At 44.7% G+C, this 288,358-nt stretch overlaps 1 protein-coding gene across 2 annotated transcripts in view; it reads left to right on the forward strand.

Annotated features, from left to right (window-relative positions):
* The first annotated feature begins 285,150 nt into the window (after nt 1–285,150).
* GADL1 (glutamate decarboxylase like 1) overlaps nt 285,151–288,358 on the forward strand; it is a 190,594-nt gene continuing 187,386 nt past the window's right edge. The window contains exon 1 of one of the 2 annotated variants that reach the window (XM_040246326.1): nt 285,151–285,239. In XM_040246326.1, coding sequence (XP_040102260.1) covers nt 285,188–285,239 — 52 coding nt within the window. In that variant the 5' untranslated portion in view covers nt 285,151–285,187. The remainder of the gene's footprint in view (nt 285,240–288,358) is intronic. The other variant, XM_040246327.1, reaches the window with a different exon arrangement.

Genomic DNA, 288,358 nt, shown 5'->3' on the forward strand with positions numbered 1-288,358 from the left:
GTTGTGTTGTGGGTTGTATGAAGATGGGAGTAGGCAGGAGGGAGTGGAGACGGCCTGTAATGGGCTCCCACTTAAGCTCTTAATTTACATTGGTTGTCTCTGCCTCTGGATGCTCCCACGTGACTATCTGTGAGAGGATGGAGAGAAAAAAAATGGCACTTTATTTTCTGCATCCTGTTCTCTTTGAGATCTTGAATCTTCATTTAAAAGCAATCAAGCTGGCAGGTGAAGGAATCGGACAAAAGGGTGGCTTTTAATGGTTTTTCAGATCAAGATTCCAACTTCCTCCTCAAGGCTGGCCAGCACTTCTATGATACCCAGTTTGGTATTTTTGGTTGCATCTCGTGTGTTTTAAGAATTTGGGCACTTTTCAGATTTAAATTGCCTTCAGGAAAGACAGCAGAGTATCTGAAGGAGGCATAAAGAGGATAGGATATTCTTCAACACCCACCCAAGTCACTCTGTCAGTTGTAAGAAGGCTGGCCTCCGACACCAGTCCTGGGTCTCTGTCCTCAGAGTCTCTGTAAGCAGCATTTATAGAAAGGATGCTGCCCCCTGGGAAATGCTGGGTGGTTATTCGTTTGACCCTGACCATCCCTCCTCTACTTCCCCTTCCAGAAGACCTTGGGTCAGGAAGATCCCTTGGAGGAGGGCATGGCAACCCACTCCAGTATTCTTGCCTGAAGAATCCCATAGTCAGAGGAGCCTGACAGGCTACAGTCCATGGGATCACAAAGAGTTGGACACGACTGAAGTGATGGATCACAACAGCTGTCCCTCAGAAGACCTTAGTTTGGGGGATGCCTTGGTGCTGGAATCTTAGTCTGGAGGGGAGTCACTTGGGGTCATGGAAGGCAGCTAAATGTTTTCCCTTGGGAAGTCTGTGTAGACTCCACATCCAGAGGGGCAGAGGGGGGTGCCTAGAGAGGTGAGGTGGCAGGGGTCTCAGCAGCTGGTGTCAGGACTCAGCATTTGAGTGCTGTGTGAGAACTAGCTAGGCCAGTGGTGCTTGGTGGCCGTGTCCTGGTTATGTTAACTTGTCACTCCTGGCTGGGATCAGGTGGTGGGTGGGGCTGTTGCACCTGTCCTGCAGAGTGGCTGGGAGGCTGCTGGGGTCCCCTCTGCAGGGAGAGCATAGCGTTCCTTCATGTTGTTCCACAGTGGCTGGTTTACAGGACCAATCCTTCTCCCAGGATTGCAGAGAAGGCAATGGCACCCCACTCCAGTGCTCTTGCCTGTAAAATCCCATGGACAGGGGAGCCTGGTAGGCTGCAGTCCATGGGGTTGCAAACAGTTGGACACGACTGAGCAACTTCACTTTCACTTTTCAGTTTCATGCATTGGGGAAGGAAATGGCAACCCACTCCAGTGTTCTTGCCTGGAGAATCCCAGGGACGGGGGCGCCTGGTGGGCTGCCGTCTATGGGGTTGCACAGAGTTGGACATGGCTGATGCAATTTAGCAGCAGCAGCAGCAGCCCCAGGATTGTGAGCCCTGAGTGTCAGTGAATTTCTGCAGCTCTGTGATGAATCCATAGAACTGGCTGATGATGTGTGGCAGCTGTGGTGGGAAAGTGAGTGAGTCTCTGTCTTGACCACCGTTTCTTTATTTTAATGTAAATTTATTTACTTAATTGGAGGATAATTACTTTACGTTATTGTGTTGGTTTCTGCCATGTATCAACATGAATCAGCCGTAGATACACATATGTCCCCTCCCTGGTGAACCTACTTCCCACTCCATCCCACCCCTCTAGGTTGTCACAGAGCCTCGAACCTGAGCTCCCTGCTTGACCACCATTTCTTGCCCTAACAAAGTGCGCATCCCACCAGGCTATGTGTCCTGCCCCTACATTATAGCCATGATTTAAGGGGACAAAAATAGTATGATTTCGCTTGAGACTCCAGGAACAATGGGTGTGTATTAAAATGTCTTGACTCCTTACTTTGTGGGTGAGTCAGGGGAGGGTAGTGACTGGCCCAGACATAGGCCAACTGGGTGACTGGGACCATAAATTAGATTCTATGAGGCTGGTCCTGCCCAATGGCAGATGGGGAGCAAAAGATGCTATGGGAAAGCCAGGGGTCAGACAGACAGCAGGGACATCACATGTACACACCCATCTGAGGTCTGAGGATGGATGGACTAGGTTGGTCAGAGAGGGATCAGATCAGCGCATATATCAGAGACGAGGAAGAGAGTGGGGAAGGGTAGTGGGGAAGCAAAAGATGTGGTACCAGTTGTTCAAATAATCCAGAGAATAGTTTATTAATCTGGACTTCACTGGTGGCTCAGTGGTAAAGAATCTGTCTGCCCATGCAGGAGACCCAGGTTTGATCTCTGGGTTGGGAAATTTCCCCCGGAGAAGGAAACCCACTTCAATATTCTTGCTTAGGAAATCTCATGGACAGAGGAGTCTGGCTGGCTACAATCCATGGTTGGAAAAAGAGTCAGACATGACTTAGCAGTTAAACTGCAACAGTTTATTAATTCAGTGATCATTTAGTCACTCAAGAAGTGCTCATTCATTCTGAAAGGAGGGTTGGGATCTGGAGGGTGAACAGTGGGTTCAGGTGTGGGTGCGCTGGGCTTGGGGTGCAATGCTGTCCAGTTGCACTGGTATGGGTGCTCACGGGGTCAAGCAAAGGCTCGCTGTTATTCACAGATTTATTTTTCTCCCTATTGGAAATGCGGATCTGCATTGGGAAAATAAGGAATCCGAGCTGAACTATACCAGAGGGATAAACCTCAAGTTAGAATCTAGATGTACAGTAACAAGATTTAGCTTCTAAGAGATGAAAAACAAAAAAATCGAAGGCCTACATCTCTCAGCGTTTTAAAAATTTGAGTCATGTGAATTTATTTGCACCGATGGTTCTTGTTTTATGAATTCCTTGACACAGTTCTATAACAAAGCAATTGCTTTATGCTGAGTTTCAGGGAAATTCCTGCAGGGCATGCCCAGAGAATGGTGTGCTTCAGAAGATATGCCATCTCCCTGGGCTGGTGGACCCCTGTGCCTCCAACTTTCTCCTTTTAGGGTCAGTAGCTCAATGTTATCAGGATGCTGCCTGATGCCTGCCTGTCTTATACCCCAGAAGAAAGCCATCTGTTGAGCTGTGGAATGTTCTCAGCCGTGAGTCGTGCATCGTTATTCTAGCCAGGGCGTGCTGTTGCTCGTAGAATTTTTTATAGGTGGGAGCCCAGCTTATGTTCTGAATTAAAGGCTTTCATCTGCCTGTGGCAAATTGCAGCATATGCTTGTGGAAATTCCCTCCTGGGTGAGACTTGAAATATTTGGGATGTTATCTGTTTAGACATCAACTGTCCCTTCTAAACCTCTCTCTTTCTGTCGCCAGTCCGTCTTCAGATGCAGAAACATAGGCGTGTGTATCTATCGCTTCATTTTGGATTGTCTTATTCCAAAAGCATTTTCCACTTTCTCATTAGGAATTGTCTCTTTGTCCAGAAGGAGAAAAAAAATCTGTGGAAGATACACTTTGTATTTAAGGTTTTTTAAACATGAGTGTTAATTATGCTGAGAAGGTTGTATTCTGACATAATATATTTGTAGTTTAAAAGTTTTAAAGACAGAATAGTTTGGAATTTAACCAAACATCAGTGATAGCGGTGGCTGTGGCTATCACTGGTGGCTCAGATGGTAAAGAATCCACCTGCAATGTGGGAGACCCGGGTTTGGTCCCTGGGCTGGGAAGATCGCCTGGAGAAGGGCACAGCTACCCACTCCAGTATTCTTGCCTGGAAAATTCCATGGACAGAGGAGCTTCCCTGACAGCTCAGTCAGCAAAGAATCTGCCTGGAATGCAGGAGACCTGGGTTCGATTCCTGTGTTGGGAAGACCCCCTGGAGGAGGAAATGGCAAACCAATCCAGTATTCTTGCCTGTAGAGTCCCATGGACAGAGGAGCCTGGCAGGCCCCGGTTCATGGGGTTGCAAGAGTCAGACACTATTTAGCAAGTAAACCACCACCATCAGTGATAGCTGCTAATGAAGAGGTCCATTTAATGGCTTCAAGTCACATAAAAGTTCTAGCTTCAAGAGAAAAGTAGCTAAAGGTAAGTTGGGTGGTAGGTGTAGGAGACAAACACATCATAGAAGGCAAATGAGTTACGTGGGTTCATGCTATAGGTGTGAGCAGTTATTTACACATTTCCTTCTACCCCTGCCTGGAACAGAAGGACCTCTGTTCTTTGAGCCGGGAGATAGAGATCACTGGAAGAGTGAGCAAGTGGGGAGGGCTGAGCATGCTGACTGGATGGGACAGTCCTAGACCTTAGGAGTTTCTTTTTCTGCAGTAATTAAAGCCTGCTGCAGAAGAAAAGCTTTAAATAATTGATCATGTGGTGAGGCTAAACATTCTGGGAGGTTTTCGCCATAGGAGAGTGGGCGGAGCGGTACTCTGTCCTAGAGACAGGAGTGGAATTAAAACAGTAGCTACTGATAATCCTTCAGAGCTGCTCCATCACCTTTTGGATTGAACCCAACCTTCTTAAAATGGCACATGAAGCGATTATGATTTGTTTCAGGACTTTTTTTGTTTGTTTTTGTCATCCTTGCCCACCTCTTTCTCTAAGTGCTTGCACTGTCTTCCTCCCCACCATCCCCACCTCTGTGCTCCCACCACATCATGGTGCTTGTTTTAAGTGACTTGACCATACAGAGTTCTCAAACTGCGCACGTGACAGAAGCATTATCTTCCCACGGCCAGCTCTGTCTCAGCCTCTAAGTCTCAGCACAGATGTCATTTTCCTCTCAGAATCCTTCTTTACCTTTGCAGATGCTCCTATGATCTCTTGATTCTCTCCTTCTATAGCACTTGGAATGCTGTATTGAAATTACTTGTTTAATCATCTGTTTCCTCAAACGTATGACAGTATTGGAGGTTCTGTGAGAGTCAAGGGTAGTGTCTTCCAACTTGATATTATATTTCCTATATCTGGCACAGAGTGGGTACTAGGGTAATACTCAGGAACTCAGTTCAGACGCTCAGTGGTGTCTGACTCTTTGCGACCCCATGGACTGCAGCACACCAGGCTTCCCTGTCCATCACCAACTCTTGAAGCTTGCTCAAACTCATGTCCATCAAGTCGGTGATACCATCCAACCATCTCATCCTCTGTCGTCCCCTTCTCCTCCTGCCTTCAGTCTTTCCCAGCATCAGGGTCTTTTCCAGTGAGTCGGTTCTTTGCATCAGGTGGCCAAAGGATTGGAACTTCAGCTTCAACATCAGTCCTTCCAACGAATAGTCAGGGCTGATTTCCTTTAGGATGAACTTGTTGGATCTCCTTGCAGACCAAGGGACTCTCAAGAGTCTTCTCCAAAAACAGTGTTCAAAAGCATCAGTTCTTCTGTGCTCAGCTTACTTTATAGTCCAACTCTCACATCCATACATCACTACTGGAAAAACCATAGCTTTGACTAGATGGACCTTTGCTGGCAAAGTAATGTCTCTGCTTTTTAATATGCTGTCTAGGTTGGTCATAACTTTTTTTCCAAGGAGCAAGCATCTTTTAATTTCATGGCTGCAGTCACCATCTGCAGTGATTTTGGAGCCCAAGAAAATAAAGTCTCAGCGTTTCCATTGTTTCCCCATCTAAGTGATGGGACTGGATGCCATGATCTTAGTTTTCTGAATGTTGAGCTTTAAGCTTGGTTTTTCACTCTGCTCTTTAGATATATATATATTTGGTGGTAGCAGTATTATATAAACCCATATGTATCAGCTGTTGGACTGATGAACCTGAGAGAGAGGGGGACTAGTTGTATAGAAGCATTGTTATTTCTTCAATACTTGCTCTGTGTATTCTATTAAAATAAACTTTCCTCAGAATATTAGGCAATATTTATCTTTAGCTTTTTAATTAATTTTTATTGGAGTAAAGTTGCTTTACATATCCGTAGTTTTTAAAGTCAAATATACTGTTGCAAAAGAAAGAATATAATTAAATAAAAACATTGTTTTCTAGGTTTCAATCGTAAATTCTTTGGAATAAATGAACAGCTCTAATATAAAACCAAATTTGATTCCTACTGACATTGGGAAGCTTGCCCTTAAGAAACAAGTGTGATGTGGAAATAAATGACCTTGCTGCCTTTTTCAAGGTCATGTGGTAGTCTGGTGATGAAACATACCTCTGCTTTCTTATCTGTAAAATGGTACTGTAACTCAGTAAACATGGTTGTTGGAAGAATAAAATGAGATCCTGATTATGAAGGACTAGCGGTGACCCCCGGCACATAGTCAACAGGGGATAAACAATGGCTGCTGCACAATGGCCATGACTAGCTCTCGGGGACTGGCTGATCCCTTCAGTGGGTGATGCTTCCAGAGACCAGCGTGAGTTCATGGGGCTTCCTGAAGGTGCCTCTGGAACAGTCCTCTGTGTACATGCCTGTGCCTGCATGTGTGTGTGTGTGTGATGTTCACACGTGAGCTCTCACTGCCTGGTCCATGTGTCATGGAGTTTTTTAATTTTCCAAAAACTTTTCCCGTGTAATCTGCCTTTTCATCAACTTTCTCTTGAGTCTACCTGGTAGATCAAAGCATCACTTAGGTGTTACCACACATCAGCTCAGAACTGTGCTTGGAAGATTGACAATTTTGAGTGTGTACGCATAATGAAATAAAATTCTAAATAATACATTATAACATAGTTGAGAGCTCTTGTTACAAGTTAACTTCTCATTACAAATTAAAATATCCAACTTGACACAAGTTTAATTTTTCCAAAATACTCGTTCCAAAAGGCAGTGTACCTTTTACAGTTGCAGCGGCAACACTTTGAAAATATTTTTACTTTACTGGAAAGTCAGTTATGTTCCAGAATAAATTTTCTTTATGGACAGGGGAGGTTGGTTTCTTGTATGTAAAATCAATACCCAGGTAACTTATATACAGATCACACACAGATTTCCTTTCCTTTCCCTTTCATAATTATTTTTTTTAAAAATTTAGCAATGAGTCCCTTTGGTTTTCTTCTGACATTTTACAGAAGGCATCGTAGAAGCAGTGTGATCAGTTAACAACTATTGAATTATGAAAAAATAACAGCAAAGCTACTGTCTTCAGTCAGCCACAGAAATCAGAGCAATTTCCATCGCAACCCTGAGGATTTAGGCAGCTTATTTGTACAATTCATTTTCCTCCCCACTGGCTGCTCGTTTCATAAATAATTCTGATAGTGTGGTTGCATGTATTAGTATTTCACTAATTTTTCTACCAAGTCCAATGGCATCAGGCATTTAACGATGTAGATGTGTTTGAAGACAGACTTCAGAGCAGACTAAAAAAAGAATTTCAGTTTACAATGGCTGTGCCATTTTCCAGGCATCATTTACTGTAACTGGGGAGGACAAGAAATACCAGTGTTTCCTTAAAGTAAGAGTATTTCAAGGCCTGTCACAGAAGTGGAAAGATTTCTCTTCCTTCCTGGTCTCCTTTTAACTATCTCCATAAAACAAAGGAATTGCCCAAAACCTTTGGACGTTTCCTCTCTCTTCATGGAAAGAACTGCCTAATAGAAGTTACTGACCTTCTTTCCTTTTTCATTCAAAGATCACCTCTGCCCCCTTGGAGGGGTGTCGGGGGAAAGATGTCTGCCTTCCAGGAGCCTTGGAAAATTATACACATGTCTCCATGTATTATATACTCTCACTTAAGTTCATTAAAAAGCCATAAGATGCAAAGCAAAGTATAAGTACTTTATTGCCTTTCCAATAGAGGTTCTTGGAAGGCATGATGGGTACGGCAGGGGAGGCTGGATTTAACGAAATTTCCAAGCAACTCTTAAGATTCTGTGATGCTGTCGCTTTTAACATTTAAGATATTTCTCTGAATATCACTTCCTTGGGCTGACTGCCAAATACCTCCCAATGTTTGTTTCTGCTTCTGTCTCATACTCGGGCAGTTTCTCATCATTTCATGCCTTCCTCCTCAAAGATGGAAAGACCTGGAGGGCAGGAGGAGTTTGGTGTTTTGGAGCAACCAAAAATAGTTTTCAGTGGGCTGGGTTTCAGATCGGTAATGGGAGGTGTGGGTGAGAAGAGGCTGGGAGTCATGGAGAGTCATTGCAACCTTGCAACTGCGTTTGAGTTTGATCCTAAGGATAAGTAGATGCCGTCGAGCATTTTATGAACTAGTGATGTGGTAAGATTTTAATTATAAAATTAAAATATTATAGTTAATTCTGGGTAATGTGACTGTGGTGTTTGTTTTACAATATCATTCTTTGTACTTCTGTATATTTTTGAAAGTCTAGCTCAGATGATATATATCATGTATAATATATATTCACCTGGTCACTCAGATGGTAAAGCGTCTGCCTACAATGCGGGAGACCCGGGTTTGATTCCCGGGTCGGGAAGATCTCCTGGAGAAGGAAATGGCAACCCACTCCAGTATTCTTGCCTGGAAAATCCCACGGACAGAGGCGCCTCTTGGGCTGCAATCCATGGGGTCGTAAAGATTGGACACGACTGAGCGACTTCACTTTCACTTTGGCTATAGTGTAGAGAAGATATCAGAAGAGATGCAATGCCTGTCTCAGCTGGAAATTTGTGATAGTGATACTGATAGGAGACAGTGGTCTGTGTTATCAGTGACTGTGCCTCAGCAGGAGTGAAGATACACGATGGAGTGAGGCATATGCAGGACCAGAATTGGAGCTGGATGTAAAGGGGCATGAAGCAAACAGCTGTCATTAACTAGAGCTGACGGACGTGTTAACTGGGTGAGTGGTGGTCCACCCGGGAAGATGGGTGGACAATAACTATGTCCCCTTGGAACCATTTGAAGTGTCTAGGAGTTGTCTTAGTTGAGATACCTTAAAAGCAGTTGGATTTTGGGAGCTTGGGAGAAGGTTCTAGATTACTGATAACAGTTTGGAATTTACTACTACTAATAATAACTACATTTTTGAGAACATGCTCTGCCCTAAACTATTGCCGTATGTTATATTAACAACACCTTAATAAGTAGAACTAATGTTAACTCCTTTTTGCTGAGCAAACTGAGACAGAAAGAGGTTAACTACTATGCCCATGATCACACAGATGGGAGACAGCTGGACTCCGCGTGCTTTAATTCAGAACTCCTAAGCTTGTTGGGAAGACATAGTCTAGGTGCTGAGTGTGGGCTTTGCTTTCAGCAGCTGAGCTGTGGCGTGGAGGAGAGAGAGATGAGAAAGGGTCATTCCACGGAGAAGAGGGATTCCACGGAGAAGAGGGGTTTGTATGCCTGTTTGCTTTCACAATGGGATAACTTGCGGTCTCCTTAAATCCTGATGGGGAAGAAACTGGTGAAAAGGGATCAGGTGACGATCTGGAGAGAAGGGGCTCGCTCTGCAGGCAGGTGTCTCAAGAGGTGGTAGGATGGAGGCGTCCAGAGTGTTCTACCATCATTTTCTGGAGTGGGCAGGACCCCAGGTGGAGAGCTTGGGAGAAGATGAATGAGGTAGTTTTTGCCTGATGGGTCTGTTTTCTCTGAGAAGGAAGAGGTGACGGGCTTTCCTGAATGAGGAGGTTGGTGATTGGGCAGAACCTTGAGGATTATGACATCTGCTAGCGTGGACAGCGGGAGAGAGTGCGGACCAAAGAGCTGTAGAAAGCCCGTGAGCAGCACAAAGGCCCAGTGAAGTCTGGAGGCCGTGGGTTTGGGAAGTATTTGTCGAATTACACAAACTGAATAGAGAGACAGACAGATGATGTCAAATTTACACTGACTTTGTGTCTTACCTGATAGTAACATGTTCAGAAGTTTAAGCTTCACATCAGTTAGCCATTTTCTCATAAAAGGAAAGAAAACAAATCTATAAGTGTGAATTTTGTGGAAATGCAGATGTCAGATAAATAGACTAAAAAGTTTATGGTCTGTATTGTTTTTCTCTGTACATCTCGCAGAACTGGGGGGAAGGAGGTGAAAGGTAACAGAAAGGAGGGGACCGTGGGAGGCAGGGGGAGGGGAGGTTAAGGGGAGTCAGGGGAAGGGGGCCCTGACGTGGCTTTGGAGCTCTGGTATGAAGTAGTAGTAAGAATTCCAGCGTTCCTTGAGCTCAGCGGTGTTTTTTAAATCTGGATTTTCACTTTGTGGAAATCCTCCTGGGTCCTGGCCAGTTCATGCGGTGACTTTGTAGTTCATGGTGGTGACTGACAGCTTCGCAAACCATGGCTGACGTGTGACAGACAACTGTGTCTCTGCTAAATGCCTAATATGAACTTATGCAGAGTTTTGCAAACCCCAGTGCAAGAACACCCCTCAGGCCCTTCAGCTTTGGCCCGACTCTCTCTTCCTGCTCTTATCTGAGTTCTGTGTGGTATTTTCTGCGTCATTTCCTTGACAGAAAGCAGTGGAGCGCTGTTGAAAATCCAGGCTTAGTGGGTGGCTTTGATGTGAAGAACTGTGCTCTGAAATCAGGGCTGGATTGCTTTGAGGATGGCCACCTCAAACACACCTTCTGTCGAGATATGACTGCTCCTCTCCTGGGGGAAACAGTCACTTTGGTGACTGTGGAGATGTTACTTTTGGAATTTTTGATCTAACACCTAGTGGACCATGTCACCACTCACAGTTGGGCTTCAATTATGGTTTCTTTAAGTTGAAGAGATAATATGAAGTCCCGTGTGTGCGTGCCAAGTCGCTTCAGTCGTGTCCGACTCTTTGTGACCCTGTGGACTGGAGCCCACCAGGTTCCTCTGTTCATGTTATTTCCCAGGCAAGAATACTGGAGTGGGTTGCCACACCCTCCTCCAGGGGATCTTCCCAACCCAGGGATCTAACAGCGTGTCTTATGTCTCCTGAATTGGCAGGCAGTTTCTTTACCACTAGCGCCACCTGGGAAGCTGGGAGAAATATCAATAACCTCAGATATGCAGATGACACCACCCTTATGGCACAAAGTGAAGAGGAACTAAAAAGCCTCTTGATGAAAGTGAAAGAGGAGACTGAAAAAGTTGGCTTAAGGCTCAACATTCAGAAAACGAAGATCATGGCATCTGGTCCCATCACTTCATGGCAAATAGATGGGGAAACAGTGGAAACAGTGTCAGCCTTTATTTTTTTGGGCTCCAAAATCACTGCAGATGGTGATTGCAGTCATGAAATTAAAAGATGCTCACTCCTTAGAAGGAAAGTTATGACCAACCTACATAGCATATTAAAAAGCAGAGACATTACTTTGCCAGCAAAGGTCTGTCTAGTCAAGACTATGGTTTTTCCAGTGGTCATGTATGGATGTGAGAGTTGGACTGTGAAGAAAGCTGAGCACTGAAGAATTGATGCTTTTGAACTGTGGTGTTGGAGAAGACTCTTGAGAGTCCCTTGGACTGCAAGGAGATCCAGCCAGTCCATTCTGAAGGAGATCAGCCCTGGGATTTCTTTGGAAGGACTGATGCTAAAGCTGAAACTCCAGTCCTTTGGCCACCTCATGCAAAGAGTTGACTCGTTGGAAAAGATTCTGATGCTGGGAGGGATTGGGGGCAGGAGGAGAAGGGGGCGACAGAGGATGAGATGGCTGGATGGCATCACCAACTCAATGGACATGAGTTTGGGTGAACTCCGGGAGTTGGTGATGGACAGGGAGGCCTGGCGTGCTGCGATTCATGGGGTCGCAAAGAGTCGGACACGACTGAGTGACTGAACTGAACTGAACTGAACTAAGTTGAGGAGGAGCTATAAGATGAGCAAAAATTTTAGACTTGATTTAGTTCTTGGTGAATTCTTATGAATTAGGGTTAATGTCATGAATTGAAATTCTGAGATATCAAGCCAGATTTCAGGATATAAACCTTTTCCCTCTTTATTAGTTGTAAACAAATACCCATTTTATTCATTCACCAAATAGTTACTGAGTGCCTACTATATTCCAGGCAGTTTTGTATAGGGACTTTTCATCTTTTAAGCTTTTATGTAAATTCAAATCTTGAATTTTCTCCCAGATATGCCTGACTCCAAAGTCTTTGCTTTTACCATTCTGCTCCAGTAAGAGAACTGGGATTTAGACTGAACTGAACTGAACTAGGGTTAGATGTCACTGGAGGGTGACCCTCCCGGGCTCTGCTCTTTTCTCTTTAATATCAAAGGGATGCTTATGTGAACCTCAGAAGCTGACCACAGTGTCACAACAACCTGTGTGAATTTCCTTATTGGATCTTAAAGGCTCTGCAGTTTTTTTCCCAGAATTGGCAACATCCTGGCAGTGGTACAGGGTGGAAGGGGCTGCATCTGGAGGCGGGAGGCTCACTTGGAGGCCAGGGTCTCCCGAGGAGCTGTGTATCCTTGGACAAGACCCTCAATTTCTTTTGGGAAAAGTCCTAAAACTCTTTATTTCCTTTGCATTTTAAGTGGAAACAGGAACACCTACTGCATTCATTCACTAGTTTAATCGTTCATCCATTTGCTTGCTCCTCTGCCGGCAATGTCCTAGCTTAGGGAGTTCTCAGAGTGAGCAAGACATTCCTGTTCTTAAGGAGCTTACTTTCTAGTGGGGAAACCGACCATACGCAATACACCAGTACATGAAAAAGGCTGGATTGTTGAAGTTCTGTGGAGGGGAAAAAATACCCAAACCATGGCTGTGGAGAGAGAGGGATGGCCCGGGGTCAGAGAGGAGAACATTCTAGACTGGGTGGCCAGGAAGGCTTCCTGAGGGAATCACATATAAACCGCAGTCATAATAGGGCAAGAAGCACGTGGGGGGCAGTGCCCGCAGCGGAAGGGAAGAGAGGGAAGAGCGCCTGCGCTGAGAGTGTCTGCAGAGGAAGACCTTGGACCAGTGAGGTCAGGCCCTAGTGATGTAACGTGTGTGGAAAGACTTTATGTATTAGAAATAATCACACAGAGACTGTTTTTAATTCCCTCCTTCCCTCTCACCTTTCCTTTCTTCCCGGCCCCCCCGCCCCCACATCCCTTCCAGTGTGTCTCTTATCCCACTGCATCCCAAACACTGATTTAAAAAAGAAGTAGTTTTATTTTTGCATCTCTTCCTGTCATGCTCTGGTCCTTTGGTAAAAAGGCCCCGCACCTGTCAAGTAACTGCAGAGTTTCCTATATGCTGAGGCTGACTTCTGTAGACTGGCAGTGCTGAGTTCATGGACCTCACCTTGAAGAGCAGTTTTCTACACCGTAGGGCCCACCCCCCACTCCCAGGCTTGTTCTTGGGGGTCCCCAGTTCGTCATTCCCCAGGCTGTAATGACCAGTGTCGGTGTGGTGGTGTTGCGAGGAGCACAGAGGAGGGAGCATGGTGCCGGCCACGTCAGGCTCAGGGAAGACCTCCCGAGGGACGGGTGGCTTCAGGGTGGAGCAGGTCTGAAGGCTGAACATGAGTTTGCCATGTAGACAGGGCGGAGTGCAGAGCAAGGGGGTCAGTAACCTTCTGCATCTGTTTAGTCTTGCTGTTTGTCAGTGTATCATGTGAATGGCAGCATTTTATTTCAGTGGGACCTGGGGTTCAAAAGCACACCCCATGTACCCATGCAAGAAAATAATATTCTGGGCCTCAGTGTGTTCTCTGATTTACACAGACCTTCCAGACTCTCAGAGACAGGGGCCCGGAGACTGGTGTAAGGAGTCACCCTTAGTTTTTCCTGATACTGTCGTAGAATCAAAACAGCCCAATTAGCCCAGGGCCAGGGCAGCTCTGTGGGAGATTTCATAAAGACTCTAGACAGGCAGGCATTCCACTCGATCTCAATTCCTTTCACAGAATTTGAAAAGCCAGGGGGAAGCGTCCAAGAAGGGCAGGGTCCTTGCCAAGGTGAATTTCAAGCTGACTCGAAGAGGTTTGAGCAATAATGGCCACCTACTGAGTGGGAAGTGACAAGCTTATTAAAACCATCAAAGCTAGCCCGGGGGTATTGTGACAGTCTGGGGCTTGTTCTCCTGCCCTGTGACTCTTAGGTGCTGGGGAGTGGAGGGCCTGCACTGTCTGGGTGTGGAATCAGTAAATCCAAATGTCACATTTCCAAGGGCAGTCATGTATGTTTGTTAAGGGTGACCCAGGTGTTTTCCTGACACCCCAGAGAACTTTTAGCATCTTGGGAGGTCTCAGTTCTGCTGCAAAGCAAAGACAAAAATCATAGGCTCTTGGCTTTCCAACACCAGAAAACAAGAGTTCTCTCATTTTATCTTTATTTTTTTAAACAGCTGAAAATGAAGCAGAAACGGTTTGGAAGACTTAACCGCTGGAGTGTTCCTCTAGGCAGGGAGATGGATCGCTCTGGGCTCTCTTTTGAATAGGTACTTTCGGTTTGGCAGACAGAAGCTCATTATCCTTCTCTTGGGTACTTTTCCTGCCCTATGATAGGGAAAAAAAAAAAAAAAACCAACTTGGAAATGTAAAGATTTGAAAAGAGCCCAGCAGTCAATGAAGGGGATTATATATTATCATTCAGTTTCAGGCTCCATGGGCACCATAAGTGTTTCCATCAGCTAGAACTGTTTACAGCAGAGGGTTCCCACATTCGTGACAGTTTGAAGCAGAGTGACTCAAGGCTTTGGACTCTGGAGTCATTGAGACCCAGCATTGAATTTTGACCTGACCACTTCCGAGCTGGCATAAGTCATCTCATCTCTCTGAATGTCTATTCCTCATATGTAAAATTTTGTATTGATGGCAATTATGAAAGCGCTTCACCAGGGGCTTGTTCAGCTTCACCAGGACTCCCTCAGCACAGTGCCTGGTACACAGGATACTTGCAATTAATGCTGAATGCTAACATCATGCCATTTATTATTACTTTCTCTCAGCCGACTCAACATCTGGGGGGACCATTACTAAATCTGTCCTCTGTGGACTCCATTGCTGCTTGTGATCATTGGGTCACTTCTCTGCCATTGGCTGCCCCACCAATCAGGCCACCAATATATGGATTTTTTTTTTCTCATTTGTTTGATTCGAGGCAGCAATGAGCTTATAGCACTGTTGTGCCAGCTGCTATGCTGGACATAGACAATAGACTAAAACTGGCAGAAGGAATTGATACTTAGTGAATTTCCCAAAGAGCTTTATCTGCTTCATCCAGCTTAATTATCGCAGCAGCTCTGCATGGTAGGGATATGATTGCCACGTCACAAATGAGTCCTGAGAGTTTAGGTGACTTGTCTGTGCTCACTCAGCATGTAAGGGAATGGCTGGGACTTGCATCCAGGTCTTTGCCCCATGGGATAGTGCTGTGTCCCTGCAGCAGACCACCCTTTGATGGGCTCACCAGTGAGTTCAGTTCAGTTCAGTTCAGTTCAGTTCAGTCGCTCAGTCGTGTCCGACTCTTTGCGACTCCATGAATCGCAGCACGCCAGGCCTCCCTGTCCATCACCATCTCCCGGAGTTCACCCAAACTCATGTCCATTGAGTCAGTGATGCCATCCAGCCATCTCATCCTCTGTTGTTCCCCTTCTCCTCCTGCCTCCAATCCCTCCCAGCATCAGAGTCTTTTCCAATGAGTCAACTCTTTGCATGAGGTGGCCAAAGTACTGGAGTTTCAGCTTTAGCATCATTCCCTCCAAAGAAATCCCAGGGCTGATCTCCTTCAGAATGGACTGGCTGGATCTCCTTGCAGTCCAAGGGACCCTCAAGAGTCTTCTCCAACACCACAGTTCAAAAGCATCAATTCTTCGGTGCTCAACCTTCTTCACAGTCCGGCTCTCACATCCATACATGACCACAGGAAAAACCATAGCCTTGACTAGACTAGGCGAGAGGAAATGCACGTCCTGTAAGGCAGGTCTAGACTGATAGACTGCTACCCCATCTGAGTGGGAAGGGCAGTAGCGGAACATGGCAGACAGGCTGCCAGCCTCATCCACATCCTCTTGCCTGAAACTGTTTGTCACACGCCTGGCCCTGGTTCCAAAGTGGTCTGGGCCAGTGGTGGATGGTGACCCAGCTGGGAACAAGCTGATGCTCTCCACTGTTTTAGGACTTCTAGACTGTATAGTCAGTTAGAGTCAGGTGTTCGAGTTCGGAGGTGGTGTAGTGCCGGGGATGGTGTGCTCCTATCCCGTGACTGTGTAACAAATGATGGAGCAGTTGCCAGATTAAAACAGCACCGACTCAATAGCCTGCAGCTCTGGAGGTCAGAGGTCCAGGCCCTACTGGCTGGGTTCTTCCACAGCCTACAGTCTCACAAGACTGGAACTGCTGGAATGTACTTCTAGCTCTCTGGGGGCAGTCGACCAAGTTCAGTTTTCCCTGTAGCTGTAGAGTTCTTATCTCCTTGCTGACTGTTGCTGGGTCTCAGTTCCTCGGTGCTGACTGCAGTCTTGGCCCTGCGGCCCGCTTCGTCCCCGAGGCCAACAGTGGAGAATTTCCCTCATGTTTAATTCCTTTCTTGTTGTTTAGTCATTAAGTCACGTCTGCCTCCTTGCGACCCCATGGACTATAGCCTGCCAGGCTCCTCTGTCTGTGGGATTTCCCAGGCAAGAATACTGGAGTGGGTTCCATTTCCTTCTCCAGGGGATCTTCCCAACTCAGGGATCGAACCCACGTCTCCTTCAGTGGCAGGCGGATCCTTTGCCACTGAGCCACCAGGGAAACCATCCCTTTCCTGCTTCGACTCTTTTTCTCAGGAAGAGCTCAGACAGTCAGGCTCGCCCAATACCCGTTTTTCCTTAAAGTCCGCTGTGCCATTTAATGTCACAGGAGTGAGGTCCATCACACTCAGGATCCTGGAGGTTACGTGGGCATGTCCACTGCAGAGTGGGAACTCATAGGGGCATCTTAGGATTTTGCCCAATAGAGATGAGGTTGCCCTTTGAGGGCCACGTGCAAACCGGATGAAGAAGCCTGGAGGGGGGAGGGAGAGAGGGAGGCACTATGAGAGCGGGACCATGGCTGGGCAGCCCTGGGGGAGGGCTCCGCACGTGCCCATGTGCAGAGAAGTTAGTTGCCCTTTTTTCCTGGGGCACTCTGGTTTCCATCAGGCCCTGGCGCAGTTCAGCTTCCAGCTGTTGGGTTCTGTGTGAGGGCTCGGTGTATCTGGGATAAATTTTCTTTTGTGCTGTGATACCTTGAGAGGATTTGTTTTCTGTTACCTGAGTGGATGTGAATCTCCATCCGTAAACTCAGATGCAGGCAGATTTTATTTTCTTTTGTCTATAAATCAGACTAATTTCTCTCTGGAGCCACTTTCCACTTAGAAACAGCCTCAGTCAATTCAGAGCTTCCTTTGGTTTTGTGTATGTGCTGTCTATGCCCCCTGCCCCATGCCCCTTGGGCTTCCTCATGGCCGCGCACACCCACAGACTTTCACACCGTGTATCCATCTCTTTGCCTGGGCTCTGCCCTGCCTGCCGGGGCTTCTCTCTGCCCTCGCCACTCCTTCCTGGGCAGAGGTGTTCATGCCCCCTGGGAGCATCCCTCAAACAGTGGGGCTCTCAATGGGTTTCTTTTGCTGGTGTATTTGCCCCTCATCTCTGCAGTGGGGAAATCCCGGAGGCCAGGCTCTTCATTTGTTTCCAGAGTGACAGGCACAAAGCGGTCACCCTCCCCTCCGCTGAGTAATTGCTCCCTTCCTACTGATGGGCCCGTGGATTAGCTCCGCAGTAAAGAATCAGCCTGCAATGCAGGAGATGCAGGTTTGATCCTTGGCTTGGGAAGATCCACTGGAGAAGGGCATGATGACACACTCCAGTATTCTTGCCCAGAGAATCCCGTGAACAGAGGAGCCTGGTGGGCTATAGTCCAGTGGGTCACAAAGAGTTGGATGTGACCAAGGACACCTGCATAGAAAATGCTCACACCCACAGGACCTGCTTCCAGAGAAAAGCACCCTAAGACACACACACAGCCAAGTCTTTGCAGGGGCAGGGGGCTACGGGCGGTCCTTGATGCTCCTGGTCAGAGAAGTACAGCTGAGATGTCTGTCCCTCTGTGGTTTCCTAAGTCAGCAGATTGTTTCACAGATTAGATCTCCTGCTTCCAGCCAACCTTCTTGCTACTTCTGGCTGCCCACATCTCTAGCTTCCTGACCCCATCATACAACTGGGTCAGTGGGGGTCCTGACAGGAGACAGATGGTACACTCAAGCTGGATATTTTGAGAAGAGTGTACAAGGTATGAGAAGGATGTAAGAAAACCGTAAGAGATGGTGCAGGGAAATATCCCGTTCCAGTCTGGGGGTGTGGGGAGTACTGCCCTCCTAGGGCTGAAGGGGTCATTGGAGGAGCCCTCCCAGGAAGCTGAAAAGGTGCAGTTGTAAGGAGAGGGCTCCCGCACAGGAGCTATGGACTTTGGTCATCATGGAGCCAGACTTCAGTCAGACCAGAGGCTGAGGGAGTATTTACTCAAGCATCACTCTCCCTCCTGTCCATTTATTTACTGCCAGTGCACTCCTGGGGACCCCAGCTGAAGGCTGCAGGGCGCAGGGACCTCCTGGCATTGTCCACACACATCAGCCCTCTGAGGAGAGAGGAGGGTGGAGACAGCTCAGCCTAGACCTGAAGGGGCAGATGGAGGCCGTGCAGCTACCGCGTGCTCTCTCCGCTTCCCATGGACTCTGCAGGAAATGGGCTTGGGCACAGACCTCGGGTACCCTTAGCTCTGGAGCGGCATTATGGGTGCACGTGTTTGTGTGCGTATTTGTATGTATGGAAATTGTTTGGTAACTGCACTAGTTTCTGTCACTGTTGTAACTAATGACAACTTCAGTGGCTTAAGGCAAGAGTTTATTCTCTTATAGCTGGAGATCAGAAGTATGTATAGAGTCATATTTGGCCCACTGCTGCTGCTATTGCTGCTTAGTTGCTTCAGTCGTGTCCAACTCTGTGTGACCCCATAGACAGCAGCCCACCAGGCTCCCCCGTCCCTGGGATTCTCCAGGCAAGAGCACTGGAGTGGGTTGCCATTTCCTTCTCCAATGCATGAAAGTGAAAAGTCAAAGTGAAGCTGCTCAGTCATGCCAACTCTTAGCGACCCCATGGACTCCAGCGGAGGACTGGGCTCCTCTGCTCATGGGACTTTCCAGGCAAGAGTACTGGAGTGGGGTGCCATTGCCTTCTCCGACTTGGCCCACTAGGCCAAAGTAAAGAAATCAGTAGAACTGGCCCCTTTTGGAGACTCCAGAGGAGAATGTTTTCTTGCCTTTTCTAGCTACTAGAAGCCACCTGCCCTCTTTGGATCCTGGCCTCTTCCTTCATTTTCAGAGTGCGTCACTCCAGTCTTTGCTTCCTTCCTCATGTTGCCTCTTCCTGTCTGTAGTCAATCTCCCTCTGCCTCCCTCTTCTGAAGACCATTGTGATTACATGTTAAGCCCATTAAGGTAATTCAGGGTAGTCTCCCCATCTCACGATATTTAACATCTGCAAAGTCCCTTTTGCCATGAAAAGTGAAAGTTGCTAAGTTGTGTCCGACTCTGCGACCCCATGGATCATAGTCCGCCAGGCACCTCTGTCCATGGGATTCTCCAGGCAAGGATACTAGAGTATTCCAGGGGAATCTTCCCGGCCCAGGGATTGAACCTGGGTCGCCCGCATTGTAGGCAGATTCCTTACTGTCTGAGCCACCATAGAAGGTAACATGCTCACAAATTGCAGGGATTAGGATCTGGACATCTTTATTCAGTTTACCAGAGTAGGAATGGACTCTTTCTAAAATTAAAAAAATTTTAATTTTTTTTATACTATAGTTGATTTATAATGTTTCAGGTATACGGAAGTGATTCAATTATATACATACACACACACATATATTCTTTTTCAGGTTCTTTTCCCTTACAGTTTATTGCAATATATTAAATATAGTTCCCTGTGCTACACAGTAGGACCTTGTTGATCTATTTTATATGTACTAGTGTGTATCTGTTAATCTCAAACTGCTTATTTATCGCTTCCACTCATCTTTCCCTTTTGGTAACCATAAGTTTGTTTTCTGTGTTTGTGAGTCTATTTCTGTTTTGCAAATAAGTTCTTTAGAGTTCCCATATAAGTGATATCATATGGTGTTTGTCTTTCTGTTTCTGACTTATGTCACTTAGTGGGATCATCTGTAGGTCCGTCCGCGTTGGTGCAAATGGCGTTATTTCATTCTTTTTTAATGGCTGAGTAACATTCCATTGTATATATGTACCACACCTTCTTTATCCATGCATCTCTTGACGGATACTTGCATAGCTCCCTGTCTTGGCTGTTGCAAATAGTGCTTCTGTGAACATTGGCCTGCATGTATCTTTTCGAGGAATGGACTCTTGAGTCAGTGGCTTGAATTCACATCTCAGCCCTGACATTTATTGGAGTCATGACCTCAGACAAATTGCTTAGCCTCTGTGAGTCTCAGTTTCATCATCTGTTGAATGGGGAAAGCAATAATACACACACTGTGTCATTATTATAAGGATGGAGTGAGGAAGCTAAGGAAAAGTGCTTATCCCAGGACAGGGTCAGCCCTCAGTAAATGCTGGTGTCGTCATTTCCCTGACGCTGTTTAGGGCCTGGCCCATGTACCTGGTGCTTTTGTCTGCAGCATCCATTTTCTTCTTCAGCTAATAGCACTTCAGTTTTTCTTAGGGGACTTCCTCTACCTCATTCTCTGTCCAAAGGGTTTATGTGGGGCTGAATTTATTCCCAGCCCCAGGGATGGGTGTGGGGCCCAGGCCTAAACTCACCAGTATGGTTTCCTTGCTTTGGTCTTGGATTGGTTTAAGGATGAGCATGGGAGCCAAACTCTCCCAAGAAGCATGAATCCCTACTTGTCCAGGGGTGACCAGAGAATAGAGTTGCAGAGGGCAGATGTGTAAAGCTATAACAATGAGCAGAGGTTTTGTTTTGTTTTTTTCTCTTTTAAAGCGTTACCACACTGTTAAGCCACCTGGAGGGTGGGAGCAAGAATCGAGGTTAAGGAGAGAGAACTCTGAGATCTGTGATGAAGCCTCAAGTGCAGCTCATCCTGAAACCAGCGCTTCTGTGGTCTTTCCAGTTACATGAACCAACACGGTCCCTTTGTTGCTTAAGCCAATTTTAATTGGGTTTTTGGTCATTTTGGGGCTTCCTTGGTGGCTCAGATGGTAAAGAATCTGCCTGCAGTGGGGTAGACCCTGGTTCAATCCCCGGGTTGGAAAGATCCCCTGGAGAAGGGAATGGCAACCCATCCAGTATTCTTGCCTGGAGAATTCCACTGATGGAGGAGCCTGGTGGGCTACAGTCCATGGGGGTCACAAAGAGTTGGACAAACTGAGTAACTTAACACTTTCTCTTGGTCATTTTTAATCTGGAAGATTTCTCAATGGAGCCATGGGGAATGGGGATCCTTTCTCTTTGAGAGAGAATAGAGATTTCCTGGCCGTTCCTTGGCCTGAGAAGAAGCCTCAGCCATGTGTCTGAGGCTGTGGAATATTCCTGGGGAACAGGGAGGCCCCCAGCCTTCTTCCCTATGGTTCACAGTGACAGCGATGACAATGATGGTAACTTAACTGCTCCTGTGTGCCACCTGGGAGGTTAAGTTATTTCTAATTCTTGCAGCAGTGCTTCGAGGAAAAGATTAGTTTACAGACTAGGAAGTGAATGAGAGTGCAGGGAGGTAAAGTGAAATTTCCAAGGTCAAATCACTCATAGCAGACAGAAGTAAGAGGCACACCTGGGTCTTTCTAGATCCTGTCTCCTCTGCTGCAGTGCGTCCCAGAGGCATTCAGGGACCAGTCCCATGACCAAGCTTTAGATGAATCTGTCTGCTGTAGGCACACCCAGGTGGCCCTCCTGGGGACTGGGGCTCCCCTTCTCTTGGGCTGTGCTCTGCTTGTCAGAAGGTGCATTGACCCCTGGACTCCGAGACTCTCCCCACCTTGCCTGCATCCATCTCCCCTCCCTCCACATTTCCCCATGTTTTACTTAAATCTCCGTATGTGTTGTGTTTGTACCCAGAGAATTTCCCTCAGTGTTCAAATCAGGCTGTTGCCACTCTTTCATCCACAGATTTATTCCTTTTAAAGGTGTACATCTAAACTGAAACAAGTATACAATGTAAAGCCATAGAACATAGTTATTGCCTTTTGAGCCTTCGTATCCTAAGGTAGCTAATAATAGCAATGGACCAGTGAAGAGCAAACATCAAACAAACACGTCCACACATGTCAAGATAGAACAGCACATTGTAATGATGAATCCAGGTATACCTGAATCTCAGCTTTACACCCACCACTTTGTAATCTGGGCAGGTTACTTAATCATCTACCTCTCGGGATACTTAACTAAAAATTGGAAATGGTAATAATATCTCATAGGGTCGCTGTGGGGATTATAGTTTTTATGTGGGAAGACTGTAAGTGTGGAGTGGCAATTATAAATGTTAAGCACTTAGCCCAGTGCCTGACTCATAATGACAACTCAATAATATTAACTATTTTTATTAGTGTATGTATATGTAAGAAAAAATAAAACAGTCATAATATATACACTTGCTGTGTAATATGCACAAGTGTGGAATCAGATTTGTAAAAGAATAATGGAGGCTGAAATATATATATATATATATATATATATATTGGAGAAGGCAATGGCACCCCACTCCAGTACTCTTGCCTGGAAAATCCCATGGATGGAGGAGCCTGGTAGGCTGCAGTCCATGGGGTTGCTAAGAGTCGAACACGATTGAGCGACTTCACTTTCATGCATTGGAGAAGGAAATGGAAACCCACTCCAGCGTTTTTCCCTGGAGAATCCCGGGGATGGGGGAGCCTGGTGGGCTGCCGTCTATGGGGTTGCACAGAGTCGGACACGACTGAAGCGACTTAGCAGTAGCAGGACATATATATATATTTGGTTATTGCAGTTTGGCCCTAGAGACCAGACAGCTCTTTAGAGAGGATGCTTTTCATGAGAAAAATGGAGTCTTTTATCCATTCAGACTGTAGTCAGGGACTAAGAGCCACAGCTTCTGACACATGGTCTCTGATGTACTCAGACATAGTCTGGATATAGAAATGTCTCATCAGGACATATCAGGACCAGTCGCCAACTATCAGGGGCACTGGTGAGACAACAGATTATTCTTGAAGAGTGATACCCACAAACGATTCAAGAGTCGTTGTTGATTTCCGGGCCCCCAGGTCTCAGCAGAGAGAGCAAGACAGGAAATACCATCAGGCACTAATACGGCAGACCTCACGCGACTCTCACACCCACTCTTTTGCCACGTTTTATGTCTCCTCAGTCTTCATGTGATGTTGGCACAGCTTCGATTCTCCTTCTCTGAGAGCTGCCACCGAAGCAGCGCAGCCTTCAAGCCCTGTCTCTGTTGGTCTGATGCCATCATCCAGCATCATTGACGAAACAGTTGGGCCTATCAGTCCCTACTCTAGGAGTCTAGAATTTGCAATGTGTTGTTACTAGTGAGCTTTCTGAACTGAGGGCTTAACAGCTCGGGCACTTGGGAGAGTGAGGGTCAGGCAAAGAGGGAGAGGAGTAGGAATGAGAGCGAGAGAAAGAGGGGAAAGAGAGAAGGGGCGATGCCTCAGGTCCCGACTGCTCTCCAGGTCTTGGTTCTGCCACCTGCCTCTGCTCCCCACCCCCCCCAAAACCATCACTCTTGAATATTTTTGAGTCCCAGTAAATGCCATTCACTTTTTTGGGCTTCCCTGGTAGCTCAGCTGGTGAAGAATCCGCCTGCCATGCAGGAGACCTCGGTTTGATTCCTGGGTCGGGAAGATCCCCTGGAGGAAGGCATGGCAACCCACTCCAGTATTCTAGCCTGGAGAATTTCATGGACTGAATAGCCCATGGGTTTGCAAAGCACCGGATGCGACTGAGTGACTTTCACTTCACTTCACTTTTTTGTAATACTAGCTTGAGACATGTCCTGTGTTAACTTTAAAAAGTGTGTAAACAGATAATATCCAAGTTTCCCAATATTTATTTTAATCTCTTTTTAAGTTTAAATTTATTAATTTAAGATTTTTTTAAAATTAAGGGTACCATGTACACAGTTAACAGACACATATCATATAGAGAGAAAACATTTGCAGCGTCTAAACTGACAAGTTACAATTTCTAGATTATATGAAAAACTAAAAAATTAACAAGAAAAACCCAACACTCCAACAGAAAAACAGACAAAAGATATGAGTGTGTATAGTATAAAGGATGGACTCCCAAATGGCTAAGAAGCATACAGAGAATACTCTAACTCATTAATAATCAAGAATTAATAGTAAAGCAATGATGAATTACTAATATCATTTGACACCCATTCCCAGGTGGCTCAGCTGGTAAAGAATCTGCCTGCAATGCAGGAGACCCAGATATGATCCCTGGGTCAGGAAGATTCCCTGGAGAAGGGAATGGCTACCCACTCCAGTATTCTTGCCTGGAGAATTCCATAGACAGAAAAGCCTAGTGGGCTACATACTCCATGGGATCACAAAGAGTCGGACACCATTGAGCAACTAACACTTTCACTTTTCAGGCTGGCAAAATATAGAAAATCTGGACAGGGGAGACGTGGGGATCATGTAGACCCGCACAGCCATCCTGGAGAGTTTTGGCCTTCTTGGTTGTGTGACATCTACTTGTAGTCTGCTTTTGGGTGTATAGCTCAAAAAATACCCACCCTGGTCTACAGGAGGTGTGTAGAGATCTCATCATCCCAGTTTGTTTGTGGAGGTGAGGAGCTGGAAGTGATTCCACCATCCAAGGAATGCATGGGCAAAATGTGGTTTTGCATACATGAATAGCAGAAATGGACTTGAGCTGTCTATAACAGTGAGGACATTTAAGAAATTAGTGCTAATATCCAAAGTATATAAAAAACTCATACAACTCCAAAGTAGAAAACCAAGCAATCTGATTAAAAAATGGCCAGAAGATCTGAAAAGACATTTTTCCAAGGAAGACTTACAGATGGCCACCAGGCACACGAAAAGATGATCAGCATAATTAATCATCAGGGAAATGAAAGTCAAAACAACAGTAAGATAGTGTTGCTGTTCTGCTGAGTGTATCATCTCGCACCTGTCAAAATGACTCTTTTCAAAAAGACAAGAAATTACAGGTGTTGGCAACGACTGGAGAAAAGGGAAACCTCCAACACTGTTGGTGGGAACATAAATTGGTGCAACCACTGTAGAAACAGTATGGAGGGTCCTCAACAAATCAAAATCAAGAAATTGTGATTTATACACACACACACATACAATGAAATACAATTCAGACATAGAGAAGGGTGAAAGCTTGCCATTCATGACATCGTGAAGGGACCTTGAGGGCATTATGCTAAATAAAATAAATCAGAGAAAGACAAATACTGTATCATCTTGCATATCTCTAATCTAGAAAAAAATCAATAAATACAAAAAGTGAAACTAAGCTCACAGATACAGCAAACAGAATGATGGTTGTAAGGTGGGAAATGGGGCAGGGGTAATGGATGAACTGTAGTTTTTTAGTTTAAATTAAAAAAATTTTAAAAGCTAGTGCTCATAGAGGTTGGAAGAAAGCATAATGAGGTGTGTCACGTTACACATGAGAGAAATGCTGCAGAGCAAATAGCAGCGTATATTTATAGCATGGACCTAAAAACCAGGAAAATGGCTGCTGGTGGGGAGGGAAACGGTAAAAAGAAAAGTCATAAGAAGTGTGGGTAAATGAAGCAAGAGTAGGCTCTTGTCCAGACTGATCATGATAATGTCCCATGGACCAAGGGATATGATTGACTCCATGCTTTCCATAGAGGTCCACGTTTTGGTCATGGGGTGACTCGAGTAGCCTGGCTTTGCCTAAAAGCCTCAGGCAGTGGGAGTGGAGAGGTGGGTGGCGTAAGGACCCTGGGCAGCATCCTCTGCGTTGCTTACATCCTGTTTTCTACCAGATGAGTGTGGGTGACTCAAATGCATGTGGAGGTTTTGTTGTTTCCAGCTTCTCCCATCCCCTATTTCTTGCCCTTGAATTGGAAGGATTTATTACAGTTACAAGGCTTTATCTTCTCCTTTTCTCTGTTCTGTTCAGTTCTGTTTAATTTAAACCTTGCTTTCTCCTTCTCCAGATTGCTTTGGATTCAAACTTGCTGCCAAAGCATTGCCAGATCCCTTCCCCTTGCCAATAAGGCTTGGCACAGTCACAGCCTCCTTGTGTGGAAATGTTTTTCATGGCAGTGTCTCTCAGCTGACTGTGGTGATGTCATAGGTGGCCTCAGCACGCAGGACAGACATGCCATGTAATAGGGGTCGTGAAGCTGCCATGAAAATCAGACCGTGTGCATTCGGCATAGGATACTGGCAGCAATTGTGTGTGGCGGTATGCGTTTGGGGATTCAGCTGGTCCATAAGACTATTCATCCTTCTCAAGTAGGTTGGGCCACTCCCTTGGCTGATTACACACCAAAAATTCTATTTTATGTAAAGCTTACATGATTCTCTCCATGATTTTATAAAAGGAACAGCCTCCTTAAATTGTGACCTGGTTTGACCCAGTCTCACTGATGGAAGTAATAAGCAACCATATAGAAATGTGTCCTTTCTGGACTGCCCAACTGAAATGCTTAATATTTACCAAGCAAACATGCTGAGATCAGTTGTCCTTTTTCTGTTGGTTTCTGTTTGCAAATCATGACTTTGATGATTGAATTTTACAGTCTTCCATGTGGTAGATTTATTTTTTTGGGCTCCAAAATCACTGCAGATGGTGATTGCAGCCATGAAATTAAGACACTTACTCCTTGGAAGGAAAGTTATGACCAACCTAGACAGCATATTAAAAAGCAGAGACATTACTTTGTCAACAAAGTTCCATCTAGTCAAGGCTATAGTTTTCCCAGTAGTCACGTATGGATGTGAGAGTTGGACTATAAAGAAAGCTGAGCACCCAACAATTGATGCTTTTGAACTATGGTGTTGGAGAAGACTCTTGAGAGTCCCATGGACTGCAAGGAGATCCAACCAGTCCATCCCAAAGGAGATCAGTCCTGGGTGTTCATTGGAAGGACTGATGTTAAAGCTGAAACTCCAATCCTTTGGCCACCTGATGTGAAGAGCTGACTCATTTGAAAAGACCCTGATGCTGGGAAAGATTGAAGATGGGAGGAGAAGCGGAGGACAGAGGATGAGATGGTTGGATGGCATCACTGACTCAATGGACAGGAGTTTGGGTGAACTCCGGGAGTTGGTGATGGACAGGGAGGCCTGGCGTGCTGCGGTTCATGGGGTCGCAAAGAGTTGGACACGACTGAGCGACTGAACTGAAACTGAAATGTGGTAAGATAATTTTTCTGGTCTTGGCCTGTAGTCCTATTTGGATAAGATCCCATCTCACTGAAGTTCCAAAAGTCTGAGTGAACAAGTTGGAGAACCAATAAAGGGGGAAGGACACACACACACACTCACTCACTCACTCACTCTGTGTGTCTGTCTGTTTCCATGAGAGAGAGTCAGTGAAACAGAGAGAGACACATACAGAGAGGAAGTCAGCATCAGAGTAGCCCGAGAAGCTTGTCCTCCGTGGTCAGGGAAATACGTAATGGTCACCATATTCCCAGAGGAGTACTGATGACTCCGATGCTCTCTGTGGTGGCTGGAGATTTGGATTCCATCTTGGCCAGTGTGATGAGGGATGTGGAAGTGGAGAACAGATCTCCCTTCTACTTCGATCAGTGTTTTCTCCATTTCTCGTAGGCACCAGCCTCCCTGGGCCTGATTGCTGAAGAAACTGAAGTTATAAATATGCATAATGTTCTAATTCTATTTTTGTTGGGCAGGAGTGAAATTGGAAAAGGAAACTAATTTCCTTAAAAAACAAAATGCATCAATGCCTCATGCTAAAACATGGATGAACCTCAGAAACATGCTGAGTGAAAGAACCAAATGCAAAAGACCACATTATTATATGATTCTGTTTATATGAAATTGCCAATAAAGGCCATAGGTAGACTTTCATAGAGAAAGTCGATTGACAGCTGCCCAAAGCCAGGAATGGGAACCAGAAGTGACTGCAGATGGACAGAGCAGATCTTTATTGGGCTGATGGAAGTGTTCTAGTATTAATTTCTGGTCCTGGTTGCATAACTCTGTGAATTCACAAAAAATTGTTGAATTTATATTTAAGACAGGTAGAGTTTATGGTGAATAAAGTATACCTCAAATATGTATATTTGTTAAAAAAAAAAAAAGATAATTATGCTCAATGATGTTATAGGTTACTGCTGTTTGGTTCTGTACAAGTTGATGGTGTAAGCCAGATCTTGTTTCCTAGTCTGGAGGAAGTGGATACCTAGTGCCAGGAGACACTCACTTCCTGTTGGTTTGTATGGAGCCACCCTGCATGCCATCCAGCCGCTGTCTGAGGACTGGAGGGACTCGTCGCTGGGCTGGTCCCTCTGCACAGTAGTGGCCCCGTGCCTGCCTCCCAGCCCGTCACGGGCCCTGCACCTCCTCAGCGTGTGGTCTTCTCTCTGTGAAAGGTGGTCTCTCTTGGTCAGTGGACTTATCACTCATCAGCCCTGGGCTGGGAAGGCAGTCCAGTGCACATCTTAGAATCCTACGATTTCTCAGGTGTGGTTTTTTAGGTGTCCGTGTCCCATGCAGGACACGCCCTCTTCCAGGATGAGAGCCTCTGAGAGCCGCCCCAGTGTTCTCAGCGCTTGGCGCATCATGGACGTGCAGTCATTCATCACTGGTCTGAGAGGACTCTGTGTGCCCGAGAGTTGCTGCTGACCTCGTGGAAGGGGATGGTGACGTTGACTCTCATTAGGGGCAGTAGGAGAGCGCTGAGTCATAAGTAGACTGATTTTTGTTGTATCAGTCTTCTTTTTCCACAAAACTCCTGACTGAAAAACCACCCAAACTCAGTGTGGAAACAGAGTTGGTCTTCTCACTCATGTTGGTATTGGTTGGGGGCTGCGGTTGACTGAGGCCTTGCTTGTCAGAGCTTGCCTTGAAGCTGTGGGTTGGGCCCAGTGTTCTCCATGTCTCTCGTCCTCCTTGCACCAGTGAGCTCCGGACCCCTGCTCTTCTCACGGCCGCACAGTGTGAGCAGGAGGAGAAAAGCATGATGCCTCCTAAGGTCTATGCCCGGAGGTGTTATGATGCCGCCCACACCCAGCTGGCGAAAGTTAAGTGGCTTAGCTGAGTCCCACACCAGCGCTTGAGGAATGGACTCTGCCTTTATCAGAAACTGCAGACTCAGCTGCAGTTTCTCTAATGGGGAATTGGAAATAATAATACAAGTACAGTATGCTTACTTGTAAATGCTTTCACCAATAAAGCCATGCGGATCATAGGAAGCATGTTAAGAGTGTGTGTGGAATGCTCTATAGGCCCTGTGATTTCCCATCAGACGACTTGTACCAGTCATAAAAATCACTGCTTTCTCATTTCAGCTGGATTTGCTGACCCATCCCTTCCACAGGCACAAGTTGTCAAGAATGCCAGTCAACAGGTAGTTCTGCTAAGGTGAGGCCATCACACAGCTCTCAGCAGCTTACAAAGGAGGGCTCAAGTGAAAGCCACATGAACTCAAGGCATCGTTTCATTTTCAGAAACCTTGCTCTCACCTGCTGAGGACACTGGAGTCAGAAAGGGACACCTTAGTAGGAAAGGAAAATTGTCCCAGTGCCTGTGGAGGGTGCAGGGATATTCTACCTGACAGAGTAATGGTGAGTTTTCTGAAGGGCTTCCATTTCCTGAGAACACCAGCAGAGCACGATCATTTAAATGCAGTGTTTTGACCAGTGTGTTTGCAGGCAGTGCCTATTACTTGGTCTTTCATTAGGTCTCTTTCCAGGCAGGAAAAAAGCCTGGGGAGAGAGTTACCCACCAATCAACCACAGAAGCAACTTTGAAAGCCTGAGATGCATTGCGAGGTTGTAGCAGTATCTAATCTCTCCTAGTAGGCACATCACAGATACCCTCCATCCTGACCTCGTTTCCTTTCTTTCTGTACCAGTTTGGGAAATTCAATGTTATGTGTCTGCTCCTTTTTTTTTTTCACCTGGACAACACTTTTTTAAAGATTTGTTTGTTCAAAAGTGTGATAGGTGCTATGAAAGGAGACAGAGGCTTGCGGGAGAAAATACCAGATGGAGACCTGCTGGCGTGGTGACCAGGAAGAGGAGGCACCCAAGCTTAGGTGCCCGGGAGAACGATAACCAGCTGGTGAAGGGGAAGGGGAGACCACCCAGGGCAGGAGCAGGATGAACAGGGTCCTGAGGCTGAAGAGGAGCCCTGGGTGGGAGCTGGTGAAGCTGGGGAGAAGGGCCTTGGGGTGAGCTTGGAGACACGCTGGGGCCTCAGGCTGTGATTGGATATGTGAATTTTTAAAAACTTTTATTAAAGTTTGAGATACATGGAGAAAAGTACATAAACCATAGTACAATTTTTATAAATTTTGTCACACAAAACCTAGCTGTGTAACCAACATTCAAATCAGGAAACAGAACACAGCCTGCAGCCAGAGCATCCCTTGACCCCTTTCCAGTCATCATGGACTCCCTCCTGCCCAGAGAAGCGCTTAGCAGACTTCTGATTGCCCTCGTCATCTTTGCCTGCTTTTGAATGTAGCGCAAACAAGTCATGCGTAAGCACTCTTTTGCTGTCTCTTGTTCAGTATGACCTTGAAATTCAACCATGTATTTCCTGTGATTTAAATCATTTTCATTGCTGTTGAATAATCCATAAACCAAGATTTATTTATTCATCTGCCATTAGTGGGCCTTTGGTTAATTTCCATCTGGGGCTTATTTATGAGTAGTGCTGCTGACAATGGTCTTGTAGCTGTCTTCAGGTGTATGTACATATGCATAGCCCTGGCAAGCCCTATGTATGTATACATACAGAGGAGTCTGGGAGGTTGCAAACAGTCGGACATGACTGAAGCAGTTTAGCACGTTCACATGCATACGTCGATTTTGGGTGTGTGTGTGTATGTGTGTAGCTGAGGGTAGGCCTGATGGAGCATAGGGTGTGCATATGCTCAGCTTTCGTAGAAACTGCCAGATAGTTTTCCTGCCATTTTGTACCAAGTCACGTTGTCCCCAGAAGAGGGTGAGTATTCCGGTTGCTCCATACCTGTGCTGACGCTGGATGTTATTCCGTACGCCTTGTTCCCTTCAGCCATCCTGGATGCAGTGGCCTTGCACTGAGACTTGATGAGTGAGCTGAGCCCTTTTCATATGTATGTTGACCATGTGGATGTTCTCTTTTGTCAAATATTTGGCTCATTTTTCTGCAGAGTAGTTTCTAATTTTCTTATTTGTCTGAGCCCTTTTATATTTAAATATGAGTCCTTTGCCAGGTATGTGTTTTGTAAATACCATCTGTTGCTCAATGGGTTGCCTTTTCAATTAATTCTGTTTGATGATTGAAAGTTATTAATGTCAACATAATTCAATTTATCTTATTTCCCTTCATTGTGCGTGCTGAGTCACTTTGATCATGTACGGATCTTTGCGACCCTATGGACTGTAGCCTGCCAGGCTGCTCTGTCCATGGGATTCCCCGGGCAAGAATACTGGAGTGGGTTGCTGTGCCCTCCTCCAGGGGGTCTTCCCGACCCAGTGATCGAACACGTGTCTCTTATGTCTCCTGTACTGGCAGGCAGGTTCTGTACCACTAGCGGTTTTTGTGTCCTATTTAAGACATCTCTACAGATTCTAAGATAAGTGTTTGGAATTTTATCTGTGCAGTAAAGATCCATTGATAGGCATGAGCAGGTAAGTGACAAGAACTGATTTATGTCTGTAGAAATTCATGTATGTTGCTGCCTAGCACTTAGAATTTAAGGGAAAGGTATGGAGGAAGTGAGTGCGTATAGGGTCAGCCGCCTTACCCCTGGGTGAGAGATGACGGTGAACTGACAGAATTCCCAGGGGGACTGGTTGAGCGGTATGGAGGAAAAGCAAGGAGCTGAGAGTGACCCGCAGATGGAGGGTTAGAACTGAGTTAGTGAGGCCATTCATTGAGATGGGGAAATCGAAGGGACTGTGGGTGGCAGGGAAGGGAGGGCTTCTTTGAAAAAAGTGAAATACATATTATATGTTATGTTTGAGACGTTCTGAGGCATGCAAGTGGAAATGTCTGGAGGCATTTAGATATGCTAATTTGGATCTCACACTTGGGGGAGGAGTGTATGTGTGTGTTGGAGGAGGGGGAGTCTGAACTCAAAGACCCTTAGAACCTTTTCTTATCTCTCCAGAGGAAAACTGATCACTCCTTTCCTTACATACCTCCTTGTTCTGTATAGATTTCTCTCATGGTATCTGTAATTTTTTAAAAACAAATCTATCCCACTCAATTAGTCTGGGAGTTCATTGAGGGCATGAAAATGTGCTTGTGCTTTGCATGAATCACTCATTTTTGTTAACCAGATGAATGGGTTTTCTTAAAGAAGTAAAACACAACTGAAAAAATAAGACTTTCAAAAATCAAAACCTACTAATCAACCAGAATTCACAAAATGTTCTGCAAATCCCAGTAATAAGTCAATAGGATAAAGAAAAACCTCAGTACTTGAGTAAATAGAACAAACTTGGCTTCCAGGATATTCAGACTGCCTCCCAACCATGAGTAATGAAATGATTTTGAGCTGGTGCTTCAGTGCAGAGGGGAGGCTGCTGGCACACCCGATGGCTGGCTTATTGAAATAGACTGCTGGGCCGAGTCAGGGCAGCAAGAAGATGCAAATTTCCATGACCCAGTGGAGCTCAAACAAAAGCTGAAGAAACTGGGGCAGAGAAGGGAACTGACACCTTTTCCTGCTTTCTGTGTTGTCAGCACCCCCCAAAGGTGACTGTTTTCTGGAGGCAAAAGGAGGAGTTAATGCATGAAATGAAAGCCACGCTTGTGCTCCTAGCTGGCAGGCAGGCCCAAACCCTCCCGCCTGATAGCCTTGCTGAGGCTGGTGCCAGTGCTTCTCATGGGAGTATGACGCTCTGGGGTCCGGAGGAGGAGGGCACACTTCCACAGATGACCTTCCCCACCCAGAGTTGTGAAATTCTGTACCCCTTTGTCTGAATGTACTGAAACCAAATTCAGCTGCTCACCGCTGGAAAGACCTATACTCAGGAGATGAGTGTTGGTGGAGAAGGCAAAGTTGCTTCATTTAGGAGACCAGCAACCTGGGAAGATGGTGGATACGTCCTCAGACCATCTCCAAGGTACTGGTTAGGAGACCAAGGTTATTTTGGTTCGTTTGTTTGGCTGCACTGGGTCTTCACTGTGGTGCAGAGGCTTAGCTGCCCCAAGGGATATGGGATTTTTGTTCCCTGACCAGGAATGGAATGCACATCCCCAGCATTAGAAGGCAGATTCTTAACCACTGGAGCACCAGGGAAATCCCCAGGAGACAAAGGTTTTAAAGGCAATATGAGGGAGGGGCTGAAGTGTGCTTGATCAGCTTGTGCACGATTCTCCCATTGGTTGGCATCAAAGTAAAGTTTTGAGCATCACCCATCTTTGGTTTTAAACAATCTGGTGTCTGAGTGCTTGTGGTCAGCAGTTTTCATCTGGTGGGGGTCTTCCTCCTGTAAAAACAGCTTAGGAGTGTGACCTTTATCCATATATTCAGGGAACTGAGAGTTTGGCGATGTTGCTATGTGGCTGGTTTATAGTCTAAATGGTTGCCTGCTTCCTGTCTCATGTCCTGGAGGTTTTGGTCTGGAATTAAGCAAGCAAGATTAGTTCTCTCCTAGTCAATTAGTCATTGTCTGAAACAGCTCTCAGACATGCTTGAGTCCATGGGAATGGAAAATATGTGTTTCCAGTCTTGTGCTGCTCAGTGGGGGCAGCTTTTGCTCTGGCTGCACAGACAAGCGGTGTTCAGTAGATAGAGATATGGACTGCATATGTGTAAATGGGTGAAAAGAAACAGGGGGATTAATTTTAATAATGTTTTATTTAACCTGGTATATTACAGTTGCAGTCATTTCAGCATGCAGTATAAAAAACTAATAAGCAACAAATATATATATATATATATATGTCTCCAAACTTGAATGTATATCTCAATTCTGAGCAGCCACATTTCAAGAGTTCAGTAGTGACATGGTGAGTGGTCACCATTTTGGATGGTATAGATCTAGACTTAAAAACCCATGCAGCTCCTGGTGACATGGTGCTTCCTAGAGTTCTGGCTTTGGTCTGACTTCCATAGACCTGTCTGGGGTCAAGGACATCTTCTTCCACTTGCCTTTTCTTTCTGAAATCCCCCAGTTTGACTTTGTCTCTTCCTAAAGCTACTGTTACTCACTATGTTCATTGGTTTCTGTTCCTCCTGAAACCAGCTGTTGGTGGGACCCAGACCTTCTGCTCTGTCTCACTCCATTTCCTGATTTGGGACCACAAGTGTCTCCCATATTGGGCTTTCCTATTAATATCATGCAAAAACAGGGAGATAAAATAACAAATGTAGGGTAATACAGCGTTGAGAATAAGCTTCAGAATACTTTAAGTCTTTCTCTGTGCAGTGCCTGTCTCTTCAGGGAGACAGAAACTGGAAGCTTCCACTGCTTCTTTTTCCTTTGTGGAGGGCCTTCTGCATTTTTTTCCAAGGATGGGGCTCACCATGCCTCCCACTTCTGTAGCACCCTCCATTAGTGAAGGTCAAAAGATGGCTTCCTGCTAATGGTCCGTCTTCCTGGATGTCAGCCCAAAGGCCAAGATTGACAAGCAGTCTCTGAAGGACTCAGCTGCCTGACATCCTCCCTGAATCTCTGTTTCAAGCAGGAACTGTCAGACACCTTTGAATCTTTCCTCCTACAGGACAGACTTAACATGAATGATTGCTTGGCTTCGAAAGGGGCACGGGTTACGATGAAAAGTAGGGTGGGGTTAATGGACTTGGATTGGGGTGGCGAAAGAAATTGGCTCCATTAGCTTGTTAGAATTTAAAGGACTTTTACAGAGGAAATAAAAAGTGGAACCAATTTATTTCCATGCCAACAAAGATGAAAGCCCCAACTGAAGGCAAACTCCATCCTTCTGTGCTCTGCACATGGCTGACAGCACCGGCCTCTGGCCTCAAGTCCACACTGAAGGGACAGCTCCGGGTCCCAAACACTCTCCTTTCTCTTCCCCTGTCTGCCGTGACGTGTTTGACAGTCCCAGCGGGGGGGAGTTCTTGCTCTGTGACCTCCTCAGAAGGGTTTCCCCTTTGGCAGATAATCTCGGTGAACCATTCTGTTGCCTGGGATCTAGGAAAAGTTAAGGGAGCAAAATGGCAGCCAGGGTCCCACACTGAGGCAAAAGGTGTGCCTGGAACCAGCTCCTGGCTGTGATGAGAAGTCTGGTGAGGAAACTTTCATACAAAACGAGAATAAACTCTAGATTCTGTTTCCAAAGACCCTTTGTGGCCCAAGTTATTGATCATTAGGTGTCTTGGCTGCAAAGACTGGATAAGAATAAGTGCTTTCTAGGCTACCATTCTACACCTATGTTAGGTGTGAAGCTGTGGACGCATGTGGGGATATTCGATACTTTGCTGTATAATCAAGGGCTGGCGTGTGGCACAGCTACTCCTAAGTGGCTCTAATGTAGGTCTGAGCACTCAGATCAATGAAGGGAATCATTATGGAAAATGTTATTCCTAATATGGGCAATGAAAATGTATTGAGCCCGTTGCAGTAGAAATGTGCACTTCAGACTCATGGTAGGTTCTTCAGAGTTGGAGGCTAAAACTTCTTATTTCCCTAAAGGAAGATGAAAAGCTCAGAACTCACTGGGTGATAAATCCGTCCAGGATTCAGATGCAGGTTTTCTCTGCCAGGGCAGTGAAACAGTGACGGTGGACGCTGTCATTGCTTGTGCCCACTTACGAGAGAAGCCTTTTCCAGGAAGACTGTGGCTCTCACCCAGAGGCACACGTCCTTGATCACCTGACCCCAGTGGTGCTCAAGTGTCTGCTGTGTGGCGCCCATCGTGTTCATCGCATTCTCTGCGTGATTCCATTTGGGCAGGGATGTGTGACCCCATTGTGGGCCACTGATGTGTGGGGAAGGCTTGTGGGCCTTCTGAAAAGTATTTTCTTCTCTATTAAATTGAGAAGAATGTCTTTTGGACAAACCCCAGGTTGAAAGTCTATGTACACAGTCTCCTCAAGAAGACCATTCTGAGAAAAATATTTAAGTTCAAAAAGTTTACTTGGGAGTGATCTCGGGCAGCGTCCACAGGGAAGTGAGGAATGACAAGGGGAGGAAGGCAGTCAGCATGCTATGCCTTAATGAGCAGGCTTCACTCCTGATCACCAAGCCTCAGTCCTGCTGGGGCCTTGGGGATGAAGTGTAGGCCGTATCTCAGAGTTGCCCTTCCTAGGAGGTGAGTAAGCCTGAATTCTGTCCATCAACCTCCTGAGGCATTGCGGAGCACTGTCCCCGGGTGTCACCTCCCTCCACATGGGGGGAGACAGCCCCAGGGACAGAGAGGGGCTGCCGCCAGAGGCCCCCTTAGATCCGGGGGTACAGAAGGGCAGGCTCTGAGGGGCATGAGTGGGCACTGGCATTTCGACTAGCGGCACAATTAACCAACTCTGGAAGCATCTTCCCTTTATGTGAGTTAATAGCACTTTCAGGAGTGGACTCTCTCACTCGGGTAGGGCTGCCATTCAGCTCTGGTGCAGAGGTAAGGGTGGTTTACAGCCAGCATCTCTTGTGATCACTTAGATGCCTCTTTTCCTGGTCAGTGCCAATGCTATTTCCCTTACAATATCTCAGTGGCTGCTGTGTAGAAGAAACATCTAACTGATCTACCTCCTACCCAGTCTTTCTGCTGTTAGCCTCTTCATTGCCTCGTTTATCTGCAGATTAATGACTGACCAGAAAATCTTCCTTAAGCACCATTTTCATCATATCATTTATCTGCAGGGAACCCATAGTCTAAAGATGAAATTTCTTAATGAGATCTTCAAGTTCTCCATTCTGGCCTTGACCTACCAGTCTAATCTTATTAATATTGCCTACTACTTTCATATATAAAAACTGGCATCAACTTGTATACTTTTCACAACAGTCACAAGGGTAGGTAGTATCATCAAAACCGTTTGTTAGATAAGAAAACTGAGGTTTCAAGAAGTCACACATTATAAGGAAGCAGATTCTAGGCCTTTCTAAATAGAGATATTGGGCTACAGTTTATCCCCATCTGTAGAGTGTGCTTCTATGGACATATTTATATATCTTAAAATTTTACCATTGCCTTGCACAGTTTTTGCACATAGAGTTATTGTTCACCATTCAGTCACTAAGTTGTGTCCGATTCTTTGTGACCCCATAGACTGCAGCACACTAGGCTTTCCTGTCCTTCACTGTCTCCTGGAGTTTGCTCAAACTCATGTCCATTGAGTTGGTGATGCTATCCAACCGCCTCATCCTCTGTCATCCCCTTCTCCTGACCTCAGACTTTCCCAGCATCAGGGTCTTTTCTAATGAGTCAGTTCTTTGTACCGGGTGGCCAAAGTATTGGAGCTTCAGCTTCAGCGTCAGTTCTTCCAATGAATATTCAGGGTTTATTTCCTTTAGTATGGACTGATTTGATCTCCTTGAAGTCCAAAGGGCTCTCAAGCATCTTCTCTAGTACCACAGTCAAAAGCATCAATTCTTTGGTGCTTAGCCTTCTTTATGGTCCAACTCTCACATCTGTACATGACTACTGGAAAAACCATAACCTTGAATACAGACCTTTGTCAGCAAAGTGATGTCTCTGCTTTTCAATATATTGTCTAGGTTTGTCATAGTTTTTCTTCCAAGGAGCAATCATCTTTTAATTTCATGTCTGCACTCACCATCTGCAGTGATTTTGGATTCCAAGAAAATAAAATCTGTCACTGTTTTCACTTTTCCCTATCTATTTGCCATGAAGTGATAGGACTGGATGCCATGATTTTCGATTTTGAATGTTTTTCAGAGCTTTTCCACTCTCTTCTTTCACCCTCATTAAGAGGCTCTTGAATTCCTCTTCACTTTCTGCCATTAAAGTGGTATCATCTGCATATTTGAGGTTGTTGATATTTCTCCTGGCAATCTTGATTCCAGCTTGTGAGTCATCCAGCCCTGGCATTTCACGTGATGTACTCTGCATATATATTAAGTACCTGAAAAAGTATTTGCTGAGCAAATGCTCCCACAACTCCATATGGAAAGTCATCTGATACCAAGACTTTTGTTTCTGACTCTCTCTGCCCATGTCTTCATGACATCATTTTGCAAAAAAGGAAATTATCTCAAGACTGAAAGGGAAGTATAAATCAGAACTTACTGATATAAATACCTATTGAGAGTATGTAAAGAAAAAGGGATTTTCATACTTTGTTCTCAAAAGTGAAAAGGTAAATGAAAAATGTAAACACAAACTCCCTTTTTAGCAAAACTAAAGTGCAGCAAAAATTCCAAATTGAACAGCTGATGGAGGGGCTGCCAAAAGCAGTGGGTCCAGCAAAGGGATGTGCAAGAAGCTCAGAGAAATGTCACAGCTCAGAAGAGCCAGAAACAAGTCATCTCCAGGTGAGAACACCTGCAGGTGAAAAATCTACATCTCGACAGTTGCCAGAGCTCCCAAGACCTCCTCTAGATTTTTTTCCAGATGACAGAGGAACTGAGGTTACATGAAGAATCACATAGATGAGACTTGTTTGCAAGAAGCTGTCTGTGGTGGAGGAGGAGGGAAAAGTCTTTGCATTGCAAAAACCCCCGTAGTTGTCTATCTCCATTAGGGGTGAGGGACACACACACACACAATATTCAAATACACCTGGAACAGGAAATCTAAACAACACAGGCCTCCCAATTTTTCTAACACAAATTAATTCAATTTAATTGTATTACCACTGTGTAACTGGAACATAGAACAGAAATGTATAAACTCAGAGAAAAAATAGTAGGAAAAAAGAAGATATCAAATAGGACTTCAGCACAAAAAATTGGAAGAAAATATTAAATAGTAAATATGAAGCCATCACATAAATGAATATTATAAAGGTATCTGTGAAATTACTTGATTGAGTAATTGGAGGATGGAAGTGAAAGAAGGAGAAAGGATAATACATTAAATTCATCACTGTTTATAGATTTAGCAGATACAGTATAAATTGCAATCATAAAAGTAACCCGCTTGGATAAAACTATGTATGTTATGAGGATAAGAAGAGGCAGACAACACAAAGCAAAACACGAGATGGTGAAGGAAGTTTTGAAACCAGAAAAGAAAGTATAATATAAAATAAGATGACAAAGATATTTATCATATCAATAATTATAAAGGAGCTAAAATCTCTTGTGGAAAACAAAGCCTTTTATGTTGGGATCACTGAGCCATATCCTAACAAGATTCCTGGACTTCAAGGATGAAGAATCAAGTGACTGAAGACACCCCAGCCACAGCCAGCGCTCACAGACTGGAAGAGCAGCTCCAAACACTCCAGGAGCTAAGTGGGATCCAGAGAGTCTACACCCAGATAAAAGTTGTTCAGGGATGAAGGTAGCAAGCAGATCTAAACAGGAAATAACACAGAGGTTGTTTTTTCTCTAAGTTCTTCTTTAGGTATCTAGGTACAATAGTTTGCAGACTGTGGTCTGTGGCTCAAATATAGCCAGCTACTTTTTTTTCTTTAACAGTTTTATTGTGATGCAGCTGCGTCCATTCACTTATATACTATCAATAGCTGTTTTGCTTGGGCTTCCCTTGTGGCTGAGCTGGTAAGGAATCCGCCTGCAATGCGGGAGACCTGGGTTCGATCCCTGGGTTGGGAGGATCTCCTGGAGAAGGGAACGGCTACCCACCCCAGTATTCTGGCCTGGAGAATCCCATCGACTGCATAGTCCATGGGGTTGCAAAGAGCTGGGCACAACTGAGCGACTCACTGTCACTTTCACGGCTGCTTTCACGCTGCCAGGCAGAGTTGAGTAGTTGGGACAGAGCTTTCATGACCGGCATAGCCTAAAAGAGGTGGAAGTTTGCAGACCCCTGCGCTAGGCAATAAGCTCCTAAGGCTAGGGGCCCTCCTGAATCCCAGCGCTCATTCCTGGGAGGAGGGGGTGTTCCACACATATGCCAGATACAGGAGGAAACATCCTTGCTCTCATTCTCTTAACTGGAGCACGCTCTCTGCATCCGTCTCCTGGACCACCATTCATGCCTCAATTAGACCCTTGGTGATAGTGACACGTGGGGCTCCCCAGGTGACTCAGTGGTAAAGAATCCACCTGCCGATTCAGGAGATGCAGGAGACATGGTTCCATCCCTGAGTTGGGAAGGTCTCCTGGAGAAGGGAATGCAACCTACTCTAGTATTCTTGCCTGGGAAATCCCATGGACAGAGGAGCCTGGTGGGCTCTCTGGGATTGTGTAAAAGTTGCACACGACTTAGTGATTAAGCAACAACAAGAGTGGCACATGAAGGTTCAATACTTTGTGGTAAAAGTGCCAGAAGCTGCAGAGTTAACAGACTTTCAGCAAGCTAGCCTTTGTGAAGGATTTCTTTCACGGAATTTCTTACAGCTTCAAACATTGCGAAAATACCTCATACTTGTGCTCTGATCTACAGATAACAATTTACTTGCTCTTGTCCTTTCTCTCCTCAACTGTCAGTCAAATGTATTCTGTTCTGTAAAAAAATTTTGAAGAAAGAAGGGCTATATTTAGCAGGTATAGAAATTAAACAACAGGCTTGCTTGTTAAATCAGTCCTGTTTCTCTCTCCTCACAGCTTCCTGGTCCTTGTTCCTCCTCTTTCCCTTCCCTTTATGCCAGGCAAGCTTAGAACCCTAAGAAGGGCTGGGAACAGGGGAAATTGGACACAAGCCAGTACACCTCACTTTTCTAAGAGGCAGTAAGAGTGGCGGTTGAGAAAGTGAGCTCTAGGGTAAAATAGCTTAATTTAAAATCGTTGCTGTGTCCCTCACTAGCTTGTGGCTCTGGCTGTGTTATTTAACAGGCCAGTGTCCCAACGCCCACATCTGTAAGACGGGTATCCTGACTGCCTACTTGCAGGCTTGTGGGGAAATGGAACGTTTTAGTATGGACTGAAGCAGTTACACTACTGCTTGGCGCATAATCAGCCCTCCCAAACGTCTGCTGGTGACGCTGTTGCCGTGCTCACTGTTCACTCTACTCCGAAGGGAATGATCAATGGGGGGTTGGCAACCACAGCGCTGTTTGCAGCGCGGCCTCCAGAAGGGTTCAGATAAGAGTGCCTGGGATGTGCAGCTCCGGGGCTCCCAGCACGGTGCGCCTGCTTTCTCTCGGTCTCTGGAGGGGAGATGGCCTGCTCCGTGGGCAGTGATAGCTCCACACAGCGCTGGTTCCTGGATGCTCTGGGTTGGGGTACAGGAATTCCACCTTCATCTGACTGTTCAGTGAAGGTGGTGAAGATGATTCTGCATGGCTCCAGGAAGTTGTTTCTGGTTTTGTTACTTTGGGAAAACTTGCTGGGACACCTCATTACTCGTCTTATTTATTTATTTTCGGCCGTGCTGGGTCTTTGCTGCTGCCCGGGCTTTCCTCAGCTGCAGTGAGCAGGGCCTCCTCTCTAGCTGTGGTGAGCAGGCTTCTCATGGCGGTGAGCAGGCTTCTCATGGCGGTGGCTTCCCATGTGGTGGAGCACAGGGTTTAGGGTGCCAGCTTCAGTAGCTGAGCCACGTGGGCTCAGGAGTTGCGCCCCCAGGCTCTAGAGCACAGGCTCAGCAGTTGTGTTCAGGCTTGGTTTCTCTGAAGCACTTGGTATCATCCCAGATCAGGGACTGAACCTATGTCTCCTGCACGGCCTCCCTGGTGGCTCAGATGGTAAAGTGTTTGCCTATAATGAGGGAGACCGGGTTCGAACCCTGGGTCAGGAAGATCCTCTGGAGAAGGAAATGGCAACCCACTCCAGTACTCTTGCCTGCAAAATCCCATGGATGGAGGAGCATGGTGGGCTACAGTCCACGGGGTCGCAAAGAGTCGGACATGACTGAGCGACTACACTTTCTCTCTCCTGCATTGGTAGGCAAATTCTTTATCACTGAGCCTCCAGGAAAGCCCCTACCTCATTACTTATTAAAGGGATAAGACTTCTGCTTGCTAGGAGATTTCTGTGTACTTGGGGGGCTTCTAGGAAGTGATATGTAACACTGCTTTACATATTGTGTTTCTGAAGGAGTTACTCTAATCTGATTGTCACAAACAGGATTCACCTGATTTCAGAGCTGACTAAAGCAGTTCACATCATAGTAACGTGCATTGCCTCAGAACAGGAATAAAGCAGTGCTCCTGGTTTCGCCCACTCTGGGAGGACAGAAGACCTCTAGCTCATCAGGTCTGGATTGCTTACCTGTAACTACACTCAGATTTTTTTCTCTTTAATCTTGGGATGTTCTTACAAGAAAAAAAGTAAGAATGACCCAATCTGTCTCTAAAATTAGAACTCCATGACACTGAGTATATATGAACTTTAAAGCATTAACCCACTACAGAAGATACGTAGTAAATTCTGATAGAAGCCTGTGATGTCTCTTCTTTAAGGAGGGGGTAGTGACCCTGAGCCCAAGCAAGTGGCTTTTATTCTATTTTGGTCTGGTTTCTTCTGGAGGAGAGAAGGCGGCTTTCCTTTACCCTTTTAGGGTCCCTGGCTGAGTGTGAAAATTGAAGTGACAAGAACAGTAACAAGAGGCGAGCACGCACATTTATCTGGTAGATGTTCTCCCTGAGGTGGCGCCTGAATGAGGAAGTCAAGACCAGAGGAAGCAGACCTGCGTATTTCTGGGCTTGCTGTGGCGCCGGGCGGGCCGTGGTGGAGGGGTATCACCGCTCGAGGGTGTGAGCTCAGTGCAGCGGCCTGGGGACTGAGCGGGGCCTGTCTGCGGGGCCCTCCTCTGTCTCCCTGCGTCTCGGGAGATGAGGCTGCTCCTCCGCTCCACGTGTAGGGAGCGCAGCTCTCCCAGGAAGGTTTCACCACGTGTTTCAGGGAGGAAGGGGGAGGGGAGGAGAGCAGAGCGAGCTTCCTGCTTCTCCTGTTTTCTCAGACTCCTCTGCTGGGCTGCACATGTTCAACATGCAAGGTGCGGTGTCTGGGGGAGTGTGTCCTGAACCTCTGGGGTTCTTCCCTCTCCCACTGTCCACATTCAGCATCCATGCAGCTCCGCTGACACCCTGCTTCTCTTCTCCCAGCCTCCTGCTGTTCACCATAAACTCGCAGACGGATGAGCGGCCCACTCATGCTCCCTCCCTTCCAGCACAGCCCCCACCCTGACGGGGCTACGGGAGTCTGGGTCCCGCGAAATACTGACCCTTGCTAAATACTGTTTTGAATGGCCCTTGTGTGTTTCCTTGGGGTTGGGCTCTTTTTATTCCAAGGAAAAGAAGACTTTTCTCTCTGTTTTCCACAGTGACTCATAAGTATCGCTCTTAGTGGATACAGTGATGGAGGTGATGGTGTTGATGTAAAAAGTGACTGTACTTTCTCCTGTAATCCTCACTACAACCCTATGAGGTCTTTAATATTTAATTCTTCAATTTTTAATATTTAATTATAATTTATTTACATAAATAAAATATATTAGAAAAATTATACAAATGAAATTTATTATTAATAAATATTATTTAATATTTAATGTTATTATACTCCTTTTATAGACAAGAAAATTGGAGTTAAGAGAATTTAAGTAACTTGCCCAACATCACATCACTAATATATCTTGGGGCTGGAACTGAAGCTCAAATCCAACCATCTATAGAACCCTAAATTTAACTGCCAACATGATAAAAAATAAACATTTACAAGTATAATTTTAAAAGAAGAGGTCATCTGGGCCATGGTCTTGTGATACAAATTAAAATTGCTTGGAAGTGGCTACAGATTGGAAAAAACTAAAGTCATTTAGTCATATCATGAAACTACTCTCTCCTATAACCAGCCCATGAATTCTCTAACAACTACTTAGAACTCTCAAATATTTATAAGATTTAAGGACTTCATAGCCTTCAAATACATTTTGTTTTCTATTTTTTATAATTAAAAACATTATAAAAAACTTTAATTTCATTTGACTAAATTAAGGTGCTTTATTTGAGTTCACTCAGACAATGGTAATAAATGACAGATAACGCTTCCCAGATGGTACCAGTGGTAAAGAACCGCCTACCAAAGCAGGAGATGTTAAGAGATGCATGTCGATCCCTGGGTTGCGAAGATCCCCTGGAGGAGAGCGTGGCAACCCACTCCAGTATTCTTTCCTGGAGAATCCCATGGACAGAGGAGCCTGGCGGGCTATGGTCGAGGGTATCACAGAGTCGGACACTGCTGAAATTACTTAGTGCGATGACTCCACTATGATTTCTGCTACTCGTAAGTTGTGTAAGTTAGTGATAAGTAACATTTTTAACTCCTTGGATAGTTTCTAGGATGCTGGTCATATATGGAGGACTTGGATGAATAAGTAAAATGAGAATATTTAAAATGTGCGTTTCCTGATTTCTGTGTTGTCAGCTTTTGGAATAGTGGTTTATATCCCACCACTCACTTTTAATATATTTTGTATTCTGTGTATCAGTTTGTAGACAGAGTAGAGGCCCCATATGGCAGCTTGATGGATATGATACAGGCTCCCGCTGTGTCCTGAGGCCGCTGAGCTAGTGTGTATTGATTATTGAGTCCTCTGACCTTCAGGATCACAGTAGTGGTAGGCTTGTAAGGGGTGTGTCTCTATCTTCTTGAATCTTAAAACTGGAAGAAATCTCAGAGTGATCTCCAGCTCAATGATCTCATTTTATTTATTGAGAAAGACTGCTGCTTGCTATTCATTGTAACTAGTATCTCCAGTCCAGGCCAGTCATCTCCCTATGAGAAACACTGAGTGCCTTCCAGGGCTCAGGCATCCTGGCCTTGTGGGAGATGAGACTCCCTCCTGGCAGATGAACAAGGAAAAGCTAAGCCTATTGGAGCAGAGAAGGCAATGGCCCCCCACTCCAGTCCTCTTGCCTGGAAAATCCATGGACAGAGGAGCCTGGTGGGCTGCAGTCCCTGGGGTCACTAAGAGTTGGACATGACTGAGCGACTTCACTTTCACTTTTCACTTTCCTGCATGGGAGAAGGAAATGGCAACCCACTCCAGTGTTCTTGCCTGGAGAATCCCAGGGATGGGGAAGCCTGGTGGGCTGCCGTCTATGGGATCGCACAGAGTTGGACACAACTGAAGCGACTTAGCAGCAGCAGCAGCAGCAGCAGCAGCAGCAAGCCTATCGGAGAGCCAATGTCCGGGAGAAAATGGACTGAAATGGTACACAGGCTATCTCAGTAGAGGGACAGTGGGCCGAGAAGCAAAGTCCAAGTCAGAGACAACTGCCCAGAGCTAGAGGCCTCACCGTAGCTCTGGGAGACCTGAGGGTGGAGCTGAGGTAGAGCCCAGGGCCAGTTCGGGAGCTGAGGAACCCTGAAGCCAGGGCCTTGTTATACAAGGCCTGTTGTCATGATCACGGGTGGGGAGAAAGGCATTGTGTCCTGCATCCAGTGATTTTTTTTTCTTTTTAGCAAACGTTACTTGTTTGCCATGAGGGTAGGTAGAACTTGGTCGTGGTGTTCCAAAAGAGTACCAGACTAGATTAAATCAGTACATGGTTTCAGTGCAGCTGAAACCAAGAACAGTAAGGAGCTGTCAGGACTCCACCTTGCAAAGGCCAGAATATCTAATTTCAGTCAGCCCTTTCAAAGAAAGTTTTTATCGTTTTCACGTACCTGAGCTTTCAGAGCCTAGGCAGGCTCCATGATTGGCTGATCCAGAAGGTTGCAGTTTCTTTCCATCTCTCTGCTTCAGCTTCCACGGTGTCATTTTCCACCCAAACCTGTTTCTACGCATGGCTTAAAGATGGCTGCCATAGGCCTGGGATTCTGGGGTTCCTGCTCAGCTTTGGTGAGATGCTGAGAGTTTCTGCCCCAGCATTCTGATCAAGTCCTGAGATCAGCTCTGATTGCATAGGTGCTCATCCTTGAACCCAGGCCTGATTTAAACCAACCAGGGACTACTCATGGAATGAGAGAAGGAATGAGCTTATTCCGGAAAAATATGGGATGTGGAGAAAGAGGTAGCTACCGAAATAAAATCTGGGTGCTGTTAAGCAGAGAAAGACAGGAAATGCACTGGACTTTCAACTCGATTCACACAGACAAGAGGCCTGGCCTTCTGAACTTGTGAGCTGAGACACACTTATCCAGGTTCTTGACCCCAGCGCTCGGGAGTTTGATTCAGTAGGTCTGTATTTGAACACATCTTCCTTGTTGATTCTGTTAATGAACCACCTGTGAGAACCGTGGCAGTACATGACTTTGGGAAAAAATGTTTAAAATATTTATAAATTCTTTTTCCTTATAACAATAGAACCTGTCCATAACCTAAAACTTAGAAAATACAAAAATGATAAGACAATTTGTAAAGTTTCTTTTTTTTTTTCTCTCCTAGCAGGGAAATGCCTGTAGTGTTTCCTAAAGAGGGACAGTGGTTGTTCATTTAAAAGACTGAGCATGAACTTTGAAAAATCTATTGTGTTTCTGTTTGATGAATGCTTTGCATTTCATTAGAATTCTTGCACAGCCTCAGAGCAGTCTTGGGATACTTGCCAACAGCTGATGGCTCTGCAGCACTTGCTAACACACAGGGGCAGAGGATCTCTGTCTGTCATCCCCAAGACTGGCTTTATGGAGAGAGTCATCCATCAAGGCGAGCAGGGCACTCTGTACCCATCCAGGCCTGGAGGAGGTGGCCACGGCCACTGAGAGCCCTCATACCTGGGAGAATCCCAGCGAGGCCCTGCCTTCCCTACAAACGACTGGGCTTCAGCACTGGCCTTACATGTGGGGCTTCCCTGTGGTCAGCTTTGATCTTGCCATTTGCGTGCTTGGTTGAAGGTGAACTGTGACCCTCTCACTTGTATGTCCACAGTAATTTCAATAACTTTTGGCTTATTTCTGGGCTGGTTAGTGGAACTCACACAGAGAAGTACAGTGCCTTGGATGGAAGGCTAGAAATGTGGACTCTTGAGTTAGGCTGCCCTATTTATTGATTTGCTGGCTCTGCTACTTACGTATCTTTAGCAAGCTTCTTCACCTCTGTGACCCTTTGTTTCATTGCCTGTGAGATGGGGCCACTAGAAGGACCCGCTTCCTGAAGCTGTGTGAGTGGTAAGGGAGCCAAGGACCTAACTTGCCAAGGGCCTGGTGCTGGAGACACCAGGTTAAGGAGGACACTGGATCTGATCAGTTCTACTCTGATTAGTGATCTCATTCGTTGACTTAAATGAAGTTGTTGCAGACACTGTCCACTAAAGCAAACAGCAGCTTCTGTAGACAACCTGTAGCTTGCTCTGCATGCGAAACAACAGATGAGTTTAAGTAAGGGAGGTGCTATGATCTGATTTTTATATTTTCTTTTTCTTTGCCTTAGGGGTGCAGATGATACACACAATGGAAGCAGAGAGACCAGCTAGGGGAAGAGAGCATTTACCTAGGATGATACTTTGGGTGTACACACGGGGACACCACAGGGACAGGGTTGGGGGTTAAGGGGAGAGCTGCGCCCCTGGCTGATGTGGCAGGTGGAGAGAGCCGGGGAGGAGCCCCGAGGCTTCTGTCTCAGGTGGCTGTACGGTGCCATCCCTGAGCACCACTCACCAGAGAGCAGCTGGCTTCTGTTTGTTTTTATTCCAAGGTGGATCAGATAATAATAACAATCAACTTTGGTTTGAGTGCTTGAGTTGGAGAGACCTGTGGTTGACTTAGAATGCCTGGGGAAGTCAGATATCTCCAGATGGCTGGGTGTATTTACCCCTGTGAGTCATCCACGCAAAGGCAGTGCATACTCTTAACTCCTCTGGAACCTGCAATAGCAAAAGAACAGAACCCTGAAGAGGGGCCAGAAACACATCAGCATTCCTTTGTCAAAACAGAGGAACCAGTAAAAGAAATTGAATTAAGTCAGAGTAAAGGAGGAAAATTATGATTTGGGTCACAGACTCTTAAAGAAAGGAGAGAAGAAGGGAGCGTGGCTTTGAATGGTCATGTGGGATTAGGGTGGAACGGTACCTGATGTTGGCCTGGAATGCTGGGGACAGGCTGTCAGTAAGCTGACAGGGAGGGGGTCTTGGGAAATGGCCAGCGTGGCTGCACATGACTTCCTCAGCCTGTGGGTTTAGGAGCCGAGGTGGGAAGGAGTCCAGAGAAGAACTGGGGAGAGGAGTGTGCAGGGATGACGGAAATTGTCATGGGGTGAGATCCAGGGCTTTCCTGGGGGTCTGGCCTGTGGATGATGAGGAAGGCTATCCTATTCCCAACTCTCAAAGGACTTTCAGTCCGAGCCTTGCCTTTTCTCCCAGGGGTCCACAGCATCTACTTGTATTGACTGACTCTCTAGACCTACTTCTTGGAGACACAGGCGTGCTGCCCCCTGGAGTTGCGCACGCCTGCTTATTGGCCAGGCTTTCTGCTTGGCTTCGGCCCATCCACGTGTCCAAGGCTCCCGGCCGCAGGGACAGGCAGAGGGTGGACACGCATCCCAAGTCAGGCTACTCAGAACGGAAGACACAATTGCAGGGGTGTCATGTAAACTCTTAGGGTTGTAGCCCTAGTTCTTTCCAGGTCTGTACCACCATCTGGGTGATGGCCCTGGGTGCCGTTGGCGACACGTGACCATGAACGTGGGAATGAACGGAGGACCTGGGGCTGAAAACTGAGGGAGGGGAGATGGGCCCTGCCTGCCCATCTAGCTTCTCCAGACGGTCAACTAATACATTCCTTTTACTGCTTGAGTAACAAGACACATCTTAGTTAATACACCTTTCCACTTCTTCAGACACAGTTTTAGAAATAAAAAAATAAAATGTTCATTTTTTTAGAAGTTCTTTGACGTTTACAGGGATATTTTGCATCCATTATCCCATTTGATCCTGACAAATATATGTACCATTTTATAGATGAAGGTCATTAATGGGCAATAGGAAACTAGAATTCACATTTCTGGTTCTTACTCATGACATCACCATGTAAATTCCTTTTAAACATAGTTGAATATTGAATGAGCAGTTTCATATTCCACTGCTAGTTCTGTCTCCGTGTTATGTTTATATTTTAATGTATTGTTCTAAATCACAGAAGCTCTTTGCAAAAGCTGTGGCCTTTAGTGAGTAATCAATGTCTTAGTATGAAGATGCAGCAAGTATTAATGAGTTAGCAAAGAAATCACAAAGCTTCTTTAAATGCATTTACCCCAACAAGCTCAGACAGGTTACATTCCAGACTCCTGAAAGCACTCGCAGGTTTTATCTTGTTTATTATTTTAAGATTATTATTATTGTCCATATTTGAAAATTTTTGGAGAATGGGAGAGACACAAAAAGGGTAAAGCTGGGAAAAATATGAGCTGCTTTTCAAAAGGGAGATACTAGGAATTACAGACTTAAGGCTATGCTTTGTCCCGTATCCAATTCTGCGACCCCATGGACTGGAGCTGGCCAAGCTTCTCTCTTCATGAGGATTCTCCAGACAAGAATACTGGAAGGGGGTGGGGGGTTGCCATGCCCTCCTCCAGGGGATCTTCCCAACCCAGGGATTGAACCCAGGTCTCCCTCATTACAAGTGGATTCTTTACCATCTGAGCCACCAGAGAAGCCCATGAATATTGGAGTGGGTAGCCTATCCGTTCTCCAGGAGAACTTCCTGACCCAGGAATCAAACTGGAGTCACCTGCATTACAGGCTGATTCTTTACCAGCTGAGCTACAGAGAAAGCCCACATACCTAATAGTTGATAGAAAAAATTGTTTTCAATTCTAGAAGATAACCAAACAAGGTTCTATCTGTGGGAATTTGGGGAAGAATTTGACAATTACTGGTATAAGTCCTGTCAAACTAACCTGGTCTCTGATAACAAGTCAATTGTTATGATAAAACAAAGGCTGCAAGATCCGAGGGTTCAGTAGATTTATAGGCAGTTTTAAAACCTCCCTGAAAATGAATGACTGTGTGTGTGTGCATGCATTTGTGAAAGACTCAACTGCACAGAGAGGACTTTGAGTGTACACTGCAGCTGATGGCATGCTGCCTGCTTTAGTCTATGCAGGCATCTTCTTTTGTTTTATACTAATATTTTCATTTTTAAAACATTAATTTCTTTATTTCTGGCTGTGCTGGGGCTCAGTTGCAGTGCCCGGGCTTCTCTCTAGTTGCGGCGTGCAGGCTGTGTTGTTGGGGCACTCAGGTTTGGCTGACCATTGGCATATGGGATCTCAGTTCCCTGACCAGGGGTCAGACTCACATCCCCTGCATTGGAAGGCAGGTTCTTAACCATTGGACCACTAGAGAAGTCCCCCACTTTTATTCTCTTCCATCCCCACTTCCAAGGCCATTTTGCCTCTTAGACATTCAGTCTGCTGCTGCTGAAATGCCAATCCTTTGGCTACCTGATGCGAAGAGCTGACTCATTGGAAAAGACCCTGATGCAGGGAAAGATTGAAGGCAGGAGAAGGGGACAACAGAGGATGAGATGGTTGGATGGCATCACCGACTCAATGGACATGAGTTTGGGTGAACTCCAGGAGTTGGTGATGGACAGCAAGGCCTGGCGTGCTGCAGTTCATGGGGTTGCAAAGAGTCGGACACGACTGAGTGACTAAACTGAGCTGAACTGCTGTATTTAAGAAGTGAACTTCCTCTTCTTTGATAGTTTTTAGATGTTGGTGTACTTTGAGAATGTTTGGTGGTGTGTATGTTTATTTAAATGTACATAAGTATAGCTGAGATGCTAATCAAAGGCTCTTTCTCCCACTCGATGTTATGTTTTAAAGAACTCTTTATGTGCACTTGGTGAGTCTGTTTTATTTTCCTGCCTGTTGCAGTTTCCACAGTGTTCCATCACATACACTTGTCGCATTCTACTTGTCCCTTTGTCTGGAGGTGAGTCTGGCTTTTACAAACAGTGCTGAAATGAGCATTCTCGCACATGCCTCCTCATGGACCCGTTTGAGATGTTCTCTGGGCTTTCCCGATGGCTCAGCAGTAAAGAATCTGCCTGTAGTGCAGGAGATACAGGAGATGAGGGTTTGATTCCTGGGTTGGAAAAATCCCCTGGAGGAGGAAACGGCAACCCACTCCAGTATTCTTGCCTGGAAAATTCCATGGACAGAGGAGCCCGGCTGGTTACAGTCCAAAGGATCGTAAAGCGTTAGATATGAGTGAGCACACATGCATACTGGAAATAAATGACAAAATGTATATATATATACATATAGGAAATAATACCAATTGCTCATTGTATTGTCTGAACCAGTTAGTAACTCCCGTCCACTCTCCATGAGGGTTCCTTTTCTCATAATCTCTGTGGTCAATTGATAGTGCTATAAAATAGTCCCCAGTGTGAATATTCCACAGTTTATTTACCCCATCTCCTACTGATGGACATTTTAAACTTGTCACTTATTTGCAACAATCCTGTTACGGTCATTCTAGTAATGGTACATATGTGCAAGTTTCTCTAAGGTGTTACTCAAGCAAGGCGTGGCTGTGTCTTGCGGTATGTGAATGCTTGAATTTATAAGGAATAGCAAATTGTTTGCCACAATTGTTCTAACAAGTTACCTTCCAATCAGAAGTGCAGAAGAGTTCCCACTGACTTGCATCCTTGAGGCATAGCATTGTCAAATTTCTTAATTTTTGCCATGGATTCTATTTAAAATGTGCCTTCTTATGGTCTTAATTTGCATTTCCGTCACTGACAATGCAGCTGATCATCTTTTATGTTTATTTGCTATTTGTAATTCTTTTCCATGTGAAATACCAGCTCATGTCTTTGTCCATTTTTTGTTTGTTTTTCTGATTTAAAGAATTCTTTCAATACTCTAGATATTAATCCTTAGTCTATTATATGTGTTTTGAAATTTCCCCTTATTTTACGATGTCTTTATGCACTGGATGGTGGTTCTCAATGAATATATGTTAATTTCAATGTAGAAGTTTTCAGTTCTTTCTGTTCAGTGATTTTTGTTTAAGAAATTCTTCCCTACCTTTGGGTCATAAAAATATTCTACCAATAAAAAAGCTGGTCATTTTCATATTCTTTTCTAGTTTTGGATCAGAGTCATTCTGCCTTCTTAGAATGGGCTGTGAATATTTTATCTTTTATTCTCTGGAAGAGTTTGTGTACTTTAAATATAGTCTTTGAAAATTTGATAGAATCCTCCTGGAAAAAAATTTTGCCTCTGGGAAGATTTTTAAATTACTGAATCTGTTTTTTTAAATGCTTCTAGCGCTGTGTAGACTCTATTTCTTCTTGAATCAATCTTATTAAATTATTTTTTTTCTAGGAAATTGTCCATTTTAGTGGTTGTCAAATCATTAGCATAGAAATTGTCCATAATGCTGCTTTATTCTTGCTTTAATCTGCTGAGTCTATCTATAGGGCCAGCTTTTCATTCCTAATGTTATTTACTTTTGTCCCCCTCCCCTTGCTATAATATTACTAGACTTTGCCTATTGCCACAGTCTTTTTGAAGAACCAACTTCTGGCTTTTTGATCCTGTTCTTTGATCTGCACTTGTTTTTTCTTCTTCCCTTTACTTTTTGGATTTATTTGGTTGTTTTTTCTAAATTCTTAAGTTGGATACCTAGCAAATTAACTTCTAGACTTTTTCCTCAAATACAAGCATTTAGAATTGTTCTTTTCCAAGTAACAACTTTGTTTCAACCTACAAGTCTTGATGAATAGAACTCTCATTATAATTCAGCTATAAATATTTTTACATTTCCATTATGATTTTTAATTCTCTGTATTTTATTTTTGATTTGTTTTATAAGCTTTTGCTCTTTTCTTCATCTTTGTCTCCCTTTCTTTGGTGTTTTTCTGCAAACCCTTTTAAAAAATTAATTTATTTATTTTAATTGGAGGCTAATTACTTTACCATATTGTGGTGGGTTTTGCCATATAGTGACATGAATCAGCCATGGGTCTGCATGTGTCCCCAATCCTGAAGCCCCCTCCCACCTCCCTCCCCATCCCATCCCTCAGGTTTGCCCCAGTGCACTGGCTCTGAGTGCCCAGTTTCATGCGTCGAACTTGGACTGCTGATCTATTTCACATATGTTAATATACATATTTCAATGCTGTTCTCTCAAATCATCCCACCCTCGCCTTTTCCCACAGAGTCCAAAAGTCTGTTCTTTACATCTGTGTCTCTTTTGCTGTCTCACATACAGGGTTATCGTTACCATCTTTCTAAATTCCATTTATATGCGTTAGTATACTGTATTGGTGTTTTTCTTTCTGGCTTACTTCACTTTGTATAATAGGCTCCAGTTTCATCCACCTCATTAGAACTGATTCAAATGCATTCTTTTTAATGGCTGAGTAATACTCCGTTGTGTATATGTACCACAGCTTTCTTATCCATTCATTTGCTGATGCACATCTAGGTTGCTTCCATGTCCTGGCTGTTATAAACAGTGCTGCGAGGAACTTTGGGATACACGTGTCTCTCTCGATTTTGGTTTCCTTGGTGTGTATGCCCAGCAGTGAGATTGCTGGGTCATAAGGCAGCTCTATTTGCAATTTTTAAAGGAATCTCCACACTGTTCTCCATAGTGGCTGTACTAGTTTACATTCCCACCAACAGTGTAAGAGGCTTCCCTTTTCTCCACACCCTCTCCAGCATTTATTATTTGCAGACTTTTTGATAGCAGCCATTCTGACTGGAGTGAGAAGGTACCTCATTGTGGTTTTGATTCACATTTGTTGAGCATCTTTTCATGTGTTTGTTAGCTACCTGTATTTCTTCTTTTTCTTCATCTTTGTCTCGCTTTCTTTGAAGCTTGTTGGCAAATGCTTTCTTTTTTTTAATTGGAGGATAATTGCTTTACAGCGTTGTGCTGATTTCTGCCATACAAAGCACGAATGAGTCATAATTTTATATATATACATATATATGTATAATTATGTATATATATACCTTCCCTCTGGAGCCTCTGCCCCTCCTCCCATCCCACGCTTCCAAGTCATCAGAAAACACCAGGCTGAGCTCCCTGTGTCATATAGCAGCTTCCCACTAGTTATTTGTTTTAAATATGATAGAGTCTATCTGTCAATGACACTTTCTCAATTCATTCTACCCTCTCCCCCCACTGTCTACGTGTCACCTCTCTACATCTGTGTTTCCATTCCTTCTTTGCAAATAAGTTTATCAGTACTGTTTTTCTAAATTTCATATATATGTGTATTAATATATATTTGTTTTCTTTTTCTGACTTACTTCACTCTGTATAATAGGCTCCGTGTTCATCCACCTCATTAGAACTGACTCATATTTGTTCCTTCTTCTGGCTGAGTTATATTGCATTGTATTTATGTACCACGTTTGATTTATCCATTCATCTGTCAGTGGACATCTTTGTTGTTTCCATGTTCTGCCTGCTGTAAAAAGTGCTGTTGGGATATATTTCAAACAGTAAATTGGGATACATGTGTCTTTTTGAACTGTGGTTCTCTCAGGGTATATGCCCAGTAGTGGAATTCCTGGGTTATATGGTAGTTATATTCCTAGTTTGTTAAGAAATTTCCATATTGTCTTCCATAGTGGCTGTATCAGTTTGCATTCCCACCAACAGTGCAGTAGGATCCCCTTTCTACACATCCTCTCCAGCACTTATTGTTTGTCATTGTTTTGATGATGACCATTCTGGTTAGTGTGAGGTGATACCTCATTATAGTTTTGATTTGCATTTCTTTAATAATGAGTGATGTTGAACATCTTTTCATGTAATCTATTGGCCATCTGTATGTCTTTGGAGAAATGTCTGTTTGGGTCTTCTGCCTATTTTTTGATTTGGTTGTTTGTTTTTCTGATATTGACCTGTATGAGCTACTTATATAGTTTGGAGAGTAATCCTTTGTCATTTGCTTTGTTTGCAATTGATTTTTTCCCATTCTGAAGGTTGTCTTTTCAGCTTGTTTATTGTTTCCCTTGCTGTGCAAAAGCTTTTAAGTTTAATTAGGTCCTACCTGTTTATTTTTGCTTTTATTTCCATTTCTTTAGGAAGTGGGTCAAGGAGAATTTTGCTGTGATTTCAAACTGCCTGTGTTTTCCTCTAAGAGTTTTATAGTTTCTGACCTTAAATATTAAAGTCTTAAATCCATTTCAAGTTTATTTTTGTGTATGGTGTTAAAAAGTGTTCTGATTTTATTCTTTTACATGTAGCTGCTCCGTTATCCCAGCACCACTTACTGAAGAGGCTGTCTTCTCTCTATTGTATATTCTTGCCTCCTTTGTCAAAGATAAGATGCCTATAGGCATGTGGGTTTATTTCTTGGCTTTATTGTTGTTCCATTGATCTATATTTCTGTTTTTTGTGCCAGTACCATACTGTCTTGATGACTGTAGCTTTGTAATATAGTCTGAGGTTGGGAAGGTTGGTTCCTCTAGCTCCATTTTTCTTTCTCAAGATTGCTTTGGCTATTCGGAGTCTTTTGTGTTTTCATCCAAATTGTGAAACTTTTTATTCTAGTTCTGTGGAAAATGCCATTGGTGTTTTAATAGGGATTGCATTGAATCTGCAGATAGCTTTGGGTAGTACAGTCATTTTTGCAATGCTGACTCTTCCAGTCCAAGAGCATGATGTAGTTCTCCATCTGTTTGTGTCTGTGTCGTCTTTGATTTTTTTTCATCACTGCCTTACAGTTTTCTGCATACAGGTTTTTATTTTCTCTTTAGGTAGGTTTATTTCTAGATATTTTATATTTTTTTGTTGTGAATGAGACTGTTTCTTAATTTAAAATTTAAAATTTTCTCTTTCTGATTTCCCATAAATTTTATGTCCTATGACTTTACTAAATTCATTAATTAGCTCTAGTTATTTTCTGGTGTCATCGTTAGGGCTTTCTATGTTTATTATCATGTTGTCTGCAGACAGTGAGAGTTTTACTTCTTCTTTTCCAATCTGGATTCTTTTTATTTCTTTTTCTTTGATTGTTGTGGCTAGGACTTAAAAAAACTATATTGAATAATAGTGGCAAGAATGGACACACTTGTCTTGCTCCTGATCTTAGAGGAAATGTCCTTATGTTTTTTATCGTTGAGAATAATGTTTGCTGTGGGTTTGTTGCGTATGGCCTTTGTTATGTTGAGGTAAGTTTCTTCTAGCTGATTTTTCTGAAGAGATTTCTTTAATCATAAATGGGTGTTGAATTTTATCAAAAAGTCTCTGCATCTATTGAGATGATCATATGTTTTTATCTCTCAGTTTGTTAATATGGTGTATCACATTGATCATTTTGCATATATTAAAGTATTCTTGCATCCCGGGAGTAAACCCCACTTGATCATGGTGGTGGTGGTGGTGTTGTGCTTAGTCATGTCTGACTCTGTGACCTCATGGACTGCAACACGCCAGTCTTCTCTATCCTTCACTATCTCCTAGAGGTTGCTCAAACTCATGTCCACTGAGTCTGTGATGCCATCTAACCATCTCATCCTCTGTCATCCTCGTCTTCTCCTGCCTTCAGTCTTTCCCAGCATCAGGGTCTTTTCTAATGACTCAACACTTCACATCAGGTGGCCAAAGTATTAGAGCTTCAGCATCAGTCCTTCCAATGGATATTCAAGATTGATTTCTTTTGGAATTGACTGGTCGGATATCCTGGCAGTCCAAGGGAGTCTCAAGAGTCTTCTCCAACACCACAGCTCAAAAGCATCAATTCTTCAGTGCTCAGCCTTCTTTATGGTCCAACTCTCACATCCATACATGACTATTGGAAGAACCATAGTTTTGACTAGATGAACCTTTGTCAGCAAATTAATGTTTCTGCTTTGCAATACACCATCTAGGTTTGTCATAGCTTTTCTTCCAAGAGAAAGTGTCTTTTAATTTCATGGCTGCAGTCATCATCTGCAGTGATTTTGGAGCCCAAGAAAATTAAGTCTGTCACTGTTTCCATTGTTTCCCCATCTATTTACCATGAAGTGATGGGACTGGATGCCATGATCTTCGTTTTTTGAATGTTGAGTTTTAAGCCAGCTTTTTCACACTCCTGTTTCACCTTTATCAAAAGGCTCTTTAGTTCCTCTTCACTTTCTACTGTAAGGGTTGTGTCATTTGCATATTGGAGGTTAATGATATTTCTCCTGGCAATTTTGATTCCAGCTTGTGCTTCATCCAGCTTGGCATTTTGCATCATGTACTCCACAAGAATCCCTCAGAAGAAATGGAGTAGCCATCATGGTCAACAAAAGAGTCCAAAATGCAGTACTTGGATGCAATCTCAAAAAAGACAGAATGATCTCTGTTCGTTTCCAAGGCAAACCATTCAATATCACGGTAATCTGAGTCTATGTCCCAACCAGTAACGCTGAAGAAGCTGAAGTTGAACAGTTCTATGAAGACCTACAAGACCTTTTAGAACTAATACCCCCAAAAGATGTCCTTTTCATTATAGGGGACTGGAATGCAAAAGTAGGAAGTCAAGAAACACCTGGAGTAACAGGCAAATTTGGCCTTGGAGTACAGAATGAAGCAGGGCAAAGGCTAATAGAGTTTTGCCAAGAGAACACACTGGTCATAGCAAACACCCTCTTCCAACAACACAAGAGAAGACTCTACACATGGACATCACCAGATGGTCAACACCGAAATCAGAATGATTATATTCTTTGCAGCCAAAGATGGAGAAGCTCTATACAGTCAACAAAAACAAGACCAAGAGCTGACTGTGGCTCAGATCATGAACTCCTTATTACCAAATTCAGACTTAAATTGAAGAAAGTAGGGAAGACTGCTAGACCATTCAGGTATGACCTAAATCAAATCCCTTATGATTATACAGTGGAAGTGAGAAATAGATTTAAGGGCCTAGATCTAATAGAGTGCCTGATGAACTATGGACGGAGGTTCATGACATTGTACAGAAGACAGGGATCAAGACCATCCCCATGGAAAAGAAATGCAAAAAAGCAAAATGGCTGTCTGGGGAGGCCTTACAAATAGCTGTGAAAAGAAGAGAAGTGAAAAGCAACGGAAAAAGGAAAGATATAAGCATGTGAATGCAGAGTTCCAAACAATAGCAAGGAGAGATAAGAAAGACTTCCTCAGCGATCAATGCAAACAAATAGAGGAAAACAGAATGGGAAAGACTAGAGATCTCTTCAAGAAAATTAGAGATACCAAGGGAACATTTCATGCAAAGATGGGCTCAATAAAGGACAGAAATGGTATGGACCTAACAGAAGCAGAAGATATTAAGAAGAGGTGGCAAGAATACACAGAAGAACTGTACAAAAAGATCTTCATGACCCAGATAATCATGATGCTGTGATCACTAATCTAGAGCCAGACATCTTGGAAAGTGAAATCAGGTGGGCCTTAGAAAGCATCACTATGAACAAAGCTAGTAGAGGTGATGGAATTCCAGTTGAGCTATTTCAAATCCTGAAAGATGATGCTGTGAAAGTGCTGTACTCAATATGCCAGCAAATTTGGAAAACTCAGCAGTGGCCACAGGACTGGAAAAAGTCAGTTTTCATTCCAATCCCAAAGAAAGGCAATGCCAAAGAATGCTCAAACTACCACACAATTGCACTCATTTCACGTGTTAGTAAAGTAAAGCTCAAAATTCTCCAAGCCAGGCTTCAGCAATACGTGAACCATGAACTTCCAGATGTTCAAGGTGGTTTTAGAAAAGGCAGAGGAACCAGAGATCAAATTGCCAACATCCGCTGGATCATGGAAAAAGCAAGAGAATTCCAGAAAAACATCTCTTTCTGCTTTATTGACTATGCCTAAGCCTTTGACTGTGTGGATCACAATAAACTGTGGAAAATTCTGAAAGACATGGGAATACCAGACCACCTGACCTGCCTCCTGAGAAACCTGTATGCAGGTCAGGAAGCAACAGTTAGAACTGGACATGGAACAACAGACTGGTTCCAAATAGGAAAAGGAGTACGTCAAGGCTATATATTGTCACCCTGCTTCTTTAACTTCTATGCAGAGTACATCATGAGAAATGCTGGACTGGAAAAAACACAAGCTGGAATCAAGATTGCCAGGAGAAATATCAATAACTTCAGATATGCAGATGACACCGCCCTTATGGCAGAAAGTGAAGAGGAACTAAAAAGCCTCTTGATGAAAGTGAAAGAGGAGAGTGAAAAAGTTGGCTTAAAGCTCAACATTCAGAAAACGAAGATCATGGCATCTGGTCCCATCACTTCATGGGAAATAGATGGGGAAACAGTGGAAACAGTGTCAGACTTTATGTTTTTGGGCTCCCAAATCACTGCAGATGGTGATTGCAGCCATGAAATTAAAAGATGCTTACTCCTTGGAAGAAAAGTTATGACCAACCTAGATAGCATATTAAAAAGCAGAGACATTACTTTGCCGACTAAGGCCCTTCTAGTCAAGGCTATGGTTTTTCCAATAGTCATGTATGGATGTGAGAGTTGGACTGTGAAGAAGGCTGAGTGCCAAAGAATTGATGCTTTTGAACTGTGGTGTGAGAGAAGACTCTTGAGAGTCCCTTGGACTGCAAGAAGATCCAACCAGTCCATTCTGAAGGAGATCAACCCTGGGATTTCTTTGGAAGGAATGATGCTAGAGCTGAAATTCCAGTACTGTAGCCACCTCATGTGAAGAGTTGACTCATTGGAAAAGACTCTGATGCTGGGAGGGATTGGGGGCAGGAGCAGAAGGGAACGACAGAGGATGAGATGGCTAGATGGCATCACCAACTCGATGGATGTGAGTCTGAGTGAACTCTGGGAGTTGGTGATGGACAGGGAGGCCTGGCGTACTGCGATTCATGGGGTCGCAAAGAGTCAGACACGACTGAGTGACTGAACTGAACTGAACTGAACTCTGCATATAAGTTGAATAAGCAGAGTGACTATATACAGCCTTGGTGTGTTCCTTTCCCAATATGCCAGCAAATTTGGAAAACTCAGCAGTGGCCATGGGACTGGTAAATGTCAGTTTTCATTCTAATCCCAAAGAAAGGCAAAGGTAAACAATGTTGAAACTACCACACATTTGCAATCATTTCACATGATAGCAAAGTAATGCTCAAAATTCTTCAAGCTATGCTTCAACAGTAGGTGAACCAAGAACTTCAAGATGTTCATGCTGGATTTAGAAAAGGCAGAGGAATCAGAGATCAAATTATCAGTATCCATTGGATCATGAAAAGGCAAGAAAATTCCAGAAAAACATCAGCTTCACTGACTACAGTAAATCCTTTGATCATGGTGTATGATCCCTTTAATATGTTTTTGGATTCTGCTAGAACTCTGTTGAGAGAAGGCAATGGCACCCCACTCCAGTACTCTTGCTTGGAAAATCCCATGGATGGAGGAGCCTGGAAGGCTGCAGTCCATGGGGTCGCTGAGGGTCAGACACGACTGAGCAACTTCACTTTCACTTTTCACTTTCATGCATTGGAGAAGGGAATGGCAACCCACTTCAGTGTTCTTGCCTGGAGAATCCCAGGGATGGTGGAGCCTGGTGGGCTGCCATCTATGGGGTTGCACAGAGTCGGACATGACTGAAGCGACTTAGCAGCAGCAGCAGCAGCAGCAGAACTCTGTTGAGGATTTTGCATCAATGTTAATCAATGATATTGTCCTGAAACATTTGTGTGTGTGTGTGTGTGTGTGTGTGTGATATGCTTGTCTGGTTTTGGTATCAGGGTGATAGTGGCCTTGTCAAATGAGTTAGGGAGTGTTCCTTCCCTTGCAATTTTTTTGAAAGAGTTTGAGCAGGATTGGTATTAGCTCTTCTCTAAACTTTTGGTAGAATTTGTATATGAAGCCATCTGGCCCTGGACTTTTGTTTGTTGGAAGGTTTTTGATCATAGTTTTGATTTCAGTGCTTATGACTGGTCTGTCAATATTGTCTATTTCTTCCTGGTTCAGTCTTGGAAGATTGTACTTTTTAAAGACTTCTTCCATTTCTTCCAGGTTGTCCATTTTATTGGCATATAGTTGCTTTCAGTAGTCTCTTATGATCCTGGGCATTTCTGCATTGTCAGTTATAATTTCTCCTTTTTCATTTCTAATTTTATTGATTTGAGTCTTCTCTTTTTTCCTTGATGAGTCTGGCTAATGGTTTGTCAATTTTGTTTATCTTCTCAAAGAACCAGTGTTTTGGTTTTATTGATCTTTGCTGTTGTCTCCTTCTTTTTATTTCTGGCCTCATTTTATGATTTATTATCCAAAGTCTGCTAACTTTGGAGGCTTTTTGTTCTTTCTCTTGTTGCTTCAGGTGTAAGGCTAGGTTGTTTATTTGATGATTTTGTTTCTTGAAGTAAGCTTGTGTTGCTATAAACTTCCCTTTAGCCCTGCTTTTGCTGCATCCCATAGGTGTTCAGTTGTTGTGTTTTCGTTGTCATTTGTTTCCAGGTATTTTTTGATTTCCTCTTTGATTGCTTCAGTGACCTTTTAGTTATTTAGAAGCATAGTGTTTAGTCTCCATGCATTTGTGTTTTTACCATTTTTTTCCCCTGTGATTGATATCTGATCTTGCAGTGCTGTGGTCCGAAAAAATGCTCACTACAATTTCAGTTTTCTTAAATATACCAAGGCTTAATTTGTGATCCCAGATGTGATATATCCTGGAAAATGTTCCATGTGAACTTGGGAACAAACTGAATTCTACTGCTTTTCAATGGAATGTTCTATAGATATCAATTAGGAACATCTGGTCCAATGTATTGCTTAAGGCTTGTGTTTCATTGTTAATTTTCTGTCTGGGTGATCTGTCCACTGACGTGAGTGGTGTGTGAAAGTCCTCCACCATTACTATGCTGCTGTTGATTTCTCCTTTTATAGCTGTTAGCATTTGCCTTATGTATTGAGGTGCTCCTTTGTTGGATGCATATATAATTGTTATATCTTCTTTGAGGGAACCATTGATCATTATGTAGTGTCCTTCCTTGTCTCTTGTGATGGTTTTTATTTTAAAGTCTATTTTATCTAATATGAGTATTGCTACTCCTGCTTTCAATTTCCACTTGCATGGAATCTTTTTCCAGCCCCTCACTTTTAGTCTGTATGCGTCCCTAAGTCTGAAGTGGGTCTCTTGTAGACAGCTGATACATAGGTGATGTTTTTGTATCCATTCAGCCAGTCTGTGTCTTTTGGTTGGAGCATAAAATTCATTTACATTTAAGGTAATTATTGATGTGTATGATCCTGTTACCATTTACTTGTTTTGGGTGCGTTTTTGTAGGACTTTTCTTTCTTTTGTTTTTCCTGCCTAGAGAAATTTCTTTGTAATTTTTGTAAAGCTGGTTTGCCACTGCTGCTGCTGCTAAGTCACTTCAGTCGTGTCTGACGCTGTGCGACCCCATAGAAGGCAGCCCACCAGGCTCCTCCGTCCCTGGGATTCTCCAGGCAAGAACACTGGAGTGGGTTGCCATTTCCTTCTCCGATGCATGAAAATGAAAAGTGAAAGTGAAGTCGCTCAGTCGTGTCCGACTCTTCAAGACCTCATGGACTGCAGCCTACCAGGCTCCTCCATCCATAGGATTTTCCAGACAAGAGTACTGGAGTGGGGTGCCATTGCCTTCTCTGAAAGCTGGTTTGGTGGCGCTAAATTCTCATAATTTTTGCTTATCTGTGAAGATTTTGATTTCTCTATCGAATCTGAATGAGATCCTTGCTGGATAGAGTGATGTTGGTAGTAGGTTTTTTCTATTCATCACTTCAAATATACCCTGCCACTCCTTTCTGGTGTGCAGTTTCTGCTGATTAATCAGTGGTTAACCTTATGGGTTGGAGAAGACTCTTGAGAGTCCCTTGGACTGCAAGGAGATCCAACCAGTCCATTCTAAAGGAGATCAGCCCTGGGTGTTCTTTGGAAGGACTGATGGTAAAGCTGAAACTCTAGTACTTTGGCCACCTCATGCGAAGAGTTAACTCATTTGGAAAAGGCTCTGATTCTGGGAGGGACTTGGGGCAGGAGGAAAATGGGACGACAGAGGATGTGGTGACTGGATGGCATCACTGACTCGATGGACGTGAGTTTGAGTGAATTCCAGGAGTTGGTGATGCACAGGGAGGCCTGGTGTGCTGCAGTCCATGGGGTTACAAAGAGTTGAACGTGATTGAGCAACTGAACTGAATCTTATGAGGGTTTCCTTCTTTGTTACTTGTTGCTTTTTCCTTGCTGCTTTTAATATTTTTTCTTTGTTTAATTTTTGCTGGTTCGATTACTATGTGTCTTGGTGTGTTTTTCTTTGCATTAATCCTGCATGAGACTCTGGGCTTCCTGAACTAGGGTGACTATTCCTTTCCTATCTTAGGTAAGTTTTTGCCTCTGTGTGTGTGCTAGATACTCAGTCGTGTCTGACTGTTATTGACCCCATGCACTGTAGCCTGCTAGGCTCCCCTGACCATGGAATTCTCCAGGAAATAATACTGGAGTGGGTTGTCATTTTTTTTCTCCAGGGGATCTTCCAGACCCAGGGATCAAACCCAGGTGTCCTGCATTGTAGGCAGATTCTTTACCATCTGAGCCACCAGGGAAGCCCCATTTTGACTATAATCTCAGATGTTTTCTCAGATCCTTTCTTTTTCTCTTCTTCTGGGACTCTTATGATTCACATGTTGGTGTGCTCAATGTTGTTTCAAAGGTCTCTAAGGCTGTTTCCATTTCCTTTCATTGTTTTCTTTATTTGCTTTGCTTCAGTTGTTTCCACCATTCTATCTTCCGGCTGACTTATCCATTTTTCTGCCTCAGTTATTCTGCTGGGCCCCGCTAGTGTATTTTTTATTTCACTTATTGTGTTGTTCATTGCTGGTTGTCTGTTCTTTATTTTTTCTAGGTCCTTCTTAAACATTTCTTGTATTTTCTCAATCTGTGCCTTCATTCGATTCATCTGTGCCTCCATTTTATTTCTGAGATTTTGGATCATATTTAATGTCATTGCTAGGAGTTCTTTTCCTGGTAGACTGCCCATTTCCTCTTCATGTGTTTGGTCTCTGGGTTTTTACCATGCTCCTTCATCTGCTGCATGGTTCCCTGACTCTTCATTTTGTTTAATTTACGGTTGCTTGGGGTCTCCTTTCTGCAGCCTGCAAGGTCACGGTTCCTCTTATTTGGGGATTCCGCCCCCAGAGGGTGTGGTTGGACCAGTGCCTTGAAGGTTTCTTAGTGAGGATAACTGGTGCCTGTGTTCTCTTGGTGGGAACTGGATCTCATTTCTCTGAAGATCAGTACCATGATCAGTGGGGTGTTTTGGGGTGTCTGTGACCTTGGTGTGGCTTTGGGCAGCCCGTCAGCTAGGTCGGATTGTGTTCCTGGTTTGCTGACTGTTTGGTGTGAGGCATCCTGCCCTGGAGCTTGCTGCCCTTTGAGTGGAGCCAGATCTTAGTGTTGAGATGGAGGCCTCTGGGAGAGCTGTTCTCAATTAATATTCCATGAAGTTGGGAGTCCTCTGGTGGTCCAGTGAACCTGGATTTGGGTCTCCCACCTCTGAGATTCAGGGCCAACCCCTTGGTAGAGCACCAAGAGTCTGCAAACTACACAGCAAGGAAGAGAAAGAAAGAGATAGAAAATAAGGGGAGGGGAGAAAAGAAAAAAAATCAAACAAAAAAGAACAGAAAGACAAAACCCTAAGACAAATAGTATAAACAACATTAAATAGACAAGGACTCACAAAGAACTTCAGGCACTCCCAAAAAGAAAAGATGAGAAGAAAATACAAAAGAGAGATAATAAAAACAGGAACCAAAAGAGAAGCGAGCAACCAAACCAATAAATAAACCCTTAAATAAAAACAAACACTGTTAAAACTATACTAGCAAAAATAGAAAATCAAAAACATGGAAAAAATGCAATATAAGAAAAAAGTACTGTAGAAATAGGAAAAAAGTAAAGTAAAATAAATTTACGTAAAAGTAAAAGCGTTGAAAAAGGAAAATGTAAGTAAAAAATTGAAAAGGAATAATAAAAATAAACAGTAATAAAATAATATGAAAAAGAAAAAAGACAAAAACCTACATAGTGAGGGTGGTAATAAGAATTTCTCCTGTGGCCTCAGTTGTCAGTGTCCTTGCCGCACAATTAGCTCCAACCAGTCTTCCTACTCGGGAATTCCCTCAGGATTTCTGGGTGGGTCTCTGGAACTGCTGTGGACACTGTGTGGTCAGGTTAGACTGCTCTTACTCCAGTTGTAGGTGCCCCCAAAGTCCACAGTCTCAAGCTAATTGTGGGGATTTAATCTGCTGATCCTATGACTGCAAGGAAATCCCCTTCCTGTTCTTGGGTCACACGGCCCTTGATGCTCAGTTTTGGTTTTGGTCCCGTCTCTGCTGGTAGGCCCCGCCCAGACAAGAGAGGGGCGAAAGCATTGGCTTCTCGGGGCTCAGTTGGTCTGGGGGCAGTGAGGGGTACTGCAGACACAACTGGGACGCGTGGGGAGCACCTGCAGCGGTGGAGGCCCGCAGGAAGCGACCACAGCTTGAGTCCCCTCATGCCCACCTCTGGGGTCAGGGACTGCAGCAGCGCCTTATCTTCTACCTCTAGTACTTGGGTATGCCTAGGCAGCAGCCAGCCAGCCTGCTCATCTTTGGGGTTTCAGATCGCAGCTACAGTCCCCGCCTTTTTTTGTGGTGGTTGGTGGCCAGCAGGCTTGGCTGCCTCTGGGGTTGCAAACCACTGCTGCATCCCCCCTGTCTCTGGCGCTTGTGAAGGTGGTGTTCTGCAGATTGTGAGCAAAGGGAGCTAGAGGGTCCCTGCAAGAAAGACCTCTTGGCTCTCTGACTGGCCCAGGCTTTCCTCTGGTCTCCCTCAGCTGTGTTGTACTAGCCCCTCCGGCAGTCTTCCCAGCAGTCTACCCCAATCCTCTCCCTGAGGTCTGCCTCTGAAGTCTGAGCCTCAGCACCCAGCCCCTTCTAGCTGCGGTGGGCATGCAAACCAATGTCCCACTGGCGAGTGCTGGTCGGCACTGATCCTGTGGTGAATTCTCTCTACTTTATCTTCCACGCACTTGCTGCTACACTCCCTGCCTCTGAGGTTCCGAAGGATCCTTCTGTCCCCTCCTGTAGGGGGGTTTCCGAGAGTGCAAACACTTTTCCTCTTCACATCTCCTTCCCTAAATTGCAGGCCTCATCCCATTTCCTTTGTCCATTTTCTTCCTTTCTTCTCTGGCCTTACCCCATTTTGGGGAGATCAGCTTCCCTTTTTTGAAATCTGTGGTGGTCTTGCAGCATTCAGTAGATATCTGTGGGAGTGGTTCCACGTGTAAATGTATTCTGATATATTTGTAGGAAGGAACATGATTTCTGTGTCTTTTCTACCATCTTGAAAATGCCTCCGTACTTTCAGTCCATTTCTTAATTCTGGCACTGGTGATTAGCTCAATAAATTCCAGTCTCTACTTCCGTTATAAGCATCCAAGACTATCTGTCCCCTCTAAATACAACTTTTGTAGTTTTTCCCAAATTCAGTTCAGGAATTCCTCATGTTCCAAATTCTTGCCGTGTGAGTTCTTGTTACATGAATGCAAAAAGCAAATACATTCAATAAATATTTTTTAAAGATAGATTTAGAGACCTTCAGATATCACCGACACAATGGACATGGGTTTGGGTGGACTCCGGGAGTTGGTGATGGACAGGGAGGCCTGGAGTGCTGCGGTTCATGGGGTCGCAAAGAGTCGGACACGATTGAGTGACTGAACTGAACTGAACAGAAATTACTTTATATGCAATATACAGTTTGTATCAGTTAAGATTCTTTCAGTTCCAAAAGACAAGAAACTTTAGACCAATCTGTTTATTAAAAAGATAATTTAAAAAACCACAGGTACATGTATTTAAAGAGTGTTTTCAGAATGGCCTTAACCTAAGTGAATAAAGGCTCTGGGCTCCTCATGTTTCTTGGCTGATTCCTCTTCTGTTGTGTACAACCTCAAACACTTCCCCTAGGAAAATTGTCATAGTAACTTCAATCCAAAATTTTAAAACGTTTATTGGTAACATTGTGGTTACAAACATGAGGATGAAAACTACAGAATAAGAAAATCCAAACAGCAGTATAAGTACCTGATTGCATCATGAGGTTGCCAGAATTTTATACTTCTTGGTGCATTAAAAGAAACAAAAACAAGCTATAGAAATGATCCCTGAAACCTATCATATAAAAATATATACACAATAAGGACCTACTGTATAGCACAGGGAACTGTATTCAATATCTTATGATAACGTATAATGGAAATAATGTGAAAAAGAATATATATTAATATATAACAATCACCTTTCTATATACCTGAAACTGGTACAACACTGTAAATCAACTATACTTCAATAAGTGAGTAAATAAGTCAACATTAATATAAAAGGGAAACAAGAGCAACTCCATTTTTCAAAAGCTATTGTATGTAAAGTTTTCCATTATTTGTTGCCAAACACAGTCCTTAACTGAGAGCAGCTGAAAAGCCATAATACAAAGACTGACTCACATTGTCTCAGTGAATAGAGCCGTCACCACCCCAGTGCCCCACAGGAGGTGGAATTGGCATGGAACTTTTGGACAAAGCTTACCAAACCATACTAGGTGGACATTGTAGATGCTTTATTTTTAGGACTTCTGGGAGGTCAGATCTTCTTATTGAAATTAAGTTTCTGTCTAGAAAAGGAAAGTAGGGATTTGGGAATGTAATTGAGGCGTGAAGTTCAGAATTTCCTCCCTGAAGGAGTGGTTCTGTCCCATGGAGTCACGTGTGAAGAGTATAAACGAGAATGGAGAGAGTCAATGACTGATTCTAGTTGGTTGGCCTCTAGGTCATTTCGGCTGTGGCTCGTACAGCCCAGAGAAGACAGCCTAAAGAAAATCCAAGGTGGCCACAGCTTACAAAGTTCCCTGCCCATGTCTAATTAACGACTCTGCAGTTCATATAATGAGAGATTTTACACTGACCATGCAGCTGTAATTGAGCATTTCACTGTCTTTTCTGTGCAAAAATGGCTATGTTCATCCTGTGGAGTAGAATAAGGTGATTGCCCTCACTCTTGTTGCATAATAGTTATCCCATCTATAAAGCATGGTTTCACATCTTTCAAGGTGAGCTAAAGTACTAACATTTACTTTGAAATAAAAAGGAAGCACTTTAAAGCCTTTGTATATAAAATACTCTAAGTCATTTAAGTGAGTAGGGTTTCTAAATTTGTCTCTTGGTAAGTTATAGTTAATATAAGGCTAAGATGAGTAAATAGTAGCTTTGTAAAAGGAGAATATTGGACCAGAAATCTCTCCCCCTTCACGCGCACATTGATTGTGAAAATGGCTGTGACTCTTTTCCTCTTCCAGTGTCCATGCCCTTTACAAGGTGGCATTGTCACTTCTCTCATAAAGTTGGGGCTTAGAGCCCACTTATGGCAGTTTTAAGATATAGTCTCAAGTCTCCCTTCTCCTGAATAAAAGGAGTTGGCAGAAGTGATGCTATACCAGTTTCTGGGCCAAGCCTTAAGAAACTAGCAACTTTCCATTTCCACTCTCTTAGGATCCATCTCCCATGATTCAAGAAGTGTAACCTGCCCGCTGAGAGTCTCACCTGGACAGGAATTTGCCAGTCATGGGACGGGGCCATCTTGGAAGTGGATCCTTCAGCCTTAGTCCAGCTGACATCTAGTGGAGCAGAGATGAACTGTCCCCACCGGACTCCGGCCAAATGACAGATTGGTGAGTAAAAATAATGAACTGTGTTTTAAACTAGTTAGTTTTGAAGTGATTTGTTATATAGAAATATAGATAACTGAACTATTTCCCTTGAGTAGGAGCTGGCTGGCCAATAAAATGCGGAAGAGGTGATGTCTAGCTTACACCGATACTTAACAAGCCTTAGGAGCCTCCAGTTCCATCTTGGTATCTTGCCGGATAGAGGATAAGAGACTTCTGCCCAGCTGCTCTTTGCCCCAGTTAAGAGGGCAGTAACCACGCTGCCTCTAGAAATGTGAAAGCTTCCTGGACCAGTCCAACTCCCCGTGACCAACTGTGGATGCATGAGAAAGCTAGTCAGGATCCACCAAGCCTGGCCCAGTGCAGAGAGCATCATGGATGTTTCTCTTACCTGAGTAATCTTGGCCTCAACCATGAATGGAGTAGAGGAGAGGCGGCACACCCCCCAGCGGGCCCTCCTGCACATGCTTAGAACCAGTCAGTGCCAAACTCCAGCCATGGTGCACGTCTGCGAGGGAGTGACGTGAGCATATGTGGAAGGACAGATGATAAGATAAGGAAAAGAATATTGTGGGATGCCAAACTGAAGTAATAACTTTAAATAACTATTGGTACAAGAATGAATTTGCAAATAGGATACACAGACAATGAAATGCAATATAGCACTGAAAATGAGTAAACTAAAACTACATGTATGAGAGAAAATCTCACGAACATAATATTGAGAGAAAAAATCAACTTGGCTAGCAAACAGAAGCATTTTTCTATCAGGCATCTATTTTTTTTTTAAGCCTGTGGTCCTGTAATCGGACACTGATAAGCTGCATGGGAAAAGGTAGTGATCATAGCTTATTTGATAGTTGGAGTACAGACTATCTGTTCAGTTCAGTCGCTCAGTCATCTCTGACTCTGTGTGACCCCATGAACCACAGCACACCAGGCCTCCCTGTCCATCAGCAACTCCCAGAGTTTACCCAAACTCATGTCCATTGAGTCGGTGATGCCATCGAATTATCTCATCCTCTGTCATTCCCTCTTCCTCCTGCCCCCAATCCTTCCCAGCATCAAAGTCTTTTCCAGTGAGTCAGCTCTTTGCATCAGGTGGCCAAAGGATTGGAGTTTCAGCTTCAGCATCAGTCCTTCCAATGAATATTCAGGACTGATTTCCTTTAGAATGGACTGGTTGGATCTCCTTGCAGTCCAAAGAACTCTCAACAGTCTTCTCCAACATCACAGTTCAAAAGCATCAGTTCTTCAGCATTCAGCTTTCTTTATAGTCCAACTCTCACATCCATACATGACCACTGGAAAAACCGTAGCCTTGAGTAGACAGACCTTTGTTGGCAAAGTAATGTCTCTGCTTTTTAATATGCTATCTAGGTTGGTCATAACTTTTCTTCCAAGGAGTAAGCGTCTTTTAATTTCATGGCTTTATCTGTAATGTTATATAAGGAGAGTTACAACATTTCATTTATTCATATAAAAATAAAGCTTACACCTAGTAAACCATCTGTCACAATCAATGAGCTGTTGATACTTTAAGAGAGAATAATTAGTGACCAACTTGGGATGTATACAAATAGGCATATCAGTGATTTAGACTTTAGCTTTCATTTCATCAGTTTTATCAACATTACTCAGAATTAGACTGTAATAAGATTTTCAGAAATTTTATGCAGTGTATTTATTTCAAGTGTTCAAAATGTATTTGTCTTGTATTCTCAAGGCCTCGGGCTCTGCATGGTTTACTTCCAGCCCAGTCAGTGCCTCTGGGAACTGAAGCACACCAGGGCTAACGCCAGATTATTGCTGAGATTCTCCTCACAGAGCTGGCATGGGCTTTTTAAATCTTGACTCATACTTCCCTGTAGGTTGCTCCTGGAATTGTGACCTTCACACTGCAGAAGCGCTCTGAGATCTCCAAGAACTGTGCTCACACAGCGCAGGGCACGTCCCTCAGGGAGGTGAGTACTGTCCCCACCTGCTGTCCTCCACATCTGGTCTGTGGCTACGTGTAGCCCCTCTGAAAGCTGGTCAGTGGGGTTCTTCTTTCCTCCATGGTTTTGCTTTTGCTGTGGTTCAGTGAGGTTGCTGCCTCTCTGTGGGGGTGTATACATCTGTGACTTTGAGCTGACGCTTTGTAGTGCCTGCTGCTGTGGGAGGAGCATATGTCCTGCGCTCTCTCCCTGAATGTGGGCTCCGCTGGGCGACTAGGATGACGTGAGGTGAGCTGGCTGGCCTGGAAGAGCCACTTCTCTTGTTCTTTTGTCATCACTCTGGGAAAAAGCTGTCTCAAATAGCCTCTGGGTCAAAGGTAGAGCAGATCTGAACCTGCTCGTGTTGAGGCAGAGCCACTCTAGCTGACTTGCACAGCTTTGAGTATGAAAGATAAATGTTGCTGAAAGTGGGATCTGGTGGGGGCTGGTGGGGGCGGAGGGTTGTTACACAGCAAAACCTGACTAATGTCACTCAGAGCCAAATAACTCCCATGAGCTGAGTAACTTTGGTAAGTCTCTTCAACAAGTATCTTGGACAGCTATTTCACAATGTTAAAATAAATTGAAGATATTCTATAGACATAATAAGTATGCTATTTCGTCTTTTAATATAACTTTTAATATAATATGTATTTGAATTTCCCATTAGATGTTTATAGGCATTTTGTTTCTTTTCTGTTGTCAATGTGTAATTTTCAACAATTAAAAAACATCATTCCCGTACCAATATAGAGTGAACACATGTCACCAATTTAATTAACTCATTAATGAGGGAACAAGTGAGATGGTAAAACTGGTTCCAAGAGCATATAAGGGACAGTTATTTCTGGGCATTCAAAAAAGATTGTTAAAAGAAAGTTGCTAGGTTACATACAAAACTGGTTAATTCTCTACAGAATGAGGAAACATTAACCTTTGAGGCTTTCTTTTCTACTGGACTGTGGAAATGAGTGAAGATCAACCACACAGACAAAGATTATTATTCAGATCTTGGTATAGCAAGGGAGTCAGCCATATCACTCACGTTTTGGAAGAAACTCAATGGCAGACCATAGAGAAAGAAGCCTTTATAGTGGAAATGAGGGGGAGCTCTGGGTGTGCCCTGACAGAGGCTGTTGGAATAGTGCAGCCTAGGTGGGCTAAACAGAAGCAAGGCATCCTGTGTGATTGGTGGGGTGTATATTTGACAATTGCACTTATCTCAAACACTAGCAAAGTAATGCTCAAAATTCTCCAAGCCAGGCTTCAATAGTACATGAACCGTGAAATTCCAGATGTTCAAGATGAATTTAGAAAAGGCAGAGGAACCAGAGATCAAATTGCCAACATCCATTGGATCATTGAAAAAGCAAGAGAGTTCCAGAAAAACATCTACTTCTGCTTTATTGACTATGCCAAAGCCTTTCACTCTGTGGATCACAACAAACTGTGGGAAATTCTTCAAGAGATGGGAATACCAGACCACCTGACCTGCCTCCTGAGAAATCCCTTGGAGTATGCAGGTCAAGAAGCAGCAGTTAGAACTATACATGTAACAACAGGCTGGTTCCAAATAGGGAAAGGAGTATGTCAAGGCTGTATATTGTCACCCTGCGTATTTAACTTATATGCAGAGCACATCATGAGAAATGATGGGCTGGAAGAAGCACAAGCTGGAATCAAGATTGCCAGGAGAAATATCAATAACCTCAGATATGCAGATGACGCCACCCTTATGGCAGAAAATGAAGAATTAAAGAGCCTCTTGATGAAAGTAAAAGAGGAGAGTGAAAAGTTGGCTTAAAGCTCAACATTCAAAAAATGAAGATCATGGCATCTGGCCCCATCACTTCATGGGAAATAGATGGGGAAACAAGGGAAGCAGTGACAGACCTTATTTTGGGGGGCTCCCAAATCACTGCAGATGGTGACTGCAGCCATGAAATTAAAAGACGTTTGCTCCTTGGAAGAAATCTATGACCAACCTAGCCAGCATATTAAGAAGCAGAGACATTACTTTACCAACAAAGGTCCGTCGAGTCAAGGCTACGGTTTTTCCAGTGGTCATGTATGGATGTGAGGGTTGGACTGTGAAGAAGGCTGAGTGCCGAAGAATTGATGCTTTTGAACTGTGGTGTTGGAGAAGACTCTTGAGAGTTCCTTGGACTGCAAGGAGATCCAACCAGTCTATCCTAAAGAAAATCAGTCCTGAATATTCATTGGAAGGACTGATACTGAAGCTGAAACTCCAATCCTTTGGTCACCTGATGCAAAGAACTGACTCATTTGAAAAGACCCTGATGCCAGGAAAGATTGGGGGCAGGAGGAGAAGGGGACGACAGAGGATGAGATGGTTGGATGGCATCACTGACTCAATGGACATGAGTTTCAGTAGGCTCCAGGAGTTGGTGATGGACTGGGAAGCCTGGTATGCTGCAGGCCATGGGGTCACAAAGAGCTGGACACAACTGAGTGACTGAACTGAACTGATATTTGACTTTCTCTGGTTGGTCTTCACTTGGAAGCAGGCATACAAATTAGAAAGCTGTCAGTTATTGATTCAGTCGTAGCCATTTTGGACTGATCCTTACAGAGCTTATTGTTTGGCTTCCTGAGTTGTTATTGGAGATGGAGATCTGATTCTTACAGGTCCCAACCTACAGCCATCTGGCTTCCAGGACTGGTTACTAGGGATAATTCCTTCAAGTTCTGTCTCAGAATTCTGTGTTTATACATGGTCTGGCTATTGCCCGTTTATGTATTCAGATTCTTCATACAGAACTCTACAAATTAACTTGTAACTTCACAGTGGTTGAGCTCTGTTCAAATAATAAGCTGTAATTCAAATACAGGTGCACTCTCTTAGAAAACTACAAAGTCCTTTATGTTGGCCTATTAAACAAAATTCTAGCATGACATTGAAAAGACACCCCATTGAAAAGTCATGCTCTTTACCTTATTTCCAAAGTTTGGATAATGCTTTTCTTATCATTGTATGTTAGGGAAGAATAGATGTAAGAGATGGTAACACAGAGATTTCTGGAAAAATTAGAAAACAAGACAGAAACTGTACAGAAGCACTATAATCATATCAGCATAAATTTAATTCCAAGAGTCGATGGTATTATTAGAAAAATCTATGCCGGGCACAGTTTGAACAGCATTCTTCAATCTGTTTTACCCAGAGTAGGACTTGCATTGTTTAATCTTTGTCTGATTTACTCCGTGAGTCCTTTTCCCAGTTGTTTCACAATCCAAGAGTCCATTTTTCTCCTTACATCTTAACAGTAATTACTTCCCTCAATGTATCATTCAGTGAACTAGATACATAAGATTTACTTTACAGACTTCTTGATCAGTGATCCTAGGGAAACTAGACACACAGACTTTCTTCTTTAAACTTGCAATGCCCTCTTCCCCATTCTAGTGTAGCATCCGGTATAATCGTATTCAGCTTTGCAGTTTTTTGACCAAACTTCTAAAATTCTCAAATTCTGTACTGACAGGTGGCTCAGTTCAATTCAGTTCAGTCGCTCAGTCACGTCCGACTCTTTGTGACCCCATGAATCACAGCACGCCAGGCCTCCCTGTCCATCACCAACTCCTAGAGTTCACTCAGACTCATGTCATTGAGTCGGTGATGCCATCCAGCCATCTCATCCTCTGTCATCCCCTTCTCCTCCTGCCCCCAATCCCTCCCAATATCAGAGTCTTTTACAATGAGTCAACTCTTCGCATGAGGTGGCCACAGTACTGGAATTTCAGCTCTAGCATCATTCCTTCCAAAGAAATCCCAGGGCTGATCTCCTTCAGAATGGACTGGTTGGATCTCCTTGCAGCCCAAGGGATTCTCAAGAGTCTTCTCCAACACGACAGTTCAAAATCATCAATTCTTCAGCGCTCAGCTTTCTTCACAGTCCAACTCTCACATCCATACATGACCACTGGAAAAACCATAGCCTTGACTAGATGGACCTTTGTTGGCAAAGTAATGTCTCTGCTCTTCAATATGCTATCTAGGTTGGTCATAACTTTTCTTCCAAGGAGTAAGCGTCTTTTAATTTTATGGCTGCAGTCACCATCTGCAGTGATTTGGGAGCCCAAAAACATAAAGTCTGACACTGTTTTCACTGTTTCCCCATCTATTTCCCATGAAGTGATGGGACCAGATGCCATGATCTTCGTTTTCTGAATGCTGAGTTTTAAGCCAACTTTTTCACTCTCCTCTTTCACTCTCATCAAGAGACTTTTTAGTTCCTCTTCACTTTGTGCCATAAGGGTGGCGTCATCTGCATATCTGAGGTTATTGATATTTCTTCTGGCAATCTTGATTCCAGCTTGTGCTTCTTCCAGCCCAGCATTTCTCATGATGTACTCTGCATAGAAGTTAAATAAGCAGGGTGACAATATACAGCCTTGATGTACTCCTTTTCCTATTTGGAACCAGTCTGTTGTTCCATGCCCAGTTCTAACTGTTGCTTCCTGACCTGCATACGGATTTCTCAGGAGGCAGGTCAGGTGGTCTGGTATTCCCATCTCTTTCAGAATTTTCCACTGTTTATTGTGATCCACACAATCTAGGTGGCTAGAACCTAACAATTCAACTTGTATTTGATGATTAGATAAAATATCTTTTTTCTAAAACCAAAACGGACAGCATTTCCTGCCTTATTTGGGTATCTCTGGTGTTCTGTTACCTGTCTTTATCTACCTGTAAGCTTGTTAATTCTGGTAGGCATCCAACCATGCACCAGCGTTTCACAAGACCAGAGGGATGGTACTGTCAGCAGGAAAAAGTCTTCACTTGTAATATTAATTTAAATATGAATTTAATCAATTTGCTTTGGCTATAAGAGAAAAGGAAATCTGTATTTCTACTTTAGATTTTATTTGAACTAAATTTTTTCAGATACCATTACTGTGTAGTTTACTGATTCCTACCTTATCATTTTTGGTCAAAACATCAATCACCTGGTCATCCACTAGATGTCAGTGCATGTCCACACTGAAGATATTGGTAAAGTATCCATCTGGGGTCAAAAAAACATCTCTCTTCATGAGAAGTCATATCCTGCCTGCCTCTTATTGTCATGAGAGATGCCACGACAGGACCAGCTTTCCATTATTTTCCCTACAGGACAGGCTCAGACCACTTTTATCACTGGGTGGTTGACATCTGCAAACTCTGCTCTCAATAACCACTTGCTTTCTTCCACCTTGTTAAGCATGGCCATCTGCAGTTGGATTTGGAGAGATAATCAATGCTTTGTTTTGCTGCCTGAAATAAATGACACAAAATGAACCTGAATGCCAGGATCAGGTGACACACATATTTATTAATCTGTCAGACAGTCTGATCACTCACCTAGAGCCAGACATCCTGGAACGCGAAGTCAAGTGGGCCTTAGGAAGCATCACTACGAACAAAAGTAGTGGAGGTGATGGAATTCCAGGTGAGCTTTTTCAAATCCTAAAAGATGATGCTGTGAAGGTGTTGCAATCAATATGCCAGCAAATCTGGAAAACTCAGCAGTGGCCACAGGACTGGAAATGGTCAGTTTTCATTCCAATCCCAAAGAAAGGCAATGCCAAAGAATGTTCAAACTACCGCACAATTGCACTTATCTCACACACTAGCAAAGTAATGCTCAAAATTCTCCAAGCCAGGCTTCAGCAATACGTGAACTGTGAACTTCCTGATGTTCAAGCTGGTTTTAGAAAAGACAGAGGAACCAGAGATCAAATTGCCAACATCCACTGGATCATCGAAAGAGCAAGAGAGTTCCAGAAAAACATTTATTTCTGCTTTATTCACTATGCCATAGCCTTTGACTGTGTGGATCACAGCAAACTGTGGAAAATTCTTCAAGAAATGGGAATACCAGACCACCTGACCTGCCTCTTGAGAGGCAGGTCTGTATGGAGGTCAAGAAGCAATAGTTAGAACTGTACATTGAACAACAGACTGGTTCCAAATAGGAAAAGGAGTACATCAAGGCTGTATATTGTCACCCTGCTTATTTAACTTATATGCAGAGTACATCATGTGAAATGCCGGGCAGGATGAAGCACAAGCTGGAATCAAGATTGCTGGGAGAATATTGATAACCTCAGATATGCAGATGACAAAACCCTTATGGCAGAAAGTGAAGAAGAATTAAAGAGCCTCTTGATGAGAGTGAAAGAGGAGAGTGAAAAAGTTGGCTTAAAACTCAACATTCAAAGAAAGAAGATCATGGCATCTGGTCCCATCACTTCATGAGAAATAGATGGGGAAACAAAGGAAACAGTGACAGACTTTATTTTGGGGGGCTCCAAAATCACTGCAGATGATGACTGCAGCCATGAAATTAAAAGATGTTTGCTCCTTGGAAGAAATCTATGACCAACCTAGATAGCATATTAAAAAGCAGAAACATTACTTTGCCAACAAAGGTTTGTCTAGTCAAAGCTATGGTTTTTCTAGTAGTCATGTATGGATGTGAGAGTTGGACTATAAGGAAAGCTGAGTGCCAAAGAATTGATGCTTTTGAACTGTGCTGCTGGAAAAGACTCTTGAGAGCCCCTTGGACTGCAAGGAGATCCAACCAGTCCATCCTAAAGGAGATCAGTCCTGAATATTCGTTGGAAGGACTGATGCTGAAGCTGAAACTCCAATCCTTTGGCCACCTGTTGTGAAGAACTGACTCATTAGAAAAGACCCTGATGCTGGGAAAGATTGAAGGCAGGAGGAGAAGGAGACGACAGAGGATGAGATGGTTGTCTGGCGTTACTGACTTGATGGATATGAGTTTGAGTAAGCTCTAGGAGTTGATGATGGACAGGGAAGCCTGGTATGCTGCAGTCCATGGGGCCGCAAAGAGTGACACAACTGAGTGAGTGAACTGAACTGGACTGATAAAGTCATCTGAGTCATCTGTAATGACCCCCAGAGTGGACCTTTGCTCTCCCAGTTGTTACAGCCGTGCTGCCTACTGTCACGTATATCTGAAACCCCTGAGACTGAACAGCTTCCTTCCAGCAGTGCAGAAGCACAGTGTGTGCAGTACAATACAGCCATATATTCTTGCTTCATACAAGCAGGTGTTTAGTCAGAGTGTCTTTGGTGCAGTCTCTGGCATTCATGGTGGTGATAACTAAGGGTTCAGAAACTCTTTGCATGGGAACAGTTGAGACTGACCATCTTTGAATCCTATCTGTTTGATTTAAAGGTGCATTTGCCAAAGCATCCTCTAAAGAACACTGGTCCTGTAATATGACTGGATGGTACTGAGAGATCTAATCGAGGACCCGAAAAGGATTCCATGAAACACTCTGCAGAAACCCAAATCAAACATGTTTCTCTGATATAGAACTTAAAGCAGCTTTAGTGTCTTATGTGCATTACGAGTATCCAAGAAGACGTTACAGTGTACAGAGTTTTACCACTTTAAAAAAAAACCTTAGAATAAGTATTTGACAGCGTATCTTGCCAAAGCAGTTGATTTTGAAGTGTGAAAAAAGACTAAAAGACTTCTGGACTATAATAAGGTAATCGTCTCACACTCCTCTTTCATCTTTCTTTCTCCTTTCTTCCTTCTCGTATATTGAGGACATATTATCATTCCGGCACTATTCAGGAACAATGTAATAAGGGAGGTGCCATATAAGGAACAAAAGGAATTAGTAGGGCTTAGTTTTTCCAGTAACGTGTTAATATCATCTTTGATCTCAGTACATTTTACACTTAAAAGATTTTGAAGTCCACAAGCCACCCGGAAGAGGCACCAGGCACGGCCACCGGACACACGGCTCATGGGGGAGGGGTAGCCCCTCTGTATTCAGAGGGATCTTTTCCCCTTGCAATGCCATCGTTTAGTGAGGGGTCCACAGGAAAGAGACTTAGCCAACAGGAATCGGACAGGCAAATTCAGACTTGTTGGCACAACGGAGACAAATGTCTGAAACAGAATTAAGTGCTCTAAGGAGACTGGCTTAAAAAAAACACACACAAAGAGGGATGTTAGAGGTAAGAACCATGGTTAAAATAAGAGAATTGAAAGCCTGCTCAGAACTCACAGTGTCCAGTGGGAACAAAGCCTTAAAGCTGAGAGGGTTCCTCATTTGATGCTTCTCTCTGGTGTGCAACAACAGAAGGTCTCCAAATGTCTACTGAGGCCTGAATGAGGCAAACCCCAGGCTGCTAAATATAGATGCTGCAAGGTCGAAGCTGGGCCTCCCCTCTCCTGGGAATGTTTGCATAGTGGGTGCTGTCTGCCCTCAGATCATCAGTTTTCCCCCAGAGTCCTGTCCTGGGGACTGAGAAGTCTCTTGTCTTGGCTTAGCACTGATTTCTAGCGCTTTCTCATAGAAGTGCAAAGAAGGTGGAGTAGGGGTGTGGAGAAGCAGTCAGGTCACAGCGTTGTCTTTGGGAGGACACTGGGAAGATGGCTGGGCCATTAGAGTGGGCTGCTTAGTGGAGGGATGACAGTGTGTCTTGACCTTTAACCAGTGCCAGGGAATGTGAGGGTAAAGTTAAGGCTTTGATAGGCATTCATGTATAAGCCTCAGCTTGAAGTCAAATATCGCTTTTAAAAAACTTTCCTTGGAATGATGGTATACCTATAGAAATTTTGGCATAAGTGTAAATCTTGATGAATTTTCACAAACTGAAATGTACCCTTTTCACTAGTACCCGACTGAAGAAATAAAACAGCACCAGGGCCCCAGAAGTCCACTCTAGGTCCCCTTTCCCTCGTTAACCCGTGCCAAGAGCAACTACAATCCAACTTATAATAGTGCAGGTTAATTTTTGCCTGTTTTTGAACTTCCTATAAATGGAACCTTGCAACTGTGCTCCTTTGTATATGGTCTCTTTTATTCAATGTTGTATTTGTAAGGCTCATCTTTACTGTGGAAATTGGTCATTCCCGTGGGTGTAGAAATTTTCATTGTATAAATGGATAGCCATGTATTCACCTATATACTGTTGAAGGGTATGGCAGTAGTTACAGTTCAGGGCGATGGGAACAGTGCTGTTATGACCATCCTTGTACATGGTTTCTGGAGAATATGCAGATGGGTCACGTTGCTTTAAATGTTCAAATCTGTTGGCACAGAGTCAGTGGGATCTGATTAGGGAGAGTCCATCCTTCACTCTCTCAAATCCCATTCCCTAGACAAGTCCAAGGACAGCAAAAGCTCAGAACCACCGCCTTGCAGAGGAAAAGCAAAGTTGTAGTACCTCTGTCTCTAATGCTCTTCTCAGCTGCCCTTCGAGGTGGTGTCTGCATCACCCGCCCCTGTGTCTGGCCACGGGAGACGTGGTCTCCACGCTACAGAGTCTCCACTGTCCAGGGTGATCAAGCTGACTTGCTGGCAGGACTGGTTCTTGCCATGTATGCACAGACAGCCCTGCCTGCCCCAGCCTCTCCTTCTCCTGCCCATGAGCCAGGGCATCCAGATGGGATGAAGTTTGGGCCCCACATCCTCACACAGTGTTCATAACCAGATAATTCTCTAGTCTGTGCCTAGAAATAGGCTTGCTTTATAATCTGAGTCTCAGATTAGATTCCCCACGATTATGGATACCCTAAGAATTCTCTGTTGATTTTTCCTGCCACCTAGCCTCCACCAGGGCCACATTAAATGTGTCTATACAACCTGACACTTAAGAGGAATTGGGCCTTGCACTTGCTCTTGTTTCTCCCAGAATGCCCTTGAGTCCTCTGACAATGAACAGATTCAAAAAGGCACATGAAAGGGAGAAGCCTAAAAGGATGGGAGTGGGGTGGGTGGGGGGGACTCCCGAGGGAGGGGATATATGTATACTTACAGCTGATTCACATCATTGTGTAGCAGTTGTAAAGCAATTATCCTCCAATTAAAAATAAATTAAAAAAAAAGACAAGAAGGTACCGTCTAACTCCGTCTGCCATCAGCTCTCAGCTCTGGGCCTTTGCAAAACTGAAACATTTTCTAACAGAGCAATGGGTACCTGTTTTTCATTTGTATAATTAAATGGAAAAGAGATTATCTTTATGGAGATGACCTAATGTTGAATGATAGAAAGCAAATTGCAAAAGGATAATTTTTGCAACATAATACCATTTATTGGAGATATAAACCCCCAAGAAACATTGACATATTTCATTGGCAGCAGTTAAAAATAAGCCTGAGAGTGGAACATACCAGTCTCAGGACGGTGGTGACCTCTGGAAAGGGGTGGTTTTGGTGGGGTTTGGGGGGACATATTAAGCACATCTGTGACATTGTTTGCAGAGTAATCGAGAGCAAATATAGCGGAATAGCCATGTCTCTTAATTCCTGGATAGTTGTTATATTACTTTCTGAACTTTACATTTGAAGGGTTTCATAATTTTGTAATTAAATTTTAAAAAGTCTTCCTCATATACACTTCTCCATTGCTAAGCTGAAAATATTAAAGTAGAAAAACCAAGAAATGAAACTGTATATATAGTGTGATCCCAAAGCTGTGCCGAAAAGTGGAAAGAAAGATTCAAAAACAAATCATAAAAAAAATGTTAACAGTCATTTCTAGTTGGTGTCAATAGTGGATGGTGCACGCGCGCGCACGTGTGTGTGTGTGTGTGTGTGTGTGTGTGTGTGTGTGTGTGTGCCTGAGTGTGATACAAAGATAGCACATGTATTTTTCTTTATATCCTCTTATTCTCCCAATTATTGAAGGAAATTACACCCAATGTGGCATAAAATTATTTTGAGCTGAACAGACATTTGAGAATCAACAGATGCAGAAAGAGGGTCTGTCTGAGCCCCATTCCCCTTTATTTGCCTACAAGTAGAATCTTCCAAAAGACTTCAGTTGCTGTAAGTTCCCCTTTGGGGGGCGGGGTTCCTATATTGGGGGAAGATGTACTGGGGAAAATGAGAAGTTGACACTGGGATGAGAAATTGCAGAAACAAACATTGTTACAAAGCCACCATCCCTCCCATCTACTCTCCTAGAGTATGGTTTATCTTTGCCCAGTCATTCATTTTCCCCAAGGTGTCCTTCCTTCCCCTCCTCTTCTCCTATTAAGATGCTATATAAGCCCCCAATTCTAGCTGCTGCTTTGAGCCACATTTTCTGGAAGCTCCCCTGTACTTACATGAATAAACTTTGTTTTTTCTTGGGTTAATGTGTCTTTCTGGTTTACTTTGCATGCCCCTAATTATTAAACCTAAGTGAGGAGAGGAGAATTGTTTTCTTTTTTTTTTCCTCACCGATATTATCTATCTAATAATTTGCCTAATTGTTAATTAGTACAAATGAGAAGTGAGGAAGAGTGGGATATAGTAAAAAGGGGACAGAAGTTGGTCCAGAACCAGTGGACATTTGCTAAGCCTGGGGCTGTTTAGGTCCCAGTTCCTTGCGTTGCCTTAGCCCTGTGGGAAGGGCTTTCTTTCTGCCTCACTCTGACCCTCTCAGGCTCTAGAAAACTGGGGCTTGGGACTTCCTCGGTGGCCCAGTGGTTGGAACCCTGCCTGCCAGTGCAGGGAACACGGGTTTGATCCTTGGTCCAGGAAGCAAGATCCCACCTGCTTCAGAGTATCTAAGCCTGTGTGCTGCCGCTGCTGCTGCTGAGTCGCTTCAGTCGTGTCCGACTCTGTGCAACCCCAGAGATGGCAGCCCACAAGGCTCCCCCGTCCCTGGGATTCTCCAGGCAAGAACACTGGAGTGCTACAACCACTGAATCCCACACACCCTAGACCCTGTGCTCTGTAACAAGAGAAGCCACCGCAATGAGCAAAGAAGCCTGCGTACCACAGCCAGAGAGTAGCCTCTACTCAGTACAACTAGAGAAAGTCTGCACATAGCCGTGGAGACCCAGTGCAGCCAGAAATAATAGATACTGGGGCTCAGCCCTGCTTGTTCCAAGCTACCATTGTGTTTAGACGTGGCAGAAAGAACCCATCCATCTGAACGAGGGAATTTCATTTCACACTTCTCAGCTGCTGGCGGAGGCTGACTAATCTTGTTTAGAGAAGGCCTGGCCCTATTGGAGCCTCTTGTTATTTGCATCTGAGTTGTGCTTCCTAAATTGCAAGAAGATACTGTCAGAAGAGGGAGCCAGGTTGAGAGTAGGACTGACAGTATGAGAACGGGCTACTTTGTGGCAGGGAATGTTGCTGAAGTGGAGGGCGCATGAAGCATCAACCATCCCGGATCACGTGTAGACCTGCGTCACCGGATGCTGCCGCAGCCATTGCATTTGAGGAGCTCTCCGTGAAGTTCTCTGCTTTCTGGAATCTCCATTTCATCTGTCAGTGCAATTAGTCCCTTCCTGTATCCCCTAGCAGTGCTTCCTAAACCTTTGTGTGCACACAGAGCGCCTGGGGATCTAGTTAAAAAGTAGATTCTGACGCAGCAGGTCTGGGCCGGGAATGGAGACACTGCATTCCTAACGTGCTCCCAGGTGAGACCAAGGCTCCTGGTCCACAGGCTGAGGCTGGAGTACTGAACACCTATAGGACTTCTTTACTCTTTAAAATGAATACCTGTGGCATCGGTTGGGTTATTGGCAGAGAAGAATGAAAGAAAGACGGAAGTGAAACTTTATTGAGGCCTACTCCTTGGAGGTAGCGTTAGCTCATTTAGTACTCATGTCTGCTACTTACGTCCGTGTTTGAAGCAGAGCCCTCCACATGGGATGGCCTTCTACCCCAGCCAAGGTCAAGTGACGAAGGTTTGCAAATTGAACTTCCGAAAGGCAGATTAACAGGAGAAAAAATGTTTCAGTTTTATGTGCACTGCTGCTGCTGCTAAGTCACTTCAGTCGTGTCCGACTCTGTGCGACCCCATAGACGGCAGCCCACCAGGCTCCCCCGTCCCTGGGATGTGCACAGGGTTCCACATAAAAAAATGAAGAGCCAAAGAAGTGGTTAGACTTGGAAACTTATATACCATTTTAAGAAAAGGTGATAAGAAGTGACAAGACAGGGGAAGTTTGAGCTTCTTAGAGTAATAAATTGTGGGAATGTATTTATGTGTGAGGACGCTAATGGAAGATGAGATTGACTTTAGCAAGATTTGTTTCATTCATCTTGGTGCTCAGCTTCCCATTTTCTTTACGGTCATAAAACTCCCCTGGAGGAGTGATACAGGGCAGTTCTCATTTCTCAGAAGTTTTTCTGCTTTTAATCAGGCCAGAGAAGCCCTCAGAAGGTTTCTCTCTGCATCTGTTCTCAATTGTCTTGGGCTCAAAATGATCTATGTGCCAATGTGACATATTTTGGAGTGGCGTATTCTGTCAGTCCCTTCACACTGAATTAATGTTTTTTAGAGGAATAAGCGAATCCCTGAACAACAATCGTGAGAACTAGATATTGTCACCCAGATTTTATAGATGAGGAAACTGGGAATCAGAGTTTACGTGACTTATCCAAGATCACACAGTAAAGAGTAGAGGCAGCATTCAACTTTGTAATTATGTTACTTCAAGCCTCAAAAATGAAAAAAGACAAATTATTAAAAGTTGTGAGCAGTAACTTAGAGAAAATATTCCTTGTTGCTGTGTTCCTCTCCCTTATCTATGCTGGTATTATATACAAAGCTCCTTTGAGACCAGACCCTCAGTTTGAGTGTAATAATATACTTTACTGTTCATGGTATAAAGTATATCCCAGCAAAATTGGATTAAGGCAAACTTGGGAAGCAGCAGAATGTATCTCCGGGTACCTCTTTGCCCCTTTGATGTTTTCTCCTGTTTCTTTTATATAATAAACCCTGAACTGAGTGTCCAGTTTCCTCCTTACCACCTTATACCTGTTAGGATGTCTTATCAAAAAGATAAGACATAAACGTTGACGAGGATGTGGAGAAATGGGAACCCTTTTCACTGTTGATGGGAATATAAACTGGTGCAGCCACTATGGAAAACAGTTTGTGCAGGAGCCTCAAAAAATAGAAAAATAGAACCACCATATGGTCCAAAAATCCTACTTCCAGGTGTGCATCCAAAGGAAATGAAATCACTATGTCAAAGGTCAAAAAAGTATCCGTACACCCAAGTTTACTGCAATAATATGCGCAGTAGCCAGGGGGTTGAAACAACCTGCATGTTTGTCATTGGATGAATTGAATAAAGAAAATGTGGTAGATATATTCAGGCAGTAATATTTAGCCATGATAGAGAAGGAAACCCTGCCGCTTGCGAAAACATGGGTGAAACTTGAGGACATTAAGCTAAGTGAAATTGTCTAGACAGAGAAAGGCGAATACTGCACGGTATCACTTATATATGGAGTGTAAAAATTAAAATAAAAAAAAAAAGTCAATCTCAGAGACAGAGTAGAATGGTAGTTTGTAGGGCCTGGAGGGAGAAGTTGGTAAAAAGATACAAATGTTTCTGTTTTAAGATTGAATAAGGTCTGAAGACCTAATTGTGTGACATGGTGACTGTCATTGACATAACACCGTATTGTATAATGGAAATTTGCTAAGAAAGTAGAACTTAAGTATTCTCATCAAAAAGAAAGAAACATGTGAAGTAACAGATGTGTTAATTAACATGGTGGTGGGAATCTTCACAGTGTAAACTTTGGTCAAATCATCACATTGTACACTTTAATATACAACTTTATCAGTTATATCTCAGTAAAGCTAAAAAACCCTATTGGTAGGGAAGAACGACTATAACAGAGTTAGTAGTATACTTATATTAATATAATTAATAATTAAGTAGTAGTATACTTAATTTAATTTGGTAATTATTTCACAATGTGAAATATATATATACATATATGAAGAAACAGATGTGTTATTAACTTGATGGGAATAATTTCACAGCGGAAACTTATGTTGAATCATCACATTGTACACTTAGATATATGACTTTATTTCAAGTTATATTTCAATAAAGCTAACTACTACAACAGAGTTAGCTACATGAGGTGATAGTTGAATTAATTTGGGAATTATTTCACAATGTGTGTATATATGTACACAACGTGTATATATATATTTACAGTCCAAATATGTACGGTTTTATTTGTCAATTATTCCTGAGTCAAATTTAAAAAGCTTTAAAGAAGATGATATCGAGGGAATATTTTTAATATTTTAGGTGTGACATTGCCACTGGGGTTATGTAAAATATTTTCTTATGTATTAAAGATGCAGATGGAAATACTTCAGGTAAAATGGCACAGTGTCAGGGATTTTCTCTAAAACAGAACTGTAAAAGAAAGAGCTAAAGTCCAGTGAAATAGTGATAATTCAAAATTCAGGCAGATGGGGGTAAGGAGCTCATTATACCATTTACTGTACTTTTGTCTATTTTTCAAATCTATCAAGAAATCAAAAACAACTGCCCAACCCTAACAATCAAACTCCCAGGCTAAAACCCAGAGAAGTTCCCGCTCAGGACTTTGTAGGTTGGCCAGTGCAGCCTGGTTTGTAGCAGCAGGGCGTGGAGTTGGACACAACCACCCTGCCCGTTTTTGAGGGCATGCCTGGGCGGGAGGCGATGGCAGTGCAGGAGGATATGATGATCTGATCTGCAGTTGTTGTTCAACTCTTTGCGACCCCGTGGACTATAGCCTGCCAGGCTCCTCTGTCCTCCACTGTCTCCCAGAGTTTGCTCAGGTTCGTGTCCATTGAGTCAGTGATGCTACCTAACCATCTCATCCTCCTGGTCCACAGGAGGGGGAAATGGTAAACCAGTATTCCTCCCACAGGAACCTCATGAACAGTATGAAGAGACAAAAAGATCTGCAGTTCGAACCAGGGAATTCTATGGGGCAACCCACAGCCATCAGAATAGATCTTAAAATAGACTGCTGAGGTGAAAAGCAAGAAAGAGAAACACCTATACCACAACTTCTTTTTTTATATTATACCTATGTATTTTAAACATTATTTTTATCTAATATATATTTATATAAAATTTATACATACATTCACGTAAAACCACACTACATATTTCCCGGAGATACTTTAAAATTCTGGAAAATATATCCAATGCATAGCAATGGTTGCTTATAGAGGATATGGGAGTTGATGGGTATGAAATCAAATCACTGAATAAAACAAACAAGTGGCCCCACATGGAGCAGTGATGTCAGTGTGCCAAACCCAACAGGATGATGGCCTCAGCTTTTCATGCTCCAACAGACACAGAAATGTCCCACCCAGGGCCTCCTGAATCAAATGGGAAATAAGAGGGCTAGAAACCTCCATTGTTTTCTGAGTCCTCTCAAGTGGCTCTTAAACACCCACAGTTTAACCTATCTTCAGGGGGACCTCCTGGCTCTAGGTCACTGGCTAAGGCCAAGAAAGGCAGAACTCAGGCTCTGAGGAAGGGCAGGCAGAGCCCTCCTCAGTGTAAATCCTCTTTGTGTGTGTAAATGGGAATTAGTTCTGAGAATGAGCACTATATAAATGCTAATTACTTCTGGGCCAACTTAATCTCCTGTTTACTACTTAGGGAATTTCCTTTTCAATCCACCTGTAGAGGAGGAAAAGAATCCATTGTTACCCTCACCAGTGGTAATTATAAGAAGAGTTAGGCATAATGCAAAATGAAAAAAGAAAGGATAATATTCAATACTGAAGAAGTACAGAGGAACAGGCAGCTTCAGATGCTGTTGATGGGAATGTAAGCTGATATAGCTCACAAATCCTACCTCAGAATTCCCCTTTATAGGAATTTATGCTCCAGAAACACTCCTCTGAATGTACAAGGCATACAGGTAAGAATGGCCATTTCCACATTAGATTGCCATTGGAAAAAGGACGGAAGCAGCCCACAGCTCCTTGAATATGAGAACAGTTGATCATGTCAGGGTAACCGTTTCAAAGAACAAGAATCTATGCATGCTGTGGAGGAAGGAGATATCCCCATCCTTCCCCTTTTAGTTTTTTTGGCTGGCAATTAAAAATTATTTAAGGCAGATAAACGGGAAAAAAAATCAAATTTATTATGTGCATAGAGAATTCACATAGGAATGAAGAGTTCCAAAGACAGCCAGGAAAGATGAGGTATATATACTATCTGGAGAATGAAATGGCAACCCACTCCAGTATTCTTCCCTGGAAAATCCCATGGACAGAGGAGCCTAGCAGGCCACAGTTTATGGAGTCTCAAAAGAACAGGACATGATTTAGTGACTAAACAAAGAGAAGAAATAAGGGTCTCAGACTTCAAAGGAAAGTAAGATAATTCACGGGAAGGTAAAAAAATGTGAATATTTGTTAGACAGCTGTTTGCTGGGCCATCCAAAGGCTGTAACACAGAGAGAGCTTTGATCAAATGGGATTTGCTAGATTTCTCCCCGTCTATGACACTTAATCATTCACTATAGTTAACTAGGAAGATAGCTAGTTCCTGGGACAGGCCTCTTATTTTAAATTCTTTTAGGCAGTAAGAAGGAAGTCCAAAAGGTCGTCTTGAATCTTTTACACCTTGGTTGTTATCAGCTCAAAATAATCCATTTGCCAGAGTGGTACGTCTTAGAGTGGCGTGCCCCAAACCCCATCAGTACTAACGCAAAACATCTTTGTAAGATGTAGTCTTTCCAAGAGAGACTTCTAAGAGGAAAAAATACACGAGAGAGCGGTATGTATAAGCTTTGTTTTTTAAAGAAGAAAATGAAAGTAAAATATTGTAGCATAAAAGTTGAATGTATGTACTCTGATTTGTTCACAAGGATAATCTATAAGGCAGGAGACTGGGCAGGTTCCTCTTTATGTATTATGTGTCGTTGACTGGAAAACAAAAATATACACCACGTAGAAACTGTGAGTCAAGTATATTCAGTGTCTTACGAAGACTCTAGCCTGGGAGTCAGCTTCTCACAGCTCTGAGGAACTGTTCTGAAAAGGTATCAGTATATATATGTGATTTTTATGAAGGGGTTCCTGCAGCAAGCGGGAACATCTTGGCAGAAGGTTGCTGCTGGTCACAAGGAACAAATGTCTTAGTGAATGGTTTCAGTGCTTTTCTAAGGATGGGAAGATGCAAGAATTGGGGTCCCGAATATTTTCTCCTGAAAACGTCTGACTCTCTGAAGGCCTGATCTGACAGTTTTCCCAGTGCAGAGTGCCTCATGGAGATTTCCGCCCTGCATCCTGCTCAGGGTATGTTGTAGATCAGGGTTTGCAGTGGCTCAGGTCTCAGTCCTTGTAGATTCGGATGTCAAGTGACATTCTTTAGCTGGCAGGACTTGGAAAATAGTTGTATGTCAGCCAACTCGGTATTATAATTTGAAAGAAAACAACGAAGATTGGTTGATCTCCTAGCAAATTAAGTAGAAATCTGAAAGGTCTCTACTCTCCTTCGCAACATACTATATAGCTTCCCTGGTGGCTCAGAGGGTAAAGAATCTGCCTGCAAGGCGGGAGACTTGGGTTCAATCCCTGGATTGAGAAGATCCCCTGGAGAACAGAACAGCTACCCACTCCAGCATTCTGGCCTGGAGAATGGGTTTGCAAAGAATCAGACATGACTGAGCAACTTTCACTTTTTTTCATAGGACTTAGGCACCATGCTATGAGAACACATCTTGATTAAGTAGATGTTTTGTGGTTGAGGAAGTTTACTAATAGGAAGTCACTGGCTTATGATTCGTGGAAAATGGAATCGTTTAAGCAATCAAGAACTACACCAACCAGAAACCCAAGTCAGCCCAAGTGCTAACACATAGAAAGAGCCAAAGAGAATATCAGTTGCTCTGAAAACTGAAAGCAACTGGTTTTTGTAATAAGATCTGTAATCTTCTGAACTGGACTTCCTTGGTGCTCAGACAGTAAAGAATCTGCCTGCAATGTGGGAGACCCGGGTTTGATCCTGGGGTTGGGAAGATCCCCTGGAGAAGGGAATGGCAACCCATTCCAGTATTCTTGCCTGGGAAATCCCATGGACAGAGGAGCCTGGTGGGCTATACTCCCTGGGGTTGCAAAGAGTCAGACAGGACTGAGTGACTAACACTTTCTCTTTTCAATCTTCTGAGCTAATTACTTTCTCTGTTGTATCCTCCACTGGAGAGCAGGGCAGGTTTCTGGAATGAAGTGTGAAATTCCTCCTGAAGCATCCTCGCACCCCTCCCCAGGCAGGGAAAAAAGCACTCATGCCAGGAGGGAAACCACAGTGCAGTAACAGGGAAGGAATATGGATACTGTAACTGCAGTTACCTGGGGGCATGGTTTTTTTTAAATTTAATTTTTATTTATATCAGATAAACATTCATTTACATATGAATATGTAAATGTACATACTCATTTACAATGTTATGTTAGTTTCAGGTGTACATCAAAGTAACTCAGTTTTACATATGCATATGTCCATTCTTTCTCTTTTAGATTCTTTTCCCATGTGTAGAATATTAGAGAATATTGAGTAAAGTTTCCTATGATACCCAGTAAGTCCTTGTTGGCTATCTGTCTTATATATAGTAGTGTGCCTATGTCAATCGCAAACTCCTAATTTAATCCTCTGCCCACTTTTTCCCTTTGGTGAAATAGATGGGGAAACAGGGGAAACAGTTTCAGACTTTATTTTTGGGGGCTCCAAAATCACTGCAGATGGTGATTGCAGCCATGAAATTAAAAGACGCTTACTCCTTGGAAGAAAAGTTATGACCAACCTAGATAGCATATTCAAAAGCAGAGACATTACTTTGCTGACTAAGGTCCATCTACTCAAGGCTATGGTTTTTCCAGTGGTCATGTATGAATGTGAGAGTTGGACTGTGAAGAAAGCTGAGCACCGAAGAATTGATGCTTTTGAACTGTGGTGTTGGAGAAGAGTCTTGAGAGTCCCTTGGACTGCAAGGAGATCCAAACAGTCCATTCTGAAGGAGATTAGCCCTGAGATTTCTTTGGAGGGAATGATGCTAAAGCTGAAACTCCAGTACTTTGGCCACCTCATGCAAAGAGTTGACTCATTGGAAAAGACTCTGATGCTGGGAGGGATTGGGGGCAGGAGCAGAAGGGGATGACAGAGGATGAGATAGCTGGATGGCATCACTGACTCGATGAACGTGAGTCTGAGTGAGCTCCAGGAGATGGTGATGGAGAGGGAGGCCTGGCGTGCTGTGACTCATGGGGTCGCAAAGAGTCGGACACGACTGAGCTACTGAACTGAACTAAACTGAACCATAAGTTTGATTTCAAACTCTGTGACTCTGTTTCTATTTTGTAAACAAGTTCATTTGTGTCTTTTTTTTTTTTTTTTTAGATTCTGCATGTAATATCATATGGTATTTGTCTTTCTCATTCTGACTTGTGATTCACTTAGTCTGACAATCTCTGGGTCCATCCATGTTGCTACAAATGACATTACTTTCTTCTTTTTTATGGCTGAGCAGTATTCCATTCTCAGGTGATGTTAGTGCTAAAGAATCTACCTGCTAATGCCGGAGACATAAGAGATACGGGTTTGACCCGTGGGTCAGGAGGATCCCCTGGAGGAGGGCATGGCAACCCACTCCAGTACTCTTGCCTGGAGAGTCCCATGAATGGAGGAGCCTGGTGGGCTACAGTCCAAAGGTTCACAGAGAGATGGACACGCCTGAAGTGACTTAAGCAAGCGCAGCATGCCGTACCCACTCCAGTGTTCTTGCCTGGAGAACCCCAGGCATGGGGGAGCCTCGTGGGCTGCGGTCTATGGGGTCGCACAGAGATGGACTCGCCTGAAGCGACTCAGCAGCAGCGGCAGCAGCATGCCGTTGCGTATGCTCAGCTTTGTCCTCTCCCCGTTGCTGGATGTCTGGCTTGCTGCCACGTCCTGGCTGCTGTGAATGGTGCTGCAGAGGACACAGAGGCGTGTGTGTGTGTTCGAGTTATGGTTTTGTCTTGATGTGCGCCCAGAAGTGGGATCGCTGAATCAGATGGTAGTTGGATTTTTAGATTTTTTAAGAGGCTTCCATACTGTTCTCTATAATGGTTATAACAATTGACATTCTTGCCAACAATGTAGGAGGGTTCCTTTTTCTCTACGTCCTCTCCACTGTTCAGGTTTGTAGATTTTTTGATGATGACCATCCCAACTGGTATGGGGTGATAGCTCATTGTACTTTTGATTTGTATTTCTCTAATAATGAATTCTGTTGAGCATCGTTTCATGTGTCGGTTGGCCATCTGTGTGTTTTCTTTGGAGAACTGTCTTTTTAGGTCTTCTGCCCATTTTTTGATTTTTTTTTTTTTATTAAGCTGTAGGAGCTGTTTGTATATTTTGGAGATTAATCCCTTGATCACCAGTTTATCTGTAGATATTTTCTCCCATTCTGTGAGTTGTCTTTTAATTTTGTGTGTGGTTTTCTTTGCTATGCAAAAGCTTTTAAGTTTAATTAGATACCATTTGTTTATTTTTGGTTTTACTTTCATTACTGTATGAGGTGGATTCAAAAAGATATTGCTGTGATTTATGTCAGAGAGTGTTTTGCCTGTGTCTTCCTCTTAAGGGTTTTGTAACATCCCATCTTACATTTAGATCTTTAATCCATTTGAGTTTATTTTTGTATATGGTGTTAGAGAGTATGTTCACAGCACAAACTTGTGATTAGTTAGCTGTCTTTGTACCCCCAGTGAGGGCTGCACCAGACTGTAGGAAGTGGAGAGCTGGCATTCATTATTCAGGTCTGGAGGATTTGGGGACAATATTCATAGCCCAGGGGCCTTGTTCCCCTGAGTTTTTAGGAAACCAGTACCTTAGATGAGGTCTCGGTGAGTTCTGCCAAACAGATGTAAGAGGGTGTCCATGAAGAAAACCCAGCTCTGGGGGCCTGGGGATGTGCAGCCAGTCTTGGCTGTATCACCAACTAGCTGGTAGACTTTGAATAAATTGATTGCCTTTTTAGGGCTCATTTTTTTTAATCTGAAAAATGAGACTATTAATAGTACAAACCTAATTCTGTCATTCATTAAGATAATATTAAGGATTAAATAAGGTTATGATTGTAAAGTATTCAGTATAACACTTAACAGATAATTATAGTACAACTGATTCTTACCATTGCAGTTGATGAACTGAAGTGTATTTTCAGGCCAGCTTTCTTCTAGATTGTGTATTACTTTCCTATTTCTGTATAACAAACTGCAATAAATATTTATGACCTCACATGATTTCTTTGGGTCAGGAACGGGGGGCTACTTACCTGAACAGTCTCTGTTGGGGTCTCTCATGAGATGCTGCAATTAGAATTTCCACTGAGACTATGGTCTTTTGAAGGCTTGGCTGGGGCTGGAGGATTGGTTCCAACATGGTACCTCACATGCTTGGCAAGTTAGGGCTTTTGCTGGGGTGAGGTATCATTTCCCCACTGTGTGGGCCTCTTCATAAGGCTGCCTGAGTTTCCTCATGACATGGTGGCTGGCTTCCCCCATGATGCTCCAGGAGAGCATGGTAGAAACATCACTTTCCTTTAATGACTTCGCCTTGGAAGTTACACTCATCACTTCCCCAATGTCCTATAGATTACATAGGTCAGCCCCACTTCATGTGGGGGAAGACTATATAGGTGTGAGTACCAGGAAGCAAGAATCCTGAGAGCCAGGATCTTAGAGGCTGGATCTCACAGATCTTAAGCCTTCCTTGGACCATATGAAACTCTAATTCTCACTTGACCAGCATCCAGACAGTGAAGGCTTCTTGACACATGAAGATGGAAATCAGGAGGAGAAAACCAAAGATAACTTATATAACCCTTCTTTAGGGTATTACAATCCAGGAGGAAGGGTGGACATACGTATAGGAAGTCAGGGCAGGGAAATTTGGTACTTATGAATCAGTGTTTTAGTTCTTGGGTGGGTAACAAATAATAATCACAATCATAGTATTAATCAACACTTATTGAGCATAATCTTTGTGTAAGAATATACTAAGTCTCTTTGTAGTAGTTCGTTTAATCCAACTCTGTAAGGGAGCAACACTATTATCCCATTTTCCAGATAAGGCAACGGAGACACAGAGAAGTTAAGTAATAGCCCAGGGATCGCACAGAATAAAACTACATGAGATTTCTGGCCAAAAAGACTATCTCTAGAGTCCACGTTCTTAAGCCTTACTTGTATCAGTCTGGGTTCAATCAGGGAATCAAAAGCACCATGAGAACTATAGAATAAGGAATTTACTGTAAGAAATAGACCTTACCCGGGTTGAAAAGAGCTGGAAGAATAACGATCCACAGCTAGAAGTTGAGAGGTCATAGAAAGGTTATGTATTTGTTGGTTGGTTTGGTTGGTTTAGTCACTAAGTCATGTCTAACTCTTTACGACCCCATGGATGTACCAGGCTCCTCTGTCCATGAGATTCTCCAGGCAAGAATACTGGAGTGGATTGCCATTTCCTTCTCCAGGAGATATTCCTGATCCAGGAATTGAACCCAGGTCTCCTGCATTGCAGGCAGATTCTTTCCCAACTGTGCTATAAGAAAAGCTATAAGGGAAGCCCATTTGTTAGTTAGGGCAGCCGTAACACAGTACCACAGACTTGCTGGCTTAAATAACAGAAATGTATTTTCTCATGGGGCCTAGAAGTCCAGACCAAGGTGTCATCAGGGTTTCTTTATTCTAGGGACTCTCACTTTGGCTCGCAGATGGCCGTCTTCCTGTGGTCCTCATGTGGTTTTTCCTCTGTGTGTGTGTGTCCCAATTTAGGACACCGGTCACATTGGATTAGGGCCCACTTATATGACTTCATTTTACCTTAATCACTTCTTTAAAAGCCCTGTCTCCAAACAGTCACATTCTGAGGTCCTGGAGGTTAGGACTTACACAAATGAATTTTGTGGAGACATAATTCAGTTCACAGCAGGTCACAAAGCAGTCCTGGTGGGGATGAAAGAGCAGAACCTTCAGGAAAATATGGAAGCTATGACACAGTCCAGCTGCTGGAAAGGCGAAACAAACAGAGCTGATATAGGAGTTCTCAGAGGGTCAGCCTTGCACAGTGTCACCTTGCAAGTCCCTAGCTGCGGGCCTGGACTCAGCACAGTTCCCCAGGACTGGCAGTATGAAAGGAAAGTCGTCAAGGACAAAGTGGACCCAACAGCACCTCAGTGTCCACCCCTCAACACCTATCACCACCACTGACCTCCAGGGCACAGCGGCCGCCGCTCCGCATCCACGTCCACATCTCAGTTCACTTTTCACAACGCTAACCCAGACCACCTTAAAAAGGGACTCTGGGAAATGTAGTTCGAAACATAACTAAGTGGTCCACAGAACCATAGTGCATATTATATGCTGTATCTCTGGGTGTTAAGGAGAAGAAAATGGCAACCCACTCCAGTATTCTTGCCCGAAGAATCCCATGCACAGAGGAGCCCTGGCAGGCTACAGTCCATAGGGTCGCAAAGAGTTGTACTTGACTGAAGTGACTTAGCCTACTTGTTGGGTGTTAAACTGCCCCTAAATAAAAAATCTGTAAAATCACTTCTGTTTTGTAATACTCTGTACTGGGGTTTCTATTGGTCAGCATCTTAAATACTATTGCACCCTAAAATCCACAAACAAGGCCTTTGCCTCTTGATCTGAGGAGAATTATCAATTCATGATTACCTCCACTAAGGGGAGATAACTTGTATTAAGTGCTGATTATATGTCGAGCACAGTGCTATGGACTTTTTATGTATTGTGCCATTTAATTGAATAGCCAGCCTAATCAGTGTTATTGTCATGGCTGGTTTGCAGATGAGGGAGCATAGACCCAGAAGGACAAAGCGTTTTTCTCACAATCGTACAATCAGTAACAATAAAAATGACAACTGACTTTTGCTGAATACTCGCTATGTGCCTGGCATTGTGATTTAAAAGCCTATTATCCATTCCTAGACCCACAATCCTGGAGTCAGAGACTAGTATTACCCCTGCCCCACTGTGGAGGATGCAGTATGGCACAGAACATTTCCAAACCTTGTCCAGGGTCGTACAACTACACATGGGCAGAGCCTGTGTGGAAGAGAGACTGTGCTTATCAAACACCGTGTGTGCTATCCGAGATCACCCAGAGTCCTTTGTAGTGGGGTGTGGACGTGTGACTGCACATGGACAGTAGGCTCTAAGCAGAAGTGATATGCGTCACTTAATACAAATGGGTTAGCTGCCGACTCGTTACCAAAATTAACACCTTGGCTGCAGTCCTGTCTGTCCTGGTGCCTCTCCTGAGAGAGTGGTGAACTAAAGCACTGGGGTTAGGGGCGGGATTGGTCTGCATGGCAAATCGAGAATCAGTGTCACTTGCTCAGAATTTGGACTCCAGCTAGCTGCTTAGAGAATGCAGATCACTCTTCTGTGACTGCTGCTGCTGCTGCTGCTAAGTCGCTTCAGCTGTGTCCGACTCTGTGCGACCCCATAGACGGCAGCCCACCAGGCTCCCCCGTCCCTGGGATTCTCCAGGCAAGAACACTGGAGTGGGTTGCCATTTCCTTCTCCAATGCATGAAAGTGAAAAGTGAAAGTGAAATCTCTCAGTCGTGTCTGACTCTTAGCGACCCCATGGACTGCAGCCTAGATCCCACTAAATTGCCATTCCCTGTTCTCAGGGCTTGAGGGTGAAGGTAGCAGCATCTCTCTGATTTGGGTAAACAAAAAGGCAAAGACTGTTAGGAACAATTTAACGTCAGCTCTTGTGAGCATTTCTCAGCTCTTAAGATCCTGTTACATGGTGTTCCCATGTCTGGAGTCCCCTCCCTGTTCTCTGATGGGCTAAACTTTATGCCCAGGTCAAAGCCCGATTTAGGCTTGTCTCCTCCAGGAAGCGTGCTTTGCACTGGTTAAGGGTGGGGTAGCTGTTTTCTTGGTCCCAGTTGTTTGCATTACCGAAACTTTCCAGGCAGTTGGAACCCCTGCTCTCCATGCTGTGCTTCTGAGGACCCCTGTCAGTCCCCAGGAGTTTCCCCAGTGGCTCAGACGGTAAAGAATCTGTCTGCAATGCAGAAGAGCCAGGTTTGATCCCTGTGTCAGGAAGATCCCCTGGAGAAGCGAAGGGCAATCTCCCCGTGTTCTTGCCCAGAGAATTCCTTGGACAGAGAAGCTTGGCGGGCTACAGTCCATGGGGTTGTGAACAGTCGGACATGACCGCCTGACTGACACACACAGGTCAGGCCCCATGCGGGCTGTATTCCTCCTCTGGTGAGGTGAAGCATCCTGGCCCTGCCTCTCGATCATTCTTTGAATAACCAGGACCCTGAAACCCCTATCCCAAATGGCCTTTGCCTCTTTCCAAGAACTGCGGGGGTCTCTTTCCCAGATTCTTTTCACCAGAGGGCAGATGGTGTAGCTGGTGCGCATGTCTGGTTCTAAAGGACAGTGAAGCTAGATCAAATTTGGACATACAGGCGGGGTGTCCACATAAGAACCCCTGAAGTATAAGGTAGAACCTGGGATGAGAAGAGAAGGAAGGCAACTTTCATAGTCCCTGCAAATGCTGGTAGTGGGCTGGACATCATAGCACTGACTCTGTGATGTTGCTCGGATTGTCCTCTACTAGACTGTGATCATGTTATGAGGGCAGGAATTCTTCATAATTCCCAACTGGATGAATTGCCATGTGCCTTGTTAATTGCTGCAGTGTAGAGAAGCACTTGGAAATGGGGCTGCACTACAGAACTCACATCTTCCCATTACAGGAATATTTTTGTAAAGGCTGAAAGTTCAGCCAGGTTCTCTCCCTATGTGCACCATCTGCAGAATTCAGTTGCCAGGGCTGATAATTGCCGGGGTCCAGCCCCGGTGGATCCAGGGTAATTCGAAGCGGGGACGGAGTCAGCATCCTAGGAATTAATTGCTTAATTAAAGATATAGAGGGAGATTAGAAAGAAATAGTATAGTAGAAAAATTAGTGGAGAAAAAGAGGCTGAATAACTTGGTTTATGTGGGATACCAATAAAGTTTCAAGACAAGAAGCTTGCACCACCTACGTAGGCCACTGGTGCCCACTTGAATATCGGAGGGTGCCCCTCCTTGGGCTCCCTCTCATGTGGATCTTAAAAAGCCAGGGCAAAATTAGCAGGCTTGGCGAGCACCCACGCTCCAGATGGGAATTCAGCCAGAAAAACAGAGAACAAGAAAGAACGAGACAGGGGAATCAGCCTTTCCAGAAACTGATCCATTTTCTTTATTTTCAGATTTGCTTATATACCTTTTTGTACACATAGAGACAAATGGAAATTTTAAAGTCACGTGGGGGTCAGCAGTCCTGACCTTTATCAAAATCAGGTGCTTCATATAAAAGTATACATAAAGGTCTTAGGGGTTTTACATCAACTTCTGGCCATGAGGCCTGCTGACATTTTATGATCCTTTCTTTCTGATAACCAAAAACTTATTTTCCAGGGGTGATTTTTCTTAAACCAGGCACCACCCTCCAAAGGTACCACATAAAGTTGCATTCCTATAGGGTGAGGGTGTAGTGGGTTACAACTAAGAAAGGAATTTACTTAGCCTAAGGTTAACATGATTAATCTAAAGGTTAATACTTATTTCTCCTATATGCTAGTTATATATTCATTAACATGTATAAGGGCAGGGGATTTAGCAGCAAACATTGGCCCAATAAATGAAAAACCCTTCACCAATATAATTCCTAATCAACCCGCTATACTAATAATTTCTAACTTCATAAAAGAATCTGCCTTTAGTAAGTCTAAAACATCTCGTGCCTCTCACGGTTGGGAGGCTATAAACAATCACATGTGGCCAGACAAACCTGTACAGGCAGGCTAGATAACCTTCAGAGGAGTTCGTAAGTTGAAACACTCTTGTCATGCCCAGGAATTTTTATTAACTGGAGCTGTAGGTTAACTCCTTCTCCGAGAGAGGTGATGGGGGAGAGCCCCCCGTAAAGTCAGAGGTGTAGGTGAGAGCATAAAACAGTAAAATAGGCAGACTCTGGTTTTGGGGGTAGATGCTCGGGAACAGGGGGTTTCCTGAGGCTCGATCCCGCCTTTGCGTATGCCGAGCCTCCTTCCTCGTGACCTTTGCCATGGGTGGAGTTCCTCACGCTGTCTCCTGGCAGATAGTGAACAAGGAACCCTTCCTGGCAGACTTCCTTCCACCACCTGACATATTTCTTCATTTAAAGAATTGGTAAAATCTTGACCTTGTAAAACTGTAACAAGACCGTTACAGAAAACTTGAACCTCAGAAAACTTGAATGCTGAATTTTCAGTGGCAAGTTGGGGAGAGTGATGGATGTACTGTGAACAAACTCGGTTGAGACTTGTCCATCCAGCAGGATGTTTCCATTCCACCAGAGCGGAATTTCCGACCTAACTTGTTAATTTATTTAGGACCTAAGCAGTTCAGTTCTGTTTAACACTTAATTTTAAAAATTGATTCATTGAGCACATATTATGCTAAAGTGACTTTTGTGAGTCACTTGAAATGTGAGCATGTGGGAATATTTACACAATGGAAATCAACAAACACTACAATCGAGACTGCCTGCCTGCTGTCCACCCTGACCCACGCCAGCCAGTGCTGCTTACCCGGAGGGAAACCCCATCCCGCTCAAGAGTGGAGGACAGAACAATTTGTTACTTCTTGTTTCTAAATCTTTATTGTTTAAATCAGAGAAGTATAGTTGCTTGTTGTAACATGTTCAAAAGAACAAAATGTATGAAACATGAAAGACCAGTTCTTTCTCCCCCAATTTAATGTCCCTTCTCCTACAGAAGGCAATGGCACCCCCACTCCAGTCCTCTTGCCTGGAAAATCCCATGGACAAGAGGAGCCTGGTGGGCTGCAGTCCCTGGGGTCGCTAAGAGCCAGACACGACTGAGCGAATTCACTTTCACTTTTCACTTTCATGCATTGGAGAAGGAAATGACAACCCACTCCAGTGTTCTTGCCTGGAGAATCCCAGGGATGGCAGAGCCTGGTGGGCTGCCATTTATGGGGTCGCACAGAGTTGGGCACGACTGAAGTGACTTAGCAGCAGCAGCTCCTACAGAAGTTAGCTTTGGCATATAGCTTTCTAGAATTTTTCTATGGTTATGCAAAGACATAAAATATTTTTTTAGATAAATGGAATGAAGCTACACATATTTTTATGCTTTTTATTTCTCTAGAAGTATTTTGTGGACCTTTGTCCAAATTAGACCATATAGATCTATACCATTTGTTTAAATAAACTTCTTCATGACCAGTTAGGTCATTTCACATCTTTGTCCAGTTTTTGCCTCTGCAGATAAAACCCCATGACTGTGTGTGTAAGTGGGTGTCTGTGTCTTTGCACTTGTAAGCATATTTCTTCAGGTTGGGTTCCCAGGACTGAGTTGCTGAGCTGTTAAATATCTTGGTAGATAGTGCTAAGTTATTCTGCAGAAAAATAGTACTAATGCTCCCTGCTTCCAGCAAGCATGGGAATGTTTATTTTTCCAAGTTCTCACCAACAATAAATGTTACCAATACTCTAGGGTTTGAAAAGTTGTTTAAAGTTATATTTTATTGTTATTTTAAATTGCATTTCCTTATTCACCAGTAAGACCAAGTGTCCTATTTTTCATTTGTATTCTTATTTTTCTTTTGTGAATTACCAATTCACCTTCTTTGCTCTAATTCTATTAAATCACTCATTTTAGAAATCACTTTATAGGAACTCTTTAAAGAAATGTATTTTGACTGTTAGTTTGCAATATGGATTGCAAACATTAGCTTCAAGTCTGTTTGTCTTTTACCTTTGTATTATGTCTATCCATCTAGAAGTCCTATAAAATCAAACTATCCAGGGGAATTTTTCTATAGTTATGCAAATACATAAAAGCTACTTTCTGTTATACTGATAAAGGCTTTGTATTGTAAAGGCTGTCTGTACCACAGAATATAAAAGCATCATCTTATATTTTTCTACTACATTCTGTTTTTCTCTCATATTTAAGTTCATTTGTTTTTATCTGTCCAGAATTTTATTTTTGTGTGGTATGAAATAAGGATGGAAAAGATATATGGAGAAGAATGCTTTTTGCAGTAGTGATTATAGCAGCAAAAAACTCCCTAGAAACAATTATATGTCTATGACTCAGAAAGTACCTAAGCATACTGTGGTAAATCTATACCGTAGGATATTAGACAACCCCCCAAAAGAAAAAGGTCCACACCTATTTTCATGGAAGGATGTTTTCATTGTATTGGGAGAGGACACATTTCAGAGAAGTATGCATGGCATATAGGGTGTAAGGGCTTATGCTTAAGGCCATGTAAATTTTGTAGTGCTGCCTCCATCAGCTGTGACGTGATAGGGAACCTCTGGAGTTTGGCAACGTGGCAGTCCTGTTCACTGCACCATTAACTGATACAAGTGCTGCAGACTTTGCTGGCCTCTGGTGAGACCTCTCATCTCCTTTTTATTTTGATATACCTCTGGGTGGTTTTTTTTTTTTTTTTTTGAGGGGAGGGCGATTGGGCTTCGAGAAAAGCTCTAAAGAGATTCCATTCCAAGGCATCCAGCAGGACCCTAAAGACATGTAACCCTTCCCACTAAACTCTAGCAGTGCAGACCCTTCCACAATGGCCTCTATTCTCAATTTGCCAGCTTAGATCACACAGTCAGGGTCCTGCTTTCTGTGAATTAGACACTACTCTCCGGATCCAGATTCACCCAAGATCAACAAATGAGAAAAAAAGTGCTTGTTGTTGTAAGTTTCTATGGTTTGGGATGGTTTCTTATGCAGCATTATTGTGAAGATAACTGATTCTCTCCTTATTCTATGGAAACAAAATTCTAATTTTATTGGGACAACAGTGTGCTCAGCTAAAAGAATACATTTTGAAAGCTTCCTCCACTTAGATATGTCTTTGTGACTAAATTCTGTACAAGATAGAGTACTGAGTCAGAGGTCTGATTGAAAGGAGCAGACTTCTCTGAGAAATACACCCCTCACCCTGTCCTTCCTTTCTTCACTCTTTGTGCAATAAGATAGAGTGCTGAGTCAGATTTCTTGGAAATCTGATTGAAAGGAGCCGACTTCCCTGAGAGACACACCCCTTTAACTGTTGTCTCTCCTTTCTTCTTCCTGTTTCCAGCTTCACAGATGAAAACTGGAGCTTCAGAGGCTGTCTTGGTTACAAGGTGCCCTTGGATGGGATTCAGATTCTAGGATAGTGGAGGAGAAAGGGAAGAAAGGGTCCATAAGGACTGTGGAGCCACCTCGGCAGCCTGGATTTCCTGCTTGAAGCCTTCTCTTACTTGAGAGCTATACGAAGCTTCTGTCTTGTTTAGGGCACTTCCAATCCTAACTGATAATGTAGTATAATGCTAAATGTGAATGTAGATTTTAATCATCTACCTGTGCTCTCGCTGTAAATATATTAGAAAGAGGATGTGTGAGAGCAGAGTAGAAGATCCTGGAGCCGAATGATAAGATGATGTGATGTGAAGGGGACACATTGCGAGTGATGAAGGGTGAGAGTCAGCCCGTGTGAGGAGGCTGTGTGCCAGGAAGGAAGCTAGTTTTGCCTTCTAGTTCTAACTATGAGCAAATACTGGTGGTGTCATGTTGGGTATGTAATGTAATTTCTCAGCGCCTCCATTTGCTTATTTGCTCATCTGCAAAAGAGAAACAGCACAGTAAACTACTGTTATACACCTGAGGTTTGCAATCCGCCCTTCCCCAGATTTGTATGTTGAAATCCTAACTCCCAGCGTGATGATACTACGACATGAGGCCCTTCAGAAATAATCTGGTCACAAGAGAGGGGCCCTCATAAGTGTGACTAGTGCCTGTATATGCGGGACCTTAAACAGCTCTCTAGCCCTCTTTCTAGCATGAGAGAATACGAGAAACATTTGGCACTCTGCAACCCAGAAGAGAGTTCTCACCAGGTACTTAACCATGCTGGCAGCCTGATCTCAAACTTCCAGCCTCCAGCAATGTGAGAAATGAATTTCTTGTCTATAAGCCTCCCAGTCTGTGGTACTTTGTTATAGCTGCCCAGATCAGGACAGGCACTGTGCCAGAGGGTATCTGAAGCACACACCCACTCAGGAAGCTAGTTTTGGCTTCTGGTTCCGGCTGTGAACAAATACTAGTGGTGTCAGCTTGGGCCTGTCGTTTAACTTCTCAGAGTCTCAGTTTTTGTATCCACAAGATGAAGCAATACAGTAAAACCCTGTTGAGAAGTTCATTGTTATAAAGTGAAATTAGTCAAAACTAGTGACTATGAAGATTATCATCCTCACCGTGACACATTTTTGAGAGTAAAACAGATGCTTCTGAAACTTTCAGGTTGCACTAGGTATATCGCAGCTGGGCTAGGGGCTGGCCTGCCACCACCCCATGGAGCGAATTTTAAGCCCAGTGTTTGGTGCACCCGTTGCTTATGATAACTCTCCTAGTTCATACACATATAATAAATGAGGACATATTTAAAATTTTTTTCCCATAAGGTAACTGTGCAGTTCAGTTCAGTTGCTCAGTTGTGTCCAATTCTTTGCGACCCCATGAACCACCAGGCCTCCCTGTCCATCACCAATGGCGGGAGTCTGCCGAAACCCATGCCCACTGAGTCAGTGATGCCATCCAACCATCTCATCCTCTGTTGTCCCCCTCTCTTCCTGCCCCCAGTCTTTCCCAGCATCCAGGTCTTTTCAAATGAGTCAGCTCTTTGCATCAGGTGGCCAAGGTATTGGAGCTTCAGCTTCAACATCAGTCCTTCCAAAGAACACTCAGGACTGATCTCCTTTAGGGAGATCCACCCAGTCCATCCTAAAGGTAACTGTAAGTACAACGATACAGTCACATATTCTTTCAGTTCAGTTTAGTTCAGTCACTCAGTTGTGTATGACTCCTTGCGACCCCATAGACTGCAGCACGCCAGGCCTCCCTGTCCATCATGAACTCCTAGAGCTTGCTCAAACTCATGTCCATCGAGTCGATGATGCCATCCAACCATCTCATCCTCTGTTGTCCCCTTCTCCTCCTGCCTTCAATCTTTCCCAGCCTCAGGGTCTTTTCCAATGAGTCCGTTCTTTGTATCAGGTGGCCGAAGGATTGAAGCTTCAGCTTAAGCATCAGTCTTTCCAATGCATATTCAGGATTGATTTCTTTTAGGACTGATTGGTTTGATCTTGCAGTCCCAGGGACTCTCAAGAGTCTTCTCTTACACCACAGTTCAAATGCATCAATTCTTTGGCGATCAGCTTTCTTTGTAGTCCAACTCTCACATCCATACATGACTACTGCAGAAACCATAGCTTTGACTAGACAGATCTTTGTCAGTAAATTAATGTCTCTGCTTTTTAATATGCTGTGTAGGTTTGTCATAGCTTTTGTTCCAAGGAGCAAGCATCTTCCAATTTCATGGCTGCAGTCACCATCTGCAGGATTTTTGATGCCAAGAATATAAAAAGTCTGTCACTGTTTCCATTGTCTCCCCATCTATTTGCCGTGAAGTGATGGCACCAGATGCCATGATCTTCATTTCTTGAATGTTGAGTTTTAAGCCAACTTTTTCACTCTCCTCTTTCACTTTCATCAAGAGGCTCTTTAGTTCTCCATTTTCTGCCACAACGGTGGTGTCATCTGCATATCTGAGGTTATTAATATTTCTTCTCCCTGCAATCTTGATTCCAGCTTGTCTTTCATCCAGTCTGGCATTTTGCAAGATGTACTCTGCATATAAGTTAATAATCAGGATGACAGCAATCAGCCTTGACATACTCCTTTCTCAATTTAGAACCAGTCTATTTTCCCATGTCTGGTTCTAACTGTTGCTTCATGACCTGCATGCAGATTTCTCAGGAGGCCAGTTGGGTGGTCAATTCCTACCTGAAAATTCTTGAAGAATTTTCCTCAGTTTGTTGTGATCCACACAGTCAAAGTCTTTGGTAAAGTCATTGAAGCAGTAGATTTTTTTTCTGGAACTCTCTTGCTTTTTCATGATCAAGTGGATGTTGGCAATTTGATCTCTGGTTCCTTTGCCTTTTCTAAATCTGGCTTGAACATCTGGAAGTTCTCAGCTCACATACTGGTGAAGGCTAACTTGGAGAATTTTGAGCATTACTTTACTAGTGTGTGAGATGAGTGCAATTGTGCAGTAGTTTGAACTTTCTTTGGGATTGGGATGAAAGCTGACCTTTTCCAGTCCTGGAGCAACTGTCGAGTTCTCCAAATTTGCTGGCATATTGAGTGCAGCACTTTTACAGCATCATCTTTTAGGGTTTCTAATAGCTCAGCTGGAATTCCATCCCCTCCACCAGCTCCTCATAACTATGAAGTGATGCTTCCTAAGGCTATCTTGACTTCACATCCAGGATGTCTGGCTCTAGGTGAGTGATCACACCATCGTGATTATCTGGGTTGTGACAATCTTATTTGTATAGTTCTTTTTGTATAGTAATTCTTGCCACCTCTTCTTAATATTTTCTGCTTCTGTTAGGTCCATACTGTTTCTGTCCTTTATTGAGCCCATCTTTGCACGAAATATTCCCTTGGTATCTCTAATTTTCTTGAAGAGATCTCTAGTCCTTCCCATTCTATTGTTTTCCTCTATTTCTTTGCGCTGATCACTGAGGAAGATTTTCTCATCTCTCCTTGCTATTCTTTGGAACTCTGCATTCAGATGGATATATCTTTCCTTTTCTCTTTTGCCCTTTGCTTCTCTTCTTTTCTCAGGTATTTGTAAGGTCTCCTGAGACAACCCTTTGCCTTTTTGGATTTCTTTTTCTTGGGGATGGTCTCTATCACTGCCTCCTGTACAATGTCATGAACCTCCATCCATAGTTCTTCAGGCACTCTGTCTATCAGATCTAATCCCTTGAATCTATTTGTCACTTCTACTGTATAATCATAAGGGATTTGACTTAGGTCATACCTGAATGGTCTAGTGGTTTTCCCTACTTTCTTCAATTTAATTCTGAGTTTTGTAATAAGGAATTCATGATCTGAGCCACAGTCAGCTCCTGGTCTTGTTTTTGCTGACTGTATAGAGCTTTTCCATCTTTGGCTGCAAAAAATACAATCAGTGTGATTTCAGTATTGACCATCTGGCAATACCCATGTGTAGAGTTGTCTCTTGTAATTTCACAATAATCCCATGTTTTATGCAGCTGGATTTTGGCCCTCATTTATCCCCCTCATATGTAGAGTTTTACTGTAACAATACAGTAAACTATCAGATGACTGTCTGATGACTATCTTACAGGTGACTCTGTCCCAGGTTTGTGACAAGGATCACATGAGCACCTATAAAGAACAGTGCTTTGAAAACCATAAAAGCTTATGGGAATATTAGGCATTTTCACCAAATATAGGAAAAATGTGAATGACAGTAATCACACTGGAACATAAAAGTCAGTGGCAGAGAGATGACACTGGCAGACATAAAAGCTGTGTAAACAAGAAAGCAGTTCTGTCTCCTCTCCAGCACTTATCTCCTGAATATGACCTTTGGGAAAACTGTGGGGAACACACCTTTAGTCAAAAATAAGGAAATAGAAATGGAAGCAAAAAACAGGTATGCATACGGTATTATCCAAGCTGAATTTCCCTGCCAGCTAAGCTCATTATAGCATAATTGTTATTGTCACTGACTCCGATGTGTTATTAAGTACAAAGAATTATTATGATGATTGCTGTTGTTGCAGTTGTGTAGTAAATTGACTCTTTCAAGGCACTTGAAAACATCGCACAATTTTCCTGTAGGAGCAGCCCATGGAGGGGTGCAGTTAGTTGCTGTGCCTGGCCACGCACGCGTGTGAACTTTAGCCTCAGATATGTTCATCACTTGCCTAGTTCCCGGTGTGAAATCGGGACGTTAGTACTTCATCCCCGTTCATAGACTCCCATTTAGTCATTCATTTACATACACTTGCTTGAGAGCTCACTATCTACCAGGTGCTCCCTACGGCAAAGGACAATACCGCGGAGATGATGTCCATTTCCTGCTCCCATCCCCTGAACCTCCAGCCCGCTTGTGAGGTTTCCAGCTGCCAGCATCCGAATCTTTTTACCTGGTGGTGTTCTTCAAGGCAGTGGAAAGCTGCTTACCATCAGGCCCAGCAGCCCTTAGATAACAGCTGGTAGGAGTCCGTGTTATCAGTACCCTTGCTCCCTCACCTTTCAGGTGGGCATAGTTTCCTGAGTCACCCCTTGGGATTAAAATTCAGTTACCCAGAATGGCAGTGGCTTGATAAAACCATTTTTATTTATCGCTTCCCCTTCCTGCTTTTATTGCCCCAGTGAGACTGTCTGGGATCTCTTCCCAAATAAAGTACTTAAGTGCAATCCTCATTTTAGAGTCTGCTTCTTGAAAGAAAGCAAATATTCACACCATAGGATGGGTTATGGAATTTAACACAGGACTTTTTTCTTACGTGAAAATGAAAGGCCATGAGGAAATGAAGGTCTGGAAGGGGAAGTCACAGTGTCAGAGAAATAGGCTCTTGCCTGAAGCACAGGCTGGGAAGACAGTTGGAACTTCAGGAAAACCCAAGATGCTATGTGGGCCTGACTGCTGACATGCGACTCCAAGGGCGGTGCTTGTGGGAATGGAGGTAGAAACTGCCATCTCTGCGGAATCTGTAACTTGGGCAGGGCTCAGCCAGATGCCTGGTGGTGAACTTGGGGCGACTGGTGGTCAGAAGGGCTGGCAGCCAGGAATGTGAGCTGGATGTGGACTGAGCGGAGAAGGTGGGCAACGGGGGCCCTCTGGGTGCATAATCATTTGTTTCGGTTCCTGTTTGACCATTATGACCTCCTAAAGAAGTGGCCTCTGCTTTTCTTCTGCTTCAAGATCTCACATGACTTTCCATTAGTCATCTTTAACCTAGAGCCATGGGGAAGGGCATTCTAGGTAATATACTTCCAAGCCACAGATAGGAGTGGTGGTGCCAAGCTGCCCACACATGATCTTAGAACATTTAACATATGGTCTCGTTGGATTTTTCTGCCTCGAGGCTCACTCTGGTTGGGGAGTGGCCACCTACAGCCCGTGGGATAAATCCTATGCACTGCCTGTAATTATAAATAAAGTTTTATTGGAACCCAGACACGTCCATTCATCTGCCACGGCTGCTTTCTCCCTACCTACAGAGAAAGAGTGTTTGTGACAGATACGGCATAGCCACCAGGCCTAGGATATGCACTAACCAGCCCTTACAGAGGGTGTTTGCCAGCCCCTGCTGTGGGTGGGGGTCGGTGAGGGTGGGGGCTGTTTTGTTAATACCCACTTCTGCGTCTCATTGGCAGTTTCTCACACACCGCTCGGAGGAGTCTGACAAATATTTCTGAAGTGATTGAGTTTGAGCAATAAAACATAAAGCTATACAATTGTTAACATAAGAATTGATGCATTAAGAAATATAAGTAGATGAAGTTGCTGGAGAAACCAGGAGCTTTGCTCTTTGTGGCAGAATATATGAATTATTATCAGGTAGTATAGAAGCTAGCAGGAAATCTTGGATTGATTTGAAGAAGTACTCAAAAGAGGAATGTAAAATAGAAAAATTAGAAACCTTAGGTTTTAGACCTGCCTGTCGCTTTCAAGCCGTGTGATCTAGAGCACGTTATGAAGGGCTCTCTGAGCCTCCTTTCCCTTGGCTGAGGGATACGTGTGAGAGTACCGTCTCGACTGGATTCAGGTTTTTGTGGCAAGGCAGTGGCATGATGGTGTGAAATGCTCTGGAAACAACACTGCCCAGGTAGAAGGGGTTACTTTGCAGTCGGAAATCATTTTCAAAATTAATATGGAGCTCCAGGTGGTCAAGGCCACGTTCTCTTTGTACCTTCCTAAGAGTTTTAAACCTCAAAGGCTTGGCTGAGTCAACCAGGACCCATGACTGTGCCTTTGATGTGAACCGAGGTGCCCTGAATGTCAGAATACTGGTTGGTGTGTTAGTGGGAAATGGCCTTTTCTTTCTTAAAACTCTTTAGGCCTTCAGTTTTCCTTGGCAATGGGGTTCATATTTTTACAGAGCAGCATCTGATTTGTCAGCAACCTTTAGGAAGCTTACTGATTTAACACTTCTTCAGAGATACTAAGAAATATGTGGTCTGCTGGAAGCAACAGGGAGCTGTGCCTTGAAAGGGGAATATGATGGCTTGTTCCCAGCTATCCTGGCTCAGAACCTCTGGTTAGTCACTGTTTTTCAGAAAATTGTTTTAAATAGTTTCTGTCCCATTGGGGCAGCCTTCTTTTGCTTCCTCCCTTTCCGACAATCGATGGAAATTGCAGTGTCCAGGTGTGGTATCTAACACACTATTGCTGAATGGGGTCATTTCATGGTGAAATAAGCTAAACGGAGGAGAAATCTGCTTTGCTAAAATGCTGAAGTTCACTGTGTCAAAGCAATCAGCTTCCAGAAATGATTTGCAAGAACCCATTTCTTTATTGTTCCAGAGCACTAATGCGAAGCAATCTGTGGAACTGATCCTGGAACCAGCCTGTGAAAGGAGGGCAGGGCTCCTCCGAAGGAAAAGGAAGGGGGCTCATCTTAAGGGCTTCCCACGTGGCCCTAGTGGTAGAGAACCCACCTGCCAGTGCAGGAAACGTAGAGTCCTGGGTTTGATCCCTGGGTCAAGAAGATCCCCTGGAGGAGGAAATGGCAACCCACTCCAGTATTCTCGCCTGGAGAATCCCATGGACAGAGGAGCCTGGTGGGCTACAGTCCGTGGGGTCGCAAAGAGTCGGACATGGCTGAAGTGAGTGAGCCCACACACAGATCTTAGAATGAAATCCTCCAGGGTGGGGCTCTCCAGCATGCTTCTGTTCCCATCTCATTGCCCATGTAGTCCCCCCACTTCCAAGGCAGGGCTGCTCTGACTGGACTCTGTTTAATTTGTGGATTAAATAATGTGCTGTCAAGGTCAGCAAAGCCTTCTGGCTTTCTTTCCTTCCTTCACGCTGACTCTCCTAGTGTGGGTGAGGTCGAAGGACTCATTCTTCTTAGTCCACCCTTTCCTCCTTTGATTTTGTCTCCAACACTTTGATTCAGAGGAGAAGTAGGAGGCAAGAGGGCGTGATGATGGTGTGGGAATATTTGAAAACTTACCATTCAGTTGATTCAACCTTTAAGACAGGCCTAGGGGCCAGGAGTCCTGTGGTCATTTACTCATCCATCCATCCTGTTCTTGGGACACTCTGAGTTGTAGCACTGAAACTCCAGAATCCCAGGAAGCCCCTCAGTCTCGTGTAAATAGAGAACTGACCTCCCTAGACCCAGTTTCACCCTCTAAGCTAAGCCACATCCCCCTACCACAACTTCTAATGGGGTGCCTTGTGCTGGGGGTTTTGGAAGTTGCCTTGGGTCTAAGGCAAGTGCTGCTTAAAGCTTTTAAAATGTTTAATCCTCAGTTGTCTTCTCTTCCTTGTGCCTGTTCTCTTCCCCTGGAACCCCCTGGAGACAGGAGGTGAAGGGCAGCACAGGTCCTCTGTTCTAACGGCTTGAAAAGCAGCTCTCAGCATCCGAGACATAGATACACAGGGATCCTGTGCTGAGGGGACAGGGAGAGCAGGGAGACCAGGGGAGCAGAGAGGCTTGTGGGGGTCAAAGAAGAGAAAGGAAAATGAAGGTCTTTAGGAAAGTGGGTTACTACTCCAGAGGGCTCTCATTTGGGTGGAAGTATCTTTAGGTCCACAGTGCGCTGAGTTTGCATGTTGAGTGGGCCCTGGGCTGGGCTCTGGAGGTCCTTGGGTGAGGGGACACAGCCCTGCTCCCAGGGGGCTCCTCGCCTGCTCTCCTGGAGGCTCTCAGTGGGGTGAGCTTGCTTCCCTGCTTATGTGTCCAGGAAGGAAGGCTTGTGGTGGGGCCACCTGGAGCTGCATGCCATGGCCTCTGTCTCAGCTGGGAGACTGCCTGGAGTCCTGGAGAAGGGGAAGTATCTCCAGCTTCTTGTCCTGGGATGAACAGCATTTGGCATCCAGCACACAGAGCCCTGGTCAGTCTCCCTGGCTGGCGATGAAAGCTCCTCACAGCAAATTTCAGATGACCTGTTTGCCTTCCGGCCAGAGGGGCTAGCTCTCTGTCCTCTAAGAGATGTCAATTGTTGTTCCACAGCCGAATTCTGGAGAATTGCTTACTCTTGTCTTCAGGGTCATCCCAGATACTGAATGGATAACTTTTCTTTTTATTTTTTTTTTTAACTGTGGGTCTGGTTATCAGTACCTCATAGATATATTTTACAAAAATCCAAAGTTTTTCATTCTTTTGAAAAGTTAGCAACTCTGGGAATTCCAGGCCCCACTCTTTGAATAATGATAGCCCACTGGAGTTGAATAGGGGTTGTCCATTTTAGAGACGGCGTGAAGTTCTGAGTCTCCCAAACCAGCCCCTGCGCCCCCGCTGTCTCTCACATTGTAGTGGGCAGTGGCTGTTTCTCATCCCTGCTTGCGCCTTTCTCAATTATGTCACCTCCTGGAGCCTAAAGATATTAGATTGTGCCAACCCTGAGTTAGTCTGTAATCAGGGCTAACCCTCTTCCATAGCGACAATTTTATTCCTCTTTTCCCTCTCCCCTCCCGTTCTACCCCTTCCTCTCTCCTCCCACGGGCTCTCACTAACAAGCAGTGAGATGCTTTATGTAGAACTGGGCATCACCTACAAGGTACATAGACCAAACACTTACAGACAGTGTCCATTTCAAAATAGCCGCCTAAATCAGCAGATCTCCGAGGGTGGTTCTCCCTCCCTCTCATCAGCAAATCTCCTGAGATTTTATTATAAATACAGATTCTCAGGCTCCACCTGGATCTCCTGGATCAGAAACCCTGGGGGCAAGACCCAGCAGTCTGTTTTAACGAGCCTTCCGGGTGGTTCTGATACACCTAAGTCTGAGAACCGCTGGCCTACACTTCATGAGGCGTCATTTGCTGAAAATAGCACACGAGCGCAGTGAAGGCGCTTTACTTCTTTGATGTTCTTCTGAGCATCACGGAGACCCCTCATTGTTTTCTCCATATGCAGTCTTAGTGGAAGTCTTGTCCAGTTTCAGTTCTGTGATGTGTTTATTGTGGGCCAGTGTTTATTTTCCTGTCACGGGCAAAAAGAAGGGAAGTGGTAAAGACTCTCTTGTGCGGTCCATCAGTCTTGACCACGTGTTATTAGTTCCCTCATTGTTCCTTGGGTGTAAAGCTTGTCTCTTACGACAGATGGTAAGTTCCTTGCAGGTAGGAGCTGAAAGCTCAGCGAAGTCTGGCTGATTGATTTGAAGAGAACAGCTTCATTTGCCTCTTTAGCCAAAGGTGGTGGTAGGCAAAGAACTCACTTCACGTTCAGTTAAGCAGGAGTCCAGGGTGACCCCCAGTCCTGCTCTCCTGGACGCAGGTACCTTTACCAGATGCTGTGAGTCCTCCCAATGGAGGATCCAAATGGCGTGAGTCCTCCCAATGGCTCACAGAGGATCCTGCAGACACACCTCTGAGAACAAAGCTGTCTCCCCAGCATGCTGATCACTGTGCCAGGACAGAGAGGAACCCTGCTTCCGGGAAGATGCAGTGGCTAATGGGTAACAATTGGGTGTTGGTGGCAAGGCCTTGGATGGTGCCATCATTTAATACCAGGGTTGAGTCAGTAGCTATATCCATTCTTTCGGATTCCCTGGAAATCTAGGCAAAGAGAGGGTAAGAAATACGTTACATGGCTTCTGAGGGGCTGTTCATTCACTCACTATTACTCCATATACCCCCTTAAGCTCCTGCTGTGTGCCAGACAGTGAAGGTTTTCTGTATGTGCGAGAGAGAAGTTTCTTTTCCTTCATGTTCCAAATAATGGCTTTGATGCTTTTGCAATTGATTTCATTAACAAAGTTAATTTTATTCAAAATATCGGAGAAATAGCTGCAAAAGAATGCTAATTTCTGAATTAATATTTTCAGCTAAGGCCCTTGCTGTTTTTAAGGGAAGACTGCTGCGGTCATATTGGAAATTCAGAAACGTTGCTTCTGTTTTTCTCCTCTCTCACACGAGCTGGGTAGGCTCCTGCCCTGGGAATGAGTGAAACCTCCAGGACTCTGCCCTATTTTTCTCCCGGCTCTTGGGATGTATCCAGTAGGTGAGTCCTCCTTATGGCTCTTTCTTTGTTTTGGATCAGAAAACTGATGAGAAACTTTTCTTTCTCTTCCAGTTCGGCTTTTCCCTCTCTGCCCTTTTGCTCTGCACACAGACACAGGTGATGTGGGACAGCACTTAGAAAAAGTGCCTGGGGGGCGTGTGCATTTCAAGCCTCTCTTGCTGACTACATCCATCACAAGGTGTTTCTCTATGAGCTTTGAGCCAAGGTGGGGATTCTAATGGAGAATGGTGATGTGGAAACTGGACTTACTTGCAGACAGCCATGACTTCACCTTCTTCAGCTCTTTTGGAATTTGGCAATGAGGTGATTGTCTCAATGGCAGAGTTTTACTTGGAGGAAATCCTGCCTGCTCTCCTGACTGGCTCCCTACTGCTGTAACCTTTTGCCTTATTTTCGGTCATAATGGGGGTGGGAGGTGTTCTGATTTATTCTGGGGAGCAGAAGCTTCTGTTTCCATTTCTTTGATAATCTGAGAGCCTCTGTTGGGAGATAGGTGGGATGCTGAAGACTGCTGCTCATGGCTGTGTTCAGGAATTTTTATTCTGGGGCAGACTCCTTGGTTTAACCCATAAGACCTTTGATGATCGAACCCTTGCAGCCTTGTATAAATCATAATTGTTGGAGAATTTTGAGGATAGTTATGTGCCACACAAAGTAGAGATGGAAATATATGGGATGGTGCAAGAGCCTTTGAATCTCACATCAGAGGAAAATCTAATCCAGCAGGGGTAAGAAATTAGGAAGGAAGGATACTGGTGACATAATTGCATGCAGAGAAGATGCCTGGTGTGTCTGAGGGCTGAGGGTATTGGCTTGCAGTTTCTCATCTAGAACCAGACAGTCTTTAGCCTCATCCCCCAAAGAGGCCCTCACAGTAGGTGAGGCACAGGCTGCTGACTTTGTCTGGAGAGGAGTTGGGGGTCCCACTGGAGTGGGACCAGGAAGTAGGCTGAGAGTTGAGAGCTGGTGGGACTGCTGGGCATCTGTGTGGCCCTGGGTGTAGGGACTTCATGAGAGAGGCTGTGGATTATTTATCCCAGGCCAGGAACGGATTGGGGCTTAGCCCAGAGTCAGAGTATCACCCATGGCAAGGAAGAGATGGAGCTCCCAGTTCAGCTACTGAGCTTTGCTTATGCTGAGGGAACAGATGTCAAGGTGTGTTCATAGACATGTGTTTCAGCAGTCTATTGCTGCAAAATGAACCAGACACTAGCTTAAGCCATTGGCTTGAGTTTAAACTCAGAACAATCCTTAGTTTTGCTCACCAGCCTGGGGCTGGATAGCTGGGCCCAATGGGGCCCTTCTTGCTCAGACTTTTTTGCATGGATGCAGTCAGGAGGTTCTTGGGGCTGGGCTCCCCTTGACTGTCTCCTTATACATCTCACCTGGGCCAGGAAGACTCAGACAGCTGAGGGCAGGCACGGCAGTGCTGCTCAGGCCTCTCTCTCTTTCTCTGTGCGGTCTTGCCGTAGTGCAGCCACCACTCCCAGACATCTCGAATGGTGGCTGAAGGCTCCCTGAACCAGTGTTCCCAGAACAGCTTACAGAAACCACGTGGCCTTTTCTAAAGTGGTCTCAGCACCCATGGGGCAGCGCTTCTGCATTCTGTCCCTGGATGCAGTTACAAGGTCCTGCCCGGGTTCAAAGGGAGACGATAGACTCCACATCTTGATAGGAGGAGTGTCAAAAAATTCACAGGGAAACTGCCAAACCTCCCCAGCTTGATCATGAAGAACTCTGAGGAGCCCAGCTTCAGAGGAGGCCCAGGCGCTGATGACCCAGAACAGACGCGCCTCCCCCAGGCCAGGAGAACGCACGTCTCAGGAACTCAGGCTGGCCACGGGACGAAGATTAGAGCAAGGGAGAAGATCACCATCTTGAACTGACTGAATTTAAATCTGCAATTGATCTTGATTAAGTCTGCCAGTTACTGATTTACATTGACTGGGAACATTTTTTCAATTCCAAGGAGAGAAAGAGCGGCCAGAGAGCTCAAGTTTAGTCATCTAAAGATGCAGCTCCAGATTGTACATCTGAAGCTGGGACTGTGTGAATCCCATGGTGGGGACTCTGGAAAGCTGGCAGCTGACTGACCTCCTCAAACCCAACTTCTGTGCAGGCAGGATGATGTGGGAACCCTCGGCGGGCCTTGGGCTTGGCTGGAGCCTTTGGGAGGAACTATCTTAAGACTTTTTTCTCTTTCTGAGCCTAATAGGAGCTGAGGGGCACTGCAGAGGGCTGTGGGGTGAGGAGCCAGGTGCAGGCTCCTGGAGAAGGCATGGCCTCAGCGGGCTGCAGCCTGTGAGTGGGGAAGAGAACTGGCCCTCTGCATGCTTCTGGGACTTCTTCCTGGTGCCAGATCCTGAGAAGTTGTGAGGGATCTGAAATAGGAAACGAATCCTCCTTTTGACGCCCAGAAGTGCTGGTGTTTGCCAGTGCGGCTGAGGGACCCAGATGCTTTGTCTTGAGGTGTCCTGGGGATGGCACTTTGCAGCTGCGTCCCCACTGACCCACAGGGCAGGCCGTGAACCATTTCTGGCCACTAAGGTGCCCCAGGGAGTGGACCCAGGGGAGTATCGACGTACTTTATACCCAACATAGGTCATATTTTAACACTCCTGCTTTTATATGACAACGTTATTTTCAGAGATAATCATGTAGTATTTGGTAACAATAATTTTAATTGTTCTTTATAAACAAGAATTAACAAAGAAGAAGACATTTTCACAATGTTATTCAAATTCAGGAAGATGTTAGATGTATGAAATAAAATTTTGCTTCCCAAAGGAAATATTTTGGCTTGCAGTTCATACTTCTTTTCATTAAAAAAGATTTTAAACACAGATAACTCCACTGTAATAGAACTGAAGTGACCCAAGTTCTCTTTCTTGGCCACAGTAGTTAGTTACCGTGCTGCCATTGCTTACTTAGAGCCCACTGTGCCAACACAGGGACACTTTGTACCATGGGGGCTGGAGACAGACCTGAACTGGAGCATTTCCAACTTGCTGTGAACTTATTCTTCACAGAAGCTCAGCACCGAGTTGGGTGTATTGGAGGCCAACTGTGCAACTGAAAGTTTTATGAATTAGCTTCCGTGTAGAATGTAGTGTCTATTAAGAGATAAGTGACAAAAATGTGCTAATTTGAAGCTAGCGTGTGTATAATTCAAACTCTACTATAATTGCAGCCGTTGTTTAAAACTTAGACCAACAGAAGAGTTTGGGGAGAGAGGAGTATTTTATCACTGACATTGTTTAAATTGCCATCCGCAGTGAAGATATAGAACAGACTGGCTTCTACTCGGTTCTATGCTTGTTTACATTTGCCTACAGATGCTCTTAGCAGCTGGCACGCGGGGCAGACTGTGGCTAGTACTCCACCCTTGGTGTAGTCCTGGGTTCCAGAGCCAAGGGTAGAGAGATCTCAAATTCAGAGCAAGAAAGAAGGACCCCTGTCCAGGCAGCATCTCCAAGAAATGAAGGTGCTGGGAGACCTGGTCAAGAGCTCACGTGAAGGGGCAAGAAGCCCACCAAAGGTAATTTGACTATAGCACAAAGAAAAGAACATTCTCTGGAATAAAGACCATTATCTTTGAATTTTACATTCTTGCAGATGAGTGGAAGAGGATGGTGACAATTGAGATTTGAACCAGGAGGGTGAGAGCAGAAAGACGGAGCAAATTTGCATAGGGAAGAAAATCATTAAAAAAGGACTTAACAGATTTGTACATAGGCCCCAAGACCCTAATATACAAATAGCACAGTTCCAGGAAGAGCAAAGAAGGGATGCCAGAGAGCTTATTTGTAAACATATAATAAAAAGAAATTTATCTGCATTGAGGAGAGAGTTGAGGCTAAAGAAAACTCTTAGCCTGCAGACTGAAGTGGTCCAAGCACCAGGCAGTATTGAAGAGAAGAACCACGTAACTAAATGTGTCTGCCAGAATTCCTAAACCTAAAGGGTAAAGAGAAAAATTTATATCCTTCGAGACAGAAAAATAAAGTTAGGCAGAAAAAAAGAATCAGATTGTCACTGGAACTGTATTCTGACAACACTGCAAATTAGAAGATAGCAGAATGATGTCTACATACACTTCCAACAGGAAAGGTCTCTGCCTGAAGAGTCTTATTTGCAGCCAAAATATTATTCACCTGCCAGGGTGGAGGGGTGAGATTTATAGATCTGCAGTAAGTCAGATAAAAGAACTGAGAAAGAACTCTAAACAGACCCTGGAGCCGTAAGCAATGGCCAGCGATGGGATGCAAAGGAATGTGTAACTTAAGTGCTAAATGGAGGCTCCGAAGGTGGGAGAGGCCTCTCGCTTGGTAACAATCTGCAGTCAAAGCACCGCCTGGCCTGGTAAACCCGGGAGGGGGTGCACGCGTGCGTGCCCTCGCTTCAGTCAGGTGTCCAACGCTTTGCGACCCTGTGGACTGAACCCGCCAGGCTCCTCTGTCCATGGGATTCCCAGGCAAGCATACTGGAGCGGGTTGCCATTTCCGCCTCTAGGGGATCTTCTGGACCCAGGGATGGAATCTGTGTCTCCTCTGTCTCCCGCATTGGCGGCAGGTTCTTTAGAGGAAAGGCATTTGGGAAGCCTTGTGTTTCAGGGGAGGAGGAAGAAGAGACAGGGAGAGGCCAGGCTCGCGTCACCCGCTGTCTGTCCAGGGACCCCGCTTAGAGGGCTTCCAGCTTGCTGTGATGCTCTCCTCCGGCTGTCCGGAGAGGATTAATAATTAGTATTAATGTTTTGGCAATGGAGCCAAAACATTCCATAGCTGGGACCGAATAGAGATCTTCAGCAGACAAAATTTAAATCATGGATAGACCAAGTTGAAGATTCTGAGTTTCTCTGAGGGAGAAAGAGTGAATTTTTTTTTTTTCCTGGTCAGAGCATGGTGGCTGGAGAACTTGACTAAACAGAAAAAGAGAGAAAAAGAGAGGGGAGACAAATTGAGAGAGTAGTACTGACATATTTCCACTACCATTGTAAAATAGAAGCTGGCAAGGAACTGCTCTACAGCACAGGGACCTCGGCTCTGTGCTCTGTGATGACCTAGAGGGGTGGGAGGGAGGTCCAGGAGGGAGGGGATACATGTATACAAATAGCTGATCACTTCATTGTACAGTATAAACTAACATGACACTAAATGAATTATACTGCAATTTTTAAAAAAGCCTTACTCAAAAAAAAATGTTGATACTAGCTTCTCTGAAGTTTATAGCTGATAATATGCAAAATTTGGGGCCAGAGGCTATAACTTCCTCACCTGTGATTCCTCATTGCCTTCTCATACAGAAGCTGAATAAAGTGGAACGAAAGAGCTTCCTGCATCGCCCAGGGTACCCTACACTGCGTGCAAAGCCATCAGTTTTGAAGAATGTTGTCTTCCTTAGCTATGGAAAGTATTCTCTCAATTGAGAGAGGTTTTATTTTCAGTGAAAACATTTCAAAAACTGCCAGGTGTCATCCTAAAGATTCTCGGAGATACTGCATAAATAGATCCAGTCTGCCATGCCCACTTTAGTAAGAACTGCTCGTGTCTCTCGAGTGGGATCACTCACCTCCATTCTCCTCTCGGCAGCTTTCTCAGTTTTGCCTTGCTATGACTGCTTCTCTTGCAGCTTCAGATGTCTGCTCCCTCATATTCACGAAGGTGGCATCTGCGGCTTTTGCTCTCCAGCCCCCATGGTCTCTTCTGTACCTGCCCTGGCTTTGTTCTGGCAAATCCTTCCCCACCCAAATCTCAGGACTAGGGTGGGTGTAGCCTTGGTGAATTCACTCCCTGCTCCCCGAGCCTCAGCAGCTGGTCAGGAAGGGGTGGCAATAGACACCCGCTACTTCCTTTAAGACTGGATTCTAGTTCCCTCCACAAAATATGTCCTTCCCCTTCTTTTTCCCCTAGACAAACCCCTTCCTTCCTTTGCAGAAGGTCATGTGTGATAATATCATTGGACATCTCCTGTGTGCTGAGTGCTTCATGCCCAGGTACCAGGCTTAATACCCATAGTCACAAGTTGCAAGAACAACACTATTTCAGCTTCCTTCTCTGTAATCAAATTCAACTTGCTTTCGGTGGTGGGGCAGAATGTTTTTGTCATGCCAAGACAACTCAAATTATTTGGCTAAAACAATTTCTTTTTTAATCAATTCTCATAAGTCATAAATTTCCCATACATTTCATTAATTCAGAGTTGAAATTACCTGAAATTTTAGGTTGTTCTCCCTTCTTAGGGGTTCTTCCATCCGCCTTCCTTTCCAGGATGCTGCCGGTGTACAAAGGCAAGCACAGGCAGCGTCATAGCTGGAGGGAGGGAGTTCTCCGTTGACAGCCTCAGTAGAGCTCATGCTTTCTTCTCAGGTGGGTGGGCCTTGTTTCCTGCTCTGAGCTTGCTGTGCTGCTCCCCGCCGTCCATGGGCCAAGTCACAGGCCGCAGCCATGGTTTCTGGGTACTTGCTGTCTTCCTTTGACCCAGATCCCTCTCAGTGAATGGATCCTCTCAGCCTTCTGCTGGGCCCTCCACTGGAGCACTGGAGCTGGGATCCCAGTGGGAAGCACATACGCTGTCTCAGGCGTTCTGGCTGCCTCAAGTCCATAGTCTCTATTCAGTTCCTACTTACTGATGGGGAGTGAGGCATGCTCTGAGGAGCTCCCAGGGCGTTTCTGCCAGAACCACTGCAGTGAGCTGGGGCAGAAGACCCTTCACAGTCGGCATGGCCTGAACTCATCCTACTGGATTTTAGTAGCACCTCACACAACGGCTTCCCTGGTGGCTCAGGTGTTAAAGAATCTGCCTGCAATGCCGGAGACCCAGGTTTGATCCCTAGGTGGGGAAGTTCCCCTGGAGAAGGGCATGGCAACCCACTACAGTATTCTTGCCTAGAGAATCTTATGGATGAGGAGCCTGGTGGGCTATAGCCCTTGGGGTTGCAAAGAGTCAGACACGACTGAGCAACTAACACTTTCACTTTTACACACAGCTGCCTGCCCACCTCCCCTCTGGTCAGAAGGGCTGCATCTCATGTGTGACCTTGTTCCCCTGCATGCTCCTCCACGTCACTCCCAGGCTTTATCTCTTCCCAGGTGGTGGCTGAACTCCTCTCCGGAACCCACCTTTTTCCATCTTCTGATGTGAGTGTATGAGCTTTTGATCTTTGGAACCTGCGATCTCTGTTTTTTCCTCCTTCTTTCTCAAAAAAAAAAAAAAAAAAAATTGCGAAGTGAATGTCCTGGCTTTCACAGCTGCTGTTTCTGAACATGCTTTGGGAGTCTGTTTGGAAATCTGTAGTAGCCAACCATCCGGGCTTCCCAGGTGGTGCTAGTGGTAACACTTGCCCGCCAACGCAGGAGACCTGAGACGCAAGCTTGACCCCTGGGTCGGGAAGATCCCTGGAGAAGGGCATGGCAACCCACTCCAGTACTCTTCCCTGGACAATCCCCTGGGCAGAGGAGCCTGGGGGGCTATGATCCATAGGGTCGCAAAGAGTAGGACATGACTGAAGCAACTTAGCATGTATGCACGCAGCCAACCATCTAAAGCTCTGTTCTTGTCTGAGTTCTGCTGTGGGCCCCTGCATCCCTCAAAACTCAACTCTGCTCCTTCCTGTCTTTCCAGCTCCTTCTGTGACTCCGATCCTCCTGCTTCCCCCTTATAAGGATCCCTGGGGTTACATTGGGCCTGTCTGGGTAACCTGGAATAGTCTCTCCATCTCAAGTCCCTTGACTTAGTGACATCCCCAGAGCCCTTTTTACCACATAGTTACATGTTCGTGGGTTCAGGGATTGGGCTGTGGACATACTTTGGGGCCATTATTCACCCTGCCACACTACCCAATGTGAAACGTTCATATAAAAAGTGTTGTAAAATATTACCTTGCTCTACATGCCAATCCTTAAATCCCCCCAGCCATCCTATGAGTCAAGCACTATTACCGCTGCTGCTGCTGCTAAGTCGCTTCAGTCGTGTCCGACTCTGTGCGACCCCATAGACGGCAGCCCACCAGGCTCCCCCGTCCCTGGGATTCTCCAGGCAAGAACACTGGAGTGGGTTGCCATTTCCTTCTCCAAAGCATGAAAGTGAAACATGAAAGTGAAGTCGCTCAGTCATACCCAACTCTTAGCAACCCCATGGACTGCAGCCCACCAGGTTCCTCTGTCCATGGGATTCTCTAGGCAAGAGCAATGGAGTGGGGTGCCATTGCCTTCTCCAGCACTATTACTACATATTTTCATTTAACAGAAGAGGAAATTTAAGTTAAATGTGGACCACGATTGCCTGACTCCAAAGCCAGTATTTTCTCTGTGATTTCACAAAGAGTCCTTCCCGAATGAGGCCGCCCCAACCCAACCAAACTTCCTTTAATCCAGATTATCACATTGTGTCTTCATGTTGTGAATTTTCCTTTGGTCGTGTGTTATATTGGTATTCAAGTGCAGCGTGTATGGGTATGTAAGCTTTTCTTGGCAGACAAAATTGTAAAAGTTTCAATCTGGGACAAAGTTTCAATCTGTCTCTTTGAACCACAGCCCCAGTAAAGAGGCCTCTGTAGGGTGGCCATCCACTAAATACGTCTGAAAAACTTGCTGATGTGGGTCTGCGTCAGCTGTCCAGTCAGCCAGCTGAAATTCATTGACCCCTTACTGGATGCTGGGCCCTGGACCGACTTCAGCAACAGAAGTGAAGGGCCTGCTCCTTGCACTGAAGATGTCCGTAGTCTGATACCCAAAAACCATGCCTCTCGTTCCTCCCCCGAGGACGTGAGACAGTGGGCTGCTCCTGGCTGGACACCACGTCAGTTATGGAATCCTCGTAGGAACCCTGAAAATCCAGGGGCAGACTTGTTTATTCTGTGACCCCTTTGCTTCTCTTTCTATGACAATTTCCTTCTTTCTTAATGTTGGATTTGCCAAATAGGAGGGCGATTTGGTGGCTCCATTCACAAAGGATAGACAGGAAATCTGTGCGTGACCTGTGGGTCACCAGGAAAGAGGACTGCTCTGCCCGCCACCCAGACCCTGGGGGCGTGGGTCGCTCAGTATCTGGACTTTCCCAGACCCCTGCCTGTTCTGGTCAGGGGGCTGTGACTGCACCCCCAGCCTGCAGTTGGTGTGAGTGAAAGGCACTGGTAGCAAAGTGGAAGTGACTCTGGGGCCAGGAGTCTGCTTACCAAGCCCAAGTGCACGGCCGCTTGATGGCTCCCACCGGTGAGGCTCCGCAGCTTCCCTGCTGCACTCGCCGTGGTCACTGAGCATCTTCTCCACACCTGGCCACCGTCCTGGGCACGCTTTCCTCAGTCGTGGAAGTAGAGCTTCTGAGTCTGTTCTGCCTGCCTTCTCTGGCTCCGTTTCTTAGTCACCAGGGTCCTAACCCTCTCCCTGTCCCCACCACGTGCTCTCACAGAAGCCTCTGATACTATTTACATCTCAGTCTCGATAGACAGATCTGTGTAGATATTTACTTCAAATGTTGTGGTTACTGAAATTTTATTTGCATCATAATTAATTCCTTAGAGAGTCTGTTAAAAATATAGAAGTCAGCACCTGATCCTTGATCTCCTAAATGAGAATCTGCAAGTATGAGCATTTTTTATGTAGTATTAAAAAAAAATCTTGCCATATAATTTTGCTGCTTCAGTGTTAAACAACCACAACTTTATTTAACCCCCCCTCTTCCTGGTTTCTTACCTATTTCACTCATTCTGAAAAGGTATTTCAGACATCAGCAAATAGGCAGGTAACACTGAAGTTGTTGATGAAGTGAGGTGCGTGTGGGTATGACAGAAGAAGTTGAAAAGGATTAGCAGAGCTATTAACTACTGTTGATGCCACTGAGGGTGAGGCGTTCAGTGGGGGCTTTATCTTTAGTTGCTCCTTCAGTCTCTTCTAAACATCTCTTTAAAAGGTAAGTATAATTGTCTTCATCTTACAGACAGGGAAATGGATCTCATAGAGGTTAACTAGTGGTAAAACAGCCAGGATATGGTAAAGGAAATTTTCAAATCCTGGCTTCTCGGTTTCCCCAAAGCCTGTGTTGCTCTGGTTTAGAAATAAACCATGGGTGCTGGGGACATGGAGGCCAGCTCTGCCAGTATTTCCTGTGGTTTTGCTGGACCAGTGGCTGTGAAATGTAAGGGAACATCCAATGCCCTTTTCCCTCCCCAAATAAAGGGTTCTGTGGTCAACTAAGTTTTGGAAATGGCGCTTTCAGTAGCCTGATCTTGGAGCATGATCATAAACTAACACGGTGGTGGTGGTTTAGTCACTCAGTCATGTCCAACTCTTGTGACCCCATGAACTGTAGCCTGCCAGGCTCCTCTGTCCAGGCAGAATAGGAGTGGGTTGTCATTTCCTTCTCAAATAAACTAACATACCGAAGACCTAAAAAATCCCATACAGTGATGATTACTTAGGTCAAGCCCATTTTCACATGAATCTCACCATTATGATATTATATTTCCAAGAAACACTGCCTTAACTTATGGGGTTCAGTTCAGTTCAGTTGCTCAGTTGTGTCTGACTCTTTGCGACCCCATGAATCGCAGCACGCCAGGCCTCTCTGTCCATTACCAACTCCTGGAGTTCACTCAGACTCACATCCATCGAGTCAGTGATGCCATCTAGCCATCTCATCCTCTGTCGTCCCCTTCTCCTCCTGCCCCCAATCCCTCCCAGCATCAGAGTCTTTTCCAGTGAGTCAACTCTTTGCATGAGGTGGCCACAGCACTGGAGTTTCAGCTTTAGCATCATTCCTTCCAAAGAAATCCCAGGGCTGATCTCCTTCAGAATGGACTGGTTGGATCTCCTTGCAGTCCAAGGGACTCTCAAGAGTCTTCTCCAACACCACACTTCAAAAGCATCAATTCTTCGGTGCTCAGCCTTCTTCACAGTCCAACTCTCACATCCATACATGACCACTGGAAAAACCATAGCCTTGACTAGACGGACCTTCTGCATGTCTGAGGTTATTGATATTTCTCCCGGCAATCTTGATTCCAGCTTGTGTTTCTTCCAGTCCAGCGTTTCTCATGATGTACTCTGCATATAAGTCAAATAAGCAAGGTGACATTATACAGTCTTGACGTACTCCTCTTCCTATTTGAAACCAGTGTGTTGTTCCATGTCCAGTTCTAACTGTTGCTTCCTGACCTGCATACAGATTTCTCAAGAGGCAGGTCAGGTGGTCTGGTATAACCTATGGGGTATATAATAGTAAATGATACGTACATTTGGGGGAACATCAGAATAGCACACAGGCAGCCACATTTGAACGGAATGTGAGAAAAATAGAAGGAAAAGGACAGACAGCCAAAGAGAAGAGCTGTCTGCTATGTCCTCCTCTGAAAACAGGAAAATGGCACCAGGGCTACCAAAAGGGCCATAGAACCTTCCCACCGACTCCTCTGCAGTCCTTAGTATGGAGCATGTGGGTTCCCTGAGTCCCTGTTGCGTGATACGCCTCGGAGCTGCTCGCCGAGTCCCTATGGCAATGCTAAACCGTGGAGGAATACCTTCTCAGCAGGTTAGCGGATGCTGCTCAGACTACACTGCAATAGTATCATGAGCCTGATTTTCTGGGTCGCAGAGCCAAGTGTTGGGAAATAGCCTCTCCCTCTGCTTCCTGGATCTTTGTATGTTTGCTTTCAATGAATACACCTCAAGATACAATTTTCATTTAAAAAACAAGACAATGGTAACTGGATTAATTCACCATGGCTTTTTTTTTTTTTTTAAACCTGGAGCAAAACAGGCTTTCTAAGGTACCCATCCAAGACTGCACGGGAAATGGCGCAAACCCAGACTGGAGTTTTCACAAAACCATGCTCACTGCTGGTCTGAGATTAAGGGCCCAGGAGGAGCTGGAGGAAGGGCAGGGCAAAATCTGGGCTCTTTGGAGGCACGCCTGCCGGCAGTCTCCTGGGCTGACAGGGCTGCCCACCTGCTGATTTCCTTGTGCAATGCTGGAAGATTTTGAGTTGGTTAATTACACAGCTAATGAGGTTGCGGGAGTTTGCTTTCAGAGTCTCTCATTCCAGGTGATGAGGGGGAAAACTTCACATGTCAGATAACGTCTTCTGCCCTTGGGGAGTGAGTTAAGTCAGGTTTTTGAAAGGTGGCACTTTCGTAAGAAGAGTGTCTGGAGTTCTTGCGTTCCTTGCATCCAGGTGCATCGGTCATGCCTTTTCTCGGCTTCTGGAAAACCTTGTTGCGGAGACTGTCTTTCCCTGCCTGATTTTACTCTTCTGTGCAGCACAGGTGTACCTGAAGGCAAGAAATGAAGTCATTTTCTGCCAGCATCACTTCTTCCAGGCTCTGAGGGGTCCTGCAAGCCTGCAGAACTCCTGAGGCCATCCACATATCTGCATCCTACAAGACAGATGAACTATAATTTACCTTTTAGACAGTCTTAGGAAGCTTCCAGTTACAGGAAAGGGGAAACCAAAACATGAGCAGATTTACTTGACAGGAAGGAAACGGAGAATTCCACACAGGAACAAGGTGCAGGGAAGCCCAGGGATGACAGCTGTGTTGCAGACCTGCAGGGCAGGGGGAGAAAAGACTCTAGTAGGAGCGTCTGAAAAATATTAAATAACATGAAATAATAAAAGTAGAACTGATAGATCACTGGATATGTTTCTTTGCGGTGTAAAAAAACTAGCAGTAGCCATAGAGAGAATTAACTAAATGAAAAAATAAGGCAATTATTAATTCCAGATAGCGTGAAAAGTTGTACAAGAAAGGAAATGCTGATAGTGTACTACTTGGTTTGGCAGTGAACAAAAATTACATAGCTATAATATTATAACAGGATGAAGCATGTGTAAGTGGAGGAGTAGAGGTTATATGAAAGCCAAATATTTATCTGGTATTATAGGTCATTAATAGAAAATTTCTAAAACTGGGAAATGAAATAGCAATAAAATACATATTTTGGTTAACTGTGAAATACAGAAACACAAAATATCAATTAAACTAGGCAAGTTTTTTTTATCAATTTTTTTTTAGAAAATATAGTTGATTTGCAGTGTTGTGTTAATTTCTGCTATACAGCAAAGTCATTCATTTATGCATGTATATGTACTTTATATATATATATTTTTCCATTGATTTATCATAGGATATTGGATATAGTTCTCTGCAGCAGGACCTTGTCATTTATCCGTTCTATATATAAAAGCTTACATGTGCTAACCTCAATCTCCCACTTCATTCCCACTGCCCCCCACCCCAGCTGCCTTCCCCTTGGCAACCACTACTCTTTAATCTCTGTCCATGGTTCTGTTTTATAGGTGTTTCCTGCATACCGCATTTTCGATTCCACATGTAAGTGGTATATGGTGTTTACCTTTCTCTCTCTGACTGACCTCACAGTATGAGAGCCTCTCAGTGCATCCACGCTGTTGCGAATGCCTTTCTTTCTTACTCCGTCTGTGTACGTATGACATCTTATTTATCCATTCATCTGTTGCTGTTTAGGTGGTTTCTCTGTCTCGTTGCCTACTTGTGCTGCTATGAACATTGGATGCAGGTTTTTTTTTTTTTTTAACAAAAAGTGAATTGTGTTAGTTTGCTAGGGCTGCCATAACAAATACCACAGACTAGGTGGCTTAAACAGCAGAAATACATCTTCTCACTGTTCTTGAGGGTGGGGTCCAAGACCCAGGTGTCAGCAGGGTTGATTTCTTCTGGGGCCTCTCTCCTTGGCTTGCAGGTGGTCGCCTTCCCACCGTATCTTCATGTGGTCTTTCCCCTGTATGTGTCTGTGTCCTCATTTCCTGATTTCTTTTTATGGGCACCAGTCATACTGCATTAAGACCCACCATAGTGACCTCATTTTAACTTAATCACCTCTTTAAAGTCTCTGTCTCCAAATACAGTCACATTCTGAGGTACTGAGGGCTAAGAATTCAACATACATAATTGGGGAGGACATAATTTAGCCTGTAACAGTCACACAGCAAACTAAGCAAATGAAATAAATAAAGCAGTTATTAACTCAAGGAAAAATAATAGTTGTAGCAGAAATGATCATAGTAAACTATCTGGTCAGCAGCAAACAATATTTACATTGTCATTCTAATTAAACACCAAGTTTTAACCAAGCTTTGTACCATTGAGAATATAGGTGTGGTGGTAATTTAGAAGATGAAATGGGTGAGGACTAACAGGGTAAGATCCTCAGCCACCATAAAAGAAAGATATGTAATAAGTAATATTTGAAACAGGTTGCTCAAGGAAGAGTAGAACAGGATTGCTTACAGATATGTAGGTAAACATTTAGAAAAACAGCTTAAGTGATTGAAAGTAGTTACATTTGGTGAGAAGGAAGTGGGGTGGGGAGGGCTAAAGAAAGGAACTACTAAACTGTATGATAAGTTTTCTGTAGTTTAATGTTTTAACTGTGAAGATATTACTGTGGTTAAGAACTAATGTTTTTAAAGTTTGACTTTTTAAAAAAGAGTCATTTATTTTAATTAGAGAATAATTGCTTTATAATATTGTGTTGGTTTCTGCCATGCATCAGCATGAATCAGCCATAGGGTTACATATGTCCCCTCCCTCTTGAATATCCCTCTTACCTCCCACCCCACCCCACTTCTCCAGGGAGTTACAGAGCACTGGGTCTGAGCTTTCTGTGTCATACAGCAAAGCATACTATCCATTTTACACACGGTAATGTAGGAAATCAAAAGACTCTTACTCCTTGGAAAGAAAGTTATGACCAACCTAGATAGCATATTCAAAAGCAGAGACATTACTTTGCCAACAAAGGTCCATCTAGTCAAGGCTATGGTTTTTCCAGTGGTCATGTATGGATGTGACAGTTGGACTGTGAAGAAAGCTGAGCACTGAAGAACTGATTCTTTTGAACTGTGGTGTCGGAGAAGGCTCTTGAGAGTCCCTTGGACTGCAAGGAGATCCAACCAGTCCATCCTAAAGGAGATCAGTCCTAAGTGTTCATTGGAAGGACTGATGCTGAGGCTGAAACTCCAATCCTTTGGCCACCTGATGCGAAGAGTTGACTCACTGGAAAATACCCTGATGCTGGGAGGGATTAGGGGCAGGGAGAAGGGGACGACAGAGGATGAGATGGCTGGATGGCATCACTGACTCGATGGACATTAGTTTGGGTAAACTCCAGGACTTGGTGATGGTCAGGGAGGCCTGGTGTGCTGCAATTCATGGGGTCACAAAGAGTTGGACATGACTGAGCAACTGAACTGAACTGAACTGAATGTAGGTAATGTATATGTTTCATTGTTCCTCTCTCGATTTGTCCCACCCTCTCCTTCGCCCACTGTGTCCACAAATCTGTTCTCTATGTCTGTGTCTCCATTGCTGCCTTGTAATAGGTCATCGGTACCATCTTCCTAGATTGCATATATATACATTAGTGCATGATATTTGTTTTTTTTCTTTCTGGCTTACTTCACTCTATATAATAGGCTCTATGTTCATCCACTTCATTAGAACAGACTCAAATGTGTTCCTTTTTATGGCTAAGTAATATTCCTTTGTATATATGAACCACAACTTCTTTATCCATTCATCTGTCGATGGACAACTAGGTTGCTTCCATGTCCTAGCTATTGTAAACAGTGCCACAGTGAACATTGGGGCACATGTATCTTTTTCAGTTATATTTTCCTGAGAAGATATGTCCAGTACTGGGATTGTTGGGTCATATGGTAGTTTTATTGCTAGTTTTTAAAGGAATCTCCATACTGTTCTGCATAGTGACTGTATCAGTTTACCTACCAACAGTGCAAGAGGGTTCCCTTTTCTCTACACCCTCTCCAGCATTTTTTTTTTTTTTTTAGGTTTTTTCATGCTGGCCATTCTGACCATTCTGTGAGGTGATACATCATTATAGTTTCAATTTGCATTTCTCTAATAATGAGTGATGTTGAACATCTTTTAATGAGTTTATTAGCCATCTGTATGTCTTCTTTGGAGAAATGTCTGTTGAGGTCTTTGCCTATTTTTTGATTGGATTGTTTGTTTTTCTGATACTGAGCTTCATGAACTGCTTGTATATTTTAGAGATTAACCCTTTGTCAGTTGTTTCATTTATTATTATTTTCTCCCATTCTGAGGGTTGTCATTTCACCTTGTTTATAGTTTCCTTTGCTGTGCAAAAGCTTTTAAGTTTAATTAGGTCCCATTTGTTTATTTTTGTTTTTATTTTCATTACTCTAGGAGGTTGGTCATAGACGGTCTTGCTATGATTTATGTCAAGGAGTGGGCTGCCTATGTTTCCCTCTAAGAGCTTTATAGTTTCTGGCCTTACATTTAAGTCTCTACTCCATTTTGAGTTTATTTTTGTGTATGGTGTTAGGAGGTGTTCCAATTTTATTCTTTTACACATATTTGTCCAAGTTTCCTAGCATCACTCATTGAAGAGACGCTGTTTTTCTCTGTTGTATATTCATGCCTCCTTGTCAAAGAGAAGGTGTCCACTGTCACATGGGTTTTCATTGGGGATTTCTGTCTTGTTCCATTTCTATTTTTGTGTCAGTATTTTGTCTATATTTCTATCTTTGTGTCAGTACCATGCTTTAGCTTTGTAGAATAGTCTGAAGTCAGGACAGTTGATTTATGCAGCTCTGTTTTTCTTTCTCAAGATTGCCTTGGCTATTTGGGGTCTTTTGTGTTTCCAGGCCAATTATGAAAATTTTTGTTCTAGTTCTCTGAAGAATACCATTGGCGGTTTCATAGAGGTTCCATTGAATCTGTAGATTGCTTTGGGTAATGCAGTCATTTTCACAATATTGATTCTTCCATTCCAAGAGCATGGTATATCTCTCCATCTGTTTGTGTCATCTTTGATTTCTTTCATCAGTGTCTTACAGTTTTCTGCATACAAGTCTTTTGTCTCTTTCAGTTCAGTTCAGTTCAGTCGCTCAGTCATGTCTGCTCTTTGCGACCCCATGGACTGCAGCATTCCAGGCCTCCTTATCCATCACCAACTCCCAGAATTTACTCAAATTCATGTCCATTGAGTCAGTGATGCCATCCAACCATATCTTCCTCTGTTGTCCCCTTATCCTTCCACCTTCGGTCTTTCCCAGCATCAGGGTCTTTGCAAATGAGTAAGTTCTTCACATCAGGTGGCCAAAGTATTGGAGTTTCAGCTTTAGCATCAGTCCTTCCAATGAACACTTAGGACTAATCTCCGTTAGGATGGACTGGTTGGATCTACTTGCAGTTCCAGAGACTCTCAAGAGTCTTCTCCAACACCACATATTCAAAAGCATCAGTTCTTCAGTGCTCAGCTTTCTTTACAGTCCAACTCTCACATCCATACATGACCACTGGAAAAACCATAGCCTTGACTAGACGGACCTTTTTTGGCAAAGTAATGTCTCTGTTTTTCAATATGCTGTCTAGGTTGGTCATAACTTTCCTTCCAAGGAGTAAGCGTCTTTTAATTTCATGGCTGCAATCTCCATCTGCAGTGATTTTGGAGCCCCCCAAAATCAAGTCAGCCACTGTTTCCACTGTTTATCCATCTATTTCCCATGAACTGATGGGACCAGATGCCATGATTTTAGTTTTCAGAATGTTGAGATTTAAGCCAACTTTTTCATTCTCTTCTTTCACTTTCATCAAGAGGCTCTTTAATTCTTCATTTTCTGCCATAAGGGTGGTGTCATCTGCATATCTGAGGTTATTGATATTTCTCTCGGCAGTCTTTATTCCAGCTTGTGCTTCATCCAGCCCGGCATTTTTCATGATGTACTCTGCATATAAGTTAAATAAGGACGGTGCCAATATATAGCCTTGATGTACTCCTTTTCCTATTTGGAACCAGTCTGTTGTGCCATGTCCAGTTCTAACTGTTGCTTCCTGACCTGCATATGGGTTTCTCAAGAGGCAGTTCAGGGGGTCTGGTATTCCCATCTCTTTCAGAATTTACCACAGTTCATTATGATCCACACAGTCAAAGGCTTTGGCATAGTGAATAAAGCAGAAATAGACATTTTTCTGAAACTCTCTTGCTTTTTCGATGATCCAGCAGATGCTGGCAATTTGATCTCTGGTTCCTCTGCCTTTTCTAAAACCAGCTTAAACATCTGAAAGTTCATGGTTCACATATTGTTGGGGCCTGGCTTGGATTAGGTAGGCTTATTCCCAGCTATTTTTTTTTTGTTTCAGTGGTTAATGGGATTGTTTCCTTAATTTCTCTTTCTGATTTTTCATTATTAGTGTGTAGGAATGCAAGGGGCTTCTTGCTGTGGTCCAGCCCCATTAGATCCAGGGTAATTCGAAAGTGGGGACGGAATCGGCGTCCTAGGAAAACACTTATTTAACTACAGATATATAGAGAGATTAGAAATGGATAGTGTAGTAGGAAATATTAGTGGAGAAAAAGAGGCTGAATAACTTGGTTTACGTGGAATACCAATCACCACCTATGTAGGCCACAGGCGTCTTTCCATTCTCCCAAAGGAGAGGAGGCACTGGGCCTCCCTGGTCCGATCTTAGAAGCCCAGGCAAAATTAGCAGGCTTGGTGAGTACCCACATTCCAGATGGGAATTCAGCCAGAAAAACAGGGAGCAAGAAAGAACAACACGGGGGAATCAGTCTTTCCAGAAACTGATCCCATTTCTTTATTTTTTAGGTTTGCTTATATACCTTTTGTTATACATAGGGATGAATAGAGTCACGTGGGGGTCAGCAGTCCTGACCTTTATCAAAATCAGGTGCTTCACATAAATGTATTCAAAAAAAGGTCTTAGGGGTTTTACGTCATCTTCTGGCCATGAGGCCTGCTGACATTTTATGACCCTTTCTTTCTGATAACGGTCAGTTAACCAGAAAACTTATTTTTTCCAAGGGTGTTTTTTCTTAAACCAGGCACCACCCTCCAAATAAAGTTGCATTCCTATAGGGTGAGGGTGTAGTGGGTTAAGACTAAGAAAGAAATTTATTTAACCTAAGGTTAACATGATTAATCTTAAAGGTTAATACTTATTTCTCCTATATGCTAGTTGTATTTGTTATAAGGGCAGGGAATATGGAGATTTAGCAGCAAACATCAGCCCAACAAATGGAAACCCTTCACCAATGTTCCCCTTAAGGTCTATTTAGTCTTAAGATAGTGATAAAGTTACATTTTTACATAGCAAGGACACAGTGATTTATAACAAAATACAGTGATCTATAACAAAAGAGAAAATTCATTAATTCAAAAAGTCTAGTATTGCTAACATCAAAAACTACTATATTTCCTTTTCTATATTCCAAATATATTGATTAATATATTCCCAGTTGCCTAAGGAATGGAGGCCTGGTGGCAGTCATTGACTCAACAATGAGAAAAGCCCTATGCTAATTAAGACTCTCAAAATACTCCAAGCTCTCTGTGCTGTTTATGGTTGAGAGGTAGTAAACAGTCATGTGCAGTGGCAGGAGTATGGATAATCCTGTCACAAAAGCTAGTTTGCAGAGAGGTTTGACCTGAGACACCCTTGTCACACCCAGGGCAGGGAATTAGCAGCAATTATTGGCACAACAAATGAAAAACCCTTCACCAATATAATTCCTAACCAACCCACTATACTGATAATTTCTAACTTCCCAAAAGAATCTGCCTTTATTAAGTCTAAAACATCTCGTGCCTCTCAGGATTGGGAGGCTGTAAACAGTCACATGTGGCTGGACGGACCTGTGATAGATAACCTTCAGAAGAGTTTGTAAGTTGAAACACTCTTGTCACACCCATGAATTTTTATTGACTGGAGCTGCAAGTTTACTCCTTCTCTGAGAGAACCGGTGGGGAACAGCCCCCCATAAAGTCAGAGGTGTAGGTGAGAGCATGAAACAGTAAAGTAGGTAGACTCTGGTTTTGGGGGTAGATGTTCAGGAACAGGGGGGTTTCCTGAGGCTCGATCTGCCTTTGCATATGCCGAAGCCTCCTTCCTCATGACCTTTGCCATGGGCGGAGTTCCTCACGCTGGCTCCCGGCAGTTTCTGTGTATTAATTTTATATTCTGTGACTTTACTATATTCATTGAATAGCTCTAGTAGTTTTCTGCTGACATCTTTAGGGTTTTTTATGCATATTATCATATCATCTGCAAACACTGAGACTTACTTCTTTTCCAATATGGATCCCTTCTCACTTCTTTTTCTTCTCTGATTGCCATAGCTGAGACTTCCAACTATGTTGATTAATAGTGGTGAGAGTGGGGACCCTTGTCTTTTTCCTGATCTAGAGGAAATGTTTTCAGTTTTTCAGTCTTGAGAATAATGATTGCTATAGGTTTGTCATATATAGCCTTTATTATGTTGAGGTAGATTTCTTCTGTGCCTACTTTCTGGAGAGCTCTTATCATAAATGGGTGTTGAATTTTGTCAAAAGTTTTCTGTGCATCTATTGAGATGATCATGCAGTTTTCTTCTTCCCATTTGTTAATATAGTATATCAGAATGATTGATTTGAGTATATTGAAGACTCCCTGCATGGCTGGGATAAAGCCCAGTTGATTGTGATAGAGGATCATTTTAGTGTGTTGTTGGATGTTGTTTGGTAGAATTTTGTTGAGGATTTTTGCATCTATGTTCATCAGTGATACTGGCCTGTAGTTTTCTTTTTTTGTGGTATCTTTGGTTGTGGTATCAGGGTGATGGTGGTCTCAGAATGAGTTCAGGAATGTTCCTTGCTCTGCAATTTTCTGGAAGAGTTTGAGCAGGATTGGTGTTAGCTCTTCTCTAAATTTTTGGTACTGTTTGCTTGTGAAGTCATCTGACCTTGGGTTTTGTTTGTTGGAAGATTTTTTATTAGAGTTCTGATTTCTGTGCTTGTGATTAGCCTGTTCATGTTTCCTATTTCTTCCTGGTTCCTTTCTGGGAGGTTATTATCATTCTGAGTCAGAGTTTTGTTTAAGTACATACCCAGGAGTGGGATTGCGGGGTTCTACGGTTAATTTTCTGAGGAACCTCCATACTGTCCTCCATAGGGGCTGCACCAACTTACATTCCCACCAACAATGTGGAAGGATTCCCTTCTCTCCATACCCTCTCCAGCACTTGTTATCTGTAGACTTTTTACTGGTGGGCCTTCTGAGGTGGTACTTCACTGTAGTTTTGATTTGTGTTTCTCTAATAATTAGTGATGTCGAACATCTTCTCATGTGCCTGTCGGCACATCTGTATATTTTCTTTGGAGAAATGTCTGTTTAGGTCTTCTGCCCATTTTTCAATTGGGTTGTTTGGTTTTTTTGCTGCATTAGGCAAAAGCTTTTATTTCTCTCCTAATGTAGCTGTCACGTTTCGGGTGACAGCCTTGCTCTCTCAAACCTCAGGTACCCATTCTCCTTCTGTTTGTTCTGTTGTTCTGACAGGGCAGAATGTTCATTCCCAAGTTAACCTCGTGATTCAGTGTGGCTCATTATGTCTGCATTCCATTTATCAAGAAGGAAGAAAGAATGAAGAAGAAGTCAAAGGATATGTTTCAATTGTCTTTTAAGGAAGATTCCTGAGAGTTACATGTAATGCTTTACTCACATCCCTTTAGCCCAGATTTAATTGCACAACCCTGTATAGGGGAGCTTGAAAATATATATTTTTATTCTAGAACTCGAACTCAGCTAGAAGTTGGCATATGTATTCCTATGGAAGAATGGGAGAATGGATATAGGGGAACTAACCATTTCTTCATTCTTCTTTATTTATTCATATTATTTAGAAATGTGGAAGTAAATTCCAGAAGTAGTATCTTAATTTACTGAAATTAGTTACTGGTTGGAGAATGAGCCTTTTGGGCAGGGAATAGTGGTGCATGTTATTACTGTATTGTGTTACAAATTTTTAGTACTGTTATCACTAACTTTTGAAAATTATGGGCATGTATTATGTTGATAAAATAAATGAGTTAAAAGAAATCATAGTGTCTCTGACACGTGGATGTGCCAGAAGCCTATGCAGGATGAGAGTGCGTTTCTCCATTTTGCCTTATATTTCTCCCTGCCCATTTCTAAATTTACAGTGAACCTGGTGTTTTTAAGCTTCTTCACAAAGTGAAAATGTATGATTCCAAATTGCAGAGGGACAGTAATTGGATTTATAAGTTCTCCCTTCTGTCCACCCCATTTTTCTTGTTATATAAACACAAAGAAAATCTTCCCAGTGGACAATAAAAGCAATAGTGATGAGTAAGCCAGGGACATGACTCAGAAGCTTAAGGCAGGTTTGTTTACTTTTACTTTTAGGGTGTTAGACGTTTCTTTTTGAAAAGCCGAGTGTCTTTCTACTATCACTTTCCTCTTAATTCATAGCCTTTTAAAGTGTGAGAAACAGTGAAGCTTAATCTGGAGATTCTGATTTTGATCAGCGCAGCTAACAGCTCATGCCAAATCTTATCCTTTTAAATTCTCCATTTTCAAATTCATATCCACTCCTGACTTAGAGAATGTCCAGCCAATTTCAGCCTCCTTGTCCCTGTGAATGGAAGTGCATTTCACAAAGGCTCAACTCATCTGCTATGTGAAATTGATCCACAGCCACAGAGAAGAAAATAAAACACTGAGCTGAGACAGACACAAAACCAGTGCTGAGCAGGAGCCTGAAGGATAATGATCAAACTGATCATCAATATTATCATTATTACCTTGTGGAATAATAACGAAATTGAGGTTCAGTTTGCTGCAGTTTGACTTGCTTTTGCATAGGTCTTTTCTGATACTTGACAGTTGTACAAGGCAGATATCACCGTCCCCCCAACTCTTGAGATGTCATATCTACACCTGGCATTAGCAGTGAATCAGTGGGGTTTGGGTTTCAACTCAGGATTGTCTGACTTTAAAGCCTATGCCCTTTGAATAGCAGGCTATTTGTGAATTTGTGGTGGCCACCTCATCCTGGGTCCAGCAGTCCAGCATTTTCTGAGCATCTCCTTTATTTAAAGCACCTTACTCGGTTCAGTGATGAGCACAGAGCTGGACCACATGGAAGGCACTCTGTAGAGTCATATCAGCTTGATACAAAAGCCACAGCTACAAATGCGAGCTCATGCATAGTAATTTGCCCAGGTCGTCTTGAATCTCACCCGTTTCCCAGAATGGTTATTGATGGTACTCCCTTTCACTCTCCTGATTGCCCTGGTTTGAGTGACGAACTGTATGTGGCTGTTGCAGCACATGTTGGCCACGCCCCGTCCATAATCTGTCACTCTCATCATCCCGGCATTACATTGGGTTTCCAGCTTCCGGCACCTGCATTGCTTTCCTGTGGAGCTTTCTCTTGCCACTGGCCTTGCTCATAGGCTGGAGGTGCTGGGGCGCCAGCGGCAGGCGGAGCAGCTCTCCAGCAATGACTGGACTCTCCAGTTGGTGTATCAGTGCACCAGCTCCCTCCCCCTGGGTGGAATAACTGAGGTGTGTGTCCTGTCCTGGCTAGCCCATCCCCACAGGACTGAGTTCCAGCAGCTCTGGTGGTAACCGGCTTGATCTGCACCTTTTATTGGCTGCTCTTCCTCCCTGCCCCTCTTTTCCACCTCCCTGTAGCCTTTCCTGTAGCTTCTAAATACTGTATTTGCTTTCAGATTCTTGTCTGAGCCTTTCCTTTTGGCTGTAATTCAAACAAAAGCAGCCATGTTATCTACCGTAACATCAGGATTGGTGGTTTGTTTTCAAGTCCAGTGTTCAAGGGTGAAGTGAGACTTGAACTTGACCCAGACATTTGGATGTGATTTAAGTAGCAGCCTGTGGAGGGGATGACGACACAGGTGAAGGTGGCTAGTTGTGCAGGGGAGGCAGGTGATGGAAAGGGTACAAACTAGGGCTGGACTTTGGTTCTGTGAGCCGAGGCCTAGGTCACTGGGGATCAGAGAGCTGCCTGTGGTGTTTGAGCAGGACGCACTGCTTTTGGAAGCCAAGTCTGTCAGGGAGCAGGCAGATTGGATGAGGAAGGAGAGAGCTGAGTCAGAGAAGCCTGTGGGGAGCATGTCGCTGTGACCCAAATAGGAGGCAACACTGAACCCAGAGTGGAGGGGAAATGCAGGGGAAAAGGGTGATGATGAGTCCCTTCGACGAAGAATCTATTTAGTGGCTGACCAGCTACGAAGGTCAAAGCACTGGATGAGTCAATGGTGGCAGCTCTGTGGGCCCTCTGCCCTCAGCTATGAGCAGCAGAGGTGACAGGCCGATGCCTGAGGAACCCAGTGCCCGGAAATGCTAGCAGCTACGGTGAGTGCCCATTGAATGGTGGCTGCAGGATAGAATGTGCTCGCATGCTCAGTTGCTTCAGCCATGTCTGACTTTCTGACCGATGGGTTGCAGCCCACCAGGCTCCTCTCTCACTGGGATTCTTCAGGCAAGAATACAGCACATCCCCTTCCTCCAAGGGGATCTTCCCAACCCAGGGATCGAACCCACGTCTCCTGCATTGGCAGGTGGATTCTTTATTACTGAGCCAATGGGAAAGCCCCAGTCTAGAGTGTGAAAAAAATTGCAATACATTTAGCTGAAATTCCCTCGGTAAATCTATGCAATATTAAGTAAATCAGACTTTCTTGGAAAAAAACAAAAACAACAAAAAAAGTGAAAGTGTTAGTCGCTCAGTTGTGTCCAACTCTTTGCAACCCCATAGACTGTAGCCCACCAGACTCCTCTGTCCATGGGATTCTCCAGGCAAGAATACTGGAGTGGGTCGCCATGCCCTCCTCCGGGGGATCTTCCCAACCCAGGGATCGAGCCTAAGTCTCCGGCATTGCAGGCAGATTCTTTACAGTCTGAGTCAGCAGAGAAGCCCACAGTCTAGAGTGTACTTTGCTTTCATTAGAAGACCCAGTGCTGAAGAGCTCAGGCCGGGCTCAGACTGAACAGGGTTCTTAGTTCTGTTTCTCAGGGAAATGGCCTTGAGTTTGACAACCTCCCGAGCCTCACTCCCTCAGTTTTTAAAGCCTGCTTCCTTTGTGCACGCATTTCGAGGACCTTAGGTGACAATGCCTAGCAGTGGCTGTCATGGAGTGGGGTGAGCACCCCAGCATGCTCAGAAAATGATGCTGTGAGGGAGGAAAACGAATTTTCCTTTGACTCTTCTAGGTTCTTGGCTGAGTCATCTCCCCACCACCCAGTAATAAAAGGGAAATCATCAGGAGAAAGCAAATTTAAATTTGATTTTGTAATGAAAGTGACTGAACTTGGCTGAATCCCTCCCCGCCCCAGCTATATAAGGTCTGAAGAAGTGACCAAGGCAGGCAGCTTTTATACTTTTCAGATAAAGAAACAACCTGTGAGGAATTGACAGAATGAAACCGTTCAGGTTTGCAGTAGTAAATTGATAAAGAAGTGACAGAGTTTGTATATACGGCCTTTTAGCCCTGAATCCTGACAGGGAGGGTGCCTTTCACATGGGAGGTTTTATTTCCTGCTGTTGACCAAGAAAGGTGCACCATGTGAGAGTTGTGAATTGAGTTTTATTTAAGGCAAAATGAGGACTGCAGCCCGGGAGAGAGCACCCCAGATAGCCCTGAGCAACTGCTCCAAAGAGGCAGTCAGTTCAGTTCAGTTCAGTCGCTCAGTCGTGTCCGACTCTTTGCGACCCCATGAATCGCGGCACCCCAGGCCTCCCTGTCCATCGCCATCTCCCGGAGTTCACTCAAACTCATGTCCATCGAGTCGGTGATGCCATCCAGCCATCTCATCCTCTGTCATCTCCTTCTCCTCCTGCCCCCAATCCCTCCCAGCATCAGGGTCTTTTCCAATGAGTCAGCTCTTTGCATGAGGTGGCCAAAGTACTGGAGTTTCAGCTTTAGCATCATTCCTTCCAAACACCCAGGACTGATCTTCTTTAGAATGGACTGGTTGGATCTCCTTGCAGTCCAAGGGACTCTCAAGAGTCTTCTCCAACACCACAGTTCAAAAGCATCAATTCTTCAGCACTCAGCTTTCTTCACAGTCCAACTCTCACATCCATACATGACCACTGGAAAAACCATAGCCTTGACTAGACGGACCTTTGTTGGCAAAGTACTGTCTCTGCTTTTGAATATGCTATCTAGGTTGGTCATAACTTTCCTTCCAAGGAGTAAGCATCTTTTAATTTCATGGCTGCAATCACCATCTGCAGTGATTTTGGACCCAAAAAATAAAGTCTGACACTGTTTCCACTGGTGCCCCATCTAAGAGGCAGTCAGGGAAGGTCAAATATAAGAATTTGGTGAAGGGGGAGTTCAGTGCAATCACACGCTTTTACAAGATGTTTTTTGCTAGATGTAAGAGCTGATATCACCATGAAGGGATTTAGTGATTTTCTAGGTATGAAGGGATGCAAGGACTGTGATCCTGAAATCAGTTCCTGAAAGTATCTATCTAAAGATGTGTTCTACCAGATTCCCTGGAGCACAGAGTTCCCAGGTGAGGGTACTGGAGTGGATTGCCATCTCCTTCCCCAAGGGATCTTTCTGACTCAGGGATTGAATCCACATCTCCTACATTAGCAGGCGGATTCTTTACCACTGAGCCACCAGGGAAGCCCAAATGTTTCTTACTAAAGGGTAACTTCTACACAGTTTTCAGCACTTCACTTGTGTCTGCTGTTTCTTAAAAATAATCAGCCTAGCCAGTGGTTAAGAATCTGCCTTGCAATGTAAGGGACACCGGTTCGATCCCCAGTCTGGGAAGATCCCACATACCTCAGAGCAACTAAGCAAGCTGAAACTCCTGAAGCCTAGAGCCTGTGCTCCACAACCCCAACAAGAAGCCTGCACACTACAACGAGGAGCCGCGCCTGCTCACTGCAAATAGAGAAAAGCTGCGTGCAACAACAAAGACCCGTCGCAGCCCCGCTCCCCCTGCCCAAAAGGATCAGCCTAAAATCATCCTCATAACACAGAGATGCAGCTTGGGGGCTTCCCTGGTAGTCCAGTGGTTAAAACTTTGCACTCACAGTGCAGGGGGACCAGGTTTGATCCCTGGTCAGGGAACTAGATCCCTCCTGCTGCAACTAAGACTCAGCACAGCTAAGCAAGTAAGTAAATATTTTTTGGAAAAAAGCCAAAAGAAAGGTACACACTTTGGGGTGGTATTTTTGTTCCCCTCGAATATCTCTGTCTCTATCTCTGAAGCCCAGAAGCAGATAGGATTCTTCCAGATTCTGTGGGAGACTCAGCATTAAGACTGGATGAAAAAATAGTCTTCTGAGCTCCAGATAATCTTTCCATCTCTAAGCAGCTGCAGTGCTGGGGACTTTCTAGTCTATACTTTCTGTCAGAGATCATATTCCATTTCATGGATAGCCGTAGGGCAATAAACATTTTTATACTTTTGCTCTTCAAAGGCTCCAAACACCACTCATTTCAAATATAAGCCGCCACCCACCTCAACTCCCTTCCATGCTCTATCCTTACCATGAACATGCTCTCCATGGGCAGGGGGGCAGCAGGAGAACCTCTAACACAGGCCTGAGCCAAACAGACACACTGTCCTTCAGAGGACCACGACAGAGGAATGGACCCCCTTCTGTTCTGTTCTGAAGGCAATGCTGGCCGAGTCTTCCAAATCAGTGCTTCGTAGAGTGGTTATTTAGTTTGCAAGGTCTCTAGATGGACTCGGATGGCCCAGGTGGCATTTGTCTTGACCTTTCTGGGTGTGCCTGAGGTGTTCGGTCCGTCAGGAACGTCCCTGAGGTCAGCTCTCCCTGGGCTCCCTCGCCCCCCCTCACACCTGTGACGGCTCCCTTGCCCAGCTGCTGTTGCCCTCACTGCAGTGGTTCTAGTGAGACTGCACGTGGCGCCTGGGCACGCTCCTCTCCGGTCCTCAGAGACGGCCCCAGTGTGGGAGCTCAGACTGGCCTGCCGCGGCTCGGGTCTCAGAGGACCAAACTCTGGGACTTCTGGTGCTCGACGTAAGCCCCTCAGTGCTGGAAGGGACTCTCCCAGATCTCAACATCAAAATAGCAAAACCCTGAGGAAAGCACTCACCGCTGCTGTCAGGGACTTGGTCCCTCAGCCGAGCTGGGAAACTAGGGATTTCAGTCGCCCACCTTGTCTGGCTTCTCCAGAGACGAGCACACCCCTGCAGAGGACACAGCAGCCTGGGGTGGGGAGTTGGAGGTTTCCAGGCAAAGGCTGCGAAGTTTGGAGAGAATGAGATCTACATCTTTTAATAAAGGCTGAAATGTTAAGTTGCAAAAGATTTTTAAAAACCCTTTTCTTTCATTTGTGTGCCAGCAGTGGGTAATTATAAAATGGAATAAATTTGAGGATTAGGTTTCCTTCTTTAGAAATTGTTGGAAAACTACCGACCATAGGTCACGTTGCAGCGGCATTCGCTCTGAGTCATTAGGGTATTGAGGTAACCTTGTGGGCTTCCCAGGTGGCGCTAGTGGTAAAGAACCTGCCTGCCGATACAGGAGACGGAAGAGACGCAGGTTCAGTCCCTGGGTCGGGAAGACCCCCTGGAGGAGGGGATGGCGACCCACTCCAGTATTCTTGCCTGGGGAGCCCCATGGACAGAGCAGCCTGGTGGGCCACAGTCCATAGTATTGTGGTCGGACATGACTGAAGTGACTTAGCGCGGCGTTTACCTACTCCTGGTGCCTCTACATCCCTTTACGAGGCTGACGTGCCCACCCCAGCTGTTGTGGATGGTGGTTGCTCATGGCCCACAGCTGCCCCCCTTCCGTGGAGATAGTTTCTCCTTGGCCGCTGCTGTCGCACCCAGAGACGGTGGGTGAGCACACCTCCCTGCCCCTCTCCACCCCTACCCAGCCGTCCACAGTGATCAGTGACTGTCAGCAAGGGCCTAACAGGCTGGCCCCCACTGCCAGGCAGGACAGGCCCCCACTGCCAGGCAGGACAGCTCTGCTTGACTTTGCAGAGTTCACAGTGGGATTGATGGGAAAACCCGCATCTTTGTTAGACTTTTCATCTGCCTTACCCTGCATCCCTCATTCCCATGCAGGTTTCACCTGAGAACATTCTCTCACTAAATCACACACCCAAGAATCCCTGGGTCAGGCTATGCTGCTGCAGAACCCAGCCTGAGACTCTGGCTTATCCGGGAGGTGAGCAGAGACCTGGTTGGTTTCGTTATCAGAGTGTGAAGGGACCACCTTCCTCACTCTCCCCCACAATGCCCTCTGAGCAGATGCCAGCTTACCTGCAGGCACAAAGAAGCTCCTTCTAGAATGAGGCTCTCTTAGTTGCCCAAATATGGTCCTTTTCATAAAAAAATTTAAAGCAAAAATTCTTCACTGTCTATGCTTTGGATTTCAGTTGGACTTTTTCATAAAAAATGTTTACTCAGCATAGGCTGGGATTCTTAGAAGTTTCCTGCTAATGAGAAAGTGTCTCTCCTCCCCACAGTACTCTTACACAATGATCTAACTGCTCTAGAAAATTACAGTTCTGATGTTCACTCCATGTGTTTCAATTCTTTCTGCCAACATTATGACTTTGAAACTCTCGAGTTCCTCTTGGAGCTAATTATCATAATTTCTGTAAGTGGATTAGAATGCCCTTTCCTTTCTGAAAGAAATCTGTGCATATAAACGTTCCAAAAAAGGGAAGCTTTGGATTTCATTTTTTAGGACTTTTGTGGAGTGGTTTGATCTGAGTGCCTGAATGGGGAATCATAGCAGGAATGGGTAAGGGTAGAGAAGTGGCCTTCCCCGGTGTGTTTTGTTTGCTCGGATTTATTCTGTCTCCCTGGAGAAGGCAATGGCACCCCACTCCAGTACTCTTGCCTGGAAAATCACATGGGTGGAGGAGCCTGGTAGGCTGCAGTCCATGGGGTCGCTAAGAGTCAGACACGACTGAGCGACTTCACTTTCACTTTTCACTTTCATGCATTGGAGAAGGAAATGGCAACCCACTCCAGTGTTCTTGCCTCGAGAATCCCAGGAATGGTGGAGCCTGATGGCCTGCCATCTATGGGGTAGCACAGAGTCGGACACGACTGAAGCGACTTCGCAGCAGCTTAGCAGCATTCTGTCTCCCGGTCGAAAGGCAATGTCTGGGCTTGGGTTCTTCCTGTGGAGGCATACCCTGAGATACTTATACTAAAAAAATTATTCATGTCCCATACAATACTTAGGTCATACTTACACTAAAAACAATTGGTTCCTTATCTGAAAGGTAAATTTAACTGGGAGTCCTGCATCTTTCTGGCAGTCTCAGACTCAACACCTTCAGCCCAGGGCTTGTGAAAGCGTGATAGGAACCTCTCTGTACTCGCGTGTTAGTAACCCAGCCCCTCTGTGCCTCCTGTCCGTACAGTGAGACCGCTGGGGAGCGGACAATCTTCACTAGCAGCCTTGTGGAGGGGGTGCCATGGAGAGTGAGAGGGTCCCCCTCTCTCCATACAGAGTAGGGAGGAGGGCTGTGTTTTTCTGTCCAAAGCAAAGAAGGTGTTGAGTTCTTGAGCGCACTTGTATAGGGTGGAGGTATTGCTCTGCAAGATAAAGAGATGTTTATTTCTGGGTGGTTATTGCTTGGGCAGTAGCCTTGCTGATGAGCCCCTGTGCCCACCAAGCAGGGTACACAGAGCCCAGAGGCCCAGGGAAGGGGCAGGGAAGCTGGCGGTACTTCTGTCATTTGGCAGAGAGGAGCTGTTTTAGAGGAGATGTTACACAGGGTACCTGCACTCAGCCTGGTGTCCTGATATACCAGCCTGGGGCTGCCCGCCCCACGAGGGACCCTGGCAGCAGAGGCCATGAGGCTTTGAGGCAGCACTCTAGGAAGGTGGAGATGCTGCTGGACCCCCACTTCAGGGAACTGCAGGGTTGTTAGAAACCTCACGGCTCTGCAGAGAAGTCACCCCCATGTTTGTAAGAACAGGGAGGCCTGACACGTTGTCTTGAGGGCCAGAGCATGAAGGCGGGGAAGCTGCCATGGCCAGCAAGAGGAGGCGGGTCTCTGGGGTCAGGGAGGTGATGATGTTCTGCCCCTCGTCTCAGCTTCTCCTTCTGTTTTTCAATCCAGGAAGCTCGGGAGAGGTAGGACCTAGGAGGGTCGGGGGTTGAATGTGTGAAGCATGACCCCTGCCCAGACATGCGCTCTCTGCCTTCACCCACAAATCCAGTGCGGAGTGGGAGGCGGCGAGCTTGGAAGGTGCACACGAGATTGAAATTTAAGACTGGTTCAGACCACCTTTAAAAATGAAAATTGACTAAATGGTTTGGAATCTCCTCAAGATGTTGTTAATAGTCAGAAAATGTGGATTTGATAAAGCAGGGATAAAAGTAGAGGTGGGAAAAAAATAGAACTTTTTTTATGTCTACACTCTGATGAGAAAAGGCACTCAATAAACCAATCCCATCTAGCAAAGTGGAATCCAGGAAGTGTAGAATTTCCCTGGTGACATGACAGCTGGACTCCCAGGCTGGCTACCAGGGAGGGGATATGGTTTGATTGCCCTCATCTGTCCACGAGGTGCAGCTCAGGGCGAGGTGAAGACTCACCCCTGCCACACTGGAGAAGCCCCAAGAATTCTCCTTCCTGAAGACACACAGCTAAGCCCAGCCAGCACTGAGGAAATGGGGAGGGAGGAGCCCCCTGAGACCCACACCCTCAGACTGAGATGAGGTCTGGATCTCAGTTTGAAAGTATGCGAGTGACAATTGTATGAACGTGGGTGACTGTTAAACGCGAGTGCAAATGCTTTCTCATAACCCGTAAAAATTTTAAGTTGGTAAATGAGACCAGTTATCATTCAAATCATCTTTCTTTGACATTGGAAGTTTTCCAGCTTAGATCTAACACGGCCTTGAGTATATGTACATATAAATACCTGCACATAAAAATGCAGCTACTTGGAGGAGTTCTGCGATTCTCTTCCAGTTCTGACTGCATCCTCATGAATAAAAGTTCTTTGCTGGAAATCCTGTTGACAGCTGTGCTGATGATGTATGAGGCAGGGCTGGGCCCAGTTGACATTTCCAGGCTTGCATTTGCCCTGCGGGGCTCAGCAAGCTCAGAACTTGCATATGTCGGTGAAATGGGAGCCCAGATACATGGTTGCTGCTTGGAAGTGGATCTGATTAAGGAGCAGGCCCTGCTTTTCCATCGTCAGTTCCATTCCTGGCTTCTAAGCACCACTTTCTTCAGTCCCTTTTCACCAGACCTAATGCATTGCTTTGCTTGCTGCAGAAGCTGTCAGAAACCTTTTTCTTTCTTACTAATCCGTGCTTTTTTACAAGCATGGGTAATAATATTCTTATTGATCTTGCAAATCAAAGCTTGCCATGACTAGTGCCTTCCCGCCTACCATAATCACTGAAGGCACACGGGCTGTCATGAGTTTGCAAAATTTGAGGGAAAGAGCCAGTATTTTACAGTCTTAGTTGTACTGATTATTGAGGTTGAAAGCAAGGTTAGCAAAATTCTCTTATCTTTTTTTTCTGGCTGGTTTTGCCAAGTCGGGTAATTTTTAGCAAAGGATTGTCATTAAATGACTTCTATCTTTTGTGGCCTTGTGCCCTTGAGAAAATTATTTAACCTTATTGTACCTTAGTTGTATCATATTTAAAGAGGATAATAATAGTATCTACCTAATATTAAGTGGCTTTTTATAGGTCTGCATGGACAGAGGAGCCTGGCGGGCTACGGTCCATGGGATCACACAGAGTCAGACATGACTGAAGTGACATAGCACACACCCATATCTGAGTGTAAGGGTTTCCCTGGTGGCTCAGTGGTAACAGAATCTGCCTGCCAGTGCAGGAAGTGTGAATTTGATCTCTGGGTTGGGAAGATCCCCTGGAGAAGGAAATGGCAGCCCATTCCAGTATTCTTGCCTGGGAAATCCCATGGACAGAGGAGCCTGGTGGGCTATAGTCCCTGAGGTTGCACAACTTAGCAACTAAACAACAACAATCTAGGTATATACATAGGCCTAGATACAGCTCCTGAATTATAGATGCAGTTAGAACCTTAGATTTAATCCTAGCACATAGAAAACTCTTAATATTACTATTACTACCACTTATGATTATGAGTTTTCAAGATAAGAGGCAGTGTTGCGTAGTGGAAAGAGTGCACGTAGGTTTTGGAGGAAATGACTTAAGGCATGGCTCTGTCATTTACCACCAGGCCTTGGTCAAAGTGAATGACCCCTCTGAGCCTCAGCGGCTGCAGCACCAAATGGGCCTTTGGTGCAGAGTATTCGATAAGGACAGTGTTGGGTGAGTAGGATAATGTGTACAGAGTACCTGGTGCGCAGCCATTCTCAGTGTGTCCTTCCTCCGTTTTTAGAGGCGGGGATAGCGTCACTCTTTGAATGTTTATGCCTATTTCTTTGCCCTGATGTTTCCCCCATCTGCTTCCTCGTTTTGAGAAGGTAAAATGCACGATTTCCCGGCACTCAGTCCCACCTAGTTATCCTCTGTGCAGGGATGAACATATGCCTACACCCAGTGACGGAGCGGAAAGGACTCACCTTGTCCTACAGGACCAGCTGGGTCTGGCGAATTAGCTGAGTGAGCAGGCGTGCCCGGGTGAACGTGTGAGAGGGACCTCCAAATGGGGGGGACCGTCCTGGCATGGCCAAATCTGAGTCCGCGAGGTTTGAGCTCAGGGTCCTTCCTGATTGGAGGCAGCACCTGGGCGGCCTGGAGGGCAATCGGCTCGGCCACATCTCTGTTCTCTGCTCGAGGAGCCGGGGCCTGGGAAGGGGGTGTCAGCCACCTGTGTCCTCCGCTCCCCACCTCACCCCTGGCTACGCACTGCAGTCACCCAGGGAGCTTTGGAAAGTCTCCACGCCCAGGCTGCCCCCAGTGCAATCATATCTGAATTTACGGAAGACACTGGGTAATTCTGACATGTGGTTATGACCTCCACACTCAGGGAAGCGCTTTTGTAATCACAGTGCCCCGTAAGGGAACTGCTCATTTTGTTAACGTGTGATAACTGTTCTTACTGTTTGTGCTACGAACCTATCTTTTAAATTCTAATACATTCTACTGAGGTACTGGTTTACATAGAATTTGAAAAGCACCTATTCTAAGTGCATAGTTCAATGAATTTTGGCAAATATACACCTACACTAAAAAGTGGAAGGAGATGCCACCCCGAAATGTGCCGCTTTGGCATAAGGACGGAGTTAAAGGCACTTCAATAACAGCAAAGACAAGAAAGACGCTCTGATCCTCCTCCTTTTTCTCAAAAGTAGGAGATAAAATTCCCATGTGAAAGATGTCCTTCTGTTAGCAACTAGGGTTCTTGTCCTCCTGAATCAATGGAAATTGATCAGAAACCAGACCAGAAATTCAGGCAAGGCTTTACTGGGGCCCCTGCTGCAGCAGAGGGGTGAGAATAAGTAACAGGTTCCCTTGTTCACTTGCTGCCTGAGGGGGAGGCGGGCTAGTTCATTATGTGGGGTGAGGGTAGGGGGGTGTCCAGGGGTCGGGCTGGAGGGGTGGCCTAGATGGCTTGCCCAGTCCTTGCTAAATCATTTCAGTCGTGTCCAACTCTTTGTGACCGCATGGCCTGTAGCCCACCAGACTCCTCCATCCATGGAATTCTCCAGGCAAGAATACTGGAGTGGGTGGCCATTCCCTCCTCCAGTGGGTCTTTCTGACCCAGGCTTTAGATGGTGTTGTGTGCAGGGGGCTTGCACGGTACCCTGCTTTTGCTCCCAACCCCCTGCTTTTGCTCCAGGCACTTCAGAATGGCTGTTGGGCTTTTTGGTCTCCTTGTGTCTTTTGTCCAGAATCTGCCCCAACTGCGCATGCGTGCAGTTACTCTTCGTGCCATAGTTTCTTTGTGTTCTGTTGTGTAAGGAGAGGTATGGGGAGAGCTGTGTTCAGGTCCAAGCATTGCAGCCCTGCAACAAAGGGTCCTGAATCCCAGCCTGTCCCACTTCTTGGAGGACGAGGAAAGTAACATTCTTATTGGCAGGGGAAGCTAAGACCAAGAGATCTCTATAAAATAGACCCTGTTAAAATTATTCTTCCTGTCCCCCAGCTTTCCCACATGGTTCAGTGACTTTTCCACTTTGCCTCTCTTGTTCAATCTGCTATAAGATCCTGTAGTTTCTGCCATTTCTTTGGGTCTCCATTTTCTACAAGGGCTCGCATGTCATGAGAAATTTATAATAATTTGTCTGCTTTTCTCCTGTTCATCTGTCTCTGATGTCAGTATAATTCTTGGGGCCAGTCAAAAGACCCTGAGAGGGTAGAATTAAAAATTCACCTTCCCTGCCACACTTGTGTAATCAGCACCACAGTCAAGGCACACGTTTACATCACACCAGAAAGTGGTCCTGTGCTCCTTTGCAGCCAGCCCCCTGCCCCTCCAGTCCCGGCCAGGAAACTTGTTTTTGATCCCATCATCTGAGGTTCGAGTCAGGAGTGTATAGCCGGTACTGTCTGTGTCTGGAATCTTTTGCTCCGCAAACTTTCTGAGACTCATCCATGTCATTGTCTCTAACAATAAACAGTTTATATATATATATATATAAACTGCTAAGTTGTATTCCATTCTGTGAATATTTTACTGCTTCTCACTCATTCACCTCTTGGTGGACATTCACAAACCTAATTTTGGAGCCATTTTTTGGTTATAATTCTCTCCCCATGTTTCCTCTCATTTCATTTTACAATGAAAACAGGAAAGTTGATATTTCACCAGAGTCAGCATTTTTCTTTGAGTTCCTGGGTTAGACTCAGGCAGTGTGCTCAGTGGTACCAGGGCACATGGTCAACTCGCTCTCCCTTGTATACAGTGGGCTCACCTGGCCTCCCCATCTGTGTCCCTGAGTGCTCAGAGCGAGCCCTCGGCTTCTGTGAAAAACTCAGGGATGCCGATTCTGGGCTGCTACTTATTCCATCATAATCAAGCTCAGTTATTCACTAAGAGAGCTTAAGTGACTCATTTCATAATCTTTCTTTGGCTTCCTACACTTAACTTCTGCATTTTATGACATCCCAACAGACTGGACATGTCCAGTTATATAGCTGTTTCATAAAGCCCTTAAAATATCTCCAAGCTGCCAATTTATACCCCTGAGTTAGTTTTATAAGTAGGCTGGTCACACAAATACACACATTATATATGCATATATGAGAAGTACATTATACATGTATAAACTTCTCAAGATTAGGAAATCCAGGCTTTGCCAAGAAAATCTCTTTTAAACATTTTTACTGGCTGTGTATATATCTTTTGAGCAGTTGACAGTGTTTTGTAAAGTTAAACTTATACTCACCATATGATCTGTTTAGCCCTCCAAACATATATGTGAATGATTACAGAAGCTTTATTTGTAATTGTCAAACACTGGAAATGACTTGGAGGTCCTTCAGCTGGCAAGCGGGTGACAGACCATGGAGTTCTGCTGGGTGAGAGAAAGGAGCGCTCCGTGGAACAAGCACGTGTGGATGAGTCTTCATGTGTATTGGGCCGAGTGGAAGAGGCCTGATGTGGTCAGTCCTCCCTACTGGGGTTCTTTGTTCATGGACACAAAGTGCCCGCCGTATGATATCACTGTACATGAGGGCTTTCAGCATCCACAGATATGGTATCTGCCAGCATCCTGGGGGGCTTCCCAGGTAGCTCAGCAGTAAAGAATCCGCCTGCCAGTGCAGGAGATGCCAGAGACGTGGGTTCAATCCCTGGGTCGGGAAAATCCCCTGGGGGAGGAAATAGCAACCCACTCCAGTATTCTTGCTGGAAATCCCATGGACAGAGTAGGTTGGTGGGCTACTGACCTTGGGGTCACAGAGAGTTGGACATGACTGAACACACACACACACACACACACACAGAGGCTCCTGGGACCAATCTCTTGTAAACACCAAGTGAGACTGTATGCAATCTCATTTCTGTGATATTCTAGAATAGATAAAACGGGAGGATCAGAGGACAAATTGGTGGTTGCCAGGGTTTAAACGATGGGAGTGTTTGAGTGTAGGGGGAAGGTATGGAGGAATATTTGGAGGTGAGGAAACTGGCACCTCGATTGTGGTGGTTGCTATACAATTCTAGGAATTTGTCAAAAGGCATAGAATTGTATATTCCCTGGAGAAGTGAATTTTTTCTGTGTGCAGCTTTGAAAAATAAATTTTTAAATGGCAGCCTAAATCGGTCTTTTTCCCTCTGCCGTATCCTGGCCACGCAGTCCGCCCAAGTCTTCTCATTAATTCTGTAAAAGCAGAAGACTGGATTAGGGGAGGCAGAGAGAACTGTTAAGTCCTAGGTCGCTGGCTTAGCAGGAGTGCCACTGTGTACCGTCTCTCACGGGGGTTTTATGAGGGTGAGATGGGCCTGCATATCTGCCTGTAGGGTATGTTCTGAGTGTGCTGCCCTGGGTCTTTTTGAGGAGATAGAAAAGAGAATTCGAGATTGCGAGCTGGAGAGAGAGGGCAGGCACAGAATGTGACCACCTTTGATGTGACAAGGAGAAGTGAGTCTGCCGTGGGTGTGGCTGGATTGTTTTTCTGCCACTCATCCATGAGGATGTCAGTCAGGGAGGAATACCTTAGTAGCAAGAGGCTTTGGGTTCTGACAGTATGAAAGGGACTTTGAACAGACGACAAAAGGGAAAATAATGATCTGTCACTGGCAGAAGCAATGGCAGAGTAACAGCAATGGATTAATCAGAATATAGGTCACAGGTGAAGAAAAACAAAGGGTGGTTAGCTTCCTGCTTGTCTAGATTCCTATTAAACACCCAAGTAGAGAGACCCTGTATGCAACTAAAATCCAGATTTGGGGTTTAGAGGAGGATTGGGCGAGGGGGGAGATGCAGACTGGCTTAACTTTGAGCATCAAGCCATTATGACAGGCTTCAGGTAGGAACAACCCGCCTTGTCTCAGCCGCACTGACCCTACTCTCTGCCACTTCCGTCCTCCACTGTGCTCCCTCTTAGTGCCAGACAGGAGAGCCCCGGGCCCTGGTCAGAGGCCTGGGACACAAGACGGTTCTGTTGCAACTGCTCTTTCTTTACAACTCTACCTGTGGTCACTTTTCTCTCTCCTTTTTTGCCAGATTGAATATAGGAAGTTTTAAAATAGATCGGACTTTTTAAGTGGTCAAACAATTGAAAAGCTTAGAATCTGTCCAGGGTCAGCAACAGGAAGGGAGATTCAACAGATGATGGCCAAAGAGAATGAAGGGGAAAAAAATCACATTGTTTCCCACCTGTGCCTGGCCAAGTGCAGAGTGTTCAGCAGCTGTGCTTTGGCAGAGAGTTTGATGTCCAGTGCCTTGAGAACACGCAAGTCATAGCAGCTAAGAAGCAGCCCTCCTTTCTACTGCCCCGAGTTTAGAACACCTTTGTGCCCTGGGATCCAGTCCCAGATATAGAGCATGTATCGTTGGCCAAGGGAAGTCGCAGGATCAATTCCCCCTGGGAACATTTTGGAGGCAATATGTCAGGGCTCTAAACCAGATCTGCCTTTGACTTTTAGGACACAAGATAATAAAAACAAACACATGTTTGTTTACCCGGCAAATGTCAGTTTTGAAATGAGTTGAAATGCATTGCATGCCCACAGTGATATCTTTGGATATACCCTGGCTTATGGAATTCCCATAACCATGTAAGAAAGGATCATGATAAGGTGAAAACAAAGGAAAAAGATAAAGTAACTACCCCATGCTATATAGCTAGTAATATCACTCTTGGATTTTTTCTTACTTTACAAACTGCATTGCTGTACAGACTAAGAGAAGTAAAGCCTCAGATCTCCTTTATCAACCTATTTAAAACAACACTGACAATGATGTTTCCTTTCATCTGCTACCACCTCTGATCTGCCCCCTTGCCTCACTTCCTTTCATCATGTCTCCCGGCAGAGGGAAGCTGAAGCTACAAGGTCTTCTTCAAGGTATAGATACAAAGGTTCTTGCCATATGGCCAGGAGCTGGGGCAGTTTGCTGTTGAGCTTCCGATCAAGTGGGCATTTTTACATTCAGGGTAGGTGCCTCCCTTCAACATCAGAGTGACACTCAGCTGCTGGCATGCTCAGGGGATGGGAGCCACACAAGAATCAGGATGGGAGAATTGTTGACATGCATCTCCTATCTCTCACTGACTCTGGGGTCGGCACTGTGCACTCAGAGCTCACAGTTGACAATCCTAGTCACAAACACCCGTGAGTCCCAGCCTGAGGGCTTCCTCTGATGGGGGGAGCACAGCCTGTCCTGGGGGAGATGAGTGTGTCTAGAATCCCATGCTGGAGAGCCGCTCTCTGCCAGTTGGATGGATATTGCAGCGTAGATACCCCAACTGTTGCACCCCTTGTGAAAGACCCCTGAAAGGTCTTACCCAGTCTCCCTGAGGAGCCCTGAGGGACTGCACACCATCTGTACAGAAATATCCTGCTCATGAATGCCTCCCCTGTCCCTGCCTTTTCTTCCCTTTCCCACTTCCTTACCCCTACCAGTGCTCCCTGGGAATACCTCCAAACCCACCACATGCATCCAGCCCTTATCTCGGCATCTGCTTAGTGGGAATTCACCCCAAGACACATTCACTGAAAAGAATGGAGGGAATTATCACATTGTGAAAATTGTTTTTTGCCTCTTATGTTCTCTTTGAGTCTGTCATCATATGTGTTAAACATGCAAACAGGGAGACTCTACTGTCTAAACAAAAGCTTGTTTTATTAGTTGCGAGTTATGTTTTCCTTCTGAATTCGTCACTTTGGTTACTCTTGAGACACACTAGGACGTCTGCCTGGCCCTGCACACATCACACAGCTCCCCCTCTGCTTTTGTTCTTAAATACCTTTCTGTGCTAATAACCTCTTTCCATTTACCTGGTCCCAGGAATCTATTTCAAATGGTTTGAAAGTCTCAAATGGGGATTGTGTGCTGGGTCCTTCCAGCCGTTACACCATGGCTTAGTGGAGATGGCAGAGTGACCGACGGGGCTGTTTGTCCCTAGCGCTGAGCACTGCAGCAGGCAGGCAGTCGTGGGCAAGGGTGCGGATGATGCAGCCTCTGTGGGCATGGTGGGGTGCCACTTTCTTACAGGGCTGACAGGCAGAGCTGTGTCCTGAGAATGGAAAGGGAAGCAGACCATATTCAGAGAAGCATTGTTTGTGAGTGTGTATGTGTGTGCACACGTGTGTGTGCATGTATGTGAGTGTGTATGTGTGTGTGTGCGTGTATGTGTGTGTGCATTTGTGTGCGTGTATGTGTGTATGCGTGTGTGTGCATGTGTGCGTGTATGTGAGTGTGTATGTGTGTGAGTGTGTGTGTGCGCGTGTGTATGCATGTATGTGAGTGGGTATGTGTGTGCGTGCACGTGTATGTGTGTGTGTTTGTGTGCGTGTGTGTATGCATGTGTGTGCGTGTGTATGTGAGTGTGTATGTGTGTGCACGTGTATGTGAGTGTGTGTGTGCATGTGTGTGCGTGTATGTGAGTGTGTGTGTATGCATGCGTGCACGTGTGTGTGCGTGTATGTGAGTGTGTGTGTGTATGCGTGTGTGCACGTGTGTGTGCGCGTGTATGTGAGTGTATATGTGTGTGTATGCGTGTGTATGCATGTGTGTGCATGTGTGTGAGTGGGTATGTGTGTTTGTGCACGTGTATGTGAGTGTGTGTGCATGTGTGTGTATGTGAGTGTGTATGTGTGTGTATGTGTGTGTGCACGTGTGTGCGTGTATATGTGTGTATGTGTATGTATGCGTGTGTGTGCATGTGTGTGAGTGTGTATGTGTGTGTGCGCACGTGTATGTGAGTGTGTGTGCATGTGTGTGTGTGAGTGTGTGTGTGTGAGTGTGTGTGTGTGTGTGCGTGTGTGTGTATGCGTGTGCGTGCATGTGTGCGTGTATGTGAGTGTGTATGTGTGTGTGAGTGTGTATGTGTGTGTATGCATGTGTGTGCGTGTGTGTGAGTGTGTGTGTGTGCGTGTGTGGTAGCCGGGGGCATGATCATGGGCACACACATTTGTGACGGGGGCTTCACTAGAGGGAGAAGCAAGTACTGATTTTTTTTAGCAAAATATCCAAACACTGGTCATGATCTCTCGTGGTCTGGGGCTACCTGTCTATCTCTCATCTACCTGCCTTTGAGGGTTCTGTGATTCTCTCTCCCAGGTTCCCTGTTTCCTCATTTTCCTCCTCAGTAATTAAAGAGCGTGTGAAACATAGTGAAGTCAGCAATCAGGAAGACTACCATTTCTAATGATTCTTATTCTTTTAAGCCATGAATTTATTACTCCAGCTTTTGTGTGAAGGGAGCTGTAATAGCAGCCCCCTACTAAGATGTCCACATCCTGACCCCTGGGACCAGCAAATGTCACCTTATGTGGCAACAGGGACTTGACTGTTGTGATCAAGGGTCTTGAAAGGAGTTCAGTTCAGTTCAGTCGCATCTGACTCTTTGTGACCCCATGGACTGTGGTACATCAGGCTTCACTGTCCATCACCAACTCCTGGAGCTTGCTCAGACTCATGTGCATCAAGTCAGTGATGCCATCCAATCATCTCATCCTCTGTCATTCCCTTCTCCTGCCCTCAATCTTTCCCAGCATCAGGGTCTTTGCCAAAGAGTCAGTTCTTCACATCAGGTAGCCAAAGTATTGGAACTTCAGCTTCAGCATCAGTCCTTCCAGTGAATATTCAGGACTGATTTCCTTTAGGATGGACTGGTTGGATCTCCTTGCCGTCCAAGGGACTCTCAAGAGTCTTCTCCAACCCCACAGTTCAAAAGCAACAACTCTTCAGCGCTCATACCATGGATTATACAGGTGGGTCCTGAATGTAATCAAAATATCCTGTAGGAGAAAAAAAGCAGAGATTTCACTGCAGAAGAGGAACAGGAAGCGGAGATTGGCGTGAGTGAGCCCAAGCCCAGTGGTGCAGCAGGCAGAGCAGCTGGAAGAGGTGAGACATGGACTCACCCTCGAGCCTCTGCAGGGAGCGAGTCTTGGGAACACCTTGATTTCAGCCTAGTAAGACTCATTTTTCCCTTATTTATTGGTAATTGGACAATAATTGCAGTATTGTGTTGGTTTCTGCTGTACGTCAGCATGGATCATTCATAGGTAGACATATGTCCCCACCCTCTCGAGCTTGCCTCCCTCTCCACCCCTCCCCTCTAGGCTGTCACAGAGCCCTGGTTTGAGGTCACAGAGTCATGCAGCAAATTCCGTTTGGCTGTCTCTTTTCCATGTTAGTGTACATATTTCCATGCTACCCTCTCCATGAGTCCTACCTGCTCGTCCCTCCTGCCATAAGTCTATTCTCTATGGCAAGACTCATTTTGAACTTGTGAACTCAAGAATTCTAAGAGAATAAGTGTGTTATTTAAAGCCACTAAGTTGTAGTAATTTGTTAGCAGCAACAGGAGATGAGTGCAGAGCCCCTAAACTGCCTGGGAAGTTGTACCAGAGACTGATGGGCTGTCGTGGGAGTTATTCAGAGGACTCGTGTTCTCGTCCCGGCCTCTGCTTGTGCATCCCTGTCACAATAGGCGAGAGCTTATGGTCTTACTTGCCGACATGGCCAGAGTGACAAAGGCTGAGTGCCTGGTTGGCTAAGGGCGACTGGATGCCACGGGAAAAGTGACCTCATTGCTCCCCCATGTGAGTAGTGATGAGCTGTGTAACAGCTGACCTGGTCTGGCCAGGGGGGCCCCTGGTGATGGCGTGGATGTAGACGATCCACCGTCGAGGCACTCAAGTTTAAGGGACCTAACCGAGGGTGTTTGTCCAGAGTCTCTCTACAGTCATCCTCTGCTGGCAGTTACTAGGTTTCTACATGTGAGTGAGTGCTGTATGAAAGCTGAGTTTTGTTGGGTGGGCATAGAGAATACGACAGTTAAAAACTTGGCTGGCTCTCTCCCACCCGCTTTAGAGTCTCTTCTTGCTCTAACTCTTCTCTGAAACACAGTGACAGCCACTGATTATGCGGGGGAATTTAGCATGTGCTGAGAACCTTATATGTTGTCTGGATTAATATAACAAATCTACTAGGGGAATATTCCTGAGTCCTGTTTTATAGACGAATGAGTCTCCAATTCAAGGGATTAGATCTGATAGACAGGGTGCCTGAAGAACCGTGGACGGAGGTTCGTGACATTGTACCAAAGCCAGTGATCAAAGCCATCTCCAAGAAAAAGAAATGCAAAAAGGCAAAATGGTTGTCTGACGAGGCCTTGCAACTAGCTGAGAAAAGAAGAGAAGTGAAAGGCAAAGAGGAAAAGGAACAACATACCCGTTTGAATGCAGAGTTCCAAAGAATAGCAAGGAGAGATAAGAAAGCCTTCCTCAGTGATCAGTGCAAAGAAATAGAGGAAAACAATAAGGGGAAAGACTAGAGATCTCTTCAAGAAAATCAGAGATACCAAGGGAATATTTCATGCAAAGATGGGCTCAATAAAGGATAGAAACTGCATGGACCTAACAAAAGCACAAGATATTAAGAAGAGGTGTCAAGAGTACAGAGAAGAACTGTACAAAAAAGATCTTCACGACCCAGATAATCACAATGGTGTGATCACTCATCTAGAGCCAGACATCCTGGAATGTGAAGTCAAGTAGGCCTTAGGAAGCATCACCACAGACAAAGCCAGTGGAGGTGATGGAATTCCAGTTGAGCTATTTCAAATCCTAGAAGATGATGCTGTGAAAGTGTTGCAATCAATATGCCAGCAAGTTTGGAAAACTCAGTAGTGGCCACAAGACTGGAAATAGTTTTCATTCCAATCCCAAAGAAAGGCAATGCCAAAGAATGCTCAAACTACTGCACAATTGCACTCATCTCATCCGCTAGCAAAGTAATGTTCAAAATTCTCCAAATCAGGCTTCAACAATATGTGAACTGTGAAATTCCATATATTCAAGCTGGTTTCAGAAAAGGCAGAGGAACCAGATCAAATTTCCAACATCCCCTGGATCATTGAAAAAGCAAAAGAGTTCCAGAAAAACTTCTACTTCTGCTTTATTGACTATGCCAATGCTTTTGACTGTGTGGATCACAACAAACTGTGGAAAATTATTCAAGAGATGGGAATACCAGACCACCTGACCTGTCTCCCGAGAAATGTGTATGCAGATCAAGAAGCAACAGTTAGAACTGGACATGGAAAAACAGACTGGTTCCAAATAGGGAAAGGTGTATGTCAAGGCTGTATATTGTCACCCTGCTTATTTAACTTATCTGCAGAGTACATCATGCAAAATGCCAGGCTGGATGAAGCACAATCTGGAATCAAGATTGCCAGGAGAAATATCAATAACCTCAGATATACAGATGATACTACCCTTATGGCAGAAAATGAAGAACTAAAGAGCCTCTTGATGAAAGTGAAAGAGGAGAGTGAAAAGTTTAGCATAAAAATCAACATTCAGAAAACTAAGATCATGTCATCTGATCCCATCACTTCATGGTAAACAGATGGGGAAACAATGGAAACAGTGTCAGACTTTATTTTTCTGGGCTCCAAAATCACTGCAGATGGTGACTGCAGCCATGAAACTGAAAGATACTTGCTCCTTGGAAGAAAAACTATGACCAACCTAGACAGCATATTCAAAAGCAGAGACATTACTTAGCCAACAAAGGTCCATCTAGTCAGAGCTATGGTTTTTCTAGTAGTCATGTATGGATGTGAGAGTTGGACTATAAAGAAAGCTGAGTGCTGAAGAATTGATGCTTTTGAACTGTGGTGTTGGAGAAGACTCTTGAGAGTCCCTTGGACCGCAAGGAGATCCAACCAGTCGGTCCTAAAGGAGATCAGTCCTGAATATTCATTGGAAGGACTGATGGTGAAGCTGAAACTCCAATACTTTGGCCACCTGATGTGAAGAACTGACTCATTGGAAAGGACCCTGATGCTGGGAAAGATTGAATGCGGGAGAAGGAGACGACAGAGGATGAGATGGCTGGATGGCATCACTGACATGATGGACGTGAGTTTGAGTAAACTCTGGGAGTTGGTGATGGACAGGGAGACCTGGCGTGCTGCGGTTCATGTGGTCACAAAGAGTCGGACATGACTGAGCGACTGAACTGAACTGAGGCTCCAACTGAGCACAATGCCTGGATCACACAGCTGGGAAGTGATAGAGTCGGGTCTGAACCTGGGTCTCTGGGACACAGAAACCTACTCTGACATGCTGCACCCCTCTCCAGGCTCCAGCACCCTGAAATGGCAGGGGTGTCCTTCCTTCTCTGCTTCCTTCCTTTCTTACTCTGTCATCACCGAGGGCCCCTAAGCGCAAGGGTCAGAGGGCACAGGTGGGTGCTCACCCAAACCATCTCCTCATCTCCTACTTCTCCTTCGTATTCAAACCATGTATGTGCTCCAGAGAGCCCCATGCAAGTGAAAAATAGGATATGTTATTTCAATTTGTCCCCAGTCACGGCTGTGAATAATAAAAACTAACACAACTACAACTATCAGCCCCCGAATAACAATGTACATGGATCATGGTGTGTACATTTTTGCAGAACATTCATACATCGTCCTTTTGTTTTCACAGCAGCTCTTATGGCAGGTAATGGTATCCCACCAAGGCTTGAAGAAGGCAAACAAATAGCAAGTCAGCCTATTTCATTCCAAATTCCACCTCCCAGTCACTCACTCAGGATCTGTTGAAAGTCCCAAGGCATCTTAGGCATCTTTGAAGCCTTGGTAACCACTGTCTGGGTCAGTATGGTGGGCTATGTTGTCTACATCCAGTTGGCTACTTTTAGCAAGCAGTGGTCACTTTTATACAGTGACAATTCATAGTCACCTGTACCCTCAGAGGAAGTCAATGTGTTTTCAAAATTCTTCCATGTGAAGCATGGAACAGCCCCTCTGACGGTGCCCCCACCCCCATTTACATTAGGGCACCAAGGTGCATCTAACACAGGCTTCCTGTTTTTTCCATTCAGTCAATAAATATTTATCAAGAATTTGCAACATGCCAGACTCTTTATTAGGTGATGAGACTATAAAGGTGAGCAGAATAAGCTGGGTATTAGCAGTTTCGTAGAAGAGACAGACAGGTAAATCATCAGAAGTACTTATGTGATCGGGCTTGCTCTCTTGCCGCCCAGCTGAGCATGTCTGTTTTAAAACGTACCTGGGACTTAATTTAAGGAGATGACTAAGTGCCATCATGGAGAGGTCAGGGTTATCAATGTCAGTGTTAAAGGAAAGTTCATTACTTACAGTTCCCAGGAGGAAGGGATAGGCCGTACTGCACAGGGCCTTGTGCGGAAGCACCTGGCCAGTCCGGAGCAGAGGGAGTGAGGGGAGGCACAGGCAGGAGTGAGAGCCTCTGTCACTCTCGTGGTGGGAGATTGTTAGGTGTGGACGTCCCCAGTGAGCAGGATGTCCCCTGCTGGGTAAAACAGGTGTTGGGGTTTGTGTTTAAGGAGCTTGTCATATGATATCTGTGCAACCTGCAAAAACACAAGGATAGTCTGGATGTAAACATCTTTAGCTGTTACTAAAGTTAAAGCCAGTACTTATTTTAAAATTTGTTTTTATGTATTTATTTGGCTGTGCTGGGTCTTAGTTGTGACACTCGGAATCTTTGACCTTCATTGCAGCACAGGAGATCTTTTTTAGTTGGGGCATGTGGGCTCTTTAGTTGTGGCATGCCAAAACTTAGTTGCAGCACGTGGGAACTAGTTCCCTGACCAGGGATCAAACCCAGGCCCCCTGCATTGGGAGCAGAGTCTCAGCCAGCAGACACTGGCGTAGTCCCTGGCCCACACCATCAAGATGTCAAATCATCCATTACAGAAAATCAAGAATTATCATTACAGCAACCTACACCAGCATCCCTCTCCCTCCGCTACACGACCTGGACATGGTTGAGAAACGAAAGTGTATTGTCTTATGCCAATGAGAGGTTTTAGTTGTTACACGCCGAAGGCTGAGCAATACAACATGCTTGACGGTTGTGAAGAGTTGCCTTTTGTGAAGTGTAATCCAGGAAAAGAAATGCTCTGACCTAACTCTGTGTCTCTCTTCAGTATCCTTCCAGAAGTCGGAGGACAAAGGAGGCCGTTCATGTCGTCCCTATAGACTAGCCCCCTGGGATGAGGAAAGGGAGGTGGAGTGGGGAGTGGGTTTGGAAGGTGAAACAGAGGCTGTCTAGCTCAGGGGCCCAAGAGGTAAGAAAGAGTTAACTCATGAAGGGAGACAGTTCTAGGCTAACAGCGCAGCAGGTGCAGAGGTCCTCGGGCAGAAGTAGCGCAGTGTGTTGGCGGAACAGGCTGGAGTGTCAGGGAGACAGGGAACAAAGGGAGACCACTGATAACGAGGGCGCTGGGGCCTTTCTTTGCACCTCCTTGTGGGTGAATGAAATGTGCATTATTTTGCCCTGTATCTTAAGAGGGTTTCAGCAAGAATAGTGTGGCACATCATTTTATTATGTTTTTAAAAAGGCCCTTTGGTTGCTGGGCCAGTAATGGATGAGCAAGGAGAGGACAAAATAGGAGGAGGCCAGCTAGGAGGCCACGGACACTTGTGTCTTTTATTTTTTTAATTTAAATTTTTAATGCAGTTTTTAAAATTTATTTTTATTTATTTATTTATTTTAGCTGTGCTGGGTCTTTGCTGCTGAGCATGGGCTTTTCTCTAGTCATGGCGAGCGGTGGCCAGTCTTGTCGTGGCGAGCGGGGGCCAGTCTTCGTTGCAGCGTGTGGGCTTCTCATTGCGGTGGCCTCTCTAGTTGCAGAGCACGGACCCTAGAGCGTGCCGGCTTCAGCAGCCGCGGCTCTCGGGCTCCAGGGCGCAGGCTCAGTAGCTGTGCACACAGGCTCAGTTGCTCCATGGCATGTGGGATCTTCCCCGATCAGGAATTGAACCCTTGTCTCCTGAACTGATAGATGGATTCTTTACCCCTTTCCAGGTAGCACTAGTGGTAAGGAACCTGCCTGCCAGTGCAAGAGACAAAAGAGACGTGGGTGCTACCCCTGAGTCGGGAAGGTGCCCTGGAGGAGGGCACGGCAGCCCACTCCAGTATTCTTCCCTGGAGAATCCCCAGGGACAGAGGAGCCTGGTGGACTGCAGTCCATGAGGCTGCACAGAGTTGGACACGACTGAAGAGACTCGGTACACACATGAGCCATCAGGGAAGCCCTGAATTTAATTTTCTAATCCAAGTATAGCTGATGTACAACATTGTGTGAGTTTCAGGTGTACAGCCAAGTGATTTGATTGCATACACTATACATATACTTTTTCAGGTTTGTTTCCATTATAGGCCATTACACGATATTGAATACATTTCCCTGTGCTCTACAGCAGGTCCTTGTTTGTTATCTGTTTTGTATATAATAATATATATAGGTTAACCCCGACTTCCCAAATTGAAGTTTATGTCTATAAATGCTGCCTCAGCTACCTGTAGCATTAAGGATCTGTGAAAGCCTAGGGGCGGCAGTTTGGCTAAAGCCAGGACAGATCTAATAAGAGCTATTTGCACTGACAGGGGAGAAATTAGGCTGGCACCCGTGGCTTGAATGAGGGAAGCGGTCATCTCGGGCTGGAGAGACCTGGGCCAGCACAGAGTTTCACAGAAAGTCCGCACATGATTAAAGGGGGTGCTGTGCTTCAGGGCGAGCACCCGTCCACAGGGCCCGCAAGGGATGCCTCGGGGCCTCTGAACACACACCACACGGCTTCTTCTCCGGCTTGTTTGAAGGATGCTTTTCATTGTTCTTTCTGTCTGGCTCACCCAGAAGAACCAGAGGGAGGGAAGCTTCCAGAAGCCTCAAGGTAAAAGTGCAGAATATTCCTTCATCTCACTTCCATCCCCAGCTATTGCTGCTCCCTCACTGCCCCTTGAGGGCTGGTCCTGGGGCAGACCTGCAGTTCTCGTGGGAATCTCCACGCTGTTTGCCTGACAGTCACTCCCCGAACCTCCTGGGAATCATCTGATGACAGGGAGACAGAGAGGCTGGGAAACTGTCCTGGACCACGACTCAAGTCCTCGCTTCCCTCTCCTGCCTCTGTAGGGCAGACTGGAAAGAGAGAGACTTTTTAATGAAGTGCTGCTTAAGTTACCTGAAAACACATAAAAGGAAACTTTGGCAAAAGTCAGAGACGTACGGAATCCATTTTCTGAGATAAAAATTGTATGACAGTATACTGGTCAGTTATTGCTGTGTAAGGAAGCACCTCACAACTCAGTGGGTTTAATGAAACAAGTATTTCCTGTCATTCATGTTTCTGTGAGTCAGCAGTGTGTGGCTGATGAGTCTGGGCTGGGATTGACGGCTCTACTTTGCACTGTGGGTCTGGGGTTGTCTGGAGGCGCTTCTGTATCCACACGAATCCCTCTTCCTGCTGAGTCTGGGGGCTCGCCGAAGCACACTCTTCTCCTGGTGACAGCAGAGCACCGTGTCACATCGAGGCAGGGTACCAGCCAAACCCGAAGTCAAGCGGCGAGGAAATTTACCCTCTGGTGGAGGGGGGGTGGTGTGAAGTTGGTGGAGCATCACTGGGAGTTTTGCTATAGAAGCAGGACTAGAGCGAGTGACAGGCATCAGGGATTTGGTGCAGGCACTGAGCCTCACGCAGTTGTGGGAGCTGGTGCAGAAGTCAGCATATGGCCGTTCCCTCTGTGCCTGACATTGAGCCTGCAGTCATCAGGGCCAGCAGCGGGGAGGGAAAGTAAGACAGACCGCGGGTCCCAGCAGGGACCCCCTGGAACCCAGGTCAGCCTCTGTCTTCAGGCACAAAGTCACCGTGACGGGCAGGGAGGCTGGCGCTCTTGCTGGTGTGTGTGTGGCCGACCACACGCTCCCCTGGCACAGGAGCTGCAGAAGGCGAAGGAGAATTTCCAACAGGGGCCGGAAGTGCTGGGGCCTGGCTGCCCTCTGTGCTGACATAGGAACCCACGGGTGGTGATGCCCACCTCCAGAACAAAGACAGTGACCACTGCTTGACTTCCCCTTTCCAAAACCCACATGAGTTTTTCTAGTGCCAACTTAATCTAGGACTAGACAGAAGAATGCTTCAGGAAATGGAGTTCCAGCTCAGCTAGCTAAGCTGAAAAAGCAAAGTGGCCACACACACGCGGGCTTGCCTGGTGGCTCAGTGAATCCTCCTGCCAACGCAGGAGATGCAAAAGATGTGGGTTTGATCCCTGGGCCATGAAGAGCCCCTGGAGTAGAAAATGGCAACCTGCTTCAGTATTCTTGCCTGGAGAATCCCACGGACAGAGGAGCCTGGTGGGCTACAGTCCATAGGGTCCCAAGAGTAAGACACGACTGAGTGAGCACCCACAAACAGAAAAGGGTATGAATTCAGAAAGAGACAAATGGCGGGGCCAGGGATGCAAATGACCACATGTAATAACTGTAGGGAACTGACCCAGTGTGGAAGAGGAGTAATTGCCTGCCTGTGTCTGTTTTTGCTTACTGAACCTAAAAATTTCAGTGACCTTCATCAACTTTATAAACCGTGCTTCTTTCCTCTCTGGAGAAAGCAATAAATGTGGATGATGGTAGGGCTGGTGGACACAAGAGGGCAAGTGAGATGGTAAGAATATAAGGAACTGACCCACAGGTGGAAAATCATAGTACTGGTTGGTGACAGTTCATACGATGCCTGCTGACTACGCTGCATCCTTGCAGCGAGTCAGGGGAGAATCACAGCCACCCTGTTTAGGCCTATCCTTGGTAAGGGTTACACTGAAGCAGCTGGGAAAACTGAGGCAGAAAAATGTCAAATGACCAAGAAACAATAAGATACTGAGGAAAGAGTGGTGGATTAGGGGTCTGGAGACTACAGTCCTATTTCTGAGGGGCCGCAACTAGTTGTAAAACTCTGAGTAGGTGAGGTGTCGCACCCATCCCATCATCAGTAAGTGGAAGTGTTGGACCAACTCCCTGGCTGCCTTCTACGGATCATGAGCCAAGTAAGACCGTAGTCTGTCCTGTCATGCCCACCCTCCAGCGCAGCACCATGCTTCTCCATTACTCTCTGCAGCCGTGTGCTTAGACTTTGGGGGCGGGACAGAGGTACCCAGATTAGATACCTAAGTCCTGGGTTCCCTTGCTAGAAAAGCGGTCATAACTTGGGTTCATGCAATTTACTTTGCATCTTAGTGTCCCCGTCCTCTGTTTCAAAGAGGTGGGAACCCAGGAACACGCGATCTGTACTCTGCTCCTTGGAATAAGTCAGCTGTCCAAAGCCCAGGGTTGTGCTGATTCTCTCTTCCTGCATCAGAGAGAACAAACAAAGTGGGGGAGAGGAAAGAAGGATGATTATATGGTCCTGGGGTGGAAGTGGGTGGAGGTGGCATGTTGGGGAGGAAGTGGGGGAAAATAAATCCTTGCCAAACATGGCAGCAAGCTCACGTGTTTTTGGAGCTGGAGTACACAGTAGTACACGTGTGACAGTGTCTCTCTCCAGCTGGACTTATTTTTAATTGGAAATTTTAAGATCAGGGAATGCATGTATAGCCCTGCTCTAAGTTAGGGATGGGAGCTGTAGAATCCAGGATTGCTTCAGCATCTCCTGCTTTGAAGGCTGCCATGGTGTGTGAATAAAAAGAGCAATTGTCTGTGTGTTGAACATGAGCAGAACTATCTCCAAACAGGCCTGACAGTTTTCGCTGGGTCACCTGGGCAACGAGTCATCTGGGAGCAGGGCCTCCTTTCTCCCTGTGGAAGAAGCTCCATCTAAAATCAGCTTCCTATAGACCATAATCTTCTGTCATCTCAAGAGCCAGATTTCACACAGAATTGGAGCAGCTGGCATCCTCAGACAACTGCTGTAAACAGCTGGCATCCCCAATCCAGCCTACTTGGCAATAAACATTCTTTATCCCCCTTCCCCCCACCATTGTTTATCCCCCCCCACCCCATCACTTCAGCAATGTGAAAATGGGGGGTGGGCAAAAAGAGGGAAGGGCTCCCTTCTCAAGAACAAAACCCACGTTGCGTCTAGCAGCTGTCATAGCTGTATTCGTTTAGGTCATCCAGCAAGTGCACACTGAGCCCCAGTTACAAGGGTGAGAAATGTGTTGGGGATAATGCAGTGAAGGTAAGCCAGAGGGAAGCAGGCAGGGGCTGGGCAAGACTTCAGACCACAGCGTGGATCTGACACCATGTCAAGAAAGGAGGAAGGCAGGCAGGTGTGGGAGGAAGAGCCTCTGACAGGTGTATTGTACTCGCTCATGGATAAAGCTCTTAATACACGTATGCAGAAAGGAAGCCCATGAGGTTCTCACCAGGATGAAATGGGATTAGCTTTGTAGTTCTATAATCTTCTTCAAAGAAAATGCTGTTTCAGTCTTGTTGGTGATTCCAGCTATTACGAGAGCCGTCTTCCTTTAACGGGAGTCTGTTGTTGTCTTCCAAACCCAACACAAGTTCATTTGTCTTTGGTTTGTGGGCTCAAGGAATAATCTTTAGTTTGTCATAGTTATAATTTCTGAGTGGTGGTGGCAGGTGGATCCTTAAAGGGGCATCTTGCTGTAGAAGTACTGTAAATTATTCTGCAGTTTGGTCCACATTAAGCCCATAATATACTGCAGGACTGAAACTGTGATGCACGAGTGAGTTGACCTGTAACAAAAGCCATGTGAAGCAGTTTCATTAGTAGGAAGGTACCCCAGGGAATCCCTCACAGGCGCACAGGGAGACTGCTCCTGGCATTCCCTGATGGAGCTCTGGGATGGTTTTAGTCATTCCACCAGGGAGGGCCAGCACTGTCTGCAGAGAAGTCCCCCACTGGGCAAAAATGGCCAGTCCCCTGGTACTTGTATGATGCTTAGACATTGGGGAGCTTCTGGAGGAATTCTGGCCTTCCTGTGCATCCCAGAGGCCCTGAAAGAGGAGGCTGTCTGCTCACTATGCTACTCGTGGCAGACTTCTCTTGAATGAGGTCTGAGAGGTGCCCCTCCCTGAACCTGGCATGCCTTTCCATTGGAATAATGAGAGATGAAGATGACTGAGGATTTCTGTATTGCTGATCTTGTCTTAGTGTTTCCTTTCCTCAGTCAAATCTATGGCTTCATCTTCATTATGTGACTTTCGGGGAGTGATCCTGAAATTTGGAGCACAGACCGGGTGGAGGTTGGAGGCCCACCCATCATGATCAAGTCAGGAGGCCACTGGTCTTTATTCCCCTGCCTTCCAGAAGGCACTGCAGTAATGCTGTGGTGGAAAGGGAAGCTTGAGGTCCATGGTTGTGTCTGCAACACCAGCGGCTAGCTGGGCCTCTGACAGCTCATAGGAGGTGTTCCTTAATATACATTAATTGAGCTGAATAACAGGCTTGTGTTTTTAGCAGGCACAAAGATGGTCACCTTAAGTGAATGACATCTTTTAAAATACAGTTTGCACAGAATGGGTAAGAGTGATACAATGGGTGTGTTTCCATCATATCTAGATAGGCAACATTGCTCATATTTTCTGAAGATAGAGAAAACCTTTAAAAGCAATTTGAGAAGGAAAGATGTGCAGAGTGACATGGAATCCTACTTCTGTAAGTCTTAAGTGGGATATGTAGCATCAAGTACAACCCTCCCTCTGTCCCCCAGACTGATGCTTGAGCCAGACTCTAGGTGTTTGACAACCTCATGCCCTGTGCTATCCTTCTGATGCTCCTCTGCATGTCAGGGGCTAGAAGTCTATGAACTGTATTTCCCAGACTCTCTTGTTTCCAGCCCTGAGGATATCATTTACCATGACACTCTGTCAACGAGAGAGGCACTTACAGTAAGGTGAAATCTGCTTTCTCCTTCCTCTGGTAGTGGCCACGGATGGTGATGTGGGCTTCGCATAGATGCTATTGGATTTTGCAGTGGTATCTAAGCTTTCCTGTGATTCACGTGACTTGGGACTACAGGGGGAGCTGGAAAGTTAGCTGTGAGGTCTCTGTGTTACCCACCCTTGTGTGACGGCTGCATTTGTCCATCTTGTGAGACTAGAATTGTAGAAGTGAAGCTGAAAGCTAATGTCTGAGTCCTGCCTTCCACTTCTCCAGCCCTTACAATAGTTTAGTGATCACTGGGTTGTCTGTATTGAACCACATTTTATTTAAAGTGCCTAAACTGTATCAAACTGGAAGGAGATCAAACCAGTCAATCCTAAAGGAAATTAATCCTGAATATTCATTGGACGGACTGATGGTGAAGCTGAAACTCCAGTCGTTTGGCCACCTGATGTGAAGAGCTGACTCACTGGAAAAGACCCTGATGCTGGGAAAGATTGAAGGCAGGAGGAGATGGGGATGACAGAGGAGGAGATGGTTGGATGGCATCACCGACTCAATGGATGTGAGTTTGAGTAAACTCTAGGAGTTAGTGATGGACAGGGAGGCCTGGCGTGCTGCATTCCATGGGGGTCACAAAGAGTCGGACACGACTGAGTGACTGAACTGAAACTGTCAGTTCTCCTGAATGATAGAAACTATCCATGATATTGTCTCCTGGAAGCTCTCCATCTTTATGTTGGCAACCTTCAGATGTTTCCTGGAATCCTCTAAACCATAAGTTACCATTTAGTTCTGAGGCAGCCACGACGTTTCCTTCTTATATCAAACCTAATGCGGCCTACTTGTTGTTCTCTCACTTGTGAGTATTCAGAATTAGTGTGGTCCTTCTTCCACAAGTCAGTCATTCAGATACTTGAAATAACCTTTTTTCCTCTCTAACCCCCTGCCTACTATTCTCTCCTCCAAGCAGAATGACCTTATTCTGTCTGTGATTTCCTTATGTCTACAGCCTTCAGAGACGGAGCTGTTCAGTCGTTCATTTGACTCTGATTTCTTTAGTTAAAACATTCCCTACACATTTTAGCCAGTGATTGAGCCTTTCAAATGTAAATAAAAAGTCAAGGATGAAGTGGCCCATGAACAAATTTAATTAAAAAGATAGATCTGGGGAAAAAAAGTATAATGAAAATGTAGTGAAAGGGTAATGTCTATAATATATAAAGAGTTCTTACAAATTGGCCATAAAAAAACAGAATAAAACCCTTAATATATGCATAAACAATTAATAAAAATGAAACATGAATGGCTGCCAAATAGAAAATATATTTTCAAATTCAACCATTAGTCAGAGAAATAAAAGTAACCCAGAAATATCCTTTCACATCCATCATATTGAGAAAAAAATGATAATAATAATTTATACTGAGAATATGGGTAAAATTTTCTACCCATGTTTTTATGATGCAAAGTAGAGTATTAACACATTTTCTGAATATGCTTTCTGGCATTGCCTACTGCAATGAAAATTACATAACCCTGTGACCCTGAAAATTCATTACTGGTAAGCCCTAGAAATGCAATGCATATTGATATTACAGACTTTACACCAGTCACAAATACTAACTAAAAATGAATCATTAATCTCAACATAAAATGTCAAATGATATCACCTTTAGAAATTAATATAGGAGAAAAGCTAAATGATATTGGGTTGGGTGGTTAATTTTTAGATATAACACTAAAAGCATGATCCATGAAGGAAAAAAATTGATAAGTAAATTAAAAATTTCTGCTCTTTGAAAGACACTGTTAAAGAGAATGAAAGACAAGTGACAGATTTGAGAGAAAACATTTGCAAAATATGTACCTGATAAAGGACTTGTATCCAAACACATACCTGGTAATGGATATATCTGCTGCTGCTGCTGAGTCGCTTCAGTCGTGTCCGACTCTGTGTGACCCCATGGACTGCAGCCCACCAGGCTACTCCACCCATGGGATTTTCCAGGCAAGAGTACTGGAGTGGGCTGCCATTGCCTTCTCCAACAAGAGAGATAAATAACTCTTAAAACAAAAGAAAGAAACTACCAGTTAAGAAACAGGCAAAAGGAACCGAACAGACACCTCACCAAAGACTTACATAGAGTACACATAAAAACGCTTGACACCATATGTCATTTGGGAATTGCAAATTAAAGTAATAGTAAGATAGCACTACACACCTAGAATGGCCAAAACCCAGAACACCAACAGCAAATGTTGGCGAGGATGTGGAGCAACAGAAGCGCTAATCCATTGCTGGTGGGAATGCGGAGTAGTACCGCCACAGTGGAAGATGGTGTGGTGGTTTCTTACTAAGTTAGACACAGTCTTACCATAGGTCTCAGCAGTTCCCCTCCTTGGCATTCACCCAGATGAACTGAAAATATATCCATACAAAAACTTGCTCATAATTTCTACTTCATAACAAAATGTTAGATTATTATTTATTAATGTTTATCAATAATTGCCTCAAACTGGAAGCAACCAAGATGTCCCTCCATAGGTGACTAGATAAACAAAATGGTACATCCATACAATGGACTATTATTCAATGATGAAATACATGACTTGTTACACCACGAAAAGATGTCAGCATTAAGGAGGAAACTTAAATGCATGTTGCTAAGTTAAAGAAACTGGTCTCAAAAAGCTAGGTTGCGTGATTCCAACTGTATGATATACTGGGAAACACTGAACTACAGAGCCAGTAAAAAGGTCAGGAGTTTGAGAAGAGGGCAGGGACGAGTGGGTGGAGGCCAGGCATGTTTAGGGCAGAGGAACTGTTCTGTATGGTCCTTTGATGGCAGATGCGAATCCTTACACATCTGTCAGAGTCCATGGACTTGTACTGTGGACTTCAGTTCATAATCATGTATCAGTATTCATGGATCAATCTTAACACTAATGAAAGTGCAGTCGCTCAGTCATGTGCAACTCTTTGCGACCCCATGGACACCAGGCTCCTCCGTCCATGGGATTTTCTAGGCAAGAACACTGGAGTGGGTTGCCATTTCCTTCTCCAGAGAATCTTCCTGACCCAGGGATTGAACCCAGGTCTCCCACATTGTAGACAGACACTTTACCATCTGAGCCACCAAGGAAGTCTCCCACACACACTAATGGAAGATGTTAATAAATTATGTTAATAAGGGAAAACCAAGCATGCAGGGGGCGTGGGGTATGTGAAGGCTCTGTATTATCTGCTCAATTTTTCTGTAACCTAACTTAAAAAAAAAGCTACTGTGTAATTTCGTTTTTTCACACACAATTATGTAGATATATATCATATAATATTTAAATGACATATGTATAAAGAAATTATATTAAAAAGGAAACATATTTCAATCAGTCAGCTAGCTAGTATGTTGACTCCAGTCTCTGGGTGGGTGAATGGAATTTTTCTCAGTTAGTTATTGATGAAGTCTGTTTCCATCCCAGGCTGGTACTCTTCCAAGCGTGTCACCTGAGTTAGCTCATTTACTCCTCACCACGGTCCTAGAAGGCTGATCATACTTCAGCTCCAACTTCCAGAGGAGGAGACTGGAACCGAGAGAGTTAGCTCAAGGCTCCAGAGTCAGTGAGCTGCCAAACTAGTACTCGCACCGAGCAATCCAGGCTTCTGGGTCACAGGGTGTGACCTCTGATCAGGGTGCTCAATCTTTACGTGACTCAGAGTACTTGCTGAGGCTTCAGCTATCTGCTCCTGCTGTACGTGTGACTCAGTGGAGCTGGGGTAGGTCTAGGAGTCTGAGCTTTGGACAGATACCGCAGGTGATCTTTGAGAGACTCTGAATTTCAGTGATGATGAAGAAGTAGGCACTAAAGAAAACCCAAAGATTCAGAGAATTGCAGCTGAACCAGCAGCATCAGAAGCAATGGCATCACAGAACAGAAACCGGATTAACAGAAGTTAGTGGGACTCGGCATTTGAATTGTCCAACAATGAAATCCTCCCTGTTACCCAGGAGAACCCAGTGGGGCCTTCCCAGTACAGACCCCCCCCACCCCCAATATCCTCTGTTGTAGCTCCTCTCTGAAGTACCCAGGTAATAGTATCCACTGTACATTTCCTGAGTTACTCAGATGCTAAACCCACCCCCGCCACCAAACAGAGGAAAGTAACTATGTGATGATCATGAACCCCCAGAATTATTGGAGCCTAAAGACTGATCATGTTAACCGCCCTGTTACCTCACCATCAACCAGTCAGAGAACTGTATAGGAGCTGTTAGCTCACCATTAACCAGTCAGAGAACTGTGTAGGAGCAGATCACATACCCTGTGACCCACTTTCTGCACTTGGCCCTTAAAAAGGCTTTGCTGAAACCATCTGGGGAGCTCAGGGTTTTTTTGTGCACAGGTCACTGGTTCTCTTTCTGTAGTCCTGTAATAAACCTCTGTCCCGGCCTCTGGTGTTTCAATATTTGCTCACTGTGCATCAGGCGGGCAGAATGAGCTTGGACTTGGTAACATAACCATGGCTGAACGCTGTGATCCTGGTACTGGGGCTGGGAGACTAACCTTCTTGCCCAACCATGAGAGTAGGGAGGGGGCCAGCCGCTCCGTGGTCAGGAGCAGTTTCCTGTGGTGGTGATGATTGCTGAGGGTTCTGACAGCCTCACAGGGGTGCTCAGGAATCATTGTTGTGCCCCTGCCCCCGGGCCTGCGCCTGCTGCTCCAGGACACCCAGACAGCAGCAAATACTTGTTTCCTGACAACCCTTCAACTTTGATGTAACAAGGTTTCCACTTTGTGCGTGAGCATTAGGGACCAGGGGAAGGCATGTGAGGTCTGTAGGAGCAGCTCTTACATTGAGCAGGCAGCAGGCTGGGCTGGCCGCTAAGGTGCAGTGGGCCAGAGGGGCCTGGGGATGCCCTGCTGAGGAGTGGAAGTGGTGACTGAGCACAGATAAGGCAGGGCAGCAGATGCAGGGCTGGGAGTGCCTGTGACTCCCCTGCTCTTGCTTGTGATCCATGACGGCCTCGAGTAGGTCAACCCCTGCCCCCAGCCTTGTGCTGCGGACCCACATCTTTTAAAATCTCACAAGCAGTGGAGCTTATAAAAATCTGGACTCCCAGGCTGTAACCCATTCAAATTAGTCAGGATCTCTGAGGATCCAGGCAGAGTGTGTGCGTGCTCAGTCATGTCTGACTCTTTGCGACCCCATGGGCTATAGCCCACCAGGCTCCTCTGTCCATGGAATTCTCCAGACAAGAATACTGGAGGGGGTTGCTACTTCTTTCTCCAGGGGAGCTTCCTGACCCAAGGATTGAACCTGCATCTCCCATATCTGCTGCCTTGCAGACCTATTCTTTTCTACTTGAGCCACCAGGGAAGCTGAGGGATCCAGGCAGCAGGATATTGAAAATTTCTCTTGTATTACCAACGTGCATCCAAATTGAGAGCACGTCAGCAGAATGGCCATCCTGCCTGTGCTGCTTCTAAAACCACTTTTAAAACAGTCAGGATGCCCTTAATGTTTAGAAACATAGGGAATAACGTTGATATGTAAAATCATGTCTGTCTTAAAGGAGAAAGAATCCTGTTTAAATAATAGGTTTTAACCACCCCTCACTAGCTGCTCACTATAATTTTATTGGTAAAAAAAAAAAAAAGCCCAGGCCCAGCCCTCACCATCTCCCAAGAGTTTGGCCAAGTTCATGTCCTTTGAATTGGAGATGGATGGCATTACCGATTCAGTAGACATGAACTTGGGCAAAATCAGGGAAATGGTGAAGGACAGGGAAGCCTGGTGTGCTGCAGTCCATGGGGTCACAGAGTCGGACACTCCTGAGCCGCTGAACAACAACAGCCACCAACCCCAGAATGACTAAATCAGAGTCTGAGGGTGTGGGGCCTGGATGCGTATAATTCTTTAAAGCGCCACAGGTGGTTCTCCAGGTGAGTATCAAGGCTAGGAACCACTGTGTTAATGAAAGATTCTTTCTTGGGAGTTCTGCTGAGCTCAGAGCTGCAGAAGGAGTGGGTGGCCCTCGGGCCCCATGACCGTCTTAGTGGACTTTGGACTATAAAGAAGAAACTGGCTCTTATATCCCTAGACTTGACACACAATAAAGGTACTACCCCTCCTGGTCAAGACAGGTGTCTGGGAGCAAACCTGGATATAAAGTCCTATGAGTTTCTCTTCCCTTTGGGGCCTTTGAAGTTGCCATTTCATGGTCTTCTTGGCTTCACTTTTTCTGATTAAAAATCAGAAAGTCTCCCCTTCCTCCTTGATATAATTTGCCTTTTGTTCCTGATGGCCTGCAGAATTTTCCTTATCTTTCATTTCCGGCCTTTTGACTTATGAAGTTGTCTTTGTCTTTACCTTCTGAGGGTTCTGTGTCCTTTTGGTATGTGGTTTGATGTCTTCCATCAGTTTTGGAGAATTCTCAGCCTTTATCTCTTCAAAAATTTCTTTGGTTCATTGCTCACGCCTCCCCTTCTGAGACTCGAGTTACATATATGTCAGGTCATTTGATACCATTTTATAGATTTTAGAGACTCTTCCCATGTTTTCATTTTTTTCCCTCCACTTGTTTCAGTTTAATAATTTCTCTTGACCTGTTAGGGCAGTTGCAGTGGTCTCTTGTGTGCTGCTTACCCTCCAAGTATTCTAAATTCCTGATATGTCAGGGAAGTGATGTAATAATTGGGTCTCCAGGAGCATTTGTCTCAGGATGGTGGCCATAATGGATATAGACACATGAACAGTAATAAACACTAACACTTGTTCTGTGCCAGGCGCTGTTCTTTGCATGTTAAGTAGTATATGTCATTTAATTCTCTCATTAACCCTATGAGGTAGATACTATTATTGCTACTGTATAAATGAAGAGCCTGAGGCCCAGAGAGGTCTGTAGTTTATGTGACATCTCATAGATGGAAGGGGACATAGGAAGGATTTGATCTCAGGTGTTCTGACTCTGGGCTTCAAGCACAGTGCCTTGGCATGATGTCCAAAGGTGCTCAGTGCCTTTGCATGACCCTGGGGAGTGATGGGCTTCTAGGATGCCTGCGGGTGATGTTCCTGGAACCTCAGCTGAATGAGGGCTGAGAGGCAGTGTCAGGATGGTCGGCTCTATGAGAGGGTTTCTAAGAACCACTGCGGGGCTTTGCTGGTGGCTCAGTGCTGAAGAAGTGACCTGCCAGTGCAGGAGACGCGGGCTCAGCCTCTCATCCAGGAAGATCCCGTGTGCCTCAGAGCAACTGTACCCGTGTGCCCCAACTCCTGAGACTGTGCGCTAGAACCCAGGGGCCGCAGCTTCTGGAGCCTGCGTGCTTTAGAGCCTGTGCTCCGCAGCAAGACAAGCCATCTCATCTCGAGCCCTGCAACTAGAGAGTAGCCCCCACTCTTCACAGCTGGAGGAAAGCCCACACAGAAGGCCAGCACAGCCACAGATGAATAAGTAAATGAAGAAAATTACGGGGGGAAAAGAACCATGGCAATCACCAGGGGAGGCCCCCAAGCAAGAGGGGTCTTGGGAATCTTGACAGTGCGGCTCCGGTCTGGGCCAGCTGGGACCTGGGCTCTGCTGCAGCTGCGGCGACCTTGACGACAGTCAGGAGTATCAGCCTAAGTGGATGTGAGGGGCTACTGGGCTATCCAAGCTAGACGGGCTTCCAGCAGGATAGAGCAATGGATGTGGGTGACAGGCAGGGAGCTTGGAGAAAATTCCCAGGGCCAGTGGGATGGAGGGAAGGGAGGCTTTTACCGGATGCTTGCAGCCAAGGCCAGAGGAAGGGAGAGGGCTGTTAAGGGTACAAAGTTGTTTCCTAGAGATAAGAGTGGGGCAGCCTCTTTGCAGAAGATTGGAGAGCACGTAGGTTCTAAGAACGGGAGTCAGAGAACAGAAACAGTTAGCACATTAGAAGGAGCTTGTTGGAAGGAGGTGGGTGGAGGGGGAGTTGCTGGGGAGTCTTGGCCAGGATCCCTCCAGGGAACAGGAAGGATGCCCGCCTTGCCCTGATGAGAGAGGTTTGAGGCTTACCAATCGGTCAGGCCTGACCCACTTGGCCTCTGATCTGAAGTCAACTTTAGCTAGTTTGCAGCACATGAACCTGGGGTCTAAGTCCGTAAAGATCCAGCCAGATTCAAAAATACTCCTCTGTTTGGCCATAAATCTTAAATCTGGGGGTATACCCAGTGGCCCTGCTGTGGTACTAAATTATACAGCGAGTCCTCAGCCTGCAAAACTATGATTTTTCTGTCTCAGACAGGTGTTCATTAAAGGTCACTTGGCATCCCCTGAAACACACTCTTTCACTCCTTAATAGCTGAGGGCTTGAGCCATTTCCTCTGTTGTTGCTCTGGATTCTGGCTTCAGGCTCAAATTTGGAGAGATGGGGAAAAAAAATGACTTTGTTTTTTCCTATGTGCTTGGTACTTTTTTAAAGACTTTTTTTCCCATTATAAAAGTGATAGATGGTTATTAAAAATGTGAAGAAAATATAGGAAAAAGTGTAAAGCCATTCCCAGTCCAGTCTACTCACCAAACTTAGATACTGTTAATGTTTCAGTGTTTTTCTTCCAGTTTTGTTTTCCCTATTGAAGGATTTTTGTAACTTAAGATCACGTTGGATACATAATTACCTGGTTTGAATTTTTTATTTAACATTATGTCATGGCATTTTCCAGATGAGCATCTTTTCTTTAACTTCTGATTTGAAAATGTTTTAAACCACAGTAATTGCAAGAAGAGTAAAACAAACACACATTTATCCTTTGCCTAGATTCACCAGTTATTAAAAACTTTGCCACATTGGCATTATCTCTATCTCTATTCCATAAGCAATATTGTTTTCTATTTCTGAATCATTTGAGACTAAGTCAAAGACTTTACTTTTGTTCCTAAATGCTTCTGCAAATATCTCCTAAAAACAAGGATATTCTCTTACATAATCACGATGAAAGGATCAACTTTAGGGTATTTAATATAGATACAATTATCTAATAAATATTCTTATTCAAATTTTGCCAGTTGCTTCAACCACTGTCTTATATAGCAATATTTTTCCAAATTGGGTTCTGTCAAGGATAACACATTGACTTTAGCAGGCCTGTCTCTTCGGTCTCCTTTAATCCTAAAGGCCTTATCAGTTATCTTTTGATTTGTATGAATTAACGTTTTTGCAGAGCACAAGCCTGTGGTTTACTAAAATGACCCTTAATTGGCATTTTTGGTTTATCCGTTAGAGCTCACTAGTTACATAGTATAGCTTATTTAAAGATTTCAGCATAAACTTTCTACTTGTTTCCAATTGTTTCCATTATAAACTAAGTCTGATGCAGGTTTGCATGAAGCAGTGTTGGGAATTATTTCTTTTTTTTGGGGGGGGGGCGGGAATTATTTCTTTAAGATGACTTCTCAAGGGTGAAATTACAGGATCAAGGAGTGTAGAGATTTGGAAAATCCTTGGTACCTTGCTAAGCTGCTTTCTAGGAGGGTTGTGCTGGCCTGCCAGCAGTGCTTGGAGACCCCTGCTTAAGATCCCTGCTGGAAACAACCTGTATGTTCTTTGCAGCATAATTGCTTTACACAGCTGGCAAGAGCTTGAATGCGCTCATTTAGAACAGAAGCTGCAAACCCAGACACTAGTGGGGTCACCGGGTGCTGTGAATGAGCGATGAGGGCTCGGCCGGGTTTGGGATGGAAGGCTGAGCCTCTGCAGCAAGTAAGTGGCCCTTTCTCCAGCTTACTGTTGCCAGGCATAGCAGGAAAAACTGTTGCTGACTCAGTGTTGCCCAGCCTTCCAAAGTTTCCACAGTAGCGGGAAATCTAGATTATGATGTCACATTTTCCATTTTTTTTTTTAAGTGTTAGCAGTTCATTAAAACATTTTTTTCAAACCTTGTGTGAGTGAGACAAAACACATCTGTGGGAAGGCTGTGCCTTGGAAGCTACCAGTTCATATCTGTGCTATAAATTTTTTCTTTTATTTCCACATTGATTCTTTCTTTTCTGCCGGGCATCCTATTGATTCTTGTTTCCCAGGCACCAGACCGGGTTCCTTCTTAATCTCAGCCCATTGCAGTATAGTTTATCTTTTGTGTTCTTAGTAATTAAAGCGTTCCCTTGAACTCTGACGTCGATCTGGGTATTGAGCTCATAAGTGATAATCACATCAGAGAGATGGAGGGGACTCGTGAATGTCTGTCTGGTCAGCCTACCCAGAGTCTTGGATGCCCAAATGAGAGTTGCTTGTGGTCAGGGTGATCGATGAATTGGATTTGGTTCCTTTGGAGTCCTGCGTGGTGGAGATATAGATATTTACTGTTAGGTGGCTGTCCATCTGTCCATCCATCAGGTCCTCGTCCTGCTGCGAGGAGCCTGGGTACCGTGACTGGTTCTGACTGGTGGCTGCAAGCGCGGTGTGCCGCCCTTTACGGTGACCCAGTGGGTCGTTCCCTCCCCACCCCCAGCTCTCTTCACTTCGTCTATAATTGGGGACCGCAGTGTGGAGTCCCCACATGGAGGATGGCTACCTGGGGCTGGGCTGAGGATTGTAACAGAGGGGAAATGCGTACTGGCCGTGTAGTGGGAGGAGATGGGTGAGGTAGGAGTTCTCTTGCTCAGGTCCATCCTGCAGAGTGAGCATGAGAGAGCAAAATTCCCCAGTCACTCAAGTCTACAGTCTTCCCAGTGTGATGTCACCTTCTGAACTGACATTCTGATACTCAGAATAACCTCTTGAGCTGAATCAGGCATAAAGATCTCAGTCCTACAGAAAAGGAAGTTGAGGCTAATGATTTATCTGAGGGTCTGATTCCAAAGTGTGTTCTCTATTCTATTATACCCTCCTGAGCAGAAATTCAGCGAGAATAGAGCCTGTTTACTAACAGAACTAATCAGTAAAGCATTACTGATTCTCACAAGATCACAGGGCACAGCCTACCACCGCTTTTGTTTATTTATTTTTAACCATGAAGAAAAAAAAGTTCATGGAAGGAAAAAAATAGGGAGAAACTTCAAATGGTAAGGGTGACATGATTCACTTGCAGTAATTTCAGTTTTTCCTCCAGATATGGTCTTGAAGGTCAGAAGAATAAGGCCTGGATTCCTTTAATATCTTCTTACAAACTGAATAATCCATCATCTTATTTCTGGCAGCACGAGTTTCCAACCATAGACAATTGATGTATTCATGCTTCACAAAATTGTCATCTGCTTTTTTTCTCTCAAAGGAAAAAAAAAAAAAAACAACAGGATCTCTCTACCTTTGTAAACATTTGTAAGTCACGTTCTTAACTTATGAGAACCAGATAGTTTAGGGCTTACCTTTTCTCTGCTGTTTTGTCTAGTCTTCAGTTAAGAGAGCTTCCTTGGCAGCTCAGCTGGTAAAGAATCTGCCTGCAATGCAGGAGCTGCTGCTGCCGCCGCCGAGTCACTTCAGTCGTATCCGACTGGACGGCAGCCCACCAGGCTCCCCCATTCCCGGGATTCTCCAGGCAAGAACACTGGAGTGGGGTGCCATTGCCTTCTCCAGTGCATGAAAGTGAAAAGGGAAAGTGACGTCGCTCAGTCGTGTCCGACTCTTCGCGACCTCATGGACTGCAGCCTACCAGGCTCCTCCATCCGTGGGATTCTCCAGGCAAGAGTACTGGAGTGGGATGCCATCGCCTTCTCCAGCAATGCAGGAGACCCTGGTTCAATTCTTGGGGGGAAAGATCTGCTGGAGAAGGGAGAGGCTACCCACTCCCGTAGTCTTGGGCATCCCTGATGGCTCAGTTGATAAAGAATCTGCCTGCAATGTGGGAGACCTGGGTTCAATCCCTGGGTTGAGAAGATCCCTTGGAGAAGGGAACAGCTACTCACTCCAGTATTCTGGTCTGGAGAATCTCATGGACTGTATAGTCCATGGGGTTACAAAAAATCAGACATGACTGACCGACTTTCACTTTTTCTCTGCTGTTTTTTCTAGTCTTCAGTTAAGAGAAAAGATAATTGGAAACAATTTTTTTTTTTAACTTGGCACACCTCAAAAATTCTTTCCAAAGTGCTGAGTTTGCAATGAGCCCACCACGATACACATAGCAGGCCTCTTCAACAGGCCATGGGAGCCGGGTGACTGGTGGACGCCCAGCATGACAAGGTCACAGACTGTGTTACAAGAGCACCATTTCCACTTGGAAGTTTCTCTTGCTGTGAGTGGACTCCACGCCAGCTGGGAACCTACATTGTCGCATCATAGGGACATTACGTCATTGAGGTTCAGATGTATAAGAGGCTCAGCAGACATCCACATGGGTAAGCTGAGGATGAGGAATGCTGTGTTACATTTGTCTGACAGCACAGATCACCAGTTTGCATAGAACAGAAGCAAGGGCCTCTGTGTGTGTGTAATGGGAGGATGTTTGCAGACTCCATCTTAAGAGTATCCATTTCTCCTCAGGGCATTTGATTTGCCATGATTGTGACAAATTTGATCACTGGTCAGTGGATTTTCCCCGCCTCTCCTGCCACTGGCATCCATGGGAAGAATATACCTCCCTGCTCTAGTGGCATTGGACTTGATATGGCCAAAGAGGGCAGAAGTGGCAAGGTCAAGTCCCCAGCCTGGTCCTGAAGAGCCACCATCCGTTCTTCTTGTCCTTGTGCTTCTGCTGTTCTCATGGAAAAGACAAGATGTGGATAGCTGACTGGTCCCAGATAACAAGAGGTATGTGTGAGCAGCTTGGGCCTGACCGTGGCCTGGGGCCCAGGCCCAGCTTGGCTTGAATCAGGCTAGGTGCAAGCATGCAGGTGAGAAGTAAGTGCTTCTTCTTGCATGTGACTGAGATTCTGTGCTTGTGAGTAGTATGGCAACAGCTCAGTGATTCCAGAATGTCTGCCTTTTCCTGCACTCACTTGCTGTGGATACAGACAGAATCACCGTACAGGTCCTATGTCATATTTTGTTAATTCTTACACCTAGTTTTCCCTAAAGGCTCAGCTGCATGCCCTCAGTATTTCTGAAAGCCTCTGGGGATGCCTCGTGTGTCATCACAAACCAGATCAGAGCAGCTGCAGTGTGTCTTTGGGACACCCACAACTTCCTGGCCGACAGGAACCGCATTGCCTTTGGTACACATGCCTTAGGATGGACTATGTGCCTGTAGAAAAGCTGGAAATTCCCCCTCGCCTGAGCCACAAGATACTTTGTCTTCGGGGCCTGAAGCAGTGCTCCTTGTCTGTAAGTCTTGGAAGGTTTGTGAAATCAGCTCGTGGAGTTAAGCAATGTATCTGCACGAGTGGCATGCCTGTGAGGCGGGGGTGCACACCCCTGCTGCCACTGCTCCCAGATCCCTGGGCGGTGGGCAAGCTGCTTCGCCTCTGCAGAACTAAGCCTTCTCGTCTGCTAAATGGGAATAAACTGTGTCCATAGCCTGAGGCTGTTCTTAGGGTCTGATGAGAAAGTACCCGCCAAACACCCAGAATTGTAAATACTCACATTTCTGTTATTGCCTTCCTTCCCCATTTAGACCGGTTTAATAATTAAACTATTACCTTCTCCCCACCCACTTCTAACCCAACTGGGGAAAGCCCTGGAGAGGCAGCTGGCCCCATGATGGGGAAGGTGAACTCTGGACGTGAGAGGCCTGGTGGGAACTTGGACAGGTCACTTAACACTTCCCTGTCTCACTGGCCTCAGTGGTTAGTGGAGATAACAATAGTACCCACTGCGTATTAGTTTCATTTTGCTGGTGTAACAAATGATCACAGGCTTAGTGGTTGGAAGCAGCACACACTGATTATCCTGTAGCTCCTGAGGACAGAAGTCCGAAGTAGCCCCCCCTGAACTAAAGTCAAAGCGTTCCTTTCTGGAGGATCCAGGGGAGGATCTGTCTTCTTGCCTTATCCAGCTTCTAGAGGCCACCCATGTTCCGAGCCTCACGGTCCCTCATCCATTTTCATAGTCAGCAGCAATTGGTCAAGCCATCCTTGTGTTGCTTCACTCTGCCTTCCTCTGCCTCTATAAAGGGTCCCTGTATAAAAGAGGGTACTGGGCTCTGCGTGGGTCATCTGAGATAATCTCATCTTCATCAGTGGATTCTTAGTCTTAATTCCTAAATTCCCTTTTTGTCATTAATAAAACATATTCACAGGTTTGGGGCATTGGCATGGGACATCGTCATGAGACCTGCCTCACTCTTCCTTGGGTCTCACGATGATTAAATAGATGTAAAACATTCGGGACAGAGTCTGGCACATGATAAGCCTCATATAAAGACTGGCTATTAAGACTTGCACACGCAAGTCAAGAATATCCGAGTTACTGCTGTAGGGCTAGATTGCAGAGTGTGAGACTCAGACAAGGAGCGACATGGGTTTCTACATGTTCTCCTTTGAACTGAAATTCCGCATCAAATCACAGGCAGAGGCCCTGAACATGCTCAGACCTTTCCTTACAGACCGCGCTGCATGCTGAGAGGGCAGGAGAGCAGATGGAGAGAGAATGAAGACGGGTCAGGTGGCCACAATACACCTGCCCTGTCTCAACAACCAGGTGGGTCACTTCTGCTTTTGTGGGAAGAAGTCAAGAGAATAATACTTCTGGGAGAGGAGAAGACCTTCTATTATGGGTCATCCAAAATTCAGGGAGAGAAAGAACGTACTTTTGCCAACGATTCCACTGTTCATGCTGCCAGGCTGGGGAAGCACCACCCCTCCATCTGTGTCCCCGTCTCTTAACCCAGCTGCCCAGGACTGAAGCTGCTCTTGCCCCCTTCTAGTGAAATAAAGGCTTTAATACAAATCATTTACATTAAATTGGCTTCTCTTACAGTAGACCTGCTAGTTTGTAAAAGTGCCCGGACACGGCTATTGATGAACGCCAGTTGTAACATAGCCTAGGTTCAGACAGAGATGCTTTGGAAGAAGGAAATAATGACACTAACAATTGGCCACAGTCTCTCTCTCTCTTTCCTCTTCCTCTCCCTCCCTCCCCTTTTCTTTCCTGTCACTGCTTCGTTTTTATCAGTTGGGTACACTGACGAAGATTTGTTGAAATACAAACTATGCCTAATATCATGTTTAGGTTTAGAAATAAAAGCACACTTATTTGGTTTAGGTTCACTGTAAACTGAAAAAAAAGGAAGGGGGTGCCGGCAAATTGTGGTGACCTGCTCAGAAAACACTGAGAGAATGATGACCCAGAGGTAAGAATAAAGAACCGCGCGCAGAAAATTTATTTTCAGTTCCATTTTGTCAGTTTACAAATTATCATAATCTCCTACTCTGGCCTTTTAAATGATGTTATGGTATAAGCTTAACTACAATTATTGAAAATGAATTTGCATTTCAGATGGCAAAACAGACTCATATAATAAAACAGTGTGACACTTATACCTTTTTATTGAATGAAAACTCCAACTTAAGCTGGAGAACAGAGAGGAACGAAAGCTGTTTTCCTCTTTTTTTTTTTTTTCCTTTTCTCAAAGTTCAGACTTTGTTGATTAACCAGATAAGTGGAAGTTTTGGGGTTTTTTAACCTACTAGGTGGTAAATTCTATTTTGAAAATCAGCACAGGTAAGAGATTTACTACATAATATCTGAAAAGTATAAGGAGTTTTGCTATCCAAGGCTGCTGTTTGTTAGTTCTTTTTAGTTCTAGCCAAACCACTCTAGCGCTTCCCCAGGGGCTCAGCAGTAAAGAATCTGCCTGCAGCACAGGAGATGAGACTGGGGTTTGATCCCCGGGTCAGGAGGATCCCCTGGAGAAGGAAATGGCAACCCACTCCAGGATTCCTACCTGGAGAATCCCCTGGACAGAAGAGCCTGGCAAGTTACAGTCCCTGGGGGTGCAAAGAGTTGAACATGACTGGGTAACTGAGCATGCACACCCTCTAACAGAGCGTGTCCCAGCTTGGCTTCCTACTAACCCTTCTCAGCAGTGGTAGCTCTTGTGGGCTGAATGTCTGAGTCCCCCACATTCATATGTGGAAGCCAAAACCTCCAGTGTGGCTACATTTGGAATAAGGGGGGTATTAAGGTCAGGTGGCCCTTGGCCATTAGAATAAGACCCAGTTTCCCCCTCAGTCAGTCTGTCCCATCAGGAAGCTTCCATAAGCCTCTTATCCTTCTCCATCAGAGGGCAGACAGAATGAAAACCACAATCAGAGAAAACCAACCAAACTGATCACATGGACCACAGCCTTGTCTAACTCAAGGAAACTGTGAGCCATGCCATGTAGGGACACCCAAAATGGAAAGTCATGGTGGAGAGTTCTGACAGAACGTGGTCCACTGGAGAAGGGAGTGGCAAACCACTTCAGTGTTCTTGCCTTGAGAACCCCATGAACAGTATGAAAAGGCAAAAAGACAGGACGCTGAAAGATGAACCCCCCAGGTCGGTAGGTGCCTAATATGCTACTGGAGATCAGTGGAGAAATAACTCCACAAAATATGGGGACAGAGCCAAAGCAAAAACAACACCCAGTTGTGGATGTAACTGGTGATGGAAGCAAGGTCCAATGCTGTAAAGAGCAATATTGCCTAGGAACCTGTAATGTTATGTCCATGAATGAAGGCAACTTCAAAGTGATCAAACAGGAGATGGCAAGATGAACCTCGACGTTCTAGGAATCAGTGAACTAAAATGGACTGGAATGGGTGAATTTAACTCAGATTACCCTTATATCTACTACTTTGGGCAAGAATCCCTTAGAAGAAATGGAGTGGCCATCATAGTCAACAAAAGAGTCCGAAATGCAGTACTTGGATGCAACCTCAAAAACGACAGAATGATCTCTGTTCATTTCCAAAGGAAACCATTTAATATCATAGTAATCCAAACCTATGCCCTGACCAGTAATGCTGAAGAAACTGAAGTTGAACGGTTCTGTGAAAACCTATAAGACCTTTTAGAACTAACACCCAAAAAAGATGTCCTTTTCATTACAGGGGACTAGAATGAAAAACTAGGAAGTCAAGAAATACCTGGAGTAATGGGCAAATTTGGTCTTGGAGTACAGAATGAAGCAGGGCAAAGGCTAACAGTTTTGCCAAGAGAACTCACTGGTCATAGCAAACACCCTCTTCCAACAACACAAGACTCTACACATGGATATCAGCAGATGGTCAACACCGAAATCAGATTGATTATATTCTTTGCAGCCAAAGATGGAGCAGCTCTATACGATCAGCAAAAACAACACCGAGAGTGGTCTGTGACTCAGAACATGAACTCCTTATTGCCAAATTCAGACTTAAATTGAAGAAAGTAAGGAAAACCACTAGTACATTCAGGTATGACCTAAATCAAATCCCTTACAATTATACAGTGGAAGTGAGAAATAGATTCAAGGAATTAGATATGATAGAGTGCCTGAAGAACTATGGACAGAGGTTCATGACATTGTACAGGAGACAGGGATCAAGACCATCCCCAAGAAAAAGAAATGCAAAAAGGCAAAATGGTTGTCTGAGGAGGCCTTAGAAATAGCTGAGAAAAGAAGAAAAGCAAAAGGCAAAGGAGAAAAGGAAAGATATACCCATTTTAATGCAGAGTTCCAAAGAATAGCAAGGAGAGATAAGAAAGCTTTCCTCAGCAATCAATGCAAAGAAATAGAGGAAAACAATAGAATGGGAAAGACTCAAGATCTCTTCAAGAAAATTAGATACCAAGGGAACATTTCATGCAAAGATGGGCTCAATAAAGGACAGAAATGGTATGGACCTAAAAGAAGCAGAAGATATTAAGAAGAGGTGGCAAGAATACACAGAAAAATTGTACAAAAAAGATCTTCATGACCCAGATAACCACGATGGTGTGATCATTACCTAGAGCCAGACATCCTGGAATGTGAAGTCAAGTGGGCTTTAGCATCACTACAAACAAAGTTAGTGGAGGTGATGGAATTCCAGATGAGCTATTTCAAATCCTAAAATATGATGCTGTGAAAGTGCTGCACTCAGTATGCTAGCAAATTTGGAAAACTCAGCAGTGGCCACGGGACTGGAAAATGTGTTTTCATTCCAATCCCAAAGAAAGGCAATGCCAAAGAATGCTCAAACTACCGCACAATTGCACTTATCTTACAACACTAGCAAAGTAATGTTCAAAATCCTCCAAGGCAGGCTTCAACAATAGGTGAACCGTGAACTTCAGATGTTCAAGCTGGTTTTAGAAAAGGCAGAGGAACCAGAGATCAAATTGCCAACACTGGATCAAGAATAAAACAAGAGAGTTCCAGAAAAACATCTCCTTCTGCTTTATTGACTGTGCCAATGCCTTTGACTGTGTGGATCACAACAAACTGTGGAAAATCCTTCAAAAGATCAGAAGAACAGACCACCTAACCTGCCTCCTAAGAAATCTGTATACAGGTCAAGAAGCAACAGAACTGGACATGGAACAGCAGACTGGTTCCAACTTGGGAAAGGAGTGCGTCAAGGCTGCATATTGTCATGTTGTTTATTTAACTTATATGCAGAGTACATCATGCTAAATAAAGGGCTGGATGAAGCACAAGTTGGAATCAAGATTGCCGGGAGAAATATCAATAACCTCAGATATGCAGATGACACCACCCTTATGGCAGAAAGCGAAGAGGAACTGAACTCAACATTCAGAAAACTAAGATCACGGCATCTGTCCCATCACTTCATGGCAAATAGATGAGGAAACAGTGGCAGACTTTATTTTGGGGGGGCTCCAAAATCATTGCAGATGGTGACTGCAGCCATGAAAATCAAAGATGCTTGCTTGCTCCTTGGAAGAAAAGTTATGAGCAACCTAGACAGTTTATCAGAGAAGGAAATGGCACCCCACTCCAGTACTCTTGCCTGGAAACTCTCATGGACAGAGGAGCCTGGTGGGCTGCAGTCCATGAGGTCGCTAAGGTTCGGACACAACTGAGCAACTTCACTTTTACATTTCACTTTCATGCATTGGAGAAGGACATGGCAACCCACTCCAGTGTTCTTGCCTGGAGAATCCCAGGGACGGGGGAGCCTGGTGGGCTGCCGTCTATGGGGTCGCACAGAGTCAGACACGACTGAAGCAACTTAGCAGCAGCAGCAGACAGTTTATTTAAAAGCAGAGACATTTGCCAACTGAGTTCCGTCTAGTCAAAGCAATGGTTTTTCCAGTGGTCATGTATGGATGTGAGAGTTGGACTATAAAGATAGCTGAGCACAGAAGAATTGATGCTTTTGAATATGTGGTGTTGGAGAAGACTCTTGAGAGTCCCTTGGACTGCAAGGAGATCCAACCAGTCCATCCTAAAGGAGATCAGTCCTGGGTGTTCATTGGAAGGACTGATGCTGAGGCTGAAACTCCAGTACTTTGGCCACCTGATGTAAAGAGCTGACTCATTTGAAAAGACCTGATGCTGGGAAAAATTAAAGGCAGGAGGACAAGGGGACAACAGAGGATGAGAGAGTTGGATGGCATCAGCTACTCGATGGGCATGAGTTTGAGTGAACTCTGGGAGTTGGTGATGGACAGGAGGCCTGGTGTGCTGCAGTCCATGGGGTCGCCAAGAGTCAGACAGGTCTGAGCAAATGAACTGAACTGTGAGTCAGGTGAGGGCGGGGCCTGATGTGATGGGATTAGTGACGCTGTAGGAAGAGAAAGCTGAGAGTGAGCCCTCTCTGCCTCTGCACACACTGCAAGGGGCCCGTGGGAACAGGGCGAGATGCCAGCTGGCCACACACCAGGAAGGCCACCCCTCTCAGGGGCCAGCCGTGCTAGCACCTTGATCTGGGGCTTCTGCCTATGAGGAAAGATGTGTCTTTGGCTTAAGCCGCTGGTCTGTGCTGTTCACTGTGGCCACCCGAACAGACCCCAGCCCCCACCACATCATTTCCTGAAGCCTCTAGCAGGCTTTGCTCCTCAGCCCCTGGGTGATATGTGTCTGTTCTAGGCAGAGATTTTAGGCTTAGGATAGGGTACAGTGCTGCCCTTTCACCCCAGAGAGTGACTGTGGAAGCGTGTGTGGAGATGGACGTGTATCTGCCTCCATCCTGAAGAGGGAGGTAGTGAGCGGAACCACACCCCACCGCCATGTTGGATCTGTGGCCTGAGAGAGGAGAGAAGCAGGCATTTGTCGTGTTAAGCATGGGGTTTGGGGAGCTTGTTCCTATAACCCTACATGACCTGCCCTGATGGATATAGCATCTCAAGGATGGCATTTTAGAACAGATGATAAAGGAGCTAATTTGTGGCTTTCCATTTCAAACATCTGAAGCCCAGATACACACACAATACATTTGAAAGACCAGCTGACAATCCCAGCCATCGTCTGCCAGGCCCAGCGAGGGTCTTCTGGCCTCAGAGGGAGAAAATACGGAGAGCTGAGGGGAAAGCAAAGAGCTTAGATGCCACTGTGTCCCCGAGTCTTCGTCCTCTATCTGTGTCTTTGCGAGGTGGAAAATTCCTCTAGAAATCCCAGTGGGGTTTGGAGATTGAAGATCTGAAAGGATTTGTGTCCCATCTTTGGAAAAACCCCAGCATCAGCTTGATGAGGAGAAAACATGTCTTCAACGCATGGTGAGCTGACTCTCTTCACAGAGTTCTCACCCCTTCAGTGACCTCTAGGGTCAAGAGATGAGGTCCATGAGCTCAGTACAAGCAAGGAAATCATTGAAGGCATGCGGGGAGGCCTGCCTGCCCCAGCAAGACCTTCTATTGGGGGTGGAGAGGGTGGCACTCTCCCTCGTGACTCTGAGGTGCCCCCACCCGCGCTGGGCATGCAGGCTCTCCCCATCTGGCCCGTGGCCTCTCCAGCCACATTCCCCATCACTCACCATTTCAGGCCCCATTTCAGCCATGTTGCATTACCTGTGCTTCCCCACATCTAACCAGTGGTTCTGGGACCCTGGGCCTTTGTATCTGCTTGCCTTCCACCTTCCTTGTTGGACTGAAACATAATGATTCATCCCTTGCAATCTAATAGACTTGTCACTTTCTTTGAGAAACATTTCCTGTTTCATCAGGTCATCAGTCACTTCTTTAGCCATAGGTGTACCCAACATTGGACTTCCCTGCTGGCTCAGATGGTAAATTGGCTGTCTACAATACGAGGGACCTGGGTTCGATCCCTGGGTTGGGAAGATTCCCTGGAGAAGGAAATGGCAACCCACTCCAGTACTCCTGCCTTGAAAATCCCATGGATGGAGGAGCCAACATTGGCCTTCCCAGTGGCTCAGCAGTAAAGAATCTGTCTGGGATGCAGGGGACAGAGGAGACCTGGGTTTGATCACTGGATCAGGAAGATCCCCTGGAGCAGGGAGTACTCTTGCCTGGAGAATCCCATGGACGGAGGAGCCTGGTGGGCTACACTCAGTGGGGTCACAAACAGTCAGGCACCATTATAGCGACTTAGCTCACATGCACCTAACATTTACCTCTGCTCAACAGAATTCAACAGAGGCTTCTAGAACGGTGACTCTGCCAGGCACTGCGGTTGCCCCAGAGTAAAGAGAGGTGAGCAGAGCAAACAGGTCTGCTCTTGGGCCCCCATTCCGCTTCCTGTTGCCGCGTAGAAGAGCACGACAACACCTAGTGCGTGAAGCCATCTCCCCTCTGATGGCTTCCGTGGGTCAGGAGGCAGAGAGACCCCAGCTGGGACACTGAGCTTGGGGCTCTTGGGGAGTCACGGTTAAGTGGGAGCTGCCGCTGGCACAGCACGGGAAGGGCTGGTGGAGCATCTGTCAGCTGCCGGCCATCTCATCTCTTCTCCTGTGTTCTGGGAGCCTCTCCTTGCGGCCGCTTTGCAGGGGCCGTCTGGGCTTCCTCAGCACGGGGTCTGCAGGGCCGTCAGACCGTTTGCTTGGCAGCTCAAGGCTTTATGACTGAGAATTCCAGAAGGCACGGCAGAGGTCATGTGGCCTTTTAGGACTTAACTTTGAAAGTCCCACTTTGTCTCTTTCTGCTGCATTTTTGCAGCTGAAAATAAGTCACTAGCCTGCCCAGATTTAACGGAAGGAGAATTAGGTTCTGCTTTTGGATGGGAGGGTGTGAGGTTCTAGAAGAGCATGTGAAATGGGAGATGTCATTAGAACTTTGTTTGGAAAATAGTCTGACACTTGCCATATTTGAATGCATGCCCACCTCTTTTCCTAAGCTATAAGCTGATTTAGGCTATGAGTTGGGTCTCACTCTCTGTTCTCAAAATTTGGCTCTGAGCAAACTAGAAGAGAAAGACGCTCAGTGTTTTGGAATGAATCAATGAATTGTCCGTTCTTTCTCTAAGTTCAGAGAACCCTATTTATGTCTGTTATTTTAATTGAGATAATGAACATTTCTAAAAGGATAATTTAGTTTCTCAATTTTCCTGCAGGTTTTTTTTTTCTTAACTTAGGCATTAAAATCAAACCTGTAACAATATTTTAAAGTAATTATCCTCCAATAAAAATAAATAGATTAATTAAAAAAGTCAAATCTGTAAAATTTATATAGTGCGCTTGATGTGGATGCAGAGCTTATTGTTTCCTCCTAGTCCTTGTGAGGACTCTGGATCTTCATGCCAGTTTCAAGAACTATGGCTGTCAGATGAAAATAGCCAGTGCACTCCAAAGGGTTAAGATTTCAACAGAATGCAGGCCTCCCCAGTCTAGATCCTCCTCTGCTTTGGAACCCCAACTTGTCTCTCCGTGAATCACTTAGCTCTTTATCCTGGAAAGTTGCTCCAGGGAGACTGTTACTCTTATCTCTGAGAGTTGCCTGAGCGACCATCACACTCCAAGAATTTGCATGAGCTGCTTCATTAGAGAACAGGTCCAAGATGCCCTAACACAGCTTTACGGACACAATCTGACTGAAGGGTGTGAGCAGTGCCCTGGGGCACAGATGCCTCTGACTCTGCTCCTCTCCCACACCAAGAAGGATGCTGGTGAAGACCTCTGTCTCATTACCTACAAACTCATCGGGCAGGTGCTAGGTGCTTGTTTGCTGATACAGACAGCTCTATCTCTTTGCAAAAAGCTGCTATAGGTAATATTTTGTTTCCTCAGTCCCCCCATGCTTGCCTCATTTATTACAGTATGTCATTTGTGTGTTATGATGATAGAAATTGTAGATGCCGATGGTAGCTTCCATTACTGAGGTCTTGCCCTGAGCACTTTATTTACCCTCCTCCACTCAGGCTGAAAATACGTTGTAATGTTAATATCCTCATCCTCATTTGGAGCTTCAGAGACTGGGTTAAAATTTGTCCAAGAGGTTGGAAGCAGCCAGGCTGGGTTCAGACCTTCAAGTGCCCGACTCCCAAGTGTACGAGGGCCCAGCTTTCCTTTGGTCTCTGGGTGGTTAGTGGCTGGGGGAGGTCTGCGGCCCGTCCTGAGAGTACTGCCCCTGTGCCCACAAGCTCCCTTCTGGCCATTGACTGCACTCATTTCCTGGCCTGTGTCTGTGACTGTCCTGTTGCCTGCAAGAGGAGAGTGAAATGGCCCCCGCTGTGAGCTTGCCCGCTGCTCCCTGCCATGGATGCTGGCGGCTGACGCTGGCGGAGCTGGTACCTGGAGGCAGGTGGGCAGGGAGTCAACTTGGCCAGTTGCCTCAGAAGTCAGCAGGGGAGAGGCAGCCTCTTCAGGCTTAAAGAGCTCATGGCTTGGAGAGAGGAGAGCGTGATCTGAGTCCCTGGAGCTCTGTCTCCTTGTTGGAGGCTCCTGAGCATATTGTGGGGCCCCTTGGAGCCTCAGTTTTCTTGTTGAAAACAGGAGTCAGTGATACCTGACTTGCCGTCCTCTCTGGGTTACTGTGAAAATCAAACTTCTTAACTCTAGAGAGTGCTTTGTGAATTGTAAAGCTGTACCAAACGTGCGTGATTTTTATCATAGCAGGGTGGTCTCCTCGCAGAGCACGCTGCCACGTGGGAGGGGCTGGTGCGAGGTGAAGGGAGGGACGTGCCTTGATGAGGGTGCTGCTGGCGATGTTTCTCAGATGTGCGTTTCGGTGCTGTCGTTGCTGGGGGAGCAGGGAGGGATGGTGGGTGTGTGACACAGCAAAGCTGAAAAAGCAAAGGTGTTAACAAAGGGAGTCTTACTAATCGTGTGTGTGTGTGTGTGTGTCTGTGTGCTTGGTCACCAGTCGTGTCCGACTCTTGGTGACCCTATACACTGTTTGCCTGCCAGGCTCCTGTGTCCACGGGATCATCCTGGCAAGAGTACTGGAGTGGGGTGCCATTTCCTTCTCTGGGGTACTAGTATATGAGAATGGAAATAAGAACTTTGTCAGTACACGAAAAGGGTATTACAGTACCTGTGTCTTTCACGCATTCCATCATCAGAATGCTTTCAGAGGCCTGCACTGTGCATAGCACACAAGTTTTTTTCCAAGAAAATGTTTAGATAACTGTTCACAGAAAGTAGTTTATTTATATACAAATATTTAGAAGGATGCTTAGAAAAAAAGATAAACGTGATATTAAGTTGGCCAACACCACGATTTCCAAATAGGTTAAATTAATTTAAAGTTAATTAGAGGAGTGGGATTGCAAGACTGCCTGTGTAACACCCTGTGTTGTGAAACCTGGTGGCTGGTCTTGGTGGGAGGACAGCCTTCAGCCATGCTGGCTCCTTCCCACATTCCTCCTCGCTCTCATGCCACTTTGTCCTCACTGGCCCCCCAGGAAGCTGATTTTCTTTTTGAGCAGGAGCCATGGAGGAGGGTGTCCTTCCCTTGTCACTGAGCTCAGAGCTTAGGCACAGATTCTGTGCTGGTTTGTCCCCCCTGCTGGTTGTGGGGGTTTCTTCCACAACCTTAGGTGGGTCTGCAGCGCCTAAAGGGCAATGTGCCTGGAAGGTTTGCTCAGGCCCATCCTCCTGCTGGAAGGATAGTTGAAACAGCACAGGGAAGGCTAGCGCTCAAGAACCCTCTGCATTTCTGAGCCCAGGCTTTTCTTGCTTATATGAACCAGAGGCCCCGTCTCGGGTCTGCCTTCCTATCATAACTTTGCAACCTCAGGGGCTTTCCCGCTGGCATCTCACTGATTTTTATGAACAAAGTGGTAATCCAGCCGTATCTTCTTCTACCCACAGATTCCAATATGTAAGCCCTGACTGTGGCTGGCTGTCCAGACATCTGTTTTCTCCCCGTGTTAGTCAGGGTAGGCTAACTGCTGTAACAAACAATCCCCACATTTTGGTGGCTTAGCATAACTGTTTATTTGTAAAGTCCAATTGGATGTTCCTGGCCAGTGAGCAGCCTTCTGAGTGGTCTTACCAGGATCCAGGCTCCTTCAGTTCTGTGGTTCTGCCTCCTATAAGGCCTTCATTCAGCCATGGGGCAGGAAGGAGGTGAGGTGCTGCAAGGGGTTGGGGGGTAGACGGGCATCTTCAGGGGCCTTGGAGCCTGTATCCCTTGTGTGTGTGCATGCTCAGGCCCTTCAGTCGTGTCCGACTCTTGCGACCCTGTGGACTGTAGCCTGCCAGGCTCCTCTGTCCATGGAGGCTCCAGGCAAGAGTGGATTACCATGCTGTCCTCCAGGGGATCTTCCCAACCCAGGGATCGAACCGGTGCCTCCTGTATTGCAGGCAGAGGCTTTACCGCCGAGCCACCAGGGAAGCCCCCGTATCCCTCGGGCCCCATCCGTGTCAGTGCCTGTCAGCCCAACCTCTAGCTGCCAGGACCACTTCCCAAATCTTTCCCAGGGGAGAGCAGCTGACGGTGACATGTGGTAAGGATACTGGAAATGCAGGGCGGGGCGGATGAGCCAGAAGGCTGCTGACATAGGCAGCGGTCAGACCATGAAGGGACTTGTGTGACCAACCAGCGGCAGTGAACATCAACCTCTAGGCACCTGGAGAGCCAGAAAAGAATTGTGATGATTACGCATTTAACGTTTAAGGAAAATACACAATCCTAAGTATGTATGAGAATATTCATCATGATATAGATGATATATATGTATATCATCTATCTTCAGAGAAACCGTTACCCAAAGTTCCCATATGAAGTTTCACATGAGTGAATTTCAGTTAAATCACAAAAATTCCAATGGCTTAGCTTGAGCTCAGTGCGGACATTGCCCCAGGCCAGCAGCTGGTCTGTGACAGAGCTGGGATGGACCACCCGTCTCTGAATATCCAACACAGTCACATCTGCCTCCATATTGACTCTTGGGTCAACTAACTGGGGAAGGACAAGCCAGCCATACATTATGGGAATGACATACTTTTGTATGCTAACCTTTAAAAGGCGGATGGCTTGACAAACAGGTGACCAATAGTGAGAAGCCTCAGGAGTCCTCGAGTATTGGATCCTTTCCTTGCTCCTCTGAATCCTAGTTCCATTGCATGTGCTCCTGTCTTGCTTCCAACCAGATCCTGGCTTTTCTCTTCTGATTCACGTCTCTATTTCTCATCCTCAGTGCCAGCTTTTTCTTGTGTTATTTGTTAGGCTTATCCAGGCTTATCCCGGCTCTAGATCTATACCCTCCTCATCCTATTCTGGATGACTGGGAGGACCTACCCACCTCGGTGCCTTGAGGCATCTGTCACCTCACCCAGGCTGCATCCGTACTGAATAATTCAGACAGAACTCGAGAACGCCTGACCTGGGGCTCAGAGGCAAGTTCTGGCCTGGCTTTGCCACTAAAATCCAGTGATACCGCACAAGATGCTTCAGTTGTCTGGATTCAGTTTTATTTAAAACAACTGTAAAAATATATATATGTAGTGTAAGGAATAGGTCTAATTATCTCAAGGGCTTTGTATTATTTAGGACTCATATTAATAATTACAAGTGATGTGTGTGTGTGTCTGTGTGTGTGTGTTAGTTGCTCAGTCGTGTCTGACTCTTAGTGACCCCATGGACTGTAGCCCGCCAGGCTCCTCTGTTAGTGGAATTTTTCAGGCAAGAATACTGGAGTGGGTTACCCTGCTCTCCAGGGGATTTTCCCCACCAGGAATTGAAAGCAGGTCTCCTGCATTGCAGATGGATTCTTTACTGTCTGAGCTACCAGGGAAGCTTCACAGATGATAGAAAACCCAATCCAAACTGGTTTGAGTGATTAAGTGGACTTTACCAGCTCATGTAACCAAAAGGCACATGTTTTGAGGCGGTTTCAGACATGGCTGCATTCAGGGTTCAAACAGTGTCTCTTGTGGGTGGTTCCCATCACCCCTTGGCTCTGCTGGCTGATATACTAGCTTTATTTTCAATATCCAAGTTATGGAAGGAGAACTGCAGTGGCTTCAAGCATAATATTTTCTCCTTTTCAAGTTGAAAGAGGAGAACAATGAAATATTTTCTCAAGTTAAAAAAATCCAATCTAGTTGTTTTCCATTAGTTTTGAGTGACGGGCCCATCCACGATTCCATCATAGTGGAATGGTTGTACTGTGGGGATTGGCTTGACCTGGCTCACAGGCTGCCCCCCTTAGGCTGGTGGCATGACCCTGCCTAACCTTTCAGACTGAAGTGGGTGACCCAGAGGTCTTCAAACAAAAGCAGAGACTGTGGGCAGAAGGGGATGGAAGCTGGAGAGACAAGGAGAAAACATCTCTGCAAGTTCCTTTTTCCTCTGGAGGTCTCTGATTTCTAGCCCCGGCTCATGCTTTTGCTGAACTGTTTTAAAAGGTTTAGATGGGTGATATTGTGGACTCCACATTGGCATTGGAATCAGGAGCCTGGGGTCGAGTCCTCCCTCCCCCAGCTATGTGACTGAGCAAGGTACCCCTCTTCCCAGAGCCTCAGCATCCTTTCCTACCAAAGGAAGATTCTGGACACAGTCCTCCCAAATACTTGGTCAGCTCTAATATGCTTGTTTCTTTGAAAGTCCGTATTGTTCATTTAGGGCCTCCCTGGTGGCTCAGACAGTAAAGAATCTGCCTGCATTACAGGACACCTAGGTTCGATCCCTGGGTTGGGAAGATCCCCTGGAGAAGGGAATGGCTCCCCACTCCAGGATTCTTACCTGGAGAATTCTATGGACAGAGGAGCCTGGTGGGCTATAGCCCGTGGGCTCACAAGGAGTCAGACATGACTGAGCAACTTATGAACACACTTTGTTCAATTAAATGCCCATCCAGAAGGGATAGGCAGGCAAAAAAGAATTTCCCCACTGGAATGAAAGCTTTAGCAGTGAAAGATGTCAATGTAAATTCCTTCCTGTGTGCTGTTTTCCTTCTTGTACTTAACAGAACACCAAAGCACTATATTTAACTAGGAGTTTTACTGCTCTCTTGGTTAAACTTGCAGTGAAATTATACTACTGCATTCGGGACCACATCCCATATTCCCATAACAACAGGCTGGATAAGCCGTAGTACAGAAAAGTGATGATCGTTAATATAAAATTTACTGGAAACCCATTCTTCTAAACACTTTGCCCTTCCTTTAAAAAAAATTGCTTTTTTGAAAAAAATTTAATCCATCTGATCATGATTTAGTTTCTATTGACTCATCATTTTTCCTTGGCAGAAGTGATTTAACTTCCAAAAAGCATTTAAGGAGTAACTTGACCATTTTTTCCTGCAAGCAAATAGAAAATCGCATTTTATTTTTCCTGCGAACAAATGGATTTTAAACTTGAAGTTTCTAGTCTAAAGATATGAATGCTTGGGCTGATTTAAATAGAAAAAAATGTCCTCTTCTCTTGGTTCAGCGAGGAAGCAATGGTAATATCCAGCCAGAAGACACTGGTACCTCTGTAGAAGTTGTTCATGGCTGTGTGTCCTGAAGACAGGTCCCCTGCCACGTTCCGAGCCTCACTGCTGGAGGGGACGTCCTTGTCCTCCTCACACCTGCGAGACCTTGTGGTATTTCCTCCTGTTTTGTGTCTGGGTGCACATGGCCACCATCACCACCGTGTAATGAGAGCCAGCACTCCACATGTTATTACCCACACAGCTGTGCTCGAGAATTGAGCCTGTGAAAGTAGGTAGGGAAACCGGCGGGGAAGACACTAGAAAGAGAACCAGCCTGTGGCTCAGAGACCTCAGATCAGCCCTTGCCCCAGCATTGACTGGCTGTGGGATGCTCTGCAGGTCGTTGACCCCACTTATGGTTTAGTTTCCTTGGATGAGGACACTGGGCTCCACCCATAGTTCTTAGCTCATGAATGGAGAATGAGCCTCAGTTCAGTTCAGTCGCTCAGTCATCTCCAACTCTTTGTGACCCCATGGACTACAGCATGCCAGGCCTCCCTGTCCATCACCAATTCCCGGAGTTTACTCAAACTCATGTCCATGGCATCGGTGATGCCATCCAATCACCTCATCCTCTGTCATCCCCTTCTCCTTCGGCCTTCAATCTCCCCCAGCATCAGGATCTTTTCAAATGAGTCAATTCTTCACATCAGGTGTCCAAAGGATTGGCGTTTCAGCTTTGGCATCAGTCCTTCCAATGAATATTCAGGACTGATCTCCCTTAGAATGGACTGGTTGGATCTCCTTGCAGTCCAAGGGACTCTCAAGAGTCTTCTCCAACACCACAGTTCAAAAGCAACAATTCTTCCGCACTCAGCTTTCTTCACAGTCCAACTCTCACATCCATACATGACTACTGGAAAAACCATAGCTTTGACTAGACGGACCTTAGTCGGCAAAGTAATGTCTCTGCTTTTTAATATGCTATCTCTCTTGGTCATAGCTTTTCTTCCAAGGAGCAAGCATCTTTTAATTTCATGGCTGTGGTCACTGACTGCAGTGATTTTGGGGCCCCCAAAATAAAGTCTCTCACTGTTTCCACTGTTTCCCCATCTATTTCCCATGAAGTGATGGAACCGGATGCCATGATCTTAGTTTTCTGAATGTTGAGTTTTAAGCCAACTTTTTCACTCTCCTCTTTCACTTTCATCAAGAGGCTCTTTAGTTCTTCTTCACTTTCTGCCATAAGGGTGGTGTCATCTGCATATCTGAGGTTATTGATATTTCTCTCATCAATCTTGATTCTAGCTTGTGGTTCATCCAGCCCAGCATTTCATATGATGTACTCTGCATATAAGTTAAATAAAGAGGGTTACAATGTACAGCCTTGACGTACTCCTTTATAATCTATTGTTTCATGTCCAATTCTAACTGTTGCTTCTTGACCTGCATACAGATTTCTCAGGAGGCAGGTCAGGCGGTCCGGTATTCCCATCTCTTTAAGAATTTTCCACAGTTTGTTGTGATCCATACAGTCAAAGGCTTTGAGCCTCAAGAGGTTACTATTAACAGTATGGTACACATACATCTCAGTACATTGATTTGGATTTGAAAGAAATCTATTTTTTCCTCTAAATGAACTTTTTTCATATTAAATATAGTTGATTTACAGTGTTGTATTGGTTTCTGATTCAGGTTTATATATATATAATTTTTTTCAGTGGTAAAGAGTCCACCTGTCAATGCAAGAGACTCAAAAGACAGGTTCGATTCCTGGGTCAGAGAGATCTCCTGGAGCAGGAAATGGTAAACCACTCTAGTACTCTTGCCTGGGAAATCCGATAGCCAGAGGAGCCTGGTGGGCTGCAGTCCATGGAGTTGCAAAGAGTTGGATACCACTGAGCACGCATGCACTGCACCATTATATATATATATGTTCTTTATTAGATTCTTTTCCTTATAGGCTACTATAGATATTAAATACAGTTCTCTGTTCTATACAGGAGGACCTTATCTGTGATGTATATGGTAGTGTGCATATGTTAATCCCAAACTTTTAATTTATCTCTCTCCTTTCTCCCCTTTTGTAAACATGTTTGTTTTCTATGTCTGTGAGTCTACTTCTGTTTTGTAAATAAGTTCATTTGTATACTTTTTTAAGATTCCATATATAAATGATATCACATGATATTTGATTTGCATTTCTCCACTGATCAGCAGTGTTCAGCATCTTTTCATGTGCTTGTTAGTCATCTGTGTATCTTCTTTAAAATATATATATATAGATATACACATATTTACAGATATATGGGTATATATATATAGGTATATTCAGGTCTTCTGCCCATTTTAAAGTCAGATTATTTCTTTTTTTGATAACCTGCTTATGTTTTGGATGTTAACCCCTTATTGGTCATATTATTTGCAAATATTTTTCCCCATCCAGTAGGTTGTCTTTTTGCTTTCTCAGTGAATAAAGAACATGAGGAATATATACTTGATGAAATATTACTCAGCCATAAAGCGGATGAAGTTGTGCCATTTGCAACAACGTGAATGGACGTAAAGGGAATTATACTTAGTGAAATAAGTCCCACAGAGAAAGACAAATACTGTTACCACTTGTAGGTGGAATCTAAAAACCAAACCAAATGAATGAACATAACAAAACAGCGACAGACTCGCAGAAAAAGAGAACCAATTTGTGATGACCAGTAGGGAAAGGGGCGGGGGAGGAACAAGATAGGGGTAGGGGATGAGGAGGTAAAAACTATTATGTACAAAATGAATGTGCTACAGGGCGTATTGTACAGTACAGGGGATATGGTCAATATCTTATAATAACTTTAAGTGGAGTGTAATCTAAAAAATATTGAACCACTATGTTATACATTGGAAACTAATATAATACTGTAAATGAACTATACTTCGACTGAAAAAATAAAATTCTCAGTTTGATTCTTAGTTCAGTTTCCATGACTTCCTTGGCCTTTTGACTCTTATTTGTTGATTCAATATCTCTGAGCCAGATCAGGACTGTTGTGTTTAAAATACACGCAGACAGTATCACACACAGATACTACCGAATGGAAACAGTGTCCATTTGGGTTGGCTCTGGCCTTGCTGGGGACGCTTCTGTATCAGAGTCGTCTTCTCTGAGGCCGTGGGGCATGGGCAGGAGACTCATGCAGGAAGATGTTTCAGGGCTGCCCTTGCCTGAGCAGGAGCCTTATGTGTCTGCAGCTGATACTTGCCCAGCCATATTTCTAGCGACTGCCTACACATTCACTAAATGTCCTTTCTAGTTAGTAAGATGGAATGTTTATTTTTCCAGTTTAGCTGAAGGCAGAATTCAGACGATAGAGAGGAGGACTGGTTGGCTGAAGACAGCTGACTTCAGAAGTCCTGTGAGCAGGAATACACCAAGGTGGGCTTTGTGTAGATAACACCGTGGACGAAAATGCCTTGCTGTCTCCTGCTGGCTGGCACCTGCCCTTCTCTCCTGGGAAGGACTGTTCCTGCCTGTGTAGATGACAAGGCAGTGAGTCATAATGCTATCTAAATCTGTGTCCAAAGCTGACCACACTGCTGTGTCCAGTACTGAAAAATAACATTTCATTCCCCATCATTGGTCTCTGCCCTAGAATTCAGGTAGTTACTGTGCTTTCTGCACTCACCACTCCACTGTCGCTCATACTTTCAAGAGTATATTCATTGGTTTAAACAGCTTTGTCATATATACAGATGCTTTGAGTGAGTACAGTTGTTTAGTACTTTAAATCCAGTTTCATTTTGATAGAAGGGAATTGTTCAACTATGAAATGAGTAAGTGCCCCTTTCCTATTCCCTGTGACAAACACACTGAGTAAAAAGTGCTGTGTTTATATGGCGTGTGTTTTCCTGAGTAGGAAGCTCAGTGTTTCATTGATTATCTCATCATAGTCCAGTTAATATTGTTCCAAAAATCTCTCCACTTTCTTGGGTAGTTCCTTCCTCTTTTCTCCAGTGGCCTTTCTCCTCATTCCTGACTCCCCTCCAGCCTCCACTTCCCACACCTAACTCATAGTTCTCCTCTACTCACTTTGCTCCTTTCTTCCCTTGTCCTTTTTTCTTTGTAGTGGTTACCCCTGTAATAGGGTTTGACTTACTGGGCAAGTGCTATGCCAGCATGTCAGCTGAAGTCCTCTGGGGAAATTGCACTGGTTTATGGTATGTGTTCGGAGACGGCAACGGCACCCCACTCCAGTCCTCTTGCCTGGAAAATCCCGTGGACAGAGGAGCCTGGTGGGCTGCAGTCCATGGGGTCGCTAAGAGTCGGACACGGCTGAGCAACTTCACTTTCACTTTTCACTTTCCTGCATTGGAGAAGGAAATGGCAACCCACTCCAGCGTTCTTGCCTGGAGAATCCCAGGGACGGGGGAGCCTGGTGGGCTGCCGTCTATGGGGCCGCACAGAGTCGGACATGACTCAAGCGACTTAGTAGCAGCAGCAGCAGCAGCAGCAGCAGCATGGTATGTGTTGTATGTGTAAATGACATGAAGGTCAGATAAGGAAGAAGACATCAGTGTTGCTTGTTTCCCACAAAAAATGTTTAGCATAAGAATCTAGATGTATATTATTGCATTTGTTTTTAGCATCAAAGATGATTACAGTAGAAAACAAGATGTAAAGAAAGTGCTGGGTTCAGACTGACATGGTCTTTCCAAAAACTCACTGTGTCTTATTCCTTTCCAACCTGCCTCTGACTGTCTAAATTTACAATGATCTTTCCCCAGTGTTTTCTGTAAGGTTGACCCCTGTCTCTGAACCATTGTGGCTTCTGGAGGCTCATCCACAGTGGAGAGGCCTGCTGGCCATTTGGGCCCTGCCCCTCAAGCCTGAGCTGGGCCCCGCTGGCGACTCCTGGGTGTTGAATCCCTTTCCAGCCACCGCTGCGCCTTGTTGGGGGGATGGGCTTCAATCTCTGAGAGCTGTAATTGCATCCAGTGACAACAAGGGTGCTTGGCTTTCAGAGGAGCCTCTCCCCAAAGCTTCGTGTTTCTGCAGCTTAACAACACATGAGCCACTGTGCTCTGCTGTCCCTTCCCCGTGGGTCCGTATTTTCCTGCAACACCATCTCATTATGCAGCTTTATATTTTTCCCATTCAAGAGACTGTTTGCCTTCATCAGCGCCAGCTTAGTGACGTGTCCACTTTGATTTTAAAATGATTTAGCCCAGCCTGGCTGACGTCTCCCCATTTTAGAAAACAGCAAAGACATTTCTCTGATTTCTCAAAGAGGCCCTGCCCCCGAACAAAACCCACTTAAATTATGGTTTCCTATATACATTTTTTAAAAGAGCAAAAGAAAGATATATGAAGTTATAGGTCATTGGGATAAGAAACATCAACTTGCAAATATGTGAATCCTTCTTCTCCTTTCCACTACCATCAAAGGGTGAAAGACTCTATCCTGGGACTTCCGCAGTTACTCCAGTGTATCTGTCTGAGTGTCCTTGCTTACAAATAGGAGAATCCTGATTCAAATGGGCTCAGACGAGATCTGTCACCTGACAGCCTGGAGCTCCGTGGGCAGGGCGGGCTCTGGGGGGGACACTGGGGTCCAGACCTGTGCCTCTGGGCTCTTCTGCTCTGGTTCAGGCTGATGCTCACCCTGTTACAGGGTGGTTGTCAATGGCAGCTGTGACAGCTGCTGCTGCTTGGAGGTGAGAGGGGGAGATGCCGCGGAGCAGAGGAAGGGAGGAGAAAGCAGTGGGGAGGCGAGGGGGGCAAAATAAAGACGTGGGAGGGGGAGGAGGAGGCTGCACAGACTGAATCAGAAGGGAAGTTTCTGGACTTAGAAGGAAGAGGAGAGGCCCTTTAGAACCTTAGCTACGCACGTGTAAGATACCGACAGTACGAGAAGTGGGGAAGAACGCTTGAAAGAAGTTTACCTTTGGGTTGTAAATACACACTCCTTTGGTATTTTCACAAAGGACTTTAGATTTCCATTGATTTTCAATTATTTTGGTTGCTGGAGTAGGGCAGCTACTCAAGGTTGGTTTGCTCAGCACTTCTGCCATTCTCTGTTACAGAAAGGTTAACCATATCATTTATCATCCAAACAGGGCCCTTGAGGCTGAAAGGGGACCCTGTTAGTGATAGCGCCAGTACCACAGTGTAAACCAGGAGTCCAGGCACACTAAGACATGGTCTAGACGAGTCTCTGGTACACAGTTGCAGTCAGGAATGCTGCTATAACACCGGAAAGTGAGGTGCTCCAGCTCCCAGCCTCCTCTGCGCCTGCATGCGGGCTTTATGGCCCTGGTCTGTGAGAAGAGCCGGAAAGCCCTGCAGAGGTCTTGCCTCCCTCAGTGAATGAGCACTCGGGGAAAACCATGGTTTCCATGCCTCCCACATACGTGGTGCCCAAAGATGCATGGGCATTAGGATGAAAAGCAATGCCAGGACAGAGACGAGAAAGGTGAGAGGATAGAGGTGTCGGTGGTTCCATGGACTAGATGCACAGATCTGGTCTACGCACCTCCTGACTTCCTGTACCAGGAAAAATGAACTCTTGCTTGTCTAAGCCAGTCCACTGTGATCTCTGTTTCTCTTACCCAACTCAACTATGCTGATACATGGACTGCTTTTTTTTTTTAATGTCACGTTGCAGTAAAATAGAGCTATAAGGTAAGGAGGCTTATGTGGCAAACACATATATGCCATTTCTGTTGTAAAGGAACTATCTGTTAGTTGAGAAGACCATCTAAATCTTTCCCTGCAGTTGTGTTTTATTAAATTGTGGACATTTTCAAACACACACAAAAGTAGAGATAATAGTAGGATGAGCCTCAAAATATCCATAACTGAACTTCAGTGATGATTGTTTTATTATTATTGTGGGTGTTTTTCTAAAGCAAGTTTTAAAGTTATCCACAGCTGGAGAAACAGAAAGGGAAAATTTTGAGTAATTTGCCGAGATAACAAGGAACTCTCATCAAAAGTGAAGTTAACTCATAGATTGCTGACTCTGGGCAGTGCTGGGCCATGTGAATCTCTGCTAGAAACACACATACAAGTAAGCACTCTGTCATGCTCTGCCCTGTAGATGAGGAAAGGAGCAGAGCCCTGGAAGGCCTCATGGTCTTCACTCGTCCTGTGGCCCTAGACACCTGACTTTAGCCCTGTAAGCTCCCGCTGACTCCTTTGTGGGAGAGAGGTGACAGTCACCTCGCAGCAGTGGAGAGATGAACAAGATAGTAACTACTAAGTCCATGTGCAGTAACTGACATGCCCGAGAGCTCAGTGTTGTAGTTTAGTCGTGTCTAACTCTTTTTTGACCCAATGGACTGTAGCCCACCAAGGATTCTCCAGGCAAGAATACTGGAGTGGGTTGCCATTTCCTTCTCCAGGGGATCTTCCTGACACAGGGATTGAACTGTGTCTCCTGTGTGGCCGGGGGATGCTTTACCACTGAGCCACCGGGGAAGCCCTAAGTGCTCAATAGTGGGTCACTATTGCAGATGTGCAGAGGGCACCACCCTTACGGCAGAAAGGGAAGAGGAACTAAGGAGCCTCTTGAGGAAAGTGAAAGAGGAGAGGGAAAACGTTGGCTTAAAGCTCAACATTCAGAAAACAAAGATCATGGCATCTGGTCCCATCACTTCATGGCAAATAGATGGGGAAACAGTGGAAACAGTGGCTGATTTCACTTTTGGGGCTCCAAAATCACTGCAGATGGTGACTGCAGCCATGAAATTAAAAGACGCTTACTCCTTGGAAGAAAAGTTATGACCAACCTAGACAGCACATTGAAAATCAGAGACATGACTTTGCCAACAAAGGTCCGTCTAGTCAAGGCTATGGTTTTTCCATTGGTCATGTATGGATGTGAGAGTTGGACTATAAGGAAAGCTGAGTACCAAAGAATTGATGCTTTTGAACTGTGGTGTTGGAGAAGACTCTTGAGAATCCCTTGGACTGCAAGGAGATCCAACCAGTCCATCCTAAAGGAGATCAGTCCTGGGTGTTCATTGGAAGGACTGATATTGAAGCTTAAAGTCCAATACTTTGGCCACCTGATGCAAAGAGCTGACTCATTGGAAATGACCCCAATGCTGGCAAAGATTGAAGGCAGGAGGAAAAGGGGACGACAGAGGATATGATGATTGGATGGCATCACTGACTCAATGGACATGGGTTTGGGTGAACTCCGGGAGTTGGTGATGGACGGGGAGGCCTGGCGTGCCGCGGTTCATGGGATCACAAAGAGTCAGACACGACTGAGCGATTGAACTGAACTGATTGCTGTTATTATCATTAACTTGGTTTTAATTTGTGTGAGTTTCTTCTTTTTTCTTCGAGGCTGAGTGGTGAGTGGGGAAGTCTATAGAACCACCAAAAAATAAGGTAGAAAAGTATCCAATTGCATAAGCCTCGTGAAACGATATGTTAGAGAAAGTCAGGACCCCACTCCATTCTCAGAGACTCAGTTTCTTCTCCCAAATAGTAGGGCCCTGGGGGAAAGATGGACACCTGGCTGTGGGTCTCTCTGTTCCAGGGTCCAGACTAACAGGGTCCAGGGTCCAGCGTTGAGTTTGTTACAGCGCTGAGTGCCTGGGGGGATGCTAACTTCCTAGATCAGAAGGAAGTTTCTTATAACTGGATCATGAAAAAAAATCATTTGGTTTTGGAGATTTACAAATATTTGAACAAAGTAATTTTGGTTTTGAAATTCTCACACAGACTGTCAGAAGTCCTCAAATTGAATGTACTAGAGTTCTGTCTAGAGAGGCCTTACAAATAGCTGTGAAAAGAAAAGCGAAAAGAAAAGGAGAAAAGGAAAGATATGAGCATCTGAATGCAGAGTTCCAAAGAATAGCAAGAAGAAATAAGTAAGACTTCTTCAGCGATCAATGCAAAGAAATAGAGGAAAACAACAGAATGGGAAAGACTAGAGATCTCTTCAAGAAAACTAGAGACACCAAGGGAACATTTCATGCAAAGCTGGGCTCGATAAAGGACAGAAATGGTCTGGACCTAACAGAAGCAGAAGATATTAAGAAGAGGTGGCAAGAATACACAGAACTGTACAAAAAAGATCTTCATGACCCAGATAATCACGATGGTGTGATCACTCACCTAGAGCCAGACATCCTGGAATGTGAAGTCAGGTGGGCCTTAGAAAGCATCACTACAAACAAAGCTAGTGGAGGTGATGGAATTCCAGTGGAGGAGCTCTTCCAAATCCTGAAAGATGATGCTGTGAAAGTGCTGCACTCAATATGCCAGCAAATTTGGAAAACTCAGCAGTGGCCACAGGACTGGAAAAGGTCAGTTTTCATTCCAATCCCAAAGAAAGGCAATGCCAAAGAATGTTCAAACTACCACACAATTCCACTCATCTCACACGCTAGTAAAGTAATGCTCAAAATTCTCCAAGCCAGGCTTCAGCAATACGTGAACCATGAACTCCCTGATGTTTGAGCTGGTTTTAGAAAAGGCAGAGGAACCAGAGATCAAATTGCCAACATCTGCTGGATCATGGAAAAAGCAAGAGAGTTCCAGAAAAACATCTATTTCTGCTTTATTGACTATGCCAAAGCCTTTGACTGTGTGGATCACAATAAACTGTGGAAAATTCTGAAAGAGATGGGAATACCAAACCACCTGACCTCCCTCTTGAGAAGCCTATATGCAGGTCAGGAAGCAACAGTTAGAACTGGACATGGAACAACAGACTGGTTCCAAATAGGAAAAGGAGTATGTCAAGGCTATATATTGTCACCCTGCTTATTTAACTTCTATGCAGAGTACATCATGAGAAACACTGGGCTGGATGAAACACAAGCTGGAATCAAGATTGCCAGGAGAAATATCAATACCCTCAGATATGCAGATGACACCACCCTTATGGCAGAAAGTGAAGAGGAACTAAAAAGCCTCTTGATGAAAGTGAAAGAGGAGAGTGAAAAAGTTGGCTTAAAGCTCAACATTGAGAAAATGAAGATCATGGCATCTGGTCCCATCACTTCATGGGAAATAGATGAGGAAACAGTGGAAACAGTGTCAGACTTTATTTTGGGGGGGCTCTGAAATCACTGCAGATGGTGATTGCAGCCATGAAATTAAAAGATACTTACTCCTTGGAAGGAAAGTTATGACCAACCTAGATAGTATATTGAAAAGCAGAGACATTACTTTGCCAACAAAGGTCCATCTAGTCAAGGCTATGGCTCTTCCAGTGGTCATGTATGGATGTGAGAGTTGGACTGTGAAGAAAGCTGAGCACCAAGAATTGATGCTTTTGAACTGTGGTGTTGCAGAAGACTCTTGAGAGTCCCTTGGACTGCAAGGAGATCCAACCAGTCCATTCTAAAGGAGATCAGTCCTAGGTGTTCTTTGGAAAAGCTGAAACTCCAATCCTTTGGCCCCCTCATGTGAAGAGTTGACTAATTGGAAAAGACTCTGATGCTGGGAGGGATTGGGGGCAGGAGGAGAAGGGGATGACAGAAGATGAGATGGCTGGATGGCATCACCGACTCGATGGACATGAGTTTGAGTAAACTCCGGGAGTTGGTGATGGACAGGGAGGCCTCAGTTCAGTTCAGTTCAGTCGCTCAGTCTTGTCCGACTCTTTGCGACCCCATGAATCGCAGCACATCAGGCCTCCCTGTCCATCACCAACTCCCGGAGTTCACTCAGACTCACGTCCTTCGTGTCAGTGATGCCAGCCAACCATCTCATCCTCTGCCATCCCCTTCTCCTCCTGCCCCTAATCCCTCCCAGCATCAGAGTCTTTTCCAATGAGTCAACTCTTCACATGAGGTGGCCAAAGTACTGGAGTTTCAGCTTTAGCATCATTCCTTCCAAAGAACACCCAGGACCGATCTCCTTTAGAATGGACTGGTTGGATCTCCATGAAGTCCAAGGGACTCTCAAGAGTCTTCTCCAACACCACAGTTCAAAAGCATCAATTCTTCGGCACTCAGCCTTCTTCAGAGTCCAACTCTCACATCCATACATGACCACAGGAAAAACCATAGCCTTGACTAGATGGACCTTAGTCGGCAAAGTAATGTCTCTGCTTTTGAATATGCTATCTAGGTTGGTCATAACTTTTCTTCCAAGGAGTAAGCGTCTTTTAATTTCATGGCTGCAATCACCATCTGCAGTGATTCGGGAGCCCAAAAAAATAAAGTCTGACACTGTTTTTACTGTTTCCCATCTATTTCCCATGAAGTAATGGGACCAGATGCCATGATCTTCATTTTCTCAATGTTGAGCTTTAAGCCAACTTTTTCACTCTCCTCTTTCACTTTCATCAAGAGGCTTTTTAGCTCCTCTTCACTTTCTGCCATAAGGGTGGTGTCATCTGCATATCTGAGGTTATTGATATTTCTCTCGGCCGTCTTGATTCCAGCTTGTGCTTCTTCCAGCCCAGCGTTTCTCATGAGGTACTCTGCATAGCAGTTAAATAAGCAGGGTGACAATATACAGCCTTGACGTACTCCTTTTCCTATTTGGAACCAGTCTGTTGTTCCATGTCCAGTTCTAACTGTTGCTTCCTGACCTGCATACAGATTTCTCGAGAGGCAGGTTAGGTGGTCTGGTATTCCCATCTCTTTCAGAATTTTCCGCAGTTTATTGTGATCCACACAGTCAAAGGCTTTGGCATAGTCAATAAAGCAGAAATAGATGTTTTTCTGGAACTCTCTTGCTTTTTCCATGATCCAGCAGATGTTGGCAATTTGATCTCTGGTTCCTCTGCCTTTTCTAAAACCAGCTCAAACATCAGGGAGTTCACGGTTCACGTATTGCTGAAGCCTGGTTTGGAGAATTTTGAGCATTACTTTACTAGTGTGTAAGATGAGTGCAATTGTGGGGTAGTTTGAGCATTCTTTGGCATTGCCTTTCTTTGGGATTGGAATGAAAACTGACCTTTTCAGTCCTGTGGCCACTGCTGAGTTTTCCGAATTTGCTGGCATATTGAGTGCAGCACTTTCACAACATCATCTTTCAGGATTTGAAACAGCTCAACTGGAATTCCATCACCTCCACTAGCTTTGTTTGTAGTGATGCTTTCTAAGGCCCACTTGACTTCACATTCCAAGATGTCTGGCCCTAGATTAGTGATCACATCATCATGATTTTCTGGGTCGTGAAGATCTTTTTTGTATAGTTCTGTGTGTTCTTGCCACCTCTTCTAATATCTTCTGCTTCTGTTAGGTCCAGACCATTTCTGTCCTTTATCGAGCCCATCTTTGCATGAAATGTTCCCTTGGTATCTCTAATTTTCTTGAAGAGATCTCTAGTCTTTCCCATTTTGTTGTTTTCCTCTATTTCTTTGCATTGATCACTGAAGAAGGCTTTCTTATCTCTTCTTGCTATTCTTTGGAAGTCTGCATTCAGATGCTTATATCTTTCCTTTTCTCCTTTGCTTTTCGCCTCTCTTCTTTTCACAGCTATTTGTAAGGCCTCCCCAGACAGCCATTTTGCTTTTTTGCATTTCTTTTCTATGGGGATGGTCTTGATCCCTGTCTCCTGTACAGGGAGGCCTGTGTGCTGCAATTCATGGGGTTGCAAAAAGTCAGACATGACTGAGCGACTGAACTGAACTGAACTGAGAGTTCTGTGTCATTAAATCTCACTTGGGGATATTGTCTAGCATGTTCTGGGCAATGAGATGTGTTTCTCCCCTTCATGGTGATGGGACAGAGGAGCATACCACATCCACAGAGAGCCCACGCGTGTCTGGGCAGCAGGCCTGACTCAGCGCCAAGTGCATCTTCCACGGATTGGAGGGTATCTAAGTGTGGTTCCCTGGAAACATAGACCAAGCAAGACAAGGATGGGGCTGCATGTTGGGGCTGCACTCTCCAGAGAGAGAGGGCAGTGAGGGAAGCGGGATGAAGCAGCAAAAGATGTGTGGTAAGGATGTGGTGGCATCTGGAGTCTGGCTTCTGCCTGATCCCAGGGGGAGCCCTGGAGCAGGGTGTGTACCCCTGACTTCAGCCCATCTCAGGGCAAGAGGACTGGGCCCCCAGGTCAGCCAGTCAATGGCTGTGGCATGTCCCCAGTTGGGAGGGGCAGGTGCAATCTCTCACATGCTCCCCTTGTCTGATGGCACTTCTCCAGCGAGTTGGTGCGAGAGGGGAGCTGTGAGCCATTAGCAGCATCATTCCTGGCAGCTGGGGAGGGGGGTGTACCAGCCTAACAAAGGGGATCGAGGAGAGACCCCAGCAGAGTCCCCCACAGGTGACGTCTCATTTGAAGTCTGCTCTGTGTCCTTCATGCTGCTTTGACTGAGAATTTACTTTGAACAGAGGGGTTAAACCTTGAAAGATGTTTCTTAAGTTTGATTAGTACATGGGTCCTCTCCTAAGAGGGGAAAGTTTTCTTAGCTTCCAACATTGGCTTTAATTGTTTTTATTATAACTTTACTTAAATATATATAAACCCAATAGTTTCAGTAAACATGCTTACACTTTTTTTTTAAAGTGTGAAATCAAAAGAAATTGCAAATGAATTTCTTAAAGTATAAGGCCATTAAAAATCAAATGGAGGCTATAAAACCAATGAGATGGATGGTGGTGGTTGGCTGAAACTAAATCGCCATTTCAAGATAAACTCATGACTGTGCAATGGCCCAGGTAGTCTCACGTCTCATATGGCCTCTGCTGTAGGACGCTGGGCACAGGGCCCACTTTCCATCACTCTCTGTAACAGAGTTTCCCTAAACTCTGGGCTGCAGGGATGGTGAGAAGGAATTATTCAGCATTCCCGTGCAGTTGCTCTCTCTTCCTGTCATCAGTCCACAGTCGTCAAAGGCATCCCTCTTGGCACCACTGTGATCACCAACCCAGATTCAGACATGTCATTTGAATGTCGCGGCCGCCCTTTGTCGGTCAGTCATCCATAACGCACTTACACAGCTTTATCAAAATCAAAGTGTGGTATTTTAAAAACCATTTAAAGAGTTCTTGTAGAGCACTTAGCACTTGGTATTAAGCAGCATCTCTTTCCCATGAAGAGGGGCCGTGTACACGTAAGTGTGCCTGTGTGCTGACACTGGGGACCCCCGAGAACGCGCCCTTCGTCCTGTGCTCGGGACAAGAGGATGGAGATGAGGGGGGTCGGCCGTGGACAGTGAACAAGCAACAGTCTACAGGGCCCATGGGTGTGCCCTGGGCCCCGTATCTCATTACAGCATTGGTCATTTAAGGATGCCCCTTGGGCAAACCACTGATGGAACACAGTGAAAACCCAGGGAACCGTGTGTGCACGAATGCTTAGTCACGTCCGACTGTTTGTGACCCCATGGACTGTAGCCTGCCAGTTTCTTCTGTCCTTGGGATTCTCCAGGCAAGAATACCAGAGTGGATTGCTGTGCCCTCCTTCCAGGAATCTTCCCAACCTAGGGATTGAACCTGAGTCTCTGTGTCTCCTGCATTCTTTACCACCAATGACACCTAGGAAGCCTCAGGGAGCTGCGAGCTCCTGCAGAGTCCAACAAGGCTGTTGGGAGACTGGGGCTCCTGGTGCATCCTGGCTGATGGTGAGTGAGTGTCACCATGGTGCCTGCAGGCTGTTCCAGCTGCAGCAGCGCAGGGACCCAGAGAGCGTGTGCCACTGCCAAGAAAGGTTCCTGACTTCCTCACCTCCACATGCTCCCTGAGAACAAATCCCATTTCCTGCGGCAATCTGAGCACCACCAGGGCTAGCGGCTTAATGGAGACAGAAAAGGAAGAAGTCTGCTGCTGTCCTAGCTTGGGTGAAGTCTGCCCCCAGATTCAGGAAGAACTGCACACTCAGAGAGCCCAGGGTGAGCCTTGGGGGTTAAGTAGAGTCTTAGGGGAGGGGGCAGGCCTTAAAATCCACTCTTTCAACACAGAGGTCAAAGCACAGAGGAAGCCAAGTGGACACCTGCAGGGCCACCGTCTTCCAGATCACCCTCTAACATTGGAGAAGGAGGATTCAGAGAGGGTGACTTGGTCAAGGTCTCATGCATTGAATGAATATTTAGGGATCAGTGTCCACTAAAGGCTGGACACCCTGCCATGTACTAGATACACAACAGGCAGTCATCAGCCCTCAGGAAGCTTGGGGTTTAAAAGGGGGAGGCAGGTGAGTAACCAGATGGCGATGATGAGGTGACAGCGGTGGCTGGGGGGCGGGGGGCATGCATGGGAGGCCCTCAGCGGGAGCTCCCTGGAGGAGGCGGGCAAACCCCTCAGTGAACACAGGGCTCCTGTCCATTTCTGTGCTGGCCTCGCTGCCCAGAGCTCGGCAGGGGGTGGGAGGCCAGGGGCTGATTGCTCCCCAACAGTGGATGAGCAGCAGGAGGTCCCAGGAGAAACTCCAGGTTCTTTCAGGAGCATCGATTGAAAGAAGGAAGCTCCTGGCAACACTCTCAGACAGTTTCTTCTACTTCAATTCCACACCATGACCAGAAGGCTGCCTAGCTCTCCCTTCACCAGAATCTGTAACTCTCAGTTTTCTTCCATATAAATCCAACCCTCTGCTGACTTTTAAGACCAAGACCACCCCAGCTGTCTTATCTCACAGGGTTTCCCAGGTGGCTCAGCTGTAAAGAATCTGCCTGCCAGTGCAGGAGACACGGGTTCGATCCCTGGGTCAGGAAGATCCTCTGGAGAAGGGAATGGCTACTCACTCCAGTACTCCTGCCTGGAGAATCCCATGGACAGAGGAGCCTGGCAGGCTACAGTCCATGGGGTCGCAAAGAGTCAGACATGACTTAGCGGCTAAGCTCTCCACTCTTACCTCACTGCTCCCAGTAGGATCCTTCCATTCATTCAAATTGCAGGTGTCAAAATGATTCTGCCTGGTACTTACCTCTAACATTTATCTGGAAGTGACTGAATCCACAAGGTGGGATGTGAAGTACATGAGAAGAAACTTGCTCCTTAAAATGTGGTCCCTGGACCAATAGCATCAACATCACCTAGGAGTTTCTTAAAAATTGCAAAATGCTAGTCGCTAGCCCAGAACCAGACTGAAGTCCAACAAAGTCCTCAGGTAATTCTTGTGCATATTAAACTTTTAAGAATATTCTAAAGAAAGAGTGTAAGTAGAATTAAATTCTAAATGTCATACAAGTGGTTTAGATTAATTTGTAAGATAGCATCACATTGCTCACTTTTATTCATCTTAAATTTAAAAAAATCCCAAAACTTGTACGTACAGAGTTTTTTGATCATTGTTGATTAACAATTACAGTATTTTGATAGTTAATTTGAGTAACACAGGCATTATTACTACCTTTGTAAAAGCATACTAAAGATTCATAAAATGAATTTTAAAACCAGCAACTAAGTAGAAATATATTTTCAATACAAAAACATGTAAACACTTTATAAAATGTCTAGAAAATTATTGATGTATTCAAAATATAAATGCTAAATACACATGAACAGATTACAATTAATAAATATCCAAAAGCACATTGCACGAGAAAGAAATGATAATGAATCATGAAAAATTTGAAAATGTCTTTTGCTCTTTGTAAACAAAGAGCTAAATCTGAAAGGAAAATCAAGGCAACGCGTGTTAATGCTGTGTATCGCAGAATTGTGAGCACATCTTTGGACAAATTTCTCTAGCCACTGCCATGGCTCTGGCGTGTTCTTGTCAGGAATATATCCCTGGTGGCTCAGCTGGTAAAGAACCCGCCTGCAATGTATGAGACCCCATTTCGATTCCTGGGTGGGCAGATTCCCCTGGAGAAGGGACAGGCTACCCACTCCAGTATTCTGGCCTGGAGAATTCCATGGACTGTACAGTCCACGGGGTCACAAAGAGTTGGACACGACTGAGGGGCTTTCATTTTCATCTTCAAATGACTTTGTAGTTGTGTCTCCTGTTTGAGGGAAACTCCTTGGACAACTTTTGGGAACCAGTCATATAAATATATAAGTGTAAAACTGATGTTTATTTATACACATATATATTTATATGACTTTGATTATGTTGAAAATATATCTACAGAGACAGAGCGAGAAGAGGGTTGAGAGAGAGTTGTATTTTTTTTTTTTTGTCTCAAAGAAAGCATTTGGGGTTTATCTGTGTTGTCTTTGGTTTTATCTTGTACTCTGGATACTCTAAGTAGAGTTAGTTACCTGTTCCAATTTCATAACTGTCAGATTTATACACCACTTGTTCCGAAAGCCTTTGAACTAGATAAGAATTATTCTTGTGGATGAGGCTTTACTTTATCAATTGGTATTTTCTTCCTCTCCTTGAGGATTCTGGAGCTTTAGCAAAATGCGTTCTAAACAGGAAAGCTTTCTTCAACACGAAATTTGAATGCAGCAGAGAACTCCTTCTATATGCAATCAATATGCAAATCATTTTCAGAATTATTTAAATTTTAAAGCAGTGGTGTTACACTAGTAAGAAATGGCTGAATTTGGGGTAGCATATATCAGAACACTAAAATACCAGAACCAATAATGATTATAGTCAGCAATATTGACAAATCAGGTGGAGGTCTCTGCCAACAGACTTACTGAAATAGAAGAGCGGGAGATCATTGGAGAAAATGACATTGTGGGAACTCTTTCCCAGCTTTAACTGAGCAGAAATTTTCCATTTATTCACCCTGAATGAAAATAAATTTTTTGAGACAAATCACTCTAATTTTGAATTCAAGTCTAAGATGCCTAGAGCAATGACAATATGCCCAGGCTTGCTACAGGGAAATCTGCTAGGGAAAGTCATTTATCTCCAATCCAAACTTTATCAATTCATATTTTTAACTAACTTCAGACTAGTACCTGCAGGAACCAAACTTAGGTTAAATGTTTTTTTTTTTAATCATAGGAAATGTTTGCAAAAGCCTCCATTTGTGTTCCTTTCCTGTATTCTTCTGATTATCTTGGTATTTTTATGGAGTATAATGGTTTTCTAGAAATGAAACCTTATTGCGTTTACCTTTAGGAAATGGGAGTTTACATTATAATGGTATGATTTATAGCCTTCTTCCAAGATCAAATTTAGCTGCAAATTGAAGGCCTGGTGAAGGTCGCCAGTGTTGTGGGTGCTGATATACATCTTTACTGTTCTCTTCATAGAGTTACGGGGAAAACCCTTGGGGTGACTAGGAAGAGCCTGTGACTTCTGGGTTTCCTTTCTTCCAGGCTCTGCTGGTCTCTCTGGGTCCCACTGGGGACCACTGGAGGCAGAATTAGTTAAAGGCATCAATCCGGTGACCACATGGTCTGCTTCTGAATCCCGCATCTGCTATTCACGCTCTGGTTGGCTTGGGGCAAGTTTGTAAACCATCTACTTGCTTATCGGTCAAGTGAGGAGACCCCCACCACTGCTCCCCCCCCCACCCCAGGGCTGGTTACGGATTGAAGGATAACAGTAGAAATCGTATGCTAAGCGCTCTGCAAGTGTTTGTTACCATTATACAAGCCAGAAGATGGGGATTAGGCCCTTCTATTCCTTCTCTCTGTCCCCAGGAAGAACTTAGGGAAAAAAGCAACATTTTTCATCTGTATCTTTGGCTGCGTCAGGTCTTAGTTGTTGCACGTGGGATTTCGATCTTCACTGTGGCATGCATATCTTGGGAAGCAACAGGGTGTGGCAGAAAGGACCCCAGTGTTGGAATCACACAGACTGAAGCTCTACTCCCCTCTCCTATCAGCTGTTAATCAAGGATGTATCATTAATGCCCTCTCGACTTCAGTCTCCTCATTTGGAAGGAACAATAATATCTACCTCAGAAGGACTTGAGGGATACTCAATTAGTTAGTAAAGTAATTAGTAAAGAATGTATTAGAAATAGTAGGGTTATTCAGTCATGTCTGACTCTTTGTGACCCCATGGACTAGTCCACCAGGCTTCTCTGTCTCTGGGATCTTCCAGGCAAGGATACTGGAGTAAGTTGCCATTCCCTTCTGCAGAAATCTTCCCTACCCAGGGATCAAACCCAGGCTTCCTGTATTGCAGCCAGATTGTTTACCATATGAGCTACAGGGAGGTTGGTGCAAGTGTAATTGTGGTTTCAGACCGTGAATTTTAAATCATTGTAACTAGGCCCAAACGCATCTTTATTAATCAGAATAGGAACTATTACAATCAACGCATTTTTGCCAATGAGAAATAAGTTTGTTTATTTCTGTAGCATAAAAATCCATGCTTGAGGATTCAACGAACTCTTGGAAAGCATTTTCTGCATTCTGCTGGTTGTGGGAGCGTTTTCCCTGCAAAAAGTTGTTGAGATGCTTGAAGAAGTGGTAGTCGGTTGGCAAGAGGTCATGTGACTTTGGCAGATGAGGCAAAACTTTGTGGCCCAGTTTGGTGAGCTTTTGAAGCGTTGGTTGTGCAGTTGGGCATTGTCAGGGAGAAGAACTGGGCCCTTTTTGTTAACCAATACTGGCTGTAGGTGCTACAGCTTGCAGTGCATCTCATCCATTTGTTGAGCATACTTCTTGGTTTCCCTGGGTTTCAGAAATGGTTTCCCTGGGATTCAGAAAGCTGTAGTGGGTCAGACAAGCAGCAGACCACCAAACAGGGACTGTGACCTTTTTTTGGTGCAGTCTGGCTTTGGGAAGTGCTTTGGAGCTTCTCGGTCCAACCACTGAGCTGGTCGTCGGTGGTTGTCTTTCGTCACATGTCACAGTCCAATCGAGAAACGGTTCATTGTTGTTTCACACAATAAAAGAAGATGACACTTCAAAATGGTGATTTCTTTGATTTTTGATCAGCTCATGAGGTACCCATTTATTGAGCTTTTTCACCTTTCCAATTTTCTTCAAATGCCAAATGACAGAATGGTCAAAGTTGAGTTCTTTGGCAACGTCTCATGTGGTTGTAAGAGGATCAGCTTTGATGATTGCTTTCCGTTGGTCGTTGTCAGCTTCAATAGCCGACTGCTGTGCTCATCTTCAAGGCTCTCATCTCCTTTGCAAACTTCTGGCACCACCACTGCACTGCATATTTGTTAGCAACTCCTGGGCCAAATGCGTTGTTCATGTTACAAGTTGCCTCCTCTGCTTTACGACCCATTTTGAATTCCAGTGAGAAAATTACTCAGTTTTGCTTTTTGTCTAACATCATTTCCATAGTGTAAAATAAATATAAGATAAACTGCAAGTAATAACTCATTAACAAAAAATTGTAAAGTGAGAATGTGCATTAAAATGGTGTATAGCAGAACATTTATTTATTCATAAGAATGTATTCCAGTATCCAAGGCAAATTTCAACAATGCAAAAACCGCAATTACTTTGCACCCACCTAATAACATTTACCTAGCTAGTTGGTCAAAGTGGTCAACAAAGGTCAATTTTGCTCGTTTTCTGTCCTCACAGACACATTCCGCGATCCATTTGTCCTGGTTTTTGCTTCTGCAGATAACCTCTCATCACTCTCCTGTTTCCTTTTCCTCTACAAACTTACATACCCATCTATTTCTTTAAATCCCAGCTCTTCTCTGGGCCAGCATGGGTGTCAATTCAGTTCAGCTGGGGCATTAGCTGGCCTGGAAGTTAGATCTTCCAGCAGAGATGTGCCTTTGAGAGAGCGGGAGAGAGGAGGAGCCTCTGGGTATGTGTGTATGGTGTGGGGGGGGTGCGTGTGTGGTGGGTGTGTGTGTTTCGTCTATCCACACATTCAACCAAAACTCCCTGGGGTCTCACTGTTACACCGAAGGCATGCTTCACATGGTCTCACCAAACATGTGAAGTTTCTAGGAAGAAAGCCAGAACCTAGCCCAGGTCCCTAGCCTAGCAGTATTCATCTATTCTGATGGTGGGGGCTGGGGGGAGTAGAGATTCATAAACAGGTACTTAGAAGGCAATACGATACACATAAAGGGCGTGCAGGAGCGTTAGGGAGGGGCCGCTCATCCGTATGTTGGAGCAGCTGGTCACATCTTTAGAGGAAGCAGGGCTTCCTGAGGCTTGTAGGATGTGCGAGAATTAGCCCAGCAGGAAAGGGGAGGACGAGGACGAGGTGAACTGGAATGTTGGGGCAGGTGGGTCAGCAGGAGCAGAGCACCAAAGCAAGGCACAGCTTCATTGCAGCCTGGCCGCCGAAGGAGAGAAAACCTGAGCCTCTGGAGAGGTCAAGGGACAGAGCTGAAGCTGTACCTAGGAAGCCACAGTGTAGGATGTTCGTGAGAATGATCTCTCCAGATTTGGACTGCAGAATTCTCTGAGGCTCCCCTTAACTCTCTCACAGTGGTATCTCCCTCTACCATATTTTCCCTCAGGCTCTTTCTCTTGATATATGATCAGCACAATTTTTAATTGGTATAGAATTTTGCCACCAAAGTCTGAAAACCCATTTTCCCCCTTTCAGGGATTTCCACCCTTGAGGCATTAGCTCCCTCCCCCGAGGCAGTTCTAGAAGGCCCTATCCCCTGAATGGAGGCAGCGGGGAAAGAAAGGGCAGTACTGAAGGGAAAAAAGATGGCTTTTTATGCCTTAAAAAATGTAGTTAAGAGAAAACACCATCAAAAATAAAACAAGCAATGGAATCACAATTTTCCTCTTTGGGGAAAGCCATTGGTCAAAAAAGGAACAGCAAATGCATACAAACCAAAATGTTTTTGGAGTTAATAACTGTAAATATTAATTAACATTGTATTCTTTGACCTTAATAATTTGCATGTCAGTCTGTGTGAGAGAGGGTAAGTTTTTGTTTTCATCCCATCCTTAGTTTTGTAGTTTCAAGCATGTATCTTGCAGTCTTTCTAAAGGTATCCGACCAGTGGGCTCACACAGCGGAGAGAAAATGAGATAGTAAACTTAGAGTGGCTCAAAGACCCGACTAAGCTTAAGTTGGAGATGTCAGTGATGCTGTATTTTCTCCAGAAGAAACGAAGGCTGTTTGCACTGTTCTGAGATAGAATAGAGACGTTCCTGGCAAGTGATACGTCATGGCACCAAATGTGTGTTTACTGTTTGTGTTTGTTTTATATTTTCACTCAACATTGACATTTTGCTGATTAAGGCCTCGGGTGAGGGTTAACTTCCTTTATGTGGTCTGTTGACCCAAACGCCAGTAGATCAAACATTTCATTCCATTTTGTAAGCACTTGGGGCAAGTAGAATTCCAGGACTGAGATTCATGTTTTCTAACTGGAGAGCTGATGTTCAGAGAGTATCTGTGTCTGTGGTCGGATAAGAAGGTGAAAGTTTGGGATCCGGCTCATGAGAGGGTGTGTATTCCCTCTGAGCATCACTGTGGAGTCACAGTGCTGTTCTACGTGAATGGTACTGCAGAGACCAAGGTTGTGGTTTCATAGGCATCCTTACGCTTCTCTGCCTTCATTTGTACAATGATAAGCCTGGCTCAGGCCAGGGGTTAGAAACACAAACGCCTCCATGGGCAGGACAGATGACAGGGCTATAAACATGTATATTACAATGTACCACAGCATCACCGTTTGTTTTCTTCACACTCACAAAAACAACGGTGTTGAAATTCCAGTCTCTTTCACAGATCGTTAATCTTTTCATTGGCATCCTTTCCACATGCCACTCATGGTTCTTCTCATAGTTTGTTTTCCTAATGGAAGATTAAGTTGTATTCTTTTGCAGCAGACACACTTTCTTGGTGTGTTAAACCCAGGAATCTTTATGTCCTAGAAAAATCTGTCTTTTTTTGGAAACATGTAATGCTTTGTTTCTTTTTTCCATTCTTGAAAAAGACATGGATGTGAAGATGCGTTTTTCTGTTTTGTTCTACTGTAATAAAAGCAGTGATGGCACTGGGATAATACCTATCGGGTGACACTGACCCTCAGAATGGGAAGTAATTGGAGGTGTAGGGACTGTGGCTAAAGGAACTGTGTCCTCTGGACCTTCCTTCCCTCTCTGCTGCAGGTGGCTGCCCCTCGTATCATTTGATTGTTGGCCTCTGCGAATGTTAGTCCAGGACGGACGTGTGTGCTAAGTTTTTTTCAAGAACTATAAATCCTGATTATTTTACATGGAATTCTCCTGAATTTTAGAGGTTGGCCACAGAAGTTAAATTTAAATAAACATAAATGATAGCGGTGCTTCATAGTCAATGACTCAGGCCAAACATGAGAAAACTATGAACCTGATGCCCATAAAGCTCTGAGACTTTGGAGCAAAATGATCTTAAAGTTCTTTTTCCCCTAGAACTTTTTCTTTTTAGACAAATATTTCTATACCCTTTACTGTTCTCTAGGCACACTTAAAGCACTTTACATGTCCTAACTCATTTAATCTTCACAGCAGCTTTGTAAAGTTGGTGCCATTATCTTCATTGTACAGATAAGGAGCTGAGACACAGTAGTAGTTGAGTGACTAGCCTAATGTCACGGAGCAAATAAGTGGTAGCACCAGAATTCCAGCCGTGGTCCTCTGCATCAGAGCCCAGAGCTCTCTTCCTTTATCCAGGTAAGCTTCTATTTTCTAAAATGTCTCCTTAACAAAACATTAGTTTATAAATTTTTTGTGGACAATGAGCATATTTATTTGGATTTGTATGAAGTGAGAAGTCTGAAATATTTTTATTTGTATGTGGAAAAAAGATTCATTCGTTTTGGTCAGTTCAATATCCTGCTCACCTTAGTAGGACTGACAAGAATGAGATGCTGGCTAGAGTCTTCCAATCAGATCTCATTTGCTCATAAGGGACTGACCTCTGATAGGCTACTGATGATCCCCAGAGGAAGTGATGAATATTTTGCTTTTCTGGCTGCCTGGGTTTTCAGAGATGTTAATACAAATGGAAATTCGACCATATATTTAAGCAATCTGTCATAGCAAGCAGATTTCTAGAGCTTTTTGGTTAAAGAGATATTTGAATGTGTGTATGAGCAATATATGGGCTGACTTTTTATTTCAGCAAATATAAAGATGTATTATCACTTGAGGTTTGTTATTAACCTCTGTTTCACCTCCGTTAATATTTACTCTGCAGGTCAATAAATCTTGATATTCACTTCAACAGAAGCCAATATCTTCAGATTATGAGTTGTTAATATTGGCCAAACTGAAAAACTGTGTGAATATTTTTCTTTTGCTAGAGAAAATGAGGATGTTTTTGGTCTCCTTTTTCTTCAGGCTCTCTTAAAAGGGAAAGTTCTTTTTTATCTGAATCTTCAAACACCTTTTCAGATTTAGCGTTGGGAGTTAAGGGTATGAGTTTTAAGATGAATTTTGGAAGGGTCTCTGTCCCACTGAAAGTACTGCAGGAAGGTAGGGGTTAAATAAATCTTATTTTAAACCCTTCTGTGAAATCCTTTGATATTAGGGGAACTAAGAGAGGACTGTAGCCAAATCACCACTGCCTGTCTTTGCGTTGTTTACTGACGTTGATCAATTTGAGTCCTAACAAGTGTAATGCATTTCTAGATCCTGCCAGCCAAAAACTGTGTAGACAAACAGCTACATCTGCTCCGTCTCAGGATATAGAACAGCAAGTGTGAAAAGGTAAGTGTTTTTGCTTTGCTTTCCAAACCATAAATGCTGGGCTTGAAGTGTGCAAGAGAAGCCATTAGTTCACAGTTTCAAGGGAGTGATTCTAGTCTCACAATCTGCAGAATCATGCCTAAGTAACAAAGAAATTCATGACAAAAGGAGATGAAAAATCATAGAAGAAGTTAGAGGTCATCTTAGCTGATGGCTGGTGGTTGCTGCTCAGGATGATGGGAGAATATAGCATTTGGAAATAGCTATGCAGAAGGGAAAGGGGCATCTCAGGGGTTGATTTAAGGGGAAAAAATGTCCAAGGTTTTCTGAGATGTTGGATTAGGGGGTGGAGGGTAGGGAAGACAGGAAGTAAGGATGGGGTGTGTGTGTGTGTGTGTGTGTGTGTGTGCATGCTAAGTCCTTCAGTCATGTCCGACTCTTTACAACCCTGTGGACATAGCCTGCCAGGCTCCTCTGTCCAAGGGATTCTCCAGGCAAGAATAATGGAGAGGGTTGCTATGTCCTCCTCCTGGGGATCTTCCCAACCCAGGGACTGAACCCAGGAGAGCAGCCAGGAAGTAAGGGTGGGGATTTGTTACATGTGGTGGGAAACTGGTGAGGCCAAGCCCCTAGAACCTTGTTTCTCAAAGTGTCCTGGGACCAGCAGTATCAGCATCACCCAGGAACTGATTAGAAATGCCCAGTATCGGCCCTTCTCAGAGTTGAGAAACTCTGGGGGTGGGGCCCAGCAAAACATGATTGGATGAGTGGTCCAGTTGAGAGTGAAACACACAAGTTTGAGATCCAGTGCTCAAGGGCCCAGATTTATCAGTCTCATTTGCACACTGTAATTCCTTGGGGAGTTTCCCAAATAATGATGCCTGGGTTTTACCCCAGAGGTTCCCATTTAATTGGCCTGGGGTGTGGCCTGGACATCAGGATATTTTACAGCTTCTGGGATGATTTTAATGGGCAGCCAGGAGAATTACTCTAGGGCATGTTCTGAATTCCTTTTTCAGATTTAATTCTCTCTTTTTCACATCAAGTATTTTATAATGCTTCCTTTACTATCCTGAAATGAAATTTACATGAATATTATTTCTCATGCACATATTTTTAACTGAACATAAAGGAGAAATAACAGAAAGGTAATTTGTTACAATCTGCATTTCAAACATTTTAATTCGTGAATCTGACTGCACTTACAGGGAAGGAAGCAGATGTTCGGGTTGAGTTATGATCGCTGTGACAGTTGCAAATGCAGATTGACCCAGGTGTGTTCAATTGGCAACTCAAAAATCAAACCATAGGTGACATTACTGCTGGGGTTGGGGGCAGGGATTTTTGAAAGGAACAGATCTTGGTAAAGTTTCTAACAAAACAATCATCCTTTTTCTAGTTCTCTGAGACCATATTCAAAGTGTGTACTTAAAAGAAAGTGGGCTTCCCAGGTGGCTCAAGTGATCAAGAATCCGCCTGGCGATGTAGGAGACACGGGAGGTGTGGGTTTGATCCCTGGATCAGGGGGATCCTCTGGAGTAGGAAATAGCAACCTGCTCCAGTGTTCTTACCTGGAAAATCCCATGGATAGAGGAGCCTGGTGGGCTATACTGCATGGGGGCACAGAGTGGGACAGGGCTGAGCAGACAGGCGTCTAAAAGGAGCAGTGATGTATTGCAGTGGATGCCGTGGTACCCAGCTAGGACTGAAGCACCTATTTCCCCAACTGCTGGCAGTGCTGATGGCTGATGGCCTTTAGCTCTGGGTCCTCTTTGGGTCTTGCCCTCAGCTGAAGGAAGCTGCCTTGCTCAAGGCACAGACTTCATTCACAGGCTGGTCAAGGCTGGGCTGTAAGTGTGGCAGCCCCCTGCCTCATTCAGGACAGCTCTGAAAGGCCTCCTTGGCTATAGATCTTCCTGTTGGATTGACTGAAATCTTTGCTTCAACTGTACTGTATTGCAGCTCGGCTTCTCTCCTGACCATCCCCCCCACCCCGCCCTGCCCCACTCCCCTGCGCTCAGCTTCTCAGGGGTGTTGATTTTGAGAAGAGTCTGCAATGAACTTGCTGCTGTAGGTCGGTCGCAGAGCCTGCTCCCTTGGGAACTGACAAGTAATACTGTCCTTAGCGGAAAGCTGAGTCCTTTACTAGTCAACTGGGTTACGCTCATTGCAAAAAGATTCTTGTTTAGTATTTTATCCCATGCGAGCAGCTTCACTGAGACAGGCCGGGACAAAACTGGAGTTGCGTTTGGCAGAGGGACGGTTGGGAGCACCGGAGCGGGCAGATGGGGGAGGGCCCAGGTGGTGAGAATGGATCAGGCGTTGGGGCTGTGAGCGCTCAGAACAGATTCCAGGGAACCGATCCGGTAGAGACTCCACTAAATCCAGAGGCAGGGTAGCCTCAAGCAGCAAGGTAAATAAGGCAACATTTGTTTCCCTTTTCTCCAGTGCCGCTTTTCTCTCCATGGAGTCTGAAGCTATCAGAGCCTACTCCCTGGAAAAGATCTGATAAGCTATTTACCCCTTAGTGTGAATCTAAGTCAACAGTTTTGTTTTTTCTCTTTCAGAGATATTTGCATTTTAATGACAATTGTGGTCCTTGATTAAAAGGAATTTCAAGAAATAGTGCTTACAGGGAAGGATTGGGGGTGGGGCAAGGGAGTCTCTCCTTTTCTCACCCACTCAAACTCAGTTCTCACTGTGGGTCACATAAGAGTAAAAATGGGGTACCCTGGCAGAAATGTCCATGAGCTCTTTGCGGACGAGTTGTTCATGAATCTTATGTCCCCATCCCCTTGGAATTCGATGTATAATTTCAAAGAAAAGCGCCATCATTTTGATGGATAGAAATAAATTTCTAAAGATAGAACAAGTCTGAACATCTTCAGTGGTCTGGACATGTTAGAATCATGAGTGTGAGTTTTGAAAAAACTATAAAAATGTGAGAAAACAGCTGTAAATTTTATCAATTTGTAAAATCTGTACCAGAAGATGTACTGTCTTGGCCCAGTAATTTTGTATCTGTGGCCTTTAATTGCTTCGCCATGAAACAGACCTTTATTCATATTCCTCTCATGAAATTATTTGTCATTCTTCTCTTCAATCATCTTAATGAAATAGAAGGAGAAATGAAAAAGCGAAAGCAGTGAGAGCAGCTTTAAGCCGTGTCTGTGAAGGACTCGGTCCTCTTTAGCAGCCCTGACATTGATTCTTTCATGCAATCCACAGAGACTGCTTTCCTACATGGTGCTAGGCTGGTAGTCCTCGCTCTGTCCAGAAGAAGAACAAATAAAGAGACACTAGTTTATGACCTTGAGTAATTCCAGTGGAACAACATCTTTCTGGATCTGCTGACCCTCATGGCAAGACTCTATTTACTGCTCCCGTTAGTTGTGTCCTTGGCCATGAATTAACTATGACTTTGTGTCTCAAGCGCGGCACGTGTGCAAAGCCCTCACATGCGGTTGGCCAGCGTGTTGTTTGCGTAATGTATTGACTGTGCATATTTAAACAATACCTCGGTGGATCATTAATACCAAGTATGGTTACCAAAATGAAACCCTTGAGAATTTCTTCCCATAGTAAACTGAAGTCTTGCCAACTTTCATGCCTTTCCTGAAAGCAAACTGCTTCTTTTTACGTCTCTTTTTATATTCTTTCAACAACTCTAATAGTTATAAGCAATTTGGTTACACTTCCTGAGCCATACACACAATATATTTTTTAAATATTTATTTATTCGGCTGCACCAGTTCTTAGTTGTGGCAGGTAGGATCTTTGTGTTCATTGCAGCATGTGGAATCTTCTGGCTGTGGCCTGTGAACTCTTAATTGTGACGCACTGGATATAGTTCCTTGACCAGGGATTGAACCCAGGCCCCGTGCATTGGGAGCTCAGAGTCTTAACCATTGGACTCCCAGGCAAGTCCCAAACACAACATTTCCTAATGAAATGAGGCAAGATCTGAGGGAAAAAAATCCCAACAACAGGCCATCATGATTTTCTGACAATGTTCTTTATCCATAAAACAATTTGATCAGGTGCTTTGACAAGTGCAAAGTGACATGGTTAGCAGGTGTAACTTGCAGCTATACCCAGCCAAGTTCCCTCCTGTGGGCCCATCCCCTTCTTTAGGCTGGGGCCTGCAAGGAATAAACAAGACACGCAAGGATCCCTGTCCAGGGGGAGCTCACATTCTGAGTGGAGAGAGTGACTTAACACAGCAAATAAGTAAACTGTGGGAAGAAGAGAAAAGGAGAATTGAGGAGTACCTAGCGTGCCAAGGTGGGGAGTAGCTGAGGTGTCAAGAAGCGATGAAGGTCAGCTTCACAGAAGAGGTGAAATTTCATGGAGGGGAGACATCAAGGAGGTGAGGGCGACAGCCAGGGGATTGCTGCCCCAAAGGGCACTTTATGCAAGTGGCTGTTGGGAGCAAAGTCCCAGAGCCCCTGAGCGGAGCCTGTCGTGTCCCCGGAGCTTCAGCTGAGAGAGCAGGGAGAGAGGAGCAGGAGGGAAGCCACTGCTGGCCTTTGAGCAGGGGAAGAACATGACCTGAGTCACGGTTTAGAAGCATCCCCTGCACGATTCTGTTGAGAGTTGACCGTAGGGGTCTGGCAGAATGGGGATTGTTGCAACAGTGCTGGAAGAGGAAGACGGCGGCCAGCACCGTGATAGTGGAGGGGGCGTGGTGACAAGTGGCCAGGTCACGGTGGGACCACAAGGGGTTTCTGACAGATCGGATGCAGGTATACCCGCATGGAGCCCCTGATGGCTCAGACAGTAACAAGAGTCTGCCTGCAGTGCAGGAGACCTGGGTTCAGTCCCTGTGTTGGGAAGATCCTCTGGAGAAGGAAATGGCAATCCACTCCAGTATTCTTGCCTGGAGAATGCCATGGACATGGGATCACGCAGAGTCTGACATGATTGAGTGACTTCATTTTCACTTTTCATGAGAACATGGGGAGCTTCCCAAAGCGTTGTGCTGCGGAAGAATTGGATAACTGGAAGGATGAGGTTGCCATCAGCTAAGATGTGTAGGTGATGCAGGGTGCAAATATTTTAAGAAATCAGTTTGGATGTTTTCAGATTGCCGTGTCTGTTAGACTTCCACATGGAGACAATGAGATATATGAACCGGCTAGAAGTCTGAACTAGAAATGTAAATGTGGGATTTACATTGAAAAGTTTTCTTTCTCATTCCTCATGATTATGACTGTCATTGTTACTCTGCTTAATAATAGGAGCAGAGAAAAAGAGAAGAAGAAGTGTGGTGTTTCTGACCTCATTTTCCTAAAATTGGCAGTTTGATTTGAAAAGTAGCACTATTTTGACAAGAGTTGCTCTGTTATAAAAGAACTGTCTTGTTGGATCATGGAAAGAGAAATTAGAATTATTGGGCACCTACAGTTTATGTGACAGATGCTTTACTGAGAGAATCTGATAATTAAAAACTCATGTCTTTCGAGACTCATCCTGGCCAAGCATGACAGGTATTTTGATTTACCAGCTAAAGTGGCGGCTCCATATGGCAGTAGCGTCAGCGTGGTTTATGAGCCACGTCGTCCCCATCTGCGTGGAAGGCGCTCTCCTGTGTGTGTCCCTCACGCACACAAGGCCGCCACCCTCACACTTCTGACACCGGCCGTGTGGGTTTCTGCCCACACCACGCGGTTCTCTGCCACAGCAGCGGGATGTCCTGCAATTCTATTGCATTCTGACACTAATTGGAGTCGGTGTTGGCTCCACAGGTTACGGGCTCAGTCCGTCAGGACTGCCCTCCTACCTCAGATGTCAGTTGTGTGTCCCCTGTTGTCACTGAGGCTTCTGACCAACTTGCTATAAAACACAGGTTTCCAGACTCCTTTCTTGGGGTTCTGTCATCTGCTAGAAGAGCTCACAGAATCCTGGGAAACACATACTTACATTTACTGATTTATTATTTAATAAAGGATGTGATGAAGGAAGCAGATGATCAGCCGGATAGAGAGGTGCGGCGAGGTCCAGAGGGGTCTTGAGCACAGAGGCTTGTATCCCCAGGGAGCTGGAATGCACTTGCCTCTGGCCACATGGATGTGCTCAGCAAACCTGGAAGCATACCAAGCTCAAACTTTGGGGATATGGGGGCTTCATCGAGGAGGCAAATCGTTGACTGAATCTCCGATCTCTCGCCCCTTCCCAGAGGAAGAGGGGTAGGGCTCAAAGTTCCAAGCTTCTCACTGCGGCTTGGTCTTTTTGTGATCAGCCCCCATCATGCAGCCCTCCAGGAGCCCTCCAGGAGTTGCCTCATTACGACAAAATTTCCTGTCACCCAGGAAACTCAGAAGGATTTAGGAGCTCTGTGTTAGGAACTGGGGTCAAAGTCCAAATAAGAGAAGGAAAGGTTCTCCTAGTAGCCTTATCATCTAAGAGATTACAAGGATTTCAGGAGTTCTGTATTAGGAACAGGGTGCAAAGACCAGTGATATACTTTCTATTATTTCACACCATCCTTTGAAATACTATTTCCTTGCATTCTATATGAAGGAATTAGCATTTGTAAAAATTTACATGCATTGAGATTTTAATCATGTTTTAAAACTCAAATCTATATAAAACAAATTTGTTCCATAAGCATTCACCTGAAGACATTGAGAAGATTTAGTCCAACTTTTAGAGCAGATCGTGTTTGCTATCCTCTGATCCCTCTTCTCCCCTGTCCTCTCCAAGCATATTATTAGAAGCCCTGGTTTTTTAACTTGACATTTGATTGTTGAAAATAAAGGCAGTATTTCCCAGCCTGCCTTGCAACTAGAGGTGGCTTCAGACTAAGTTTTAGCCAATGGGGTGTGAATAGTAATGATGTGGGCAGTTTTCAGAGGAGGACCATCATTTTCCCGTCCTCATTCCTATTGTTGGGATCATGTCCAGGGATGTTGGCTGTGCTGATCCATTTAGGCAAAGGGAATATCAGGGAGATGGTGGAGCAAGATGATGGGGGAGCCTGGGTCCCATGATGATGCTGGCAGTGCCTACCTCAGTCTGTTACAGAAAAGAGAAATAGCTTCAGTAGTTTTATTTAAACTACTGCTATGTCAGGTCTCTTGAGCATTCAACCTGTGTTCTTATTAATGAAACAGTCACTTCCTCAAAGTGTAAGAAGACCCAAAGGGCATGGGCCTGAGGCAGCAAAAAAAAGAGCATGGGCTTTGGTCTGGCATCAGGAAACGTGGATTTGAATTTCAGCTTCTCCATCTACCAGCTGTATGACCTTGACAATGTCATTTAAACGCTTTGATACTCAGTTCAATTCAGTTGCTCAGTCTTGTCCGACTCTTTGTGACCCCATGGACTGCAGCACACCAGGTATCCCTGTCCATCACCAACTCCTGGAGCCTACTCAAACTCATGTCCATCACGTTAATGAAGCCATCCAACTATTTCATCCTCTGTTGTCCCCTTCTACTCCTGTCTTCAATCTTTCCAAGCATCAGGGTCTTTTCCAATGAATCAGTTCTTCGCATCAGGTGGCCGAAGTTTCAGCTTCAGCATCAGTCCTTTCAGTGAATATTCAGGACTGATTTCCTTTAGGATGGACTGGTTGGATTTCCTTGAAGTCCAAGGGACTCTCAAGAGTCTTCTCCAACACCACATATAAACTGCATAAAACAAGACAGGCAAAACCTGTGAGATATCTAACATGTAGGTTTCTGGGGAATTAAATGGGTGATGCATGTAAGGTCCAGCAGCCAAGTAAGCACATAAATGCATCAGGCCTTTTCCCACTCTCTTCACCTATTCAGCTGCCTGCTCTAGTCCTCTACTTGAAAGTCTAGTGCTTATTTCTATTGACTAAAAATAGATGTACAACTTGAGAGTTGAGAATTAAGTTTTGTTTGGGGCAGAATATGAAGACTGCAGCCTGGGAGACAGCATCTCAGATAGCTCTGAGAGACTGCTCCACAGCGGCAGTTGGGGAGAGTCAATATATAAGGTTTTGGTGAAGGGGGAGTTCAATGCCATGAAACACTAATTTTACAAAAGGTTTTTGTTAGTCATGAGGATCTGATGTCACCATGAAGGAATTTAGTGCTTCTCTAGATATGAGGAGATGCAGGGATTGAGATCATAAAACCTGTTCCCCAAAGCATCCAACTACCTAGAGCTGTCCCACCAGATTCCCTGGAGCAGAGAGTGCCTCACTCCACCCTGAACTCCCTCAGGGGTTGCTGAAGGTCGGCAGCTGTAGCAGTGTGGGGTTCCATCTCCGTAGAGGTGGATGGCAAATGCCTGGATCGTTCAGTCATTGGCGATGCTCTAGGTAAGTGCCAAATTGTGGTTGACATTTCCAACCCAACATGTCCAAACTACGCTTCCGTCTCCCCACAAATTTGCTCCACCCCAATTTCTTCATCTTACTTTATCAGGACTCCATCTATCTTTCACTGGGTCAAAGGGAGAAACTCTGAGTCATCCTCTGTGCTTCTCTCTCCTGTTGTTGCTGTTTAGGCGCTCAGTCATGTCCGACTCTTTGCAATCCCATGGACTGTAGCCTCCCAGGCTCCTCTGTGCTTGGGATTTCCCAGGCAAGAGTACTGCTGTGGGTCACCATTTCTTTCTCCAGATCTTCCTGAGCCAGGGATCAAACCCTCGTCTCCTGCGATGGCAGGCAGATTCTTTAACACTGAGACAACTGGGAAGCTCCCCTCTATCTTAATGCAAAAAATTCCTTAATATCTAGTGTCTAGGTGACTCAGACCAGGACGGTAGCAGTGAATGTTGTTGAGGAGGTTAAATTCTGGATCTATTTGAAGGATTTTCTAACAAACTGATGTGGAGTTATGAGAGAGAGCCCCATATCAATATAGCCGCTGGTAACAGGGCCTATGTAAATGTTTACTAATTAGATATTAAGGAATTTTTTTGCATCTAGAATGATTTCAGTTCAACTGTCCAGATATATATATGTGTGTGTACATATATATATGAGAGAATTATGCACCATCATTGTGCCTTATAATTTAATTTACAGCACTTTGCAAGTGCTCCTGTTTTGCTGAAACACAAGTGGACACTAAGTGGGATGGATTTTTATTACACTCTTGGCACACCCTACATTTTGTAAACTCATTAGTCTGTTTATCCGTCTCGTTTTAAAGAAGTCACTGTTTGCAGCTGTCTTCTGCAGCAGTGCTCTCCCTACTGGAGGCTTCATTGCGATGCTTTTAAAAATGAAACTGGCTCCGGAGAGAGCAGATTCTGTCTTCTCGCCATTTATCCAACCTAAAGAGATTTCTAAAAGAATCTCTAGCCATTCTTTTGTGATCAGAAGGAAACTTGAGTTACCTCTTTCTCCTTTTTACTCCAGAAAGAGGAGCAATTCTGACTGGGTCATATCACCTCTGGAGCCTTAGCCATGGATCAAGTGAATTTAAACCATCTCTTAAATAAATCATGGAGGTTCTACTTCCTTTCTTTGGCAACAGTCAAATCCTAGTGTGTGTGGAATATCTTACATAATTCATCTAAGACACCCCGCAGTTTGAATCATCACTTTCCAGTTTTGTTCGTTCTTGGCTTCTCCTCATCAGTGATCAGTTGTTTTCTCATTTAGCTTCCCACTGGGAAGGACAAATGTTTCTGCATCACTGTCAAAGTTAATTTCTAGGATGAAACTTCTCAAAGCATCTGGGCACATCATTATCCAAAAGAGTGAAAGATGATGAGAGAAGAAGCAGTGCTGAAGACAGTGCTGGGCACCTCCGGAGAGGCAGCCCCACCGCCATCCACCCTGGGCTCCACCTGCCTTTCCTGGTCGTGTTCTGCACAAAGCTCCAAGCAACCCTTTGTTTCCTCTCAGAAATGCCTCTTAAAGGAGTTGAGGACTTCCCCGGCAGTCCAGTGGTTCAGACTCCATGTTTCCAGTGCTGAGGACGTGTGTTCAATCCCTGGTCAGGGAACTACGATCCCATAAGCTTCACAGTGCTGCTAAAAAAAATTAACAATAATAATTACCACAATCTGATGCTGTCAAAAGAGCCAGGACCCTGGAGTCAAGTAGATCTGCATGGCTGTCTGGGTCTTGGGCAAGGGGAATTCATCCTTGAGCCTCAGTTGTCTAATCTTTAGATTAGAACCATGATAATCTAATTCAGTGCTACTCTGAGTATAATGATACTTATAACGTAGCTACAGCACAGGAGGGTTTCAATAACCATTAACGAACTCCATGTGTGAGTGCATGCCCAGTTGCTTCAGTCATATCTGACTCTTAGCCCGCCAGGCTCCTCTGTCCGTGGGATGCTCCAAAGAGTATTGGAGTGGGTTGCCATGCCTTGCTCCAGGGGATCTTCCTGACCCAGGGATCAAACCCAGATCTCCTGCATTATAGGAAGCTTCTTTACCGTCTGATCCACCAGGGTTGCCTGATGACCTCCATAGGTAGGAGTACTCTTAGAAGAATTATATTCCAGAAATATTACAAGGGTAAACCCCAGAATAGTTCCACTTAGGAAATACATCATTCTAGAAGAGTATGAGAATCATACATGTACAGTTCAGAGAACAATGGCAGGAAAAACAAGTGCGGCTTTATACTCTTGTGTCTGGCTCCTTCCACTCAACATAATATTTATTGACACTGACTCACATTGCATGTGTTGAGTGGATCAGTCAATTCACCAATTGAGTGTTTCTTGATGAAATATTGCAGATATTTACATTAATTTAGCTTTGTAATTGACAGAGCTGGTTGAATGCATTTGTACTGACTTACTTCTCTCCATCAATACTTTTCACATTTGAGAAGAGCATAGGGTTGTTCTTGTCCCCTGTTCTTTTCTCTTTCCCTTTGACACAGTCTTTATTCTTCTTGGCAAAACTTTCGTGACGTTGAGTATTGATAATGTCGTCATCAAGCTTCACCCTTCAAGACAGATATCATTCCTAGTCTTGCTTTAGGATAGTGGGAGGGCCAGTGTCTTCACAGCAGGTCGTCAGTTTAGGGTGAAGCAGGTTTACTGCTGGATTAATAAAACCTCTTCTTGGGTGTTTTCCTGCTCTGTCAAATCTTCTCTAAGCAGTGAGAGCAGAAATGCGTGTGGGGGTCTGAGTGGAAGAATGCAGAAGCTGTGCTTGCATTGGTTGACATTTCATTTTTTCCTTTCTTTTCCCCAAATCTTTTCCAGGGCTGCCCAGAACTTGGCATTATAGAATCAGGGTTTTGTTTGCTTCTGCATAGATGATTAATTTCCTTTATCATAACAATAGGAGTCAGAGCTCTAAAAGTCAAGTGGTGTCTCCACAGTGTTTATCAGGAAAAACAGCACTTCTCTCCACCCAGGAGTCCCACTCCCCAGAGGGAACTGGTCTTAATTCTTTCTTTTACTTTTTCTTCTCTTATTTACCTCCACTTTTCTAAATCATATGCTTAAACTGCTAGTTATAAGTTCATTAATCATTTAAAACTTGTTTATTGAAGTATAGTTGTTTTACAGTTTCTATCATTGTTCAATCACAAAGCTGTGTCTGACTCTTGGTGACCCCCTGGACTGCAGCACACCAGGCCTCCCTGTCCCTCATCATCTCCCAGAGTTCACCCAAGTTCATGTCCTTTGAATCAGTGATGCTGTCCAACCATCTTATCCTTTGCTACCCTCTTCTTCTTTTGCCTTCCATCTTTCTCATCATCAGGATCTTTTCCAGTGAATCAGCTCTTCGCACCAGGTGGCCAAAGTATTGGAACTTCAGCAACAGTCCTTCCAATGAATATTTAGGGTTGATTTCCCTTCGGATGGACTGGTTGGATCTCCTTGCAGTCCAAGGGGCTCTCAAGAGTCTTCTCCAGCACCACAGTTCGAAAGCATCAATTCATCAGCACTCAACCTTCTTTATGATCCAACTCTCACGTCTGTATATAACTGCCAGAAAGACCGTGGCTTTGACTGTAAGAGTCTCTGTCTGGCTCTTTAATGTGCTGTCTAGGCTTGCTATAGCCTTCCTGTGTGGCCCACAGTGTTAGTGTCTACTGTACAGCAAAACGAACCCGCGATATGTGCACATATATTCCCTCTTTTTCAGACTTCCTTCTCGTTTAGTTCACCACAGAGCACTGAATGGGGTTCCCTGTGCTGTACAGGAGGTCCTCTTTAGTTGCCTGTTTCATACATGGTAGTGTATATACATCAGTCCCAAGCTCCCATTTCATCCCACCTTCCTTTTCTCCCGTTGGTGTCCATACATTTGCTTTCTATGTCTGTGTCTCTGTTTCTCTTTTGCAAATATGTTCATCTCTACCGTTTTTCTAGATTCCACATGTATGTGCTAATATAGGATGGTTTTCTCTTTCTGACTTACTTCACTCTGTGTGACACTCTCCAGGTCCGTTAATTTTATGTTCCACATGTACTTTCTAGATTCTCCTTCCCTATCTTTCTTAATATGGTTATGTCACAATTTCTGGTTACATTAGCATTTTGTATTATTATAGTGTTCTAAACACTGTTCATAAACTAGCTATGAATTATCCTGCATTATATATCCTCTTTCACACAAATTTTTGGGATTTTTTAAAAGGAGATAATAGCTGTTATGATTTTGTTACTTGTAAAGCATTATGGGTGTGAACTAATTTTCTTGAAGCATTGTAGCAGACATTTATCAACACTGAATCACACCGGCCACCCTTCATCCATCAGTCTTGTAGGATCTTTCTTCAATTGCTGCATACTTGTTACCAATATTACTCAAAAGACCTTAGTGGTACCCGCAGAGGCAAAGATGAAGATTCCCTTTGCAAAGCTCCCTCACTGGTCAGCATCAAATAAGACAGGGACTCGAGGACTTAATGGCTAACACTTTTCAATACAGAAAGGTTCTTCTTTTCCTTGTTTAAGCCGTGCTCCCCTCGCTCAGCCTGAGCATCTGGTCCTGAAGGCCACCTCCCTGTGCATCCCTTTTCCAGCCGCCCTGCTCTCTCAGCTCTTTTGGCTCCCTCAGTGCTTCTGTGCTGAAGCATGGGGGTTCCCTGGGTGGGGTGCAGGTCCACCTCCAGCTTTACGGCCCGGGACTGAAGTGAGGGGGCTTATGCAACTCATCCACCCTGATGACCCCCTCAGCCACTGCACATCTACCATAAGGGAGTCACATAGGATGCTTAGATTCCCTGTGAAAGTTGTAGACTCTGATTTATCAAAATAAAAACACATAAATTAATCGTAGGCTTTCTGCTCATCTTTTGGTTTTGGATTCAGCTGGATCCTTAAAGATCACTTGCATCTGAGTTTTAGTCATATGCTTCCTCTTCCTGTCTGTTATCTTGTTTTCTAATGATTTATCCTATTTTAGCAACAACTTTCCCTAGCATAGGTTTCATGGTAGAAGGGCTGTGTTCTTAGTCTCCCAGGCAGTTGCTGCTCGGGAATCACAGATGCTTGCCTGTCTCTACAAACCTGACTCTTGCCAGTAGAAAGCGCTGTTGTGCACTGGGTGTGTTCATATCCATTCAGCACAGAGACCAAGTGGATTTTTTTGGTGGTGGTGGTGATGTTCTTGTTGGTCTCTTTATTCTTGCTGGTGACTTTCTCATCCCTCAGGGCAGTGCTGAGAGAGAGCCATCCCCCTTGACAATGAGAGAAGGTGGTGGATAAAGGATGTTCGGCAGGTGTGTCGGTTAGCTGTGATACAACTCAGCACTATACAACGATCATCACTTTTTCAGTCCACAGATACACTTTTGGGCTAAGTCAGATGTCTAAGCTGAACCTGGCTAGGGGTGACTCTGCTCCAGGTATTTTTCCTCCTCCTGGGACCGGGTGCTAATATAAGCATGTTCTTCTCATGACCGTAGGGCAAGCCCAAGAATGCAGATGCTTTTCCAGTTATTCTGTGCATCATATCTGCTCACTTCACATGGACCAAGACATGTGAAGTGTCTGCACGTGGTTAAGTGCAGAAGGCCAGGTGCATGGAAGGACGGCCTAGCTACTAAGATGAGGAGGGAAAGGGCAGAGTTAGAACTTAGGTCTAATTACTGCCAGAACCTGTGCCTTGCCACCATACCACTGACGGCAATTCATTTTGAGATTTTAGAAGCGAAATAATGTGAAAGAAAAGACAGCTTAATAGACCTCAGCAAAAATTTAACAGCCTTGTCCGAAATCCCTAAACTCATTACCACTGGCTTAAGTGCTCAGAAAGTTAAAAAGTGACAGGAGAAAAAAAAAAAAAAGGGTTCCCAGTCTTTCAGCTCCCACCCCAAATGCAAAACAATCTACCAAGATAGCACTCACTAAAATCTTGTTTAATTATCCAGGAGTTTGATGAGAGAGAATGCTTCATAATTTATAAGTCAATTCTTATTTAGCCAAATTAGGTCTTTAATTCTTGTGTATTATAGCAACTGTAATATACAATTACATGTTACATAGGAAACAAACCCATAAAGCAAAATGAACCAATCAATATAGCTCGTTCCCCATAGGATTCTATTTGTGGTTTTTAACGAGCCAAACTCCAGAACTAAGAATCGATATCCATTATGATTCTTTTAGGAGGGAATGGTGGTCACATCCTGTCACAACTAAAATCACCAACAGGAAGTTTCCTTCAGCCTGTCTCTCTGCGGCCGAGGCAGCAGCCTATGGCAGTGGTGCTTGACTGATCCCGTTACAGTGACATTTGCTACTACTAATAATTTAGCGGGTGCACATTTATCTCTGTCAAAGTCTTTCACTTTGCTAGAGAGAAAGGACGTAGTTAGTGGAAAGGTAGGCTCAGCTCCCTGACTCTCAAAGTCAGGGCCTCCCAGAGGTGGTATGACAGCATCTCGGGCACAGATGCCGACAGTGACCCTGGGACAGTGAACGCAGAGAGCAGGGTATTTCACTAGGAGGACACAACAGCGAAAGTTCAGGAACTAAATCACGGCAAGGGACCAGGAACCTTTGGTGGTCCTTCTGTTGGAGAAAAAGGCAGGGGCGGGGAGAAAGGAAAAGAAGGGAAGGAGGGAGGGAAAAAGTAAAGGAAGGAAGAAAAGAAAAAGGGCAGGATGGAGGGAGAGAGAGAGGGAGGAAGATGAGAGAGAGGGAGGGAGGGAAGGAGGAAAGGGTGGAAAAGGGAGGGAGGGAAGGAGGGTGGAAAGAAGGATGAAAGAAGGAAGGGGGCAGAAACAGGACAAAGAGAAGAGAGGGCAAAGTGACTGAGACCCCATAGTTTGTGTTAGACCCCTAGAAGGAGACCTGACTGATGAGTTGAGGAGCTAAACAATGAACCTGATCTGTGCAGGCTTTGGGAAAATAAAAACTAGCCCTTATTCAGTACTTGCTGGGTGTTCAGACTGTACAACATCCTGACAACGGAAACATCTCTTCTGTACTGTCCAGTATGATGACTGCCTGTCATACATGGCTGTGAAGGACTTGAAATGTGACTCATACAACCAAAGACCTGAATTTTAATTTCATTTTCATTCAGTTCAGTCGCTCAGTCGTGTCCAACTCTTTGCGACCCCATGAACTGCAGCACGCCAGGCCTCCCTGTCCATCACCAACTTCCACAGTCTACTCAAACCCATGTCCACTGAGTCGGTGATGCCATCCAACCATCTCATCCTCTGTCGTCCCCTCTCCTCCTGCCCTCAATCTTTCCCAGCATCAGGGTCTTTTCAAATGAGTAGCTCTTCACATCACGTGGCCAAACAATTGGATTTTCAGCTTCAACATCAGTCCTTCCAATGAACACCCAGGACTAATCTCCTTTAGGATGGACTGGTTGAATCTCCTTGCAGTCCAAGGGACTCTCAAGAATCTTCTCCAACATCACAGTTCAAAAGCATCAATTCTTCTGTGCTCAGCTTTCTTCACAGTCCAACTCTCACATCCATACATGACTACTGGAAAAACCATAGCTTTGACTAGATGGACCTTTGTTGCCAAAGTAATCTCTCTGCTTTTTAATATGCTATCTAGGTTGTTCATAACTTTCCTTCCAAGGAGTAAGCATCTTTTAATTTCATGGCTGCAGTCACCATCTGCAGTGATTTTGGAACCCCCCCAAAATAAAGTCTGCCACTGTTTCCCCATCTTTTTGCCATGAAGTGATGGGACCAGATGCCATGATCTTAGTTTTATGAATGTTGAGCACACAGACCATAGCCTTGTCTAACTCAATGAAACTAAGCCATGCCCTGTGGGGCCACCCAAGATGGACAGGTCATGGTGGAGAGGTCTGACAGAATGTGGTCCACTGGAGAGGAGAATGGCAAACCACTTCAGTATTCTTGCCTTGAGAACCTCATTTTCATTAAATTTTTGAAAATCACCACATGTGCCTGATAGCTACTCTATGAGACAGCACAACTCTATATTAAGGCTACACGTGCATCAATTCACTTAATCCTTACAACAACTATTATCTTCTCCATTTTGCAGATAGAGGGGTGAGGCACAGAGAAGTTAGCACCTTCCCTGAGGTCACACAGCTGTAAGCCTAGAGCCACAAATCACAGTCCTGGTGCTTTATATTGATCTTTAGTCCCAAGCAAAGCAGATTTTTACAGGAAGAGACAAAATAGTGTGTTTTGATGAGAAAAGTGGAGGCAACAGACGTGTACAAGCTCTTTGGGATTTGAATGGAGGAGCCATGCATGTCCTGGGGAACCATACGTGGGAGACACCTCAGAGCCCCACTGCCCCTGGCTGCTGCTTTCTGCTTTGGAACTGGCCGCTCTGGCTGAATTGGGCACAGCTTTTCCCTGGTGTTTTTCTCAGAATCTCAGTCTTGCAAGGGTAAAACGAGGATGGTGGAAGAATGGGAAATAAGCGATCAAAAGCATTAGAGAAGAACCACGTTTCTCTCTTTGAGGCTCACATGTGTGTACTCATCTTAGGGGTTCTGGCTGCATGTTTTCCTCTATCTAGTGTTTCTCTCACTTATTTGACCTCTAACATGTTCTGGGAGTGGGTGAGTGGTATATTGATTGGCTGAACATATATTAGAAAAGGTTGAATTATAGCAATTTTGAGTTTTGCCCTGGACCTGAGGGTAGGCAGATGTAGGTATATGTGCTTAGGCCTTGGTACGTGGACTACTGCTGGAAGGGCCTCTGGCTCTCTGGGTCTTGCTAATTGCAGATCTTGTCACGTCTCAGCCTCTGTAATCATGTGAGCCAAGGGCTTTATCGTAAAGAGTGGGCTCATGTGATTATGGGCATCGAGACGTCTAAAGATCTATAGTTGGCAAACTGGAGGCCAAGGAGAGCCAGCAGTGTGGGTGAAATCCAGCCAAGTCCAGGTGCCTGAGAACCAGGAAAACTGATGGTGTAGGTTCCAGTCTGAGGGCAGGAGACTGATGTCACAGCTCAGGCAGCCAGGCAGGCAGGAGTCGTCCCTGTTACTCAGCCTTGCTGTTCTCCTTAGGTCTTCCCTTGACTGGGAGAGGCCCACCCACCCTGGGGAGGGTGATCTGCTCTGCTCTGTAGATTCAGATGCTAATCTCCTCCAGAAAGACCCAGAATAGCCTTTGACCAAATGTCTGGGCACCACATAGTCCAGTCAAGTTGATATATAAAAATCAATCATCACATGTAAGATAAACTTATTTTTAAACAGTGTGTAAGTTACATTTTCTGTAGCCTCCAGGTATATTTGCAGATAAAATTCCTGTAAATTTAATGCAATATTAATCTGAAAAGGAAAATAGATTGTTTACCTTGTTTTTCCAGACTTTTTTGGTGTTCCATAGTGCATTCATAATTAAACCCATTGTTTTAAATGTAGACACAGTTTACCTGAAAAGGTATCCAGAGATTGAAGGAGAATATATTGATACGATTACTTTGCCAACAAAGGTCCGCTAGTCAAAGCTATGGTTTTTCCAGCAGTCTTGTATGGATGTGAGAGTTGGACTATAAAGAAAGGTGAGCACTGAAGAAGTGATGTTTTTGAGCTTTGGTGTTGGAGAAGACTCTTGAGAGTCCCTTGGACTGCAAGGAGATCCAACCAGTCCATCCTAAAGGAGATCAGTCCTGAATATTCATTGGAAGGACTGATGTTGAAGCTGAAACTCCAATCCCTTGGCCACCTTATGCAAAAAGACCCTAGATTGGAAAAGACCCTGATGCTGGGAAAGATTAAAGGCAGGAGGAGAAGGGGACAACAGAGGGTGAGATGGTTGGATGGCATCACCAACTCAATGGACATGAGTTTGAGTAAGCCCCGGGAGTTGGTGATGGACAGGGAAGCCTGGCGTTCTGCAGTCTGTGGGGTTGCAAAGAGTTGGATGGGACTGAGTGACTGAACTGAACTGATATTGATTATATTATTTGATGGTGAAGCTAACATATTCTTTAAAGATAAGGTTGGGTGGGTTTTTTTTGTATCCTGACTTTGCACTCTATGGCCTTTTTTCTTTTCTGAACTCCCTTAAGGCCTTGATAAAATCACATTCCCTACCCACTAGTTTTCTAATTTTCCTTTCTCCTTAATTTGTCAAAACCTGCTTCTGGGACAGTAATCTGAGAACTGCATTAATTTGATCATTTGGACTACTGGCAAATACCTGTTGGAATTTCACTAGTGCCTGGCCCTGGGTCCCACACTGGGATCCAGAGAAGAGTGAGACCTTGCCAGTTCTAGTGGCCTAGGGACCCACCTGTGTCGTCATGGAGGAAGTTCTCAGGCAAGGTTACCCCAAAGGATGACATGTGGAAAAGAGACAGTTCTCAGTGGAGCACAGGTCAGAACAGCTCAGAGGTTTCCAACAGGTATCTGGGGAATGCCAGCGTGGCCCTCCCTGCGTGAATGCCTCAGGTTGGCTGGAGACCTGCCTGCCATGCTGGCCTGGGGTTGCGGGCCCTGGAGGCCAGGGCTGGGGGAGGGGAGAGGGAGGCTCAGGATGCCAGACAGACCCAGGCCCGCCCCGCGCGCCGGGAAGCTCGGGAGAACTGCCCAATGGGGACAGAGCGCTGGTGCTCTCTTGGGAGAAACCCAACCCAGTCTGCCCCCTAACACAAGGTGACCATATAAGTTATCATCCAAACCTGAACACTTCTGAGAATCAAATGAGGAGCTCACAAAAGCTGTACCGTGACCACAAGCAATGTCTGTAAACCATGGCTTTCCTGGGGAAATTGGGTACCTGGTCCCTCTGCCTTGGCATGAGTTAGACTTTTATATTAATGGCCGTTCACCACCTATTTTGAGAGGAAGTAGTGTATATAAAGAGTAGGATTCAATAAAATACAGAGTCTTAGTCCCCAACACCAGAGATCCAGATTCAATACGTCCAGGATGGTATCTATAATATGCATTTTAATAAGTTTCCCCTGTGATGGTCTGAGGATCACACCTTGAGAAATGCTGGGCCTCCTTGGGGCCAGGGTCGAATATGAATGTGAACCTTTTCATCCCTGTCTGTGTAACTTTGGGAATGTGACTTTTCTAGTCCTTAACTCCCCCAACTGCAAAACGGACTTAATATTGACCTCATACTGTGGATTAGAATAATCAGAGTTAAAGCACTTAACACTTGGTGCATTACAAGCCATTGAAATATATGAAATGGCCATTTCTGTAGTTGAAAGACATGGAGTGCCAGTGATTTCATATGGTTCAGTCGAATAATTAAGAGGGAAATATTCTGAAGGCTTCTTGAAGTTTGTTTCACTGGGAATTTATCCTTAGGCATTTAGGTAGGCAATACCCAGGGCGGGTTCTTCAGTAGAGGCAGAGGGAACTGTATACTGCAGAGTGGATGTTATGTCTCCTGAGCATCTCAGCCTGCTGGACTGACCCACGGCGGCAGCATTTCCCTAACTGTAGCTAGCAGGCAAATCACCTTCTTGTTGTAATGCAAATTCAAACCCAAGGTTGGCTAGAAAACAAATTCAAACCCAGGTTGGTGGGAAAGGGTGGGAGGTGGGAGGGTGGTTCAAGAGGGAGGGTACATATGTATACTTATGGCTAATTCATGTTGATGTATGGCAGAAATCAAACCAATATTGTAAAGCAGTTATCCAAAAAAAGCTCAGGGTTGAGCTTGAACCTTTGCAAATCGCGCAAGTACCCAGATGATACTGCTGTTTCTGCTGGTGGTCCAGGGAACTCACTTTGAGAAATAAGGGTCCAGGAAGCTCAAAGGGACATCAATTTTTAAAGTTGTCCCCAGGGGTCTTAACTCTCCAGGGAATAATAAAAATGTAGTGTTCCTCTTCCTCAACTGAATGATATGAGTGAACATCTCTTAAGGGCATGAACGGTGTCCTTAAGTTAATTGCTTTTTTGGAAGTATTTTTAGCAAAATTACTGTGCATTTATCTTAACACAAATCCAGGAATTTGAATATATTCATATTCTGATAAATGAAGTCTTCCATTTTAAAAGAGTGCCTTTTTTTCTTATTGCTATGCAGAGAAGTATGGAAATTTAGAGCTTAAGTGCATTTATTCATTCATCAAACATTTTTTTAACCTAACCATGTGCTCTGAGCTCTGACAGGTTTTGGAATAAAGAGAGAAAATCAGAAAGGGACTCTAGAGAAGGTTCCAGAGCTAGTGAAGATGCTGCTGGGTCCAGATCATAGAATTCCTGACCCATAGTGTTTCTTCCTTGATACAGCAATTATTCTGTGGCAGGATTTCAAAAATAAAATTCTGCAAGCCCAAATTCTATTTTTCCCATTCTTTTTCACTGGGTACATTGTCTAAATGCTCTGTCATAGAAAGAAATGGCCAGGAGATATGTACATTTTCCTTTACGGAATCAGTTTTCCCAACTATATAATGAGAAATTGGTTTAGATAATTTCTGAGACCACTTCCAACTACAAAACGTATAGTTCAGAGCAGGGATGGGAGTTTTGGTCTCAAGCTGTGTCTCCTCTTTGGACTTTTGGGCCAAGTTTTGAGCTTGGGAGTTCACTCAGTTTTGCTGACCCACCTGCATCACAGGAGGGCCAACATCAAGGGTAGCAGGACAACAGATTCCACGGTCTACCTGCGTTGCTCCTGAAAGGTTGTAAGCTGAGGGCATGAATCATACTCCCCACCGACTGACCCGTATCTTGATGTGGAAATTTCATATCCTTTCCTAGATTGATGATCTGTGTACATCTGAGAGGTCTGGCTCACTGGCCACTCCATAAACAATAGAGAAGGACCAGCCCCTGATGGCTAATGGGGAAGGCCGGAGGCGTGATGATTTAGTGTGGACTGTCTCTTTGCCTACAAAATGGACCTGCTCTCCGATTAGTCAAACTGGGTCATTCTGGGTCTCTGAAAGATCACTACTGTTTCGTCTATTTTTTTCATCCCCCTCATGAGGTCAGTGACTCACTTGACCCACTGACTTGCCACAAAAGCCAGCCAATGCCCTTGTCCTTTTGAGGATCCAAGATGAAGCTTCCTTTATTGATTCATACCTGCATTCATCACCAGTTTTATCTCAACTTTTTGTCTGTATTATTTTATCATAATGAACCCCCAGTAGCCTGGATGGATGGATGGATGGATGGATGGATGGATGGATAGATAGATAAATGTAAGGTGATTTCTATGTATCAGACTCAGTTTTACAAAGACCTTTACCAGCCTGCCAGACACATGCTATGGTTCCTTGGTGCTGGGTTGTTTATCAGACATGGATTTTAATTATGAAGTGAACCTTTTCAAAACCAGGTGGTGAGCTGGTGTGTAAGACTATGGAGCCGTGCTTCCCTGTGCAAGCATCATCATGGCCTGAAGCCAGCACTCAGGGATTGCTGTTCATTAGAATTTATCCAAGGGCAGAAACATCCTCACTCTGTCAAGACTCATATGGTACGCAGAGGAACATGGGGAGAACTTCTGATTTTAATTACCTGCAGACTGATCGCCCTTTACCTCGTGACTCCCGGCATGCGAACTAACAGTCTCAGCTTCAGAAGGAGCCTCACTGTTCACACTAATCCATGTCCTTCACTTGATGCTTCAGTGTTTCTGTGAGCTTCCTGTTCGAGACCAGGCTGACTTCTTTCCAGCATGCTTCCCCCTCCTCCAGCACACCCGGTACCCCGCATACAGTCATCATGCCACAGAGTGTTTTTACTGCTGAGGCCTCTTCTGCCATCCTCCACCTACTCTCCAAACCTTGAGATCCAGCTCTCCGTTGCTTTTCTTTTTTTCCTATTTTCTGACTACAAACTCTCTTCTTCCAACCTCCAACTTGAGTGTCCATTTCCAGTCTCTGCTAGATTCAGTCAGTCTCCTGGCATTCTGGGTCTCACGCTCTTTACACTTTTATGAAGTTTAAAGTTTTACCTCTGCCCAGGACTCTGGCCTTCCTGCTTCTCATGAAGATTCCCTGCTCTAGCCATTGGTCCGTAAGTCGGTCCGCTTAGCAGATGTCTGGATACACTCAACCAGAAGGATCAGATAGTTGGGTGTTTGTTTGTTTGTTTTTAATTTATTTATTTTTAATGGAAGGATAATTGCATCACAGCACGGTTTCTGCCAGACATCAACATGAATCAGCCATAGGTATACGTATGGTCCCTTGCTCTTGAACTTTTCTCCTACGGCTCACCCCATCCCACCCTCTAGGTTGTTACAGAGCCCGGGTTTGAGTTCCCTGAGTGATGCAGCAATTCCCATTGGCTGTCTGTCTTACATATGGTGGTGTATATGTTTCCATGCGACTCTCTCCATTCGTCCCACCCTCTTCTTCCCCCCAGCCTTCCATGTCCATGAGTCTGTTCTCTCTGTCTGCACCTCCATTGCTGCCCTGCCAGTAGGGTCACCAATGCCATCTTTCTAGATCCCATATATATATGCATTAATATACAACATTTGTTTTTCTCTTTCTGACTTACTTCACTCTGTAGGGTAGCTCAGCTGGTAAAGAATCTGCCTGCAGTGCAGGAGACCCTGGTCTGATTCCTGGGTCAGGAAGATCCCCTGGAGAAGGGACAGGCTTACCCACGTCAGTATTCTTGGGCCTCCCTGGTGGCTCAGACAGTAAAGAATCTGCCTGCAATGCGGGAGACCTGGATTTCATGCCTGGATTGGGAAGATGCCCTGGAGAAGGGAATGGCCACCCACTCCAGTATTCTTGCCTAGAGAATTCCATGGATCGAGGAGCTTGGCAGGCTACAGTCCATGGGGTTGCAAAGAGTTGGACACAGCTGACTGACTTTCACATTCACCCTGTATAATAGTCTCTAGGTTCAACCACTTCATTAGAATTGACTCAAATACATTCCTTTTTATGGCTGAGTAAAATTCCATTATGTATATGTACCACAGCTTCTTTATCCATTCATCTGTCGATGGACAGGTTGCTTCCATGTTCTAGCTATTGTAAATAGTGCTGCAGTAAACATTGGGTACATGTGTCTTTTTCAACTTTGGTTTCCTTAGGGTATATGCCTAGTAGTGTGATTATTGGGTCAGATGGTAGTTTTGTTCCTAGCTTTTTAAGGAATCTCCATACTGTCTTCCATAGTGGCTGTATCAATTTACATTCCCACCAAGAGTGCAAGAGGGTTTCCTTTTCTCCACACCCTCTGCAGCTTTTATTGTTTGTGGATTCTTTGATGATGACATTCTGACCAGTGTGAGGTGATAACTCATTGTAGTTTTGATTTGCATTTCTCTAATAATCAGTGTTGAGCATCTTCTCATGTTTTTATTAGCCAACTGTATGTCTTCTTTGGAGAAATGTCCGTTTAGATATTTTGCCCACTTTTTGATTGGGTTGGTTTTTTTCTGGTATTGAGTTGTATTGGATAAGATAGAAAGCCCAAAGATAAACCCACACACCTATGGGCACCTTATCTTTGACAAAGGAGGTAAGAATATACAAGGGAGAAAAAATAGTCTCTTCAATAAGTGGTGCTGGGAGAACTGGGCAGCTACACGTAAAATAATGAAATTAGAACGCTTCCTAATACCATACACAAAGATAAACTCAAAATGGTTTAAAGACCTAAATATAAGACTGGAAATTATAAAACTCATAGAGGAAACATAGGCAGAACACTGTATGACATAAATCTCTGCAAGATCTTCTATGACCCACCTCCCAAAGGAATGAAAATTTAAAAAAAAAAAAGTAGTACCTAATTAAACTTAAAAGCTTTTGCACAACAAAGGAAACTATAAGCAAGGTGAAAAAACAACCTTCGGGTTGGGAGAAAATAATAGCAAATGAGACAACTGGCAAAGGATTAATTTCCAAAATATACAAGCAGTTCATATACCTCAACACCAGAAAAACAGTGCAATCAAAAAGTGGGCAAAGGACCTAAACAGATAGTTTATTTATCAGTCCCTTGAAAGGTTCTGACAGACCATGCGTGATAGCTTCAGTGGCAGAAGCATCATTCCACCTTCAGAGAAACCAGGGCTTCCCAGGGGGTGCTGGTGGTAAAGAATCCACTTGCCGATAAGGAGACACAAGAGATATGGGTTCAGTCCCTGGGTTGGGAAGATCCCCTGGAGTAGGAAATGGCAACCCACTTCAGTATTCTTGCCTGGAAAATCCCTTGGGCAGAGGAGCCTGGTGGGCTACAGTATATGGGGCCACAAAGAGTCGAACACAACTGAGTGTAGTGTCTCTAGTAACAAGATAACGTATGTTATGATGCCTGGCATGATGCCACACGCATAGTAAGCACTTACTAAATGCTAGATGCCGTGACTGTGTTCACCCACTCTTCTGGAAAATAATTGTTTTAATGTATGTTAAAATCAAATTAGCATTGGCAGCTGCTTAGATTATTGACTCCTGTGGAATTTACAGTAAGAGAAAATCTTTAAGTTAGTGTTTCTCCAACCAGAGGAGGACTATAATCATCTGTATCTTACAAGGGTCCTAAGCGCACCTGGTCCACAGTCAGCCTTTCCCTCCCACATGTGTATCAGCCACAGGCTTTGGCCTTTTCTGCATCTTGACTCCCCTGATTGATTTGATAGTAAACACTGTTACATTTCAGCTTGCTAAAGACGCTTACTCCTTGGAAGAAAAGTTATGACCAACCTAGATAGCATATTCAAAAGCAGAGACATTACTTTGCCAACTAAGGTCCATCTAGTCAAGGCTATGGTTTTTCCAGTGGTCATGTATGGATGTGAGAGTTGGACTGTGAAGAAGGCTGAGCACCGAAGAATTGATGATTTTGAACTGTGGTGTTGGAGAGGACTCTTGAGAGTCCCTTGGACTGCAAGGAGATCCAACCAGTCCATTCTGAAGGAGGTCAGTCCTGGGTGTTTTTTGGAAGGAATGATGCTAAAGCTGAAACTCCAGTACTTTGGCCACCTCATGTGAAGAGTTGACTCATTGGAAAAGACTCTGATGCTGGGAGGGATTGGGGGCAGGAGGAGAAGGGAGCGACAGAGGATGAGCTGGCTGGATGGCATCACGGACTCGATGGACGTGAGTCTGAGTGAACTCCGGGAGTTGGTGATGGACAGGGAGGCCTGGTATGCTGCAAAGAGTCGGACACAACTGAGCGACTGAACTGAACTGAACTGACCATAGCTTCTGTTGTAGCATGTTGAGATGTGTTTCAATAATCACTCTGTCATCAAAGGTATTCAAAGGTGGTCCTTTAGACTTTCTGTCCTCTGTCACTTTGACCGGCACTTTGTATATCTTCATCTGTTTTCATGAGGAACAAGAGCATCTTGAACAGGAGTCCCTCAGCTTCGGCTGAAGTGCTGCCCCAGCCCAACACAGGCTCTTCCTGTGGCTGGATGTTCAATCTGCCATCAACCCACCCTGCCAGGCTCTCACCCGAACTACAGTTTCCACCTTCTTTACAGAGATCACAAGAGACGTTGACAAATGCGCTGCTGGATGAAGAGGCCTTATATCTCTGGGGTCACTGACAGGCCTGTCCGGAAGCCATAATATAGAAGGAGGGGTTTTCAGCAGCCCACCCTTAGCGGGGCCTGGCAATCTCTGCTTTTTCCTTTTGTTGTTCTTCTTTATTTTTTTTTTCAGATTTAACTTTTACCGTTTCAATTATACATCCTGGGATCTCACAAATCTTGGCATTGAGATTGGAATTGACAGTTCACTGAATCTACTTGTTTTGAAGAGTAGTTGGGTGTGAGGTGTGCCTCTCTGAGCACTTTTCTCTCTCCTCTAACCTCCTCCTTCTCACTTCTCTCTCTCTCTTTTTCTTTTCTTGCTTATATATGTATTGACAAACTTGAAATTGGAAAATTTTAAACAAACAGAAAAATAGAGAAACTAGTATATAAGATCTCCCAACCTTCCCATCACAAGCTTCAAGGCATATTTCTCTGCCAATCTATTTCTTTCTGTACCCCAGTACAGTTCTTCCCGAGCCATCAATGAATGATATCAGATTGTTTCACTGCAAATATTTCAGCAACATTTATGTCCAAAAACAGATTTAAAAAACGTTTTACAGTTAAAATGATAATTCCTTAGCATCATCAAATATCTAGTTAGTAGTAAAATTTTCTGGATTTTTTTCAGAAAACTTTTTTTCTTACACTTGTTTGAATTAGTATCCAAGCAAGGTCCTTATATTACATTAAGTCTCTCAAGAGAATTCTAATTCTCTATTCTTCTTTTCCTTGGCATAATGTTGTTGAATAAATCAGGTTTTTGTTCTGTAGGGTTTCTCACATTCTGGGTATTTTGTACCTCATGAGTACAAAAACGCGAGTTCATGTTCCTCTTTTCTCCTGTGTTTTCTCTAAACTGGTTCAGCTCAGTTCAGTTCAGTTACTCAGTTGTATCCGACTCTTTATGACCCCATGGACTGTAGCACGCCAGGCTTCCCTGTCCATCACCAACTCCCAGAGCTTACTCAAACTCATGTATATCAAGTCGGTGATGCCATCCAACCATCTCATCCTCTGTCATCCCCTTCTCTTCCTGCCTTTAGTCTTTCCCAGCATCATGGTCTTTTCTAGTAAGTCAGTTCTTCACATCAGGTGACCAAAGGATTGGAATTTCAGCTTCCGCATCAGTCCTTCCAATGAATATTCAGGACTGATTTCCTTTAGGATTTTCCTTTAGAACTGGTTGGATCTCCTTGCAGTCCAAGGGACTCTCAAGAATCTTCTCCAACACCACAGTTCAAAAGCATCAATTCTTCAGCAGTCAGCTTTCTTTGGAGAAGGAAATGGCAACCCACTCCATATTCTTGCCTGGACAATCCCATGGACAGAGGAGCCTGGTGGGCTGCTGTCTATGGGGTCGCACAGAGTCGGACATGACTGAGCAACTTAGCAGCAGGAGCAGCAAGAGCAGCTTTCTTTATAGTCCAACTCTCACATCCGTACATGACTACTGGAAAAACCATAGCTTTGACTAGATGGACCTTTGTCAGTAAAGTAACATTTCTGCTTTTAAGTATGCTGTCTAGGTTGGTCATAACTTTTCTTCCAAAGAGCAAGCGTCTTTTAATTTCATGGCTGCAGTCACCATCTGCAGTGATTTTGGAGCCCCCGCGCAAATAAAGTCTTTCATTGTTTCCATTGTTCCCCCATCTACTTGCCATGAAGTGGCATACCAGATGCCATGATCTTAGTTTTCTGAATTTTGAGCTTTAAGCCAACTTTTTCACTCTCTTCTTTCACTTACCTCAGAGGCTCTTTAGTTCTTCTTCTCTTTCTGCCATAAGGGTGGTGTCATCTGCATATCTGAGGTTATTGATATTTCTCCCAGCAATCTTGATTCCAGCTTGTGCTTCATCCAGCCTGGCATTTCACATGATGTACTCTGCATATAAGTTAAATAAGCAGGGTGGCAATATATAGCCTTGACATACTCCGTTTCCTATTTGGAACCAGTCTGTTGTTCCATGTCTCGTTCTAACTGTTGCTTCCTGATGTGCATACAGATTTCTCAGGAGGCAGGTCAGCTGGTCTGGTATTCCCATCTCTTGAAGGATTTTCCACAGTTTGTTGTGATCCACACAGTCAAAGGCTTTGGCATAGTCAGTAAAGCAGAAGTAGATGTTTTTCTGGAACTGTCTTACTTTTTTGATGATCCAATGGGTGTTGGCAATTTGATCTCTGGTTCCTCTGCCTTTTCTAAAACCAGCCTGAACATCTGGAAGTTCATGGTTCACATATTGCTGAAGCCTGGCTTGGAGAATTTTGAGCATTACTTTACTAGCGTGTGAAATGACTGCAATTGTGTGGTAGTTTGAGCATTCTTTGGCATTGCCTTTCTTTGGGATTGGAATGAAAACTGACCTTTTCCAGTCCTGTGGCCACTGAGTTTTCCAAATTTTCTGGCATATTGAGTGCAGCACTTTCAGAGCATCATCTTTAAGGATTTGAAATAGCTCCACTGGAATTCCATCATCACCACTAGCTTTGTTCCTAGTGATGCTTCCTAAGGCCCACTTGATTTCACATTCCAGGATGTCTGGCTCTAGGTGAGTGACCACACCATCGTGATTATCTAGGTCATGAAGATCTTTTTGGTGCAGTTCTTCTGTGTATTCTTGACAGCTTTTCTTAATATGTTCTGCTTCTGTTAGCTCCATACCATTTCTGTCCTTTATTGAGCCCATCGGAGAAGGCAATAGCACCCCACTCCAGTACTCTTGCCTGGAAAATCCCATGGATGGAGGAGCCTGGTGGGCTGCAGTCCATGGGGTGGCTAAGAGTCGGACATGACTGAGCGACTTCACTTTCACTTTTCACTTTCATGCATTGGAGAAGGAAATGGCAACCCACTTGTGTTCTTGCCTGGAGAATCCCAGGGACGGGGGAGCCTGATGAGCTGCCATCTATGGGGTCGCACAGAGTTGGACACGACTGAAGCGACGTAGCAGCAGCATTGAGCCCGTCTTTGCATGAAATGTTCCCTTGGTATCTCTATCTGTGGTGTTGGAGAAGACTCTTGAGAGTCCCTTGGACTGCAAGATCAAACGAGTCAGTCTTAAAGGAAATCAGTCCTGAATGTTCATTGGAAGGACTGATGCTGAAGCTGAAACTCCAATACTTTCTCCACCTGATGCGAAGAGCCAACTCATTAGAAAAGCCCTTGATGCTGGGAAAGAGTGAAGGCAGGAGGAGAAAGGGATGACAGAGGATGAGATAGTTGGATGGCATCACCGATTCAATGGACATGAGTTTGCGCAAGCTTGGGAGTTGGTGACGGACAGGGAAGCTTGGCGTGCTGCAGTCCATGGGGTCTCAGAGTCAGACACGACTGAGTGACTGAACTGAACTGAGTGGATCTTCTGATCGAAGCCCCATGCTTCCTGTCTACTCAGCTGCAGATACAGAGAAGCAAGTCCTAAGGATGGAGGTGCATGTATTCACTCTGCAAACAGTCATTGAGCTCCTCCAAGGTGTAAGGTTCTGGTGAGCACAGCAGGCATGGTGTCTGTACTCAGACAGCACGCCTGGCAAATGAGGCAGCTGCTGGGAGTCAGCTTCCTCTGTCTTCCACCTCGTGCCTGCTTCCCACTCCTGACCCCCACATGCCCTCAGGAATATTCATTGGTGTCTGGTGTTCACATGCCATACTTCCAGCTTATGTTTTGCACCTGGATGTGATCTTGTTCACAGAGCATTCTGAACTCTGTTCCATAGAAACTCCAATGTGTACTCCAGAGGCACAGATTTTGAGCCCATTGTCACTCATTTGAGCCCAGGTCACAGATTTTGAGCACACAGCTTGGACTCCCCCACTCTCAGTGTTGGAGAGGGACAGTTTTCAGGCTTGCTACCAATAGCAGAATGAATTCTGAGATATTATGTCAGTTAACTATTGTGCATTAAAAAACAAACAACAAACTTAGAGGTTAGACACAACTGTCATTTGTTTAACTCATGATTCTATGTGTTGACAGTTTAGCTGCGGCTCAGCTGGGTAAGTCTGGTCTTGGCAGGGCCCCTTCATCCTCCTCTGTGATGAACTGTGGCCAGGTGGATGGGTTTGCTGACGTTGGTTGGGACATTTGGGCTCATGCTGGTCTGGGCCACGTGGTTGCCCATGCCCTCGGTCGGCTGGGGCATGTTCATATGGCGGAGTCAGGGGCCACGGAAGTGAGTGGCGGGATGCAAGCTTCTTGCAGCCCAGGCTCAGACCTGCATTTGCCACATTTTATTGGTCAAAGTCAGACACAAAACTCAACAGGAGGTGAAATAAACTTTATCTCTTGATGGGAGGAGCTGCAAAGCCACAAGCCAAGAATCAGTAAAGGGTCCTGGCCATTTTGGCAAACAATGCCCCACGAATGGCTTACGTGGATTCCTATCTGAGAACCAGGAACTGGAAATAAATTGTTCCTCTGATGTCTTGCTGCCTTCTGCCTGCATCCGAGTAAATAACCTGTCAGCCAGCTAGTGACCAATCACTCTGAGAATCAATCACTTGAGAGTGGAAACCAGTCTGAAATTTAACATGTGCAGAACCAAGCTAGAGAGTTTCTGAAGCTGAGCCTGCAAAGCGGAAAACTCATCCTTGCCTTTCCAGGAGACCAGACGTGTTTTAGGGGAGAGAAGCAAGACCTGGTCTCTTTGTATTCATCCTTGAATTACTTTAAGCACGTCACAGGGACTGCATAGGATAGGTCCCCAGGTAGCCCACCTTCCTTTGTGTGTTATCTCCTCCTAATATAACAGGCTTGTCAGCGCAGTGCGGTATAACAGAGAAATGGCTGTGGAAATGCATGCAAAAGAGCATTTTATTTCTTGATGCACCAGGACTCAAAGTGAACATCATGAAGCCGTTTAATTTTGAAACCAACTCTTGCGAAGCTTGTTTCATCACTGTTAAAGTTCCATCACCCTCCTTTTGGAAGTGCTAATATTTCCCCCACCAAGTGTAAGGGGGCTCTCCCATGCACTGGGACTGAGACAGACCTTTTCAGGCTGTTGGGGACTGATTCTGCTCCAGAGCCTCACTACTGCAATGTTTTCTTTACACTTGTCTCTTTGAGACCTTCATCCCTGATGGGGTGCAATGATCATTTTATTATTTTTTATATCAATTTGGTGGCAAATTGTGCATATGATGCTATTTCATTCTTCCTTCTTTCCTGCTCCCCTCCCATCTCCAGTCAAATAAGCAGGCAGATGCCATTCTGGGGGTGACTTTTACTTTGCTCCTGTAAGAAAATGTTTATCACATGTTGACTCATTTTTTTTGTGGCTTTTTAAAGACCTTTTATTAATCAAAGTTGATAGGTGTCTCTGTTTAGGATCCAGGCTGCTGTTCTATTCTGTGTGCCTTCTGGACATGAAAATGTACAAAATTTCCTTAGAGACACTGCCTGGTGGGACGGTTAGATGTTTGGCTGTTTAGAGGCTTGATTTAGAATCCTAGCACTGCTATTTGCAAACCATGTGACCTTGGCAAGGTTCTTCACATTGTAAGCTTCAGTTTCCATATATGGGAACAAGGATAGTATCTACTCATTGGCTGACTGTGGTGATGAATAAGATAATGCACGGAAGATGCTCAGCATGGGGCCTGGTACACTGTTTGACGTCATTTCTTTTGTGGTGGTGCTGCTGATGGTGCAGTTAGTGCTTCTGTCTTTGAGTGAAGTCACTGGCCGGAAGCGAGGCTCAGCCAGGACCCACCTCAAGCAGTGTTTCTAGAGATATCGCAAATGTCAGATGTCAGATGATAAACTTTAATTCAGATGATGAAATGCCATACAAATGACCAAAAGAGAAACGGAGGACACGTTTCCTTCCTCTGTCTTCCTTTCTTCCTCCTCCCATCCCTGCCTTTTCTCTCTTTCCTCCCGCCCTTCCTCCCCAAATGTTAATTAAGTGCCAAGTGTAAAGAGTTGGACACGACTTAGCAACTGAGCACGCACGCACCATGTGGCCAGCACTGGGCCCCGGGGTACCTCCAATACCACACAGTCCCTTCAGGGCACTTCAGACACTCTTGGTTCCTCTCGGAAAAGTCAGCGAGCACAACCTGGGGAGGGGGTGGGGGGAACCATATCCTTGAGCTGGACAGGGAGGGGGCGTCAGGAAGAGTCAATGCTAAAGTGAAAGGTATAAGATGAGTAGGATCTATCAGGGTAACTGCAGTGAAGGGCAGCCTGACGGGCTAGAGCAGAGACACAAGAAAGGAAAAGAAGGGCCTTCGGGAAAGCCGTGTGACGAGCCCTGTTGCAGGCAGGAGGAGCCAGCCACAGGAGCTGGCCTGCTTGTGCGCCCCCCCCACCCCGGGGGGATCAGCGCTGCCCCCCAGTCTGAGTCCTGGTGAAACAGACACTCCCCGCTAAGAGCAACCTTGTGCCACTGCCTGACTGGGGACACCCCAGGAGAGGTGGATGTGGATGCTGGGAGAGCCTGGAGATGGTCTCAGACACTCAGATGGAGAAGGGGAGGAAGTAAAGATCAGAGGAGGGACACGCAGCTGCTGGATGGGTCAGGAGAGCCAGCAGAACAGGCAGAGACTGAATTCCGAGGCACAGGGCTTGCAGGGGGGCAGAAAAACTAGGCAAATCCCGTAGAGTTGCCAAGCAGGAGGTGTTTACAGCAACTCTGGAAAAGATTGCCACAGGCTTGGATAGAAATTAAAGGTCTTGCAGAAGGCTCATGGTTAAGGTCATGTAGTTGAGAAAAATGTTTTTAATAAAGTATTTTCTTAAGATTTTTTTTGACATGGACCAGTTTTAAAGTCTTTATTGAATTTGTTATAATATTGTTTCTGTTGTTTAAGTTCTGTTTTTTTTTTTTTTTTTTTGGCTGCAAGGCATGTAGGATCTTAGCTCCTCCACCAGGATCAAACCCTCACCTCCTGCATTGGAAGTACACAGTCATAACCAATGGACCACCAGAGAGGTTCCGAGAAAAATGTTTTTAAAATGAAAATTCCTTGATGGCAAGGGCTCTGGGTCTTTTATTTTTAACGTAGCATGAGGTGTAGTACCTGAAACATAGCCAGTACCCAACTAATGTTGGGGAAAGAATGAAGGAATGAATTAAGAAAGATCTGAAACGTTTTATTCTATGCCTACAGGCAATGCCATGTAAATAGGGGAAAGGCTTTGAATCCACACATATAAGTTTATTTATTTTTCTTTTATGATTTTTTTTTTTTTGCCATGCCATGTGGGATCTTAGTTCCCTAACTAGGGATCGAACCCATGCCCCTGGCAGTGGAAGTATGGGGTCTTAACCACTGGACCACCAAGTAATTCCCCACTCATATGGATTTAAATCTTAGCTGGGCCACATACCACTTGGGTGACACCAGAAAATAATTTCACAGCTCTGAGCCTTGGTTTCCTTATCTCTAAGACAGAGATGATGTTGACCTACAGAGCTCTTCTGAGAATTAGTGTCATGCTTGTTTGTAGATTGCCAGGCACTATGTAGATAGTCCAAGAGTGACAGCTCCTATTTTTAATATTAACCATATATAGTCATATGGCCAAATAGCCAAACCATTACTATATTAATAAAAAATCAGAGCTGTCACTCTTGGGGCCAGCAACCTTTTTTGCCTTAAATTGAAAACCATTTACTGACTTCGAGAACAACTTTAGAAAAAGAGATTTAAGGGGCATGACCTATTTAAACATCTTTAGAAAAAATCTTCTTCAAAGAATTCACACACTTAGAGAAATTTCCGTTTTTAAGATTTAGGTATTTTGCATTCCTTAGTCACTCTGTTAGATAGGATCCTAAAAGAAGACAGACAAAGAAAGTTTAATATGAAAAATTATTAATAAGGAAGTGGCTAGAAGAGGGGAGTAAAAGAACTCTTAAGGGTACCCTCGGGCTGAGAGGTACCCAAGGAATGAGCAGAATCCGCTGGGTGGGGGAGTGTCCTTCACAAGGCTGGGATTCGTACCTCGTTGGCAAGGGTGTGGTTGAAGCCTTGGAAGGTGGAAAGTTTGCTGTGTTGTTGTGTCCAGAGTCAGTGAAATGAGGCTGGAGCTGGCAGGCATACAACCACCTGGGAGGCTAAGGAAACTCACCAGACAGCTTCCAAGGAGGGTAAGAGGTGGGTGCCATTGACTTTCTGGAAAGCCAACTGATGGATGCACTAGAAAGGTTCTGGGAAGCTACTAAAATTGCGGTGGGATGCTGTTAACTCCCTGAGAAGAAGCTGTCATTGGGAAATGACCTGAAATTGAGCTGGGTGCCCAGGGAACTTAATATTAGCTGCCCTTGGGAGTGCTTTTTAACACCCCATGAGCAGGTAACTTTTGGTGCCAGGTATGGGGACATGATCACAAAAAGCCACCACCCACTTTGCAGGAGCACATCCAGGGCACCCCTGCCTTTTCCACCGTTCTCTCAGTGCACTCTGCTGACTTAACACCATCCTGGCTATCTAAAGGGAAGTGCCCATCAGGTCTACCCCTTACCACGGGGCAGGAAAAAAGGGTGACTTTGGATCTGATTATCTATTGGTAACTGGTGCAGGCACGTGGGGAGGAGAAGAGATAATAGGAAATTCAGCACTGTTTGTTCTTCAATAAAGAAGGGATGAGTTTATACAAAGATCATATACCTACATCTTCCTGTATCTCCAGACAGATTTCTCAGACACTGCTTCTAAAATTCCTTTAATATTAAATAATTCTTACAAAACAAATTAAGGATGCTAGTACAGAGCACAATTCAAACTGTGTAGGCAATACTGTATTAGGATTATTCATATGATTTTAGCTATAATTTATGGCTAAATATTAAATAAGCTGTGCATTTAAGCAAATGATTGCAATTGGACTTTTTTAGACTTTATGAGGTGTAACAGAATATCACTTTTCAGAAGCAGTCTAATTTTTAGAAAGGTAATATGAAAACTTCAAGATTAGCTTAATGCAGCAGCATATCTTGAAAAGCTTGTTTGGTTTCATTCTGTTCCAGCAGATATTTATTACCTGATTGTCAGGATCGATTCCCCAGAAGTATACAGGTGATCTTTAGGGAAGGACTCTCAGTGAAGACCAGTAAGGGAGTGGGGTGGGGGCTTCTAGTGGTAAAGAACCCACCTGCCAATGCAGGAGACATAAGAGATGTGGGTTCGATCCCTGGGATGGGAAGATCCTCTGGAGCAGGACATGGGAACCCACTCCAGTATTCTTGCCTGGAGAACCCTCATGGCCAGAGGATCCCGGCGGGCTACAGTCCATAGGGTCACAGAGAGTCGGACCCAACTGAACACACACAGAAGGGAGTGGAGATACCGGATGGGGAAGGGGAGGCAGGCCAGCAGAGTTCTGAGCTCTGAGGTGTCGCAAGAGGGCAGCTTTAGCTCTGGGCCCTCAGTCATCCTCAAATTTGTCACTTTCTGAGACAAGGGAGCTGAGGCTTTATACCCCTTCTCGCATAGCAGAAAGTGCATTCTTCATTCTTCTAGGACTTCTAGCTCTGTTCACACCAGCAGAGTGGGTTCCAGTGGGTTGAGAGGAATAAACAAAACCACTGGAGGCAAAAGCACATCAGTGTCCCAGGATGGGGGTGTGCGTGCACACACAAATGCAGAATGCACTCACACCTTGATGACAGTCATGGTTGTTGTAGACCATTGCGGTAAGTTGACTATTGCACTAAAGCAAGACATGAATTTTTTAGTTCCCAGTGAGTATAAAAATTATGTTCCCATTATACTGTAGTCTATTAAGTATGCAATAAAGAGCATTATGTCTGAAAAATGTACATACTTTAAAAAAAATACCTTATTGCTGAAAAATGCTAACCACCATCTGACAGTGCAGTGTTGCCTTCTGTTTGAAAAAAAAAAACATGGTTATCTGTGAAGTGAGATGAAACAGTGCAATAAAACAAGGTCTGCCTGTAAAGTAAGAAAATGCTAAAGGGGGATTTGAGGAGATGGCACAGAGGGTGACATACGCTTGCCACCACTTTAGCTTTGCCTTCCACTCCTGCCTTGGGGCTTCCGTGGCGGCACAGTCAATAAAGAATTTGCCTGTAGTGCAGGAGACCACCCGCAGTGCAGGAGCCCGGAGTTCGATCCCTGGATCGGGAAGATCCCTTGGAGAAGGAAATGTCAACCCACTCCAGTATTCTTGCCTGAAAAATTCCATGGATAGAGGAGCCTGGTGGGCTGCAGTCCTTGGGGTCACAAGAGTCGGACACAGCTTAGCGACTAAACCACAAGCACCACCACCATTCCTGCCTAACTAGCTTTAGCGTAATACTGTTGACCTTGAAAAGCTGAAGGGTTTGATAAGGACTTTTAATTCAATTCAGCATAGGGAAACTTTTTACAAATGTGGTAAAATTTTTACAAATGTGGAAATATTTACAAATGTGGTAAATAAAATGGGAGCAATCGATGAGAAATCAGTATGAAATGGACTGGAAATTATCTATTGTGTGGAAAGGTTTCTGCATGGAGTGGTTTAACCAGACAGCAGCGGTTGAGAAACTAACTGCTTGAACAGAGTTTCACAGCAGAGATAGCTGTTTACCTACCCACTATCCAGTCTTCCTTTTTATAAGACAACCCCAATATTATCAGAGGAAACAGAAAGCTCAGATTTAAAAACAAAGGTTTCAGTCTCCTCTGAAACCAAATGTGGTCTGAATTCTGACCCAGAAGATCCAAGAAGGAGCTCTTGGACCGTGCTTCTGAAAAAGTTCATTGAAGAAGGGGCTGACTCAGCTGCCAGGGCCCTTCTGTCTCTTGACAATCCTTTGCTGCCATCCTTCCTCAAACCTGGAGGTGATACAGGAGGAGATTCAGCCATTTGAAGACAGTGAGGTACTTAGGAGATCTGAGGATGACCAAATGGGAAGACAGAGGACCCTGAGTCCCTGAGGACATTGGGTGAAGCTACCCTATCAGCCCAGGAATTCATAGCTCAAAAGTTATTGTTGCATGAGAAAAAGATAACCCTGAATTTAAGTCATTTGGGGTTCTCTATAGCGGCAAAGTGCAATTTTTTCATGATGTGATTATTTTTCAAGAACCTTAGCAGTGAAGGAGTGAAAGGGTGTGTGTGGTCACTAGAGGTCAACAGAAGGTCAAAAAGAGGGTGTACTGATTTTGGGGGTTCCCAGAAGCTGACTTTGAAACAGATTCAAGTGCCAGAAGTTTATTTGGTGAAGGAATCCCAGGAAATAGAGAAGTATTATAGTGATACAGGAAAAGAAGAAAGCTTTGAAAAAGAATGTATTTTTAGGCAAGTTACTTTGGGACAACTGGCACTTAATCCTATTGGAAGACTCTTGGTAAAAATATAGAATATATGCCTTAAAGTTTATCCCACCTGAATGCAAACTAGTACAGCCACTATGGAGAACAGCGTGGAGATTTCTTAAAAAACTGGAAATAGAACTGCCATACAATCCAGCAATCCCACTGCTGGGCATACACACCGAGGAAACCAGAATTGAAAGAGACACGTGTATCCCAATGTTCATCGCAGCACTGTTTACAATAGCCAGGACATGGAAGCAACCTAGATGTCCATTGGCAGATGAATGGATAAGAAAGGTGTGGTGCATATACACAATGGAATATTGCTTAGCTATTAAAAAGAATGTATTTGAATCAGTTCTAATGAGGTGGATGAAACTGGAGCCTATCATACAGAGTGAAGTAAGCCAGAACGAAAAACACCAATACAGTATACTAACGCATATATATAGAATTTAGAAAGATGATAACGATGACCCTATATACAAGAAAGCAAAAGAGACACAGATGTATAGAACAGTCTTTTGGACTCTGTGGGAGAAGGTGAGGGTGGGATGATTTGAGAGAATAGCATGAAACATGTATGTTATCATATGTGAAACAGATCACCAGTCCAGGTTCGATGCATGAGACAGGGTGCTCAGGGCTGGTGCACTGGGATGACCCTGAGGGATGAGATGGGGAGGGAGGTGGGAGGGGGGTTCAGGATGGGGGACACATGTACACCCATGGCTGATTCATGTCAATGTATGGCAAAAACCATTACAATATTGTAAAGTAATTAGCCTCCAATTAAAATAAATTTTAAAAAGCAAAAAAAAAAAAAAGAGTTTATCCCAACTGATGAGTTAGGGAGCTGGGATATGTATACCCCAATTACTATTAACCACCAATGGAAGGCTACTCGGGAGGTAGAGGGCAGTTCATTAACTCCATGGAACTTTTGTTTTGGCCACATTGTATAATGTGTGGCATCTTAGTTTTCCAACAGGGGATCGAGTCTTCACCCGCTGTGTTGAAAGCACAGAGTCTTAACCACTGGACGGCCAGGGAAGTCCCTCATGGAAATTTTCAACTTGCTGATTGAAAGGATAATAGGTTCTGGTGGCCAAAGCAGGCCTTGAAAAGAAGAGGCAGGTGTCAGATGTTTGAATTCCTGAAATGGAAGGAATTCAGGATATATCGGTGTTGTTCTCAGTATCTGTTACATAATGGTGTGTTCAATTTTGAGCATCAGAAACCTGACTATGTTTATAAGTGAAGGTGAAGCAGTCCACAGAAAAGGAGGGGTTTAAGATTTAGGAAGGAGAGAGACTGATTCATGTGGCAGAGTGTCAGAGGAGGGGTGTTCTCTTAAACTTCAATAGGAGGAAGGAACAGCTCTAGAAGAAATCACCCACGTTTAAAGGCAGAAAAGGATGGAGGTGGATACAGATAACTCTTTAGGTTGAGTGGAGAGACTGAGGTCAACCTTATGTCATGATTTCACATTGTTAGTGCACTGTGAAGTCACCTTTTCTAAAGTTCTGGAGACTTGAAATGACCAGTGAGGGGCATGAGCAGGGATGCTGACCGACAGCAGTGCTGCAAGGCAAACCCAAGGTACCATTCACATGTGCTGTGCAGCGTGACAGTCTGCTGGCCAGCGAGGAGGAAGTGGTTTGAAAATGGCCTACACAGCTAGGCCAGTTGAAGTTGAATGGCCAACATTTTTAGTGGAGCTAAGATTTATATATGGAGATGTTTGTTGCAGTGGGGTTCCGGTTTCAAACCAGGCTAGTTGGATTGATTCACGATAAAATATTTTAAAGTAAAGTTTAGTAAAAAGACAAAGGAAGAAAAGAGTTTGGCATCTTCAGTTCAGTTCAGTTCAGTTGCTCCAACTCTTTGCGACCCCATGAATCGCAGCACGCCAGGCCTCCCTGTCTATCACCATCTCCCGGAGCTCACTCAGACTCACGTCCATCGAGTCCGTGATGCCATCCAGCCATCTCATCCTCTGTCGTCCCTTTCTTCTCCTGCCCCCAACCCCTCCCAGCATCAGAGTCTTTTCCAATGAGTCAACTCTTCGCATCCAGTGGCCAAAGTACTGGAGTTTCAGCTTTAGCATCATTCCTTCCAAAGAAATCCCAGGGCTGATCTCCTTCAGAATGGACTGGTTGGATCTCCTTGCAGTCCAAGGGACTCTAAAGAGTCTTCTCCAACACCACAGTTCAAAAGCATCAATTCTTCGGCACTCAGCCTTCTTCACAGTTCAACTCTCACATCCATACATGACCACAGGAAAAACCATAGCCTTGACTAGACGGACCTTAGTCGGCAAAGTAATGTCTCTGCTTTTGAATATACTATCTAGGTTGGTCATAACTTTTCTTCCAAGGAGTAAGCGTCTTTTAATTTCATGGCTGCAATCACCATCTGCAGTGATTTCAGAGCCCCCCAAAATAAAGTCTGACACTGCCTCCACTGTTTCCCCATCTATTTCCCATGAAGTGATGGGACCAGATGCCATGATCTTTGTTTTCTCAATGTTGAGCTTTAAGCCAACTTTTTCACTCTCCTCTTTCACTTTCATCAAGAGACTTTTTAGCTCCTCTTCACTTTCTGCCATAAGGGTGGTGTCATCTGCATATCTGAGGTTATTAATATTTCTCCCAGCCGTCTTGATTCCAGCTTGTGCTTCATCCAGCCCAACATTTCTCATGATGTGCTCTGCATATACTTTCAATAAGCAGGGTGACGATATACAGCCTTGACGTACTCCTTTTCCTATTTGGAACCAGTCTGTTGTTCCATGTCCAGTTCTAACTGTTGCTTCCTGACCTACATACAGATTTCTCAAGAGGAAGGTTAGGTGGTCTGGTATTCCCATCTCTCTCAGAATTTTCCACAGTTTATTGTGATCCACGCAGTCAAAGGCTTTGGCATAGTCAATAAAGAAGAAATAGATGTTTTTCTGGAACTCTCTTGCTTTTTCCATGATCCAGCAGATGTTGGCAATTTGATCTCTGGTTCCTCTGCCTTTTCTAAAACTAGCTTGAACATCAGGGAGTTCACGGTTCATGTATTGCTGAAGCCTGGCTTGGAGAATTTTGAGCATTACTTTACTAGCATGTGAGATGACTGGCATCTTAGAAGACTGAGTTAATGGACTGTGAAGTCAGGCAGACTGGTAAGAACGTGCTCAAGAAATTGGGAGTGTTTCTGAGATGAAAGAACAATGGTGAAAGGGGAGATTTTAGAGATGGAAAAACGGGATGTTAGGGATGGTTCAATCCTGACAAATATGGTCCAGGAAGTGACCATGAGATTGGGCTGATGGACCTGAGGAACAGTGAAGACTATGGTCCAGATGGAGAATAGGGACAGATACAGGGGCTGGCACGCTGTGTACCTTAACAAGCCCCTCTCCTCTCTCGCGACAGACATGTCCAACACATCATGGCACTGATGGTGTCAAAACCCTTCTCAAACACCTTTGTACGTGGCGTGTTGTCAACCCAGAACTTGGGTGTTTCATGCAGAAGGTGATAAATGCCGGTTTGGACTCTATGTAGCTCTTGGTACAAAGGTGTGTTCTAATGAAAGCCCCTGGGCTATGCATCTGGAGGTGTGGGTCCTTCCTGAGTCTATTTCTGGTTTAATGACCCTGTGTAGGTGACTTCACTAATTTGTACACTTGTAATTGGGGGTAATTACACCTATTTTGTTTATTCCACCGGGAAGTTGTAAAAGACTGCTCTTAGAAAAAGTCGAAGATCTGGTACAAATATTTATCACAGATACCATTAGCCATGTAGAAAGCTACAAGTGACATAAAATGGAACAAATATGGAACCAATAGAAGATTACCCACGGACTCAAAATACAAGGGTATTCTGTGTCATTTTCTTCTAATCTTTACTTCCTGGGTATTTTTTTAGTTCAGACTAAAGCATTCATTCAAAGTGACTCTTTCATAATGATTAAAAGAAAACCAAAACAGCTTAGTTATCTAAAGAACTGTTTAAAGGAAAGTTGAAAGTTAAGAAGATAACTTCACATTGCCCCATCATGCAGAACTGGTTCACTGCAGTATTTCATGTTTCTTATATTTTTCTACAGGTTCCCCGTCTGCCACAGAGACCCAGGAACTCCTGTCCCACTGCTTACGATCAGGCATAAATCAGACCCATTGAAGTTCATGGTTTGGCCCTACTTGACCATTCCCATGTCAGCTTGACCACTCTATTATATTCTTCCAAAAAGAAAGTGACGTGTTATTATTCACAATATTTTTCGTCATTTGTCTCTCCTGCCAGAACTCACACATAGGCAGAACTTTGGTCCTGTATGCTGTGAAAGGATTCAAACACCATGCTGATGTTTCCCTCTGTGGTCAAAACAGAAACTTGTTTGTTTTTTCTCAAATTTATCTGGAAAGGATGTTGTTATAGCTAACCTTTTCCAGTGTACATGTCCAGGATGTGATTGAATTCCCCAAATGAACTCCATTGACAACAGCTACAGAAAGATACATCAGCTTGTTTATTCTTAAAATTAATGATGCTTTCTGCTTTCTCTCTCTCTCCTGCTCCCCCACCCCCAAGTAAGTAGGATTTAGTGAGTGACTCATTCTTTAGTTAGCTACAACACCTAATAACTCACACAGTAGCTTTGTGGTAACCAAACTGACCTCAGTACCTGCTTCTCCTTCCCATTCTGTTTTTCCGACACCTTTCCTGGGATAATGAGTTTAGTCAGGAAGAAGAGTCTCTGTATTTTTCATTGTATTACCCATCTCCTGTGACCTCGCAGGTAAAATTTAGTAGCATCGAGCTCTAGTAGCCGCTTATGCTTCTGGAGTATCATTATTCTTACAAATTGTTCATCATTATACTTTTATGAGAGAGCTATTATGTGTTGTAAATAGCGCAAGCCCAGCAGCGATGGCCTTGTGGCCACAGCGAGGGCACTGCCAGCTGCATGCACAGAGGTTTAGAAGAAAACGAGCTCTCCACCATGAAGCACCCAGGCCTGGCCGCTGAAGGACAGGTGCCGACTACTTGGAAGGCTTAGCACCCACGTGGAAAAAGCACCGGGGCTTGGAAACCAGCCAGGTGTAGTTTGGATCCCAGCATCTTCCTGACTTTCTCTGCATGATCAGTTTAAAATTTTAAAAAGGGAGATAAGGACTTCCCTGGTGGTCCAGTGGCTAAGACTCCATGCTTCTAGTGCAAGGGGCATGGGTTGACCCCTGGTAGCGAGGTTCCACATATCTCGTGGTACAGAACACCCCTGCCCCCGCCAAATAGTCCTGCCTCATGGGGATTTGAAGTGTTAGAGCCAGTTTGGAAACCGACCTAGAAATTTTAAAAATTGAACAATTTTTTATTGAAATAAATAATATTTGAGTGTCCTTCAAACCAGAAACCCCACTTCTGGAATTTCTCCTACAGAAGTAAAAGGATGTGTGTACTCATATGTCTGTAAAGCATTATTTCCAGTGGCCACGAAACTGTCAGGGGATAGATGAATGAGTGGGGGCTCCTACACCCTGGTGTTTTGTGTGGCCTCAGGATGAGTGAGTGAGAAGAAGAAGAAAAATAAAATACAGAAAGGGTGACTGATACATGTCATTTTGTACATTTAAAAAACCCTCTGGTGTGTATGTATGTGTATGAGTGTGCGTGTGTGTTTATAACTGACACGAGTATGGAAACACGGATGGGAATGGACTACGTTGGGAGAGGGAGAGCTTTGTGAGATGCGGCAAGGAAAAAGCAGAGCAGGGAACTGACAAAAAAGGAGAAAGGAAAGACCACACTGACAAGTGTTTAGATCTCCTGTGGATTTATTATAAATTCTTGTTTTTGTTTTTGTTTTTTTTCTAGGTAGTTTGTTTTTGCTTTTAAAAATTTTATTTTTGGTATTTAGAAAGGGTTTTTATTTTTGTTCTGGTCTTGACCTAAATGTTAATAGTTTTCATACATTCTTACTTTCCCTTTTTGTTAGCTTTCTATTTAATTTGTCATCTTTAAATGATATCCTTGGTACCTCCCCCGTCACCTAGGTGATGATAAATGTGCTTATTTTTTTCCTTCGCATCTCTAATGGTTTAGTTGTGCTCTTTCAACTTTATCAAAACAAAACATTTACAAACCACCTCCCACCTTCACCATAACCTTTGTTTTTGTCTCAGATCCATGAATATGTATGTAATACATGTCTCTGTGTGTTTATAGATATATAATACACATACATTTAAGAGAAGATTGGGAAAATGTCAAAAATTTGAAAATATATACATTGATTCACATATATATTCACACATATATATATTTTTTGAGTGTATATACATATATTCAAAATTTGGACATTTTCCCAAACTTCTCTCAGTCATCTTCTAGTAGATTTTTCAAGGACTTATGAATACAGTATTATTAGTTAAATCCCTGCATGTTTAAAATTGTTTTTCAATAGCTTTGATTCTAGAAGCACGCCTGATTTAAAAACAAAAAATCCGTGGTCCACTGTTTCTTTCAGTTTTAAGAAAATGTCGATCCAATCTCTTTTGCTTTTCATGTTGCTGACACATACCAGAGATTTTATACTTGCCAGTGACTCCATCATTTTGCCAAGAGGTTCTTGTAATTTTTGGTTTCTCTCTTAAAGTCTGAAACTTTTCCGAGTTGTGGTTTGGAGTTGATGGTCCTGAACACGTGGTGGGCCTATTCAGTGTGTACATTCTGAATGCTTTTCTCTTGGAGTTTCTTCTTGGATTAGACTCTTACACATGAGTTAGATCCCTCATTCTGCTTCCTTCCTTCGTGTATGTTACTTATTCTTACTCCAAGAATACTTACACTTTTTCTGAGATCCTTTGCTTTTTTTTCCCCTTTATTTTAACTTTTTATTCATTCCCTCAATGTTTCTTAATTTATTTTTAAATCAAGTTGATTTTCCTTCGGACACTTTGTCATTTAGTCTGTTTCTATATACTTTTTCTTTTTATTAAAATTGTTTCCTGATTTTGGTTGTCTTTTGCACATATTCTCATATCCTGTCCATTGTCTTCTAGATTCCGTATTTGCGGTGTCCTCCTGTATCTGCAAATAATTGTTAATGGCATATGATTCATGTTGAAATGTTATGCATAGTTTTATTCTGCTTTTCCTTTCTTCAGAGTATTTTTTATCAATTGTTTCCTATTTTCATTATTTTTATATAGTAACTTTACTTGGTCTTGCCTATTATCTGTTTTTAAATGTCTTAGGTTTAACTGAGTGATTATTTTAAAAAATGTAACTGACGGGTTTGAATGGGCCAATAACTTTCTTAGTTTTAGAGTGCCCTCTTCTGTTAGGGCAAGGAAGTGCATTTTCTTTAATAGGTGGCGTCTCTGTGGGAGGACTGAACCATATACCCTGCTTCCTTTTTTTCTATTCGTGACGCACTTTTCCAAGAGGGAAGGTGCAAGATGCTAGTCACTAATCTACTAATCTTTGTCATCTTTTTCTAATTACCTTCCCCAAATAGGGAAATAGGCACAAAGAAGACAGCAAGTTCACTGCCTGAGCAGCAGCTGAACCTGGGAAGCCACTACTGGACAGCCTTGCCTAAAGGCTGGCTTTATTTCTGACATCATCTTGTTAGTGTACTTATCTGTTTATCTGACTCCCCCTCACTCATCCTCCTCTCTGTGCTCTGCACCTAGGACACTGTCAGCACACATTAAATGGTCAATAAATAGTCGTTAATGGAACTAACACTGTGGGAGACCCAGGTTCTATCCCTGGGTTGGGAAGATCCCCTGGAGATCTTCTCGAGGCTCCCCACTCCAGTATTATTGTCTGGAGAATTCCATGAACAGAGGAGTCGGGCTACAGTCCTTGGGGTCGCAAAGAGTCGGGCTGAGCAACTAAGTCACACGAAAGGGACTGAACCCAGCTAAACAGATGAGGGACGAAACAGGGTTAGGGTGTCTTGTAAGAGAAAAGAAACGTCTCATCAGTAGATAAGGGTCAACACTGTCAAATACTGTTGAGAGATGAAGTCAAACCAACACTTTAAAAGTGCCCATTGGGCTTGGTAATGAGGAGGTTGTTGGCAAAAGCAATGTTCAGTGAGGTGTTAGGAGACCAAGGAGAGGAAGATTCATGGAAGGAAATAGTGGGTGTGAACAAGTGTCCCCAAGTTCACTAATGAAAGGAGAGTGAGAAGGGGAGACAGCGGGAGAGGTGACAGGGCCCCGAGGGTCTCTGCACTCTAATGGGGAGGAGCCAGCAGGGAGGGACTGTTGGAAGATGCAGAGAGGATTGGGAAGATTCAGTAGCAAGATATGAGCCAGCAGAAAAGGCTGCAACCTGGAACATAGGCGGAGCGATCAGCCCGAGAGAGAGATCACCCACGTCTCTGCCCCCATAGCAGGAGGGAAGGGAGAAGGCTGGGCGGGCAAAGCTTTAGGCAGTCTTGGAGGCCGACAGCGAGAGACTCGGAGTTCTGTCTGATGGCTGCGTTTTCTCTCTTATTTTTAGCTTACAGGCTAGCGGGGATAGGCAGACAGAGATACGCTCAGCCATATCCGACTCTTCGTGACCCCACAGACTGTAGCCCGCCAGGCTCCTCTGCTCATGGAATTCTCCAGGCAAGAGTACTGGAGTGGGCTGCCATTCACTTCTCCAAGAGATACTCGTAGTCCTTAATCAAACGGTCAGGTCCCACACTGTAAAAATACAACCGCACCGTGATTGCAAAGAGCTGTGCTGGTCTGCATGGTTTTGTGATTTTGTGTGATTGTAGACTCGGCAATCACGGAGAAGCACGGAGAAAAGTCGGGGTGTGGGGAGGGCAGCAGGAAGCTGCGGGTGTGTGCACCAGACCTTCTTAGCCTATGTAGCGGGGATAGCGCTTCCTGGTACATGGGTGGGCCCAGCGGGAGCTGAGCCTGAGGCAGGCACTGCTCTGATAGGTCCAGAGCCTGAGGCAGGCTCTGCTCTGATAGGTCCTGAGCCTGAGGCAGAGAGCCTGACTCTGGCCATCTAATTTGTATTTATAAGATGTGTGTTTGAGAGAGTCGTTCAGTTGTGGCTGACTCTTTGCAACCCTATGGACCCTATACCCACCAGGCTCCTCTCTCCATGGAATTCTCCAGGCAAGAATCCTGGAGTGGGTTGCCATTCTCTTCTCCAGGGTATCTTCCCAACCCAGGGATCAAACCCCGGTCTCTGGCATTGCAGGAAGATTCTTTACCATTTGAACCACCAGGAGAGCCTCATTTTTAAGGTACTTAATGATAACAGCAAAAATTAAAATGAAACTCCAAACTCTGTAGCCAAGGATGAGCCTTACTGGCTTTCTATAACTTTATGTTTCTGTAGGTGGGTGCTTGCTGCCAGCTCTTTGTCTTAATCTGTTTGAGAAAAAAAACAGTAATGAATGGCTCAAAGATCTGAATCCTAATTTGCATGCTGATACTAATTAACTTTGTGACTTTGTCACTTCACCTCCCTAATCCTCAGTTTTCCTTTTCCTGGACTAGATAAGCATTTGCTTGTATGACCCTACCTGCTCATTTTAAGAGGAGTTTGAAAAATGTACAGCTTGATTAAAAAAAAAAAAAAATTGGAATATCAGGCACCTTAGGCTTCCCAGGTGGCTGTAGTGGTAAAGAACCTGCCTACCATGCAGGAGACATAAGAGATGAGGGTTTGATCCCTGGGATTCCCCTGGAGAAAGGAATGGCAACCCACTCCAGGATTCTTGCCTCGAGAATCCCATGGACAAAGGAGCCTGGTGGGCTAAAGTCCATAGGGTTGCAAAGAGTTGGACATAATCAAAGCAACTTAGCACATATGTCACAATAATTCGGTAGGTTGACTAACTGTTGATTTAATTATTAACCTGTTTCTCAGCCAGAATCGGGGCTTCCCTGATGGCTCAGTTGGTAAAGAATCTGCCTGCAATGCAGGAGACCCCAGTTCAATTCCTGGGTTGAGAAGAACTGCTGGAGAAGGGATAGGCTACCTACTCCAGTATTCTTGGGTTTCCCTTATGGCTCAGCTGGTAAAGAATCTGCCTGCAATGTGGGAGACCCGGGTTTGATCCCTGGGTTGGGAAGATCCCCTGGAGAAGGGAAAGGCTACCCACTCCAGTATTCAGGCCTGGAGAATCCCATGGAGTGTACAGTGTCAGACACAACTGAGCGACTTTCACTTTCACTTTCAGCCATACTTTTCAGAATTCTCTGCTATCCAGTTTTGTTTCTCTAACCTTCATATATTTAATTTCTTAGCACATTATTTACATTTGCCTCCCCTGCATTTCTGCCTCCTCACTTAATACCATGACAGTTCTTGTCCTTCAGTTAATGATTTCACAGTTGGAAAGCTCCAGTTGACTTTTCTGAAGCAGAGCCATCTATATACTAACACATATATATGGAATTTAGAAAGATGGCAATGATGACCCTGTATGCAGGACAGCAAAAAAGACACAGATGTGTACAGCGGACTTTTGGGCTCAGAGGGAGAGGGAGAGGGAGAGGGTGAGATGACTTGGGAGAATGGCATTGAAACATGTATAATATCACGTAAGGATCGAATCGCCAGTCTATGTCCGATGCAGGATATGGCATGCTTCGGGCTGGTACACGGGATGACCCAGAGAGATGTTGTGGGGAGGGGGGTCGGAGGGGGGTTCATGTTTGGGAACACATGTACACCTGTGGTGGATTCATGTCAATGTATGGCAAAACCAATACAGAATTGTAAAGTAAAATAAAAAATAAATAAATAAATAAAATTAAAATTAAATATGTCAGTATTTGAGAACATGAAGACTTAGTTCCTTTCACCTAAAGACTTTTGAACAACTTAGCACCCTACATTGTGAAACTTTAGGGTCAGAAGAGGCAGCCAGTCAGGTGATAAGCTCCTCAGTTCAGTTCAGTCACTCAGTCCTGTCCGACTCTTTGTAACCCCATGGACTGCAGCACACCAGGGCTCCCTGTCCAGCACCAACTCCTGGAGTTTACTCAAACTCATGTCCATTGAGTTGGTGATGCCATCCAGCCATCTCATCCTCTGTTGTCCCCTTCTCCTCCTGCCTTCAGACTTTCCCAGCATCAGGGTCTTTTCTAGTAAAAAAGTTCTTTGCATGAGGTGGCCAAAGGATTAGAGTTTCAGCTTCAGCATCATTTCTTCCAATGAATATTCAGGACTGATTTCCTTTAGGATGGACTGGTTGGATCTCCTTGCAGTCCAAGGGACTCTCAAGAGTCTTCTCCAACACCACAGTTCAAAAGCATCAATTCTTCGGCACTCAGCCTTCTTCACAGTCCAACTCTCACATCCATACATGACCACCAGAAAAACCATAGCCTTGACTAGACGGACCTTTGTTGGCAAAGTAATGTCTCTGCTTTTTACTGTGCTATCTAGGTTGTTCATAACTTTTCTTCCAAGGAGCAAGCATCTTTTAATTTCATGGCTGCAGTCACCATTTGGAGTGATTTTGGAGCCCAAGAAAATAAAGTCTGACACTGTTTCCACTGTTTCCCCATCTATTTCCCATGAAGTGATGGGACCAGATGCCATGACCTTAGTTTTCTGAATGTTGAGCTTTAAGCCAACTTTTTCACTCTCCTCTTTCACTTTCATCAAGAGGCTCTTTAGTTCTTCTTCGCTTTCTGCCATAAGGATGGTGTCATCTGCATATCTGAGGTTACTGATATTTCTCCCGGCAATCTTGATTCCAGCTTGTGCTTCATCCAGCCCAACATTTCTCATGATGTACTCTGCATATAACTTAAAATAGCAGGGTGACAATATATAGCCTTGACGTACTCCCTTTTCCTATTTGGAACCAGTCTGTTGTTCCATGTCCAGTTCTAACTGTTGCTTCCTGACCTGCATACAGATTTCTCAGGAGGCAGGTCAGGTGGTCTGGTATTCCCATCTCTTTAAGAATTTTCCACAATTTGTTGTGATCCACACAGTCAAAGGTGTTGGCATAGTCAATAAAGCAGAAATAGATGTTTCTCTGGATCGTTCTTGCTTTTTTGATGATCCAACGGGTGTTGACAATTTGATCTCTGATTCCTTTGCCTTTTCTAAATCCAACTTGAACATCTGGAAGTTCATGTTTCACGTACTGTTGAAGCCTGGCTTGGAGAATTTTCAGCATTACTTTGCTAGCATGTGAGATGAGTGCAATTGTGCCGTAGTTTGAGCATTCTTTCGCATTGCCTTTCTTTGGGATTGGAATGAAAACTGACCATTTCCAGTCCTGTGGCCACTGCTGAGTTTTCCAAATTTGCTGGCATATTGAATGCAGCACTTTCACAGCATCATCTTTTAGGATTTGAAACAGCTCAGCTGGAATTCCATCCCCTCCACCAGCTCCTCATCACTATGAAGTGACGCTTCCTAAGGCTCCTTTGACTTCACATCCAGGATGTCTGGCTCTAGGTGAGTGATCACACCATCATGATTATCTGGGTCATGAAGATCTTTTTTGTATAGTTCTTTTTGTATAGTAATTCTTGCCACCTCTTCTTAATATCTTCTGCTTCTGTTAGGTCCATACCATTTCTGTCCTTTATTGAGCCCATCTTTGCATGAAATCTTCCCTTGGTATCTCTAATTTTCTTGACAAGATCTCTTTTCCTCCCCATTCTATTATTTTCCTCTATTTCTTTGCACTGATCACTGAGGAAGTCTTTCTTGTCTCTCCTTGCTATTCTTTGGAACTCTGCATTCAAATGGGTAGATCTTTCCTTTTCTTCTTTGCCTTTTGCTTCTCTTCTTTTCTCAGCTATTTGTAAGGCCTCCTCAGACGACCATTTTGCCTTTTTGCATTTCTTTTTCTTGGGGATGGTCTTGATCCCTGCTTCCTAATGTTGTGAACGTCCATCCATAGTTCTTCAGGCACTCGATCAAATCCTAATCCCTTGAATCTATTTTTCACTTCCACAGGATAATTGTCAGGTCATACCTGAATAGTCTAGTGGTTTTCCCTACTTCCTACTGTTTAAGTATGAATTTGGCAATAAGGAGTTCAAGATCTGAGCCACAGTCAGCTCCAGGTCTTGTTTTTGCTGATAAGCTCCTAGGTAATTAATTACCAGGCTTAGGCGTAAGCCCTCCTACAAAGCCTGTGAGAGCTTGCAGCTCCCCACAGGGCATCCCCCACGATGACAGTGTGGGCTGGTGGACCTTGTTTTAGTTTTCTCAAGTGGACACTGACCAGGCTAGAAAAGGAGGGGTCCTGCCTGGCGGAACTGAAGTAGTCACTAGTGTCCAGGGAGACCAAGTATTCATAGATTTTGGCTGACTTGGTTAACTTTCTGGAAGGACTGAGAAGTAGGTCTGTCTCTCTGGTCTAATCCCTGCTTCACCTCCCTCCTTCAGCACACGCCTGCATGTACGTCACACATCAGAACTGGAAATCATTGGCTTGAGGAGGGCAGAGGAGACAGGTAGGCCTCACCCTCATTGAAGAGAGTGATGGAGCTTGGAGAGTCCAGTGGTCTACTTGCCTGATGGCCTTCTAAATACAAACCACCTTTCTGGGTGGATACACCACCCACAGCAAGTGCTTCCTTGACAGCTAAAGAGCAAGCAGGACTTGAATTTTAGACACGCTGAAGGCTATCTGCCAACCTTAATCAGAGGGATAGGTAATAATCAGCCCCAGAGCAGGAATTTATTTATCACCAAGGTCCAACGCTGTAATTTTTTGCTGTATTTCATCTATCTACATCTCATTTTTTTTTCTTGAACCATTTTAAAGTAAATCTCACAGTTATATTTTACCTCTAAACATTTGTGTATTGTTCAAATTTTTAAACTCTTTCTAAAAGTAACCAGAATGTCATTATCATTCTTAAAAGAAAAAAATTGATATTTTGTTAATATTATTTAATACTTGGGTCCATGTTCAACTTTTCCAAATTGTCTCACATATTTCTTTTCAAACTAAAGCCATGATCCAGACAAGACTTTTATATTGCATTTGGTTGATGTGTCAAAAGTTTTACCTGAAATGTAGGACTTTTATCTCAGATTTCATTATTTAGAGTATATCAAGGTTCCTTTGAAACTGGATTTCACTTTCCAAATTATGTGTGATTGCTTTCATTACTGAAGCCATGTGAAATCATATATCTCCATCCAGATTATTGGTTAAAAAGTAAATGAAGGAAAAATGACCCAATATGAATCTCCCTAGGCTGATCATAATACCTGAATTGTCCAATCACAGTAGATCTACCTAATTACAGTGTTACCTAGCCTTCATCTTGGCTACTAGGATCTTTTGGAAATTTCTGTAGACTTTATCTCCAGAATCAAGTCGCCATTTGGGGTCATGCTTCCAATTTCTATCCCTGAAATTTTAGCAGAAAATCATGAGCATGACTTAAGAACCACGATGGGGCCTCTCAGGTGGTGCTAGTGTGTGAAGAATTTGCCTGCCAGTGCAGGAGACTCAGGAGATGCAAGTTTGATCCCTGGGTTGGGAAGATCTCCTGAAGAAGAAAATGGTAGCCTAGGCCAGTATTCATGCCTGGAAAATTCCATGGAGAGAGGAGCCTGGTGGGTCATAGATTCTTTACCAGCTGAGTTATCAGGAAGCGCTGTAGATACAGCTGAGCGGCTAAACGGCGACAGCGTGGGCAGGGGAGGGGAGAAGACAGGGGTGTGCTCACGGCCCAAGGCGGTAATGGGACACAGACACTGAAGCGTTGCTCTCTTTTTCAGCTGAGAGAGGATGGAACTATAACTGCCAGTTTCAGGTATAGAATGTAATGATTCCATATTTGTATAGGTTACAAAGTGATTACCATAATAGTCCAGTCAACATCCATCACTGCATATGGTAAAAACAAACAGAGAAAACCCCATTTTTTCTTATGATGAGAACTTTCAAGCCCCACCCTGCTGGCCACCCCTGAGTGTGCACCACAGTGTTGTTAACCATAGTCACCTAGCTGCTCGTTAGTCCCATGACTCACTCACCTTGTAACTGGAAACTTACACCTCCGGGCCCCCTTCACACACTCCCTAGTCCTCCCAGTCCCACCACAGACAGCCACCAATCTGTTTTCAGTATTTATGAAATAAATGTTTGTTTGTTTCTTATTTGTTTTTTAAGATTTCACATATAAGTGAGATCGTACCGTATTTATCCTTCCACGTGTTACTTATTTCATTAAGCAAAATGCCTTCAAGGTCCATTCATGTTGTCACGAATGGAAGGATTGCATTCTTTTCTGTGGCTGAGTAGCATTCCATGGTGTATGTATACCACATTGTCCATCCATTGATGGAGCATTTTTTTCCCCTCATTATTTCAAGATAATGGTAGACAAAATTAATGTAGATTAATATTACCATGTTTTAAAATGTCACCATTCACTAATGAATGAGTTGACTTATTGGAAAAGACTCTGATGCTGGGAGGGATTGGGGGCAGGAGGAAAAGGGGACGACAGAGGATGAGATGGCTGGATGGCATCACCGACTCGGTGGACATGAGTTTGAGTGAACTCCGGGAGATGGTGATGGACAGGGAGGCCTGGCGTGCTGCGATTCATGAGGTCGTAAAGAGTCAGATACGACTGAGCGACTGAACTGATTCACTAAATATTGCCTTCCTAAATATTTTGATTAGCACATTAGTGAATTTCCAGCTTACTGAGCATTGCTTCCCAGGTAGTGATGGAGCCATATCCAATAACTTACCCATAAGGGCATGGTTCAGGAACATGTGAAAGGCCTGTTCTTAAACACAAGCAAGATGTAAGCAGTGATGGATATTATAAAGTAGACAGGTTTATCAGTCAGGGTCCTGGTGAGAAGCCAAGACCAGCACCATCCACATGGAGATAATTGAGCGTTTACTAGAGGGATGGCTCTCCTTATGCCAGCAGACATTAGGGACCAGTGAAGGATGGAGTAACATCCTTGGGCTGGCGACAGTGAAATCCTTTGTCATCCTTGTCCTGCCTGAAGAGGCAAAGCTGGAGGAATGGTTACTGGAACTCAGAGAGACTGGCTGCTTGGAGGGCCGTGGGGCAGGAGCCACATTGGTCATTAGTGGGGAGACATGACCAGCTTGTAGGGAGCCGGCAGGGAGGGGGCACAGGAAACTCACACTCCCCAGCCCTGCTTGTCTCCCAGCAAAGCCCCTGCTTGATGAATCCAACTAGATACCAGCAGGCAGCTGGGGAAGCCCAATAGAACTACCCACCCAGGCCAGCCCCCTGGGCATGGAGCAAGGAGGAGGAGATCTGGAAAGAGGGATGAAAATGCCCAGCACGGTAACATAGGTGACAGAGCAGTGTCGCCCCGCTGGTATGCACCTCTCCCCTGAACCTTTCTTTCCGAGAAGGATTGGGAGCGGGGGGAGGGTGTTGCGTTACTCAGGCCCAAACTCCTTTCATAATATTGATGCCACTTGACTGTTCATATTAGGAATTTTTCAGGATCACAGTCTGATCTTGAATCTTTTATTTACTTTCTTTGGAACACAACAAAGATTGTGTGCTGTTTTCTAATGACTTTTGCTACCCTTAAACACTGGAAAAGGCATAAACGAAAAGGGAAAATTCCAAAGCTTCAAATTTACACTACAAAGTTTAACAAGCAAGTGTTCTGAGGTCTAGCATGCATTACAGATTTGACCTCTTTCTTTCTTTTCCTCAGCAGATTAGTCTTGGTCCGTTCAGATCTTAAATTTGCCGTGGTCAGCAATTTTTGGCAGAGAGGTACAAACTCCTTCAAACTTCTTTGCTTTCCAGAAATTTCTGTGTCAGTTAACTTTTGCATGGCTTACAGCAACAGCCACAAATGCAAGTGCATATCAATTCCTGATAGGAATTTGAATAAATCGAGCTGGGTGGAGACTATGACACCTGTTGCCAGTCAAGCACTAAGCATTTTACACACGTCAGCTCTTTGCTCACCACAGTTCTGTGGGGCAGGCAGAATTATTAACCCTATTTCTATGAGGAAACTGAGGCACAGGGCAAGTAGTACAGAAACTTAAAGAAAGTGGTGGCTACTCATTGTAAACATGTAGGAATCTGGGTCATAATCCTGTATTTTTTTTAAAAAAGCTTGAAATCGGAATTTAATAGGAACTCTCTCAATTAAGGGAAAAAAGCAGTTATTGAGAAACACAAAAATATTGTGCACAGGCTTCCTGATGGTCCAGTGGTTAAGAAGCCACCCGCCAGTGCAGAGAACAGAAGTTCCATCAGTTCCTGGTCTGGGAGGATCCCAGACCGAGGGGCAGCTGGGCCTGTGTGCCACAGCTGTGAAACCTATGCTCTAAGCTCAGGAGCGACACCTCCTGAAGCCCTCTCCCTCTAGAGCCCGCACTCCGCAAGAAGTGAAGCCACGGCAATGAGACGTCCACACGCCACAACTACAGAAAGACCTGCATGCAGTCAAAAATAAATAAATATTTAAAAGCACAATCACTATGCAAGCCCAGCAAAGCACCTCTGTGGGCCAGCAATGGCTTCAGACAAGCCCAGTTGCTCCTCAGGTCAATGATTCTAGAAGCCACATAATCCAGCAAAGCTCAAATGTTTTTAATCTAGAATACAGAGAACCCTGGGCCTCCCAAGTGGCACCAGTGGTAAAGAGCCCGCCTGCGAATGCAGGAGACTTTAGAGATGCGGGTTCGATCCCCGGGTCAGGAAGACCCCCTGGAGGAGGGCACAGCAACCCACTCCAGTGTTCTTGCCTGGAGAATCCCCATGGATGGTGGGCTACAGTCCACAGGGTCGCAGAGAGTCAGACACTACGGAAGCAACTTAGCATAGCACAGCACAGTGAATCTTGGTAAATTGATATGAACCCACTCTGGTTGGGGAAGAGCAGAAACTGACCCATCAGGCCACCCCCTTTCCATAGCAGAGGATCCCAGGTCTCAGGATAAGTTAACTAAAAGTTGCCCAGAAAAACCCCAGCAAGCAAGGAGCTTCATTTGCATCGCACCCTGGAGGCCAGCCACCTGGCCTCTACTTTTCAATAACCCTCCTTTATATAGCATTGCCAGGAGGAATCTAATTTCACCTTCAATCATTTTTTCCATTACTTTTATTTGGAAAAATAAATAACCATCCCTTTGCTGAGTATTCAGGCTGAAATTGGGGAACCACTACCCGGTTGGAAGAAAATGTTTGGTTTGCTGTGTTCATTTACCTTTTTTACAGTTCCTGTTTTTTTGTAATGTCAGGTTTGAAGCCAACAGACACAGGGACAGCTGTGCTATAAATACACCGAAAAATGACTTCATGTCCCTGAAACTTAGTTCCTACACAATCACACATATCTCTTTTCAAAGTTTCTTTGCCCTCAAAGAAAAAGCCAGTAGTAATTAAGGCAGACAAATGACTAATTTGGGGGAAAGTCGTTTGAGAGACAAGGGCTTTTAAAAGGGAAAGTTGTTTGTAAGCTCTTCACCATCAGCTCTAATTGGCAGCTCTTTCTCTGCTCTCTGTGATTCTTATGAGGCTGCCTGAGACCTGTGGCTGTCTTGACACCCCGGTGTTTGGGCGAGCTGGGAATGGGGAACAGCCAGCCTGCTGGGCATCCTGTAGAACAATGATTCTAGGTGTGTGGTCTTGGCACCAGCTCACATCAGAATCACTTGGGAAGAGGGGGGCCTTGTTTACAAGGCAGAGTTTCAAGCTCCTACTTTAGACCAAGACCAACTCCAGTAATCTCTGGAGTCTCAGCAGTGGAATTTTAACAAGCTACCCCAGGTGATTTGTGGGCAAACTATAAACAAAATTATTATGACAGACAGCGTGGAATAAAAACAATAAATGTGCATTCTTATGCAAGAATGTTGCCTTCCTTGTCGGTAAGCAAGGGATGGTGCAGCCATCAAGCCAGCAGCCTCCACAGCTGCCCCGACTGTGCCCTGAGGGCACTCGGGATGGAGAACAGGGAACTGGGGCCTGGAGGGCTGAGGTACGTATCTTCAGAATCATTTCCATGAGCCCTGACTCGACTCTTCCCATATACAGAGAGGCACGAAATTGATTAATTTGAGATGGCCTGCTTTTCTTCAATTAGCAGGAATCTTTTGATATTTTGACTACCTGCAAAATCCCCTGTGTATCCTGGCTCCTCCCTTACCCCTTCAGAGTGGTCCCTCGGAGCATCTGAGAGGTGGTCTCCTGGGCTCAAGTCCTCAGTGATTGGGCCAAATAGAACATAATTCTCAGCTCTTAGGTTGGGCTTTTTTTTTTTTTCAGTCTAGTCTACATGCATTTCTTTTTTTAAAAGTATGTATTAGTATTTATTTGGCTGTGCTGGGTCTCGGTTGAGCACTCTGGATCTTCACTGTGGCAGGTGGGATCTTTCGTTGCAGGACGTGGACCTAGTTCCCTGACCAGGCCCCTGCATTGGGAGCATGGAGTTGTAGCTACTGGATCCCCAGGGAAGTCCCCTGACATGGATATCTTACGTGTTAGACATGACTGTAAATGCTTTCCATAGGCCATCTCATACTCCCCAGCAGTCCCCTGTGAAGTAGGCACTGTCATCCTCACTTTCCAGGGGAGGAAGCGGAGGCGCAGAGACCCTTCATAAATTTCCCGAGATCACACAGCTGGTTAGGGGCAGAGGTGAGAGCCAGACTCAGGCACGTTGGCTCAGAGACCCCTCTTTCCACCTTCACTCCAGGGCCTTCCTCACCCTGGAGCCCTGGGATGGAAGTGTTAGTTGCTCAGCTGGCTCTTTGCGACCCCACGGACTGCAGCCCGCCAGGCCTCCTCTGCCCATGGGATTCTCCAGGCAAGAATACTGACGTGGGTGGCATTCTCTTCTCCAGGGGCTTTTTGAGGTCTCCTGCACTCTAGGCGGATTCTTCACCATCTGAGCCACCAGGGAAGCCCCGGGGTGCTGGTTTCCAATGTGGGTTCTGGGCTCGTCTCCCAGAGATTCTGACTTGGTGGATCCTTGGGAAGTGCCACCTGCCCCTGGGGGCTTCACAAGTCTGGGGAGGAGCTCCCCTGCTCCCAGTGCCACCCCTCCCAACATGCGGTTCTCCAGCGACATTCCCTCGGGTGGGCGTCCCTCCAGCAACCCCTCTGAACCCAACTGTCCTCTGTCCTCAGTCCCAGATGGTGGTCTCACTGGAGCACGACCCAGAACCGCCTCCCCCACACTGCCAGGCTGGCTCTTTGCCCCAGATCCTTCCCTCTCCTTGAAAATGTGCTCAAGTGCCCCCCGTCCCCACTGCAGTCTGAAAGCAGGACAAAGGTGAAACCCCACCACCACGCTTCTGACTCTCTGCTCCTCCCTAACATCCAGCTTCCTGAGTTACCAGTTCACCTCGACCATCTCTACCTCTGCAGACCCTCGGGTCGCTCCTCAGCCCGCTGCGTTCTGGCTCTGGCCGCCGCCACCCCGAGGTGGCTTTGTCTGGTGCCTCTGCGTCACTGTGTCCCGTGAGGATGTCTTCCGGCTTGGCCTCTGCGAGCAGGTCTGCGGGACTACTCCTGACAACCCCTCACTGTTGTTTCTGGCGTCTAGACCTGACTGTTCCTCTCCTCCACCGTCTTCTCTTTCTCCTGTTGCTGCCTCCTCCCCTCTGCTTGCCCCTTAAGCCCAGGGGGCTCTCTGAGGTTCTGTCCTGGCCTTTCTTTTCTCCTCCTGGTGATAATCAGTCTTGCCTGGGTCTTCACCCACCATCCATGAAATCTGTCTAGGATCTCCTTCTCGTTCTCTTGCTCCTGTAAATGCCCTATTTTAAAGCATTGTTTGCGGGCCTCACAGCTGTTTCACATTTATCCCAAACGATTCATTATTGATGCATATGTGAGTATGTGCTCCGTCGCTTCAGTCTTGTCTGATTCTATGCAGCCCCATGGACTGTAGCCCGCCAGGCTCCTCTGTCCATGGCAATCCTCCAGGCAAGAATACTGGAGTGGGTTGCTATGCCCTCCTCCAGGGGATCTTCCAGACCCAGGGACTGAACCTGCATCTTCTGTGTCTCCTGCATGGTAGGCAGATTTTTTACCCACTGAGCCACCTGGGAAGCCCGCATTACTGATGCATCTTACCCCAAACATGATTTTAGCTCTTTATTATATTTTACTTTCTGTTGACAGCTTCATCATCCGCCCAGTCTCCCAAGTCAGAAAGCTGAGTCAATTCTGTCACACACCCACCTTTAATGCACGACTTGAACTTTCTAGAAAATGCCTTCTGACTGCCTTACCCCTTAGTTCTGGTTTAAAAACAGCCTCAGAACCGCTCTATCTCCAGCTCTTCTTACCTGGTCTGTCTTTAATATGTCACCAGATTTGACTTCCAAAGAAGTAAAGTTGATGATGTCACCCGTTGACTTGACAGTCAGTGTACAGGTTCAGCTCTGAACACCTTGACTTGAAGATGGTTCTGTACCCAACCCCTTTCTCAGATCTCCACCACTCTGTTACTCTCCCTCTCACCCCCCACCCCCCCGACCCCTGTCCTGGCCACCCTGAACTGCTGCTCATTTCGGCAAACCTCTGATTTTGCACAAGCCGACTCTTCTAATAACTGTTTCTTTTCTTCATTTGGTAAACACTGCCTCGTTTTCTAAGCCCGCTGAGCGCCGTCTCCTCCGGGGAGCCCCAGTTTTCCCAAGCAGAGTCCCGTTACTCTTGCTCTGGCTGCTGCAGGGTTTGACTCACCCCCTGAGACAGCTCTTACCAGTGTGCCCTAATTCTCTTTCTACACCTCTGTCTGCAGTCCTCAGCAGAGAGCGCCACAGCACACAGACCTCTGGTTGGTCTCAGCTGTCTCTGTAACCAACTCTCACCTGGATTATTAGAAAGACTGTTCTCACCTCTGGTTTCACCCTCCATCCATCTTCCATAATGCCACTCCATCTCTCCATCTGTCCCCAGACTAAAACTCTTCACTGGGTCTCTGTTGCCTTGGGAGAAAGTGAGGACCTTATCTCTGGGCACCCCCCCTCCCCACTCAGCCTTTCTGAGAAGCACTGACCCAATTATTGATGCCAACACCTTGTACATGTCCATCCCTCTGCCTGGAAGACTGTCATTCCACCTCGTTTCCTAACATGTTATACTTGTATTCATTTTTCAAAAGGTAGCTCTTCACACCAATAATGGCTAACATTTATGAGGTACTTGCACGTGTGCCTGCTAAGTCTCTTCAGTCGGGTCCAGCTCTTTGCGACCCTGTGGACTGTAGCTCATCAGGCTCGTCTCTCTATGGGATCCTCCAGGCAAGAGTACTGGAGTGGGTAGCCATGCCCTCCTCCAGGAGATCTTTCCAGCCCAGGGACTGAACCCTAGTCTCATGTGCCCGGTATTGGCAGGTGGGTTCTTTACCACTAGTAGCACCTGGGAAACCCATGAAGTGCTTACATAGTAAGCACTAAAATCTCCAAGTATAGCAGGCACTGTGCTAAATATTTTAGTTACTCTTTATAGTGACTGTCGATGAAAAATAAGCTAATTTTTGTGATTTTTCCAATGGTTGTGAAGCAAGTGGTAGATGTGAAGTTCAAACCAGGTTGATTCTAGCGCCCATCTAGAGTCACTTCTTATTTCTCATCTCGAGGGAAGCTTTCCCCACAGCTGCCCTATCCCAGGTAACGATATCCTCTTTTTCAAACATTCACTGCCCCTCCCAGAAGGAAGATTATTTTCTGGTACTGTTGGTTTCAGGCTTGGCCATGTGACTTTCTTTGCCTGATAAACCTTCAGCAGAGACAATGGCTGCTGTTCCTCTAACAGAGGCAGAGATATGATTTGCCTGTTAATGGTCCACAAGAGGCTGCTCCAGCATCCCAGGTCCTAGCCGGGTGATGAGGAAAGCTGCTGTAGATGCGTGATGGCCAAGCAGGAATGAGAAACAAATCTTAGTCGTCATCAACCACAGGGATCTGAGGACTTACTTGTTACCAAACAAAACCAGGTCATTCTGACACAGTTGCTGCCTGCTCACCACTACTTCTGTGAATGCTTCTGTACCTACTTTTAAAACGAATTCTTTAGATAATTTTGCTTCTTTAGGTCTGTGCTGAGTCTCCGTTGCTGTGCGGGCTTTGCTCTAGTTGCAGGGTGTGGACTTTTCCATTGTGGTACCTGCTGTTTGGCTGCGGAGCACAGGTTCTAAGGCACTTGGGCTTCAGTCCTTGAGGCCCACGGGCTCAGTAGTTGCAGCTCCCAAGCTCTAGAGCACGGGCTCAAGAGTGGTGCCACAAGGGCTTAGATACTTCAAAGTATGTGGGATTGTCCCGGATCAGGGATGGTGTCTCCTGCTTTGACAAGAGGACTCTTTACCACTGAGCCACCAGGGAACCCCTATACATACTTTTATTGCTGCCTCTAACATGACACATTTTGATTTAACTATTCACACATCTATTTCCCTGGCCAGACAGTGTTGTTTGAGGGACCATGTCTTATTTGTGAGCTGCACTTAACTCAGTGCCTGTTACATCATCAAAACACAAGAAGAGTTATTTAAATGAATGACTGCAGAGTGGACCAATACTGATTGGTTCTTCATCACCAGTTAGCTGCAGGAACCACGTTCAATGTTCAATACCTTTTAGTATCCCAATGTCTGTCTCCAAATCCCTTGATCCTAGCTCTAGCGAGGCAGATGTTTTTTTATGATGATAAAAACGAAGTATGTCACACACTGCAAAAACAAAGAGCTCTTGAAATCCATGAGTTTGAATCTCTGCTCTGCTTAATAAGTATGTTGCCTTAGTCAAAGGTTGAAAATTTATAAAATGGAAGATTTTATAAAATGGAAAATTTAAATGTTAAAGAGAAAGAAAACTGTATCCTTCTGGGTTCTTCTAGCTGATCTAAGAATTAAACTGACATGAGACACGTGAACAAAAGAATGTCAACTTTAATTTCATATATATGAGAACCCCACGCACGTGAGCGTTTCAGACACAGAAAGGTGAAATTAGGCACAGGTAGCATTCTGATCTAAGGAATGGAGTAGGGGCCCGAGGCTTCCAGGGACAGGAGGGCAGTTCACAGCATGGCCAGAGGAGGAGCAGATACTCGGTAGTTAGGTGTTGGTCCTGCCGTACAGATGAAGCCAGTTAGACAACATTTATCTTCAGTAGAAAGATAAATGGGAAATCTTCTTCCCAAGAAAAATGGGATTTTTCTTCTCTGGGAAAAATCCCCAATTTAAGTTCTCCAAGGTAGTTAAGGGAGGGGCAGTAGATTCTTTTGAACTCTCAGGGTCTTGATTGCTTTCAGCTCAAAATAAGTGCCTTGCGAACATGGCACATTTGGGGAAGGTGCTCTGAACTTTGCAATTGTTTCCTAGGATCACAGGCCGAGTGCTTAATACAGCTTGACTCACTAGGATATGGTCATGACATTTTGGGGGGGGCTGTCTTGCAGCTATCCTTCCTTCCTCTGTGTGTGGGATCCCTTTTTTGAATATGGTAATTGTGAGGGCACCTCAGCACCTGGGGAAGATAGCCATCCTGTACCCTCCATTGGATCCAGACTGACCAATCTGGTGCACTTATCTGATTGATTTGATCAAGTGACATTAGATAAGAAGTTGCATTCTCTCCAGGTACTTGAGGCAGAGTCTCATGGGGGCAGTGGGTCTTCCAGGGAGGACACAGGCATCCTTGGTTAGACCTGTCCCTGCAAAAAGATGCCTGCTGTACCGCCTGCTCATTGAATTCTCAGAACTGACTTGGTTCTTGCTTGACTTTCAAGCCTGATTTTCTAACCTCTAGTCGAGTCTGATGTCTCTGATATCCTCCGGTAAAGTGCCTGTGAAAAGAAAATTCTTCAGGTAGGCAGATGTCATTTAGCTTGTTTGAAAACAGTAAACAATAGATGGCAGTCTCATTTTTTCTTCCCTGTCTCTCCACTTTTGTTTCTATGAATTGCTATAGTCCTTCTTCCTCATGGGTCTTCCCTGGTGGCTTAGAGGATAAAGAATCTGCCTGCAATGTGGGAGACCCAGGTTCCATCCCTGGATTGGGAAGATGCCCTGAAGGAGGAAATGGTAACCCACTCCAGTATTCCTGCTTGGAGAATCCCCATGGACAGAGGAGCCTGGTGGGCTACAGTCTGTGGGGTCACAGAGTTAGATATGACTGAAGGACTAAGCACAGCGTAAGAGTTCTTTGATTTATCTAAGTCATGTTCTTTAGGTTTCTAGCACTGAATTGTGCTGATTGAAATCTAAATGATGTTTCCTGGCAGTTTTGAAGTCTGCTTGAAATTTATGAAATGAACTGAATGCTCTTTCATGAAAAATACCTGCCTGACCCAAGCTCCTCACTGTCCTGTCCAAGATGCACATGCGTTCAGATCAGTCCTGTTACTGTCTGTTTGTCTGGAAGTACTCTTGGCTCTCTAACACATTCCCTGCCTCTCTTTCTGTATCTCTCAGTGTGTCTCTGTCTCTTTCTCTTTGAGTTTACTTGTGACAGGCACTGTGTCAAATGTTCTTCCAACTACGGCACCGGTTTCTGGCTGCCTACCCAGTGTCCACTCTCTCCCTCACCCTGGATAGCAGAATCCCTAAAATGCTGGGTTAACAGACACACACACACACAGAGACAGACATACCCCAGCTTCTCTTGCAGAAAGAATATATATTGAATTTTACATGGACATTGTTGGATAAGGCTTCCAAGAAGGTTATTTTAAGGAACCTGACTCAGCTGTCAGGTTTTATTTTGCCCTTTCCCCCTTCCCTCTCCTTGCTTGGACATGAGTCAGACTGGAGTTCTGGAAGCCATTTTGTGTCCATGACAAAGTCCTGAGGCTGAAACTTGTATTAAGGACACTGGAGCAGAAAATGAGAAGGCTTCAGGCCCTAGATGAAAACATGGAGCTACAATACCAAATATAGGACATCAAGCTCAACTACCTTCGTGTTAAGGGAGAAAAACAATATGATTTTTTTTTTTCTATCTAATTTGGGCCTCTACTGCTAGCAACCGCAAGTAGTTCTTTACTAATACATAGATTATCATGCAAAAATCCTGTAGAATTTATACTATTAATCTTGTTTTACAAAATAGAGCCTTAGGCTAGTTGTAAAGCTTACCCAAATTACTCATTCACTGGACAGTATTGGATTGACTATATTGCATCGTTATTGACCCTGGGTCTGATGGGTCAGCATTTGAATATAGTGTCTGTTTGACAACAAAGGCTGAATTCTTGATTATTACATTTTACTGCCCCTGCGCTGAGCATGCCACCAGAATGTAGACCAATACAACCCATGGGAAGTACTACTTAAGTTAGGCGTGACTGCTGGAAGTTTCCTCACTGGAAAAGGTGCTGTGGGTCTTCTTTCTTCTCTCTCACAGCCTCTCCAGCAAAAGGGACGTTTTTCAACTCTGAGTAAATTATCCCAACGGCCACCCATCTCTGTGTCTAGAGCTACTTTCTCTTTCTTTTCCTGAATGTAAACTCCTAATTCCTTGGAGAATTCCTAGGGGGAAACATGTTGTCGAGATGACAACTTTTCCAGGAAAAGTGTGTCACAGAGCAAATGCTCAACAAATGCTGAATGGATTTATGGATGAATGAATGCTATTTTCATGGCAGTCATTCTTAAGACCAGTTTTGGGGCCCTGCCTTGTTATGAAATGTGGATGCTCCTCTGTAAGGAGCCATGAGGCTGGGACAGTCCAGTTTCTTGCAATACCAACTAGCCTGTCTGTGTACCCTCCAAGGACCCATTTTCCTGAAAGGTTTTGGTGAAAAGCTCTTACCACTGGCTCTGGAAAATACCTTTGCTAATCAGTGCAACTGAGTGTAGACATTGGGCACAGGCTTTGTAATTATAGAAAGCTGCCTTCCAATCATTGTTCTGAAATGCTTTCCCTCTGTGTTTCTGGGCAAATTATTAAAGCTGAGCCTCTGTTTGTCCATATGGTACAAGGGAATAATAGTAATTCCCATTCATGTAAGGATTACAGAAGGAAATGTATGAACAGCATTTAGCAGGGTGTCTAGCTCATAGTACATGTTTAAAGATAATAGCTACTATCATCGGAGAAAATGGTTACTACTGGTTGGAAACATTTCTTGATCCTTCAAGTAGAATTAGCCTTCTTCTCAGTTCTGGCTCCTCAGTGCCCACTTCTTTCATAGAACATGAAATAGATGAGAAAAAAGTAACTGCTCCTAAGCCTGTCTCTCTCAACTACTATACAGCATTCTAAGGGCAGGATTTTTCTTGAAATCCCTAGTTACTGGCACAGAGAAAGTTCCAAGTAACTGAAGAATGAAAGCAAGAAGAAATATAACACAATGCCTTTGCTATAGGAATAAATATGGGAGCTTATTGTTGCTCCCAAAGGCATATAGTTTATGCCTCTGCTATAGGAAATAATATAGGAATAAAAATGGGAGATAACCCATTAAGAGGTTAGCTTAGAGAGCAGTTTTTGACTTCTAATCTAAGAAATTTGAAATGGCATATTCCCTGGTTGGGGCAAGAGGGGAAGAGGGAACAGTTCTATACATTGGCATTTCTACAATCCACTGAAGCCCAGTTGGTCCTGGTTTGCCTCACACAGAGAGAGAGATGTAATTTAGCAGAGGCTGACACTGGTCACTGGTCCAAGCTGGGCTAGAGAGGGCCCACTTATTACAAAGCTAAAAAAAGTAAATGAAAATCTTGCCAGAGTGTATATTCCTTTTCATATTTTTTAATAGAGTCACCAAAGGTTAACTCCTGAAGTTCTTATTTATGCTTCCATGGCTAGCTCTCAGTACTTTGTCAGCGGAGCTACATACGAAAGAGTAGATGGCGGGAGGGGGTCTCAGAAACTTCATAAAATTTGTCTGCAGGGTCTTAACTTTAATATGTTTAATAACTCTAGTCTTGGGTATATTAGGAATCATCAGTTCTTTTGAGAGAAAAGGGCTGCACTGTCTTCACTGATAGAAGCTTTAATTATGCAGCCAGAGGAAATAATTCACCTAAGAAACCACTCTAGGCTTTATGCAGAAGTAAACCAGATTTTTTTTTGTTTGTTTTTTTTTAAGGCCCTTGAAGGATCTGGATTATGAATGCAGGTCTGTAATGTACTTGTCATCAATGTTCTTTGAATTAGCGTTAATGGATTGCTCCTATCATCTCAATGGCCTCACTTAAAAGCTCCTAAGGGAATTTAAACATAACACTTGTTGGAGGGATGGAAAAAAAGCAGCCCTCGCTGATGAGATTTAAATTTACAATAGGAACAGGGCTGGAGCCCAACTTTCAGGGGCTTGCTGGAAGAATGAGTGTTGTGAACATTTTAGTCTAAACACCAAACAAATAGTGGGCCTTTCGAATCCACTGCCCTTTTTTGCTCTTTTTACCCCTGGACAACAAGGTGCAGACTGCCTTCCCTTCTTCAAACTTGAAATGTTGCAGAGGCAAACGGGTGAAATCCGATCGGGGTAAGGTATTTGCTTATGGAACTCTTAAATGTCAAGGCAGGCCTGAATGAATGAGGAGCGGCTGCCCTAAAATAGGTTCCCTGCGCTGATGGCCTGGAGTGGTCATCAGATTTAGCTTAGAGCTTCTCTCGCCAGATCGGACCCTGCGTGCTGGTGACTCCAAAAAGATGGAAGCTGGGAAGGGCACACTCCAAGGCTCACTCACTCATGCCCAGTCTCTACCTCGGGGCGGGGGTCGGGGTTCGGGAGCGGGGCAAAAGTTTGCTGCGGGGTTATGCCCTGCCAGTTCCTGTGCGGGCAAATGCCTCACGCCCCCACACGCCGTCCCCCAGCCCTTCCCAGCTCGGGTAGAGAGACCCTGGCCCCGGGTCAAGCAGGGGGCAGGTCGCCAGCAGCTCAGCAAGTATTAATAGAGGCGCTGGAGCCTCGGGCGGCCGAGCTCAGGCAACGAGAGCGCGTCCCCGTCCGTCCCGAGCGGTGGCTCGCGCCCAGCAGCGGCTGCGCGCACCTGCAGCCCCACGGGGGGCGCTGCCTCGGCAACTGCAGCCGCCGCGGCCTGGACGGCGAGCCGCGCCCCGGCAGCCCTGCGCGGAGCAGCGATGAGCCGCCTCCCGGACCGCAAGCGCGCCCCGGACGGTAACGACTCGCGAGGTCTGACCTCCCGCTGTCGGTGGATCAGGGGTCCCGGAGGAGGGGTATTTGTTTCCCCGCAAGGCGGCTGGTGTGGGTCTTAAGTCCACGTCTTCCTGGAGTTTTGCCTCCTTTCCTGCTCTTTTGGGAGTTCTTTTTAGAATGAGACAAGTTCACTTTGCTAAAGCTCACAGAGCCGCGCTTGAAGAGCGGTGGGCACTGGGCGGGTTTTTGAGATCAAGCGCAGAACAGGTTTCACCGCTGAGCTGCCGCGGGTATCTCTAGATGCAGAGGGAGCCCCTTCCCTTTAAGAAATGATTGTGCTTCTACTTGGGAAGTGCCGGGCATCACCCCTGCACCGCCCGCCTCCACCTGTCTCCTCCACAAACAGGCATTAAAACAGGCTACCTCATCTTACAGTGAGTGAGCCCTCATGTTCTTGGGGGTGGGGACCCGGAATGTTAGTTGTTCAAAGAAGGCGTCATGCATCGTGCAGCAGAGTTCCCCAAACCGACTTTAGAACTCGGGTATCACTTAGTCCGTCTCGTAAATGATGGTTATATGATTCTGCGAGGGAAGAGCCTCAGGTTGCTATGAACGGGTGATGAAATACTCTGAACTTTTTTCCCATAAAAATTCACCTATTCACCTTTTCGCTTGTTTGCTAAATATTTCAAACTTGACCCCTTAACTGCCTCGGTTTACCCCTGGTTCAGAAGCCCTGCCCTGAAAGGTCGTCATTACTGCTATTTGCTAGTTAGTTATTGACCTTTTAGGAAGAGCGTTCCTCCAGGAATAACTCATCTTTGCATCAATAACCCTTTTGGACTGTACTGAACACGACTTAATGAAGTTGCTTTTTAAGCCCAAACTCTCTGGGGGCTTGGTGAGGCAGATGCGCAGGGCAGGATTCCCTGCAGACCAGTCATGTAAAGGGCGGGGATTTTCACACAGTAATGGGTAAAACAAGAATCACTGTGCTGCAAGAAACATTTCATTCCTCCCTTTCACAGTCCTAGGCAAAGTTACCAGCATCGCTACCCTGGATCCTCTTTTGAAAATATTTTTTAAAAGTTGCATTGTTACTGTTATTCTTACAAAACAGAAACAGACTCACAGACTTCAAGAATGAACTTATGCTTGCCCTGGGGAAGAATGGGAGGAAGGGACAGTGAGGGAGTTTGGGACCGACATTGCACACATATTTAAAATGGATAACCTACAAGGACCTATTGTATAGCACAGGGAACTTTGCTCCATGTTATGTGGCAATCTGGATGGGAGGGGAGAACGGGGGAGAAGAGATACCTGTATATGTATGGCGGGGTCCTTTTTCACCTGAAACTTTCACAACATTGTTTGCTAATCCACTACACTCCAATACAAAATGAAAAGTTTTAAGTTGCATGGTTGCCGTTTTCAATAACAATAACATAAAAACTGTCACTTTGCTGGAATATTTTTGGTAAAATGATTACTTTCATGTTTCTGAGATCAACACACAGTGCAATCTAAGGAAGATAATTATTTTAAAAACTGATACTTTAGGCTGATTTTTTAAAAATAAAATTCCTAATCATATAGCAGTTTTCTTTATGTGAGGGATGGACACACAGGATAGTTGTATCTGACTGTCTTAGCCCTGCATGCTTTTTGTTTGTTTTGTTTGAAATCTTAATTCCTGTTTTAAAGCCACAAACTCCTTAGACCTCTGATAGAAACTTTTAAAGTATCTAGTCTTCCTAAATTAAGCATAAGTCCTTATAACCAGGCATGTCTGTACTTTGTGAGGACTTCATTGATTGCTATATATGAGTAATGAAGTGCAGAGTTTAACCTTAAATCTGAATTTTGGAGGATACCAAAAGGCTTTAGGCTGCTGTCAGTCCAGTTATCCTTGAGCAGGTGACAAGGCGATAACATGGCCAATAACACCTAATTGTGCCAAATGTTTGCTATGATATCTTATAAGAGGACAGGATATGTATCTGTCAGACTTTGTAAATTTCGAAGTATGTTTGACAAGACTGTGAAAGTGATGTGATGAGTATGTTAAATGACACACCTTGTTAAAACAGACTGTCTGGTTGAATATCTGTTACAGAGTATACATTATGGAAGAATGTCATAGGGAATTTTATTACAAAGAAATAATTCTTATTCTACTCCACATGTTTTGATCCAGTTTATAGTCTGCCCATAGTACATTCTAGAGAAATTTATGCTAATTACAACAGATTTGAAGTTTAATTCCAGTAGAAATAAAGAATTCTTTGGACTCAACTCATATTTTCCCTTCCAGTTTGAAGTTATAAGACAAGCCTCCTACATAATTTTGGCCTGCAAAGTCATAGTTTCTTTCTTATGCAGCTTTTGATTCTTATTTTGATTCTTCACTTTTAAACTGGAAGAAACTTTCAAGTTCTAATAATAAGGGGCAGAAACTTTTCCATTGAAAATCTGACGTTTATGGAATGTTATAAGTCTGGTATATTGGAATAAAATTGAAACCATGATATTCAGGAACAAAATTCTGTGTAATTTTTTGGCCTCTTGTATATTTCTTTGTTTTCTTTCTCTCTATAAACTTTTTACTTTTTATTTATTCCTTTTGCTCATAATTTAAATGAAACCCACTGCAGGTAAAATTTATGACCCAGTCTCTTAACCCGCCTTTAAGGTATGAAGTGCTCATATTTATTGAACACTTACCTGCTAGGCTGAACTACAAGCACTAGCTTCTCTAAGCCTCACTAGCAAGGAGAACTATTATTGTCTGCTTTTATTATAATTGTAATTTTTTAAAATAAAACTGAGGCTCTGGGAGGGTGACTGGCAGCTGTGAATGTTCAATCTATTCCCCTAACACCTAACCTAGGGTGTTAGGTCCTCTCCTGCTGGAAAACAATGTTGCATGTCCACAGGGGAACGCTGGCAAGACCCCTGGAAGGTGGCGCTAAGCTCACTGAAGTGACAGGAGCATTCTTCCCTTTCCCTTTGGGTGGGAAAGATGGGAGGGAAGAGCCTGGGTATTCAGAGAGCTGGCAGTAGCAGCTTCCTCTCTCTCTCTGGCCACGGTAGGGATCTGTGCTTTGCCCTGGGGGCAGAAGCCCTCTGGTTGCTGGGAATGAAGGACAGCT

Source organism: Oryx dammah, unplaced genomic scaffold, assembly GCF_014754425.2.
Source record: "Oryx dammah isolate SB20612 unplaced genomic scaffold, SCBI_Odam_1.1 HiC_scaffold_9, whole genome shotgun sequence".
NCBI lineage: Eukaryota > Metazoa > Chordata > Mammalia > Artiodactyla > Bovidae > Oryx > Oryx dammah.